At 45.2% G+C, this 288,358-nt stretch overlaps 4 protein-coding genes across 10 annotated transcripts; 3 read left to right on the top strand and 1 right to left on the bottom strand.

The window, feature by feature from the left end:
• The first annotated feature begins 37,949 nt into the window (after positions 1-37,949).
• On the top strand, positions 37,950-61,821 carry LOC134355103 (gap junction delta-2 protein-like). The gene is made up of 2 exons (XM_063064845.1): positions 37,950-38,026; positions 60,969-61,821. Exons 1-2 carry the CDS (start codon positions 37,956-37,958, stop codon positions 61,819-61,821), a joined length of 924 nt encoding a protein of 307 aa, XP_062920915.1. The 5' UTR covers positions 37,950-37,955.
• Positions 61,822-74,968: 13,147 nt separating this feature from the next.
• Positions 74,969-182,176, top strand: ccdc61 (coiled-coil domain containing 61). Of its 3 annotated transcripts, none has more exons than XM_063064842.1 (14): positions 74,969-75,032; positions 78,416-78,620; positions 85,684-85,766; positions 92,451-92,611; positions 99,399-99,551; positions 126,802-127,018; positions 134,595-134,677; positions 145,609-145,880; positions 150,738-150,816; positions 157,096-157,232; positions 167,249-167,327; positions 171,066-171,120; positions 173,686-173,755; positions 179,794-182,176. In XM_063064842.1, exons 2-14 carry the CDS (start codon positions 78,464-78,466, stop codon positions 179,886-179,888), a joined length of 1,641 nt encoding a protein of 546 aa, XP_062920912.1. In that variant the 5' UTR covers positions 74,969-75,032; positions 78,416-78,463; the 3' UTR covers positions 179,889-182,176. The 3 variants fall into 3 exon arrangements, with proteins under 3 accessions (XP_062920912.1, XP_062920913.1, XP_062920914.1); XM_063064843.1 differs by lacking the exon at positions 74,969-75,032 and adding an exon at positions 75,039-75,325; XM_063064844.1 differs by lacking the exons at positions 74,969-75,032; positions 85,684-85,766 and having other exon boundaries at positions 78,486-78,620.
• A 250-nt stretch (positions 182,177-182,426) lies between these two features.
• On the bottom strand, positions 182,427-204,609 carry opa3 (outer mitochondrial membrane lipid metabolism regulator OPA3). 2 transcript variants are annotated; one of them, XM_063063484.1, is made up of 3 exons: positions 204,478-204,609; positions 193,081-193,296; positions 182,427-187,749 (listed from the first exon to the last, which is right to left on the bottom strand). In XM_063063484.1, the coding sequence occupies exons 2-3, from the start codon at positions 193,220-193,222 to the stop codon at positions 187,421-187,423; spliced, it is 471 nt and encodes a 156-aa protein (XP_062919554.1). In that variant the 5' UTR covers positions 193,223-193,296; positions 204,478-204,609; the 3' UTR covers positions 182,427-187,420. The 2 variants fall into 2 exon arrangements, with proteins under 2 accessions (XP_062919554.1, XP_062919555.1); XM_063063485.1 differs by lacking the exon at positions 204,478-204,609 and having other exon boundaries at positions 193,081-193,298.
• A 31-nt stretch (positions 204,610-204,640) lies between these two features.
• On the top strand, positions 204,641-255,159 carry mrpl28 (mitochondrial ribosomal protein L28). 4 transcript variants are annotated; one of them, XM_063063480.1, is made up of 6 exons: positions 204,641-204,773; positions 227,324-227,623; positions 235,285-235,437; positions 238,101-238,235; positions 243,774-243,860; positions 251,610-255,159. In XM_063063480.1, the coding sequence occupies exons 2-6, from the start codon at positions 227,336-227,338 to the stop codon at positions 251,703-251,705; spliced, it is 759 nt and encodes a 252-aa protein (XP_062919550.1). In that variant the 5' UTR covers positions 204,641-204,773; positions 227,324-227,335; the 3' UTR covers positions 251,706-255,159. The 4 variants fall into 4 exon arrangements, with proteins under 4 accessions (XP_062919550.1, XP_062919553.1, XP_062919551.1 ...); XM_063063481.1 differs by lacking the exon at positions 204,641-204,773 and adding an exon at positions 224,323-224,424; XM_063063482.1 differs by lacking the exon at positions 204,641-204,773 and adding an exon at positions 224,445-224,595.
• The last annotated feature ends 33,199 nt before the right edge of the window (positions 255,160-288,358 follow it).

The raw sequence follows: 288,358 nt of genomic DNA, 5'->3' as shown, positions 1-288,358 counted from the left end.
ACACTCACCACTCTGAGTAAAAAACTTACCCCTGACATCTCCTCTGTACCTACTCCCCAGCACCTTAAACCTGTGTCCTCTTGTGGCAACCATTTCAGACCTGGGAAAAAGCCTCTGACTATCCACATGATCAATGCCTCTCATCATCTTATACACCTCTATCAGGTCACCTCTCATCCTCTGTCGCTCCAAGGAGAAAAGGCTGAGTTCACTCAACCTATTCTCATAAGGCATGCTCCCCAATCCAGGCAACATCCTTGTAAATCTCCTCTGCACCCTTTCTATGGTTTCCACATCCTTCCCGTAGTGAGGCGACCAGAACTGAGCACAGTACTCCAAGTGGGATCTGACCAGGGTCCTATATAGCTGCAACATTACCTCTCAGCTCCTAAATTCAATTCCACGACTGATGAAGGCCAATACACCGTATGCTTTTTAACCACAGAGTCAACCTGCGCAGCTGCTTTGAGTGTCCTATGGACTCGGACCCCAAGATTCCTCTGATCCTCCACACTGCCAACAGTCTCCGGAGGAGGAGAAGATGGCGGCACGACACAGCGCGCGCGGCCTCTCCGGTGATGAATATCTGTAATCTGTCAAGTAGGGTGCTGTGCACAATCCTGATTTGATGGAGACAGACGTGAAAGCATGGAGGAACATCTGGTGAAACTTCTGAAATGCCCGCTTCGCTGCCGCTGCTAATGTGTGATCCGAAATCTCTGGAGGGAAGGCCCTGAATCTTTGGCTTTGTCAGTTGATTCGTGGCCGGGGCCGGGGTCAAAGCGCTCGGCAGAGATGGTGCTCGGTGCTCGGTGTCAGAGGGCTGGTCGGAGGCTCGAAGTTTTTGGACGGACTCAGAGTCAGACTGTGGTCAGGTGCTTCCAGGATGCTGCATCGGCAAGCTTGCAGCTGGAGGTTCATGGCAGGGACAGTTTCTCCCTTCTACCATCAGCGTGAGATGTTGGGGCTATCAGGACCTTGAGACTTTTTTTTACCGTGCCCATGGTCTGCTCTTATCAAATTACGGTATTGCTTTGCACGGTTGTAACTATAGGTTATAATTATGTGGTTTTGTCAGTTTTAGTCTTGGTCTGTCTTGCGTTTCTGTGATGTCATACCGGAGGAACATTGTATCATTTTTTAATGCATGCATTTCTAAATGACAATAAACGAGGACTGAGTGTCCTCATAATCTAAATCTAATCTAAATTAATACTATATTCAGCCATCATATTTGACCTACCAAAATGAACCACCTCACACTTATCTGGGTTGAACTCCATCTACCACTTCTCAGCCCAGTTTTGCATCCTATCAATGCCCTGCTGTAACCTCTGACAGCCCTCCACACTATCCACAACACCCCCAACCTTTCTGTCATCAGCAAACTTACTAACCCATCCCTCCACTTCCTCATCCAGGTCATTTATAAAAATCACGAAGAGTAAGGGTCCCAGAACAGATCCCTGAGGCACACCACTGGTCACCGACCTCCATGCAGAATATGACCCATCTACAACTACTCTTTGCCTTCTGTGGGCAAGTCAGTTCTGGATCCACAAAGCAATGTCCCCTTGGATCCCATGCCTCCTTACTTTCTCAATAAGCCTTGCATGGGGTACCTTGTCAAATGCGTTGCTGAAATCCATATACACTACATCTGCTACTCTACCTTCATCAACGTGTTTAGTCACATCCTCAAAAAATTCAATCAGGCTCGTAAGGCACAACCTGCCTTTGACAACGCCATGCTGACTATTCCTGATCATATTATGCCTCTCCAAATGTTGATAAATCCTGCCTCTCAGGATCTTCTCCATCAACTTACCAACCATTGAGGTAAGACTCACTAGTCTATAATTTCCTGGGCTATCTCTACTCCCTTTCTTGAATAAAGGAACAACATCCGCAACCTCTCCCGTCCCCATTGATGATGCAACGATCATCACCAGAGGCTCAGCAATCTCCTCCCTCACCTCCCACAGTAGCCTGGGGTACATCCCATCCGGTCCCGGTGATTTATCCAACTTGATGCTTTCCAAAAGCTCCAGCACATCCTCTTTCTTAATGTCTATATGCTCAAGCTTTTCAGTCTGCTGCAAGTCATCACTACAATCACCAAGATCCTTTTCCATAGTGAATACTGAAGCAAAGTATTCATTAAGTACCTCCGCTATCTCCTCCGGTTCCATACACACTTTCCCACCGTCACACTTGGTAGGTTCTATTCTTTCACATCTTATCCTCTTGCTCTGTCTGTCTGTCTGTATCTTGTTTTACGGCGGTTGACATCCAGCTTAATGGTGCATTACCGCCACCCTCTGCTCCAGAATGTGCACTAGACATACATTCTAAATCCCTTCACCCAATCACACACACACACACACAAACCTACACTTCACCCTCCCATCTTTGACCATCCTAGTATCCTATTCCTGTTTATTCGTCATATTCTATAAAAAACCCCTGTACCCCTTAAAAACGCTAAAAATACCTGGACTTGTGCTCTCTCACCCATGCCCAGCAACCCTTTTAATGTGAATTCCTGCATCCCCAACTCCCTTAATTTATTTCTCATCATCTCTCTCTGTATCCCATACTTCCTGCAACTCAGAACTACATGTTCTACTGACTCCTCTTCCTGACATTCCTCACACAATCCTGTCTGGTGTTTCTCTATCATTTTCAATGTTTTGTTTAATGCACAGTGCCCCAGCCTTAACCTAGTCCACACAGTTTCCTCTCTTCTGTATCCATTACCTACCCTAGTAACTGCAACACTCTTTTGTATTTGATATAAATGCCTCCCTTTCCCCTTCCCGTCCCATCTTTCTTGCCACATTCGGTTGACTTTTTCCCAGATTACACACTTAACCTCTGCTTTACTGATACTAATGTGCATTTCCACATTTTCTTTCTTTAACGCCCTCTTTGCCAACTCATCCACCCTCTCATTCCCCTTCACCCCTACATGTGCTGGAACCCATAGAAATTTTACCTGACCTCCCTGATTTGCAATTCTTGTAACTAACTGAAGGACTTCATAAAGTACATCTTGCCGACTGTTTGTGTGAAAAGACCTTAAACTTGCTAGAACTGAGGATGAATCTGAACATATCAATGCTTTGGCTGTCTGGCTTTCTGCACCCATTGCAACGCAACCAACACCGCCAGCATCTCCACTGTAAACACCCCTAACTTATTAGATGTTCTTCTGCTGATTCCAATTTCTTTTGCTGGTATTACCACCCCAAACCCTATCACTCCTGTTTCAGGTTCCTTCGCACCATCCGTATAAATGTGAGTATAATCACTATACTTTTCCATCACATGACAGTTAAATGCATTTACCAAATCTGTTTTATATCTTTCTTTCCTTTTTACCTCTAACAAATGCCAGTCTATGTCAGGCCATACAAGCTTCCATGGAGCTACAACTGGGTAAACTACTGAAGGACTTATCCTCAGATCAAATACTCCACATTCTTTCGCAATATCATTCCCTACCAGACTAAAGGTATCCCTCTGAAACCTTCCATTTTCCCAGCACTCCTGCAACACTCCTTTAGTAGGGTGAGAATCATTGTGCCCCTGCAAGTTAACCCAGTAGTTTGCCATCAGTTGCATCCTTCTTAGTTCCAAAGGCATTATTCCCATTTCTACCTGTAGGGCTGACACTGGTGACGTTTTAAAAGCCCCACTGCACACTCTCAAGGCCTGAGCCTGAATCACATCCAGCTTCCTTATAAGAGACCTAGCTGCTGATCCATATACTATATTTCCATAATCCAATACAGATCTTACTAAAGCCACATACATTCTCTTCAAAGCTGAACAACTTGCTCCCCATTCCCTACCAGTCAAACATCTCATCACATTTATTACTTTTTTACATTTCTCCTCAACTTTCCTGATATGGTCTGCCCATGTTAATCGTGAATCTAATATAACTCCCAGAAATTTAAATGATGCAACCCTTTCTAATTCAACCCCATACATCCTTAACTTCTTCCCTACCTCAACCCTCTTCCTGGTAAAAAATACAGTTTGAGTTTTGTCTACTGAAAATCTACATCCCCAATCATAACCCCACTCCACCACTTCATCAATTGCTTCTTGTAGTTCCCTGATTATATGGTCCATGTTCCTGCCTCTTTTCCACAAGGCCCCATTATCCGCAAACAGTGACCTACCTATATCCACTGGTACCTTTGTGAAGACATCATTGATCATAATGATGAAAAGTAACAGGCTAATCACACTACCTTGAGGTGTGCCATTTTCCACTATGTACTGTTTTGATAATTCTGATCCAATCCGAACTTGAATTTTTCTACCAAACAAAAAATCTTTAATCCAATTAAAAACTCTCCCACCAACCCCCATCTTGTGCAGTTTAATTAATAATCCTTCCTTCTACATCATATCATAGGCTTTTTCAATGTCAAAGAACACTGCCACTACTGACTCTCTATTTGCCTGGGCCTTCCTTATTTCAGTCTCTAACATAATCGCTGAGTCCATGGAATTCCTTCCCTTTCTAAAACCACTCTGATAACTTGCCAGCATTCCCCTTTTCTCAAGCTCATATGATAACCTTTCTGTTATCATCCTTTCCATTATCTTACATATACTTGATGTTAATGCAATTGGTCTGTAGCTAGTGGGTTTTGACAGATCCTTGCCAGGCTTCCTTATTGGAATTACTACTGCTTCTTTCCATGCACTTGGTAATCTTCCCTCCTCCCACACTCTGTTATAAAAATGCAGCAACTTCAGGAGTGCTCCTTCTCCTAGATTTTTTAGCATCATAGAGCATATCAGATCTTTCCCTGGGGAGGTTGGTCTCGATCTCTTTATTGCTCTCACCATTTCTGCCAACGTAAATGGATCATCAATTATATCATCTGTTCCTTCCCTCCTGCTTAACACACGTGGGTGTTGGCTCATTATTCTTTCCCTTCTTCTTCTCCCTTCTTCAGACAAATTTTCTGAACTGTGTATCAGTACAAATGACTTGGCCATGACCTCAGCCTTATCCCTACTGGAGACTGCAGTTTCCTCCTCAGATATCATTACTGGATATTCCCATTCCCTTCTATCTCCTCCCATCCTCTCATCTACCTTTCCAGAAATATCAATCTCTGTCAACCCTTCTTCACTCAACTTCTGGAACTTACCCCAATCTGCTTTTCCAAACACCCACTTTGGGGTTCTGCCACCTGGTCTTACTTCAACTCTTTCACCCACTGAACACAAAACTGGGTAGTGATCACTGCCTACTGTTGAAGCAGTCCAAACTCCCCAGTTACTAATGCCAGCCAAGGTATTAGACACTAACGTAATATCTAACACTGACTCTGTTCCTGTGGTTATATCTATCCTTGTGCCGCTACCATCATTCATACACACCAAATTCCTTTCTTCCATCAAATCTTCAATTACCTTCCCATTTGGATCTGTAATCTGATCCCCCCATATTGTGCTATGAGCATTGAAATCTGCACACCACACTACTTTATGTCTGTTTTGTCCTTGTATCTTTAATAGGCTGTCCAAATCCAACCTTTTACAAGGATTGTAGTAGTTAATTATAACCACTCCCTCCCCTCTCTCCCACACTTCCACCACTATGTATTCCTGATCATCTCCTTTTTCCAGTACCCTATATGGTATACCTTGCTTGATTAACATAGCACAACCCCCTCCTCCCCCTAGATTTCTATCTTTCCTTATCATTATATACCCATATACCACAAAGTCTAAAGTTGGTTTCAACCAAGTTTCCTGAATACACACTACATCCGGTTTTACAACCATTTCTTTAATAAAGTGCTTGAATTCCTGGCTATTGGCCAGTAAGCTCCCTGCATTCCATTGTAAAAGAATCACCATAATTAGTATTAACCAACTCATGACACTTCCTGGCTTGACTGATTACTGAGGTTCTCCCTCACTTCCTCCCATGTCAGTCCTACTAACCCTAAATGGTTTACTGCTGCTTTTAACACCAGCTGAATTTTGTCACTTTTTGACTTTACCTCAGCAGTACTATTAATCACTCCTGCAATGAATGTTACTAGAGCCTTTTTGTCTACATGAATCCTGTCATTTGTTCTTTGTTGCATCTCTCGTATCCCTATTGCTCCCTGTTCATTAGGAACATTATTCTGTTCTCTTGACATTCTTACAGCTTCTGCATAAGTGATCTTTCTTTTCACTCTTATTTCTTGAATTTTAGTCTCCCGTCTCACAACCTCACACCCACTATATGCCACATTATGAGCTCCTCCACAATTGCAGCATTTTGGTTGAACTCCTGTTCCGCACTTTCCATATTCATGATCACCCCCACATCTAGCACATCTCCTCTGCCTTTTACAGTTTTTAGCCACGTGTCCAAACCTTTGACAATTATAGCACCTCAGTGGCTTTGGCACATACACCCTTACTGGGTAACTTATGAAACCCAGGAACACCTTCCTTGGCACTCTTTCTTCTTCAATTTCAATCAATACAGATTCACTTTCCTTTTTCACTCCCTCCTTTGTTGTTTTCAGTCTTTGAACATTCATTACTTTCCCTCCTTTGATATTCCTCTTTATCTCCTCCATATTTATACTCATTGGTATCCCTGTAATCACTTCTTTACAACCACTGTTTTGTGCTCCCACCCTCCCAGTGTATTCCACCTTGCATTTTCCTATCTCTTTTAGCTTGAGTGCTTTCTCAAGTTGTTCCTCATTCGCACATCTTACCAACAAGTTGCCATCATTAAGGACTTTTGCAAATACTATTTCCCCTATCTTATTTGTCAGAGTTGTTGTTAGCACAAACGGGTTAATTTTCTTCATATGTCCCTGAGCCTTCTCATTAAACCTAATTATGACAACACCTCCTCTCTGAGCTTGTTCATCTTCCTCACTTTCAGAGCTTTCTCCACTATCATTTCTTATTCTTTTATTCCCTTTGTCTTGGTTTTTATTCATCCGACCCCTCACTACCTCCTCATTCCCTTTATTTCTCCCTTCACAATAATCCACCTCTCCCCAGCTGCCTACCTCTGGTCCCAAGTCTCTATCCCTCTCCTTCTCCACTTTCTTTCCCTCAACCCCGCCTCTTATCTTGTCCGCCATTACCGGACCCACACGACCCCCTCCCAGCAATTTCCGTTCCTTCCCCACTCTCTTTCCCTCAACAGGTTCCGAACCACATTCAGGCATCAAGCAAAACACAGCCAGCTTCCAGTCAAGCCAACTCAGCCACTCCAGCCATCCTCTTGCTCTTCACATAATTGTAGAATGCCTTGGGGTTTTCCTTAATCCTGCCTGCCAAGTCCTTCCCATGGACCCTTCTGGCTCTCCTAATTTCCTTCTTGAGCTCCTTCCTGTTAGCCTTATAATCTCCTTGATCTCTAACATCACCTAGCTCTCTGAACCTTTTGTAAGCTTTTCTTTTCTTCTTGACTAGATTTATTACAGCCTTTGTACACCACGGTTCCTGTACCCTACCATAACTTCCCTGTCTCATTGGAACGTACCTATGCAGAACTCCACACAAATATCCTCTGAATATTTGCCACATTTCTTCTGTACTTTTCCCTGAGAACATCTGTTTCCAATTTAAGCCTCCAATTTCCTGCCTGATAGCCTCATAATTCCCCTTACTGCAATTAAACGCTTTTCTAACTTGTCTGTTCCTATCTCTCTCCAATGCTATCGTAAAGGAGATAGAATTGTGATCACTATCTCCAAAATGCTCTCCCACTGAGAGATCTGACACCTGACCATGTTCATTTCCCAATACCAGATCAAGCACAGCCTCTCCTCTTGTAGGCTTATCTACATATTGTGTCAGGAAACCTTCCTGAACACACCTAACAAACTCCACCCCATCCTAAAACCCTTGCTCTAGGGAGATGCCAATCCATATTTGGGAAATTAAAATCTCCCACCGCAACATCCCTGTTATTATTACTCCTTTCCAGGATCTGTTTCCCTATCTGCTCCTCGATATCCCTGTTACTATCGGGTGGTCTATAAAAAAACACCCAGTAAAGTTATTGACCCCTTCCTGTTCCTAACCTCCATCCACAGAGACTCCGTAGACAATCCCTCCATGGTGTCCACCTTTTCTGCAGCCATGACACTATCTCTGATCAACAGTGCCACACCCCCACCTCTTTTGCCTCCCTCCCTGTCCTTTCTGAAACATCTAAAACCTGGCACTTGAAGTAACCATCCCTGCCTCTGAGACATCCAAGTCTCTGTAATGGCCACCACATCATATCTCCAAATACTGATCCAAATACTAAGCTCATCCGCTTTAACATTCCTTGCGTTAAAATAGACACATCTCAAACCTTCAGTCTGAGCGCGACCCTTCTCTATCACCTGCCTATTCTCCCTCTCACACTGTCTCCAAGCTTTCTCTATTTGTGAGCCAACCGCCTCTTCCTCCGTCTCTTCAGTTCGGTTCCCACCCCCCAGCAATTCTAGTTTAAACTCTCCCCAGTAGCCTTAGCAAACCTTCCCGCCAGGATCTTGGTCTCTCTGGGATTCAAGTGCAATCCATCAAAAGAGGTCCCAATGAACCAGAAATCTGAATCCCTGCCCCCTGCTCCAATCCCTCAGCCACGCATTTATCCTCCACCTCACTCTATTCCTACTCTCACTGTCACATGGCACAGGCAGTAATCCCGAGATTACTACCCTTGTGGTTCTGGTTCTCAGCTTCTTTCCTAACTCCCTGTAGTCTGTTTTCAGGACCTCCTTCCCTTTTCCTACCTATGTCATTGGAACCAATATGTACCATTACCTCTGGCTGTTCTCCCTCCCACTGCAGGATATCTTGGACGCGATCTGAGACATTCCAGACCCTGGCACCTGGGAGGCAAACTACCATCCGAGTTTCTTTCCTGCGTCCACAGAATCGCCTGTCTGACCCCCTAACTATAGAGTCCCCTATCATTGCTGCCATCCTCTTCCTTTCCTTACCCTTCTGAGCCACAGGGCCAGACTCTGTGGCAGAGGCACGGCCACTGTTGCTTCCCCCAGGTAGGCTGTCCCCCCCCAACAGTACTCAAACAGGAGTACTTATTGTTAAGAGGGACAGCCACAGGGGTACTCTCTGGTACTTGACTCTTCCCCTTTCCCCTCCTGACTGTGACCCACTTGTCTGTGTCCCGTGACACACACAGACAGGCTGCCTCAGGGCCTCTAGCCCTTGGCCTTGGACTTTCAACCTCACAAACATCCGGTCTCCAACCTCCCATCTCTGGCCCAGACTTACAACCTCAACTTTTGGGCCTCTACCTCCAGAGCTGCAAGAAGATATGATGGAGGCAGCTCCTGCTTAAGATACCACTGAGTGGGGAGGGAGGTACTGAGCTCAGTCCACTACGATCTGCAGCTTCCTGCACATTTAGAAACATAGAAACATAGAAAATAGGTGCAGGAGTAGGCCATTCGGCCCTTCGAGCCTGCACCGCCATTTATTATGATCATGGCTGATCATCCAACTCAGAACCCAGCCTTCCCTCCATACCCCCTGACCCCTGTAGCCACAAGGGCCATATCTAACTTCCTTTTAAACATAGCTAATGAACTGGCCTCAACAGTTTGCTGTGGCAGAGAATTCCACAGATTCACCACTCTCTGTGTGAAGAAGTTTTTCCTAACCTCGGTCCTAAAAGGCTTCCCCTCTATCCTCAAACTGTGACCCCTCGTTCTAGACCTCCCCAACATCGGGAACAATCTTCCTGCATCTAGCCTGTCCAATCCCTTTAGGATCTTATACGTTTCAATCAGATCCCCCCTCAATCTTCTAAATTCCAACGAGTACAAGCCCAGTTCATCCAGTCTTTCTTCATATGAAAGTCCTGCCATCCCAGGAATCAATCTGGTGAACCTTCTTTGTACTCCCTCTATGGCAAAGATGTCTTTCCTCAGATTAGGGGACCAAAACTGCACACAATACTCCAGGTGTGGTCTCACCAAGGCCTTGTACAACTGCAGTAGTACCTCCCTGCTCCTGTACTCGAATTTGAATTGTTCAACGACTCAAAGCACATTTATTATCAAAGTATACATGCAGTATTCAACCCTGACATTCGCTTACGTTGGATGTTTCACTGGCCACCGAGCTTGACAATTAGCTTGCGGACGTTTCATCACCAGTTGAGATGATGTCCTCAGTGCACAGTTGTTGGTGTTTCTCTCTGGGAGCATTTGAGTTTATATGCCCCCTCCCTCCCACCTCCGTTCACTTGCCCCGGTCCTGATTGTTCAATCATCCAGTTAGCTCGCATTTCTTTGGGTCTCAGGGGTTCGATAATGGTGTTTATTTCAATATGTTTGTTTACAGAGTTATCAGAAGAGAACCACGCTTCTAAATATTCTGGTGTTTGCCTAGTCTGCGGTGTCCCAGTTAAAGTAGCGTCCTTCTTGGTTGTACTGTATACCAGCCTCTGAAGCAGCCAATCAATCCGCATAATTTCTGGGAGAAAGGGAATCGTTGAACCCTGTATGAGGACCTTCCTGGTAATTCCTTCCCCTACAGATGCCGTTTGACCTGCTGAGCTCCTCCAGCCAGTTATTTCTTCTTTCAGAGTCAGATTTTCCGATTCCACCATCTGAAATCACTTGTGTTTATTGTTTAAAGTGAGCTCATTGCTCCCTCTGCTGGTACAGTGTTGCAATTGCTTGTAAAAAGAGGACCTCGCCTCAGAGAGGAATAAACAGTGGACGTTACAGGCCATCAGGACTCATGACGAAGGGTCTTGGCCAGAATCGCTGACTGTTAATTTCCCACCATCGAAGTTGCCTCAGCTCTGTTTATTTTATTTAGCGATACAGTGCAGAGTCGGCCCTCTGGCACTTCAAGCCACACCACCCCAGCCATCACCAACAAACCCAGTTAAGCCTAGCCTAATCTCAGAATTATTTACAATGACCAAATTAATCTACCCAAACGTGGGAGGAAGCAGGAGCACCCGGAGAAGACACACACATTCCACAGGGAGGAGGTTCAGAATTTGAAAGGATTGATCAAAGTCTGTATGAAGGGACACGACCCTAAGCTTCATCTTCCCACAGACAGCTATGAAACACAGAAAAGCATGGCAGCCGTAAACCCCCTCCCACATACGCACGAAAAAACAAGTCGCGCAAACGGTAAAAAAAACAGTGAAAAACAGGTAACAAAACACAGAACCACAAACTCATCGAGAGAGTCCAGGCATACTAAGTTCAGCTCAGTTCAGTCCAGTCTGGTGCTGTGCCATTCGTTATCTGCAGGCTGCCCCCATTCAAAATCACACAGAATAGCAACAAAAAGAGAGTGACCACAAACCGAAAACTCATCCTAATGTGAACTACAGAATCCAGTCCACAAACTGCATCGATTAAACCAGACCCAGGGCTCCGTCCTCCGGCACCATCCTCCAAAAGCATCGGGGGCGGCGGTGGGGGGAGACAGAGAGACCATTGGAACACAAGGACTTTCCTCTGGGAACAGTGAGAGAGAGGCAGAAAGAGACCGTCACACTCAGACACTTTCATCCGGAAGCAACTGGCTCCTTACAGAACGGCACCCAGGCTGATCTCTGAATTCCGGGACACTCCGAGCTGCAACCGCGTCAGGCTAGCTGTTATGCTACCATGGTGGCACTGGCGAGACACAGGGATGCTTTACAGGCAGCAAACGAAACTCCTAGCTATTCTATTGATGACCCTTTTCCTGGACTGCAGTCACTGCAATCTGCAGCCGCTGGCTTCTCTTTGGGAGCCCGGCCTTTTTGGCGGAGTCCTGGGTGATTCGGTGGACTGGACTCTCGAAGGTGCAGGTGTGGCATGGTGCCAGTTGCTGGAGTGGAGCTGGGGCTGGATTGAACTGTAGTTCTCGAGCCCGAAGGGAAAAAAACAAACTGAAATTTGGCTGATTTAAGTACAGTAATTGAAAGTGTTGGGCATCGGGGCTGAGGGCGCAGCACAAATCAGTTTCAGCTCACTTTTCTTTGAGGTTTATTCACATCAGGACTAATCTGGTCCACCTGCAGCACCAGACTGGCTCTGCGGCTGTGGCCTGCAGCCATCGGCCTCCAGCCATCGGCCTCCAGGTCTGACCTGCAGCCAACGGCCTCCTGGTCCTCCTGCAGCCATCGGCCTCCTGGTCTGACCTGCAGCCAACGGCCTCCTGGTCCTCCTGCAGCCATCGGCCTCCTGGTCTGACCTGCAGCCATCGGCCTCCTGGTCTGACCTGCAGCCATCGGCCTCCTGGTCTGATCTGTCTCCATGGCTGTGGCCCCACTTTCAGGGACTCTGCGGTTTGTGTACTGTGTGTTACTTGTTTACTTTTCTTTATTGCTTGCATGACTTGTTTTGTTTTTGCACAATGGGTATTTGCTGGTCTTGGTGTGTGTTTTTAAAATGCGTCCTATTGTGTTTCTTTGTTCTGTGGCTGTCTGCAGGAAGACAAATCCCGAGATTGTATACTCCAATAATAAAGGTACTTTGAACTTTGAGTTCCTGCAGCATTTTGTGTGAGTGACTCTGGATTTCCAACATCTGCAGAATCTCTTGTGTTTAAAACCAGAAGAAAACAACTTGAAAATCAAATTGCCGCAGATGATTGGAATCTTAAAGAGAAGCAGGAAAATGTTGGAAACTCTCAGCAGGTCAGGCAGCACCTTAGTGAAGAGGAAAACAGTTAACACTTCAGGTCCAAGAGTTAGGGAGCAAATCTGTCAAACCAATCTGTGTACAGCAAGATCCCACAGACATTAATGGCGATTAATTAAAGAGTAATTATTATACAGGAGCAAGATAAATCAGCTGGTTGACTGCTGTTACAGCAACAACCTTGCACTCAACATCAGTAAGACCAAAGAACTGATTGTGGACTTCAGAAAGGGCAAGAATGAGCAATTTCAAGTTCCTGGGTGTGAACATCTCTGAGGATCTCACCTTGTCCCAACATATCAATGCTACTACAAAGAAGTGTCACGTACCCGGCGCCGGGAGTAAAGAACCAGCAGAAATAGAAAACACTTTGGAGTCCAGTATTGTTATTAACTAATGATATTTATTAGTAACTATGCAATACAGTAAATTAAATGTAGATAAATCAAACAGGTTAGCAATGATTATATATATAAGTAAGTAAAGCAGTAAGTGTGGAAATATATGAAAGTCAAGCTTCTTTAAGTCTAGGGGTAAAAAGATACAGTCTTACGATGATGAGTAAAGTTCAGTTCAGTTCAGTTCGTGGTATTGAGTTCAGTAGTGATGGAGCGAGAGAGAGGGAGAGATTTTAGTCTTCAGTTGAGCTGACACCATCGATCTTCTCGTTGTCCTTTGAAATCCTTTAAAAGTCACCGACTGTGACCACAACAAAAGGGACCAGTTTTCTGTGGTGGAGCTATCACCCAGGCGAGGGTGGGCACATGAACAAATCCCCACCAGTCAATCCCTTTCCTTTCCATTGCAAGAGTGACTGATCGATCCACCTGATCGATCCTCCAAAAACCCACTTTTCCTGCGGGCACAACAATACTCATTCAGTGTCCAAAATATGTGTCCGAGGTCTATATCATCTGACCTCCCATTTATCTTACCGTACTGGATACCAGCTGTCATTCAAATAACTCCTCCTTCCTCTCTCTGTGTAAGAAATGCAAGCAGGCGATGTCCTTGAGGAAAGTATAACAACCTGGGAGCAGTCTTCATTTCTCTCTCTCTCTTTTCAAAACAAGTTGTTAGTGTTAAATAACTCTCTCTCTCTCTTTTCAAAAGCACAGTGAATAGGGGTAAACGAGCACAGTTCATAGGGGTAATTCAGGACCCCGTCACAGAAGGCACAACAGTGGCTATACTTCATCAGAAGTTTGAGGAGATTTGGCACCTCACCAAAAACACTCGCAAATTTCTACAGATGTACTGTGGAGACCATTCTGACTGGCTGCATCATCATCATCATCATCATCATCTGGTCTGGAGGGGGAGTTGGGGAGTGGGGGGTGTGTACTGCACAGCATCGAAGGAAGCTGCAGAGAGTTGTAAGTTTAGTCAGCTCCATCATGGGCACTGGACTCCCCAGTATCCAGGACATCTCCAGGGTGGCATCCATCATGAACGACCCCCCCCCCCAATCACCCAGGCCAAGCCTTGTTCTCATTGTTACCATCAGGGAGGAGGTACAGGAGCCTGAAGACACACACTCAACAATGCAGGAACAGCTTCTTCCTCTGTGCCACCAAATTTCTGAATGGACATTGAACCCGTGAACACTGCCTCAGTGCTTTGTGTACTACTTATATAATTTAACTATTATATATATATATCTTACCGTAATTCACATTTTTTATTATTATGTATTGCAATGTGCTGCTGCCTGTGATATAAAACTTGATTCTGATATACAACACTGATGCAGGCCCTTCATTCCATCTCGTCCATGCCGACCTGGTCTTCTGCATCGTCCCACCTACCTCCACTCAAACCTAACCCTACAAACTGCCTCCATCACGCTCCTATCCCAAGATCCCTTGACTGTGACAAGCCCCGTTACAAGTTGCCCCCAGTGCATGAGTGAGTGGTAGAATCTGGGGCGGGGAGGTGCGGGGAGAGTCAACAGGAACTTGGGGAGAATGAAATGGGATTTGTGCGGGATGGTTGCAGACGTGGAGAGAACGTTTCCTTTCGAGGGAGAGTCTGGGACCCATAGGCGCAGCCTCACAATTAAGGGACATTCCTTTAGAGCAGAAATGAGGAGGAATTTCTTCAGTCAGAGGGGGAAAGCATTGCCATGGACAGCTGTGGGGGCCAAGTCATTGTGTGATTTAGGGCAGAGGTTGATGTTTCATGATTGGTCAGGGAGATTAAGAAATACAAGGAGAACAGGGATGAAAGGGTGACACGGTAGTGTAGTGGTCAGCACAACGCTTTACAGTACAGGAAACCTGGGTTCAATTCCTGCCACTGCCTGCAACGAGTTTGTATGTTCTCCCCGTGACAGTGTGGGTTTCCTCTGGTGCCCTGGTTTCCTCCCACAGTCCAAAGACATACCGGTTCGTGGGTTAATTGGTCACTGTAAATTGTCCTGTGATTAAATCAGGGATTGCTGGGCAGTGCAGCTCGAAGAGCCAGCAGGAGCTATTCTGCACTATATCTCAATAAATAAATAAAATAGATGTGATTGGAGCAGACTCAATGGGACAAATGGCCTGATTCTGCTCTTATATCTGATGGTATAGAACAGCGGTTCTCCACCTGGGCTCCAAGGACTGCTCAGTTAATGGGCCCATGGCATAAAAAGGTTGGGTACCCCTGGTCTAGAGTGAACTGTGGTTTATAGCAAGGACTCAGTGAGCCAAAGGGCCTGTTTACGTGCTGTATTTTTCTACAACTGATGCAGGAGAGCCCCAAGAAAGGAATGAACTACCCACCCAACTACTGGATAGTGGCTTGGTAGCACAGTGTAACGCTTTATAACACTACCTATACAGGCTCACCTCCAAGAAGAACACAACCTTGTCATAGGGTTTGGAGGCTTGCGGCCTCAATGACCAAGAGAGCTATGTTGGCAGGAGTCAGGGCTTTATGCTTTGGCTCTTGGTAGACAGGTCAAAGGATAGACGCCAGACTAAGAGTGGTCCATGAGTTAAAGGTGAAAGGTGATAGGTTTAAGGGGAACATGGGGGGAAATTTATTCACTCAAAGGGTGGTGAGAGTGTGGAACGAGTTGCCAGCACAAGTGGTGCATGTAAGTTCGATTTCAACGTTTAAGAGGAGTTTGAATAGATACATGGAAGGTTATGCGCCTGGTGCAAATCGATGGGAGTAGGCAGTTTAAATGGTTCTGCACAGACTAGATGGGCTGAAGGTCCCGTTCTGTGCTGTACTTTTCTATGACTCTCGGACTCTCAGTGAGACTACTAGACAGGTATATGGAGGAATTTAAGGTGGGGGCTTATATGGGAGGCAGGGTTTGAGAGTCGGCGCAACATTGTGGGCCGAAGGGCCTGTACTGTGTTGTACTATGCAGAAACGAGTTCGGTGGGGCAGGAGCAAGCTGAGACAATTGTTGTCGTACTCGTTTCTGCATACCTCGACACTGTTTTATCACCCCTTGTTCAATCCCTTCCGACCTATGTTCGTGACACTTCTCACGCTCTTAAACTTTTCGATGATTTTAAGTTCCCTGGCCCCCACCGCTTTATTTTCACCATGGATGTCCAGTCCTTATATACTTCCATCCCCCATCAGGAAGGTCTCAAAGCTCTACGCTTCTTTTTGGATTCCAGACCTAATCAGTTCCCCTCTACCACCACTCTGCTCCGTCTAGCAGAATTAGTCCTTACTCTTAATAATTTCTCCTTTTGCTCCTCCCATTTCCTCCAAACTAAAGGTGTAGCTATGGGCACCCGTATGGGTCCTAGCTATGCCTGCCTTTTTGTTGGGTTTGTGGAACAATCTATGTTCCGTGCCTATTCTGGTATCTGTCCCCCACTTTTCCTTCGCTACATCGACGACTGCATTGGCGCTGCTTCCTGCACGCATGCAGAACTCGTTAACTTTATTAACTTTGCCTCCAACTTTCACCCTGCCCTCAAGTTTACCTGGTCCATTTCTGACACCTCCCTCCCCTTTCTAGATCTTTCTGTCTCTGTCTCTGGAGACAGCTTATCCACTGATGTCTACTATAAGCCTACTGACTCTCACAACTATCTGGACTATTCCTCTTCTCACCCTATCTCTTGCAAAAACGCCATCCCCTTCTCGCAATTCCTCCGTCTCCGCCGCATCTGCTCTCAGGATGAGGCTTTTCATTCTAGGACGAGGGAGATGTCTTCATTTTTTAAAGAAAGGGGCTTCCCTTCCTCCACTATCAACTCTGCTCTTAAACGCATCTCCCCCATTTCACGTACATCTGCTCTCACTCCATCCTCCCACCACCCCACTAGGAATAGGATTCCCCTGGTCCTCACCTACCACCCCACCAGCCTCCGGGTCCAACATATTATTCTCCGTAACTTCCACCACCTCCAACGGGATCCCACCACTAAGCACATCTTTCCCTCCCCGCCTCTCTCTGCATTCCGCAGGGATCGCTCCCTACACAACTCCCTTGTCCATTCGTCCCCCCCATCCCTCCCCACTGATCTCCCTCCTGGCACTTATCCGTGTAAGCGGAACAAGTGCTACACATGCCCTTACACTTCCTCCCTTACCACCATTCAGGGCCCCAAACAGTCCTTCCAGGTGAGGCATCACTTCACCTGTGAGTCGACTGGGGTGATATACTGTGTCCGGTGCTCCCGATGTGGCCTTTTATATATTGGTGAGACCCGACGCAGACTGGGAGACCGCTTTGCTGAACATCTACGCTCTGTCCGCCAGAGAAAGCAGGATCTCCCAGTGGCCACACATTTTAATTCCACATCCCATTCCCATTCTGACATGTCTATCCACGGCCTCCTCTACTGTAAAGATGAAGCCACACTCAGGTTGGAGGAACAACACCTTGTATTCCGTCTGGGTAGCCTCCAACCTGATGGCATGAACACTGACTTCTCTAACTTCCGCTAGGCCCCACCTCCCCCTCGTACCCCAGCTGTTACTCTTTTTTATGCACACATTCTTTCTCTCACTCTCCTTTTTCTCCCTCTGTCCCTCTGAATATACCTCTTGCCCATCCTCTGGGTCACCCCCCCCCGTCTTTCTTCCCGGACCTCCTGTCCCATGATCCTCTCGTATCCCCTTTTGCCTATCACCTGTCCAGCTCTCGGCTCTATCCCTCCTCCTCCTGTCTTCTCCTATCATTTTGCATCTCCCCCTCCCCCTCCAACTTTCAAATCCCTTACTCACTCTTCCTTCAGTTAGTCCTGACGAAGGGTCTCGGCCTGAAACGTCGACTGCACCTCTTCCTATAGATGCTGCCTGGCCTGCTGCGTTCACCAGCAACTTTGATGTATGGAGCAATGATGCACTGACCTCGTTCAAGGGATGGAGACAATGTGTGACAGTGGCGCCACCACATGACGATAAAGAATACTGCAGTATTTGAATAACTGCTTTGAACGGGAACAGAATCAGAATCAGGTTTAATATCATCTGCATATGTTGTGAAATGTTTGAACATAGCAGCAGCAGTACAGTGCAATACATAATAATAGAAACTGTGAATTGGAGTCAGTATAAATAGAAATAAAATATATATGACTGTTAAATAAGTAGTGCAAAAATAGAAATAAAAACATAGTGAGGTGGTGTTCATGAGTTCAATATCCATTTAGAAATAGGATGGCAGAGGGTTTATCTCTGTTTGCTACTTCCATTGCAACAAGCCAAAACCTCCCACAAGGAGTCCAGATTCTCTGTAGGAAGCTGTGGGGGGAGGAGGCTCTTTAACCTTAACAGAGCAGAATCAGGTTCAGCTGTTCCTGAATTGTTGTGTGTATGTCTTCAGGCTCCTCCCTGACGGTAGCAATGAGAAGACGGCCTGTCCTGGGTGACGGGGTCCTCAATGATGGACACCACCTTTTCCAGGCATCGCTCCTTGCAGATGTCCTGGACGCTGAGGAGGCTGGTGCCCATGATGTGCAGTGCACCTCCCCGCCCCACACCGAACGGCGATGCAGCCAGTGAAAATGTTCTCCACAGTACATCCACAGAAGCTTTCGAGTGGTTTAGGTGATAAACCAAATCTCTTCAAACTGCTGATGAAATATAGCCACTGTAGTTGTCTTCTTTGTAGCTGCATCCATCAATGTGTTGGGCTCAGGAAAGCCCTTCAGAGATGTTGAAACCCAGGAACTTGAAATTGCTCAATCTCTCCACTTCTGATCCCTCTATGATGACTGGTGTGTGTTCGTTCTCGGGGTTTCTTGGCTGTAAGTGTTTCAGTTTATATTGTATGCCCTGATATGAAACGGAATATTGAGGCATCGAACACAAACAGCAGCAACAACACCAGTAAACACTCCGAATTCCCAGTCACTCACACATACCGACAGGGCAGCAGCTGATACAGATCACACATCACAGTGCACTTTAGGAATCACATATTCTTTTGGAAAAATCAGACAATACAAAACAACTATTACACGTAGAAACAGACAAAATACCAGAGGATCTCAACAGGTCAGGCAGCATCTGTGGAGGGAAAGAGACACTCGAATTCTGGCCAAGTACCATGGGAGTGGGAAATGAGCCAGCGTCTGGTCATGCAAACACGAGAAAATCTGCAGATGCTGGAAGTTTAAGCAACACACACAAAATCCTGGTAAACGCAGCAGGCCAGGCAGCGTCTGTAGGAAGAGGTACAGTCGACGTTTCGGGCCGAGACCCTTCATCAGGACTGTCCTGGCAATTTATTTGGTCATTGCTGCCTGGCCTGCTGTGTTCACCAGCATTTTATTGTGTTGCAGTGTTTGGTCATTGCTGCCTGGCCTGCTGTGTTCACCAGCATTTTATTGTGTTGCAGTGTTTGGTCATTGCTGCCTGGCCTGCTGTGTTCACCAGCATTTTATTGTGTTGCAGTGTTTGGTCATTGCTGCCTGGCCTGCTGTGTTCACCAGCATTTTACAAAGGAGAAAAGTAAAAGTGGCAGGCCGACAAATCCAGGGCAAGCATTAAAAAGGGCCACTTTTCAACATAATTCTACAAGGGCTAAAAGAGTTGTAAAAGAACGCCTGAAGGCTTTGTGTGTCAATGCAAGGAGCATTCGTAATAAGGTGGATGAATTGAAAGTGCAGCTTGTTATTAATGATTATGATATAGTTGGGATCACAGAGACATGGCTCCAGGGTGACCAGGGATGGGAGCTCAACGTTCAGGGATATTCAATATTCAGGAGGGATAGACATGAAGGAAGGGGAGGTGGGGTGGTGTTGCTGGTTAAAGAAGAGATTAACGCAATAGAAAGGAAGGACATAAGCCGGGAAGATGTGGAATCGATATGGGTAGAGCTGCGTAACACTAAGGGGCAGAAAACGCTGGTGGGAGTTCTGTACAGGCCACCTAACAGTAGTAGTGAGGTCGGAGATGGTATTAAACAGGAAATTAGAAATGTGTGCAATAAAGGAACAGCAGTTATAATGGGTGACTTCAATCTACATGTAGACTGGGTGAACCAAATTGGTAAAGGTGCTGAGGAAGAGGATTTCTTGGAATGTATGCGGGATGGTTTTTTGAACCAACAAGTCGAGGAACCGACTAGAGAGCAGGCTATTCTGGACTGGGTTTTGAGCAATGAGGAAGGGTTAATTAGCGATCTTGTCGTGAGAGGCCCCTTGGGTAAGAGTGACCATAATATGGTGGAATTCTTCATTAATATGGAGAGTGACATAGTTAATTCAGAAACAAAGGTTCTGAACTTAAAGAGGGGTAACTTTGAAGGTATGAGACGTGAATTAGCTAAGATAGACTGGCAAATGACACCTAAAGGATTGACAGTGGATATGCAATGGCAAGCATTTAAAGGTTGCATGGATGAAAAACAATTGTTCATCCCAGTTTGGCAAAAGAATAAATCAAGGAAGGTAGTGCACCCGTGGCTGACAAGAGAAATTAGGGATAGTATCAATTCCAAAGAAGAAACATACAAATTAGCCAGAGAAAGTGGCTCACCTGAGGACTGGGAGAAATTCAGAGTTCAGCAGAGGAGGACAAAGGGGTTAATTAGGAAGGGGAAAAAAGATTATGAGAGAAAACTGGCGGGGAACATAAAAACGGACTGTAAAAGCTTTTATAGATATGTAAAAAGGAAAAGACTGGTAAAGACAAATGTAGGTCCCCTGCAGACAGAAACAGGTGAATTGATTATGGGGAGCAAGGACATGGCAGACCAATTGAATAATTACTTTGGTTCTGTCTTCACTAAGGAGGACATAAATAATCTTCCAGAAATAGTACGGGACAGAGGGTCCAGTGAGATGGAGGAACTGAGTGAAATACATGTTAGTAGGGAAGTGGTGTTAGGTAAATTGAAGGGATTGAAGGCAGATAAATCCCCAGGGCCAGATGGTCTGCATCCTAGAGTGCTTAAGGAAGTAGCCCAAGAAATAGTGGATGCATTAGTGATAATTTTTCAAAACTCGTTAGATTCTGGACTAGTTCCTGAGGATTGGAGGGCGGCTAATGTAACCCCACTTTTTAAAAAAGGAGGGAGAGAGAAACCGGGGAATTATAGGCCGGTTAGCCTAACGTCGGTGGTGGGGAAACTGCTGGAGTCAGTTATCAAGGATGTGATAACAGCACATTTGGAAAGCGGTGAAATGATCGGACAAAGTCAGCATGGATTTGTGAAAGGAAAATCATGTCTGACGAATCTCATAGAATTTTTTGAGGATGTAACTAGTAGAGTGGATAGGGGAGAACCAGTGGATGTGGTATATTTGGATTTTCAAAAGGCTTTTGACAAGGTCCCACACAGGAGATTAGTGTGCAAACTTAAAGCACACAGTATTGGGGGTAAGGTATTGGTGTGGGTGGAGAATTGGTTAGCAGACAGGAAGCAAAGAGTGGGAATAAACGGGACCTTTTCAGAATGGCAGGCGGTGACTAGTGGGGTACCGCAAGGCTCAGTGCTGGGACCCCAGTTGTTTACAATATATATTAATGACTTGGATGAGGGAATTAAATGCAGCATCTCCAAGTTTGCGGATGACACGAAGCTGGGTGGCAGTGTTAGCAGTGAGGAGGATGCTAAGAGGATGCAGGGTGACTTGGATAGGTTGGGTGAGTGGGCACACTCATGGCAGATGCAATTTAATGTGGATAAATGTGAAGTTATCCACTTTGGTGGCAAAAATAGAAAAACAGATTATTATCTGAATGGTGGCCGATTAGGAAAAGGGGAGGTGCAACGAGACCTGGGTGTCATTATACACCAGTCATTGAAAGTGGGCATGCAGGTACAGCAGGCGGTGAAAAAGGCGAATGGTATGCTGGCATTTATAGCGAGAGGATTCGAGTACAGGAGCAGGGAGGTACTACTGCAGTTGTACAAGGCCTTGGTGAGACCACACCTGGAGTATTGTGTGCAGTTTTGGTCCCCTAATCTGAGGAAAGACATCCTTGCCATAGAGGGAGTACAAAGAAGGTTCACCAGATTGATTCCTGGGATGGCAGGACTTTCATATGAAGAAAGACTGGATGAACTGGGCTTGTACTCGTTGGAATTTAGAAGATTGAGGGGGGAATCTGATTGAAACGTATAAGATCCTAAAGGGATTGGACAGGCTAGATGCAGGAAGATTGTTCCCGATGTTGGGGAAGTCCAGAACGAGGGGTCACAGTTTGAGGATAGAGGGGAAGCCTTTTAGGACCGAGATTAGGAAAAACTTCTTCACACAGAGGGTGGTGAATCTGTGGAATTCTCTGCCACAGGAAACTGTTGAGGCCAGTTCATTGGCTATATTTAAGAGGGAGTTAGATATGGCCCTTGTGGCTATGGGGGTCAGGGGGTATGGAGGGAAGGCTGGGGCGGGGTTCTGAGTTGGATGATCAGCCATGATCATAATTAAATGGCGGTGCAGGCTCGAAGGGCCGAATGGCCTACTCCTGCACCTGTTTTCTATGTTTCTATGTTTCTATGTTTATTGTGTTGCAGTGTTTGGTCATTGCTGCTTTGGCCTTGGAGGCAATTTGATGTGGAACAAATGAGGTGATGCGGCGCCCAAGAGCGAGCAGAGACCTGAGGTTTCATCGACTTAAGTGCCAGGCTGAATTGGAAAAGTCAGGTACAGGCTGAATCGAGGCGGCAGGGTCCAGGCCACAGAGCATGTTGAATTGGAAAGGTTGGTAACAGGTGAATCGAGGCGGCAGGGTCCAGGCCACAGAGCATGTTGAATTGGAAAAGTCAGGTACAGGCTGAATCGAGGCAGCAGGGTCCAGGCCACAGAGCATGTTGAATTGGAAAAGTCAGGTACAGGCTGAATCGAGGCAGCAGGGTCCAGGCCACAGAGCATGTTGAATTGGAAAGGTTGGTAACAGGTGAATCGAGGCGGCAGGGTCCAGGCCACAGAGCATGTTGAATTGGAAAAGTCAGGTACAGGCTGAATCGAGGCAGCAGGGTCCAGGCCACAGAGCATGTTGAATTGGAAAAGTCAGGTACAGGCTGAATCGAGGCAGCAGGGTCCAGGCCACAGAGCATGTTGAATTGGAAAGGTTGGTAACAGGTGAATCGAGGCGGCAGGGTCCAGGCCACAGAGCATGTTGAATTGGAAAAGTCAGGTACAGGCTGAATCGAGGCAGCAGGGTCCAGGCCACAGAGCATGTTGAATTGGAAAAGTCAGGTACAGGCTGAATCGAGGCAGCAGGGTCCAGGCCACAGAGCATGTTGAATTGGAAAAGTCAGGTACAGGCTGAATCGAGGCAGCAGGGTCCAGGCCACAGAGCATGTTGAATTGGAAAGGTTGGTAACAGGTGAATCGAGGCGGCAGGGTCCAGGCCACAGAGCATGTTGAATTGGAAAAGTCAGGTACAGGCTGAATCGAGGCAGCAGGGTCCAGGCCACAGAGCATGTTGAATTGGAAAAGTCAGGTACAGGCTGAATCGAGGCGGCAGGGTCCAGGCCACAGAGCATGTTGAATTGGAAAGGTTGGGTACAGGTGAATCGAGGCGGCAGGGTCCAGGCCACAGAGCATGTTGAATTGGAAAAGTTGGTAACAGGTGAATCGAGGCGGCAGGGTCCAGGCCACAGAGCATGTTGAATTGGAAAGGTTGGGTACAGGTGAATCGAGGCGGCAGGGTCCAGGCCACAGAGCATGTTGAATTGGAAAAGTCAGGTACAGGCTGAATCGAGGCGGCAGGGTCCAGGCCACAGAGCATGTTGAATTGGAAAGGTTGGTAACAGGTGAATCGAGGCGGCAGGGTCCAGGCCACAGAGCATGTTGAATTGGAAAAGTCAGGTACAGGCTGAATCGAGGCAGCAGGGTCCAGGCCACAGAGCATGTTGAATTGGAAAGGTTGGTAACAGGTGAATCGAGGCGGCAGGGTCCAGGCCACAGAGCATGTTGAATTGGAAAAGTTGGGTACAGGTGAATCGAGGCGGCAGGGTCCAGGCCACAGAGCATGTTGAATTGGAAAAGTCAGGTACAGGCTGAATCGAGGCAGCAGGGTCCAGGCCACAGAGCATGTTGAATTGGAAAGGTTGGGTACAGGTGAATCGAGGCGGCAGGGTCCAGGCCACAGAGCATGTTGAATTGGAAAGGTTGGGTACAGGTGAATCGAGGCGGTGGGGTCCAGCCCTGAGAGCACGGAACGACCAAAGGTTTGAACGATTTAAGCACCAGGCTAGATTTAAAAGGTCAGGGTGACGGGGCCAGAGGCGAGGAATGGGCCAGTTCAGCTCACGGTACTGTGAGGTTTACTAGTCTCTGCGCTGAACTGAGGCCGTGGCCTGTAACTAACGGGCTCCAGGACAGGCTGCAGTGGTATCTAGCTTGGTAGCTGTGGCCTTACTTTTGTCAACTTCAGTTCTGAATGATACCTGGTTACTGGTATCGTTTGTACAATTATATATTTTTCTCTGTACATCGGGTGTTTGATAGTCTTATTTATTTTAATGGGTTCTATGGTGTTTCCATGTTTAGATGATGCCTGTAAGGAGCTGAACATCAAGCTTGTATACAGTGATAATAAATGCACTTCGAATATTGAAGACGTAGAGGGGAGATAGCTCATATAAGGGAGCGAAGAGAAGGAGTAGGCCAACACGTAGGAGGTGATGGGTGGATGCAGGTGAGGGCCAGTGATAGACATGGAGAAGGGAGATTGGGAATATTGACAGGGGCTGGGAGGAGATGGTGGATCATGGTGAGGAGGAGTGATAGGCAGATGGAAATGGAGAGTGGGAATAGAGATAGAGGTTGGGAGGAGATGGTGGATCATGGTGAGGAGGAGTGATACTCAGATGGAGAAGGACGACAAAGAATAGTGACAGAGGCTGGGAGGTGGTGGGATGATACAGGTGAGGAGGAGTGATAGAGACATGGAGAAGGGAGAGTGGGAATAGTGCCAGAGGCTGGAAGTTGATGGGTGGATACAGGAGAGGAGAAGTGACATACGGACGCAGAAGTGAGTGTGGGAATAGTGACAAGGGCTAAGAGGTGATGGGTGCATCCAGGAGAGTGCGATTGATTGACAGATGGGGTAGGGAGGGTGAGTCTGGGAGGTGATAGGTGGATCCAGGTTAGGAGGAGTGATAGACACGTGGAGAATGGAGAATAGGAATAGTGACAGAGGCTGAGGGGTGATGGGAGGGTCCAGGAGAGGAGGAGTGATTGAAAGAGGGAGAAAGAGTGGCAATAGTGACAATAGCTGGGGGTGATGGGTAGATCCAGGTGAGGGGGTGTGATCTGATGGAGAAGGGAGAGTGGGAATAGTTACCGATTCTGAGAGGTGATAGGTGGATGTGACGGGGGCCACAGACAGTGGAATCTGACAGGAAAGGACAGTGTAGATTGTTGGCTGGTTTGTAGGAGTGTATGAATGGGTGCAGCAGGCAGTGGAGATGGGGAAACAGTAGGTGGGCGTTGAAGGGAGTGTGAGAGTACTTCCCAAATATACAAAATGATGTAGCACTCCTAGTGGCAAATCTACAACTTGTGATCCCTTCCTTTCCAATCCTGATGGAGTGTCTTGGTCCAAAGCGTCAACTCCTTTGCATCTCCATGGATGCTGTCTTGCTTGCTGAGTTCCTCCAGCCCTTTGTTTTCCACTCTCGGCAGAATCTCTTGTGTTTGTGTAAAGGATGAAATTAGCACTGTACTGTAAAACACAGAACATAGAACACTAGGGTGCAGTACAGGCCATTCAGCCCATGATGTGGTGCTGACCTTATAACCTACACTCACATCAATCTAACCCTTCCCTCCCACAGAGCCCTTCAGATTTCTATCATCTACTTGCCTACCCAAGAGTCTCTTAAATGTCCCTAACGTATCTCCCTCTACCACCACCCTGTCAGTGTGTTCCACACACCAACCACTCTGTGTAAAAAAAACTATTTCTGACATCCCCCCCGCACTTTCCACCAATCACCTTATCATTATCACCCCTGATATTAGCTGTGAGAGATTATTTCTGTAACATTTGAGGAATTTTGTATATATATTAGTTGTCTGACCCTTCTTGTTCATCGTGGGTTATACTGTATGTATAAATACGTTAGCTGCATACATCATTATGCAACCATGTGATACGTGTGTACCTTGCTTAAAGTAAACATGAAGTTAGACTTGCATTTCATACTCCTCTGTCTTTGTTAGAATTCGTTTGATCTTTGCAAGTTACTTAACATAATATGAGCTATTGGCACCCTGGGAAAAAGTCTCTGGCTATCTGCTCGATCTATGCCTCTTATCACCTTGTACATACACCTCTGTGAAGTCACCTCTCATCTTCCTGCACTCCAAAGAAAAAAGCCCTTGCTCGATCAACCTATCCTCATATATTGAGGGGAAGCTCTGGACCCTCAGCCTGTAACTGTAACAGATAACGTGGTCAGTATCACCCTGATAATCACATTACTACATTGGAGCTCACCATCCAGCTTAAACACAGAGGTAGTGGGCACCTTGAAGAAATCCACAGTCTGTATGAAAATATTCACATCAGGACTTTGAAGATTCATGAAGTATACTGTAGAAATGAAAGATCTTTTTCTTATCGTCTCACCAGTGGCTTCAGTATCTGAGGAGGTTAAAGAGAGCTGAACTAGCACATCAATACTTACGAGTGGTGTATTGGAGGAATGGGAGGAGTTAAAGATGGCTCTAGGAGTTTTTACAGACCCAGATGACTAAATTCTTCTCTTCCTGTGTCTCTCTTTTGCTTTCGAGTGGCTGGGGTCCTGTCAGAGTCCACGATCTACAGCTGCAGCTCCAACATGGTTCTGGCTCTGGGACTCTCTGAGTGGCCTGGCGTTTCGCTCTCTCCAGGTGCAGATGGAAGACGTGCGCCTTTGGGGCGCAGCCCCGTGGATGACCCGGTTCCTTGCCAATGTAGTTGACTGAAGCATTGCGGGAAATTGAAACATTGAGATAGCAGGCAGGGTCCACAGCTCTTGGAAAGCCCCTGCACTGGAGCGATCACTCTCTCCCTCCCTCTCTCTTGATGGTGAGTGAGGGCCTGTCGGTCCTCGAGTCTGGGGACTCGGGGAAGTGGCACGGCAGATTGTAACATCGAAACAGCGAGCTGTTGCAGGAGTGATCTCTCTTTCTCCCTGCAGGAAGATGAGAGGTGACTTCACAGAGGTTAGTGAGAGAGAGAGAGCCTGTCTGTGATGTTGAAGTGTTGGATAGACAGTAGTTTTTGATGGACTCGAGATCATGGTCTCGGGGGGCTTTGCTGTTGTCGTGTGGTGGGGGGGTCTGATGCTTTTGCTGGAGCAAGAGGGGAGGAGGAGGGGGTGAGGTCAGTGCTTCTGCTACTGTTGTGCACTGGAGGAGGGAGGGGGCTTTGGGGTTCTAACATTTTCTGTCATTCATTCTCTGTTTTTTTTCTGTTTTGTGGATGTCTGTGAAGAGATGAATTTCAGGTGGCATACTGTATACAGTCTCTGATATTAAATTGTCTGTGAAGAATAAGAATTTCAGGCTGTATAATATATACAGTCTCTGATATTAAATTGTCCGTGAAGAGTAAGAATTTCAGGCTATATACTGGATACAGTCTCTGATATTAAATTGTCTGTGAGGAGTAAGAATTTCAGGCTGTATACTGGATACAGTCTCTGATATTAAATTGTCCGTGAAGAGTAAGAATTTCAGGCTGTATACTGGATACAGTCTCTGATATTAAATGGAAGCATTGAACCATTGACCTTCTACAGATGCGCAGTTGAGAGCATCCTAGCAAGCTGCATCACTGCGCGGTACGGAAGCTGCAATACTGTGAAAGGAGGGCTCTACCACAGAGAGTTAAACTGTCCAATGCATCACTGGCCCCAGCCTCCCTGTTATCAAGGACATACATTCAGAAAGGTGCCAGAAAAAAGCCAGCAATATCATGAAGGATGCCACCCATCCTGTTCAGGGACTGATTGTCCCACTCCCAACAGGGAGGAGGCTGTGTAGAATTCATGGGGCCAGACCACCAGACTCAAAAACAATGACTTTCATCAAGCAGTAAGGCTGATCAACACCTCCACCCACTAACCCACCCATCCAACCCCCAACCACCACTACTTTATCATTTCCTGTCAGTCACCTCATGTACAGACACTCCTGTGCCTAGCGTCACTTTATGGACATACCGTCAGTCTATGCTGCAAGATAATGTTACGTACTTACATTTATTGTGTTTTTTTTTTACTATTTTCTTTATCTTATTGTGTTTCTTTATGGTGTATCAGATCCGGAGTAACAATCATTTCATTCTCCATTACACTTGTCTACTGATGAATGACAATGCAGGACCATGTACCTATTTTCTGTCTGTATTGTAGTTTGTAGTGCATTTATTACGTAATCTGTCACGTGGGTTGGGGCGCGGAAGAAGCAAATGAGCACACAGCAATTATGTTTTCATACTTAGTCGGTTAGTCTAGTTGGGGGGGTGAGTCAGGGAAATGATCATTTTTTTGTTGATTGCTAATTGGGACTTCATTGGAACATTAACTAGATTGCTAGTTGGAATGCTATTAGAAGGCCTAGTTATGCTATTCAAACTAATATTAGACCATTACATCGCTAATTTAGTTTCATTGTTTTGTTATCGTTACAAGATTGTTTGTCTTTACTGCTTTTGTAATAAAGGACGAACCTTTTTCAATTTGGAAAGTTATTATTTGGAAACACATCAAAGAGAGTCGGGTCCCTTTGTCAGGGAATTTTAAAATGAAGCTCGATACCAGACTGCGAGCAGTGAATCTTTTATTTTAGCATGATATCACAGACAATCCACGAGTGTGGAACTCTGAGGTACAAGGGAAAAGCTTGTCTTTATATCTCGTAGCAACTTGTGTGTCCTTAGCAGAACAAAGGAGTTAGTTCATAAGCACACACACAATGCTGGTGGAATGCAGCAGGCCAGGCAGCGTCCATAGGAAGAGGTACAGTCGACGTTTCGGGCTGAGACCCTTCGTCAGGACTAACTGAAAGAAGAGTTACTATCTCCTCTTTCAGTTAGTCCTGACGAAGGGTCTTGGTCCGAAATGTCGACTGTACCTCTTCCTAGAGATGCTGCCTGGCCTGCTGTGTTCCACCAGCATTGTGTGTGTGCTGCTTGAGTTTCCAGCATCTGCAGATTTCCTCGTGTCTGAGTTAGTTCATAATGTCTTTTTTTTCTTGATTTGTGGCTCATCCGTCTACATTCATCGCATTTGTGCCCCTGTGTTTTCACTTTAATGAGGGATTCTGCCCAGAACTATAACTCTTAGTTATGCAGACTAGGAATTTTAATTGGAAAAACACAGGATGTTCACAAGGACACAAAGCTTTAGCAACAGACACAGTTCTTTTAAGACTCCACTCAAAATGTTCTTGTGCAGCCTCTCAGTGGTTTTTTCTGTTTTCCAGTATCCGCTACAGATGAGAAACAATCCTGAACCTTCAATGCAGCATTCTAACAGTAAATTGGACTTGCTCTTTAACACAGACTGACGTGTTTTTCTGACGTGTCAGTCTGTTGCCTCCTCTGCTGTGTGTGTTGCTCTTTAAGGAGGCTGTGTTGACCCATGGTTGTCAGAGTGATGTCTGTGCTGAGGACAAAGGACACAGTTCAACAGAATCAGATACACTGGTCTGAATCTGTATTGTCCCAGCACTCCCCCATATTACTTATTTCATTAGACACACTAAGAGTCTGCACAACGCTTTACTGTATGGATGACCGAGGTCCAATTCCTGCCACTGACTGTACGTTCTCCTCGTGACCATGTGGGTTTCCTCCGGGTTCTCTGGTTTCTTCCTGCAGTCCAAAGACGTATAGATTGGTAGATCAATTGGTCGTTATAAATTGTCCTGTGATTAGGCTGGGATTAAATTGGGGGTTGCTGGCTAGTGCGACTCGAAGGGCTGGAAAGGCCAATCTCACATCGAATCTCAATAAGTAATGTCACAAATCCCGGTTATGTGACCACGGACGCCAGACAGGCAATCCCTGAAGAGCATTGATGATGACCTCGGTCACTTGCCTTGTAAAGACACTGCCCAGAAGAATTTCTGTAGAAGAACTTTCCAAGAACAATCATGGTCATGATCGCCCATGTCATACGACACAGCACAGAATGAATGAATGAACAAGACACAGTGAGTGCTCTCTTGCCTCTGGATTGTAATTTATATCCCGCATTTCTAACACCACAGATGCTACTCTTGTTAAGCTGTGTGCTAGATTTCAATGTGAGTGTGAAGCCGCGCAGCCTCCAGCCTTAACTGTGGGCACCACCAGTCTCGGTCTGCCTGATGCACCATCTAGCTGTTACACTCTGCACTGTTGCTTCATGCCCCCGAAGACCATTGCGCTGGGTTTCCCAGCAGCAGTTTATTATATTATGTATTCATATGTTTGATTGTTCATGAGACCATAAGATATAGCAGCAGAATTTGGCCATTCAGCCCATCAAGTCTGCTCCACCATTTCACCATGATCTGATCCATCTTTCCAGAATCCTACCTCCTCCCCGTAACCCTTCACACCCTGACCAAACAGGAATCTATCAACCTCTGCCTTAAGTATACTCAATGACTTGGCCTCCATAGCCGCCAGTGGGATCAAATTCCTCAGCTTCACCACTCTCTGGCTAAAGAAATTCCTCCTCATCTCCATTCTAAATGGACGTCCCTCTATTCTGAGGCTGTCCCCTCTGGTTTTAGAATCCTCCACCATAAGAAACCTCCTCTCCACATCCACTCTATTGAGCCCACCCCCCTCATTCGTCTAAGTTCCAATGTGTACAGGCCCAGAGCCATCAAACACTCCTCATATGATAAGCCTTTCAATCCCAGAATCATTTTCGTGAACCTTCTCTGGACCCTCTCCAATGTCAGCACATCTTTTCTTTGATAAGGGGCCCAAAACTGCTCACAACACTCTAAGTGAGGCCTCATCAGTGCTTTATAAAGCCTCAACATTACTCCTTGCTTTTATATTTTAGTCCTCTCAAAATGAATGCTAACATTGCATTTGCCTTCCTCCCCAACAACTCACCCTGCAGTTTGACCTTTAGGGAATCCTGCATGAGGACACCTCATATTTTTAAATTTTATCGCCATTTAGAAAATAGTCTAGGCTTTTACTTCTTCTACGAAAATACATGGCCATACATTTCCTGCCACTGCCACCTCTTTGCCCATTCTCCTAATCTGTCTAAATCCTTCTCCACTTCCTCAGATCTACCTGCCCTTCCATCTATCTTCATATCATCTGCAAGTTTTGCCACAAAGCCATCAATTCCATCATCCTAATCATTGACATATATTGTAAAAAGAATCTGTCCCAACACAGACCCTTGTGGAATACCACTAGTTACTGGCAGCCTGCCAGAGAAAGCTCCCTTTAATCCCTCTCTTTGCCTCCTGCCAATCAGCCACTCCTTTATCCAGGCTAGAATCTTTCCTGTAATACCACAGGCTCACAGCTTGTTGGGCAGCCTCATGTGTGGCACCTTGTCAGAGGCCTTCTGAAAACCCAAGTACACAACATCCACTGATTCTCCTTTGTCTATTCTGCTTGTTACTTTTTGAAAGAATTTCCACAGATTTGTCAGGCAAGATTTCTCTTGAGGAAACCATGCTGACTACGGCCTATTTTACCATGTGTCTCCAAGTACCCTGAGAACCCATACTTAATAATATTCTCCAACATCTTCCCAACCACTGAGGTCAGACTAACTGGCCTATAATTTCCTTTCTTCTGCCTCTCTGCCTTCTTGAAGATTGGAGTGACAGTTGCAATTTTCCAGTATTCCGGAACCATTATCAATCTAGTGATTCTTGAACCATAGAACCATAGAATAGTACAGCACAGTACAGGCCCTTCAGCCCACAATGTTGTACCAACCCTTAAACCCTGCCTCCCATGTACCCCCCACCTTAAATTCCTCCATATACCTGTCTAGTAATCTCTTAAACTTCACTAGTGTATCTGCCTCCACCACTGACTCAGGCAGTGCATTCCACGCACCAACCACTCTCTGAGTAAAAAACCTTCCTCTAATATCCCCCTTGAACTTCCCACCCCTTACCTTAAAGCCATGTCCTCTTGTATTGAGCAGTGGGAAGAGGCGCTGGCTATCCACTCTATCTATTCCTCCTATTATCTTGTATACCTCTATCATGTCTCCTCTCATCCTCCTTCTCTCCAAAGAGTAAAGCCCTAGCTCCCTTAATCTCTGATCATAATGCATACTCTCTAAACCAGGCAGCATCCTGGTAAATCTCCTCTGTACCCTTTCCAATGCTTCCACATCCTTCCTACAGTGAGGCGACCAGGACTGGACACAGTACTCCAAGTGTGGCCTAACCAGTGTTTTATAGAGCTGCATCATTACATCGCGACTCTTAAACTCTATCCCTCGACTTATGAAACTAACACCCCATAAGCTTTCTTAACTACCCTATCCACCTGTGAGGCAGCTTTCAGGGATCTGTGGACATGTACCCCCAGATCCCTCTGCTCCTCCACACTACCAAGTATCCTGCCACTTACTTTGTACTCTGCCTTGGAGTTTGAAAGATCATTACTAATGCTTCCACAATCTCTTCAGCCACCTCTTTCAGATCTCTGGGATGTACATCATTTGGTCCGGGAGACTTATCTACTTCAGACCTTTCAGTTTATCAAGAACCTTTTCTCTAGTTATGAGAGTTTCACACACTTCATGAGCCCTGACACCTGGAACTTCTACCATACTGCCAGTGTCTTCTACAGTGAAGGTGGGGACAAAATGCTTATTCAGTTCACCTGCCAATTTATTGTCTTCCGTTACTACCTCTCCAGCATCATTTTCCAGCAGTCCGATATCCACTCTTGCATCTCTTTTACACTTTATGTATCTGAAGAAACTTTTGGTACCCTCCGGGGGTGGTGGGAGAGACTGATACATTAGATGGCACATGGGTGATAGAAAATGGAGGGTTGTGTGGGAGGGAAGAGTAGGGTGGAAGGTCAGCACATCATCAAGGCCTGCACTAAGTTCTGTACCCCTTGGTCATTATATTAGGTACAGTTTGTACCTGATAAATTGTCACTGAGTGTTGTTTTGTGATCTTCTGCTGCTGTAGCCCGTCCACTTCAAGGTTTGACATGTTGAGTGTTCAGAGAGGCCCCTCTTCACACCACTGTTGTAACATGTGGTTATTTGAGTTACTGTCACCTTCCTGTCACCTTGAACCAGTCTGGCCTTTCTCCTCTGACCTCTCTCATTAACAAGGCATTTTTACCCACAAAACCTTTACCACCTCCTCCTTTCTCCCTCCAGCTTCTTAGCTCATCTCCCCTCCCCACCCACCAGCTTCCCTCCTTCCTACCTTCACACCACCGCCACCTTCTTACTCCGGCTTCTGCCCCCTTCCTTTCCAGTCCTGATCAAGGGTTTCAGCCTGTTTATCCCTCTCCACAGATGCTGCCTGACCTGCTGAGTTCCTCCAGCATTTTGTGGATAGCCAGAGACTTTTTCTCAGGGTGAAGTGGCTCCAGCATCTGTAGGATCTGCTAAGTGTATCCGTGCTGAACGTGATTTGTGGGAGTGTGCTGTGTGTGAATTGTCTGCTGAGTTCCCTCTATCACTGACTGATGGGTGAAAGGTGCGATAGATTCATGCAGCTTGGAAGCAGGGCCTTCAGCCCAACTCGCCCATGCTGACCAACATTCCCGTTTGAGATATTTCCATGTCTGGCCTAAATCCTTCAGAATCAGAGGTTCCCAACCTCTTTCATGCCATGGACCCTTTTGGTAGTCTGGTGACCCCCTTCTCAGAATAATGTATTTAAATGTATCAAATAGAATACATTGGATTACAAGCAACACCAGTTATATTGAAATACAGTTACCAAAATAATAAAAAATAATTTATATGCTTCTTTATTAACACATTAAATAACAAGACTATACATTTAAAATATAGGCAGGTTAAATTTAAGCCTTTATTTTTAATGTGTGAAGAAAGTTGTTGCTTATATTGAGTAAGAACGTTAAATTGTGGGGTGGCCGTTGACAAACCAACACGCATGTCATGTTGGACATCCAGTTGCAGGGCTGCCCGATAGTTGGTCAGCTACGTCAAACATGCATCTGCAGAGCAAAGGACTGTGATCAGGTTTGATCTAGCTGTGAGAATAATAGCTACTGTAATTTCAAAGTAGTGTTGAGCTTGACATAAGTGATACGTTGATATTTTTAACAACTGTAATGTGATGTGATTTCTATTGGTGTTTTCTACAGGTACAGCCAATACTACTGTGGTTTGTTGCCTACATTCGTAATTGAAGGAAATGCTAAATTTCAGTGAAAATAAAGATGTAAGTAGTTTCTCATCTAAGTTCACAGACCCAAGGTTAGGAACCCCTGCTGTAAACCTTTCCTGTCCACGTGCCCATCTAAGTGCCTATTAAATGTTGTTACTAGGAAAGTAACTTGAAGAGGTTACTAGGAAAGTTGACGAGGGTAAAGCAGTGGATGTTGTCTATATACGCATACAAATTGACAATCAACTGGACTGGTCTGTCTGCACTGAGGCTGTCTACAAGAAGGGTCAGAGCCGTCTCTATTTCCTGAGGAGACTGAGGTCCTTTAACATTTGTCGGACGATGCTGAGGATGTTCTATGAGTCTGTGGTGGCCAGTGCTATCATGTTTGCTGTTGTGTGCTGGGGCAGCAGGCTGAGGGTAGCAGACACCAACAGAATCAACAAACTCATTCGTAAGGCCAGTGATGTTGTGGGGATGGAACTGGACTCTCTCACGGTGGTGTCTGAAAAGAGGATGCTGTCCAAGTTGCATGCCATCTTGGACAATGTCTCCCATCCACTACATAATGTACTGGGTGGGCACAGGAGTACATTCAGCCAGAGACTCATTCCACCGGGATGCAACACGAAGCGTCATAGGAAGTCATTCCTGCCTGTGGCCATCAAACTTTACAACTCCTCCTTTGGAGGGTCAGACACCCTGAGCCAATAGGCTGGTCCTGGACTTATTTCCTGGCATAATTTACATATTACTATTTAATTATTTATGGTTTTATTACTATTTAATTATTTATGGTGCAACTGTAACGAAAACCAATTTCTCCCGGGATCAATAAAGTATGACTATGACTATATGGACTTCAGTAAGGCCTTTGACAAGGTTCCACACAGAAGGTTAGTTAGGAAGGTTCAATTGTTAGGTATTAATATTGAAGTAGTAAAATGGATTCAGCAGTGGCTGGATGGGAGATGCCAGAGAGTAGTGGTGGATAACTGTTTGTCAGATTGGAGGCCGGTGACTAGTGGTGTGCCTCAGGGATCTGTACTGGGTCCAATGTTGTTTGTCATATACATTAATGATCTGGATGATGGGGTGGTAAATTGGATGAGTAAGTATGCAGATGATACTAAGATAGGTGGAGCTGTGGATAATGAAGTAGGTTTTCAAAGCTTGCAGAGAGATTTAGGCCAGTTAGAAGAGTGGGCTGAAAGATGGCAGATGGAGTTTAATGCTGATAAATGTGAGGTGCTACAATTTGGTAGGACTAATCAAAATAAGACATACATGGTAAATGGTAGGGCATTGAAGAGTGCGGTAGAACAGAGGGATCTAGGAATAATGGTGCATAGTTCCCTGAAGGTGGAATCTCATGTGGATAGGGTGGTGAAGAAAGCTTTTGGTATGCTGGCCTTTATAAATCAGAACATTGAGAACAGGAGTTGGAATGTAATGTTGAAATTGTATAAGGCATTGGTGAGGCCAAATTTGGAGTATTGTGTACAGTTTTGGTCACCGAATTAAAAGAAAGATTTCAAACAAAATAGAGAGAGTACAGAAAAGATTTACTAGAATGTTACCTGGGTTTCATCACCTAAGTTACAGAGAAGGGTTGAACAAGTTGGGTCTTTATTCTTTGGAACATAGAAGGTTGAGCGGGGACTTGATAGAGGTATTTAAAATTATGAGGGGGATAGATAGAGTTGACGTGGATAGGCTTTTTCCATTGAGATTCAAACAAGAGGACATGAGTTGAGAGTTAAAGGGCAAAAGTCTAGGGCTAACATGAGGGGGAACTTCTTTACTCAGAGAGTGGTAGCTGTGTGGAACGAGCTTCCAGCAGAAGTGGTTGAGGCAGGTTCGATGTTGTCGTTTAAAGTTAAATTGGACAGCTATATGGACAGGAAAGGAATGGAGGGTTATAGGCTGAGTGCAGGTCGGTGGGACTAAGTGAGAGTAAGAGTTCGGCACGGACTAGAAGGGCCGAGATGGCCTGTTTCCGTGCTGTAATTGTTATATGGCTATATGGTTAATGTACCTGCCTCAGCCGTTTCGTCTAAGAGCTAAAGCCATATACTTAACACCTCCTCAGGTTCTAACTAAATCTCTCCCCCTCTCACTTTAAAGACCATAGGACATAGAAATGGAATTAGGCCATTTGGACATTTGAGTCTGCTCCATCACAGCTGATTTATCATTCCTCTCAGCCCACTCTCCTGCCTGCTCCCCATAACCTTTGATGCCCCTATCAGCCTCTGCTTTAAATACACCCAATGACTTGGCCTCCACAGCCGCCTGTGGCAATGAATTCAAAATATTCACCCTCTCTGGCTAAAGAAAGTCCTCCTGTTCTAAAGGGACGTCCTGCTATTCTGAGGCTGCGCCCTCTGGTCCTAAACTACCCCACTATAGGAAACATCCTCTCCATGTCCACTCTCTCAAGGCCTTTCAATATTCAATAGGTTTCAATAAGATTTTGGAGTCTGCTCTGCCATTCCATCGTGACTGATTTATTACCCCCCTCAGTCCCATTCTCCTGGTCTTCACCCTGTAACATCTGATGCCACAACAAATCAGGAACCTATCAGGCTCCACTTTATTTATTTATTGAAATACAATGTGGAATAGGACCTTCTGGCCCTTCGAGCCATGCCAGCCCGGCAGCCCCTGATTTAACCCTAGCCTGATCACAGGACAATTTACAATCATCAATTAGCCTACCAACCGGTAGGTCTTTGGACTGTAGGAGGAAACCCACACAGTCACGGGGAGAATGTACAAATTCCTTACAGGCAGCGGTGGGAATTGAACCTGGGGCACTGTAAAGTGTTGTGCTGACCACTATGTTATCATGCTTTAAATAAACCTCCGCTCTCTGGTTCTTAATTCCTCAGCTCTGGGGAAAAGACTGTGTGCATTCACCCTACCTTTACCCCTCACAATTTTATAGACATATTGCAAATGCAAGCCCTTTAAAACAGTCATTTCAAATTGTTGGCATCTTACCCTAGGAGAGAGTCATGTGACTCCAGAATCTAAGGGAGCCATCAGTGTTAATTTAGACTAGGAAGTCAAGCCTTTGGGCTTTTTTTGGGAACAATTACTGATGGATGGAAGCCCAGCCTTTTGCACGACGTTGTTTTTATTCATTTGAGTTTGCTGGTGAGAGACTCATTTAAGAATGCACTCCACACGAGCACAGCTGAGCAGCTTTTGTGTTGGACCTGTCCTGGCTTTGGGGGAACTGAAATCCAGTTAAAGGAAGATTAAAAAAAGGCATGAAACTGAAATGCCCTCTCGTGTTGGCCTCTGAACCTGATTACTGAAGGAAACTCCAGTGATAATCTCTCAAATGTGTGGATCTCTGCAGGCGGCGCAGGGAGAGTGAGAGAATGTGAGTTAACGACAGTGGTTGTTTAAAACCAAGGAGAGATCTCCCACACCCCTTAAACTGTGCAGCAGCCTCTTGAAAAGGGATTGAGAGGGAGAGCAGGCGGCTTCATTTTTTCTCCCCTTTGATTTTGAAGCACGTTCGGACATGGGCGAGTGGACCATTCTGGAGCGGCTCCTGGAGGCAGCCGTGCAGCAGCATTCCACCATGATTGGCAGGTAAGAGGGGAGGGATGAGCGGTCAGCCTCTCAGGCAAAGCCTGTTCCCACCAAGCGGGACAGCCCTTTCTGCAAGTGCAGCCCTTGCAAATTGCACCCATGCCCTCTCATAAAATGTACAGGCACAAATTAACTTGTAGATGTTTTTGTGTTAATTCCTTTTTCTGCTAGAAAATGTGCAATTAACATTTTATGCAAGTACACTGTATATATATTTTGTGTGAGTGTGTGTTCACATACATGCTTGTGCATGAGTGTTTACCTGTCTGTGTTAGTTATTACTGCCTGTCATGACACTGCCGTTTCGGGTAGTGATGGAAGTCCTCTATCTCTGTCTGTCTGTGGCCATCTTCTCTATTATGCCCCAGGTGTGGTTCAGGGTCCTCACTTCTGCCTCTACAGTGCACCTTGGTCTTGGAGGTATTCAGGATTTCCTTCATTGTGCCAGCAGCTTCCTCTTGGTTTTCACTACTGTCAGTCATGCAGATCCTGGGCGGAGTCTCGGGAATACAGTCACACTCAGATGTAGAAGGATTCTTCATCAACCTTTCTGTAAAAATTTTGTTTGACCAGTCAGGGTTGTTAGCCCTGAGCTGAACCCCCAAACCTGGAGGACCAGTGGACCATTCGTAGTCTGGCCTCTGCCTTTTGACCTGTTTGACATGGGTGACCCTACCAAGAGCCAAAGTGTAAAGCCCTAACTCTGGCCAACATAGCTCTCCGGTTCGGGCCATGCAAGCCTCCAAGCCATACGACAAGTTTGTGGTCCCCTTGGGGGTGTCTATGCTAATATTTGTGTTTATGTTAGTGTGTGTATGCGTCTGTTGGCCTGATTGTACTTCTGGGTGTGTGTGTTTTGAGGGTGTGTTTGACTATGGTAGTGCATGTATGTGAGCTTGTGTTTGTTGGCCTGTCTGGTTGTGCTTCTGGTCTGTATGAGTGTTTGTTGCGAGGTGTGTGTCTGTATGTGCATGCATTTTTATTTTTGATGACCCAGAGCCATCTAATAAAACTACAATGTCAGCGACGAGAAACCTAGTAAATCTGCAACCAAAATTAATTCCAACCAGAATTCTACAATAGAGTCATAGAAAAGTACAGCACAGAAACAGACCTTTCAGCCCATCTAGTCCATACCAAATCATTTAAACTGCCGACTCCCATCCACCTGCACCAGGACCATAGCCCTACCATCCAAACACCTATCTAAACTTCTCTTAAACATTGAAAATAAGCTCGCAGGCACCACTTGCACTGGCAGCTTGTTCCACTCTCTCACAACCCTCTGAGCAAAAGTTTTCCCTCATGTTCCCCCTAAACTTTTCCTTTTCACCTTTCACCCTTAACCCATGACATCTAGTTGTCATCTCACCCAACCTCAGTGGAAAAAGCCTGCTTGCATTTACCCTGTCTGGAATTATCGTCAATAATAAAAAGACAGATATCATAGAAACCATAGAAACTACAGCACAGAAACAGGTCTTTAGGCCCTTCTTGGCTGTGCCGAACCATTTTCTGCCTAGTCCCACTGACCTGCACACGGACCATACCTTTGATAAGATAAAGATATATATTTCTATGGTGCTCTTGGCATCTCTTTCAGAATGTCTCTAGGTATGTTTCAGCTAATTAAGTATTTTTGTGTGGTCACTGCTGTAGTGTAGGAAATCTGGCAGGCAATTTGACTGTAGAAAGCTCTCAATAATGGCCACAGTCTGGACCACATTATCTATTACTTTCTGTGTTGTTGGGTGAAGAATTAGCCCAGGATGTTTGATCCGTGAAGTTAAGTGGCAGCACGGTGTCTAAAGAAGACAGTCAATGGTCTATGGTAAAGATAACCTTTGAACAGTGCAGGCCTCCACCCATTAGTCACCGTGGTAATTTTCACCACAGATATCTAGAAGGGAACTGGATCCATAATTCTGACTCAGCGGGAAAGAAATGTGCCCCAGTGGTAGTTTGAATAACATTATTCCTGAGAAACACGTAATCTGCTGGAAGGACTCAGCGGCCGAGGAGCATCGGTGGGAGTGCGAAATTGTTGACATTTTGGGCCAAGCCTCACTGCATCAGGCCTGAGAGTGGAGAGGTTGTGTGTGCTCCAAGATTCCAGGATCTGCAGTCTCTTATCTCCCCTGGTATTCCTGAGATTGCCACGTAGGGGTGCAATCAGAAATGGAATAGGTGCGTTACTTTGTTTTCAAGAGGGAATCAGATAGAAAATAGGTTTCTGGGCTAGGGGGAAAGAGTGAAGGAATGGAACTGATGGGATTTCTCTACTGGATAAGGTAAACTTTTGAAAGACAACTCAGGTTCTAGACCAGGGGTTCCCAACCTTTTCTATGCCATGGACCAATACCATTAATCAAGGAACCATGGACCCCAGGCTGGGAACTCCTGTTCTGGACTGACCTGTCAGCTAAAACAATCTGTCATTGGGTACATTTAAAGCAGAGGTTCATAAGTCCTTGATTAGTAAGGATGTTATAGAGTCGTAGAAAACTACAGTGCAGAAACAGACTCTTTGGCCCATCCAGTCTGTGCTGAACTATTTCAATTGTCCGGTCCCATCGACCTGCAGCAGGACCATAGCCCTCCATAGCCCTTCCATCCATGTACTTGTCCAAACCTCCCTCAAATGGTGAAATTGAAATCACATCCACCAGTTACACTGACAGCTCATCCCACACTCCCACCATCCTCCGAGTTTCCTCTCATTTTCTCCTTAATCCAGGGGTTCCCAACCCTTTTTATGCTGTGGAGCAACACCAGTAAACAAGGGGTCCGTGAACCCTAGTTTGTGAACTTCTGCAAACATTTCACCTTTCACCTTTTCAAAGCCTACAAAGAAATTTTTATGTGAATATTTTGAAGATTTCCATTATCTTAACAATGGAGTGAAATGTAAAGAACTGCAGGTTATCCTTACGGGAACACAGGCATTTCAGAGACCTGTCAAAGGTGTTTGAAGCGATCCTGATAAATGGGAAGAATTGCTCCCACTGCTAATGGAGCAGTAACAAGAAACTGAGAAAGTTCAGATTAGCATCGAAACAGAGCTAAGAGGAATTTAAAAGTGCAACCACAAGGAAATCTGCAGATGCTGGAATTTCAAGCAACACACATAAAAGTTGCTGGTGAACGCAGCAGGCCAGGCAGCATCTCTAGGAAGAGGTGCAGTCGACGTTTCAGGCCGAGACCCAGGACGAAGGGTCTCGGCCTGAAACGTCGACTGGACCTCTTCCTAGAGATGCTGCCTGGCCTGCCGCATTCACCAGCAACTTTTATGTGTGTTGCTTAAGAGGAATTTATTTTATTTATAAGGTTGCTAGGGCACCGATTATAGAAGTGTGTCAGAAATAGAATCCACTTAACTTTTAAAAATATTTGAAAAGGAAACACATAAACAGGCAAAGTCAGGGAGAGTCCATAACAACACAAGGCATGGAGCAGAATTATTCGGCTATGTGGCCCATCGAGTCTGCTCCGCCATTCCATCACGGCTGATTTATTATCTCTCTCAATCCCACTGTCCTGCCTTCTCCCTGTAAATTTCCACACCCTTATAAATCAAGAACTTATCAACCTCTGCTTTAAATATACTCAATGACTTGCTCCTCCACAGCTGAAATTCCTGCTCATCTCCTTTCTAAAGGGATGCCCTTGTATTCTGGGGCTCTGCCTCTGGTCCTGGACTCCCCCACCGTTTTGAGTCAGTTGACTGGACAATTTCGGGGATTCATCTCTGAGTCTGAGTGAATATGCCACAGTTGTCAACAACTACATCAAGACCAGTGTAGATTAGTGTGTGCCTTTGAGGATATACTGGATATACCCAAAGCAAAACCTGCGGATGAACCAGGAGATCTGTAGTCTGCTGAGGGCTAGATATGTGAAATTCCAGAGCTATACAAGACGTCCAGGTACGACCTACAGAAGGCTACTTTAAGAGAAAGAAACCATTTCCGATTGAAGCTAGAGACGCACATCAGCTCTGGCAGGATTTGCAGGCCATTACTTTCTACAAGGCAAAATCAAACATCATGAATGACAGTGTTATTTCACTCCCGGATGAGCTCAACGCCTTTCATGCACACTTTGAAAGAGAGAACGAAACTACAACTGTGTGAATCCCTGCAGCATCTGGTGATCCTGTGACCTCAGTCTCAGAGGCCGATGTCAGAACATCTTTCGTGAGAGTGAACACTCACAAGTTGTCAGGCCCTAAAGGTGTACCTGGTAAGGCTCTGAAAATCTGTGCCAACCAGCTGGTGGGAGAGTTCAAGGACATCTTCAATCTCTCACTGTTGCAATTGAAGGCTCCCACCTACTTCAGAAGGGTGACAATCATACCCGTGCCCAAGAAGAACAGGGTGAGCTGCCTCAACGACTATCGCCCAGTTGCATTCATATCTACTGTGAAGAAGTGCTTTGGGAGGTTCGTCATGGCCAGAATCAACTCCTGCCTAAGCAAGGACCTGGACCCACTGCAATTTGCCTATCACCTCAATAGGTCTACAGCAGATGCAATCTCACTAGCCTTAGATCACTGGACAATAGCAACACCCACATCAGGCTGCTGTTGATTGATTTCAACACAGTCATACTCTCAGAATGAATCAACAAGTTCCAAAACCTCTGTACCTCCCTCTGCAACTGGATCCTCGACTTCCCCATCACGTGAACCTGGAGAGCATTCTGACTGGTTGCATCACCAGCTGGTATGGAGGAGGCCACTGCACAGGATCAGAAAAAGCTGTAAACTCAGCCAGCAGCTCCATCGTGGGCACTAGCTTCCCCAGTATCACGGACGTCTTCAAAAGCTAATGTCTCAAAAAAGTGGTATCCATCACTAAGGACCCCCATCAACCAGGACATGCTGTCTTCTCATTGCTACCATCGTGGAAGATGTACAGGAGCCTGAAGGCACACACTCAATGGTTTAAGAACAGCTTCTTCCCCTCCTCCATATGAGGTCTCATCAGAACCTAGTCTTCCCACAGTTAGGTCTGCATCCCTATCATCCACTTGATAATAAACAATAAGGACTTCCAACCTGTTGTAACAAACAATCTACCAAAGAAACTCAAGCCACACACATCAAAGTTGCTGGTGAACGCAGCAGGTCAGGCAGCATCTATAGGAAGAGGTACAGTTGGCGTTTCGGACCGAGACCCTTCGTCAGGACGAGTGATCTCGGCCCGAAACGTCGACTGTACCTCTTCCTATAGATGCTGCCTGACCTGCTGCATTCACCAGCAATTTTGATGTGTGTTGCTTGGAATTCCAGCATCTGCAGATTTCCTCGTGTTTACCAAAGAAACTCAGCAGGTCCAACAGCATCAGGATCAAACGCAAAACGTTGACAATTCCTTTCCTTCCACAGATGCTGCTTGATTGATTGATTGATGCTCTAGATTCCAACAACTGCTGTCTCTTTTGTCTTGACAGTCATTGAGATCTTGACTAATCTGTGACTTAACTCCATAAATACATAATTTCAAATTTCATTCAAGCAATCCTGCTTCAAATATTTAGTCACTGTTCTCTGTTTCCAGACTCTCTAACCAATGGGAAATAGTTTCTCTCCAACCAAATTCTCCCTAATATCTTTAAACTTTTCATGAAATTACAAACACCAGAAAGTCTGCAAATGCTGGCTATCCAGGACAACACACACAACTCAGCAGGTCAAACATCTATGGAAATAAATAAACAGCTGTATTTTGGGCCAAGACCTTTCATTAGAACTAGAAAGGAAAGGGGAAGATGCCAGAATGAAAAGGTGGGGAGAGGTGAAGGAGGATAGCTGGAAGGTGATGGGTGAAGCCAGGGATGGAGACGAAGGAATCTGATAGGAGAGGAGAGTGGACCACGGGACAAAGGGAAGGAGGGGCACTGGAGGGAGGTGAGAGGCAGGTGAGAAGAGGTAGGAGGCCAGTGGGGAATAGAAGGGGAGGGGAGGGTAGTTTTTTTGAACTGGAAGGAGGAATTGATATTCATGCCATCAGGTTGGAAGCTACCTAGATGGAATATAAGGTGTTGCTCCTTCACCTTAAAGGCGGCCTCATTGTGGCACAAGAGGAGGCCATGGACTGACATTTTGGAATGGGAATGGGAATCAGGATTGAAATGTTTGGCCACTGAGAAATTTCGCTTCTGCCGTTAAATTATCACTTAAACTCTAAGGTTGCAATTTGTGCAATCACTCCTCAATTCATATCCTGGTGACAAATAATGAATGTACCATAATGTGTCAAATTACCACACTCTTACATTGCATGCTGTACGATAACAAAAATATTGTTACATTCATTCCTTGTTCTTTGAACAATTGATCAAACGTAGGTGTGATAAATATGCCTAAGTAAACAAAACCTGTCTGCGACCATTTAAAGGGGAAAACACCCTGAGTGTCAGGTACCTGCTGCAGATTCCCCAGAGGCATAGCCTCTGATTTAGTAAAGCTGATTTTATAACCTGAAAAGGCGCTAAATGAATTAATGCATTGTATAAGGTGGTGCACTGACATAGCAAGGTTCGATAAGAGAATCAGAACATCATCCGCATACAATGTAATTTTATGTGACTTTAGTCCTATGTTTGGAGCAGATATTTTGGGGTCTCACCGAATAGCCGCAGCCAATGGCCCGATCACTAGTGTGAAAAGTAGTGGTGATAAAGGGCAGCCCTGCCAGCTGCCCCTCAGAATACTAAAATTATCCGACCTAATACCATTAGTAAGAATCGCAGCCAAAGGGTCATTATGAAGAACCTTCACCCACTTAATAAAGTTATTGCCCAAACCAAATTGTTTTAAAGTGAAAAAAAGATACGGCCATTCAACACAATCAAAGGCCTTTTCTGCATCTGAGGAAACCACCAAGCCGTCCACTGCCTGTTGGTGACACGCCTGAATCACATTAAGCAATCTTCTGATATTGTTAGATGATCTATGGCCTTTTACAAAACCCGTTTGATCCTCTTTTATGATAAAAGGTAACAGTTTTAAATTCATCAGCAAGAGGTATCCACAAACAAAGGAGGCACTGTACATGTGGTAAATGTTATAAGAAATTACTTTAATAGTGTATATGATTATTCAGAATAAAATACAGAAAGAAATGGTTAATGAAGTAGTAAAAGAGACAAAATAATAATTATCATCCAATCAATGTGCCTTGCGACACAATACTGCCGGAGGGAATAGCAAGTGTCTGACAGCCTTTCTAGAGTCAGTCTCTCTCTTTCTCTCTCTCACTCTCTCTCTTCCCCTCTCTATCCCTTCCTCACACTCTCCTTTCTTCTCCCCCTCACTCTCTCTCCCTTCCTCACTCGCTCCTTCCCTCTCCCTCTTTCTCTCTTTCTCCCTCCCTCTCTCTTTCTATGCTCCTCCCTCCCTCTCCCTCCTCCTCTCTCCCCTCCCTCTCTCTCTCTTGCCTTAGAGATTCGCCTTGTACAAAGAAATTACCCCTTTTTTAATGCATGGACCCCTACCATTAAGGAAGGAGTCCATGGACCCCAGATTGGCAACCCCTTCTTTTCTCTAATACTTGCCCAGACAAACATAAGGACAATGAGACATAGGAGCAGAATCAGGCCATTCAGACCATTGGGTCTGCTCCACCATTCCATCATGACTGATCCCGGATCCCACTCAAATCCATACACCTGCCTTCTCGCCATATCCTTTCATGCCCTGACCAATCAGGAAATGATCAACTTCTGCCTTAAATATACCCACGGGCTTGGCCTCAACCGCAGTCTGTGGCAGAACATTCCACATATTCACATCTCTCTGGCTAAAAAATTCCTCCTTATCTCTGTTCATAAAGGTCGCCCCTCACTTTTGAGGCTGTGCCCTCTAGTTCTGGATACCCCTGCCATAGGAAACATCCTTTCCAAATCCACCCTGTCTAGTCCTTTCAACATTTTGTAGGTCTCAATGAGATTCCCCCCACGTTCTTCTAAATTCCAGTGAGTACAGGTCCAAAGCTGCCAAATGCTCCTCATATGTTAACCAACACACACAAAATGCTGGTGAACGCAGCAGGCCAGGCAGCATCTATAGGAAGATCCTGATGAAGGGTCTCGGCCCAAAATGTTGATTGTACTTTTTCCTATAGATGCTGCCTGGCCTGCTGCGTCCCACCAGCATTTTGCGTGTGTTGCTTGAATTTCCAGCATCTGAAGATTTCCTCGTGTTTGCGTTCTTATGTTAACCCCTTCATTCCCAGAATAATCCTCATGAACCTCCTCTGGACTCTCTCCAATGAGAACACATCCTTTCTGAGATATGGAACCCAAAACTGTTGACATACTCCAAGTGCAGCCTGACTAGCGTCTTATAAAAACTCAGCATTATCTCCTTGCTTTTATGTTCTGTTCCCCTTGAAATAAATGTCAACATTGCATTTGCCTTCTTTACCACAGACTCAACCTGTAAATTAATCTTCTGGGAGTCTTGCAATGAGGACTCCTAAGTCTTTCTGATGTTTGAACCTGCTCCCATTCAGATAATAGTGCGCACTATTGTTCCTTTTACCAAAATGCATAATCATACATTTCCCAACACCTCATTCCATATGCCACTTTTTTTGCCCATTCTTCCAATCTGTCTAAGTTCTGCTGCAACCACATTGCTTCCTCAGCGCTATAAGACCATAAGATATAGGAACCATTCAGCTCATCGAGTCTGCTCTGCCACTCAATCATGGGCTGATCCAATTCTTCCAGTCATCCCCACTCCCTTGCCTTCTCCCCATACTCTTTGATGCTAATCAAGAACCTATCTCTGCCTTAAATACACACAATGACTTGGTCTCCACAGCCACTTGTGGCAACAAATTCCACAGATTTACCACCCTCTGACTAAAGTACTTTCTCCACATCTCTGTTCTAAATGGACGTCCTTCAATCCTGAAGTTGTGCCCTCTTGTCCTAGACTTCCCTACCATGGGAGATAACTTTGCCATATCTAATCTGTTCAGGCATTTAACATTCGGAATGTCTCTATGAGATCCCCCCTCATTCTCCTGAACTCCAGGGAATACAGCCCATGAGCTGCTAGACGTTCCTCATACGGTAACCCTCTCATTCCTGGAATCATTCTTGTGAATCTTCTCTGAACCCTCCCCAATGTCAGTATATCCTTTCTAAAATAAGGAGCCCAAAACTGCACCCAATACTCCAAGTGTAGTCTCATCAGTGCCTTATAAATCTTCAACATCACATCCCTGCTCTTATATTCTATACCTCTAGAAATGAACGCCAACATTGCATGCGCCTTCTTCACCACCGACTCAACCTGGAGGTTAACCTTTAGGGTATCCTGCACAAGGACTCCCAAGTCCCTTTGCATCTCTGCATTTTGAATTCTCTCCCCATCTAAATAATAGTCTGCCCGTTTACTTCTTCCACCAAAGTGTATGACCATACACTTTCCAACATTGTATTTCATTTGCCACTTCTTTACCCATTTCCCTAAACTATCTAAGTCTCTCTGCAGGCTCTCTGTTTCCTCAACACTACTCGCTCCTCCACCTATCTTTATGTCAATGGCAAATTTAGCCAGAAATTTAGTCCAAATCATTGACATACATTGTAAAAAGCAGCGGTCCCAACACCGACCCCTGTGGAACTCCACTGGTAACTGGCAGTCAGAATAGGATCCTTTTATTCCCACTCTCTGTTTCTGCCAATAAGCCAATGCTCCACCCATGCGAGTAACTTCCCTGTAATTCCATAGGCTCTTACTTTGCACAATGTCAAAGACCTTCTGAAAATCCAAGAACACCACATCCATTGCATCTCCTTTGTAATTTCCTCAAAAAATTTCAGTAAGTTTGTCAGGCAGGATTTTCCTTTCATGAAACCATGCTGGCTTTGGCCTATCTTGAAATGTGCCTCCAGGTATTCCATAATCTCATCCCTAACAATCAATTTCCAACCACTGATGTCAGGCTAACAGGTCTATAGTTTCCTTTCTGCTGCCTCCCACCCTTCTTAAATAGTGGAGTAACATTTGCAATTTTCCAGTAATCCGGTACAATGCCAGAATCTATCGATTCTTGAAAGATCATTGTTAATGCCTCTGCAGTCTCTCCAGCTACTTTCTTCAGAACCTGAGGGTGCATTCCATCAGGTCCAGGAGATTTATCCACACTCAGACCATTAAGCTTCCTGAGCACCTTCTCAGTTGTAACTTTCACTGCACATACTTCACTTCCCTGACACTCTTGAATGTCTGGTATTCTGTGGATGTCTTCCACTGTGAAAACTGATGGAAAATATGCATTCAGTTCCCTTCAGGTAGGAATTCCCTTTATTCCATTGGGATACTGATACATCTCCCTCTCAAACTGCAGTACAAATTCAATCATATTATGATCACTGCCTCCTTAGGGTTCCTTTACATTAAGCTCCCTAATAAGATCTGGATAATTACACAACACTCAATCTAAGATAGCCTTTCCCCAAGTAGGCTCAAGCACAAGCTGCTCTAAAAACAGATTGTTACCATTACCTACTCTCAAGACTGTATTCTGGTACTCACACTAAGTTCTCAAAACATGGCTCTGGATTGGTTCCCATGCACTTTCTCAAGTATTCCCACATCCCGAACTAACACCATTTTGTCTTACAATCTTCCATTTTAGAAACATAGAAAATAGGTGCAGAAGTAGGCCAATTGGCCCTTTGAGCCTGCACCGCCATTCAGTATGATCATGGCTGATCATCCAACTCAGAACCCTGTGCCTGCCTTCCCCCCATACCCCCGATCCCTTTAGCCACAAGGGCCATATCTAACTCCCTCGTAAATATAGCCAATGAACTGGCCTCAACTGTTTCCTGTGGCAGAGAATTCCACAGATTCACCGCTCTCTGTGTGAAGAAGTTTTTCCTAATCTCGGTCCTAAAAGGCTTCCCCTTTATCGTCAAACTGTGACCCCTCGTTCTGGACTTCCCCAACATCGGGAACAACCTTCCTGCATCTAGCCTGTCTAATCCCTTTAGAATTTTATACGTATCGATAAGATCCCCCCTTCAATCTTCTAAATTCCAGACAGTATAAGCCTAGTCAATCCAGTCTTTCATCTTATGAAAATCTTGCCATCCCAGGAATCAATCTGGTGAACCTTCTTTGTACTCCCTCTATGGCAAGGATGTCTTTCCTCAGATTAGGGGACCAAAACTGCACACAATACTCCAGGTGTGATCTCACCAAGGCCTTGTACAACTGCAGTAGTACCTCCCTGCTCCTGTACTCGAATCCTCTTGCTATGAATGCCAGCATAGCATTCGCCTTTTTCACCACCTGCTGTACCTGCATGCCCACTTTCAATGACTGGTGTATAATGACACCCAGGTCTCGTTGCACCTCCCCTTTTCCTAATCGGCCACTATTCAGATAATAATGTTTTCCTGTTTTGTGTTAAACATTTTAGCATACACCAAAGAGGTGTATTTAATCCTTTCCTTATCCATACTACAGAGAGTAACTTGTATTTCTGTAGTACCTCTTGCAATAAATTCACATCAAGATGAGTTTATCATCAAGGACAGCGAGGTACAGGTCCAAGGAAATATTTGCAGCAGTATCTCAGGCATGCAGGTTGGTACATCAGAGCATCCCAAAGAGTGTTATGGCCAATGGAGTGTAGTTACAGCATGAGCAATACAGGATCCCACAAACAACAATGTATTGATAGCAAACAACAGGAATTCTGCAGATGCTGGAAATTCAAGCAACACACACCAAAGTTGCTGGTGAACGCAGCAGGCCAGGTAGCATCTCTAGGAAGAGGTACAGTCGATGTTTCGGGCCGAGACCCTTCGTCAGGACTAACTGAAGGAAGAGTGAGTAAGAGATTTGAAAGTTGGAGGGGAAGGGGGAGATCCAAAATGATAGAAGACAGGAGGGGGAGGGATGGAGCCAAGAGCTGGACAGGTGATTGGCAAAAGGGATACGAGAGGATCATGGGACAGGAGGTCCGGGAAGAAAGACAGTGGGGGGGAACCCAGAGGATGGGCAAGGGGTATATTCAGAGGGACAGAGGGAGAAAAAGGAGAGTGAGAGAAAGAATGTGTGTATAAAAATAAATAACAGATGGGGTACGAGGGGGAGGTGGGGCATTAGCAGAAGTTAGAGAAGCGCGACTTCTCCTCTTTCTCTTTATCACATGGCCCACTCTCCTCTCCTATCAGATTCCTTCTTCACTCTTCCACCAATCACCTGAGCTGCTGAGTTCCTCAGTCATGTGTTGTGAGGCTCTCTGTTGGTTGGATTCAACTATGGATGTTACATTCTATCTAGTCATAGTCATGCTTTATTAATCCAGGGGAAATTGGTTAAATGTATACTCAAGCCAGGGAGTACAATATGGAGAGCGAGTTGCTCCCATATAGCAAGATCCCCTCTCCACACATCTGAGGAATCCAAAGGAATGGGGAATGCCAGAGAATGATACTGTCTGGCACCAGCGGCATCGGAGGAGTTGCCAGTTGGTGTTGAACTCCATGTAGGATGGCCATGGGAACACCAGCCCGGGATTTTTGTTCTGGATTTACTTCCAAAGCCTTCTCCATGATTGGGTATAGCCACAAGGTAGTGCAGGTTTGAGAAAGAGCTGCCAACCACAGCTGATGAGCCTCATCTGCCTGAAGTGACTCGTTTTAAGGCACCAGTAATCTGCCTTTGCCCCTTCGCCTGTCAGTAGAAACAGTTCTGCTGGGCTAAGTAACTAAGCCAACTGTGAAGGCCAGGAGCTGGACTTGATCGTCAGCGACTATTTGGGGTGCACCACACCTTTGGGAGCATTTAATAGGTAGTGGGTGCTTATCTGTACTAACCCCCATCACCCCCCCCCGCCCCCGGCTGTGAAAATCTTGTGTATGTTAATAGGGGTGGCAGGGTGGAGATACATCTCTACCAAGGGAGGTGTAAGGTCACCCTTGGGCAAGGTGCAGCACCTGCTTAGCCAACTGCCTCGCGCCCCCACTCCCGATCAGGGTCACAGGAAGCCATGGGAGCAGGAGGTGGATGATTGTACGAGCAGCTGGTGCAAATTTCGTCCTGGTATTAATAATGGCTACAGGGGTGGGGTCACCTGCCTTGTAAACACACTGACCAGAAGAAGGCAATGTCAAACCACTTCTGTAGAAAAATTGGCCAAAAACAACTATGGTTATGATCATGATAGACGTGGTACATAACAAACAACCATATGCTAATAGTCTTTCATTTGGTGCCATTAATTGAGGAATAAACTTAGCTCAGGACATTGAGAACTCACTGCTCTAATTCTAAAAAAGGTGTCTGTTTTGAGAGCAGAGTCTTGCAAAAGCAACCTCTCTCTTCCTCGTTGTTGAGAAAGAGAGAGAGCCTGTCTGAAATACTGATGTTTTGGAATGGAACTGTAGTTTTGATGGATTCTGATCATGGTCTCTTTGGGGACTTTGCTGCAAGGGGTCAGTGCTTTTGCTGGAGCAAGTAGGGAGAGGGTTGATCGTCCTGCTGCTGCTTGTGCCCAAGAAGGGGAGAGGGGTCTTTGGGTTTCTGATATTCCTGTCATTCATTCTTTGGAGTTTTCGTCTGTTTTATGGATGGCTGTGAAGAGTAAGGATTTCAGGTTGTATACTGTATACATTCTCTGATATTGTTGAACCATTGCTATCTCATGAGAAAGCTGATGGTATCACTGGCAGTGTGGCACTCCCTCAGTATCCCACCGACGACCTTTTCAGTTTTCTCCAGTTCATGAAAATGGACAAATTCATGACGTTCTGTCAGAGGAAAGATATGCTGAGGATCATCTGGCAGCATTACAATTAACAATGATGTACAACGCAAGGCCACCTGCAGAACATGATGTGATGCAGTTACAGCATTCGACTCAAACAGTAATCGGGGTCTGTGGAGCATTGAACACATGGTGCTCATGAAACAAAGGAAATGGGCAGAGGTGAGCAGCGTGGTTCACTGATTCAAGGTCAAAACACAGAAGCTATTTTCCCGGATGAATGAATTACAAGATGTTACTTGGATATTATTCAACACTCTGTTCTAAAATTCTCATCTCTCTGTGGACTTCATTGCTGGAATTGCTCCGACATCTCTCTGTTCCTCGATCTCTGGGCCATGCACTTCCTTAATATAATTTCTCCACCATTGGCAACCATAACTTTGGATCCAAAACCCTGGAATTCATGTTCAAGAACAGCAATTACCCTTCAACCATCAGGCTCTTAAACCAAAGGGGATAACATCACTTAACTTCCCTTGCCCCATTAATGAAATGTTCCCACAACCAATGGACTCACTTTCAAGGACTCTTCATCTCATGTGATCAATAGTTATTGCTTGTTTATTTATCATTATTTTGCTTGTTTTTGTTGTTTCTTTGTATTTACTTTGATAATAAATTTACTTTGAACTTTGAAGAACCCCTTCAGCCATACTTGACAAAGTGTTATCACAGGAAAGCAGCATCCATCACTAGGGGCAGCCCATCACCCAGGCCATGCTCTCTTCTCACTGCTGCCATCAGGGAGAAGGTACAGGAGTCTCAGAACCCACACCACCAGGTTCGGGAACAGTTATTACCCCTCAACCATCAGGCTCTTGAACCAAAGAGAGTAACGTCACTTGCCCCATCTTTGAAATGTTCCCACAACCTATGGACTCATTTTCAAGGACTCTTCATCTCATGTTCTCGATATTTATTGCTTATTTATTTATTATTATTCTTTCTTTCTTTTTATATTTGTAGAGATTGTTGTCTTCTGCACTCTGATTGGGTGGTCTTTCATTGATTCTGCTATAGTTATTATTCTATAGATTTTATTGAGTATGCCCATAAGAAAATGAATTTCGGGGTTGTGTATGGTGACATATAAGTACAGTACTTTGATAATAACTTTACTTTAAACTTTGAACCTAAATCTCCCTTGTCCCTTGTTAAAGATCCTCTGTAAAATTGAGCTCCATGACAAAGCTTTTAGTATATTTCCCCTCACTTCTCTTTCACAAAGATTCTAAGTCAGAGTACATTTTTTATCAAAGTATGTAAGAAGTATGCAACCCTGAGATTCATCTTAGAAACATAGAAAAATAGGTGCAGGAGTAGGCCATTCGGCCCTTCGAGCCTGCACCGCCATTTATTATGATCATGGCTGATCATCCAACTCAGAACCCCGCCCCAGCCTTCCCTCCATACCCCCGACCCCCGTAGCCACAAGGGCCATATCTAACTCCCTCTTAAATATAGCCAATGAGCTGGCCTCAACTGTTTCCTGTGGCAGAGAATTCCACAGATTCACCACTCTCTGTGTGAAGAAGTTTTTCCTCATCTCGGTCCTAAAAGGCTTCCCCTCTATCCTCAAACTGTGGCCCCTCATTCTGGACTTCCCCAACATCGGGAACAATTTTCCTGCATCGAGCCTGTCCAATCCCTTTAGGATCTTATACGTTTCAATCAGATCCCCCCTCAATCTTCTTAATTCCAACGAGTACAAGCCCAGTTCATCCAGTCTTTCTTCATATGAAAGTCCTGCCATCCCAGAAATCAATCTGGTGAACCTCCTTTGTACTCCCTCTATGGCAAGGATGTCTTTCCTCAGATTAGGGGACCAAAACTGCACACAATACTCCAGGTGTGGTCTCACCAAGGCCTTGTACAACTGCAGTAGTACCTCCCTACTCCTGTACTCGAATCCTCTCGCTATAAATGCCAGCATACCATTCGACTTTTTCACCGCCTGCTGTACCTGCAGGAAAAGACTGGTAAAGACAAATGTAGGTCCCCTACAGACAGAAACAGGTGAATTGATTATGGGGAGCAAGGACATGGCAGACCAATTGAATAATTACTTTGGTTCTGTCTTCGCTAAGGAGGACATAAATAATCTTCCAGAAATAGTAAGGGACAGAGGGTCCAGTGAGATGGAGGAACTGAGCGAAATACATGTTAGTAGGGAAGTGGTGTTAGGTAAATTGAAGGGATTGAAGGCAGATAAATCCCCAGGGCCAGATGGTCTGCATCCTAGAGTGCTTAAGGAAGTAGCCCAAGAAATAGTGGATGCATTAGTGATAATTTTTCAAAACTCATTAGATTCTGGACTAGTTCCTGAGGATTGGAGGGTGGCTAATGTAACCCCACTTTTTAAAAAAGGAGGGAGAGAGAATCCAGGGAATTATAGACCAGTTAGCCTAACGTCGGTGGTGGGGAAACTGCTGGAGTCAGTTATCAAGGACGTGATAACAGCACATTTGGAAAGCGGTGAAATGATCGGACAAAGTCAGCATGGATTTGTGAAAGGAAAATCATGTCTGACGAATCTCATAGAATTTTTTGAGGACGTAACTAGCAGAGTAGATAGGGGAGAACCAGTGGATGTGGTATATTTGGATTTTCAAAAGGCTTTTGACAAGGTCCCACACAGGAGATTAGTGTGCAAACTTAAAGCACACGGTATTGGGGGTAAGGTATTGGTGTGGGTGGAGAATTGGTTAGCAGACAGGAAGCAAAGAGTGGGAATAAACGGGACCTTTTCAGAATGGCAGGCAGTGACTAGTGGGGTACCGCAAGGCTCAGTGCTGGGACCCCAGTTGTTTACAATATATATTAATGACTTGGATGAGGGAATTAAATGCAGCATCTCCAAGTTTGCGGATGACATGAAGCTGGGTGGCAGTGTTAGCAGTGAGGAGGATGCTAAGAGGATGCGGGGTGACTTGGATAGGTTGGGTGAGTGGGCAAATTCATGGCAGATGCAATTTAATGTGGATAAATGTGAAGTTATCCACTTTGGTGGCAAAAATAGGAAAACAGATTATTATCTGAATGGTGGCCGATTAGGAAAAGGGGAGGTGCAACGAGACCTGGGTGTCATTATACACCAGTCATTGAAAGTGGGCATGCAGGTACAGCAGGCGGTGAAAAAGGCGAATGGTATGCTGGCATTTATAGCGAGAGGATTTGAGTACAGGAGCAGGGAGGTACGACTGCAGTTGTACAAGGCCTTGGTGAGACCACACCTGGAGTATTGTGTGCAGTTTTGGTCCCCTAATCTGAGGAAAGACATCTTTGCCACAGAGGGAGTACAAAGAAGGTTCACCAGATTGATTCCTGGGATGGCAGGACTTTCATATGAAGAAAGACTGGATGAACTGGGCTTGTACTCGTTGGAATTTAGAAGATTGAGGGGGGATCTGATTGAAACGTATAAGATCCTAAAGGGATTGGACAGGCTAGATGCAGGAAGATTGTTCCCGATGTTGGAGAAGTCCAGAACGAGGGGTCACAGTTTGAGGATAGAGGGGAAGCCTTTTAGGACCGAGATGAGGAAAAACTTCTTCACACAGAGAGTGGTGAATCTGTGGAATTCACTGCCACAGGAAACTGTCGAGGCCAGTTCATTGGCTATATTTAAGAGGGAGTTAGATATGGCCCTTGTGGCTACGGGGGTCGGGGGGTATGGGGGGAAGGCTGGGGCGGGGTTCTGAGTTGGATGATCAGCCACGATCATAGTAAATGGCGGTGCAGGCTCGAAGGGCCGAATGGCCTACTCCTGCACCTATTTTCTATGTTTCTATGTTTACAGTCCCTTTTTATGTTCCCTGCCAGTTTTCTCTCATAATCTTTTTTCCCCTTCCTAATTAAGCCCTTTGTCCTCCTCTGCTGAACTCTGAATTTCTCCCAGTCCTCAGGTGAGCCACTTTCTCTGGCTAATTTGTATGCTTCTTCTTTGGAATTGATACTATCCCTAATTTCTCTTGTCAGCCACGGGTGCACTACCTTCCTTGATTTATTCTTTTGCCAAACTGGGATGAACAATTGTTGTAGTTCATCCATGCAACCTTTAAATGCCTGCCATTGCATATCCACCGTCAATCCTTTAAGTGTCATTTGCCAGTCTATCTTAGCTAATTCACGTCTCATACCTTCAAAGTTACCCCTCTTTAAGTTCAGAACCTTTGTTTCTGAATTAACTATGTCACTCTCCATCTTAATGAAGAATTCCACCATATTATGGTCACTCTTACCCAAGGGGCCTCTCACGACAAGATCGCTAATTAACCCTTCCTCATTGCTCAAAACCCAGTCCAGAATAGCCTGCTCTCTAGTTGGTTCCTCGACATGTTGGTTCAAAAAACCATCCCGCATACATTCCAAGAAATCCTCTTCCCCAGCACCTTTACCAATTTGGTTCACCCAATCTACATGAAGATTGAAGTCACCCATTATAACTGCTGTTCCTTTATTGCACACATTTCTAATTTCCTGTTTAATACCATCTCCGACCTCACTACTACTGTTAGGTGGCCTGTACACAACTCCCACCAGCGTCTTCTGTCCCTTAGTGTTACGCAGCTCTACCCATATCGATTCCACATCTTCCCGGCTTACGTCCTTCCTTTCTAATGCGTTAATCTTTTCTTTAACCAGCAACGCCACCCCACCTCCCCTTCCTTCATGTCTATCCCTCCTGAATATTGAATATCCTTGAACGTTGAGCTCCCATCCCTGGTCACCCTGGAGCCATGTCTCTGTGATCCCAACTATATCATAATCATTAATAACAATCTGCACTTTCAATTCATCCACCTTATTACGAATGCTCCTTGCATTGACACACAAAGCCTTCAGGCGCTGTTTTACAACTCTCTTAGCCCTTATACAATTATGTTGAAAAGTGGCCCTTTTTAATGCTTGCCCTGGATTTGTCGGCCTGCCACTTTTACTTTTCTCCTTTGTACTTTTTGCTTCTACCCTCACTTTACACCCCTCTGTCTCTCTGCACTGGTTCCCATCCCCCTGTTGTGAACTAACCTCCTCATGCCTAGCCTCTTTAATTTGATTCCCACCCCCCAACCATCCTTGCTGCAGAGAGCCACTAAAACCATGGAACCAGTTCAAAGAAAAACATCACCAGAGAGAAGTGATGGGCAGGTAAAGAGATAAGGTTAAAGAGGGAAACAGGAATGGGGAATGGTGAAAAAGAAGGGGGGCATCTCCAAAACCTTTGTCTTCTCTATCAGACTCGCCCTTCCCCAGCCCTTTACCTCTTTCACCAATTGACTTCCCAGCTCTTTACTTTACCCCTCCACCTCTGCCAGTTTCACCTACCACCTACCACCTTGTACTTCTCTCTCTCTTTCCCCTTTATTTCCAGTCCTGAGAAAGATCTTGGCTTGTACCTCCAGCTGTTTATTCCCCTCCATAGATGTTTTGGGTCTGACCTGCTGAGTTCCTTCAGCACTTGATACACTTGACCTCGTCGGTCAGAATAGTGAGTGCAGGAGTTGGGAGATCATGTTACAGCCGTACAAAACACTGGTAAGGCCACATTTCAAGTACTGCATGAAGTTCTGGTTGCCCTGCAGGATGAAGGATTTCATTAAACTTGAGAAGGTGCAAAAAACCCAACTTTATTTATTGGTTGAGGATGTAACTAGTAGAGTGGATAGGGGAGAACCAGTGGATGTGGTATATTTGGATTTTCAAAAGGCTTTTGACAAGGTCCCACACAGGAGATTAGTGTGCAAACTTAAAGCACACGGTATTGGGGGTAAGGTATTGGTGTGGGTGGAGAATTGGTTAGCAGACAGGAAGCAAAGAGTGGGAATAAACGGGACCTTTTCAGAATCGCAGGAGGTGACTAGTAGGGTACCGCAAGGCTCAGTGCTGGGACCCCAGTTGTTTACAATATATATTAATGACTTGGATGAGGGAATTAAATGCAGCATCTCCAAGTTTGCGGATGACACGAAGCTGGGTGGCAGTGTTAGCAGTGAGGAGGATGCTAAGAGGATGCAGGGTGACTTGGATAGGTTGGGTGAGTGGGCAAACTCATGGCAGATGCAATTTAATGTGGATAAATGTGAAGTTATCCACTTTGGTGGCAAAAATAGGAAAACAGATTATTATCTGAATGGTGGCTGATTAGGAAAAGGGGAGGTGCAACGAGACCTGGGTGTCATTATACACCAGTCATTGAAAGTGGGCATGCAGGTACAGCAGGCGGTGAAAAAGGCGAACGGTATGCTGGCATTTATAGCGAGAGGATTCGAGTACAGGAGCAGGGAGGTACTACTGCAGTTGTACAAGGCCTTGGTGAGACCACACCTGGAGTATTGTGTGCAGTTTTGGTCCCCTAATCTGAGGAAAGACATCTTTGCCATAGAGGGAGTACAAAGAAGGTTCACCAGATTGATTCCTGGGATGGCAGGTCTTTCATATGAAGAAAGACTGGATGAACTGGGCTTGTACTCGTTGGAATTTAGAAGATTGAGGGGGGATCTGATTGAAACGTATAAGATCCTAAAGGGATTGGACAGGCTAGATGCGGGAAGATTGTTCCCGATGTTGGGGAGGTCTAGAACGAGGGGTCACAGTTTGAGGATAGAGGGGAAGCCTTTTAGGACCGAGGTTAGGAAAAACTTCTTCACACAGAGAGTGGTGAATCTGTGGAATTCTCTGCCACAGCAAACTGTTGAGGCCAGTTCATTAGCTATGTTTAAAAGGAAGTTAGATATGGCCCTTGTGGCTACAGGGGTCAGGGGGTATGGAGGGAAGGCTGGGTTCTGAGTTGGATGATCAGCCATGATCATAATAAATGGCGGTGCAGGCTCGAAGGGCCGAATGGCCTACTCCTGCACCTATTTTCTATGTTTCTATGTTTCTATACAGTGAGGAGTAGGCCTTTCTGGCCCAACAAGCCACGCCGCCCAGCAACTCCTGATTTAGAAACATAGAAACATAGAAAATAGGTGCAGGAGTAGGCCATTCGGCCCTTCGAGCCTGCACCGCCATTTATTATGATCACGGCTGATCATCCAACTCAGAACCCCGCCCCAGCCTTCCCTCCAAACCCCCTGATCCCCATAGCCACAAGGGCCATATCTAACTCCCTCTTAAATATAGCCAATGAACTGGCCTCAACTGTTTCCTGTGGCAGAGAATTCCACAGATTCACCACTCTCTGTGTGAAGAAGTTTTTCCTAATCTCGGTCCTAAAAGGCTTCCCCTTTATCCTCAAACTGTGGCCCCTCGTTCTGGACTTCCCCAACATCGGGAACAATCTTCCTGCATCTAGCCTGTCCAATCCCTTTAGGATTTTATACGTTTCAATCAGATCCCCCCTCAATCTTCAATTTAATCCTAGCCTAATCACAGGACAATTCATAATGACCAATTAACCAACGAACCTGTACGTCTTTGGACTGTGGGAGCACCGGAAGAAACCCACACAGTCGTCGGGAGAATGTACAAACTCCTTATAGGCAGCGGCAGGAATTGAACGCGGGTCACTGGTACTGTAGAGCATTGTGCTAACCACTACGCTGCCATGCTGTCCTTTTGAGGATATTGCTTGGGTTATAGGGAGAGACTGGACAAGCTGGGACTTGTTTTTCCTGGAGCAAGAGGCTGAGGGGAGATATTGCAGAGGTTCATAAAACCATGAGGGGCAATAATAAGGTGAATAGCCAAAGGGTTTATCCCCGGATAGGTTAGTCCAAATTTACAGAGCAGAGTCCTACTGTGAAATCTGAAAGGAATACCTTTTCAAACAAAGGGTGGTGTATACATGCCAGCGGAGGTTGTAGAAGCAGGTACAATCACAAAATTTAAAAGGCTTTGATGATTGGTTGTTCATCATATCTGACAGGAAACTTGTGCGGGGAGTTTTTAAAGTGGAAAAGCAGTTGCACTGGGACAGTTCCACTCTCTTGGCCTCAGAGGTCCAGGTCCAGTGGTACAAACAAGCATCACCAACTGGTGTCTTTCTTGGTCGCAGAGAATGACCGTTAAGCTCTCCAAGGAGAGTTGCAGTACCACTTTGCCATGCCCTTTGTTCTCTCAGGAGTGTTGCAGTACCACCTTCCTGGCGGTTGGATCTCACTGTAGATCTCATCCGCCCAGCCCACTGGAGCTGACTTCACCGGCTACAGCAGACATATCCCTTTCTCACTGGGGTATGAGGCCTACAGGCTACCCTCGCATGGTTTAACCCGCTTGTCAAAGTGGTGTACTGATGAGGGGAGGGTGGTGTGCCTGATATGGCAAGCAAGCAGCTGCTTGGAGCCATAGGTGAGAGCTGAGTGTCCGGTGAGGACCAAGGGTGAATGAGCAGCCCAGAATGGACACGACAAGCAAAGGTACTAAATGGCATTAAAAGGATTAGAGGAATTTGGGCCAAACATGGGCTCAGGTAAGCAACTTGGATGGCGAGGACAAGTAAGTCAGTGTTTTAGAATTTGATGTCCCAAGATCTACACTTCAGAAGAATTTTGTTAGTCACAAAGTCCTATGGGCCATTTTGTCAAAGAAATCCACTCTTTTCTTTTGTAAACAAGAGAAAATCTGCAGATGCTGGAAATCCAAAGCAATGGATACAAAATGCTGGAGCAACTCAGCAGGTCAGGCAGCATCTGTGGAAAAAGAGTAAACAGTCAAGGTTTCAGGCTAAGATCTTTCATCGGGATGGGAAAGGAAGGAGTCAGAGTAAGGGGGTGGGGGTAGAGAAGGAAGAAGTACAAGGTGGCAGGTGATAGGTGAAACCAAGAGAGAGGGGAGGGGTGAAGTAAAGAGCTGGGAAGTTGATTGGTGAAAGAGGTAAAGGGCTGGAGAAGTGAAAATGTGATAGGAGAGGACAGAAGACCATGGAAGAAAAGGAGGGGGAGGAGCACTAGAGGCAGGCTATGGGCAGATGAGGCGATAAAGTAAGTGAGCTAAACAGGAATGGGGAATAGTGAAGGAGAGGAGGGGGAGGCATTACCGGAAGTTTGAGAAATCGATGTTCATGCCTCCAGGCTGGAGGCTACCCAGACAGAATATAAGGTGTTGCTCCTCCAACCTGAGTGTGGCCTCGTCCTGGCAGTAGGCAATCATCCTTTTGTATGATTGTTTTCAGGAATTTCTCATTTTATCTCCAGGATACTCCTCACTGTGGTTGTGATCTTCCGAATTCTGATTGTCGCCATTGTCGGGGAGACGGTCTACGAGGACGAGCAAACCATGTTCATGTGCAACACCCTTCAGCCAGGCTGTAACCAGGCCTGCTACGATAGGGCATTTCCCATCTCTCACATCAGGTACTGGGTCTTCCAGATCATTCTGGTGTGCACGCCGAGTCTTTGCTTCATCACCTATTCGGTCCACCAGTCATCCAAACAGAAGGACAAACACTCCACTGTGCTCTGTCCTCCTCTGGACCAGGAAGTCACCAAAACCTCCACAGACCGTAGGGAGAATAAAAAGTCAAAAAGCAGTCTCATCAATGGGATTCTGGGGCAGAATACGGAAAGATCTGGAAAGGCAGTGGAATCAGACTATTTGGAGAGTAAAAAAAATCCTAATACATCAGGATCGATCCGTAGCAAAAGCATAAAAGTTCAGCGGCAAGAGGGGATATCAAGATTCTATATTATCCAAGTGGTCTTTAGAAATGTTTTGGAGATTGGCTTCTTGGTGGGACAATATTTTCTTTATGGGTTTAATGTTCCTGCAATCTTTGAGTGCGATAGGTATCCTTGCGTCAAGGAGGTGGAGTGTTATGTGTCCAGGCCGACAGAAAAGACGGTGTTCTTGGTCTTCATGTTTGCGGTCAGTGGCATCTGTGTGGTTCTGAACCTGGCTGAGCTCAACCACCTGGGCTGGAGGAAGATCAAGGCAGCCATCAAAGGAGTGCAAGCCAAGAGAAAATCAGCAGTCGAGGTTAGGAAGAAGGACCCCCCATTTTTCAGTGGCCATGAGAGGACCCAATCCAGTGAATCTGCATATGTCTAAGCAGCATGTCCTGAGCTAAGCTCGAATACTTTACATTATGGAAAGAGATCTGTGTTCAGTCCACAACTGTGGCAAGCAGCTTTCATGACATATGCTGGTGATAATAAACCTGTTTCTAATTCTGATTCTACAAAGAACTTAATGTGTTGCTAACTGCTCCTATTAAGTCATTTTGACCTATCCTGTCACGTTTCCTTTGTTCTCCACAGCCTTCCTCCATCTTCTCTCCTTGTATCTCTTTCTCGCCCAGTTCTGACAATGAATTGTCTGTTTCTCTCCCCTCAGATGCCTCCCGACCTGCCATGTTTTTGTAGCATTTTCTATTTTTATTTCAGATTCCTAGCCTCTAAAGTTTTTTTGATTTCCCTATAGCTTAGCAAAGAGTGTCTTTCTAGTAAAATAAGAGGGCTAAACACCTACTGACTGTTACGCGACTGGCATTTAGGGCAGCAATGAGTGTCTTCCATCTCTGACGGTGTTCAGTGTCAGTAGCTCGGTTTTCACAATTGTCAGTCATATAAGTCCCGGGTATACTAAGTATACTCAGGAATACCATCGCACTCAGATGTAGAAGGATTCTTCATTGCTGTTTCCATAACAAATTTGTTTTACCAGTCAGGGTTGTTAGCCCTGAGATGAACCCTCCCCGAACCTGGAGGGCCAGTGGACCACTCATAGTCTGGCCTCTACTCTTTGACGTGTCTGGCATGGGTGAACACTCCAGCCACCAGAGTTCTCCAGGTCATTGAGGCACGCAAGCCTCCAAACCTTACGACAAGGTTGTGATCCTCTTGGGGGAGTGCCAACAGCATGAAGGGAAACTGTACCCGTCATTGCTCCTGCATGGTCTTACACTCATTTAACTAGATCTCCAACCTTGTTTACTTGACTGCATTTAGAATCAGAACTAATTAGACCCGAACAGCTCAACAAACTCAACAACCACATTTACTGCCCTTACATTTCAGTTAGGCATAAAATCACACAGAATAGATAAATGTGGACCATAAGGCATAGGAGCAGAATTAACCCACTTGGCCAATTACCATTCACCATGGCAGATTCATTTTCCCTCTCAACCCCATTATATTGCCTTCTCCACGTAATTTTTGATGCACTGAATAATCAAGAACCTATCAACTTCTGCTTAAGTAAACCCAGTGACTCAGCCTTCACAGCCACCTGTAGCAATGAATTCCACAGATTCACCACCCTCTGGCTGAAGGCATTTTTCCTCATCTCTGTTGTAAATTGGCTTCCTTCAATTCTGAGGCTGTGTCCTCTGGTGCTAGACTTCCCCACTATAGGAAGCATCCTTTCCACAATCTAGGCCCTTCAGTATTCAGTGAGATTCCCCATCATTCTTACAAACTCCATTGAGTGCAGGCCTCGAGCCATCAAACGCTCCTCATACACGAACCTTTTCATTTCTAGAATTATTCTCACAAACCTCCTCTGGACCATCTCCAATGCCAGATTATCCTTTCTTAGATACTTGTCCCAAAACTGTTCACAATGCTCCAAATGTGGTCTGACCAGTGCCTTATAAAGCCTCAACATTACATCCTTGCTTTTATATTCTAGTCTTCTGGAAATGAACGCTAACATTGGATTTGCCTTCCTTACTACTGACTCAACCTGCAAGCTAATCTTTAGGGAATCCTGCTTGAGAACTCCTAAGTCACTTTGTATGATTGATTTCAGAATTCATTCCGTTTTGACAGAAGTCTACGCCTTTATTCTACCAAAATCCATGACTTTACATATCCTGACACTATAGTCCATCTGCCACACCTTTGTCCATTCTCTTAAACTGTCCAAGTCCTCCTGAAGACTGCCGACTTCCTCAACACTACCTGTCCAAGGACCCTCTATATGTGCAAAAAACAGCGCCATCCCTGGAAACAGTGCGATTTTTTGTCTCTGCGTTACATTGAAAAATCAAGCCTCACTGATTCCCTCAAATAACTTATTAAATAAGTCTGTTTTCTAATTTGTTACTGAACTGTCCTGAACAGAAATAACTCCCCATCTATGCCAAGGTAGCCATTTCCAGCCACAGTTTACCAAGGGTATGGAGAAGGAAATCTCAGTTAAATCATGTGGACAGACTGGCTAGACCAGGTGAATAACCACGATAATGGAAGATTAAAGGACATTGTAATTAAGAGGTTTAAGATAAAAGGAGTTGGTTTACTGAACAGACGAACTGTAAGACAGTATTTATGTCAATGAAACACTTAAAGATCAAATGATCTGCAAGTTTAAATCCCACAACACCAGATAGGAAATTTTAAATTCGTTTAATTACATAACCTGTATTAAAAAGATAGAATCAGTACGGTGATGATAAAACCAGGGATTGGGGTGAAAACTGAAATGGCTCATTAATGATCACTGGACACTATATACATCACTGTATACTTGAAATGATAAGAGAGATGGAGAGATAGAGGTCAAGAGAGAGAGCAAGAAGGAGATGGGGGCGAGGAGCTGGAGGGATGGGGATAGAGGAATTAAGGAGGGGAGGGGAGATGAGGGAAAAGAGAGTTGCAGAGAGGGAGGGAAGAATTGGGGAGAGAGAAGGGTGAGAGGCAGAGAGATAGAAAGAGAGAGAGATGTACAAAAAGAGAACATTATTGGTGTGAAGTACTTTTCTCTGCAAACGTAAGAGATTTCTGATCCAGTGATCTCTTGAGTCTTTAGTAGATTAACAAGCTTTAAGATGCCTATTTGGACAGAAGCCCACGGACGGATTGTAGTCAGAGCCTGCCTGATACTAGCTTCTACTTTAATCTCATTGGTTTATTGGTGCTAGATGTGTCCTCTATCTTTGTACCAATTTTAACAGATTTAAGCACTGGGTTTTATGGAAATTATCTGAAGCCACAGTTGTACGTGTATGTTCTGTGTAAAGTGGATGAGATGCCACAAGCTATTTATTTTGTATTATGACAATTTGTGAATAATATTAAAAACTTCATGCATGTAAATTCTCTGTGTCAACATTTTCTGATGTAATGAAATATTCCATATTAATCATACATTGCTATAGCACCCTACTAACGTTGACTCCCCCTCCCCCTCCCACTTTCAAATCTCTTACTAACTCTTCCTTCAGTTAGTCCTGACGAAGGGTCTCAGCCTGAAACGTGACTGTACCTCTTCCTAGAGATGCTGCCTGGCCTGCTGCGTTCACCAGCAACTTTGATGTGTGTAACGTTGTCATGACCTGTTTTCTATATCCTAACTCCTCCACCAATGATGGAGCCTTATTCCTGCAGTACAATTATAACGGCCCTCAAGGTTAAATAGACCGTCACTGTATTGTCTAGGATATCAGTTAGCTGATTGTGTCTGTGCAAGCCCCACTGCAACAAAAGGCTGGCTACCTTTAGCCTCTTCTGCAGGATCTTAAATACTGTACAAAAAATCCAGCCTTTGACCCATCTGGCACAACTGGCAGGATTTCCACTCCTCAGTCCTAATCTGACACGCGAGTCCATGGCCTCCTCTACTGTGTAATGAGAGCACTCTTAGGTGGGGGAGTAACACCTCATATTCCACCTGGGTAGACTCCAACCTGATGGCATGAACTTCGATTTCTCTAACTCCCTCAGTGGAAAAGGCCTGCTTGTACTTACCCTCTCTATACCCTAAATAATTTTGTATACCTCTATCAAATCTCCTCTCAATCTTCTACGTTCTATGAAATAAATTCCTAACCCATTCAATCTTTCCTTAAAACTCAGGTCCTCCAGAGCGGCAACATCCTTGTAAAGTTTCTCCGTACTCTTTCAATCTTGTATCTTTCCTGTAGGTAGGTGACCAAAGGTTCACAAGAAGGATCCTGGGAATGAAAGGATTAATGTCTGAGGAGCATTTGATGGTTTTGGGCCTGTATTCTTGCTGGAGTTTCGAAGAATGTGGGGGGAACTTATTGAAACTTATCAAATATTGAGAGGCCTTGAAAGAGTGGATGTGGAGAGGATGTTTCCATTAGTGGGAGAATCAAGGATCATTGGGCACATTCTCAAAATGGAAGGATTTCCCTTTAGAACAGAGATAAGGAGGAATTTCTTCAGCCAGAGAATGGTGAATCTGTGGAATTCATTGCTACAGGCGACTGTGTAGGCCAAGTCATTGTGAGGGTTGATTGGGTATACGGTGTCAAAGGTTATGGGAAGAAGGCTGGAGAATGGGGCCGAGAGGGTTAATAAATTAGCCATGATTGAATGGTGGAGCAGACTTGATGGGTGAAATGGCCTAATTCTGCTCCTGTATCTTGTGTTCTTTTGGAAAGAGAAATGTGGTTAAAATTTCAGGTTTTCCACCTGAGAGCTTAACTCCATTTCTCTGTCTGTCAGCGCTGCCTGACCCACTGAGTGTTTCATGATTTCTGATTTTATTTCAGACTTTTAGCATCTGCAATTTGTTGATTTTCAATTACTTTTGAAATTAATTACATTGAGAAAGACATGAATGAAGAGCACTGTTTTTTCTTTACACTGATGGCCGATGAGCTTTAATCAGAGTGTTTGGATTTGTGCCCAGATGAAGAATTGCTCCGAACGAGTGAGATTGAGACAACCTCCCCACTCCCATTTCATATTGTCCTTGATTGAGGATGGTGATGTGCTTCTCTTTAATCCCATCGCTAATATCCTTAGGCACTCAGAGCTTTTAGAAACTGCCATCTGGCTGCAGAACACTTTGAAAGGGCTTCATGTGAAATACTACAGAATAATTTTCAAACTTTTGATAGAAAGGTTGTCACAGGGAGGGGACCAACTATATACAAAGCAGGGGTAAAGAAGGAAAATGCGGGAAAAGCTTAGCATGTGTTGAAAGAGAAACACTCAGTGTTTTTGGATCTGTGACTTCATCAGAAGCAACTGATGTTTCACAGACCAGATATTGCCTGACTTGCTAAGATTTTCTGAGAATTTCTTGTTTTAATTTCAGATTTTCAACATCTGATGGTTAACATCAGCCAGGCACCTTCGCTCCATCTGCCAGAAAAAAACATGATCTCCCGGTGGCCGTCCATTTCAATTCTACTTCCCATTCATATTCCAACATGTCAGTTCATTGTCTCCTCCACTAACGTGATGAGGTCACGATCAGGTTGGAGCAGCAACACCATATATTCTGTCTGGGTAGCCTCCAACCTGATGACATGAACATCTATTTCTCAAACTTCCGGTATTTGCCCCCGTTCCCCTCTTTCACCACTCCCCATTCCCATTTCCCTCTCTCACCTTATTTCCTTACCTGCCCATCACCTCTCTCTGGTGCTCCTCTCCCTTCTCTTTCTTCCATGGTTTTCTGCCCTCTTCTATCGGAATCCCCCTTCTCCAGCTCTTTATCTCTTTCACCGATCAAATTCCCAGCTCTTTACTGCATCCCTCCCCCCACCTGTTTAACCTATCACCTACCACCTTGTGCTTCTTTCTGCCCTCCCTCCATCTTCTTACCCTGACTTCTCCCCTTCTTTCCAGTCCCGAAGAAGGGTCTGGGCTCAAAATGTCGACTGTTTACTCCTTTCCATAGATGTTCCCCAACTTGCTGAGCTCTTCGACCATTTTGTATGTGTTGCTTCCACATCTGCAGTTTTTTAAATTTTTAGACAAGGCTGGAACTTCGTAACAAGACAGGAGCAGCATCAGGCCTTTAGCTTCCTGACCTAGCTCCCATGTTCCATAAGATCATAGTTAATCATCTCTCTGAATACCCTTTTCTTGCCCTATCCATATACTTCTTGATTTCCCCAAGATCTAGAAAGTCTGGCAATCCCTGTGTTGGCTATACTTGATCACTGGACCTTGACAGTTCTCCTGGGCAGAGAATTCCAGATCCTAGTGAAAACCCAAGGATTTACTAACTAGACATGAACCTTGTTGCTTCCTGCAGTTTTCTTGCATGCTATGCTGATCAAAACATGAATTAGAGAACTACACTCTGGCCACTTTATTAGATACACCTGCTTTTTAATGCACACATCTAATCAGCCAATCATGTGGCAGCAACTCAATGCATAAAAGCATGATCAAACTGTTCAGTTATTATTTAGACCAAATACTAGAATGGGGAAGAAATGTGATCTAAGTGATTTTGATGGTGGAATGATTATTGGTGCCAGACGGGGTGGTTTGAACATCTTAGAAACTGCTGACCTCCTGGGGTTTTCACGCACAACAATATCTAGAGTTTACAGAGAATGGTGCAAAAAAAAACAATGAACAGCAGTTCTGTGGGTGAAAGTGTCTTGTTAATGAGAGAGGTCAGAGGAGAATAGCCAGACTGGTTCAAGCTGACAGGAGGGTGACAGTAACTCAAATAACTACAATGGTGAGCAGAAGAACAACTTTGAACACACAGCATTTTGAACCTTGAAATGGATGGGCTACAGCAGCAGAAGACCAGAAACACACATTTGGTGGTCATTTTATTAGGTACAGGAGATATTGAATAAAGTGGCCCGAGTGTATATGGATAATTGTTTATTGCGACTTAACCCAAAGGTCTGTTTTTAAAAGAAAATTAACGTCCTAATATCGCACCTTCGACATTTAAAAGCTTCATGGTCACTTAATAATTTGTCACTTAATGTTAAGCAGATGAGTACAACTTTTCCACAAAGTTTATTCACTGAAGGGATGACTGTCACTGATTTTGCCTGCTTTCAAGAGTAGAAATTGTGAAGATATGATAAAAACATCCAAAGCTTTGACAACTTCTATAGATGTGCAATGGACAGTATATACACCGGCTGCAATACAACCTGTATAGAAACACCAGTGTCCTTGAATGCCAAATACATCAATAAGTATTGAATGTAGCCCAGTCCATCATGGGTAAAGCTCTCCCCACCAATGAGTACATCTACATGAAACACTATCGCAGAAAAGCAACATCCATCATCAGGGACCCCCAGCACATAGGACATGCTCTCCTTTTGCTGCTGCCATCAGGAAGAAGGTACAGGAGTCTCAGCACAAGCTGCTCTTAAAAGCCATCTCACAGGCATTCAACAAATTCCCTCTCTTGCAATCCGACACCAACATGATTTTCCCAATCCCCTTGCATATTGAAGTGCCCCATTACAATTGTGACATTGCACTTACTGCACTCCTTTCCAGCTGCCTTTGTAATCTCAACCCCACATCATGGCTCATTGAGATGATTGTGTCATTCATACAGATCAACATGTTGCTGATGCAGGTCAACATGTCACCCATACTGATCATCATGTTATCAATACAGATCTACGAGTCATATACACAGATCATTGTGTCATCTACACAGAAAATTGTGTTACCTTCACAGCTCATCATATCATCCAGAAAGATCAGTGTAACCCCGACAGATTATGGTGTCATCAATACAGATCATTGTGACGCCCATACAGATCAATGTGTGGCCCATATCAGATCATCTTATCACCCATACAGATCATCGAGTCACGCGTATAGATCATCGCGTCACCCGTACACACAGATGTCACCAACACAGATCACGTGCCATCCATATATATCATGTTGTATATTCAGGTCAATCTGTTGTCCGATCAGATCATTGTGAAATCCATGTAGGTCACTAAACATTCCCAAATCAAAAGTCATGGATGAACATGGAGCTACATCGTCTGCTGAAGGCTAGATCTGTGGCATTCAAGTCTGGCAACCCAGGCCTATACCAGAAAACTAGGTATGATTTGCGGAGGGCTATTTCAAGGACGAAGAGACAATTTCAAATGAGGTTGGAGGCGATATCAGATGTATGGCAACTCTGGCAGGGACTGCAAGACATTACTTCCTACAAAGCGAAACCCAATAGTGTAAATGTCAGTGATGCTTCACTACCAGATGAACTCAACGCCTTCTATGCACACTTTGTAAGGGAGGACACAACTGCAGCTGTGAAGATCCCTGCTGCACCAGATGACCGTGATCTCTGTCTCAGAGACCGCTGTTAGACTGTCTTTAAAGAGAATGAACCCTTGCAAGGTGGAAGGTCCCGATGGAGTACCTGGTAAGGCTCTGAAAACCTGTGCCAACCAACTAGTGGGAGTATTCAAGGACATTTTCAACCTCTTACTGCTACGGGTGGAAGTTCCCAGTTGCTTCAAAACGGCAACAATTGTACCAGTGCCAAAGAAGAATAATGTGGGCTGCCTCAACAACTATTGCCCAGTAGCACTCACATCGACAGTGATGGAATGCTTTGAGAAGTTGGTCATGACTAGACTGAACTCCTGCCTCAGCAAGGACCTGGACCCATTGCAATTTGCCTATCGTCACAATAGGTCAACGGCAGACGCAATCTCCATGGCTCTCCACACAGATTTAGACCACCTAGACAACAAAAACACCTGTGCCAGGATGCTGTTCATCGACTATAGCTCAGCATTTAATATCATCATTCCTACAATCCTGATTGCAAAGTTGCAGATCCTGGGCCTCTGTGCTTCCCCCTGCAATTGGATCCTCGATTTTCTAACTGGAAGACCACAGTCTGTGCGGATTGGTGATTACACATCCTCTTCGTTGACGATCAACACTGGCGCACCAGAGGGGTGTGTGCTTAGCCCACTGCTCTACTCTCCGTATACACATGACTGTGTGGCTAGGCATAGCTCAAATACCATCCACAAATTTGTTGATGATACAACCATTGTTGGTAGAATCTTAGGTGGTGACGAGAGGGCGTACAGGAGTGAGATATGCCAACTAGTGGAGTGATGCCACAGCAACAACCTGGCACTCAACGTCAGTAAGACGAAAGAGCGGATTGTGGACTTCAGGAAAGGTGAGACGAAGGAACACATACCAATCCTCATAGAGGGATCAGAAGTGGAGAGAGTGAGCAGCTTCAAGTTCTTGGGTGTCAAGGTCTCTGAGGATCTAACCAGGTCCCAACACATTGATGTAGTTATAAACAGGGCAAGACAGCGGCTATACTTTATTACGAGTTTGAAGCGATTTGGCATGTCAACGAATATACTCAAAAACTTCTATAATTGTACTGTGGAGAGCATTCTGACAGGCTGCATCACTGTCTGTTATGGAGGGGCTACTGCACAGGACCGAAAGAAGCGGCAGAAGGTTGTAAATCTAGTCAGCTCCGTCTTGGGTACTAGCCTACAAAGTACCCAGGACATCTTGAGGGAGCAGTGCCTCAGAAAGGCAGGGTCCAGCACCCAGGGCATGCCCTTTTCTCACTGTTACCATCAGGGAGGAGGTACAGAAGCCTGAAGGCACACACTCAGCGATTCAGGAACAGCTTCTTCCTCTCTGCCGTCCGATTCCTAAATGGACTTGGAAGCTTTAGACACTACCTCACTTTTTTTAATACACAGTATTTCTGTTTTTGGACATTTTTAAATAATCTATTCAATATACGGAATTGATTTACTTGTTTATTATGTTTTATTTTATTTATTATTATTATTTTTTCTCTCTCTGCTAGATTATGTACTGTATTGAACCGCTGCCGCTAAGTTGACAAATTTCATGTCACATGCCGGTGATAATAAACCTGATTCTGATGATGAATATTGTGTCACCAGTATAGATCAGTGTGACACCACAGGTCGTTGTGTCACAGTTACAGACGATTGCGTTATTGATACAAATCACTTTGTCACCCATACAGTAATCATATCATCAGTACAGATCATTGTGACACTTTTACAGATCAATGAGACATCCTTACAGATGAATGTGTTGTCCATTCAGATCACCGTGACATCGATACAGATCATCGTGATATCCATAGATCTCACAGTGTCATTCATACAGATCATCAAATCATCCACACAGATCAAGGTGAAATCAGTACCGAGCACTATGTCATTCATTTAGAGAATCATGTCACTTATACAGATCACCATGTCATCCATACTGATAACAGTGTCACCCACACAGCTCACAGTGTCACCCACACTGATCACAGTGTCAGCCACACAGCTCACAGTGTCATCAATACAAATCACTGTGTTACTCTTACAGATCATGATGTCATCCACACAGATCAACATGTTATCCAGGCACACAGATCAGGGTGGCAAACACCTCCTCCTCTGTAACCTGTACAGATTCCATGAAGTTGATGCCACTTTGCCTCTGTGTCTGTCTATTGAGTAGATAGAGATGCGAAGTACTGAAGATATCTCCTATCTGTTTCGTTTTGGCCTCATACATGGAATACCATTCTGATCTTCCACAGGACTAATTCTGTCCCTTGCAATCCTTTTACTCCTGACATATCTGTAGTATACCACAGGATTCATCTTCACCCTGTCTGCTAGAGCAACTCCACGCCTTCTTTTAGCCTTCCTGCTTCGTGAGTGTTGTCTTGCATTTCTTGTACTCTATAAGCACCTCATTTTCCAACCTCCCTGCACCTTTTTTTTCCTTTTAACTGAGACCTTAATATCTCTTGGAATGAGGGTTTCCTACACTTCTTATATTAGTGTCATAAGGTGGAGGCTGGGAACGGACCCAGGTGCAAGACACAGACACTGAAGTACTAGGGACAGGACTAGGTTACAGAGTGAGGGCAAGGACATGGACACGAAAACTGGGAACCCGGAACAGGACTGGACAAGAGAGCGAGGAGCCAGGGCTTGGACTCCAAGCCAGAGACTAGACAAGGATTCAGTACCTGGGTCTTGCCTCTGGCTCGGACCCCAGAACTAGGCAAGGACGTGACTCGGCAGGCAGGCAGGACGAGGCTCGAGACCCGAGGCTTGAGGCTTGAGGCCTTGAAGCTTGGCTTGGGGCGAGGATTGAGGCTTGGGGTCTTGAAGCTTGGCTTGGGGCGAGGCTTGAGCTCTTGAAGCTCCTCCTGGGCAGAGCGCGGTACTTCTGGGCAGGGCGCGGATCTCCACCTAACGGAGGCAAGGGACAGGAGGGACAGAACCAACTGTAGGGTAACGGCAATACGGCCTGGCTTACACGACAGAGGCAAGGAGCAGGAAGGGACAGAAACAACCGTAGGGTAATGGCAAGACGGCCTGGCTTACCCGGCGGAGGCAAGGGACAGGACTTGGAGTAATGTGGGCAGTTTTGGTCTCCTTATTTAAGAAAGGATGTGCTGACGTTGGAGAGGGTACAGAGAAGATTCACTAGAATGATTCCGGGAATGAGAGGGTTAACATATGAGGACCGTTTGTCCGCTCTTGGACTGTATTCCTTGGAGTTTAGAAGGATGAGGGGAGACCTCATAGAAACATTTCGAATGTTAAAAGGCATGGACAGAGTGGATGTGGCAAAGTTGTTTCCCATGATGGGGGAGTCTAGTATGAGGGGGCATGACTTCAGGATTGAAGGGTGCCCATTCAGAACAGAAATGCGAAGAAATTTTTTTAGTCAGAGGGTGGTGAATCTATGGAATTTGTTGCCATGGGCAGCAGTGGAGGCCAAGTCATTGGGTGTATTTAAGGCAGAGATTGATAGGTATCTGAGTAGCCAGGGCATCAAAGATTATGGTGAGAAGGCAGGGCAGTGGGACTAAATAGGATAAAATGGATCAGCTCATGATAAAATGGCGGAGCAGACTCGATGGGCCGAATGGCCTACTTCTGCTCCTTTGTCTTATGGTCTTATGGAAGGGAGCTAGGTACAGGGTGGCTCCAGGACAAGACTTCAGGCGAGACGAGAGTTAGCAGCAAGACAAGGCAGGGCTTCAGGCAACGCAAGGCGAGGCGAGAGTTACCGGCAAGACAAGGCAGGGCTTCAGGCGAGGAAACAGAAGGCAGGGGAAGGGATACACGGAGTAAGGACAAGAACAATCCAGCACCCATGCTCTGGTCTCTGCAGGTATTTAACCAGTCAGCCCCAACGAGAATCAACTGTCTCAATTAGTGCTCAACAGGAACAGAAACAGGGTAAACAGGAAAACCTGGAGTAAGGGTAAATGGACCGGACTGTGAACCAGAATGCGGACTTCACGGACCGGACCATGACAATTAGAGTTCATTGTTTAGCATATAGGGTCTGATAGTAGCAGTGCAGAAACCATCCTTGAATCTGGTGATATAAATGTTTGAATATCTTCTGCCCTGATGACGTTAGCTGCTTTCCCGAGGCATCAGGATGTGTAGACAGAAGGCGGCAGAGAATGGTCTCGGTGTTGTTTTGAGATCTTGATCTTCAAACACTTACAAAATACTGGACGACCTCAGCAGGTCAGACATCATCTGTGGAAATGACTTTTCGGGCCAAGGTCCTTCTTCAGGACCGAGAAGGAAGGGAAAAGGTACCATATTAAAAAGGTAGAGTGGACGGGGAATGAAGCTGGTGGAAGTGAGAGGTGAAGTCAGACATGTGGGAAAGGTCAAGTTCTGGAGAAAAAGGAAACAGTTGCTTAACCACAATTGCCCAATGTTGTGCTGGTGAACTGGAGGTGGAGTGGATTTTTGTTCTGGCACACAATAAACACCTTTCACTGAAAGTGCTATTGCGGCCTAACATCTGATCTCTGAAATCCACACCTTCAGAAGGGGAAACCACGCTGTGACACTGGCTGTACGTACCTAGGGGACGGTAGGTGGAATTTGCAAGCATTCTCCACATGTTTGCCAATTACAATAACTGGAAATGATGAGATGTCGTGCATGTCGGAGCCCCTTCATGTCGCCGTGAGCATTCGGACCAACTCCTTACCGTGACCCGGTCGGAGCCTCCCGTTGCCAAGAGCAACCAACCACCCCGCTGTGATTGACAGCACCTTGCCGTCGCAGAAAGTGACGACAACCAACGGCCAACTTCGGTCTACGAAATGATTGCATTCCAAAATGGGGGGGGCAATATTTTACATTAATTATTTTAGAATAGCAATAGTCGAGAACACTTAATTAAATTAATAAGCGGTTAAAATTAATCTATCGACCACTCTTTGTAATCATTTATTTTACTTGAAAGATAATAGTTGAATTATAGTTCCTTATATTATTTTCCGATCCCTCTATTTATCTTCGGGGTGGAAGGTTCCGTTGCCGTCCTCGCGTCAACCAAACGTGATTCTTGATTGGCAGGGCGACTTAGCCGGTAGAATCAAGACCTTGTGGGATTCTGGCGAATAGAGAAAGGAGAGGGGCGGGGCGTGCGTTGCTATGTTTGGTTGAGCGGGAGGAGGACGCTCGGAGCGGGGACGCGGGCCGGGAGGCGGCGGCGGCGGCAGCAGCGGCGACTGAGAGGAGCGAGGTGAGTGGCTGCGGGCCGGCGGAAAGGGAAGCTGTCCGACTGTACGAGGCTTGACCGTGGTCTGGGTACGGCCAGGCCTGAGCTGGAGGGTTGCCCAGCTAGCGCCCAGGATGATCCAGCGAAGTGCCTCATAGATCCACAGACCCCCGGCTCTGCCCTTGTGTGCGGTTTGGTGGTGTACCTGGCAGCTGTAAACTACCCTTGGTTTCGTGTGGTCGGAGGGAGCGAGGAGTAGAGCAATAAATGGACTAGTAGTGGCACCGACTGAATGGGCCGAATGGCATCCAGCATTGGTAATTAGTTTGTTATTGTCACGGGTGCTAAGATGCAGTGTAAAGCTTTGTTTGTGTGGTAGATCACTCAAGGATCAACTTTATTCGCTATATAAAGTATATGTTGCGAATTTGTTGTGTGCCTATTTATTCATTCATTCGCAAAGGTGAAACAGGCTCTTACGGACCTTAAAACCACATGGTCCAGCACCCCCTACCCGATTTAATCCTAGCCTAATCGCGGGACAATTTACAATGACCAGTTAGTTTACCAGTTGCTACGTCTTTGGACTGTGGGAGGAAACTCGAGCATCTGGAGGAAACCCACAATGTCACAGGAAGAACATACAAACTCCTTACAGCCAGCGGCAGGAATTAGAAAAAACATGGAAAACCAGCAGCACAATATAGGCCCTTCGGCCCACAATGCTGTACTGAACATGTATGTACTTTAGAAATTACCTCAGGTTACCCATGGCCCTCTATTTTTCTAAGCTCCATGTACCTACCCAAGGAGTCTCTTAAAAGACCCTATCGTATGCACCTCCACCACTATTGCCAGCAGCTCATTCTGCGTTTAAAAAAAGCACTCTGTGTTTTTAAAAAAAAAAAACTTGCTCCTGACATCTCCTCTGTACCTACTTCCAAGCACCTTAAAACTGTGCCCTCTCATGATAGCCATTTCAGCCCTGGGAAAAAGCCTCTGACTATCCACACGATCAATGCCTCTCATCATCTTATACACCTCTATCAGGTCACCTCTCACCCTCTGTCGTTCCAAGGAGATAAAGGCCAAGTTCACTCAACCTATTCTCATAAGGCATGCTCCCCAATCCAGGCAACATCCTTGTAAATCTCCTCTGCACCCTTTCTACAGTTTCCACATCCTTCCTGCAGTGAGGTGGACCAAAACTGAGCACAGTACTCCAAGTGGGGTCTGATTAGGGTCCTATATAGTTGTAACGTTACCTCTCGTCTTTTAAACTCAATCCCACGGTTGATGAAGGTGAATGCACCGTATGCCTTCTTAACCACAGAGTCAACTTGCGTAGCAACTTTGAGTGTCCTATGGACTCGGACTCCAAGATCCCTCTGATCCTCCACACTGCCAAGAGTCTTACCATTAATACTATAATACTATTACTACAGGTCACTTATAAAAATCATGAAGAGAAGGGGGTCCCAGAACAGATCCCTGAGGCACACCACAGGTCACCAACCTCCATGCAGAATATGACCCATCTACAACCACTCTTTGTCTTCTGTGGGCAAGCCAATTCTGGATCCACAAAGCAATGTGCCCTTGGATCCCATGCCTCCTTACTTTCTCAATAAGCCTTGCATGGGGTACCTTGTCAAATGCCTTGCTGAAATCCATATACACTACATCTACTGTGCTACCTTCATCAATGTGTTTAGTCACATCCTCAAAAAATTCAATCAGGCTCGTAAGGCACAATCCACCCTTGACAAAGCCATGCTGACTGCTCCTAATCATATTATACCTCTCCAAATGTTCATAAATCCTGCCTCTCAGGATCTTGTCCATCAACTTACCAACCACTGAAGTAAGACTCACAACTGAAGCAGGGTACTGTAAAGCATTGCGTTGTGCTGCCCAGTTTGGGGTGATATGTAAAGCATGGAAAAACATGTCGCTCTGGTGGTTGATGACTGGATTAATCTTCCAGCATTTTGTGTGTGTGTCTTGGATTCCCAGCATCTGCAGATTTTCTCTTGTTTGTAAAATGTTTACAGTGCAGTGAATGAGGTAATAGATAGAGGGGGTAGGGAGAATGGTTGATCAGATTAACAGCCCGAGGGAAGAAACTTTTATGAATGTGTGAAGTTTTTGTTTTAACAACCCTAAGGTGCTTCCAAATGGGAGTTTTTGGAAAAGGTGGGTTGTGTCCGTACATAAGGAATGATCTGAACACTAAGACAGAACAAGCATGAAAAAACAATGCAAAATAAAGTTCAAAGTAAATCATATTATCAAAGTACTATATGTCACCATATACAACCCTGAGATTCATTTTCTTGTGGGCATACTCAATAAAATCTATAGAATAATAACCATAACAGAATCAATGAAAAACCACCCAACTAGAGTTTTCAGCCAAAGTGCAGGTACAAAAAGAGGAAACAATAAAAATAAATAAATAAATAATATCATTAATGTTAGATAAAGAGTCCTCGAGTCCATAGGTTGTGGGAATATTTCAGTGATGGGGCTGGTGAAGTTTTTCCCTTTGGTTCAAGAGCCCGATGGTTGAGAGGTAATAACTGTTTACAGTTACAGTGAGAGTGCAAAGCACATTGACAAATAAAGTACAAAAGTCATGAGGTAGGTAGCAAGATCAATAGTTTTTATTGTATAAGAGGTCTGTTCAAGAGTTTTATATTAATGGGATTAGAGCTGTCCTTGAGACTGGGTGGTATGTCTCAGTTTTTGTAAGAAAATTATGAGATAGTTCACAGCTCTGGTTGTGGTGACCCCAGTTATATCTGTTTCTAACCATTACATCCCCAAGCATAATCTCTACACAAGTCTCAGAATTGGAGGAGTTTACTGAGACAAGATTTGAGAGTTTAAAGTTAAGATATTGCTTAAATTGGAACATCTTGAGTCAATGCAAAGGGAATGGATGATAGGGCCACAAATTGGGGTGCAGAGAGATGTTAGACGATTTATAAAAGCAGGGGTCACAATATTTAAGATCTGAAATTAGTAAACTCAGAATTGTTGGTCTTCATCCCGAAGGGCAGTGGTCAGGACTAGTTTACTCCCCTGCCAACCAGGACAGAGTAGTGGCACAGCGGGTAGTGTTGGTGCCTCATAGTTTCAAGGGCCTGGTCCCATCTTGATCTCGGAAGGAGTTGGTGTGGATTGTAAATCACCCAGAGATTGTCTGTTGATTTGAAAGTTCCTGTAAAGAAAGCGTTTCGTCCTAAAATCAATATCAGCTTGAGGTACAGTGTGGAAGAGCAGGGTTTCTATAAATAAAGGTGTTTAATTATAAATTATTTCCAGAATATTTGAATATTCACAATGTTTAACATAATTTTAATGCTGTTTCTATGCATTTTTATTGTCTTTCTTTTTCTTAGAATTGTTATCGAGGACTCACTCAATTTTGTCAACTAGTCCTACCAATAATGTCCTGCACGATGGAAGGGGGTCCTGTACAAGCAAATTATGTCTTCCGAGGGATTGAGTATATAATCACCATGATGGTGACTGGGGATGTGTTGGAGGTGCAAGTTGAGGACAGGTTGACATCTGAGCAGTGGAGAGGAGAATTCGAGGCTGTTTGTAAGTACAAGGCTGCCCTTTCTCAAATAATAGTATAATCTATCTGTCCTGTTGCTTTTTCTAACCATGTTTCGACCAGAACTGCATACAATATCCAGATTATCCTTGACACACTCCTCAATATTTATCCTTCAGACAGCTAACAACAAATTTTGCAACATATGCCAGTGATATTAAACCTGATTTGGATTCTGATTCTTTGGCCATCGACTTGCATAAAAGGGTGGGACGGTAGCTCAGTGATTAGCACAGCACTTCACAGTGAAGGCATCGCGGGTTTAATTCCCACCACTGTCTGTCTCCCCATGACCATGTGCGTTCCCTCCAGGTGATCTGGTTTCCTCCCATAGTCCAAAGGTTAGTAGGCTAATTGTTCATTGTAAATTGTCCCATGATTAGGCTAGGATTAAATCGGGATTACTGGGCACTGTGGTTCAAAGAGTCGGAAGGGCCTATACCTGCACTGTATCTCAATTTATAAATACTAATCATTAGTTTTATTTATACATTTCTAATACTGGCATTATAAATTTGTAAAGGTCAAAAACTATTTTTCTAAGCTCTCCTGATATTTCAGTGGGAAGTACTCGTTTATTGTACTGAGATCTTTGTAGAGGTAATCTCAGTCAAGATGGTCAATAGGGGACTGGTGTGTGCTTTCAGTTCCTGGTCTATCAGGAAAGTTTTTATTCACCTGCCATATTGGACTCCTTTCCCGCCCCCAAACTTCTTAATCTGGCTTCTTCCCCATTTCTTTTCAGGGTCTTGGCACGAAACATTAACCCTTTATTCCCGTCCACAGATGCTGCCTGACCTGCTGAGTTCCCCCAACATTTTGTGTGTGTTGCTCAAGATTTCTGGAAGCTCTTACATAGAAAACCTACAGCACAATACAGGCCCTTTGGCCCACAATGCTGTGCTAAACATGTACTTACTTTAGAAATTACCTAGGGTTACCTATAGCCCTCTATTTTTCTAAGCTCTATGTACCTATCCAGGAGTCTCTTAAAAGACTGTATTGTATCCGTCTCCACTTCCGTTGCCGGCAGCCCACTCCACACACTTACCACCCTCTGCGTAAAAAAAAAACTTACCCCTGACATCTCCTCTGTACCTACTTCCAAGCACCTTAAAGTTGTGCCCTCTCCTGTGTTTAAGTTTTTAGTCTTGTTGGCATTCTTCAGCTTGAGTGAATCTCCAGAAGAGTGATCACGCAACCCATCTCTGCTGGTCAAACAGGCTGCCGATGCTCACACCCTTGCATCTAAAGGACTGTTTGAACATACTGTACAAAATAAAAAGTGTAGGCCATTTAGTCTTTCAGGTCTGTTCCACCATTGAATATGATAATGACTGATTGGCCACTTTGTACCCTGTTCTTGGCTTCTCCCCATATCACTCGAAAGCTTTGGTGTTTTTAAAAATATATCTGCTTCCATCCTGGAAGTGAGGGTTGGGCTAATTCCCTGGCTCTTCCACAGTGTTCACTCCTCTCTGCGGCGCTGAGGCTGTGAGACTGCTTTGGCTGCTCTGCGCTTTGTATCTACAAGTTTTGAGGTGATTTACCCCATTATGTGATGAACTGAGACTGAGACTGTGTATTTTGAATCCTTTGAATATATTTCATAACACGGCCTCTACTTCATGCCGTTCTGGGGAATCTCACTGTTTATCATCCTCTGGTAAAGAACTTCATAAAATTTTGAACTTTGAGGATGAACTGGGGGAATCCATGAAAGTCTGGTTTATCAAATGTCAGCTGAAATACCTGACACAGTCATCAAGATTAAAGATTAGCTCACATAGATGTCAACCATACAGTGAAATACGTCGTTTTCAGTCAAAGACCAACACGGTCCGAGGATGTGCTGGGGGCAACCTGCAAGTGTCATTGTTCTTTCAGCATCAGCATAGCACAACCACAGCTTACTGACCACAGTGCGACCACAGCTTACTGACCGCAGTGCGACCAGCGCGGCCACAGCGCGACCAGCACGGCCACAGCTTACTGACCACAGTGCGACCACAGCTTACTGACCGCAGTGCGACCAGCACGACCACAGCACGACCAGCACGGCCACAGCTTACTGACCACAGCTTACTGACCGCAGTGCGACCAGCACGACCACAGCGCGACCAGCACGGCCACAGCTTACTGACCACAGCTTACTGACCGCAGTGCGACCAGCACGGCCACAGCTTACTGACCACAGCTTACTGACCGCAGTGCGACCAGCACGACCACAGCGCGACCAGCACGGCCACAGCTTACTGACCACAGCTTACTGACCGCAGTGCGACCAGCACGGCCACAGCGCACTGACCACAGCACGGCCACAGCTTACTGACCGCAGTGCGACCAGCACGACCAGCACGGCCACAGTGCGACCAGCACAACCACAGTGCGACCAGCACGACCACAGCTCACTGACCACAGTGCGACCAGCAGGGCCACAGCTTACTGACCACAGCTCACTGACCACAGCGCGACCAGCACAACCACAGCTCACTGACCGCAGTGCGACCAGCACAACCACAGCTCACTGACCACAGCTCACTGACCACAGTGCGACCACAGCTCACTGACCACAGTGCGACCACAGCTCACTGACCACAGCTCACTGACCGCAGCGCGACCAGCACAACCACAGCTCACTGACCACAGTGCGACCACAGCTCACTGACCACAGTGCGACCAGCGTGGCCACAGCTCACTGACCACAGTGCGACCAGCGTGGCCACAGCTCACTGACCACAGTGCGACCAGCGTGGCCACAGCTCACTGACCACAGTGCGACCAGCGTGGCCACAGCTCACTGACCACAGTGCGACCAGCGTGGCCACAGCTCACTGACCACAGCTCACTGACCGCAGTGCGACCAGCACGGCCACAGCTCACTGACCACAGCTCACTGACCACAGTGTGACCAGCGTGGCCACAGCTCACTGACCACAGTGCGACCAGCGTGGCCACAGCTCACTGACCACAGTGCGACCAGCGTGGCCACAGCTCACTGACCACAGCTCACTGACCGCAGCGCGACCAGCACGGCCACAGCTCACTGACCACAGCTCACTGACCGCAGTGCGACCAGCACAACCACAGCTCACTGACCGCAGTGCGACCACAGCTCACTGACCACAGCTCACTGACCGCAGTGCGACCAGCACAACCACAGCTCACTGACCACAGTGCGACCAGCACGACCACAGCTCACTGACCGCAGCGCGACCAGCACGACCACAGCTCACTGACCGCAGCGCGACCAGCACGGCCACAGCTCACTGACCGCAGCGCGACCAGCACGGCCACAGTTCACTGACCGCAGCGCGACCAGCGCGACCACAGTTCACTGACCGCAGCGCGACCAGCGCGACCACAGTTCACTGACCGCAGCGCGACCACAGCTCACTGACCGCAGCGCGACCAGCGCGGCCACAGTTCACTGACCGCAGCGCGACCAGCGCGACCACAGCTCACTGACCACAGCGCGACCAGCGCGGCCACAGCTTACTGACCACAGCGCGACCAGCACGACCACAGCGCGACCACAGCTCACTGACCGCAGCGCGACCACAGCTCACTGACCGCAGCGCGACCAGCGCGGCCACAGTTCACTGACCGCAGCGCGACCAGCGCGACCACAGCTCACTGACCACAGCGCGACCAGCGCGGCCACAGCTTACTGACCACAGCGCGACCAGCACGACCACAGCGCGACCAGCACGACCACAGCTCACTGACCACAGCGCGACCAGCGCGGCCACAGCTTACTGACCACAGCGCGACCAGCACGACCACAGCTCACTGACCACAATGCGACCAGCGTGGCCACAGCTCACTGACCACGGCTTACTGACCACAGCTCACTGACCGCAGCGCGACCAGCACGACCACAGCTCACTGACCGCAGCGCGGCCACAGCTCACTGACCGCAGCATGACCACAGCTCACTGACCACAGTGCGACCAGCGCGGCCACAGCTCACTGACCACAGTGCGACCAGCGCGGCCACAGCTCACTGACCACAGCGCGACCAGCGCGGCCACAGCTCACTGACCGCAGCGCGACCAGCACGACCACAGCTCACTGACCGCAGCGCGGCCACAGCTCACTGACCGCAGCGCGGCCACAGCTCACTGACCGCAGCACGACCACAGCTCACTGACCGCAGCACGACCACAGCTCACTGACCACAGTGCGACCAGCGCGGCCACAGCTCACTGACCACAGCGCGACCAGCGCGGCCACAGCTCACTGACCGCAGCGCGACCAGCACGACCACAGCTCACTGACCGCAGCGTGACCACAGCTCACTGACCGCAGCGCGGCCACAGCTCACTGACCGCAGCGCGACCAGCACGACCACAGCTCACTGACCGCAGCGCGGCCACAGCTCACTGACCGCAGCGTGGCCACAGCTCACTGACCGCAGCGCGGCCACAGCTCACTGACCGCAGCGCGGCCACAGCTCACTGACCGCAGCACGGCCACAGCTCACTGACCGCAGCGCGACCAGCACGGCCACAGCTCACTGACCGCAGCGCGACCAGCGCGACCAGCACGGCCACAGCTCACCGACCGCAGCGCGACCACAGCTTACTGACCGCAGCCTGACCACAGCTCACCGACCGCAGCACGACCAGCACGGCCACAGCTCACCGACCGCAGCGAGACCACAGCTTACTGACCGCAGCCTGACCACAGCTCACCGACCGCAGCACGACCAGCACGGCCACAGCTCACTGACCGCAGCGCGACCAGCACGACCACAGCTCACTGACCGCAGCGTGACCACAGCTCACTGACCGCAGCGCGGCCACAGCTCACTGACCGCAGCGCGACCAGCACGACCACAGCTCACTGACCGCAGCGCGGCCACAGCTCACTGACCGCAGCGCGACCAGCGCGGCCACAGCTCACTGACCGCAGCACGGCCACAGCTCACTGACCGCAGCGCGACCAGCACGGCCACAGCTCACTGACCGCAGCGCGACCAGCGCGACCAGCACGGCCACAGCTCACCGACCGCAGCGCGACCACAGCTTACTGACCGCAGCCTGACCACAGCTCACCGACCGCAGCACGACCAGCACGGCCACAGCTCACCGACCGCAGCGAGACCACAGCTTACTGACCGCAGCCTGACCACAGCTCACCGACCGCAGCACGACCAGCACGGCCACAGCTCACCGACCGCAGCACGACCAGCACGGCCACAGCTCACCGACCGCAGCGCGACCACAGCTCACTGACCGCAGCGCGGCCACAGCTCACTGACCCGAACCCGTCTGTCTTTGAAATGTGGGAGGGAACTGGAGCACCCGGAGGAAACCCGCACAGTCATGGGGAGAATGTTAAAAACTCCTTACAGACAGCGGCAGGAATGGAATCTTAATTCCTCGTGTTGTAAAGTATTTAGCTAACTGCTACGTCACTGTGCTGCCCATATAAAACTGTATCAATGATTCAGTGGTTCTATTTAATATTGGAGAATGTATACAATCCGAAATCCTTGCTCTTCACAAACATCCACAAAACAAAGAGAGGAAAAAAAAACAAAGTATGAGAAACAGAAAAAAATTAGAACCCAAAGTCCCTCCCCTCCCACGCACAAACAGCAGCAAAGCATCTACTCTACCCCCCTCTTGCTCCAGTAAAAGCATCAAGCCCCCCCACCACCCACCACGCAAGCAATAGCAAAGCCCCAGAGACCATGATATAGAGTCCATCAAAAACTACTGTCCATCCCAACACTTCGGCATCTCGTACAGGCCCCCGTCACTAGTGAGGGAGAAAGAGATACCTCTCCTGCCACAGTGGGCGGAGGCCAACATCTTGTTATTTCGATGTTGCAATCTGCTGCTTCACTTGTTTGATCCCCAGACCTCGATGACCAACAGACTCATGAGAGAGAGAGATAGATCGCTCCATGGCTGCAGTGCGGGGCCTTCTTTCAACAGCACCACACATCACCTGCTATCTCAATGCGTCAATCTCCCGTGACGCTTCAGTCAGCGACACCAGCGAGGAATCAGCTTGTTAATGGGGCTGCCCCCCAAAGACGCACATCTTCCCGAAACGCCAGGCCGCTTGGCGAGTCCCGAGAGTGAAAACCCACGGCCTGTGAAGAGCATAGTTTGAATGCACCTGTATTTCATGGGCTCCAACAGGACCCCAGCCACATTGAAAATGAAAAGAAAAAGATATGAGATTTAAACTGTTTCGTGCATGAACTGGAAGATGTTGCCCAGGTCCACAAAAGCCTCTGGTGCCATCTTTACATCCTCCAACTCCACTTACCACAGAATGTGGCCTCTTGACTCATTAGATCAATGCCAGCTGTTTTGACAAACAATCCAGTTTATCCAACTCAGCTGCTGACTTCCTCCTCCCCTGCAGTAGCTTCTCTGAACAGAACAGATGCCTGATGTATCTATCCTGTGGTACTTCAGCCCAAGTCCATCCTAGACCTGTACACTTCTAAATCTGAGGATGCTGTCCGTGTCACACCTGTACTTCTATTTCCTGTTCCTCTCAAATCATTGCTCTAGAGAACAGGGTAACTATTATTGGGAAAGGCTGGTGGGATGGAGATACATCTCTACCAAAAAAGGTGTAAGGCTCTCCTTCCCTATGCTGACCTTCAGGTCACCCTTGGGCAAGGTGTAATACCTGCTTAGTGCCCCCTCCCCCCCCCGATCAGGGTCACGTGAAGCCATGGGAGCAGGTGGTAGATGGTCGTATGAGCAGCTGGTGCATCTCACAAGTCCTGGTTTAGCGCCCAGTGACACCAGGCAGACAATCTCTGAAGAGTATTGATAATGGCTGGGGTTGCCTGTCTTGTAGAGATACTGTCCAGAAGAAGGCAATGGCAAACAACTTGTGTAAAAAAATTTATCAAGACCAATCATGGTCATGGAAAGACTGTGATTGACAATGTCACACGACACAGCACATAACGAACAAACCATTATTGGGAAAAGGGGGAGGAGGCTGAACCTTTTGTGGGAAAAATTTACTACTATCTAACTGAAGGTCTGTCTTATTGCTCTGTCGCAGATATTGAGGATGTCACACACAAAACCGGGAATTTCAAACAGTTCTCCATTTTCTGCAACATGTTGGAGTCAGCCATCACAAAGGTAGATAAAACATCCATTGCTTCTCTGTCTTAAACTGGTTCCTGTTTCTAGAATTTTCTGTTTTTATTTCACTTTTTTACCAGTGTTTTTGCTTTCAAATCACACAAAGATGCAATGAGCAAACCTGTACACATGAGGAAATCTGCAGATGCTAGAAATTCAAGCAACACACATTAAAGTTACTGGTGAACGCAGCAGACCAGGCAGCATCTATAGGAAGAGATACAGTCGACGTTTCGGGCCAAGCCCCTTTGTCAGGACCTCCTCCTAGAGATGCTGCCTGGCCTGCTGCGTTCTCCAGCAACTTTGATGAGCAAATCTGTACTGTTAACCTTTTTAAGGGAAAGAAATCAATAAGACATAGGAGCAGAATGAACCCATTTGGCCATTGGGTCTGCTCCACCATTCTGACGTGGCTGATTTATTATCCCTCTCATCCCCATTCTCCTGCCGTCTCCCCAAAACCTTTGATGTCCTGACTAATCAAGAACCTATCAATCTCCACTTTATAAGTATACCTAATGACTTGGACTCCACAGCCATCTGTGGTGATGAATTCCACAGATTTACCACTTCTGGCTAAAGAAATTCCTCCTCATCTCTCTTCTAAAGGGATGTCCTTCTATTCTGAGGCTGTGCCCTCTGGTCCTAGACTCTCCCCCTATAGGAAACATACTCTCCACATCCACTAGGTCTTTCAGTGTTCAGTAGGCTTTAATGAGATCTCCTCCCCCTTATTTTTCTGAATTTCAGTGAGTACAGACCCAGAGTCATTAAATGCTCTTCATATATTAACCCCTTCATTCCCATTATCATTCTGATAAACTTCCTCTCGGCCCTCTCCAATGTTAGCATATCCTTTCTTAGACATGGGGCCCAAAACTGCACCTTTCCATTCACTTTATCTTAGCCCTCCAAGATACAATACATGTTAATTAAATCTCATATCAGCTTCTTCTGCTCGAAATAGAACAACCCCACCTGGCCGGTGTTTCCACAAAACAAAATATTTTAGTCCTGCCAACATCCTTACTTATTACACAGAAAGTGATTTGAGCCACTTCGTTTATATTGGCTCCTTACAGAGCAATTTCACTAGTCCCATTCTTGCTCTGCTTTTCCTGGGCTCTACTGAGAAAGAGCCCAAAATTCCTCACAGAAGTACAGTCAACTAAAATGCACTTAAAGTCAAAGAAAGAGTGATAGAACTTCATCCAATATTTTCATTCAGCTCTGTTTCTGAAACTCTTGACAGCACGGTGTAGTGGTTAGCACAAACATAACGGGACTGATGACCAGGTTCAGTTCCTGTTGCTGCCTGTAAGGAGTTGCTACATTCTCCCTGTGATCCCGTGGGTTTCCTCCAGGTGCTCCTGTTTCCTCCCACTGTCCAAAGACGGACCGGTTTATGGGTTAATTGGGTATTGTAAATTGTCCTGCGATTAGGCTAGGATTCAAAATTGGGGGATGTGGCTTCAAAGGCCGGAAGGGCCTATTCCGCTTTGTATCTCAATAAATAACTTGTGCCCATCAACTCCCATTTGATTCCTTTTTTTGCTACTTCACTGATCACCCAAAGAATAACATGCAGGCCGGTTAACCTACCAGCAAAGCTGTGGGACATGGGAGGAAACCAGGGCAGCTGGAGGAGACTTACTCAGTCACAAGGATAATATCCACACATGTTGTTTTTGAGGCCTTAATTAAACCCATGAAGAGCAGCTCTAATAGAGACATAGAAAACCTACAGCACAATACAGGCCCTTTGGCCCACAATGCTGTGCCGAACATGTACTTAGTTTAGAAATTACCTAGGGTTACCCAAGGCCCTCTATTTTTCTAAACTCCATGTACCCATCCAGGAGCCTCTTAAAAGACCCTGTCATATCCGCCTCCACCACAGTCGCCAGCAGCCCATTCCACAGACTCACCACTCTCTACATAAAAAAAACTTACCCTTGACATCTCCTCTGTACCTACTTCCAAGCACCTTAAATCTGTGCCCTCTCGTGCTAGCCATTTCAGCCCTGGGAAAAAGCCTCTGACTATCCACACGATCAATGCCTCTCACCATCTTATACAGCTCTATCAGGTCACCTCTCATCCTCCATCACTCCAAGGAGAAAAGGCCAAGATCACTCAACCTAAGGCATGCTGCCTAATCCAGGCAACATTCTTGTAAATCTTCTCTGCACTCTTTCTATAGTTTCCACATCCCTCCTGTAGATAGGTGACCAGAACTGAGCACAGTACTCCAAGTGGGGTCTGATCAGGGTGCTATACAGCTGTAGCATTACCTCTCTGCTCTTGATCTCAGCCCCTTGGTTGATGAAAGCCAATGCACCGTACGTCTTCTTAACCACAGAGTCAACCTGCACAGCAGCTTTGAGTGTCCTATGGACTCAGATCCCAAGATCCCTCTGATCCCACTGCCAAGAGTCTTACCATTAGTACTATATTCTGCCATCATATTTGACCTACCAAAATGAACCATCTCACACTTATCTGGGATGAACTGCATCTGCCACTTCTCAGCACAGTTTTGCATCCTATCAATGTCCCGCTGTAACCTCTGCCAGCCCTCCACACTGTCCACAACACCCCCAACCTCTGTGTCATCAGCAAATTTACTAACCCATCCCTCCACTTCCTTATCCAGGTCATTTATAAAAATCACGAAGAGAAGAGGTCTCAGAACAGATCCCTGAGGCACACCACTGGTCACCAACCTTCATGCAGAATATGACCCGTCTACAACCACTCTTTGCCTTCTGTTGGCAAGCCAATTCTGGATCGATAAAGCAAGGTCCCTTTCGATCCCATGCCTCCTTACTTTCTCAATAAGCCTTGCATGGGGTACCTTGTCAAGTGCCTTGCTGAAAATCCAGATACATTACATCTACTGCTCTGCCTTCATCAATGTGTTTAGTCACGCCCTCAAAAAATTCAATCAGTCTAGTAAGGCACTACCTGCCTTTGACAAAGCCATGGAGCCTCGGGATTCGCACCACCAGGTTCAGGAACAGTGACTACCCCTCAACCATCAGGCTCTTGAATAGAAGGGATAACTGCATTTGCCCTATCGTTGAAATGTTCCCACAGCTAATTATCTCACTTTCATGTTTTTGTTATTTATTTATATCTGCATAGTTTGTGATCTTCTGCACTCTGGTTGATCTTTCATTGATCCTGTTATAGTTACTATTCTAAAGATTTGCTGAGTATGCCTGCAGGAAAATGAATCTGTGGGTTGTATATGGTGATATATATTACTTTGATAATAAAATTGACTTTGAACTCTGAACTTTATGTATGGGGAAAACCTATGACCTCGGTTTCATTTGCATTTCCTGTGCCTCTAGTTCTAGACTCCCATGTCACTGGAAAAAATTCAAAAGAATAGTTTATTCTGTAGTTTCTTCCCAAATGAATTTCACATTCTATTTCCCCTTTCCATTTGCTAACTTTTTACCCACTCATCTAACTTACCAATACAGTCTATGAACTGTATCCTTCTCACAACTTCCCATTTATTTTTGTGGTATTTGCAAACTTGGTTTCTGTACATAACCTGCTGAAACAGTTTTGGTTTTATAAGTGATTCTGTGGGCTACCCCTTGTGTGGCAACCTCGTCACAGGTTGCCAAGCTGAAAAGGGCCCCTTATCGCTGCTCACTACTCCCCACTGATAGTCAGAATGTTTTCACCAACAATTTGAGCTATTATTTCATGACTTTTTGCAGGACACTTACTGAATGCTTCCTGGAAGTTCAAATGCAATACATTTGCTGGTTTTCTTCTCTATTTTGGTCAAAACTTCTGAAAGAAAAAACTTAAAAATAAATTTGTTAGACACAAACACAAGAATGCTGATGCTGAAAATCCAAAGTGACATACACAAAATTCTGTCTGGCCTGCTGAGTTCCTCCAGCATTTATTGTGTGTTGTAGACACAATTTCCTCTTAATGAAGCTGACTGCTTTCCATTTATTTATTTGTTGAGATAGTGCAGAGTAGGCCTTTCTGGGCCACACCACCCAGCAACCCCCAATTTAACTCTAACCTAATCACGGGACAATTTACTTTGACCAATTAACCTACCAACTGGTATGTCTTTGGATTGTGGGAAGAAACCAGAGCACCCAGAGCAAACCCACTTGGTTACAGGGAGAACGTACAATCTCCTTACAGGCAGTGGCAGGAATTGAACCGGGGTCGCTGGCACTTTAAAGCGCTATGCTGCTGTGCCACGATTAATTTTTGAACAAAAGTGTTCCTGTAGTTGGGTTTCCTCAGCTCTCCACGCTCGATCCTGATACAGGGTTTCAAACCAAAACATCAACAGTTCCTTCCCCCATCCTGCACAGACGCTGCTCAACCTGCCGTGTTCTTCCAGCAGGTTGTTTGTAGCTGCTATTACTTCCTTAACAATTGGTTCCAATATTCCTCATGGCACGATAGCGAGGTGGCTAGCATAATTGCTTTACTCTGCAAGGATTTGTGCGTGCTCCCTGTGGCAGCAGGGTTTTCCCCCAGTAGCTCCGGTTTCTTCCCACAGTCCAAAGACATACAATTAAGAGTCGCAGAAAGCATGTTGGCACCGGAAGCGTGCCGACACTTGTGGGCCTGCCCCCAGCACAACCCTCAGACTGTATCAGTCGTTGACACAAAACAAGGCATTTCACTGTATGATTTGATGTACATGTGACAAATAAAGCTCATCTTTAATCGTAAGACATAGGAGCAGAATTAGGTCATTCAGCCTATCGAGTCTTTTTCACCATTTCATCATGGCTAATCCGTTTCCGCTCAACCCCATTCTTCTGCCTTCTCCCTATATCCTTTTGTGCCCTGACTAATCAAGGACCTATCAACCTCTGCCTGAAATCCACCCAAATTAACCTTTAGGGAATCCAAGACCCTTTGCACCTCTGATTTTTGAATTTTCTCCATCTGCATACTATCTGCCTTCTCTTTCCCCATTATCCTAATCTGTCTAAGTCCTTCTGTAGTCTCTCTGCTTCCTCAACACTACCTGGTCCTCCACCTATTTTTGCGTTGTTTTCAAACTTGGCCACAAAGCCAACAATTGTGTTATCTAAATCATCGACAAATAACGTAAAAAGAAGTCCCAACACAGACCCCTGTGGAACACCACTGGTCACCGGCAGTCAACCAGAAAAAGTTCCCTTTATTCCCACACTTTGCCTCCTGCCAATCAGCCAATGCCCTATCCATGTTAGAATCTTTCCTATAATACTATGGGCTGTTATCTTGTTTGTCAACCTCGTGTGTGGCACCTTGTCAAAGGCTTTCTGAAAATCCAAGTAAACAACATCCATTGACTTTTTGTCTATTCTGCTTGTTATTTCTTCAAAGAATTGCAACATTTTGTCAGGCAATTATTTCCCTTATGGAAACCATGCTGACTACAGCCTATTTTGTGATGTACTGCTGAGTTCCTTGTTATGTTTGTTCTTAATAAAGACAAACAGTGTGGTTAAAAATGCTAGCACATTTATTAGAAGTCATGGCTTTGAACATCTTTGAGCTTGGAGATTTCCCTTAAGGAAACCGTGTTATGTTTGTTCTTGATAAAAGACAAACTTAGCTTGGGTAAAGACTAACACATCTTTATTTGGGACTGTCCAGCAATGACTTCAGCTCGACCTGAGGGTGTGCAACCATTGAATTGCTGTTTGAAGCATTTCCAGTTACAGTATCAGTTAGGTTGCTGGTAAGCTGCATAGGTGCGGGAGGACTTAACTTATCCATGACCAAATTTTTCTGACTCTCAGCTGAATCTCTCTTGGTGGATTCAGTGAACAACGGCAGCTTCAGGACACAATGTGCTCTCAGGCCAGCAGCTTCTCTCCACTGGAACCTACTCTCTCTTTCTTTATTGCTCGTGGTGCATTTACTCTCTGTGTTTAGCCCTCACACTGACTTCGGATGCTTGCTTGGTGTACACAAAATTCATATATATAAGGTAGTAGCTCCTGTTGTCCATGCATACAGGAAATTGCTGTTTGGAACCTCATCCTTAATAATTGACTCTGACATCTTGGCAACTACTGAGGTCAGACTAACTGGTGGCCTATACTTTCCTTTCTTCTTTACTGAATTTAATCTTTATTTCTCCACCAATAAATGTTAGTCTAATTATCCCTTTTTGTTTGTTTCCATCCCTTTTTAAAATGGGAAACAGCACTTGTAAAAATACTGCACAGAGACCGGCCCTTTACCAACCAATGACACAGATCCTACATTAGTGCCATTCTCCTGATGTTCTGTCAGCTCCCATCGCAATCTACCACATACCCATACACTAGGAGTATGGCTGTGTGTGCTTCCTCCCACTGCCCAAAGACATGCGGGTCGATGGGTTAACGGCCTGGGGAAGTTTAAATTGGGCAGTTAACCCATCGACCCACATGTCTTTAGCTGCCCGGGGAAGTTTGAATTAGGCCGTTAACCCATCGACCCATATGTCTTTGGGCAGTGGGAGGGAACACACACAACCATATGGAGAACGTGCAAACTCCACGGAGAAAGCAGCAGAGGTCAGGATCAAACCCAGGTCTCTGGTGTTGCATCAGTGTGTAATTTGTGAAATCTGAACTCAGGTGCCTGCTGCAGGTTGGGATGGTATTCGCACTGATTTTGGGCTTTATCTTCCTTCAGAGCAGTGAATCGGTGACCCTTGATCTGCTGACTTACTCTGACCTAGAGCTGCTAAGAAACCGCAAAACAGGAGTTGGAATGAGGCAAGTGCCACCACCCAAATCGGGGACGCTCAACAGTAAACGCTACCTTATCCTCATCTACTCCGTAGAGTTTGACAGGTAGGTTGGAAGAACCTCAGCAGAATTTTTCATTCAAGTTGCATGCCGCCTTCAGCTGACTGAAACCAACTGATTAAAATGTGTTCACAGGCGATCGTTATGGGGAGACCAGTGAAAATCTCCAAAATCACGCCAGACCAACCTTCCCCCTCACCTGATCTCATGTATCACCTTCCAGCTATCCTCCTTCCCCTCCCTCACCATCTTATTCTGCTTCTTCTCCCTTTCTTTCCAGCCCTGCTAAAGGGCCTTGGCTGAAATGTTGACTGTTTATTCTCTTCTACAGATGCTGCCTGACTTGAGTTCCTGCAGCAGTTTGTGTGTTGCAGGCATATTATGTGCCTTCCTCATCACCTTTGGCCCTTGGCATTCAGTGGAGCGTAGGCCATCGATGACCTCTCGTCTCCATTGTCTTCTGAACTCGATGGTATAGTTGGAGTTGATCAATGTTTCTTTAATCCATTGTATCCACTGTACAGGGGATTGGCCTATACAGCTTCACCAGAGCCTCATGGCTGGTCTTGCCTGTTTCCACCTCTCACAATGGGGATGTAGGGTTGAACTTGAAGGCAATTATATGTGTGTACAAATTAACAGACTTGAAAAATGCAACGTGACCTAGATTTTGTATGCGTTGCGTAAGGAATAAAGATTAGCTTTATTAGTCACGTACACATCGAAACATACAGTAAAATGTGTCGTTTTGCATCAAAGGCCAGCACAGTCCGAGGACGTGCTGGGGGCAGTCTGCAGGTGTCACCGTGCTTCTGGCACCAACGTAGCATGCCCACAACTCACGATCCCTAATCCTAACAGTACAGTTTTAGAATGTGGGAGGAAACCGGAGCACCCAGAGGAAACCCATGTGGTCATGGGGAGAAAGTAGAAACTCCTTGTAGACAATGGCAACTATCGAACCCTCATCAGTAATTGCTGGCGCTAACCACTATACTGCCGTACCAATATATCCTTAATTATGTCATGCAGTTAAATTTTTTGTCAGAAGCAGTTGTAAAAGTATCTGATCCTTTATAACAGGGGTTCCCAACCATACCATTAAGCGTTGAACTGTTATTCTGCCTAGTCCCATTGACCCAGCATCCGGATCATCGCCCTCCACTCCCCTCCCATCCATATACTTATACAAACTTGTCTTGAATGTTGCAGTTGAACCCACATCCACCTCTTCTGCTGGCAGCTCGTTCCACACTCTCACCACCCTCTGTGAGTGAACATGTTCCACCCTAGATTCTCTTTAAATATTTTACCTTTCACCTTTAACTTATTCAAAGTTCAAAGTACATTCATTATCAAAGTATGTATACCATGAGATTCTTCTTCTGACCTCTAGTTCAGCAGCAGCTCTGAACTAACTTGATTAGATCCAGCACTATATTGGGAATTAGTTATCAGGATGCCAGAAAAATCTGGTAGAGCAGCCTTAGTGTCCTACAGGTCTTCTTCAAAGACTTTTTAATGTGCAGCAATCGGTTAGTAACTTATCACTGATTCAAGCCTATCTAAAGTCCCTCATTAAAGGCTTTCCCAGAAGTGTTCTCAATATTAAGAATCTTAAACTGTACAAATACAAGATTCTGCAGATGCTGGAAATCCAAAGCAACTCGCACAAAATGCTGGAGGAGCTCAGCTGGTCAGGCAACATCTACGGAAAAGAGTTAACAGTGGATGTTTCTGGCCGAGACCCTTCTTCAGGACTGGAAAGGCAGTGGGGAGTAGTCAGAGTAAGAAGGTGGGGGGAGGGGAGGAAGAAGTACAAGGTGGCAGGTGATAGGTGAAACTCAGAGAGAGGGGAAGGGGAGTGAAGTAAAGAACTGGGAAGTTGATTGGTGAAAGAGATAGAGGGCTGGAGAAGAGGGAATCTGATAGGAGAGGCCAGGAGACTGTGGAAGAAAGGGAAGGAGAGGAGCACCAGGGGGAGGTGACGGGCAAGTAAGACATGAATGGGGAATGGTGAAGGGGGAGGAATTTTTTTTTTTACCAGAAAGAGAAATCAATGTTCATGCTGTCAGGTTGGAGGCCACTCAGACAGAATATAAGGTGTTGCTCCTCCAACCTGAATGTGGCCTCATCCTGGCAGTAGAGGAGGCCGTGGATTGCTTCAACCACTCTGACCAGTCAAAGCAGGAAAATCTGTGTGGAACTAAAAAGAATAGGGTGAAGTTACGGTTATTGAGCTGACGTGACATTTATAATTTGGGTGATCATTTTGAGTGATTTCAAGTACAGGTGTGCGCAGCTTAACGTCCATTTCGACAACGTCCAATCGCATATACGTCCGTAGTCCCGATTGGAGAACGTGACGTGGCGGATGTAACCAATCTCGTGTATCGCACGTCTCTTGAGTGTAGTAGCGTTATCTCTCTGTTTAATTTTCTTCTGAAAATATTACCGTAAAGTGCATCATGGCTTCCAGACGCAGGTTATTCGACCTGAAACTGTACCAGTAGAACATTATGAGGAAGCTGAGAACAGGGACGTGGATGATCCTGATCATCTTTGATAAATTGTGTGTGATACAGCCTAAGGAAGTGTTTACATAAAAGTTTAAAAAGGAAAAAAATTAAAAAGGTTAAAATGAAATAAAAAAATTATCGTGTATGTGTGTATTATAGTGTACAGAATACAGTTTTAGAGTAAGTTCTCGGCTATTTAGTCAATACAGGTACACTACAGTACTCCAGATAGGTTTGCTAAGTATATAATATGGTGTTCGCACAACGTCCAATTCACGTAACGTCGGTTTCACAGAATGTATTGTGGACATTAAGTGACGCATACCTGTATTTACTGCCCCCTCTACTCAGTCACAGCACGGAAAATAATCTCCTTTCATTAAATTAGGAAAATGTATTAGAAACTGTAAATCACAATCACAGCAAAATGCCGATGTTGGAAATCCAGAGCAACCCACACAAAATTTTGGAGGAACTCGGTAGGTCAGGCAGAATATCTGGAAAGGAACAAACAGTCAACATTTCAGGCTGAGACCCTTCTTCAGGAGTGAGAGGGAAGGGGGAAGATGCCAAAATAAAAAGTGGGGGGAGGGCAAGTAGACTGAAGGTGATAGGTGAAGCCACGTGGGTGGGAAAGGTAATGGGCTGGAGAGGAAAGAATGATAGGAGAGGAGAGTGGACAATAGGAGGAAGAGAAGGAGGTGGGGACCCGGGGGAAGTAAAAGGCTGATGAGAAGAAGTGAAAGGTCATAGTGGGGAATAGAGGAAGAGGAGGGGAATTTGTTCATTGGAAGGAGAAATCAATATTCATGACATCAGGTTGGAGGTTACCCAGATGGAATACTTGTTGCTTCTCTGCTCAGTGAAGCAATCCCCCAATTTATGTTGGGTCTCATTGATGTAGAGGAGGCCAGGAGAAACTGTATCAATCTTGCTACTTTAATATACATCAGGGGTTCTCAATCTGGCATCCATGGATCCCTCAGTTAATGGTGGGGGTCCACGGCATTAAAAGATTGTTGGGGAAATCTTGGTCTACATAAAATTTGTGACCAGTTGAAGGCTGAGCAAAGTAATCGTTTTGTTGGGTTACATAGGTACATCTCAGAAATCTTGGCTGTCAGTTTATCTGTTGTGTAAACTTACAATTTTAGCACAATGCTCTTACAGCTCGGGGCATCCTGGAGTTCAGAGTTCAGTCATGGCACTGTCTGTAAGGAGTTTGTATGTTTTCTCCCATAACCCCTTCGTTTCCTCCTGGTGCTCTGGTTTCCTTCCACATTCCAAAGACGTAGCAGTTAGTAGGCTAATTGGTCATTGTAAATTGGGCCGGTGTTAAATAGGTGGGTTGCTGGGCAGTGTGGCTCATCGGACCGGAAGGCCCTGTTCCATGCTGTATCTCCAAATAAGTAAAAGCAATCTTGTATGATTCACAATGGGAGGCTACACCCACAAAATGCTGGAGGAACTCAGCGGGTCAGACAGCATCTGTGGAAAAGAATAAATAGCCGTCGTTTCGGGCTGAGACCCTTCTTCAGGTGTTTACTTTCCTAATGTGCTTTTAAAACATTAACCGAAAGTTCCAGAAGAAAGCCGACTATTGTCTTGTAGGTGAATCGTAGATATTTCCAAGAGGACCACAAACTTATCGACGGTTTTGGAGGCTTGCATGTCTCAATGACCTGGAGAGCTATGTTGGCTGGAGTCAGGGCTTTATGCTTTGGCTCTTGGTAAGGTCACCCATGCCAAACAGGTCAAAGGGTAGAGGCCAGACTAAGAGTAGTCCTTCAGGCTTGGAGGTTCAGCTTAGAGCTAACAACCCTGACTGGTCAGAAAAAAGTTGTTACAGAAACAACAATAAAGAATTCTTCTACATCTGAGTGTGACGGTATTCCTGAGTCTCCAGCTGGGACTTGCGTGACTGACAGTAGTGAAAAACAAGAGGAAACCTTGAACACTGCCTGAGATGAAGGACCTTCATCACTGTCCTAAATGCCAGTGGCATAATGGGCAGTAATCAGAATCAGAATCCTTTATTATCGCCAAGTATGTGGACACATACAGGGAATTTGATGCCGGTTTCCCTGAGCTCTCGCTGTACAGAATCAAAAAGCAAACAAAACAATAGTGCAAATAATTGTGAACTATATACAATGAGGTATACCTGTGTATGTACAGGTGGACTTGGTTTATAATAGACTAAAATTCAAGTGTTCATAAGACTGATGGCATACTGAAAGAAACTGTTCTTGTACCTATTTGTCCTGGCATACAGTGATCTAAAGTGCCTACCAGAAGGAAGGAGTTGGAACAGGTAATGTCCAGGGTGTGATGGGTCTACAATGATGCTGCTTGCTCGCTTCCTGACTCTAGATGCATATAAGTCCTGGATCGAGGGCAGCTTCACACCAATAATCCTTTCCGCAGCCCTGACGGTTCTTTGGAGTTTATTCTTGTCTTGTTTGGTAGCTGACCCGAACCAGACAGTGATGGACGAACAGAGAATAGACTGGATTATTCCTGAATAGAATTGAATCAGCAACTCCTGAGGCAGGTTGTACTTCCTGAGTTGACGTAGGAAATACAAGCTCTGCTGAGCCTTTTTGATAAGAGTGTCCGCGTTGGGTGTCCACTTCAGGTCCTGGGAGATTGTGACACCCAGAAACCTGAAGGTCTCCACAGCAGACACAATACTGTTGAGTGTAGTGAGTGGGGGGAGTATTGGGGTGGGGGGCTGCTCCTGAAGTCCACCGTCATCTCCACAGTCTTGAGCGTATTTAGCTCCAGATTGTTCTGACCACACCAGAGGGCCAGCCGTTCCACCACCCGTCTGTATGCAGACTCATCACCGTCTCGGATAAGGCCAATGACAGTTGTGTCGTCTGCAAACTTCAGGAGTTTAACAGGTGGATCCTGTGAGGTGCAGTCATTAGTGTAAAGGGAGAAGAGCAGTGGGGAGAGCACACATCCCTGGGGGGCACCGGTACTGATTGTCCGGGTGCTAGAAATGATGCTCCCCAGCCTCACTTGCTGCACCCTGTCAGTCAGGAAGCTTGTGATCCACTGACAGATGGCGGAGGAGACAGTGAGCTGGGTGAGTTTGGAGTGGAGGATTTCTGGGACGTTGATGTTGAACGCCGAGCTGAAGTGGGTTGTCGAGGTGTTGTAGTATGTAATGCAGTCCCATGTTGACTGCATCATCCACTGACCTATTTGCCCGATAAGCAGACTGCAGGGGGTCCAGCAGGGGGCCTGTGATGTCCTTCAAGTGAGCCAACACTAGTCTCTCAAAGGACTTCATGACAACAGATGTCAAGGCAACAGGCCTGTAGTCATTTAGTCCCTTGATAGTGGGTTTCTTAGGGACTGGAATGATAATGGAGTGCTTGAAGCAATGAGGGACTTCACACAGCTCCCGTGATCTATTGAAAATCCGTGTGTAGATGGGGGCCAGCTGATCAGCACAGGTCTTCAGGCAGGAGGGCGACACACCGTCTGGGCCTGGCACTTTCCTGGTCTTCTGCCTCCGGAACAGCTGACTCACCTTCCTCTCACAGGTCCTGAGTGCAGGTACAAGAGGGTTGAAATGAAGTGGGGTAGGGGGAGCAGTTTTTGTAATGTGGGGTGAGAAAGCGGATACTGAGATGTTGGGGTAATGGATGATGGGAGTTGCAGGTAGGTCTGTGTTTTGGCTGGGGGGAATGAAGGTGTCGAATCTACAATAAAACTTGTTCAGATTGTCAGCCAGTTGATGGTTCTCCACAGCCTGGGGGAATGGTTTCTTGTAGTTGTAATCATGTAAGAATGGTAGATAGTTAAATTGACTGGACTTGCCAGTGATGTCAAAGGGAATGAGAGCTTTATGATCTCTGAAGGACTATTCAGAACACTTCTGCAGTAGGTAGACAAGTTACATCTGTTTCATCAGAAAGCTGTCCGGTTCTTGCTTTAATGCGTTCAAGTTCAGGGCCTGGCAGGAAGTAGAGGAGTGTTATATTTTCTCACGGTAAAGTAGGAAGCTGTTACACCCTCAGAGTCTTAAGCTGGCTTTCAGAGTATTCACGTCCATCCCCATTCCCCTCCCTGTAACCATCAGAGATCATGATTGAACTTAGATCATTGGAACATGACTTGCGTGCGGTAATTTAGACATGACTATGCAACAGTCAGAATGAAAGTTCCTGAATAAGTCATCTTAACAGTATCTCAAAATATATAACTGGAACCTATTTCCATTCTCTTGGGAAAGAAATAACTACCTCAGAATTTTCTCAAAATAGAGGTTATTTGTCATTTTTTTTTAATGTCTGCAGGATACACTACCCACTGCCACTACCATATACTGGGAAGCCTGATCCAGTAGCTCTCCAGAAAGTAATCCGGGGTTTGAAGGAGGAGCTGGCCGTGATGAGATCAAAGCAGGGCGTGGATTACCGTGACTCAGAGCTCAGGCGGTTGACAGCAGAGTAAGTCTCAGCAAGTTCTACTCAAACTCCCACTCTCTTCAATGTAGACGCGAGGAATTGGACAGTTAACGCTGATGATGGTTTTGACGAGAATATCATAAGACTATTAAATATAGGTACAGAATTAGGCCATTTGAGTCTGCTCCGCCATCTCATCATGGCTGATCCATTTTCCTCTCAGCCCCATTCTTCCTCCTTCTCCCCGTATCCCTTCATGCCCTGATTAATCAAGAACCTATGAACGTCGACCTTAAATGTACGTAAAGAATTGGCCTCCACAGCCACCTGTAGCAACAAATTCCACAGATTCACCACTCTGGCTAAAGAAATTCCTTCTCATCTCTGTTCTAAATGGACATCCCTCTATTCGAAGGCTGTGCCCTCTGGTCTTAGACTCCCCCACCTTCAATCCTGGAATCATTTTTGTGAACCTCCTTTGAACCCTCTCTAAGGTCAGCACCTACTTTCTTAGATAAGGGGCCTAAAACTGCTCTTAATACTCCGTGAGGCCTCACCAGTGCTTTATAAAGCCTCAACATTACATCATTGTTTTTATATTTTAATCCTCTTGAAATGAATGCTAACATTGCATTCTAACAATAAGATTGAAAGAGTACAGAAAAAATTTACAAGGATGTTGCTTGGACTTGAAGACCTGAGTTATAGGAACAGGTTGAATAGGTTCAAAGCTTCGTTTATTATCAAAGTATGCACTCTGAAATTTTTCAGATGCCACAAAACCAAGAAAGAAAAGAATGGCAGCATGATCATCAACCCCCTAAATCCCCCCCCGCGCAAAATATGAGAAAGATCGGTTGAGAAACAGAGTACAAAAAGAAAGCCTTAAAACTGAAAAAAAAGTCTACAGTCCACATCCAGATCCAAAACACAGAAAACCTGGGCAACATTGCCCCTCTCCGTTGCAGAGTGATCTCACCATTGATAAAAAGGCAGCCTCCCCTCTCCGGCAGCAAAGCAGTCCCCAGCAATAAAAAGGCAGGCTGCAGGTGTTTAATCTCCCTCATCGCATTAATTGGTGAACAATGGAAGCTTTAATCAATGAAACGGAGTTGAACATCAGCTAGCTGTCTTCTCACTATGAGGTTCAAACGTGCTGCTTCTGCCTCCCGGAACCCCCGCAGAGACTCAGAGCGCTGAGACACCCAAATGAACTCCAAGCATGAGGTTTAGGAAGCAAAGACCAGATGGGTCTATTGAGGAATATAGGGAAGCAAGAAAGGAGCTTAAGAAGGGGCTGAGAAGAGCAAGAAGGGGGCATGAGAAGGCCTTGGCGAGTAGGGTAAAGGAAAACCCCAAGGCATTCTTCAATTATGTGAAGAAAAAAAGGATGACAGGAGTGAAGGTAGGACCAATTAGAGATAAAGGTGGAAAGATGTGCCTGCAGGCTGTGGAAGTGAGCGAGGTCCTCAATGAATACTTCTCTTTGGTATTCACCAAAGAGAGGGAACTTGATGATGGTGAGGACAATATGAGTGAGATTGATATTCTGGAGCATGTTGATATTAAGGGGGAGGAGGTGTTGGAGTTGTTAAAATACATTAGGACAGATTAGTCCCCAGGGCCTGACAGAATATTCCCCAGGCTGCTCCTCGAGGCTAGGGAAGAGATTGCTGAGCCTCTGGCTAGGATCTTTATGTCTTCATTGTCCACGGGAATGGGACTGGAGGATTGGAGGGAGGTGAATGTTGTCCCCTTGTTTAAAAAAGGTAGTAGGGATAGTCCGGGTAATTATAGACCAGTGAGCCTTACGTCTGTGGTGGGAAAGCTGTTGGAAAAGATTCTTAGAGATAGGATCTCTGGGCATTTAGAGAATCATGGTCTGATCAGGGACAGTCAGCATGGCTTTGTGAAGGGCAGATCGTGTCTAACAAGCCTGATAGAGTTCTTTGAGGAGGTGACCAGGCATATAGTTGAGGGTAGTGCAGTGGATGTGATCTATATGGATTTTAGTAAGGCATTTGACAAGGTTCCACACGGTAGGCTTATTCAGAAAGTCAGAAGGCATAGGATCCAGGGAAGTTTGGCCAGGTGGATTCAGAATTGGCTTGCCTGCAGAAGGCAGAGGGTCGTGGTGGAGAGAGTACATTCGGATTGGAGGGTTGTGACTAGTGGTGTCCCACAAGGATTTGTTCTGGGACCTCTACTTTTCGTTATTTTTATTACTGACCTGGATGTGGGGGTAGAAGGGTGGATTGGCAAGTTTGCAGATGACACAAAGGTTGGTGGTGTTGTAGGTAGTGTAGAGGATTGTCAAAGATTGCAGAGAGACATTGATAGGATGCAGAAGTGGGCTGAGAAGTGGCAGATGGAGTTCAACCCGGAAAAGTGTGAGGTGGTACCTTTGGAAGGATAAACTTCAAGGCAGAGTACAAAGTAAATGGCAGGATACTTGGTAGTGTGGAGGAGCAGAGGGACCTGGGGGTACATGTCCACAGATCCTTGAAAGTTACCTCACAGGTGGATAGGGTAGTTAAGAAAGCTTATCATAAGCTTATTATTAGCTTTCATAAGTTGAGGGATAGAGTTTAAGAGTCGTGATGTAATGATGCAGCTCTATAAAACTCTGGTTAGGCCACACTTGGAGTACTGTGTCTAGTTCTGGTCGCCTCACTATAGGAAGGATGTGGAAGCATTGGAAAGGGTACAGAAGAGATTTACCAGAATGCTGCCTGGTTTAGAGAGTATGGATTATGATCAGAGATTAAGGGAGCTAGGGCTTTACTCTTTGGAGAGAAGGAGGATGAGAAGAGACATGATAGAGGTGTACAAGATGATAAGAGGAATAGATAGAGTGGATAGCCAGCGCCTCTTCCCCAGCACACCACTGCTCAATACAAGAGGACATGGCTTTAAGGTAAGGGGTGGGAAGTTCAAGGGGGATATTAGAGGAAGGTTTTTTACTCAGAGAGTGGTTGGTGCGTGGAATGCACTGCCTGAGTCAGTGGTGGAGGCAGATACACTGGTGAAGTTTAAGAGACTACTAGACAAGTAGATGGAGGAATTTAAGGTGGGGGCTTATATGGGAGGCAGGGTTTGAGGGTCAGCACAACATTGTGGGCCGAAGGGCCTGTACTGTGCTGTACTATTCTATGTTCTATGTAAACTGCAAATCACGGGCTTCAACAGTTCCAGAATCACATTCAAAAGGAAAAACAAGTGTAAAAGACATAAAAGAAGTGAAATATATGGAATCTGTCCAGAAGGCATCGACTGAAGGAGCATTGTATGCAGGCGCTTTCTTGACCAGGTGTTCAAGAACTTTATTCTCTTGAGCTGAGGAGAATGAGTGGAGATTCGATAGAGGTTCTCAAAATTATGGGGGGCATAGACAGGGCAAATGTAATCGGACATTTTCCATTGAGTTGGTGTTCATCTTCCCCACAGCTGCTGCTTGAACTGTTGAGTTTCTCCAGCAGTTTGTTATTTGTTTGTTGAAAGACATTCTCTTTACATTGCGTTTCAAAGAAAAATAGTTTTAAAAACAAATGCAAAAGTGTAAGTGAAGCAGGATGTTGCATTTTCATTTGGCTGCTATAGAAATGACTTTTGAGTGCTGATGTTTTCTGTTGATTTAATGTTTTCTCTTCAGTAAGGATTCTAGACTGATGCCTCAGACAGTGAAACAATAGTGAGATTTACCACAGTAAAATATGCTTAGAGTCAATTGCTTCCTGCTGTGAGAAGTCTATGTGTTGAAAAATGTATTGTTAGGTTGCGGTTTTGATGTAGTCAAGACTAGGGAGGTCCACCTCTTCTGTCAAATTTTCTTGGCCGATCTCTTGAGGATGACTTGTTTCCATTACATTTCAGTGGGTTCTGTTAAAGTCAAAGTAAAATTTATTATTGAAGTACGTAGGTACAATGAAATTAATTGTAGGAGCAATGGATCTGTTTTCTATTTGCATTGTATTCATGTTATGTGTATGTTCTGTTTATTGTAGTCATGTGGTGTGGGTTTGGCAGAAGTGTTACGTTCACTTACATATTCGTGCTTTGTTCTCAGCAGTTTTAGCTTAATACTAGGCACCAATGAATGTTGAATCTTTTGTTGACTGTTTAATTTCTGCTTAACTTCGTTTAATTACATTTGAAATTGCTTAACTCTACTTAACTTTGATTAAGTGCTTCCAAGTATGCTTCATATCGCTAGTCTTAGTTTCATAAGTTTCATTGCTTCACGATTGTTTGTTTTGCTAGTTGCTAATAAAGGATCGAATATACTTCTTCAACTTTTGGAACATTATTGTTGGATTGATCGGAGGGTGCGTTATACAAGGATAACAATTGGTGAGGGTCACTGGTCTTAGAATTGGCTGTTGCATTGAGATTTATTTTGTAGCAGCATTTATAGGAAAGGAAGGAAATACAATAGAAATAATGAAAAATTATAAACAAAGACTTCCAAACTCTTAATGTGCAAAAGAAGACAAATTGTTCAAATAAATAAAAATACTGAGAACATGGGTTGTAAAGAAAGTGAGTCTGGCAGTGTGAAGGAACAGAAGGATCTTGGGGTCCAAGTCCATAGGACGCTCAAAGCTGCTATGCAGGTTGACTCCGTGGTTAAGAAGTCATACGGTGCATTGGCCTTTATCAATCGTGGAATTGAGTTTAGGAGACGAGAGTAATGTTGAGCTCCTTAGGACCCTGGTCAGACCGCACTTGGAGTAATGTGCTCAATTCTGGTCACCTCACTACAGGAAGGACGTGGAAACCATAGAAAGGGTGCAGAGGAGATTTACAAGGATGTTGCCTGGATTGGGGAGCATGCCTTATGAGAATAGGTTGAGCGAACTTGGCCTTTTCTCCTTGGAGCGACGGAGGATGAGAGGTGACCTGATAGAGGTGTACAAGACAATGAGAGGCATTGAACGTGTGGATAATCAGGGGCTGTTTCCCAGGGCTGAAATGGCTAGGTAGTTCTAAGGTAAGGATATGTTCGGCACAGCTTTGTGGGCCAAAGGGCCTGTATTGTGCTGTAGGGTTTCTATGTTTCTATGTAGTTTGTAGAATCAGAATCAGGTTTAATATTACTGGCATATGCCGTGAAATGTGTTAACTTTGCGGCAGTAATACAATGCAATACGTGATAAATATTATTTAAAAACTGAATCACTGTAATATATATGTGCGTGTATGTGTGTAAGATAAGTAGTGCTAAAACAGAAATAGAACTTTAAAAAATTGTGTGGTAGTGTTCATGGGCTCAATGTCCATTTAGAAATCAGATGTCAGAGTGGCAGGGAATCAGATCGGAATTGAAGTGAGTGAAGTCATCCACACTCGTTCAGGATCCTGACGATTGTAGCTGGTAATTGTTCCTGAACCTGGTGGTGCAGGGTGAAGCCTAACCTCGACTATTTGGAATCTTTGTTTATTTTCTGATCATTAGGGTTTTTCCTGGGAGTCAGGAATGACGAGCAGTCTTAATTCTAATAGTTTATTTTAAAGTACAGACATACAAATACTGAGCAAACTAAATGAAGAGCTGAGAAAGGAAGCTAGGAGGCGAATGAACAACGAAGAATGCAAGGATGAAAGGGAATAAAGGTGAAGACGGCACCTCTGAAAAATCCATCATTTTTTATAATGTAGATAACCGAAATTCCTTCGATAAGAATAAACTAATCAGTGGTTGCAGAATTACATCATGTGGGCTATGTGCTGATACTTAGCCAATGAAAGAGGAGGAAGGTGACAAACCATTAGTTCAGCTGCTATACCGCTTTCTGCCAGTGAGTGGGGATGAACAGCCACTTATTGTAAAAGATGTACGAGTTTGTTAGAAAGTACAAATGCTTGATCTACAACTTCAGTCTTACGTTAATTCATCTTATAAAAAAATATTTTAAAAAAACAGTGGTTTCAAACAGCTGGCTGATAGGCCCAGTGAAAGACCTGCATACGTTACTGGGCAGGGATAGAGGGTAATTGATGAATGATGAGCTTCCACTGTTTCCTTGAGGTGTACACCCAAATAAACATGGACATATAATTGTCTGTTTTAAGTGGTCGTGGGCCAAGAATTCCCACACAGATTGGTGGGTGTTGCACTTTTCTAAAGAAGCTTTGAGAACATCCTTGAACCTTTCTTATTTCTTTTCAGCTGGTAATGTCTTGCTATGATGCAGTGTTGTTTAGGAGTCTGGTGTTAGGCATATCAACAGTGTGACCTTCCCAGTAAAGGGACTGATGGCTGGGGTTGTCAGCCTGTGAGCCACTGACTTTGACTCCCTTTTTCTACCATTTTGGGGGATTTTCTACAGCACTCTGTGATCAAACTTTTAAATCATAGTGCCATACAGTATAAAAGAAGGCCCATCAATTCAACTGGTCCTTGCCGATCAAGATCCCCATCTAAGCTGGTCCCATTTGCCTGTGTTTGGCCCATATCTCTCTCACCTTTCCTATCCATGTACTCGTCCATTTCCATTTAAATGTTGATGGACAGTGCTGTGCAAAAGTCTTAGGCACATTTACATAGTTAGGGTATTTGTCAACGTGCAGCAGAGAGCAAGTTTGTAAATCTGGTGGGTGCAAAGGATGTTGTGAATGGTGAAAGTGGAATGCAGTGGGTAGGGTGTGGGGCAGGTGGCAAAGGAGTGCCAGGGCTGGGAGGTGGTGTGGGTGCAGACACACCCAGCTATGAGACACCAGGCAAGGTTAGTGATTACAAACAATTGGTTTATTGATCAGTACAGAATGTCTCTCTGGTGTTTCCCTTTCCCTTCTTCCCCAGACATAATTCCCCTCTTCCTGTCCCCTTCCCACTCTCAGTCCACAATAGAGACCCGTATCAGAATCAGGCTTATCGTCACTCACATATGTCATGATAGTTTTTGCAGAAGCAGTACAGTGCAATACATAAAATTACTACAGTACTATGCAAATGTCTGAGGTACCCCAGCTCTATATATGTGCCTAAAACTTTTGCATAGGTACACAGTACTGTACCTGCCTTAACCACTCTAGCAGCTCATCCCATATGCAGTGTCTTGGAGGCATATCTGATCACTGCTACCATGTAGTAAAATGTGGAATGTTTAAGGTCTTGATCTTCAAGCACGCTTGTCCTTAAATGGACAAAGACTGCAGGACAGGTGAACTTAAGTGAATACACACAAAATGCTAGAGCAACTCAACAGGTTGGGCGGTATCTATGGAAAGGAATAGTCTCGGCCTAAAATATTGATGCGTTATTCCTCTTTCTTCAAGACTGCGAGTGTCACTCATCACTTGCCCTCTTCTCCACGTATACTACCTGAAGGCACACACCCAGCTTCTTCCCCTCTGCCGTCAGATTTCTGAATAGACAATGAATACTACCTCACTGTTTTTTCACTTGTTTGCTCTCTTTTTACGCTACATAATTTTTAAATAAATATTTCTTATTGGAATTTATACATTTTTAAATATTATGTATTGCAAATTACTGCTGCCACAAAACAACAAATGTCACGATATTAAACCTGATTCTGGTTTCCCTTAATTGTGTCATGGCTTCTGAGATGAGGAACGACGTCCATGATCAGGCTTATTATTGCTGTCATCTATTGTGAAATTTGTTGTTTTTCGGTAGCAGCTCAGTGCAATACACAAAAAAGAATGACAGAGCAAGTTACAATAAGAACTATAATAAATAAATAGAGCAAAAAGAGAACAAAATAGTGAATTAATGTTCAAGGACCATTCAGAAATATGATGGTGAAGGGGAAGATGATGTTCCTAAAACATTAAATGTGTGTCTTCAGGCTCCTGTACGTCTTCTCTGGTAGCAATGAAAAGGGGGCACGTCCTGGGTGGTGAGTGCAATCAAAGCAAAAAGTACCAAATACTGGACCTATGGTGTTATACTTAAATGCACGCAGCATAAGGAATAAGGTGGATGATCTTGTCGTACAGCTACAGATTGGCAGGTATGATACTGTGGCCATCACTGAGATGTGGCTAAAGGATGCATGTCTCTGGGAGCTGAACGTCCAAGGATACACAGTGTATCGGAAGGATAGGAAGGTAGGCAGAGGGGGAGGCATGGCTTTATTGGTAAGAAATTATATTAAATCATTAGAAAGAGGTGATATAGGATCGGAAGGTGCAGAATCTTTATGGGTTGAGCTAAGAAATCGCAGGGGTAAAAGGACCCTGATGGCAGTTATTTATAGGCCTCCAAACAGCTGTAGGGATGTGGACTACCAATTACTACAGGAAATAGAAAAGGCTTGTCAGAAGGGCAGTGTTATGATAATTGTGGGGGATTTTAACATGCGAGTGGATTGGGAAAATCAGGTCGGCACTGGATCTCAAGAGAGAGAATTTGTAGAATGTCTGCGAGATGGCTTTTCAGAACAGGTTGTTGAGCCCACTAGGGGATCGGCTGTACTGGATTAGGTATTGTGTAATGAACCGGAGGCGACTAGAGAGATTGCGGTGAAGGAACCCTCAGGAGGCAGTGATCATAACATGACTGAGTTCACTGTGAAATTTGAAAAAGAGAAGCTGAAATCTAATGTGTCGGTATTTCAGTGGAGTAAAGGAAATTACAGTGGCATGAGAGAGGAACTGGCCAAAGTTGACTGGAAAGGGACACTAGCGGGAAGGACGGCAGAGCAGCAGTGGCTGGAGTTTATGCAAGAAGTGAGGAAGGTGCAAGACAGATATATTCCAAAAAAGAAGAAATTTTCGAATGGAAGAAGGATGCAACCGTGGCTGACAAGAGAAGTTAAAGCAAAGGAGAGGGCATACAAGGAAGCAAAAACTAGTGGGCAAACAGAGGATTGGGAAGTTCTTAAAAGCTTACAAAAGGAAACTAAGAAGGTCATTAAGAGGGAAAAGCTGAACTATGAAAGGAAGCTAGCAAATAATATCAAAGAGGATACTAAAAGCTTTTTCAAGTATATAAAGAGTAAAAGACAGGTGAGAGTAGATATAGGACCAATAGAAAATGATGCTGGAGAAATTGTAATGGGAGATAAGGGGATGGCAGAGGAACTGAACGAGTATTTTGCATCAGTCTTCACTGAGGAAGGGAGATGCAGTGGATGTTGTATATTCTGATTTTCAGAAGGCCTTTGACAAGGTGCCGCACGTGAGGCTGCTAAACAAGATAAGAGCCCATGGAATTACGGGATAGTTACATACGTGGATAGAGTGTTGGCTGATTGTCAGGAAACAGAGAGTGCGAATAAAGGGATTCCATTCTGGTTGGCTGCCGTTACCAGTGGTGTTCCACAGGGGTCTGTGTTGGGGCCGCTCCTTTTTACGTTGTACATCAACGATTTGGATTATGGAATAGATGGCTTTGTGGCTAAGTTTGCTGACGATACAAAGATAGGTGGAGGGGCCGGTAGTGCTGAGGAAACGGAGAGTCTGCAGAGAGACTTGGATAGATTGGAAGAATGGGCAAAGAAGTGGCAAATGAAATACAATGTTGGAAAGCGTATGGTTATGCACTTTGTGGAAGAAATAAACGGGCAGACTATTATTTAAATGTGGAGGGAATTCAAAGTTCTGAGATGCAACGGGACTTGGAATTCCTTGTGCAGAATACCCTTAAGGTTAACCTCCAGGTTGAGTCGGTGGTGAAGAAGGCGAATGCAATGTTGGCATTCATTTCTAGAGGAATAGAGTATAGGAGCAGGGATGTGATGTTGAGGCTCTATAAGGCACTGATGAAACCTCACTTGGAGTACTGTGTGTGCAGTTTTGGACTCCTTTTTTAAGAAAGGATGTGCTGATGTTGTAGAGGGTTCAGAGAAGATTCACTAGGATGATTCCGGGAATGAGAGGGTTAACATATGAGGAACGTTTGTCCGCTCTTGGACTGTATTCCTTGGAGTTTAGAAGAATGAGGGACGACCTCATAGAAACATTTTGAATGTTGAAAGGTATGGGTAGAGTGGATGTGGCTAAATTGTTTCTCATGGTAGGGGAGTCTAGTACGAGAAGGGATGACTTAAGAATTGAAGGGTGCCCATTCAGAACAGAAATGCGAAGAAATTTTTTTAGCCAGAGGGTGGTGAATCTATGGAATTTGTTGCCACGGGTGGCAGTGGAGGCCAAGTCATTGGGTGTATTTAAGGCAGAGATTGATAGGTATCTGAGTAGCCAGGGCATCAAAGGTTATGGTGAGAAGGCGGGGAAGTGGGACTAAATGGGAGAATGGATCAGCTCATGATAAAATGGCAGACTCAATGGGCTGAATGGCCGACTTCTGCTCCTTTGTCTTATGTCTATAATGCTATCTTAACCAGTTGTGCTACTTGTGCTGTGTGCTGTTGGTAATGTGTTTTGCACCTTGGCCCCAGAGGAACGCTGTTCTATTTGGCCATATCCACATATTCTACCAGCTGTTGCGCCACTGATAACGCTTTCCATAGATGCTGCCTCACCTGCTGAGTTCCTCAAGTGTTTTGTGTGTGTTGCAATGAAGAGAATAGATAGGGAATGGGAACCGGGGTGGAGTTACAAAATACACGTGAACTAAGATGTTAACTGTCCTGTGCTATCACCAGTGGGATCATCAGTTGATCTGCCACCTGTCTTCAGGAGTTTCGGCCCGCTTATGATCACGGCTCCCTCGAGGTGGTGGGCCAGCAGTGCTAAAGCACCACCTCCCACTGGTGAGCTTAAAAACTTGGCATCTGCCTCTATCAGAGTTGTTGATCACTTCCATCCAACAGATAGTCTGCTCTTCAGGTGTCTATGCAACTACTGAAGGATTTGCAAGATATGTATACACTGTCTGACTATCTGCCCCTCTGGACATACTTGGTCCAGACCCATGCTGATCTTTTCTCTGCTGCTTCAGTTACAGCCCTGCTGGTTGACTTGATCTCTCTTCTAGTGAAGCCAAGGTCACGCAGCCACTTCTGGAGAGTGAATGCAATAAACCCACCGCAGCCTTCTTGGAATGGATAGCATAAGACCTTCCACCCTCTGTCTCTGCACTCTGATCTTAATTCTGCATACTTGGTTAACTTGCTTCATCGATGTTGTCTTCCCAGGGGACTGAGAGTTCACCAATAACCACTTCTCTACTGGTGTCAGACCATACGATTATATCTGGACGCAATGTTGTGAAAACTATTTGCTTCAGGAAACTGCCTTTCCCGTCCAGGTCGGCCTTGACACTCCAATCATTGGCTGAAGAAAGTATGCTTGATCGTGAGCCTGCGCTGTACACCCTTGACTTGGATCCTTCTTTCACAACTGATATGCGATGTTCTGTGCAGCATGGGGCATGAGATTAGTTGTGCTGCGTACTCTCTGCTCGACTGCTTCTGTTACAACTTTGAGAACGTTGTTATGTCTCCAAGTGTACATGCCGCTGGAAAGATTGACTCTGCATGCACTCAAAATGTGTTGGAGTGTTCCCTTCTCGCCACAAGCAGCACACCTGTCTGACTTATTTTCATACCAGGTGCTGAGGTTGGCAGGTGTTGGGAGCAGATCGTACGCTGCTCTGCATAGAAAAGAAATGCGGAGCGGTTCCATCAGCCACAGAACATTCCAAGGTAGATGTCGTTGTTCAACACTTTCCCACCGGGTCCAAGCCCCTTGTTTGGCCAGGCTAACCTCTTCTCCACTTCTACCTCTCATATTTCTTGTGTTACAAGCTCAAGGCGCTCCTTACCTGTAGAAGATGACCACCACTTGTGGGTTGTCCATCCAAGTCCCTGGCGGGCTAGCTGGATAGTCCCAACTGTCTCCTTGTGCTTCAATCTAGACTCTGCCTCATCAACTGCTACACGGGCTGACCACTTCCTGCCTGATCTCACATCCTCTTGGGTGTTCTTGATGACCGGGTCTTTTGAGTCTCGAAGCATCAAGAATGATCTTACCTTGGCTACCTTGACCTCCTCAACAAAGGATTGCACTGGGATGGTAAGCTTTGTCTGGCTACTGTGGATTGCAACATTGGTGAGGCTGCTCGGTACTCCAAGCCACTTCTTCACATACTTGTTGATCTTCCATTCCATTGCCTCAACATGGGACATTGCCACTTCATAGACAGTTAGTGGCCACATTATCCGTGGCATCAGTCCGTACTGCAAGCACCACAACTTCAACTTGCCAGGCAAGCCACACTTGTCAACAGACATCAGACTTCTACTGATCTGTTCTCCTGTCTCTTGAACCCTCTTGGTGTCTCTCAGCTCCTCTGTGTACCATTGCCCGAGGCTCTTAACTGGTTGGTCCTGAATGGATGGAATCTCCTCTCCATAAAGGGTGAAATGAAAGTGAACCAGCTTTCCTCTCCTAAGAACAAGGCTCCTTGACTTCTTGGTCTTGAACTTCATTTTTCCCCAATCTATTAGCTCCTCGAGTCTAGATAGTATATTTTCCACTGCCTCCGTGCTGGGACCCAAAAGGGTAAGTTTGTCCATGAACCTTCATATTGGTGGTAACTCCCCTCCGCCATCAAGTGCAACACCTGGTCCCACTGATTCTGCAGCCCTCACAATGACCTCCATGGCTAACACAAAAAGGATGGGTGAAATTGCACATCCCATTTGGATTCCAACATCCAAGCTCTGCCACCTAGTTGTAAACTGCTGAGTGGAAAACCTCATCCGGAAATCGTTGTAGTACTGCATAACAAAGTTCCTCACCTTAGCAGGAATCCACAGGAATTCTATCCCAAACTCAATCAGGACATGGGGAACAGAACCATACGCATTTGCCAGATCAAGCCAAACTACAGCCAGATTTCTTCTCAACCTTTTAGATTCCTGGATGGTATGTCATATCATACTAGAATGTTCAAGGCATCCTGGGAAGCCTGGTATTCCTGCCTTCTGCACACATGTATTTACTAATCCATTCTCTATCACAAATGAAGATATTCTTTCTGCCAGAATGCCAAACATAATCTTCCCCTCTACATTCAGGAGGGAAATTGGTCGGAACTGATTCAATGTAGAAGAATTCTCTTCCTTCGGGATGTATACTCCTTCAGCCTCACTCCATGACAAAGGAACAACACCTTGTCTCCACACCACCTTTAACAATCTCCACAAGTATTTCCTCAGCTCTTCACACTTCTTGAACACTTTATACGGCACTCCATTAGGTCCTGGCACTGAGCCTGACCTTGCCTTTCTGATGAACCGTTCGACTTCTGCCAGTTTAGGTTCTGACAGATCAAACTTCACTCCTGGCTTGGTAGGATTCACAAGCCCTGAAATGTCAAGCAAAGGAGCCTCCCGCTGTTCGTTAGAGTAAGTGCTTGCCAGGTGATCCTCAAGTTCTTGTTGAGAGATGTTAAGCTGCCCGCTCTTACTTTGTTCAAACAGTTTCTTTGTGAACTCGTGAGGGTTCTCAAAGAACAACTTTCTTGCCTTCTCTCTTTTCTTTCTCTTTTTACGTTGTGACTCTGCACGACGGAGTGATGCTAATTTTATTCGAAAACGCTCTCGGAGATCAGCAAGCCCTGGCTTGTCACCCTCACTTGCTACCTTCCACCTCTGCCTCAATGATCTAAGTTCTCTCCTCAACCTACTAATCTCCTTCTGGCGCCTGCTTGGTTGCTGTGTAGGCCTTATTTTCTTCAACTCAACCAAACCAAACCTGTACTTTCCAACATCGTAAGTCATATCGCCCATCACTTCCAACTTTCTCTTTGATGTTCCCCTGAGCGTGTTCTCCAACATCATACTGATATCCTCATCAAATACATGCCAAGCCTTCTCATCTGCCATTGCTGGCCACTTGACCTTCCTCTTCTTCTCTACCTCCTCACCACCGCCATCATGCAAAGGATCTACCTGGGTACTGTGGTCTGAAACCTGACCTGGGTTATCTCTCGCCAGACTTGGAGTATGATGACTCCGTCCAGAACGAATCGCTGTGGCTTATGAATCAGTGGTTGAAAAGACCACATCATCTGTGCTTGGTGAAGTAATCTCATCTTCAACCACTGGGATGGAATAGCACTTCAACTTTGCTTGGTGGGCTGGTAAACCTTCAATGCTGGAAAACACTCTCCCATACCAACACACTGGACACTCAGAACCTCTTATCCTAGCTCTTGGTCGTACTCGTTCCCTGTAATTAACCATATCCTTTGGTAGATAGATCTCTACCAAAGGATGCTCACCTGTTAGCCCTCGAATAGGGTCACATGGAGCCATGGGAGCGGGTGGTGGATGGTCGTATGAATAGCAGGTGCATATCACAATTCCTGGTTATGTGACCACTGACACCAGGCGGACAATCTCTGAAGAGTATTGATAATGGCTGGGGTCACTCATCCTGTAAAGGCACAGCCCAGAAGAAGTCAATGGCAAACCAGTACTGTAGAAAAATTTGCCAAAAACAATTGTGGTATGGGAAGACTATGATTGCCCGCGCCCTATTACAGGGCACATAATGAATGAACGATAGACAGGGATTCGCATGCAGGCATTTTCCCCTCGTGTGGTGAGACTAGAACTAGAGGTTATTGGTTAAGATGAAACATGAAATATTTAGGGGAATCTGAGGGGAAACTTCTTCCCTCGGGAGGTAATGCATATGCGGTTTAAGCTGCCAGTGGAAGTGGTAGATGTGGGTTTGATTGAAGTTTGGACATGTACATGGATTAGAGGGTATGGAGGGCTATGGTCTGAGACTAGACAGGAAACCGGGCTGGCACGGACTAAATGGGCTGAAGAGTCTGTTTCTATGCTGTGGTGCTATATGACTCCATAACTGACAATAATAAACTCAGGCCTGGAGGACCAATGTTATTTGTCATATACGTTAATGATCTGGATGATGGGGTGGTAAATTGGATGAGTAAGTATGTAGATGATACTAAGCTAGGTGACGTTGTGGATAATGAAGTAGGTTTTCAAAGCTTGCAGAGAGATTTAAGCCAGTTAGAAGAGTGGGCTGAAAGATGGCAGATGGAGTTTAATGCTGATAAATGTGAGGTGCTACATTTTGGTAGGACCAATCAAAATAGGACATGCATGGTAAATGGTAGGGCATTGAAGAATGCAGTAGAACAGAGTGATCTAGGAATAATGGTGCATAGTTCCCTGGAGGTGGAATCTCATGTGGATAGGGTGGTGAAGAAAGCTTTTGGTATGCTGACCTTTATAAATCAGAACATTGAGTATAGGAGTTGGGATGTAATTTTGTGTGTGTTACTCTGACCATCGACACTGTCTGACCTGCTGAGTTCCTCCAGCATTTTGTGTGTGTTACTCTGGCCATTGACACTGTCTGACCTGCTGAGTTCCTTCAGCATTTTGTGTGTGTTACTCTGACCATCGACACTGTCTGACCTGCTGAGTTCCTTCAGCATTTTGTGTGTGTTACTCAGACCATCGACACTGTCTGACCTGCTGAGTTCCTCCAGCATTTCGTGTGTGTTACTCTGACCATCGACACTGTCTGACCTGCTGAGTTCCTCCAGCATTTTGTGTGTGTTACTCTGACCATCGACACTGTCTGACCTGCTGAGTTCCTCCAGCATTTTGTGTGTGTTACTCTGACCATCGACACTGTCTGACCTGCTGAGTTCCTTCAGCATTTTGTGTGTGTTACTCTGGTCTGAGACACTGTCTGACCTGCTGAGTTCCTCCAGCATTTTGTGTGTGTTTACCAGTTTGTGTGATCTGCCATCTATGAAGTGCTTCCAGTTGTAACATGGGAAAGGAATGTCTGTTCAGCTCACACACCATGTGCTCTTGCTAATGACCAGACATGACCACTGATTTGAGGAGTGTGAGGGGAGAATGAGGGGAGAATGAGAGCTGAGTCCCTCACAGTGGCTGGTGCTGAGGTGTCAGCCGTGCTCCGTCTAGAGGACTCCAAGATGACTCACGGCTGGGCGCTGCAGCAGCTGTGGCTGACGTCTCCACCTTCAGCCTTCTCTCCTTCCCCAGGGGAGCGTCACGCGCAGAGCATCTGACAGGTTAATGGCCAAGGGACTGAAAATACAAATATCAGCTCATCAAGCAGAAAGTTCACTTGAACTGTTGACTTTTCTGAGTGCAAGTCATGTGTTATGTCAGATATTTAATTTCACACTCATCTGGTAGACGGTACAAGAGCCTCTGTACTCACACCATCAGGTTAAAGAACAGTCACTACCTCTCAGACATCTAAATGACAATAAAAGAGGACTGCGTGTCCTCATAATCTAATCTAATCTAATCAGGCTCTTGAACAAAAGAGGACAACTACACTCACTTCTCCAACCATTGAGATGTTCCCACAACCAATGATCTCACTTTAAGGACTCTATCTCATTTTCTCGTTATTTAATGCTATTTATTTATATTTGCATTTTCACAGTTTTCTGTCTTCTGCATTCTGGTTGATCTTTCATTGATCCTGTTATAGTTACTATTCTACAGATTTGCTCAGTATGCCCACAGGAAAACGAATCTCAGGGTTGTCTGTGGTGACGGGTATGTACCCTGATAATAACATTGACCTTGAACTTTGAACAAGTACCTTCTTATTCTGGCTTCTGCCCCCTTTCTTTCCAGTCTTGAAGAAGGGTTTCAGTCTAAAATGTCAACTATTTATTCCCCTCCATGGATGCTGCCTGACCTGCTAAGCTCTTCCAGTGCTTTACCAAATATGAGACCGATTGAGGATCAAGGATCACCATCTACCGTGAATTTTACACTCTGTACTGTGCACATGTATACAGCTGGGATGCCTAAGGCTTTTCACAGTTTATGCATTGCACTGTACTGCTGCTGCAAAATAAACTAATTTTGTGGCATACATGAGTGCTGATAAACCTGATTCTGATATAAGACATAAGACTATAAGATATAGGAGTAGAAGTAGGCCATTCGGGTCATCGAGTCTGCTCTGCCATTCAATCACGGCCTGATCCAATTCTTCCAGTCATCCCCACTCCCCTGTCTTCTCCCCATACCCTTTGATGCCCTGGCTAATCAAGAATCTATCTATCTCTGCCTTAAGTACACTCAATGACTCGGCCTCCACAGCCGCTCGTGGGAACAACTTCCACAGATTTACCACCCTCTGACTAAAGTAATTTCTCTGCATCTCTGCTCTAAATGCACGTCCTTCAATCCTGAAATCGTGCCTTCTTGTCCTAGATTCCCTACCATGGGAAATAACCTTGCCATATCTAATCTGTTCAGGCCTTTTAACATTTGGAATGTTTCCTTGAGATCCCCCCCTCATTCTCCTGAACTCCAGGGAATACAGCCCAAGAACTGCCAGACGTTCCTCATACGGTAACCCTTTCATTCCTGGAATCATTCTCTGAACCCTCTCCAATGTCAGTATATCCATTCTTAAATAAGGAGCCCAGAACTGCACACAGTACTCCAAGTGTGGTCTCACGAGTGTCTTATACAGCCTCAACATCATATCCCTGCTCTTAAATTCTATACCTCAAGAAATGAATGCCAACATTCTGTAAAAGGGCTGGATGGTTTGGAGTTTGTAAAATGTGTGCAGGGTAGTTTTTTGAAGCAATACATAGAGGTACCAACTAGAGAAGGGGCAGTGTTGGATCTCTTGTCAGGGAATGAGACAGAGCAGGTGACGGAGGTATTTGTTGAGGAGCACTTCGGGTCCAGTGATCACAATACAATTAGTTTCAGAGTAATTATGGAGAAGGATAGGACTGGACCGAGGATTGAGATTTTTGATTGGAGAAAGGCTAACTTTGAGGAGATGCGAAAGCATTTAGAAGGACTGGATTGGAAAAATTTGTTTTATGGGAAGGATGTGACAGAGAAATGGAGGTCATTTAAAGGTGAAATTTTGAGGATTCAGAATCTTTATGTTCCTGTTAGGTTGAAAGGAAAGGTTAAAAGTTTGAGAGAGCCATGGTTTTCAAGAGATATTAGAAACTTGGTTCAGAAAAAGAGAGGGATCTTCAATAGGCAGCTTGGAGTTAATGAGCTACTCAAGAAATATAAAGAATGTGAAAAGAATCTTAAGTAAGAAATTAGAAAAGCTAAAAGAAGATACGAGGCTGCTTTGGCAAGTAAGGTGAAAATAAATCCAAAGGGTTTCTACAGTTATATTAATAGCAAAAGGATAGTGGGGGATAAAATTGGTCCCTTGGAGAATCAGAGTGGACGGCTATGTGCGGTGCCAAAAGAGATGGGGGAAATTTTGAACAATTTCTTTTCTTCGGTATTCACTAAGGAGAAGGATATTGAATTGTGTAAGGTAAAGGAAACAAGTGGGTAGTTATGGAAAGTATGACAATTAAAGAAGAGGAAGTACTGGCACTTTTAAGGAATATAAGAGTGGATAAGTCTCCAGGTCCGGACAAGATATTCCCTAGGACTTTGAGGGAGGTTAGTGTAGAAATAGAAGGGGCTCTGACAGAAATATTTCAAATGTCATTAGAAACGGGGATGGTGCTGGAGGATTGGTGTATTACTCATGTGGATCCGTTGTTTAAAAAGGGTTCTAAGAGTAAACCTGGCAATTATCGGCCTGTGAGTTTGACGTCAGTGGTGGGTGAATTGACAGAAAGTATTCTTGAAGATGGTATATATAAATATCTGGATAGACAGGATCTGATTAGGAACAGTCAACATGGATTTGTGCGTGGAAGGTCATGTTTGACAGACCTTATTGAATTTTTTGATGAGGTTACTAAGAAAGTTGACGAGGGTAAAACGGTGGATGTTGTCTATATGGACTTTAGTAAGGCCTTTGACAAGGTTCCACACAGAAGGTTAGTTAGGAAGGTTCAATCATTAGGCATTAATATGGAAGTAGTAAAATGGATTCAGCAGTGGCTAGATGGGAGATGCCAGAGAGTAGTGGTGGATAGCTGTGTGTCAGATTGGAGGCTGGTGACTAGTGGTGTGCCTCAGAGATCTGTACTGGGTCCAATGTTGTTTGTAATATATGTTAATATCTGGATGATGGGGTGGTGAATTGGATTAGTAAGTGTGCAGATGATACTAAGATAGGTGGAGTTGTGGATGATGAGGTAAGTTTTCAAAGCTTGCAGAGAGATTTAGGCCAGTTAGAAGAGTGGGCTGAAAGATGGCAGATGGAGTTTAATGCTGAAAAATGTGAGGTGCTACATTTTAGTAGAACTAATCAAAATAGGACATACATGGTAAATGGTAGGGCATTAAAGAATGCTTTAGAACAGAGGGATCTAGGAATAATGGTGCATAGTTCCCTGAAGATGGAATCTCATGTGGATATTGGATAGGGTGGTGAAGAAAGCTTTTGGTTTGCTGGCCTTTATTAATCAGAGCATTGAGTATAGGAGTTGGGATGTAATGTTGAATTTGTATGAGGCATTGGTGAGGCCAAATCTGGTGTATTGTGTACAGTTCTGGTCACCGAATTAGAGGAAAGATATCAATAACATTAAGAGAGTACAGAGGAGGTTTACTAAAATGTTGCCTGGGTTTCATCTCCTAAGTTACAGAGAAAGGTTGAACAAGTTAGGTCTTTATTCTTTGGAGCGTAGAAGGTTGAGGGGGTACCTGATAGAGGTGTTTAAAATTATGAGGGGGATAGATAGAGTTGACGTGGTTAGACTTTTTCCATTGAGAGTGGGGAAGATTCAAACAAGAGGACATAGGTTGAGAGTTAGAGGACAAAAGTTTAGGGGTAACATGAGGGGGAACTTCTTTACTCAGAGAGTGGTAGCTGTGTGGAACGAGCTTCCAGCAGAAATGGTTGAGGCAGGTTTGATGTTGTCGATTAAAGTTAAATTGGATAGATATAAGGACAGGAAAGGGATGCAGGGTTATGGGCTGAGTGCAGGTCGGTGGGACGAGGATAGGGTGAGAGTTCGGCACGGACTAGAAGGGCCGAGATGGCCTGTTTCTGTGCTGTAATGGTTATATGGGTAACATTGCATTCGCCTTCTTCACCACTGTCTCAACTTGGAAGTTAATCTTTAGGGTATCCTGCACAAGGACTCCCAAGTCCTTTTGCATCTCTGCATTTTGAATTCTCTCCCCATCTAAATAATAGTCTGCCCATTTATTTCTTCCATCAAAGTGCATGACCATACACTTTCCAACATTGTATTTCATTTGCCACTTCTTTACCCATTCCCCTAAACTATCTAAGTCTCTCTGCAGGCTCTCTGTTTCCTCAACACTACCCAATCTTCCATCTATCTTTGTATCATCGACAAATTTAGGCACAAATCCATTAATCCCATAGTCCAAATCATTGACATAGATTGTAAAAAGTAGTGGTTCCAACACCGACCCCTGTGGAACTCCACTGTTAACTGGCAGCCAGCCAGAATAGGATCCCTTTATTCCCACTCTCTGTTTTCTGCCGATCAACCAATGCTCCACCCATGCTAGTAACTTCCCTGTAATTCCATGGGCTCTTATCTTGCTAAGCAGTCTCATGTGTGGCACCTTGTCAAACGCCTTTTGAAAATCCAAGAACACCACATCTACTGCATCTCCTTTGTTTACCCTGCTTGTAATTTCCTCAAAAAATTGCAGTAGGTTAATCAGGCAGGATTTTCCTTTCAGGAAACCATACTGTCTTTGGCCTATCTTGTCATATGTGCCTCCAGGTACTCCGTAATCTCATCCCTAACAATCGATTCCAACAACTTCCCAACCACTGATGTCAGGCTAACAGGTCTATAGTTTCCTTTCTGCTGCCTCCCACCCTTCTTAAATAGTGGAGTAACATTTGCAATTTTCCAGTCATCCGGTACAATGCCAGAATCTGTCGATCTTGAAAGATCATTGTTAATGCCTCTGCAGTCTCTCCAGCTACTTCCTTCAGAACCTGAGGGTGCATTCCATCAGGTCCAGGAGATTTATCCACCCTCACATCATTAAGCTTCCTGAGCACCTTCTCAGTTGTAATTTTCATTGCATATACATCACTTCCGTGACACTCTTGCATGTCCAGTATACTGCAGATGTCTTCCACTGTGAAGTCTGATGCAAAATACACATTCAATTCCTCTGCCATCTCTGCATCTCTCATTACAATATCTCCAGCGTCATTTTCTATTGGTCCTACATCTATCCTCAACTCTCTTTTACCCTTTATATACTTAAAAAAGGTTTTAGTATCTTCTTTGAAGCTTCCTTTCATAATTCATCTTTTCTTTCCTAATGGACTTCTTAGTTTCCTTCTGCAAGTTTTTAAAAGCTTCCCAGTCCTCTATCTTCCCACGAGCTTTGGCTTCCTTGTATGCCCTATCTTTTGCTTTTACTTTGGCTCTGACTTCACTTGTCAGCCACTGTAGTGTCCTTCTTCCATTTGAATAAATTTGGAATATATCTGTCTTGCACTTCCCTCATTTTTCGCAGAAACGTCAGAAAACTCTGCTGTCCTTCCTGCTAGTGTCCCTTTCCAGTCAACTTTGGCCAGTTCCACTCTCATGTCATTGTAATTTCGTTTATTCCACTAAAATACTGACACATTGGAATTTAGTTTCTCCTTCTCAAATTTCAAAGTGAACTCGATCTTACTGTGATCACTGTTCCCTAAGGGATATTGCCCTTCTGACATGCCTTTTCTATCTCCTGCTGTAACCTGTAAATCATAACTCGGCTGCTGTTTGGAGGCCTGTATACAACCGCCATTAGAGTCCTTTTACCCTTGCCATTTCTCAACTCAACCCATAGAGACCCTGCGCCTTCTAATCCTATGTCATCCCTCTCTAATGATTGAGTATTATTTCTTATACACAGGGCCACACCACCCCCTCTGCCTACCAACCTATCTTTCTGATACACCGTATGTCCTTGAACACTCAACTCCCAATGGCAGCCATCCTTTAGCCAAGTTTCAGAGATGGCCACAACGTCATACTTGCCAATCTGTAACTGAATTTCAAGATCATCCATTTTATTTCTTATGTTGCGTGCATTCAAATATAACATTTTCAGTCCAGCATTTGTTTTTTTCTGTCTTAACTGCACCACGCCTCTATTGCCCTGTAAATATGGGTCTGTATTGTGAATCGAGAGTGGGAAGAGTCAGGGAAAGGGGAGGGAGCAGGAAGCACCAGAGAGACATTCTCAAATGATCAATAAACCAATTGTTTGGATTCAAATGACCCTGCCTGGTGTCTCAGGGCTGGGTGTGGCTGCACCCACGCCACCACCCCCCAACCCCTGGCATGAACAGCCTTTGCTCCCGCCAGATTTACAAACTCGCTTTCTGCTCCATGATGACAAATATAATATTGTTCAAGGGTCTTAAGACACTATATATATATATAATATATATACACACACACACACACACACACACAGAGGTGTCTAAGACTTCTGCATGGTGCTGTATATTCTGATTTTCAGAAGGCCATTGACAAGGTGCCACACATGAGGCTGCTAAACAAGATAAGAACCCATGGAATTACGGGATAGTTACATACGTGAATAGAGCGTTGGCTGATTGTCAGGAAACAGAGAGCGGGAATAAAGGGATTCCATTCTGGTTGGCTGCCGTTACCAGTGGTGTTCCACAGGGGTCTGTGTTGGGGCCGCTCCTTTTTACGTTGTACATCAACGATTTGGATTATGGAATAGATGGCTTTGTGGCTAAGTTTGCTGACGATACGAAGATAGGTGGAGGGCCCGGTAGTGCTGAGGAAACAGAGAGCCTGCAGAGAGACTTGGATAGATTGGAAGAATGGGCAAAGAAGTGGCAAATGAAATACAATGTTGGAAAGTGTATGGTTATGCACTTTGGTAGAAGAAATAAACGGGCAGACTATTATTTAAATGGGGAGAAAATTCAAAGTACTGAGATGCAACAGGACTTGGGAGTCCTCGTACAGGATACCCTTAAGGTTAACCTCCAGGTTGAGTCGGTGGTGAAGAAGGTGAATGCAATGTTGGCATTCATTTCTAGAGGAATAGAGTATAGGAGCAGGGATGTGATGTTGAGGCTCTGTAAGGCCCTGGTAAGACCACACTTGGAGTACTGAGTGCAGTTTTGGGCTCCTTATTTAAGAAAGGATGTGCTGATGTTGGAGAGGGTTCAGAGAAGATTCACTAGATTGGTTCAGGGAATGAGAGGGTTAACATAAGAGGAATGTTTGTCCGCTCTTGGACTGTACTCCTTGGAGTTTAGAAGAATGAGGGGCGACCTCATAGAAACATTTTGAATGTTGAAAGGCATGGACAGAGTGGATGTGGCAAAGTTGTTTCCCATGGTGGGGGAGTCTAGTACAAGAGGGCATGACTTAAGGATTGAAGGACGCCCATTCAGAACAGAGATGTGAAGAAATTTTTTTAGCCAGAGGGTGGTGAATCTATGGAATTTGTTGCCACGGGCGGCAGTGGAGTTCAAGTCACTGGGTGTATTTAAGGCAGAGATTGATAGGTATCTGAGTAGCTGGGGCATCTAAGGTTATGGTGAGAAGGCGGGGGAGTGGGACTAAATGGGAGAATAGATCAGCTCATGATAAAATGGCAGAGCAGACTCGATGGGCTGAATGGCCGACTTCTGCTCCTTTGTCTTATGGTCTTAATAACGGATGCTGCCTTTTTGAGGCATCACCTTTCAAAGATGTCCCATGGGGAGGCTAGTGCCCGTGGTGGAGCTATCTGAGTTTATAACCCTCTGCAACATTTTTCCTGATCCTGTCCACTAGCCCTTCCATACCAGAAGGTGATGCAACAAATCTGTGTTTCCCAGCATTTTGCCGTAGATATCTTGTCTTACTGCTTAATTTTCACCAACTATCAGTGACAAAAATCACTGCTTTTTGAACAGAAGCACACGCAACTGACGCTATTTAAAAACTGTTCATTCAAAGTACTATGTAGTGTTTAATGGCCGCAGAGTTCACACGGCTGAACTGGTTAGAAACTGTTCGTCAAGAGTCTCCTGTCCCAATTGGGTGGCAGAGTATCCCAAACAAATGAAGGGAATCGCATCTTTAGAGGGTGAGGTTGTAGGTTGTTAAAGGACCTTTGATTTCCTGCCCAATTAACTGTAGACCTCAGTGAACTTGGAGGTTGGCTAGCAAGTAAGCACATATGTAAGTGTCATCTGCAAACTGTAGCTCAGTAACTGATGTTCAGGGACCTTGGACCTAGCATGGGGTGGTGGGGGGATGGAAGGGTGACGTAGGTGGAACGGTTTCCCATTTCTCTTGTAGATCGCCACCACATCAGTGGGAAGCAGGCTGGGGGTGAGGCACTGCAGTCAGGTAGAGAAAGAATGGGAAAAATGTTAGGGCGATGATGCAACTTTGTTTGAGATTGTGGTGGAGATAAAGGCTTGATACCATTGTGGAGAAGATGGAATATGCCAATTTAAGTTGGCAGCCAAATATGACAACAATATTCCACAATCTCTCTTGGTTTCAAAAGCTATTTTGAGGTCAAAATCTGCACGTAATGGCTGATGTTCTACTTTGCACTTGGTATTGACAGCATTGTCTATTGTGCTTCCAAGTGGATGGGGTCTGCACTATAATTGAGCGAGCAGCTTTATGGGCATCTAAGGAGGACCCTGTCCATGTCTGTCCCTGTGGGATGCAATAGATTATGAAAACACGTAGTCCTCTTTTATTGTCATTTAGTAATGCATGCGTTAAGAAATGATACATTATTTCCTCCGGTGTGATATCACAAAACACAGGACAGACCAAGACTGGAAAAACTAACAAAACCACATAATTATAACATATAGTTACAACAGTGCAACAATACCATAACTTGATGAAGAAGTCCATGAGCACAGTAAAAAATTCAAAGTCTCTCAAATGTCCCACATCTCACACAGACGGAGAAAAGAAAGAAATACTCTCCCTGCCATGCCGACCACAATCCGACTCTGAGTCATCCGGAAACTTCGAGCTCTGATCAGCTGTCCGACACCGAGTACTGAGCGCCATCTCTGTCCGAACGATTTGACCTCCTTATTGGTCACCAAAAGCAGGCAAGGCCGGGGATTTTGAGGCCTACCCTCCGAAAGATTCCCGACCACACAATAACAACAGCAGCGAACGGGCGTTTCAGAAATTTCTCCAGATGTTCCTCTGTGGTTTCACGTCGATTCACCATCAAATCAGAATTGTCCACGGCCCCTATTTAACAGATACGATATCATTTTTCACCGGAGGGCTGCGCACACGCAGGTGCGCCGCCATCTTCTCCTCCCGCCTGATGGCACAACAGTCAGTTGTCACAATTGGATTTCTTCATCAACCAAGTCTCAGTTGGGATATTTCTAGTATAAGACAAACATTCTCTCTTTATTTTATGGAAGCGTAGAGCTGGAGGAATGAATGGCCTTCTATGCTGTAAAATACTACGCAGTTTCAAAAAGAACTGCCAATGGCTTTCACACTGTCCTTATTCATTCATGGACTCAGGGTCTTGGTCTAAATATTTTTTGTGACTGTATTTTACTGATGTAGTGGCGGGATGGAGATCCGTCCCTATCAAAGGGGGTGTAAGGCGCTCCTTCCCTCCGCTAGCCTGCAGTTCACCCTTGAGCAAGGTGTAGCACCTGCCTAGCCCCCTCCCCTACCCCCCCAACCCCCCCCCCCAATCAGGGTCACGTGAAGGCATGGGAGCAGGTGGTGGATGGTCGTATGAGCAGCCGGTGCAGATCACAAGTCCTTGTTATGTGACCACTGACACCGGACAGACAATCTCTGAAGAGTATTGATAAAACCCATCTTGTAAAATACTACCCAGAAGAAAAAATGGAAAACTACTTCTGCAGAAAAATTTGCCAAGAACGATCATGGTCATGGGGACCATGATTGCCCACGTCATACAACATGGCACTTAATAGAAACATAGAAAACCTACAGCACAATACAGGCCCTTGGCCCACAAAGTTGTGCCGAACATATACCTACCTTAGAAATTACTAGGCTTACCCATAGCCCTCTTTTTTTACTAAGCTCCATGTACCTATCTAAAAGTCTCTTAAAAGACCCTATCGTATCCACCTCCACCACCGTTGCCGGCAGCCCATTCCACGCACTCACCACTCTGAGTAAAAAACTTACCCCTGACATCTCCTCTGTACCTGCTCCCCAGCACCTTAAACCTGTGTCCTCTTGTGGCAACCATTTCAGACCTGGGAAAAAACCTCTGACTATCCACATGATCAGTGCCTCTCATCATCTTATACACCTCTATCAGGTCACCTCTTAACCTCTGTTGCTCCAAGGAGAAAAGGCCGAGTTCACTCAACCTATTCTCATAAGGCATGCTCCCCAATCCAGGCAACATCCTTGCAAATCTCCTCTGCACCCTTTCTATGGCTTCCACATCCTTCCTGTAGTGAGGTGACCAGAAATGAGCGCAGTATTCCAAGTGGGGTCTGACCAGGGTCCTATATAGCTGCAACATTACCTCTCGGCTCCTAAACTCAATCCCACAATTGATGAAGGCCAATACACTCTATGCCCTCTTAACTACAGAGTCAACCTGCGCAGCTGCTTTGAGCGTCCTATGGTCTCCGACCCCAAGATCACTCTGATCCTCCACACTGCATCATTCATAATGATGATGAATTTGATTTTACTGGTATCTTGTATGTGTTTTGCGCTGTGTATGTCTGTTGGTAATGTGTCTTGCACCTTGGTCCTGGAGTAATGCTGTTTCATTTGGCTGTATTCAGGGGTACGTTATACATTGAAGAGTACAGCACATGAACAAGCAATTCAGCCCACAATGTTGTGCCAAACCAGCTAAAAAGTAAATTTTAAAAAACAAATCTAATCCCTCCTACCTATACAAGGTCCATATCCCTCCACCTTCCTCATATTCATGTGCCTATCTGAACATCTCTTAAAAGCCTTTAATGTATTTGCCTCTACCACCATACCATGCAGCGCATTCCGGACATCCACCACTCTCTGAGTAAAAAACTTACCCCTCGTATCCGCCTTTGCATCTACCCCATCTGTCCTTCAATGCATGCCCTCTGGTATTAGACATTTCAACCCTGGGAAACAGATACTTTCTGTCCACTCTATCTATGCCTCTCATAATCTTATGAACCTCTATGAGATATCCCCTCAGCTCCCACCGCTCCAGAGAAAACCCAAGTTTGTCAAGGTTCTAAACAGGGCTGCATCCTGGTAAGCCTCTTCTGCACTCTCTCCGAAGCCTCAACGTCCTTCCTGTAGTGCGGTGACCAGAACTGTATAGTTGAATGACAATTAAACTTGAGCAACTAAACTAAGATCTTTAATTTAATCTTTTATTAGACTCCCACACTGTCCGTAACTGGGAAGGATCCAAGCAGGGTAGGATTAACTGTGGTTCTTTCTCTGTGTGTTCCTCAGGTTTGACAAGCTACTGCAGGAGAAGCAGGAGCTGGAGGTGATGATACTGCAGCTCCAGGAGCAGGTAAAGCTTTCGAGCACAGCCGCTGTCGCCAAGGACATTAAAATACTGAAAAAAGTCATCCAAGGCCTGGAGCAGGAGTTGATGAAGGAGCGGACAAAAAACCAGAGAGCAGCAAGCAAGAGAAACCAGGAGTACCACCAGGTCCTCGATGAGGTGAGTCACGGAATAATTGTTTATGTACTGTAAACAATCACAATTGTCTAGTCCACCTTCTACCTGTGAATTTTGTTTTCTTGAAATTAAGTATCATATACAGTGGATTCCGGTTAATTGGGACACATTGGGACCAGTACATTTTGGCCCAGCTAAACAGCTGTCTCAATTACCTGAAGTTTCATGGAAATATTTAAAGAATAAAAAAGATAAGCTACCACTTAACTGAGTAACGAATTATTTAAGTGAAATACAGAACAAATGAGAACACCAATACTACTTCTGGTTGTCCATCGTGTCCGACGATGGCAGGAAACTTGTGTGGGAGAGTTTTTGAAGTAGAAAAGCCGTTGCACTGGGGCAGTTCCACTCTTCTCCACCTCAGAAGTCCGGGTCCAGTGGTGTGAGTAACCGTCACAACAAGGTTCTTCGCTGGTTGCAGTGGATGACCTCATTATGTCCTTCACTCTCCATGTAACACTGCAGGATCACCTTCCTGGCCATTGGATCTCACCCATCCTGACGGCCAGAGCTGAGTTTGCATGCCAGGACAGGCGTGTCCCTATCCCACCGGGGTATGAAGCCTGCCAGCTACCCTCACCTGCTTTAGCTCACCTGTTGAAGCAGTGTATGGGGATGTGCCTGCTGTTGCATGCAAACAGCTCCTTGGAATCTCAGGTGAGACCTGAGTGTATACTGCCGTGTTCTTTTGAGTGTAAATGAACAGAATTGGCGCAGGCACCTAGTGTAGATAATGGACTATCAGCATACAATTTCAGTGAAGTCAGCCTCCAAATTTTCATTTACATTGTAACATTCTAGTTGTCGATATTTTAATTCTTCATAGCTTCTAACTTATTGAAGTAGTGAAGTTGTTTCATTTTCACTCAGAGCCGTTTCTGGCATCTGCAAGCCAGAATGCTTGAAACTGCTGGGAGCAAAATGGTTCTGAATTGTTTTACTGCTTATTTCTCACCAACTATCATTGACAAAAATCTCTGATTTTTAAACAAGCACACGCAACTAACACTATTTAGAAAGTGTTTGCTCTAAGCACGGTGTAGTGTCTAACTACCACAAATTTCTCTTGTCTGACGCTAGTTAGAAACAGTCTGCTGCCTCAATTAAACGGCATAATGTCCCAAATAAACAAAGGGAATCCCGGCTCTTTTCTCAGTTAGTTTTTGTTCTTTAGGAGTTGTCCCAAATAAGCAGTGGCCCCAGTTAACTGATGGCCCAGTTAACTGGAATCCACTGCACTGGAAAGGAAATGACCCTCTCTTCCCTACTCTATCCACCCTTTTTTGGCCTCTGCACTGTGTCTGATTTCGACCAAAAGACATAGAAGAAGAATTGAGTCCATTTGGCCCATTGAGTCTGCTCTGCCATTACATCATGGCTGATTTATTTTCCCTCTCAACCCCATTCTCCCGCCTTATCCCTGTAAGCTTTGACACCCTGACTAATCAAGAGTGTCTACTTTAAGTACACCCAATGATTTGGCCTCCACAGGTGTCTGTGGCAAAGAATTCCATAGATTCACCATCCCCGGCTAAAGAAATTCCTCCATCGCATTTCTAAAGGCACGTCCTTGTATTCAGAGGCTGATTCCTCTGATACTAGATTGTCCCAATATTGGAAACATCCTCAATGTCCACTTCATCATGGCCTTTCAATATTCGATAGGTTTCAATGAAATCACCTCCCCCACCGTTCTGCATTTCAGCAAGTACAAGCCCAGAGCCATTAAACACTCCTCAATTTTCCCCTTTGGTTGTTACCTGGTCAACATTGGATTTTTTCACAGTCTCACATCTTGCATGAAAGGCCATATGCCCCTGTATGAAAGTTTCTTTTAACCCTTTTCTCCCACTGTTTCAGGGATTTCCAACCTTTTTTATCCTATGGTCCAATGCCATTAAGCAAGGAGTCTGTGGACCACAGTTTGGGAACCCCTGCTCTGCTTTATCTAACCCTAAAGCTATTATGTTTGTGATGCCACTCACCATTGGTCACTGTTCTGGGAATAAAAGATAGAAGATCTATTTATAGTTTTTCCATTAAATTAATTCCCTGAGAACCTAGTTCTCAGCTCGGCACCATTTTGAACTTGCAGACTACTTCGTTATCACAAAATGCAGGAGGAACTCAGCAGGTCAGACAGTATCAATGGAAAGGAAAATACAGTCGACGTTCAGGCCGAGAACTTTCATCGGGATTGTAAAGAAGAGGGAAGAAGCCAGAATAAGAAGGTGGTGAGAGGTGGGAGAAGAGGAAAGGAAAGTACAAGTTGGCAGGTGATAGGTGAGGGGGAAGGCTGGGGGAGATGGATGAAGCTGGGAGGTGAGGTGGGAGAGGCAAAGAGCTGAACAAGAAGGAATCTGATCAGAGAAGAGAGTGAACCAATGGAGAAAGGGAAGGAGGTGGAGAATCATAAGACATAGGAGCAGAATTAGGCCATCTGGCCCATCCAGTCTTCTCCGTCATTCAATCATGGCTGATCTGTTTTTCTATCTCCTCCTCAACCCTAGTTCCCAGCTTTCTCTCTGTAACCTTTGATGCCATGTCCAGTCAAGAACCTATCAATCTGTACCTTAAATACACCCAATGACCTGGCCTCCACACTTGTATGTGGCAACAAATTCACCACCCTTTGGCAAAAGAAATTTCTCCGCATCTCTGCTTTGAAAGTGTGCCCCTCTATTCTGAGGCTGTACCCTCTTGTCCTAGACTCTCCCACCATGGGAAACATCCTTTCCACATCTACTCTGTCTAGGCCTTTCAACATTTGAAAGGTTTCAATGAGATTTCCCCCCCCCCACCCAATCCTTCTGAATTCCAGTGAGTACAGACCCAGAGCCATCAAACATTCCTCGTATGATAACCCTTTCATTCCTGGAATCCTCCTCTAGACCCTCTCCAATGCCAGCACATCTTTTCTAAGATGAGGGGCCCAAAACTGTTCACAATACTCAAGGTGAGGTCTCACCAGTGTCTTATAAAGCCTCAGCATCACCTCCTTGCTCTTATATTCTAGAGTTCTTGAAATGAATGCTAACATGGCATTTGCCTTCCTCACCACCAACTCAGCCTGCAAGTTAACCTTCAAGGTGTTCTGCACAGGGACTCCCAAGCCCCTCTGCATCTCCGATTCCTGCATTTTCTCCCCATTTAGAAAATAGTCTGCACATTTATTTCTACTACCAAAGTGCATAATCATGCATTTTCCAACCTTGTATTTCATCTACCACTTTTTTGCCCATTCTTTTAATCTGTCCAAATCCTTCTGCATCCTACCTGTTTCCTCAACACTACCTTCCCCTTCACCAATCTTTGTATCATCCGCAAACTGGGCAACAAAGCTACCTATTCCATCATCTAATTCATTTTATACAGCATAAAAAAAAACTGGTCCCAACACTAACCCCTGCGGAACACGACTAGTCACTGGCAGCCAACCACAAAAGGATCCTTTTATTCCCACTCACGGCCTCCTACCAATCAGTAATGCTCTAACCACGTTAGTAACTTTCCTGTAATACCATGGGCTCTTAACTTAGTAAGCAGCCTCATGTGTGGCACCTTGTCAAAGGCTTCTGAAAGTCCAAATATACAACATCCATTGCATCCCTTTATCTATCCTACTTGTAATCTCCTCAAAGATTTCCAATAGGTTCTTCAGGCAGGATTTTCCCTGAAGGAAACCATGCTGACTTTGCACTGTCTTGTCCTCTGTCACCAAGTACTCTATCACCTCATTAACAATTGACTGTAACATCTTCCTAACCACTGAGGTCAGGCTAATTGGTCTCTAATTTCCTTTCTGCTGCCAGAGTCCAATGAGTTTTGAAAGATCATTTCTAATGCAACCTCTTTCAGAATCCTAGGGTGCAGTTCCTCTGGTCCAGGTAAGTTATCTAACTTTAGGTCTTTCAACTTTTTGAGCACCTTCTCTTTTGTTACAGAGACTGCACCCACTTCTCTTCCTTCACACACTACAACATCAGGCATACTGTTAATGTCTTCCACAGTGAAGACTGACGCAAAATACTCATTTAATTCAGCAGCCATCTCCTTGGCCCCTGTTATTATTTCTCCTGCCTCATTTTCTAGCGGTCCTATATCCATTCGCTCTGTTTATTTTTAACATACTCGAAAAAACTTGTACTATCCACTTAAATATTATTTGCTAGCTTGCTTTCATATTTCATCTTTTCCCTTCTAATGATTTTTTTTTATTGCTCCCTGTAGGTTTTTAAAAACTTCCCAGTCTTCTGCATCAGACTTTACTTTCTCCCTATCAAATTGTGATCACTGGTTCCTAAGGGCTCTTTTACCTTAAACTCCCTAATCACTACCGGTTTATTACATAGCACGCAATCTAGTATAGCTGATCCCCTAGTATGCTCAATGACAAACTGCTCTAATCTCTTAGGCATTCAACAAACTCACTTTCTTGAGATCCATTACCAACCTGATTTTCCTAATCGACTTGCATGTTAAAATCGCCCATGACTACCATAACATTGCCCTTTTGACTCGCCTTTTCTGTTTTCTGCAGTAACCTGTGGTCCATCTCTCAGCCACTTTTGGGAGGCCTGTATATAACTGCCATCAACGTCCTTTTACCCTTGCAGTTTCTTAACTCAACCCACAAGGATTCAATATCCTGCGATCCCATGCCACATCTTTCTACTAATTTGATGCCATTCCTTACCAACAGAACCACACCACCCCCTCTGCCTACCTTCCTGTCCCTCTGATATAACGTGTAACCTTGGACATTCAGTTCCCAACTACACCCATCCTTCAGCCACGATTCAGTGATGGCCACATCATACCTGGCAATTTGTAATATTGCAACAAGATCATCCACCTTATTTCTTATACTACGCGCATTTAGATACAACACCTTGAGTACCGTATTTGCTATCCTTTCTGATTCTGCACCCCTAATGATTTGATACTCAGCCTTCTGGCTGCAACTAAGTCCTATCACCTGCCTGCCCTTCCTGATAATCTGACTGCACACTATCTTTACCTTTTTACCATCCGTCCTTTCCTGAGTCCCTTCACTCCGGTTCCCAACCTCCAAATTAGTTTAAACCCTCCCCAACAGCTCTAACAAACCTGCCCGCAACAATATTGGTTCCCCTTGGGTTCAGGTACAACCTGTCACTTTTGAACAGGTCATACCTCCCCCAGAAGAGATCCCAGTGATCCAGGAACCTGAAGCCCTGCCCCCCGCACCAACTTCTCAGACACGCAATTATTTGCCAAATCATCATGTTTCTACCCTCACTGGCGTGTGGCACGGGTAGCAATACTGAAATTACTACCTGGGAGGTCCTGCTTCTCAGCTTTCCACCGAGCTCTCTAAATTCTCTTTTCAGGACCTCTTTGCTTTTCTTTCCTATGTCATTGGTACCAATATGTACCAAGACATCTGGCTGCTCCCCCTCCCCCTCCAAAATGCTGTGGACATGATCTGAGACATCCCTGATCCTGGCACCTGGGAGGCAACATACGATCCGGGTGTCCCGTTCACATCCACAGAACCTCCTGCCTGTTCCCCTCACTATCGAGTCCCTTATCACCACCACTCCCTTCTTCTCTCTCTTTCCCTTCTGCACCGTGGTCCCGTGCTCGGTGCCTGTAACCAGGTCGCCGTGGCATTCTCTCAGGAGGTCATCCCCCACAACAGTATCCAAAGCCGTATACTTGTTTTTGAGAGGAATAGCCACATGGGTGCTCTGCTCTAACTGCCTATTTCCATTTCTCCTGATGGTCACCCAGCTACTTGCCTCCTGCAACTTCAGGGTAACTACCTCCCTGTAACTTTAACCAATTATATCCTCGCTCTCCCTTAAAGCCGCCAGTCATCCAGTTGCTGTCCAGATCCCTAACACAGTCTTCAAGGAGCTGCGGCTCGGTGCACTTCACGCAGATGTAGTTCCCCAAGAGACTCTGGGTCTCCCAGTTCTCCAACATCTGGCACGAAGAGCATACCACAGCCATTTAAGTGGAACAGTAAGAGAGGGGAAAAAAAACACAGAAAGGAAACCTTAACAGACGCTTTACACAGCTGACGCCTCTTCTGAGCTGAAGCCTGTCGCTTCTACTCTCACCACTGGCCTACTCCCATTCAATGGCCGCTCCGCTTATCCCTTCTGTACTTTTATTTAGTTCGCCGAGCTCTGTTGATGCTGCTGATGGGCCACATACAATGGACAAACGCTCTCGAAGCTCCCTTTTTAAATAACCGCTGCTGACCTGTGAGAAATCCCTGTTGGTAAAGCTCCGTTGACGTCGCTGATAAGCTACGTACAATCGGAGGAAGGTGAATGGCAGGTGGGGAGCCAGAATGGGGAGTAGGAAAAGAGAGGAAGAGGGAGGAATTACAAGAACTTAGAGAATTGATGCTCTTGCTGTCAGGATGGAGTCTACCCAGCCAGAATATGAGGTTGCCATGAATCCAGGATTCTAGCCACTGTGGTCTCGTGTCTCCTATCTTATTTATCTGATCTGTTTGATACAGTTCATTCTGGATCACAATTAGGATCATGCCAACAGAAGTATCTTGGATGCTAGAAATCTGAAGAAAATCACAACAGATTTTTAAAAATATATTGATGTAATGATGTATCCTTTTGCCCATCCTCCTAAACCCATGTTCTCTGGTCTCTATCCCTTCTGCCACTGGAAACAGTTGTCTTATTTATTCCAAACTGGCCATGATTTTGAACATTGCTATCAAATCTACTCTGCTCAAAGAGCCCAGGTTGTCAGCTCGAAATTCAATTCAATTCAAGTTTAGTTGTCATTCAACCATACATGAAAACTTCCACGAATACAGCCAAACAAGACAGTGTTATTCCAGGGTCAAGATGCAGAACATAGTACCAACAGTCACACAACACAATGCACACATAAGACAGCATGTATAAGATAGCAAGCACATGTAGGATATCAGTAAAATGCAACCACGCAAAAAAAAGTAGTCCAGACCCTGAGTCCATGAATCCAACAAAAATCTGCAATCGACCACAATACAGCTTGTCTTCTGCCGAGTGAGTACTGGGATGGGGGTGGAGGGGGCAGCACCAACTCCAGCTTGCACACCACGCCACTCTGCACCTGGTCAAGCGCACCAGCTTCAATGCCTCTCTGCTGGTGGTTGTAAACAGGAGACACCACGGCTAGAAGCGTAGTTCTTGCTATGGCCGAGGCCACGCTGCTCCCTTGCCGTCCACTCCTGCTGTTCGCCAATAAATCAGCGAATTCCACGTTAACAATGTCAAAAAGGGTCTTGCGATCACAGGAAAAACGACTAAGACAGTCACTCCTCCTCACATCTGCTTCGTATGCCAACTCGTCTCTGACACAGCACAAAGTCCAGTTCCTGCAGCTTCTCTGCCAAAGCGCAACTCGCTGATGGGGGTAGGCCTGCAGTACTTCAGGTTGTTGAGGTCTAGCAGGATCTTGCAATTATAAAAATAAATGTTTAAAAAGAACAGTAGCACCTTTGTTGACCTTGTAGAATTAATGTTCATTTTCTTTCTGATTCTGCCCTCAGCTTGAAGAGGTAAAGGCCTCAGAGCGGAAGTTGAAGCTACGAGTGAAGAACTTAACTGTTGAGCTGGGTTTATACAAGAGGGGGTGAGTTTGTGACTGGAACTGTATGAGCACCAAAGCTGTATTCACTTTACAGCGGCTGCACAATCTGTGCTGAGTGAGCTGACCTTGTCTGCATGGTTATGGTTATGGTTACCCTTTCTGCCCTTGGTCTGGGAGGATGGAACTCATCTATGACCTTGTCAAACAACAATGTATGAAGTTCAAAAACAGTGGATGCTGGAAATCTGAAATGAAAACAGAACATTCTAGAAATCCTCAGCAGGACAGTCAGAATCTGTGGAAAGTGAAATAAGAGTTGGCTTCAAGTCCAAGACTCTTTGTTGGAACTGCTTCTTTCCACTGATGTTGCTCAACAGCTGAGTTTCCAGCATCGTTCGTTCTTCATCACAGATCGACTTTATTCACCAGATACACTCAGTGGCCACTTTATTAGGTACAGGAGTGGGGCCCGGTGTGACCTTCAGCTCATCCACTTCAACATTCGATGTGTTGTATGGTCTTTTCCTTTTAAATCTTTTCATTAATTTTCAAAATTATAAACACAATAACAGTGTTGATACAAAGAGTTTGGAATAACCTTATTATTGATAAACATATACAAAAAAAATTTCAAATAGCATAGGTATAATAGACTTCCAAACTCATGATGAAATTAATCATAAAGAAGAAAAAGAAATAAAAAGAAAAAAATATATACAAAGAAACCCCCCCCCAAAAAAAGAAAAAGAAGAAATAAATACTAAACCCAAAAAAAGTAAACGGAACAAAACAGGGCTAGACCAATATCTTAAATTGAATACATTCAGTAATGTTGGCAACTCCGCTCCTCTATTCATATATTTTAAGTTAATAAAGAGGATTTCGAAAGGTCAAATTACATCATATGAAAATGTTGCATAAAAGGTTTCCAAGTTTCTTCAAATTTAACCGAAGGATCAAAAATATCACTTCTAATTTTTTCTAAATTTAAACATAATATAGTTTGGGAAAACCATTGGAATGTAGTAAGAGGATTGGTCTCCTTCCTGTTCAATAAAATGGATCTTCTGGCCATTAAAGTAACAAATGCTATCATCCGACAGGCTGAAGAAGAAAAAGATCTATGTTCTACCATTGGCAATCCAAAAATTGTCGTAATAGGATGGGGTTGTAAATCAAAACATAGAACTGTTGAGATAATATCAAAAATATCTTCCCAATATTTTTCCAAGAGAGGACAGGACCAAAATTGATTATGGGGAGCAAGGACATGGCAGACCAATTGAATAATTACTTTGGTTCTGTCTTCACTAAGGAGGACATAAATAATCTTCCAGAAATAGTAAGGGACAGAGGGTCCAGTGAGATGGAGGAACTGAGTGAAATACATGTTAGTAGGGAAGTGGTGTTAGGTAAATTGAAGGGATTGAAGGCAGATAAATCCCCAGGGCCAGATGGTCTGCATCCTAGAGTGCTTAAGGAAGTAGCCCAAGAAATAGTGGATGCATTAGTGATAATTTTTCAAAACTCGTTAGATTCTGGACTAGTTCCTGAGGATTGGAGGGTGGCTAATGTAACCCCACTTTTTAAAAAAGAAGGGAGAGAGAAACCGGGGAATTATAGACCGGTTAGCCTAACGTCGGTGGTGGGGAAACTGCTGGAGTCAATTATCAAGGATGTGATAACAGCACATTTGGAAAGCGGTGAAATGATCGGACAAAGTCAGCATGGATTTGTGAAAGGAAAATCATGTCTGACGAATCTCATAGAATTTTTTGAGGATGTAACTAGTAGAGTGGATAGGGGAGAACCAGTGGATGTGGTATATTTGGATTTTCAAAAGGCTTTTGACAAGGTCCCACACAGGAGATTAGTGTGCAAACTTAAAGCACACGGTATTGGGGGTAAGGTATTGGTGTGGGTGGAGAATTGGTTAGCAGACAGGAAGCAAAGAGTGGGAATAAACGGGACCTTTTCAGAATGGCAGGCGGTGACTAGTGGGGTACCGCAAGGCTCAGTGCTGGGACCCCAGTTGTTTACAATATATATTAATGACTTGGATGAGGGAATTAAAAGCAGCATCTCCAAGTTTGCGGATGACACGAAGCTGGGTGGCAGTGTTAGCAGTGAGGAGGATGCTAAGAGGATGCAGGGAGTCTTGGATAGGTTGGGTGAGTGGGCAAATTCATGGCAGATGCAATTTAATGTGGATAAATGTGAAGTTATCCACTTTGGTGGCAAAAATAGGAAAACAGATTATTATCTGAATGGTGGCCGATTAGGAAAAGGGGAGGTGCAACGAGACCTGGGTGTCATTATACACCAGTCATTGAAAGTGGGCATGCAGGTACAGCAGGCGGTGAAAAAGGCGAATGGTATGCTGGCATTTATAGCGAGAGGATTCGAGTACAGGAGCAGGGAGGTACTACTGCAGTTGTACAAGGCCTTGGTGAGACCACACCTGGAGTATTGTGTACAGTTTTGGTCCCCTAATCTGAGGAAAGACATCTTTGCCATAGAGGGAGTACAAAGAAGGTTCACCAGATTGATTCCTGGGATGGCAGGACTTTCATATGAAGAAAGACTGGATGAACTGGGCTTGTACTCGTTGGAATTTAGAAGATTGAGGGGGGATCTGATTGAAACGTATAAGATCCTAAAGGGATTGGACAGGCTAGATGCAGGAAGATTGTTCCCGATGTTGGGGAAGTCCAGAACGAGGGGTCACAGTTTGAGGATAGAGGGGAAGCCATTTAGGACCGAGATTAGGAAAAACTTCTTCACACAGAGAGTGGTGAATCTGTGGAATTCTCTGCCACAGGAAACTGTTGAGGCCAGTTCATTGGCTATGTTTAAGAGGGAGTTAGATATGGCCCTTGTGGCTACAGGGGTCAGGGGGTATGGAGGGAAGGCTGGGGCGGGGTTCTGAGTTGGATGATCAGCCATGATCATAATAAATGGCGGTGCAGGCTCGAAGGGCCGAATGGCCTACTCCTGCACCTATTTTCTATGTTTCTATGTTTCTATGTTAAAACATATGAGTTAAAGAAGCCATCTCAGAGTGACATCTGTCACAAATAGGGTTTATATGGGAATAAAAATGGGCTAATTTATCTTTAGACATATGGGTTGTATGCACTACTTTCAATTGTATTAATGTATGTTTAGCACATATAGAGGAAGTACCGACTATTTGAAAAATTTTATCCCATTTCTCTATAGGTAGACAAAGTTGAAGTTCCCTTTCCCATTCATTTTTAATTTTATCAGATATACCTGGCTGTAATTTCATAATTATATCATAGATAAATTCTATTAATCCCTTCTGGAGAGGATTTAAACCTAAAATTTTATCAGTGATATCAGTAGGGTATGAAGTCGGAAAGGTAGGCAACGTAGTATTAAAAAAATTTTTTATTTGTAAATGTCTTTAAAAAAAAAAATGGGATCTAGGCAAATCGAATTTCTTAGATAACTGTTCAAAAGACATGAAACAGTTATCCAGAAATAAGTCACGAAAACATTTAATACCTTTCGTTTTCCATATCAAAAAGGCTTAGTCCATAACGGAGGGTTGAAAAAAGAAATTAGATATAATAGGGCTTGATAACATAAATTTGTTCCAACCAAAAAATTTACGAAATTGAAACCATATTCACAATGTATGTTTAACTATTGGATTACCCATTTGTTTATTCAACTTAGATAGTACAAAAGGAAGTGAAGTTCCTAAAAGTGTTGTATGGTCAGAGTTGCTTTTGTGCACACCACTGTTGTAATGCCTAGTTATTTATTTATGGTGCCACAGGCAGCTGCGGAGGCCGAGTCATTGGGTATATTTAAGGCCAAAGTTGATTAGATTCTTGATCGACAGGGCCTAAAGAGATATGGGGAGAAGGCAGGAGATTGGGGCTGAAAGGGAAGTGGATCAGCCATGATGAAATGGAGGAGCAGACCTGATGAGGCAAGTGGCCTATTTCTGCTCCTGTATCTTATGGTTTTATGGTCTTATTTGAGTTACTGTCGCCTTCCTGTTAGCTTGAACCAGTCTGGCCATTCTCTGAGCTCTCTCATTAACAAAGTGTTTCTGGCACCAGTTTTTGTTGCTGGCACCATTCCCTGTAAACTCTAGGTGACTGTTCTGCATGAACATCCCAGGAGATCAGTTTCTGAGGTACTCAAACCATTCTGTCTGGCACCAACAATGTTTCCATGGTCATAGTCACTTGGATCACATTTCTTCCTCATTCTGATATTTGGCCAGGGAAACAACTGAACCTATTGACCATGTCTGCATGCTTTGAGGCATTGAATTGCTGTCCCATGATTGGCTGATTAGATAATTGCTTTAACAAGCGGGTGTACAACTGTACCTAGTAAAGTGGCCACTGAGTGTACTTTTACACGTATTAGGAATTTGCTGTGGAGTGTTGGTCAGAGCATGACGTGCAACAAAAACATCAACGTTCAACAATTAGAAAGAATAAAACATTATATAAAAGGTAAAGAATTATGTACAGGGGATTTCCAATGATTGAGCTATCATTCAATTGGGGCAGCCACTTGGGACAACTGTTAAAGAACAGAAACTATTTGAGAAAATAGCCAGTTTCTTTTGTTTATTTGGGACACTATACCTCTTAATTGGGACAGGAAACTTGCCAAACAGCTTCTAACTAGCGTCAATCACGTGCACTTTCGGGGCTGTTAGACACTACTCTGTGCTTAGAACGAACATTTTTTTTAAATAGCAATTTAAATAATAGTTTTTAAATAGTCAGTTGCATGTGTTTGTGTTCAAAAAGCAGTGATTTTTGTCACTGATAGCTGGCAAGAAATAAGCAGTAAGACAATTCAGAACTGTTTTGCTCAGTGAAGTTTCAAGCATTCATGCTTGGATATGTCAGAAATGGTAGGGGGCGAAAATAAAATGATTTCACTACTTCAAGTTAGCTATGAAGAGTTTGAAGGTATCCACAGTCATCTTGAATGTTATAAGGAAAGCGAAGATTTGGAGGATGCAATCATCGATAGCATTGTATGGAGATAGCCCATTATCTGTACCATGTGTCTGTGATTATTTTGTTCATGTACAGTCAATCAAAAGAGCATAGCAGCGTACACTGGAGTCAGCTTTAATATCACTGGCATATGCCATGAACTTTGTTATTTGGCAACAGTACATTGCAATACATAATATAGAAGAACAAAAAATAATATTAAATAAGTAAATCAATTACAGTATACGTATATTGAATAGATTAAAATTGTGCAAAAACAGAAGTAATATATATATTAAAAAAGTGAGGTAGTGTAGGAATAAAAGGGGCCTTTTCTGGTTGGCTGCTAATGATAGTGGTCAGGGGTCAGTATTGGGACCGCTACTTTTCACATTCTTTGTCAATGATTTGCATCATGGAAATGATGGCTTTGTGGCAAAGTTTGTAGATGATGTGAAGATAGGTAGAGGGGTAGGTAGTGCTGAGGAAGCAATGCGATTGCAGCAGGACCTAGACAAATTGGAAGAATGGGGAAAAAGTGGCAGATGGAATACAGTGTTGGGAAATGTACGGAATGCATTTTGGTAAAAAGGAACAATAGTGTGGACTACTGTCAAAATGGGGAAAACATTCAAACATCAGAGGTGCAGAGGGACTTAGGAGTCCTCGCAAGACTCCCAGAAGGTTAATTTACAGATTGAGTCTGTGGTAAAGAAGATAAATGCAATGTTGGCATGTATTTCAGAACCAGAAGCAGGTTTGTTATCACTGGCATGTTTCGTGAAATTTGTTAGCTTAGCAGCAGCAGTTGAATGCAATACATAATACAGAAGAAAGAGAAGAAAAACATAAAATAATGATGATAAATAAATAAATTAATTAATCAATTACAGTATACATATTTTGAATAGATTAAAAACCATGCAAAAAAAGAAATAATTTATATTAAAAAAGTGAGGTAGTGTCCAGGGGTTCAATGTCCATTTAGAAATTGGATGGCAGAGGGGAAGAAACTGTTCCTAAATCGCTGAGTGTTTGCCTTTAGGCTTCTGTACCTCCTACCTGATGGTAACAGTGAGAAAAGGGCATGCCCTGGGTGCTAGAGGTCCTTAATAATGGACACTGCCTTTCTGAGACACCGCTCCTTGAAGATGTCCTGGGTACTTTGTAGGCTAGTGCCCAAGATGGAGCTGACTAAATTTACAACTCTCTGCAGCTTCTTCCGGTCCTGTGCAGTAGCTCCCCCCACCCCCACATACTGGACAGTGATGCAGCCTGTCAGAATGCTCTCCACGGTACATCTATAGAAGTTTTTGAGTGTATTTGTTGACATACCAAATGTCTTCAAACCCCTAATGAAGTATAGCCACTGTCTTGCCTTCTTTATGACTACGTCGATATGTTGGGACCAGTTTAGATCCTCAAAGATGTTGACACCCAGGAACTTGAAACTGCTCACTCTCTCCACTTCTGATCCCTCTATGAGGATTGGTGTGTTTTCCTTCGTCTTACCCTTCCTGAAGCTCTTTCGTCTTACTGATGTTGAGTGCCAGGTTGTCACTGCAACACCACTCCACTAGTTGGCATATCTCACTCCTGTACACCCTCTCGTCACCATCTGAGATTCTACCAACAATAGTTGTATCATCAGCAAGTTTATAGATGGTATTTGAACTAAGCCTAGCCATGCAGTGATGGGTATAGAGAGAGTAGAGCAGTGGGCTAAGCACAGACCCCTGAGGTACGCCAGTGTTGATCATCAGCGAGGGGAAGATGTTATCACCAATCCACACAAATTGTGGTCTCCTGGTTAGGAAGCTGAGGATCCAATTGCAGAGGGAGGTACAGAGGCCCAGGTCTGTAACTTCTCAATCAGGATTGTGGGAATGATGGTATTAAATGCTGAGCTATAGTCCATGAACAGCATCCTGACGTAGGTGTTTGTGTTGTCCAGGTGGTCTAAAGCCCTGTGAAGAGCCTTTGAAATTGTATCTGCCATTGACCTATTGTGGCGATAGGCAAATTGTTGAGGCAGGAGTTCAGTCTAGTGATGACCAACCTCTGAAAGCATTTCATCACTGTAGATGTGAGGGCTACCGGGCGATAGTGACTAAGGGAGTTTACATTATTCTTCTTAGGCACTGGTATAATTGTTGCCTTTTTGAAGCAAGTTGTCTCTCTCTCTGTGTCTCTCTTTTTCTTTTTCTCTCTCTCTCTTTTTCTCTCTCTCTTTCTCTCTTTCTCTCTCTCTCTCTCTTTCTCTCTCTTTCTCTCTCTTTCTCTCTCTTTCTCTCTCTTTCTCTCTCTTTCTCTCTCTTTCTCTCTCTTTCTCTCTCTTTCTCTCTCTTTCTCTCTCTTTCTCTCTCTTTCTCTCTCTTTCTCTCTCTTTCTCTCTCTTTCTCTCTCTTTCTCTCTCTTTCTCTCTCTTTCTTTCTCTCTCTCTCTCTCTTTCTCTCTCTTTCTCTCTCTCTCTCTCTCTCTCTCTCTCTCTCTCTTTCTCTCTCTCTCTCTTTCTCTTTTTTTCTCTCTCTCTCTTTTTCTCTCTCTTTCTCTCCCTCTCCCTTTCTCCCTCTCCCTTTCTCCCTCTCTCTCTCCCTCTGGTGTGGTGGAAGATTTGGGCAGCTTTGCTGCCTCAGGGCCTGGCCAGCTTCTAATAGGTGAAGAAAGAATGAATTCAAAATTTTATCAAGACATTTTACAGGAGAACATCAGGGTCGCGGTCTGTCACCTGAAGCTTAATAGAAGTTGGATGATGCAACAAGACAATGATCTGAAACACAAGTAAATCAACAACAGAATTATTTTAAAAAAGAAAAAAATTAGTGTTTTGGAATGGTTTAGTCAGAGTGCAGACCTTAACCCAATTGAGATGCTGTGGCATGACCAGAAGAGGGCTGTTCATGCAAGGTATCCTAAAAATATTGATGAACTGAAACAGTTTTATATGGAGGAATGGTCTAAAATTCTTCCTCGCCATTGTGCAAGTCTGATCAGCAGCTACAGGAAACATTTGGTGGAGGTTATTGCTGCTAAAGGAGGTTCTACCAGTTATTAAGTACAAGAATTCACGTACTTTTTCCAGCCTGGACTGTGAATGGTTAAACAATGTGTTCAATAAAGACATGAAAAGTACAATTGTTTATGTGTTGTTAGATTATGCAGATTGTGTTTGTCTATTATTGTGATTTAGATGAAGATCAGACCACATTTTTTGAGTAATTAATGCAGAAAAGTAGGTAATTACAAAGGGTTCACAAACTTTTTCTTGCAACTGTATCTATGTCTATGTCTCAATCTATGTCATCAGGTCGTGTTCATGGGTTCAGAAATCCACTCAGAAATCTGATGGCAGGGAAGATGATGTTTCAAAATCATTGAGTGGGTACCTTCAGGCTCCTGTACCTCCTCCCTAATGGCAGCAACGAGGAGGGCATGATCTTGGTGTTGGGGTCCTTAATGATGGATGCCACCTTTTTGAGGCATCGCTCCTTGAGGATGCTGGGGAGGCTGGTACCCATGGTGCTGACTGAGTTTATAACTCGGTCAGCTCACAATTCCTCTGTTGATAACTGTTAGGATCGAATACAGTTTTATAGTATTGCAGTAGTGTTGATAGTGTTGTAATTTGTTTTGTATTTCATTTGAATACATAATTCATTAAAAGTTCATTTAAATACATAATTTGTTTAATTTTAGCTAAAAGTTTAATACTCATTTTTTATGCTATACTTTTTAACTGTTTCCATGAAACTTTGGCTAATTAGGGCAGCTGTTAAATTGGGCCAAAATGTACTGTTCCTGGTGTGTCCCACTTAACTGAAATCCACTGTATATTAAAAAAGATTCTTGCAATTATATAGCTCCTTTAGGGTAGTATAACCTCCAGCTACACAGAGGGCTTATCAGACAAAAGTTCACCAAACCACACAATGGAAATGGAAATTGAGTGAGCGGCTGATGCTTGCACATGGGCACCCTGTGCCTGAGCCTAGTCCTATATGAGGAGTGGTCACTTGGATTACATGCACAGATGAGTCAAACATTCATGAGAGTTTTCCCCGCCAGGAATACTAGAAACAGAAATGGCCATTTAGCCTAAATAGTCCTCTCGGCAATTTTATATCACACGAATCTCTTTTTGTTCACCTCTCTACTTCCATTCCTGTTCTTGTTTGCTTTCCCTTTGAAAGTATGTCAGTCACCTGCGTCAACTTCTTGCCATAGCATCTTCCACATTCTAATAAAGTTTCCTATTGTTTTATAAGGATGACTTGTATATCTTAGTCCCTAGTTTTTGATTCTCTGACAAAAGAAATGCTTGTTAATTGATTTATTAAAGTTCAAAGTAAATTTTATTGCCAAAGTACATACAGTATATGTCACCATGTACGTACAACCCTGAGATTCATTCTTCTGTTGGCATACTCAGCAAATCTATAGAATAGTAGCTATAACAGGATCAATGAACGATCAACCAGAGTGCAGAAGACAACAAACTGTATAAATGCGATGATAAATAAATAGCAATAAATTATGAGAATATGAGATAATGAAATAAAGAGTCCTGAAAGTGAGATTATAGATTGCAGGAACATTTCAATGATGGAGCAAGTGAGTGCAGCTATCCCCTTTTAATCAAGTGCTTGATGGTTGAGCGGGTACTAACTGTTCTTGAACCTGGTGGTGCGAGTCCTGAGGCTCTTCCTGATGGCAGCAGCGATGGCCTGGGCGGTGGGGCTCTCTGCTGATGGCAACACATAGAAAACACTGGAGAGACTCAGCAGGCCAGGCAGCATCTATGGAAAAGAGTAAACAGTGAATGTTTCAAGCTGAGACCTTTCTTCAGGACTGAGAAGGGGGGAGGGGGGAATAAAAAGGTGGGGAGAGGGGAAAGAAGCTAGCTGGAAGGTGATAGTGGGTGGAAAAAGCTGAAAGCTGGAGAGTGAGCAATCTGATAGGAGAAGAGAGTGGACCATAGGTGAAAGAGAAGGAGGAGGGGACCCAGCTAGATGAGAAGAAGTAAAAGATCAAGAGTGAGAAATGGGGGAAGGGGGGAATTTGTTCACCAGAAAGAGGAACCAGTATTCAAGCTATCAGGTTGAAGGGTACCCACACTGAATATAAGGTGTTGCTTCTCCACCCTGAGGGTGGCTTCATCTTGGCATGAAGGAGGTCATGGATTGACATGTCAGAACAGGAATGGGAATTGGAATTAAAATGTTTGTACACAGTACACAGCTTATCGGAGAATGATCTCAGGTTTAGCAGATCAATAGCAGAAACTCCTTGTGTCTGTGTTCAATTGCTCTAATTAGATTATCCCAGGGCATGAATCAGTTCAGAGTTCACAAGGAGCTGCAAGGACAGTTTTAAACAGCTCACAAAATGGCAACCTCCATTCCTTTGCCTTCATGGCAAGAACAAAAACAATTTGGTCTGTCTACTTCCACTGTCCTTGATCCATTTGAGTTCAATGTTTTCTTCTATATTGATTCCTTCATGGCTAACGATCCAGATCGATTGTTCCATACGTCAAAGTAGTATAAAAAGAAAAAAGTGAATGCAGTATATAATGTAACCGTTACAGAGAAAGTGCATAGCAGGTAGACAATCACTTTTATTGTTTACTCTACACCGTTCATTCATAATTTAAAACACCTCCAGTATCTCTGTATCTCTCTCTCTCAATCCTTTCTGTGCTCCTCTACCCCCACAACTAGCTTATAGGATTTCCTGCCGGTGACCCTTCCTGTTGATAGCCACTGAAGTCTTAGGACCACAGGACTCAAAAGAGCCATTCCTCTGGACCTAATGGGGTTGAGCCGTTCCTGACTCGTTCGGCCATCTTCTATATTAGACTAAGAAACTCAGTCCACTGAGTCCCACTAATATTTGCATGCAGATTTTGAATCTTTTTTTCATCCTTTTCCTCCTCCACCCCTTCCGTTCATCATGCTCTGCTCTTCCTTCCAGTCGACTCACTCCAGCAGGACCCTCTCCCCAGAGCCGGTCGAATTTTAGTCCAAGTTCTGAACGGCACTCTCAGAACAGGACGAGCTCAGCCCACAGGCTTCAAGAGGGCAGCCGTTCTGCCTTGAGGGACCGGAGCAGGCAGTGGTCGGGATCCACATCCAGAGAGAGGAGCGGCGGGCAGACATCCTTTCGTGGTAGGGAACGGTCATCTTCTCGGGAGAGTCAGAGAGGAAATCGATGCCACGTGCACAAGCTGACTCCCTCTCCAACAGGTACAGGATGTCTCAAAGCATCACCTACACACGGCAAATCTATAAAGCTAGTTTAAAATCTGGACCAGCTGGAAAAATGGGTTGAAAAACGGCAGGTGGAACTTAATGCAGACTAATGCAGGGTGTTGCACTTCGGCAGGACCAACCAGGATAGGTATTACACAGTGAACTGTAAGGCACCGAGGAGCGCAGTAGAACAAACAGATCTGGGATACGGGTCCATAAATCATTGAAAGTGGCATAGGATGTAAAAAAGACTTTTGGCACATAGACCTTCATAAATCAAAGTATTGAGTACAGGAGATGGGATGTTATGTTGAAGTTGTATAAGATGTTGGTGAGGCCTCATTTGGAGTATTGTCTTCGGTTTTGGTCACCTATCTACAAGAAAGATGTAAGTAAGGTGGAAAGAAGACAGAAATTATACAGGGATGTTGCTGGGTCTGGAGGACCTGAGTTATAAGGAAAGATTGAATAGGTTAGGACTTTACTCCTTGGAACATAGAAGATTGAGAGGAGATTTGATAGAGAAATACAAAATTATGAGGGGTAAATTATAGGGTAAATGCAAGCAAGCTTTTTCCACTGAGGTTGGGTGGGAGTACAATCAGAGGTCATGGGTTAAGGGTGAAAGGTGAGAAGTTCAAGGGGAACCTGAGGGGGAACTTCTTCACTCAGAGGTTGGTGAGAGTGGAATGAGCTGCCAGCAAAAGTGGTGCATGCAAACTCGATTTCAATGTTGAAGAGAACTTTTAAATTGGTTAACACTTCATCGTTATATGCTCACCACTCTTCCTACAATTTAAAGTGGTCCATAGGTCCCACATGACCAAGGATAAGTTGTCTCGCTTTTATTTGGGTATATCTCCTTATTGTGATAAATGTAATATTGGAGAAGCTTCACTCATTCATATGTTTTGGACATGCCCGAGTCTTGAAAAATATTGGAAAGAAGTATTTCAAATATTCTCCGTACTTTTTAAAGTAAATTTTAAGCCTAATCCTTTGACCGCTTTATTTGGTAATGTTGGAGGAAAGGATATTATTTTGGAGAAATCTGATTTGCACATTTTGGCTTTTATTTCTCTTATGGCTAGGAGGGCGCTCTTGCTTAAATGGAAAGATGCGGTCCTGCCCACTCATGTTCAATGGCTGCGTGATGTGATGTCATGTTTAAACTTAGAGAAGATTCGGTGTTCAATTTCTGAAACTAATCAAGACTTTCAAACATTGTGGGGACCTTTTCTGAACTATTTTCAAATCCTTTGATTTGCCGTTAAAGCACAGATGGTGGCTAATAATATACTTTTTTTTCTTTTTTCTTCTTTACTAATCAGCTTCGGTCTTGGTAGTGGGTTAGATTTTTTTTCCATATAATAAATTTACTATATTTCACTATTATGAATTAATCAATTTGTATGAATATAGGGTAAGGAGTTTGTGTGTGTGATTCAGTATAATGTATTTGATATATTTTTTTCTTGAACTCTCTATTCTCCTATGTAGAAAATTAATCAAAAAAAAATTGGGAAAAAAAAAGAGAAGTCTGGATAGATGCATGGGTGGTAGGGGTATGGAGGGCTATGGTCCCAGTGTAGGTCAATGGGAAAAGGCAGTTTAAATGGTTTGGTATGTACTAGATGGGCTGAAGGGCCTTTTTCTGTAGCTGTAGTTTTCCATGACTCTAACAGTATAGCAGTAAATGGGAGTATTCTTCACACTTATCTATGAGTTCTGTCTGTTTTGCCAATTTAATTAAATCCTCGCAGATTACTGGGCCCTGTGGTTATTGGAAATGGTTTCTCTTCACTTCAGAGAAGTCCTTCATGAATGTGAATATGACATTTGTAAGACGGTAAGACAGAGGAGCAGAATTAGGCCATTCAGTTCATCGAGTCTGCTCTACCATTCCATTATGGCTGATTTTTTACGCCACTCAACCCCATTCTCCTGCCTTTGTCCTGTTACCTTTGACGTCCTCACTATTGAATAACCTATCAACCTCCACTTTAAATACACCCAATGACTTGGCCTTCACAGCCTTCTGTGGCAATGAATGCAACAGATTAACCACCTTCTAGCGAAAGAAATTCTTCCTTATCACATTCTAAAGGGATGTCCTTGTATTCTGAGGCTGTGGTCCTAGACTCCCTCACTGTAGGAAACACTCCACTCTATCTAGGCCTTTCAATATTTGATAGGTTTCAATAAGATTTCCTCTACTCCCTTCCTCCAATTCTTCTAATCTCAAGTCTCTTCGTCTTCTCAATGTAAGAAGAATGCCAGATTTCACAGTCTAGCTACATTACTCATTTCTTTTGTTCCTGGAACCATTGTGTTAAATGGTTTTTTAACAACACTATCTTCTTGTTCCTGGGTGAATTTTGAAGGACTGTCGAAGGGTTTCGGATTGAAACATTGACTGTACTTTTTTCCATAGATACTGCCTAGCCTGCTAAATTCCTCCAGCATTTTGTGTGCATTAATACTAAGTCTAGACTTTTTCCTCCAACTTCCAGATTATCAATCTAAATTTAATTTCCACTGCTACAGGAGTGGGATTTGAACTCTGGCCCCTAGTCTAGTAATTCAACCTGCACCATCCCATGCTGACATTTTTGTAATTTGAGCTTGCACCCAGGACCGAATTGTGTACCAGCTCCATCTGGTCTATTGTCTACTTTCCTCTCCTATCAGATTCTTTCTTCTCCAGCCTATGACCTTTCTTACCCTCCTGGCTTCACCTATCACCTTCCAGCTAGCCTCCTTTCTCTCCCCAACCTTATAATTTAGGCGTCTTCCCCCTTCCTTCTCAGTCCTGAAGAAGAGTCTCATCCTGAAATGTCGACTGTTTATTCTTTTCCATAGCAGGCCTGGCCTGCTGAGTTCTTCCAGCATTTTGTGGGAGTTGCTTGGATTTCTAGCATCTGCAGATTTTCTTGTGTTTGTGCTCTAAACCCCTAACTCTTGTTTCACAGTTCAAGATTGTTCTCATTTTTCAGTACACAAGTGTAAAGGAGGGTGAAATGATTGTTACTCCGGATCCGGTGCAGTATAAGGAACACGAGAGGTCTCCATTGGTCAGGGTCGACCATGGACGTTGCGTCCCAGCTGTCCAGATACACAAGTCAGGGCACTAGAACATGGAGAGCAAGCTGTTGCCCATGTAGCAAGCTCACCCTCTCCACACATCTGATGAACCCAACAGCAAAGACCGATGCAGTTTGGCACCCGGAGCTGCCAGTCAGCATTGAACTCAATGTAGGACTGCCTTAGGGACACCAGCTCTGGATTTTTCCCTCGGGGTTTACTCCTGTAGCTTCTTCCATGAGTGGGTATAGCCGCAAGGCAGCAGAGGTTTGAGATCAGTTTTCCTTCTCTTTGGTGAGCTGCAAACCACAGCTGATAAGCCCCACCTGCTCGAAGAAACTGGTTTTTAAGGCACCAATAACCTGCCTTTGTCCCTTCTCCTATCAGTAGAAATGGTTCCGATGGGCCTAGTAGATAAGTGATACGTGAAGGTCAGGAGCTAGAATTGATTGACAGAGGCTATTTGAGTCGCAGGCCACTGGAAGAATTTAATAGATAGTGGGAACTTATCCCCAGTACTACCCCCGGCTATGACAACCTTAAGGAACCAAAAAAAACCCCACAAAGTTAAAATAAATATAAAGATTAGCTTATATACTTTACATAGACAAAAACAGTTTTTCAAGGAAGTTACCAGGAAACTAGATGAAAGCAAGGAATGGATGTTGTCTACATGGATTTTAGTAAGGCATTTGACAAGGTTGCACACGGGAGGCTGGTCAAGAATGTTCAGTTGCTCAGCATTCAGGATGAGGTAAATTGGATTAGACATTGGCTTTGTGGGAGAAGCCAGAAAGTGGTCGAAAGTAGTGTTGATGGGTTGAATGTTCATTCAGAAATCGGATGGCAGAGGGGAAGTAACTGTTCCTGAATCGTTGAGTGTGTGCCTTTAGACTTGTGTAGCTCCTTCCTGATGGTAGCAATGAGAACAAGGCATGACCTGGGTGATGGGAGTCCTTAATAATGGACACCATCTTTTTGAGGCATCGTTTCTTGAAGATATCCTGGATACTTTGGAGGCTGGTGCCCATGATGGAGATGACTAATTTTACAGCTCTCTGCAGTTTACTTCGATCCTGTGCAGTGACCTTGTCCCCATACCAGACGGTGATGCAGCTAGCTAGAATTATCTCCATGGAACATCTGTGGAAATTTTCAAGTGTTTTTGATGAGATGCCAAATCTTCTCAAACTCCAAATGAAATATAGCCCCTGTTGTGCCTGCTTTGTAGCTGCATCAATATGTTGGATTCAGGTTAGATCCTCAGAGATCTTGACACCCAGGAACTTAAAATTGCTCACTTTCCACCTCCGATCCCTCAATGAGGACTGGTGTGTGTTCCCTTGTCTTACCCTATCTGAAGTCCACAATCAGTTCTTTGGTCTTGCTGACGTTGAGTGCAAGATTGTTGCTGTAACACCACTCGACTAGCTGATCTATCTTGCTCCTGTATGCCTCTCGTCACCACCTGAAATTCTGCCAACAATGGTTGTATCATCAGCAAATTTAACTGTTCCCCCAATTGTGATGTACGTTTGACAGCTAGCAGACTTTGCAATAGTTCATGTTTTCAGCAACTCTGAGAGAAGACAGTATAGTAATGCTGAGTGTTCTCTTAAAGGGTGTCCCATTGGACCCCTAGCCAATAGGAATCTGGTGGAACTCCTCACTAGGTGTTGATGTATGTTAGGGTGCTCAATATTTGTGTGCAACAGGGCATCAAATGCAACTTGTGGTCAAAGCTCTCACTCCTTTTTATTTCCTCAGGGAGCCGACAGCCACGCTTCGACCCCACGGCGTACGTGCACAACAAGGAACGCAAACGCAAGGAGGCAGACCAGAGGAAGTAAGTTGTACCAAGTGGTGGGGGGAGGGTGGGGAGGCAGGGAACCAGGCCTTTGCCTAATAACAATAATTAATCATTAGAACAACTAATGATTAAATGCAGACCCTTCTACTTGCCTCGGGGGTTCTGACCCGTGATCGTAACCGCAGTATACGTACCACTAGCGGCTGACTATAAGCAAGCACTCGCGAAACTGCACGATGCTGTCTGTAAACAAGAAACAGCCCATCCTGACGCATTTCAAATTATAGTTGGCAACTTTAACCAGGCCTGTTTGAAGAAAACCCTGCCCAATTATCAACAGCATGTAACCTGTTGCACCAGAGATCACACTAGGCCACTGCCACACTACAATAGGGAATACCTGCTGTTCCTTCCCGAAACCGTATTTTGGCAAGTCGCATCATTTGTCTGTACTCCTGCTACCTGTATACAGACAGAGCCTAAAGAGCAAGGCCCCAGAGATCAGAACAACCAAGAGGTGGTCGCAGGAGGCTGAGGATCGGTTACAGGATTGCCTTGAGTCAGTGGATTGGGCTGTATTCAAGAATTCGTCTGAGGATCTGAATGACTACACCAGGGTAGTAACAGACTTCATTAAAACAGCTGTGGATGAGTCTGTTCCCACAAAATCGTTCATGGTTTTCCCCAGTCAGAAGCCCTGGATGAATAATGAAATCCAGAATCTGCTGAGAACCAGATCAGAGGCATTCAAGTCTAGAGATGAAGAATGCTACAAGAGGTGCAGGTATGATCTCCATGAAGCCATCTCTCAGACAAAGTGGAGATTCTGGACTAGAATGGAATCAACAAGGGATGCTCGACAGCTGTGGCAGGGTTTGAATGCCAAAACTTCGTACTAAACTAAATCTTGCGATATAGGGGATGGCAGAGCTTCGCTTCCAGATGAGCTCAATGCCTTCTATGCTCGCTTTGAACACGAGAACAGAGATGAACCATCACGCACCCCCATGTCTCCTGATGATCCTTTGGTCTCGGTATCTGAAGATGACATGTGGGCTGCCTTCAAGAGAGTGAATCCAAGGAAAGCATCTGATCCGGGTGGAGTAGCTAGCCGAGTACTGGAGCCCTGTGCCGATCAGCTGGCTGGTGTATTCACAGATGTCTTCAACCTCTTGCTCTGGCAGTGTATGGTACCCTGTCTAAATGACTGTTGCACAGTGGCACTTACATCCACAGTGATGAAGTGTTTTGAGAGGCTGGTGTTGACGCATATCCACTCCTGTCTGGTGACCTGCATCCGCTTCAATTTGACTACTGAAATAGCAGGCCTATAGCAGATGCTATCTTGTTGGCTCTTCACACAACCCTGGAACATCCAGACAGCAGATGCATACATCAGGATGCTCTTTATTGAAAATAGCTCAGAATTTAACATCATCATTCCTTCAAAACTAATCAGTAAACTCCAAGACCTGGGCCTCAATACCCTCTGTGTAATTGGATCCTGGATTTCCTCACTGGTTGACTCCAGTCAGTTCAGATTGGCAAAAACATCTCCACAATCTCCATTAGCACAGGAGCACCACAGGGATGTGTACTTAGCCCCCTGCTCTATTCACTTTACACCTGGCTGTGTGGCTAAGTACAGCTCCAACACCACTTACTAATGACACTACTGTTGTGGGCTGTATCAAAGCGGGTGATGAATCAGCATACAGAAGGAAGATTGAAAATTTGGCAGAGTGGTGTAATAACAACAACCTCTCACTCAATGTCATTGAGACCAAGGAATTGATCGTAGACTGCAGGAGAGGGAAACAAGAGGTCTGTGAGCCAGTAATCATCAGAGGGTCAGTAACTTTAAATTCCTTGGTGTCACTATCTCAGAGGACCTGTCCTGGACTCATTATATAAATATATTTGCAAAGAAAGCACATCACTTCTTTCTTAGGAGTCTGCGGAGATGCAGCACGTCATCAAAAACCTTGGCGAATTTCTATTGATGTGTGACGGAAAGTGTGCTGACTGGCTGCATTAGACCTGGTATGGGAACAGCAAAGCCTTTCAGCAGAAAATCCTACAAAAGGTAGTTGATTTGGGCCCAATACATCACGGATAAAACCCTCCTGACCATTCAGCACGTCTACATGAAATGTTGCTGTAGAAAATCAGCATCCATCATCGAAGATCCTCACCACCCCAGGCCATGGTCTTTTCTCTCTGCTGCCATCAGGTAAAAGGCACAAGATAGATAGATAGATATACTTTATTGATCCCGAGGGAAATTGGGTTTTGTTACAGCCGCACCAACCAAGAATTGAGCGTAAATATAGCAATACAAAAACCACAAACAATCAAACAACAAAATGCAAGCTATGCCAGATGGAAAATAAGTCCAGGACCAGTCTATTAGCTCAGGGTGTCTGACCCTCCACGGGAGGAGCTGCACGTTTGATGGCCACAGGCAGGAACGACTTCCCGTGCCGCCCAGTGTTGGATCTCGGTGGAATGTGGCCGAAGTCCAACAGCAAAAAGTTCAATATTCGGTCTACAAACACATTCCTCGATCGTAATATGACCCGGATTGCACCATCTGTTGTTAACCAGAACAGTAAGCACCCAACTCCTTTACGCTTACCGCTCTCAGTGCACTTCCAGTCAGTCGGAATGGTCTGGATGCCATCCATGGAGAAGTTTTGATCGGGTATGTCCTTGTGCAGCCCCGTTCCTGTGAAACACATAACACTGCACTCCCGTAATGTTCTCTGACGCCTGGCTGGCGCCGTGAACTCATCCTCAGACTTGTACAAGAGCCTCAGACTCGCTCCACCAGGTTCAAGAACAGCCACACTCATTTCAGAACACTGTTATTTTATGCTCAGTATTTATTTATATCCCCATTTGCACAGTTTGTTTAGTTTACAATTCCTGATGTTTAGTTTAGAGTTACTGTTCTATGGATTTGCTAAGTATGCCTGCAGAAGAAGAATCTGAAGGTTGTATGTGATGACATGCATGTACTCTGATAATAAATTTTACTTTGAACTTTGAAGAGAGAGAGGCAGAAAAAGGGAACTCTAGGCCAGTTAGTCTGCGCTCAGTGGTTGGGAAGGTGTTGGAGTCGATTGTTAAGGATGAGGCCTCAGGGTACTTGGTATTTTAATAGGCCGTAGTCAGCATGGTTTCCTCAAGGGAAAATCTTGACTGATAAATCTGTTGGAATTCTTTGAAGAAATAACAAGCAAGCTAGACAAAGGAGAATTGAATGATGTTGTGTACTTGGATTTTCAGAAGGCCTTTGACAAGATGCCACACGAGGCTACTGAACAAGCTATGAGCCCGTGGTATTACAGGAAAGATTCTAGTATGGATAAAGCAGAGGCTGATTGGCAGAAGGCAAAGAGGGAGCCTTTTCTGGGTGGCTGTCGGTGACTAGTGGTGTTCCACAGGGGTCTGTCGGGACCAATCCTTTTTATGTTATACAGTGGCATGCAAAAGTTTGGGCATCCCGGTCAAAATTTCTGTTACTGTGAATAGCTAAGCGAATAAAGGATGAACTGATTTCCAAAAGGCATAAAGTTAAAGATGACACATTCCTTTAATATTTTAAGCAAGAAAACATTTTATTTCCATCTTTTACAGTTTCAAATTAACAAAAAAGGAAAAGGGCCTGAAGCAAAAGTTTGGGCACCCTGCATGGCAGTACTTAGTAACACTCCCTTTGGCAAGTATCACAGCTTGAAAACATTTTTTGTAGCCAGCTAAGAGTTTTTCAATTCTTGTTTGGGGGATTTTTGCCCATTCTTCCTTGCAAAAGGCTTCTAGTTCTGTGAGATTCTTGGGCCGTCTTGCATGCACTGCTCTTTTGAAGTCTATCCACAGATTCTCGATGATGTTTAGGTCGGGGGACTGTGAGGGCCATGACAAAACCTTCAGCTTGCACCTCTTGAGGTAGTCCATTGTGGATTTTGAGGTGTGTTTAGGATCATTATCCTGTTGTAGAAGCCATCCTCTTTTCATCTTTGGCTTTTTTTTACAGACGGTGTGATGTTTGCTTCCAGAATTTGCTGGTATTCAATTGACTTTATTCTTCCCTCTACCAGTAAATGTTCCCCGTGTCACTGGCTGCAACACGAGCCCAAAGCATGATCGATCCACCCCCATGCTTAACGGTTGGAGAGGTGTTCTTTTCATGAAATTCTGCACCCTTTTTTCTCCAATCATACCTTTGCTCATTGCGGCCAAAAAGTTCTATTCAGAAGGTTCAAAGGAACACCTAAACAAGCCTGATGCATTTTGGAAACAAGTCCTGTGGACTGATGAAGTCAAAATAGAATTTTTTGGCCGCAATGAGCAAAGGGTATGTTTGAAGGAAAAAGGGTGGAGAGTTTCATGAAAAGAACACCTCTCCAACTGTTAAGCACGGGGGTGGATCGATCATGCTTTGGGCTTGTGTTGCAGCCAGTGGCACAGGGAGCATTTACTGGTCGAGGGAAGAATGAATTCAATTAAATACCAGCAAATTCTGGAAGCAAACATCACACCATCTGTAAAAGAGCTGAAGATGAAAAGAGGATGGCTTCTACAACAGGATAATGAACCTAAACACACCTCAAAATCCACAATGGACTACCTCAAGAGGCACAAGCTGAAGGTTTTGCCATGCCCCTCACAGTCCCCTGACCTAAATATCATCGAAAACCTGTGGATAGACCTCAAAAGAGCAGTGCATGCAAGACGGCCCAAGAATCTCTCAGAACTAGAAGCCTTTTGCAAGGAAGAATGGGCAAAAATCCCCCAAACAAGAATTGAAAGACTCTTAGCTGGCTACAGAAAGCGTTTACAAGCTGTGATACTTGCCAAAGTGGGTGTTACTAAGTACTGCCGTGCAGGGTGCCCAAACTTTTGCTTTGGGCCTTTTTCCTTTTTTGTTATTTTGAAACTGTAAAAGATGGAAATAAAAAAGTTTTCTTGCTTAAAATATTAAAGAAATGTGTCATCTTTAACTGTATGCCTTTTGGAAATCAGGTCATCTTTTACTCGCTTAGCTATTCACAGTAACAGAAATTTTGACCAGGGGTGCCCAAACTTCTGCATACCACTGTATGTTAATGATTTGGATGATGGAACGGATGGCTTGTTGCAAAGTTTGCAGATGATATGAAGATGGGTGGAAGGGCAGGTGGTTTTGATGAAGCAGAGGAGCTACAGAAGGACTTAGACAGATTAGGAGAATGGGCAAAGAAATGACAGATGGAATACAATGTCGGGAAGTGTATGGTCATGCACTTTGGCAGAAGAAATGAAAGGGTTAACTATTTATGAAATGGAGAGAAAATACAAAAATCTGAGGTGCAAAGGGACTTGGGAGTCCTTATGCAGAATTCTGCAAAGGTTAGTTTGTAGGTTGAGTCTGTGGTGAGGAAGGCAAATTTATTTAGAGAGGACTAGTGTATAAAAGCAAGGATGTAATGTTGAGACTTATTGTGGGCAGTTTTGGGCCCCTTATCTTAGAAAGAATCTGCTGAAACTGGAGAGGGATAAAGGAGGTTCACAAAAATGATTCCAGACCTGAGCAGTCTCTCATATGAAGAGCGTTTGATGGCTCTGGGCCTGTATTCACTAGAGTTCTGAAGAATGTTGAGTGACCTCATTGAAACCTACTGAATGGTAAAAGGCCTTCGTAGAATGGATGCGGAGAGGATGGTTCCTATGGTGGGAATGTCTAAGACCAGAGGACACAGCCTCAGGATATAGGGGTGCCCTGTTAGAACAGAGATAAGGAGGTATTTCTTTAGCCAGAGGATGGTGAATCTGTGGAATTCTTTGCCACAGGCAGCGTGGGGACCAAGCTGTTATATTTAAGACAGAGATTGATAGATTCTTGATTGGTCAGGGCATAAAGGGATACAAGGAGAAGGCGGGAGATTGAGGCTGAGAGGAAAATTGAATCAGCCATGATGAAATGGCAGGTCTGACTTGATGGGCCAAATGGCCTAATTCTGTACTTATGGTCTTATTGCCCATTCTTCTGGAGGTAGACAGATTTTTGAAAGATCAGGGTTTAAGGGATCAATAGGGATCTGACACTGAGGAGAAGTTGCCTGAGGCAGATCAGCCATGATGATAATAGAGAAGCAGGCTTGACTGGCCTCCTCCAGACCCTATTTTCTTGTATTCCTTGCATGCGTTGTGAACGTGAGCATGGATATTTTACGGTTGAGTCTCAGGAGAGGGATCTAGCCCACCTGAGTGCTCCTAGCACCCTGCGGTCCATTTCTGCATTGACTCCTGCCACCACAATTTCTTGTGCAGCTTGAGGAAAATCCACAGGAACATGAACGGCCTGGCCAGCAATGAGCGAGGACGCCCCAAGTCCCGGAACTGCTCGCGGGATGGCAGCACCAGCAGGATGCACGCTGGTAGTCGAGTCCGCACTCGTAGCTCCTCAGGTATGGAAGACCCTATGAAGTGCGTGGTTGGGGGAGTAGGGGTGGGGAAGCAGAGGTCTGAATTGCACTGGGAAGAACATCTGGATAGTTGCGCTGTGCCACCTGGGGAAAACTTATCACAGCTTCGTGGAGCAATTAGAGATTGGCTGGTATGACATTGTGGCCATCGCTGAGTCGTGGCTGAAAGAAGGCCATAGTTGGGAGCTTAACATCGAAGGATATACTTTGTATCGAAAGGACAGGAAGGAAGGCATAGGCAATGGTGTGGCTCTGTTGGTAAGAGATGGAATTACATCTTTAGGAAGAGATGACAGGGTCAGAGAATGTTGAATCTTTGTGGGCGGAGTTAAGAAACTGCAAGGGTAAAAAAACCATTATGGGAATCATATATAGGCCTCCAAATAGTAGCCAAGATGTGGGGTTGAGATTGCAAAGGAAGCTGGAAAAGTACAAAGGAAGTTCAGGACTGCATAAAAGCCAAGGAAAGGGCATATAAAATCGCAAAAGTGAGTGGGTAGTTGGATGATTGGGAAGCTTTTAAAATTCAACAAAAGGCTATAAGAAGGGAGAAGATAAAATATGAGGGCAGACTAGTTAATAATATAAAGCAGGATTTCAAAAGTTTTTTTCAGTTACATAAAGAGTAAAAGGGAGGTGAGTGTTGATATTGGACCACTGGAAAATGATGCTGTTGATAGTTTCCTAATAGGCCAGGGCATCAAAGGATATGGCGAGAAGGCAGGTGTATGGGGTTGAGTGGGATCCGGGATCAGCCATGATGGAATGACATTGCAGATTCGATGAGCTGAATGGTCTCATTCTGCTCCTATGTCTTATGGTCTCATGGTCTTCAAGTGCAGTGGGGGGGGTGGGAGGAGTCTTTTTTGCCCAACTCCCCTCTGATGCAATCCTTGGGTATTAATTTTAATACGTGAACAGATGGCCTCAAATTAATCAAGAAGACAATGAGAATAAAATGTTAAACACCTTATGCAAGGGCAAGAAGATACATTTGGGGTACAGGAATTTACGACTGCAGATTTAAGGTGCAAACAGATGTTAAACACATCTCTCCTGAGAAACCTTAGACTCATAGAAAAGTACGGCACAGAAGCAGCCTATTTAGTCGATGCTGAAACCATTTAAACTCCCTGCTCCCATTAATCTGCACTGGGAACAAAGTCCTCCATATCCCTACTATCCATACTTGTCTTAAACGTTGAAATTGAGCTCACATGCACCATTTGTGCTGGTAGTTCGGTCCACATACTCACCACCCTCTGAGTGGAAAAGTTTCCCCTCATGTTCCCCTTAAACTTTTCACCTTTCATGTTTAACCCATGACCACTGTTGATCAGAGATAGTGTCTCGGCTGCAGAAAAGGAGAAAGTCATGGAGGGGTTGTCTACGGAGTCTCTGTGGGGAAGTTAGGAATAGGAAGGGGTTAATAACTCTACTGGGTGTTTTTATAGACCACTGCATAGTAACAGGGACATCGAGGAGCAGATAGGGAGACAGATTCTGGAAAGGAGTAATAATAACAGGGTTGTTGTGGTGGCAGATTTTAATTTCCCAAATATTGATTGGCATCTCCCTAGAGTGAGGGGTTTAGATGGGCTGGAGTTTGTTAGATGTGTTCAGGAAAGTTTCTTGACACAATATGTAGATAAGTCTACAAGAGGAGAGGCTGTACTTGATCTGATATTGGAAAAACATGGTCAGGTGTCAGGTTTCTCAGTTGGAGAGCATTTTGGAGATAGTGATCACAATTCCATCTCCATTACCACAGCATTGGAGAGGGATAGGAACAGACAAGTTAGGGAAACGTTTAATTGGAGTAAGGGGAAATATGAGGCTATCAGGCAGGAACTTGGAAGCATAAATTGGAAACAGATGTTCTCAGGGAAACTTACGGAAGAAATGTGGCAAATGTTCAGGGGATATTTACGTGGGGTTCTGCATAGGTACGTTCCAATGAGACATAGAAAGGTTGGTAGGGTACAAGATCGGTGTGTACAAAGGCTGTTGTAAATCTAGTCAAGAAGAAAAGAAGAGTTTACGAAAGGTTCAAAAATCTAGGTAGTGATAGGAACCTAGAAGATTATAAGGCTAGCAGGAAAGAGCTTAAGAATGAAATAAGGAGAGCCAGAAGGGGTCATGAGAAGGCCTTGACGGACAGGATTAAGGAAAACCCCAAGGCATTCTACAAGTATGTTAAGAGCAAGAGGATAAGACGTGAGAGAATAGGACCAATCAAGTGTGACAGTGGAAATGTGTGTATGGAACCGGAGGAGATAGCGGAAGTACTTAATGAATACTTTGCTTCAGTATTCACTACGGAGGAGAATCTTGGCGATTGTAGGGATGACTTATAGAGGGCTGAAAAGCTTGAGCATGTAGATATTAAGGAAAAGGATGTGCTGGAGCTTTTGGAAAACATCATGTTGGATAAATCACCGGGACCAGACGGGATGTACCCCAGGCTACTGTGGGAAGCGAGGGAGGAGATTGCTGAGCCTCTGGCGATGATCTTTGCATCATCAATGAGGATGGGATAGGTTCCGGAGGATTGGAGGGTTGCGGATGTTGTTCCCTTATTCAAGAAAGGGAGTAAGGATAGCCCAGGAAATTATAACCAGTGAGTCTTACTTCAGTGGTTGGTAAGTTAATGGAGAAAATCCTGAGAGGCAGGATTTATGAACATTTGGAGAGGCATAATATGATTAGGAATAGTCAGCATAGCTTTGTCAAAGGCAGATTGAATTTTTTGAGGATGTGACTAACCACATTGATGAAGGTATAGCCGTAGATGTAGTGTATATGGATTTTAGCAAGGCATTTGATAAGGTACCCCATACAAGGCTTATTGAGAAAGTAAGGACACATGGGATCCTAGGGCAGTGGTCCCAAACCACCGGGCCGCAGAGCATGCGCTACTGGGCCGTGAGGAAGCGATATGATTTGGTCAGCTGCACCTTTCCTCATTCCCTGTCACAGCCACTGATCAGCCATTACGCATGCGAGGTCATGACTGTGCGTCATCCGAGTCAGGGCGGGAAGGCCATCAACTCCTCGAGCTTGCAAATGACGACGGGCTGAAAAGTATGTTTGACATAACATCTCTGTCAGCATTTTGGATCAAAGTCAAGGCTAAATATCCTGAGAAAGCCACGAAAGCAGTGAAAACGTTGCTTTCATTTCCAACATTTTTCTGTGAAGCGGAGTTTTCTGCAATGAATGCAACGAAAACTAAATTGCGGAATAGACTGGACATCAGGAACCCCCTTCGAGTATCGATGTCTCCCATCACCCCTCGATAGGACCGTGTTGTTGCAGGGAAACAAGCCCAGGGCTCCCACTGATTCAGCGATATTGGTGTGTTGCAATGATTTTATATATTCATATGGGGAAAATATGTGCTGTGCGTTTAATATCCAAATATTACTTAAAATGTTATGATGCTATTGACTTATAAGTGACCTATATAACCATATAACAATTACAGCACAGAAAGAGGCCATCTCTCCCCTTCTAGTCCGTGCCGAACGCTACTCTCACCTAGTCCCACCGACTTGCACTCAACCCATAACCTTCCATTCCTTTCCTGTCTATATACCTATCCAATTTTTCTTTAAATGATCATATCGAACCTGCTTCTGCCACTTCTACTGGAAGTTCGTTCAACACTTCAAGCTCCCCTGATAATTGACTTATCATTATATCCATGCGAGGAAAATATGCGCTGTGTGTTTAATATTAAATTCGTTAGATAAACCCTTTTAGAAACAAAATTGAGTGTGTTACCCACTTATCACCTATATTCGGGTAGTGATTAACACCCACCCCCACGAACAGAATCGCCAAAAAGGATTTGCTTGGGGGGGGGGCGGGGGAGGAATCGGCAGGTCACGACGCGCATGCACATTGGTGCCCGCGCAAGGCTTCATGGTCGTTGTAGTCTTTTGGGTAAACAACGCATTTGACTGCTACTCTTGTTCGTTGGCAACCCTACCCCCCCGGTCGGCCGGTCAGCAAGAATATTGTCAATATTAAACCGGTCCGCAGTGCAAAAAAGGTTGGGGACCCCTGTCCTAGGAGACATTGCTTTGTGGATCCGGAACTGGCTTGCCTACAGAAGGCAAAGAGTGGTTGTAGACAGGTCATATTCTGCATGAAGGTCGGTGACCAGAGGTGTGTCTCAGGGATCTGTTCTGGGACCCGTACTCTTTGTGATTTTTTAAATGACCTGGATGAGGAAGTGGAGGGATGAGTTAATAAATTTGCTGATGTCACAGAGATTGGGTGTGTTGTGGATAGTGTGGAGTGCTGTCAGAGGTTACTGCGTTACATTGATAGGATGCAAAACTGGGTTGAGAAGTGGCAGGTGGAGTTCAACCCAGATAGGTGTGAGGTAGTTCATTTTGGAAGATCAAATATGATAGCAGAATATAGCATTAATGGTAAGACTCTTGGCAGTGTGGAGGATCAGAGGGATCTTAGGGTCCGAGTCCATAGGACACTCAAAGCTGCTGTGCAGGTTGACTCTGTGGTTAAGAAGGCATATGGAGCATTGGCTTTCATCAATGGTGGGATTGAGTTTTAAGAGCCGAGAGTAATGTTGCAGCTATAGAGGACCCTGGTCAGACCCCACTTGGAGTACTGTGCTTAGTTCTGGTCGCCTCACTACAGGAAGGTTGTGGAAACCATAGAAAGGGTGCAGAGGAGATTTACAAGGATGTTGCCTGGATTGAGGAGCATGCCTTATGAGAATAGATTGAGTGAACGCGGCCTTTTCTTGGAGCGCTGGAGGATGAGAGGTGACCTGATAGAGGTGTATAAGATGATGAGAGGCATTGATCGTGTGGATGGTCAGAGGCTTTTCCCCAGGGCTGAAATGGCTAGCATAAGAGGGCATAGTTTTAAGGTGCTTGGAAGTAGGTACAGAGGAGATGTCAGGGGTAAGTTTATTATACAGAGAGTGGTGAGTGCGTGGAATGGGCTGGCGGTGGTGGGGGTGGAAACGATAGGGTCTTTTAAGAGACTCCAGGATGGCTACATCGAGCTTAGAAGAATAGAGGGCTATGGGTAAAGCCTAGGTCGTTCTAAGGTAGGGACATGTTCGGCACAGCTTTGTGGGCCGAAGGGCCTGTATTGTGCTGTAGATTTTCTATTTTTCTACCTCCAGTTGTAGTCACACCCAACCACAGTGGAAAAAGTCTGCTTGCATTTACCCTATCCATACCCCTCATTATTTTGTATACCTCTAGCAAATCTCTTAATCTTCTGCATTCCAAGTCCTAACCGTTTCAATCTTTCCTTTTCACTCAGGTCCTCCAGACTTTGCAACATCCTTGTACATTTTCTCTGTAGTCTTTTTTTCTTTTTCAATCTTCTTATTAAGTTTCAAAATTGATAAACATAACGATAATAGTAATGATACAAAGAGATCAGGATTATATTAATAACGGTTAACATGTACAAGCACAAATTCCAAGTGACAAATATCGTTTAGCCTCCCAATCTCATAGCAACCAACAGTGAAAATGATATTTTATAAAGAGGAAAAAAAACCCTAAACTAAAGAAAACTAAACTAAAAAACAACAAACGAAGAATGGGCTGTCATATTACAACGGCTGAAATTATTATTTGTCGTTAACTCTGCTACTCTATACATTAACAAACAATTATTACAAAAGATTCGGAAAGGGTCAACTTACATAATATGAAAATATTGAATAAATGGCCTCCAAGTCTCTTCAAATTTAACCAAAGGATCCATAGTACCGCTCCTAATTTTTTCCTAGTTTAGGCATGCTATCGTTTGGGAAAACCATTGAAATGTAGTAGGGGGATTGGAATCTTTCCATTTAAGTAAAATAGATCTTCTGGCTATTAATGTAACAAATGCAATTAGACGACAAGCTGACGAGGATAAATGACTAGAGTCTATCACTGGTAGTCTAAAATTGCAGTAATAGGATGTGGTTGTAAATCAATACGCAGAACTACTGAGATAATATCAAAAATATCTTTCCAGTATTGTTTTAGAAGAGGACAAGACCAAAACATAAGTTTCAAGAAAGCTACCTTGGATTTACATCTATCACAAAGAGGATTTATATGGGAGTGAAAACGAGCTAACTTATCCTTGGACATATGAGCCCTATCAATCACCTTAAACTGTATTAAAGCATGTCTGGCACACACTGAAGAGGTATTAGTTAGCTGAAGAATTTTCTCCCATTTCTTTGGATAAAGGTATCTGAAGTTCCCTTTTCCACTGCTTCTTAATTTTATCGGAGGTACCTGAGTGTATTTTCATAATTAAATCATAAATAAAAGATATTAAACTCTTCTGATAGGGATTTAAACTTAAGATTTTTTCTGTAACTTCAATTTGATGTGATATCGGAAAGGTAGGTAAAATAACATTCAGGAAGTTTCTAATCTGTAAATATCTGAAAAAGTGTGACCTAGGCAAGTTATACTTATTAGACAACTGTTCAAAAGGCATAAAACAATCATCCATTAATAAATCAGGAAAACATGCTATCCCCTTTGTTTTCCATAAACGAAAAGCTTGATCAATCCTAGATGGTTGAAAGAAAAAATTAGATATAATAGAGCTTGATAGGATAAATTTATTCAGTCCAAAAAATTTACGAAATTGAAACCATATTCGTATTGTATGTTTAATGATTGGATTTATCATTTATTTATTCAATTTAGTAAGTGCAAAGGGAAGCACAGCCTCTAAAATAGAAGCCAATGAAAATCCCTGTACGGACTCGCGCTCAAGGTTCATCCATCGTGGACATTGAGTTTCATCCAACTCTTGTGTCCAAAACATTAAATATCGAATATTAATTGCCCAATAATAAAATCTAAGATTCGACAAAGCCAAGCCGCCTTCCTTTTTTGATTTCTGTAAATATATTTTACTTAACCTAGGATTTCTATTCTGCCATATATATGAAGAAATTTTAGGATCAATAATTTCAAAAAAACATTTAGGGATAAAAATTGATACCGCCTGAAATAGATACATAAATTTAGGTAAAATTATTATCTTAATAGCATTAATTCGACCAATCAAGGATAAGGATAGTGGGGACCATTTAGTAAACAATTGTTTAACATGATCCATTAAGGGTAAAAAATTAACTTTGAATAAATCCTTGTGCTTCTTAGTAATTTTAACACCCAAATAAAAAAAATAATCAGTAACCAATCTAAATGGTGACTGTCTATAAATTGAGAGTTGTACTCCTTCAACCTTATTTACAGCTTTCCTGTAGGTAGGTGACCAAAACTGCACACAGTACTCCAAATTAGGCCTCACCAATGTCTTATACAACTTCAACATAACATCCCATCTCCTGTACTCTATACTTTGACTTATGAAGGCCAAAAGCTTTCATTACAATCCTATCTACCTGTGACACCAACTTAAATGAATTATGGGCCTGTAATCCCAGATCCCTTTGTTCTACCACACTCCTCAGTGTCCTACCGTTCACTGTGTAAAATCTACCATGGCTGGTCCTACCTAAGTGCAAAACCTTGCACTTGTCTGCATTAAATTCCATCTGCCATTTTTTAGCCCATTCTTCTAGCCGGTCTAGATCCCACTGCAAGCCATGATAACCTTCCTCGCTGTCCACTGCTCCCCTGATCATGTTGTCATCTGCAAATTATTTAAAACACTCCACTAGCCGCCTTCTCAATTAGAGTTTGCTCCATGCTGGAACTTCATACTTGGAAACACACAATTTCTGAATGAAATTCTGGGAATGAAAGGGTTAATGTACGAGAGTGTTTGATGGCTTTGGGCCATCCTTCACTCCCTGTATACTGTCACGTGCCCCGTGACGGGTTAAAGATCCAGCAGAAATGGAAAACACTTTGGAGTCCAGTATTGCTATTAATTAATGGTATTTATTAGTAACTACACAATACAGTAATATAAATGCAGATATATCAAACAGGTTAGCAATGATTATATATAAGTAAGTGTGGAAATATATGAAAACCAAGCTTCTTCAAGTCTAGAGGTAAGTAGGTAGTCTTACAATGATGAGTAAAGTTCAATTCATGGTACTTAATTGAGTAGTGATGGAGAGAGAGAGAGGGAGAGATTTTAGTCTTCAGGTGAGCTGACACCGTCGATCTCCCTGTTGTCCTCTGAAATCCTTTAGAAGTCACCGACTGTGACCACAACAAAGGGGACTGTTCTTCTGTGGTGGAATTATCAACCCAGGCGAGGGTCAGACACACAAATAACTCCCCACCAGTCAAACCCGTTTCACACTGCGAGAGCCACTGATCGATCCTCCAAAACCCACCTTTTCTGTGGGGCACAACAAAGCTCATTCAGTGTCCAAAGCCATGTGTCTGTAGGTCTAACAGCTGACCTTCTATTTATCTCACCGTGCTGAACACCAGCTGTCCATCAAGTAGCTCCTCCCTTCTCTCTCTGTAAGAACTTGGAAGCTGCCAGTGTCCTTGCAGAAGTGTAAACATGCTGCAGAGAAACCATAACACCATCTCCAAGCAGTCTTCACCTCTCTCTCTTAATAACAAAGTGTCTAGTGTTGAACAACTCTCTCTCTTTTCAAACGCACAGTTCGTAGGGGTAATTCAGGACCCTGTCATAATACCCATGACTGTATCGCCACTCACTCAGCTCTAATCTGCTAATTAAATTTACCGACGACAGTACATTGATTGGCCTAATCTCAAACAATAACGAGGTGGCCTACAGGGAAGAAGTCATCTCCCTGACACAGTGGTGTCAAGAAAACAACCTCTCCCTCAATGTCACAAAAACAAAGGAGCTGGTTGTGGATTACAGGAGCTATGGAGACGGGCTAACCCCTATTGACATAAATGAATCTGGGGTTGAGAGGGTAAACAGCTTTAAGCTCCTCAGCATCCACATCACCGAGGATCTCATGTGGTCTGTACATACCAGCTGTGTGGTGAAAAAGGCACAACAATGACTATTTCATCTCAGACAGTGAAGGCATTTGGTATGGGCCCTCAAATCCTAAGAACTTTCTACAGCGGCACAATTGAGAGCGTCCTAACTGGCTGCATCACTGCCTGGTATGGGAACTGTACCTCCCTTAATCACAGGATTCTGTAGAGGGTGGCGCGGACAGCCCAGTGCATCTGTAGTTGTGAACTTCCCATGATTCAGGACGTTTACAAAGACAGGTGTGTAAAAAGGGCCCGAAGGATCATTGGGGACCTGAGTCACCCCAACCATGCATTAGTTCCAGCTACTACCAACCAGGAAACGGTACCGCAGCATAAAAGCCAGGACCAGCAAGCTCCGGGACAGCTTCTTCCACCAGGCCATCAGACAGAATAACTCACGCTGATTTGAGTGTATTTCTATGTTACATTGACTTGTTATAAATTATTATGAATTACTATGAATGCACATTGCACATTTAGACAGAGACTTAACAAAGATTTTTATTCCTCATGTATGTGAAGGATGTAAGAAATAAAGTCAATTCAGTTCCATTCAGAGGTTGGTAGGTTCTTAATTAGTAAGGGCATCAAAGTTTGTGGGAAGACAAATAAATGGGGTTGAATCATAAATCAGCTACGATTGAATGGCAGAACGGAATTGATAGGCCAAAATGGGCTAATTCTGCTCCTTTGTCTTATTGCCTTAAACCAATTCAACCTGTCAAAATTTCCGATATACCCCACAAAGTAGAGTGGCAGAGCTAGGGAAGTTCGGTGTTAACACTTGTGAGAGAAGGGAATCGAAGGGAATTGATTGAGGCTGAGAAAATATTTAATGAGTCTGGAATGCAACATAGAGCTGCAAAGAGCCATCAGCAATCTGACAGTTGTAGCAATGGGTGTTTATCTAATCTGTGGAGAATGGTGTCACGGACCCTGTGCAACACACACTTGATCATAGTGCATTCAGGGTCGGTACAATGGAAATTATCCTTCAGTGGGATCTTGCTCACATTGTTGTATCTCTTGCAGCAGAAAATGTTCGAAGCAGATTCTCCTCGGCGAGCTCAGTCAGTGACTTCGAGGACAATGGGGCAGCAGGCAACTCCAGGTATGTTGGTGATTGAGGTGGGCAGAGCTCCCACGAATTGTGACTCCAGTGTTGTGAATGGAGCCAGAATAGGATAGGAAAAGCCTCTGTGCCTTAAAGTTCTCATATGTGATATTCCCTTATTCATCTGAAATTGTGCTCGGTGGTAAAAACTGGCTTTCAAGCAATCCCTTGGTCTATTGAAATTCAGTGTTAGGAGGACTTACAGTGGTGCTCAGAGGTTTGTGAACCCTGTGGAATTTTCTCTATTTCTGCATAAATATGGCCTAAAATATGATCAGCTCTTCACGTAGGTCTTAAAACTAGATAAAGACAACCCAATTAAATAAATAACACAAAAACATTATACTTGTTCATTTATTTATTGAGAAAAATTATCCAATATTACATTACTTGTTGGAAATAATGAGTGAACCTTTGCTTTCAGTAACTGGTGTGACCCCATTATACAGCAATAACTTCAACCAAACATTACCAGTCAGGAGAGTAGCAACGGTACTGAGTTTCCTCCATTTGTAGACAATTTCTCTCCCTGTGGACTGATCAACACTCAGGTCTTTAGAAATACTTTAGTAGCCTTTTCCAGCTTCGTGCATCTCTACAATTCTTCTTCTAAGGTCCTCTGAAAATTGTTTTGATTAAGGCATGGTGCACATATACAGTTCTTTCTTGAGAAGAGCAGGCTCTCTCAGTAACCCGACTGTGTCTTGTTATAGGGCAGGGCACCTGAACACCCACACCTCCAATCTCATCTCATTGAATGCAACACCTGACTCCAAATAGCTTTTGTAGAAGGCATTGTTACTGGATAATTTTCCTCAATAAATAAATTAACTAGTATAATGTTTTTTGTGTTATTTCCTTGAGTTCTCTTTATCTAGTTTTAGGACCTGAAAAGATCTTATCACATTTTAGTCATATTTATGCAGAAATAGAGAAAATTCTACGGTTCACAAACTTTCTAGCACTACTGTATTTGCTTACTGTCCGTTACACCGCTGGTGCTTGGGACAGCAATGAAGACCCTCCATCTTTGTCCTTAGCCATCTTTTCTCTCGTGTCCAAGCTGAGTTTCAGGGTCTTCATTTCTGTATGGTGCCAAGTTGTCTGCTGTCACTAGTTTCCTCCACCCTTCAGGGGTCTTGATGATGGAGCTGGCCTCTCTTCTCATCATGTGTCCAATCCATCTCCAACGTTTCTTCATGATGATTGTCCTCTTGGTGACACTGAAGGAGTAGGGCATAGTTGGAGATCTTTCTTGGCCAGAAAATATGGAGGATCTTCTGAGAGATCATGGTGAGGAATGAAGACAACTTGGCAAAGTCGCTCTCTGTCATGAGCCACCATTCTGACCCATACAAGAGTGTGGACAGAACACAGCTCTGATATGGCTTCACCTTTGTGTGGATGCTATTTAGTCAATCCCCATATGCTGCTCGTTGATCTGAAGATGTTTCTAGCTTTTGAGTCTGCACTGGATGTCGTCGTTAGTCCCACCTTCCTGCTGAATGATGCTGCCCAGGTAGGTGAATCTGCCGGTGCTGGGTAAGACAACGCCATGTGCCTTGACAGGAGGAGGAGACTCTACACTGAGGGTCAAGGTCTCAGACATTCTCCAGCTGAGTCCAAGCTGTCCTGCAGAGGTACACATGTGCTGAGTTTTCTCTTCCAGGTGCTGCGTGTATGTCATAGTAATGCCAGGTCATCCGCAAAGTCAAAATTCACCTAATGCCTCTCTGCTTGTCTTTCGTTGTTTGCCTAACCCAGTCCATCACCAGGTTAAACAATACCACTGACATCACACAGCCTTGCCTGACTCCTGTTTAGACTTCAAAGCTCAAATTGCAGTTCCTAACTGTACAGGTGAAATTAGTTGAGAGGACATTCAGCCCCTTTAGTGTGTTCTATCACTCAAGTGAGATCCTGATTGATCTGTGCCTCCAGATATCCACCTCGGCTATCACACAATATCTGCATTTCCTATCCTCTTCCACAACGCCACAAACTGTTATGCCGCCATGAAAGTCTTTTTGAGTATAGTTGCTGTTGTTATGTAAGAAACATGACAACTATAGCAGGTTTCAGTGAGAAACTATGTGACCACATCAGTTATTGAAAATAAAAAAACTGCTAATGTTAAATATTTGAGATAAAAAAAAAACAAAGAGTGCTGGAAACACTCAGCAGGTCTGTCAGCATCTGTGGGAAGGGAAACAAAGTTAACATTTCAGTTTGCAAAGACGAGGAATTCTGTAGATGCTGGAAATCCAAGCAACACACATCAAAGTTGCTGGTGAACGCAGCAGGCCAGGCAGCATCTCTAGGAAGAGGTACAGTCGACGTTTCAGGCCGAGACCCTTCGTCAGGACTAACTGAAGGAAGAGTTAGTAAGAGATTTGAAAGTTGGAGGGGGAGGGGGAGATCCAGAATGATAGGAGAAGACAGGAGGGGGAGGGATGGAGCCAAGAGCTGGACAGGTGATTGGCAAAAAGGATACGAGAGGATCATGGGACAGGAGGCCCAGGGAGAAACCTGGTGGCATGACACCTTATATTCCGTCTGGGTAGCCTCCAACCTGATGGCATGAACATTGACTTCTCTAACTTCTGCTAATGCCCCACCTCCCCCTCGTACCCAATCCGTTATTTATTTATTTATCTATTTATTTATTTATTTATTTATTTATTTATTTATTTATTTATTTGCACACATCTTTTTCTCTCTCTCCTTTTTCTCCCTCTGTCCCTCTGACTATACCCCTTGCCCATCCTCTGGGCTCCCCCCCCCCCACTTTTCTTTCTCCTTGGGCCTCCTGTCCCATGATCCTCTCATATCCTCTTTGCCAATCACCTGTCCAGCTCTTGGTTCCACCCCTCCCCCTGCCGTCTTCTCCTATCATTTTGGATCTCCCCCTCCCCCTCCAACTTTCAAATCTCTTACTAGCTCTTCCTGCAGTTAGTCCTGACGAAGGGTCTCGGCCTGAAACGTCGACTGTACCTCTTCCTAGAGATGCTGCCTGGCCTGCTGCGTTCACCAGCAACTTTGATGTGTGTTGCTTAACACTTCAATTCAAAGTTTTAGCATCAGAATTGAAAAAACGAGGGCTGAAATTAGTTTCAAACTGAAAAGATAGTGGTAGATATTTTACAGAGTGTGGTGTTTGAGAGACTCATAGATAGGCACAAGGATGAAAGAAAGAATGGAGGGCTATGAGGGAGGGAATCTGGATTCCTAACCTGGGGTCCATGGATCCCTTGCTTAATGGTATTGGTCCATGGCATGATAAAGGTTGGGAACCCGTGGACTGATCTTGGAGTGGGTTTTAAAGGTTGGCATAACATTATGGACCAAGAGGCCTGTACTGTTCTCTGTTTTAGTTTATAGTTCGTTTTTTAAAGAGTTTGATGGGCCAAGTAACCTGCTCAGCTGTAGGGGCCTCATATTAAGCTTTGTCCGATTCACATGGTGGCTTAGGCCCAAGGTGCCTGCTGTGTCACTTCCTTACTGATTCAGAAACTTGCTTAGAAATGACGATGAAGGGTCTCGGCCCAAAACATCGACTCTTTATTCCGCGCCATAGATGCTGCCTGACCTGCTGAGTTCCTCTAGCATGTTTGTGTGTTACTGTGGATTTCCAGCATCTGCAGAATCTCCTTAGTTTCTGAGTAATGATGCTGACTGCGGGTAATTCTGATGTAGCCTGTATTACAGCTTCTTCCTTTCCCTCTCTTCCAACAGATTGCAAAGAGTCAGAAAACCACTGGCATCAGCTTCCTGGACCAGTCCCAACTTGGTAAGTCCCCGGAAAACATAAGCCTCACCACTAATGTTCTTTGTGCCGAGTTCTACTGTACTCATATCAGTGATGCCTGCATCCCGTAAATATTACAAGCTCCTAATTGTCTCTGTGACAGTGGTAGTGATGGTAAGTTGCTTCTCTTAACTGCTGATGCCTTTGTAAAGATGCTCCCACATTGTTGGGATGAAGAGTTCTGGGAATGGGACCCTGCAATGATGCGGGAATGGCAACACATTTCCAAGCCAAGCTGGTTTGTGGAATACGAGGGAAACCTGTAAATATTCGGAAGTCCTTCCTCAGAGGCTGTGAGCTTGGGAAGGGTTATTGGCTGGTCTGCTGTAGGGTACTTGAATTTGAAGACACAGCGGCCTAGGCAGAATGAGAGTGGAAGGAGTCAGTGTTCAGACACTTCAAATAGGCAGTTACCATTTGCCACCAAGCAGGACTTCCTGGTGCTCAAACATTACAATTCCAATTCCCATTCCTGTTGTTCCGACACGTTGGTCCACGACCTCCTCTTGTGCCAAGATGAAGCCACCCTCGGGGTGGAGGAGCAACACCTTAATTTCCTCTGGGTCTCCTCCATAAATATTAATTTCTCCTTCCGGTAAACTAATTCCCACCCTACCCCCCCCCCCCCCGCCGCCGTTCCTCTATTCCCCACTTAGACCTTTTACATCTTCTCAACTGCCTATCATTTCCCCTGGATCCTGTCCTCCTGCTATTGTCCACTCTGTTCTCCATCTTCTCCAGCCTTTGACCTTTCCTACCCAACTGGCTGCACTTATCACCTTCTAGCCAGCCTCCTTCCCCTCCCCCAACTTCTTATTCTGATGTCTTCCCCCTTCCTTTCCAGTCCTGAAGAAGGGTCTCAGCCTTCCATAGATGATGCCTGACCTGCTGAGTACCTCCAGCATTTTGTGTGTGTTGTTTTAGACAAGCCAAATGATTTGTCCTGGATGGTGCTGAGCAGCTAGAGTGCTTCCAGAGCCTCCGTCTGTGCAATACACGGGAATTCCCTCACACTGCTGACCTCGATTGGTTTAAGGCTTGTCCTCTGATTACAGTGTTGATCATTCTCTCTATATTCCTTCTCAAAATGGGATTAGTTTGGGTTGGCTTTGTGGTCAGTGCAAATATGGTTGGGCAGGCCGAAAGGTCTGTCGTCTATTGCTCTATGTAGTGTGAGCATTGAGGAATTTCTGTGTGATGGAAAGCTCCTCCAAACAATGCTTAATAAGTATTTTAAGTTTTTACGGCTGTTTAAAGTAAATTTATTATCAAAGTACATATGTGTCACCATATCCAACCATGAGATTAATTTTCTTGCAGGCCACTCAATAAGTCCTTAGTAGAATAATAACCATACTAGAATCAATGAAAGACCATATCAACTTGGGAGATCAACCGGTGTGCAAAAGAAAATGAACTGTGCAAATACAGAATGAGAGAAATAATAGTAAATAAATAGCAATAAATATTAAGAACACGAAATGAAGAGACCTTGAAAGTGAGTTCATGGGTTGTGGGAACATTTCAACGATGGGGCAAGTGAAATGGAGTTAAGTCCCCTCTGGTTCGAGAGCTTGATGGTTCAGGGGTGATCACTGTTCCTGAGCCTGTTGCTGTGAGTACTGCGCTCCTATACCTTCTTCCCAATGGCAGCAGTGAGAAGAGAGCATGCCCTGGGTAGTGGGGGTTCCTTATGATGCATGTTGCTGTGTGCGGCTGCATTTCATGTAGATGTGTTCGGTGGTAGGGAGGGCTTTACCCGTGATGGATACAACAACTTTTCCCTCAGGCCCTCAGTTTTGTTCTCCATCGACTGCACATTTGCTGACAAAATGCTGGGTAGAGGCAGCCTCATTCCTACCCCTCTGCCTTGCTTCCGGCCACGGCGATTAATCTTCAGCCACTTCAAGGTACCTGCTTGCTTGAAAGTTAAGGCTGCTGAGTCCTCAGAAATCTGAGGGACATTTAAAAGTACATTGCTTAAATTACATGCTGCAGATTGCAGTTAGAGTAATTCAAAAGTAGTATACTTAAAAGTATTGTATGTAGCCTGCAGAACGTTGCCATGGTTCACCAGCGCCATTTAACCATCATTTTGTGCATTTAAAAAACAGAAGAGAGACTTGCACTTTTTTAAGACCTTTCATGACATCCTGATTTCCCAAAATGACTGATGCTTGTATGACATGTGACAACCCATTTATGCTTCCAGCAGCAGCAGTGTGATGATTTGTTTTGTGATGTTGATCGAGGCTTAGTCTTGGTGTTGGTTTATGGGGAGCATGATTACTAGTTTCATCTTTTCTTAAACTACAAGTTAGAAGGTGCTTGGCAATGTATGGTACAGCGGATTTGACTGCAGCGTTTCATAGGTGATTTGGACAGTTTTATAAAAGGAGACATTTGTCATACTCTTGAGGAAAGGGTAGGATATGGAATTAGCTGAAGAGCTTGACTAAAGAGCTAGCAAAGGTAGGACGGGCTGAATGGATTCATTTGCTGCAGCTTTCCAAGAAATAAGAACAGCTTTATATTCTGTTTCTTCAGCCTCGGAGGAAGCCCAAGCAGAAGCGTTTGGCCAGCACCCCCACAAAATCAAACAAGATGTCTGACAAAGGTAAGAACATGGTACAAACTGGAGACCACTCACACCTCACACACCCTCAGAATATCGGTCTGCCGGGTAGTGCAGGTACGTAGCTTGTTCCCGCTCAATTTATTTGAGAGGTGCCAGCTTTGGTTTGTGTCCCATTCCTAGACGAAGGGTAACTTATAAAGAAGTTGCTATTAACTACTGTATAATCAGCAATCCAGCTGAAGAGGCTCAGCACAAAATGTTGGCTGTTTATTCCCCTCCATAGATGTTGAGTTTCTTCAGCAATATTCCCTGTCCGCTGTGTCCTATGGGTTATTCCAATAGGAATTGTTGGAATACAGACCATACAAGATTTTCAGAAATGCTCAGATATTGCTGGGGAAGATTATTCCTGATGGGTGGAAAGTAGTTCAGGCAATGGTACAATGGGGTCTGGGATTGGAAGATGATGACAAAGGAAAGTTTTCAGAGTCAGGTTTATTTTCACTGGTATGTGATGAAATTTGTTTTGAGTCAGCAACATACATAATATATACCATAAATTACAATAAGATACATATTATATATAGAGTGCCTATAAGTAGTATTCACCCCCTCCCCCGGAAGTTTTCATATTTTATTGTTTTACCACATTGAATCACAGTGGATTTAATTTGGCTTTTTTGAAACTAATCAACAGAAAAAGACACTTGTGTTAAAGTAAAAACAGATCTCTACGAAGGGATCTAAATTAATTACAAATATAAAACACAAAAAATTGATTGCATAAATATTCACCTCCCTTTAATATGACACTGGTGCAGCCAATTCATTTTAGAAGTCATATAATTAGTTAAATGGAGATCTGTTTTTGGAGACCTGTGTGCAGTCAAGGTATTTCAATTGATTACAGTAAAACTACACCTGTATCTGGTGAGTCAATATCCTGTCAAAAATTATACCATCAAGACAAAAGAACACACCAAGTAACTTCGCCAAAAGGTTATTGAAAAGCATAAGTCGGGAAGGACATGGATACAAGAAAATTTCCAAGTCACTGAATATCCCTTGGAGTATATTTGAGTCAGTCATCAAGCAATGTAAAGAACTTGGCTCAGCTGTAAATCTGCTAAGAGTAGCCATCCACAAAAATTGAGTGACTGTCCAAGAAGGGGACTAGTGAGGGAGGCCACCAAGAGACCTATGACAACTCTGGGGGAGTTACAAGCTTCAGGGCTGAGACGAGAGAGACTCCGCATACAACTGTTGTCCGGGTTCTTCACCAGTCTCAGCTTTATGGGAGAGTGGCAATGAGAAAGCCACTTTTGAAAAAACTCCTCATATGAAGTCTTGGCTAGAGTTTGCCAGAAGGCCTATGGGAGACTCTGAAGTCAGCTGGAAGAAGGTTCTAAAGTCTGATGAAACTAAAAGTGAGCTTTTTGGCCATCAGACTAAACGGTAACGTCGCACATCATCAAAAACACACCATCCCTACCGTGAAGCATGGTGGTGCTGCAGCAGGACTTGGAAAGCTTGGGAAGGTAGAGGGCGAAATAAATGCAGCGAAATACTGGGAAATCCTGGAGGAAAATGTGATGCAGTCTGCAAGAGAACTGCGACTTGTTTTCCGGCAGGAGAATGACCCCAAGAATAAAGCCAAAGCTTCACAGGAATGGCTTAAAAACAACAGAGTTAATGCCCTGGAGTGGCAAAGTCCAGACCTCATTTCAATTGAGAATATGTGGCTGGACTTGGAAAAAGGCTGTTCACTCATGATCCCATGTAATCTGACAGAGCTTCAGCAGTTTTCTAAAGAAGGGGAAAAACTGTAATGTCCAGATGTGTAAAGCTGATAGAGACCTTTCCACACAGACTCAAGGCTGTAATTGCTGCCAAGGGTGCATCTACTAAATATTGACTTGAAGGGGGTGAGTACTTATGCAGTCAATCATTTTGTGTTTTATATTTGTAATTAATTTAGATCACTTTGTACAGATCTGTTTTCATTTTGACATGAATGAGTCTTTTTCTGTTGATCAGTGTCAAAATAAAACAAATTAAATCCACTGTGATTTTATGTTGTAAAACAATAAAACATGAAAACTTCCATGGAGGGGTGAATACTTTTTATAGGCACTGTACTTTATATACTGTGTGTGTGTGTACTTTATTATAGACTGTATGTGTGTGTATGTGTGTACTTTATTATAGACAGTATGTGTGTGTACTTTTTTCCTTTTTGCACTCCTTATTTAACTTTATTTTATTTTAGAAATAAAAAAGTAGTGAGGTCGTGTCATTGGGTTCATTGTCCATTTAGAAATCTGAAGAAGCTGTTCCTCAAAACGTGAGTGTGGATCTTCAGGCTCCTCACCTCCTTCCTGACGGTAGTGCTGAGAGGTAATCTGAAACTGCTGCCCAAGGTAGTGGAAGCAGATTCAATGGTAATTATAGAGAGAAGAGTCCTGTAAGCAAAAACAAGAGTGAGACTAATTGGGTTTACTTATCATGTGAGTTATCATAACCATGATAAATATATCCAATTCGGAACAAGTGAGTATCTGTAACACGAAACAGTGCACTCAGATGCCTTCCCTATCATTGTGGAGGGCTTCAACCCGGCTAGCGTGAATTCTGAACAACCACTACCAACAAATCATTTGTGGAACCAGAGGAGCCAACACACTCAACGACTGTAATACCACCATCAAGAATGCTTACTGTGCCATCCTACGCCCACACTTGAAAAGTCTGATCACCTGCCTGTACTTGTACTCCTGGCGTACAGGCAGAGACCAAAGGCTGCAGTACCAGTGGTGAAGACCAAGAAAATACAGTCAAGGGAGGCAGAGGAGCGCTTACAGCACTGCTTTGAGTCGGTGAACTGGACAATATTCGTGGACTCATCCTTGAATCTGAATCAATACGCCACAGTTGTCAGTGACTACATTAACACCTGTGTGGGTAACTGTGTGCCTTCGAGAGCATACTGGACATACCCAAACCAAAAGCCATGGATGAACCAGGAGATTCATATAGTCTACTGAGGGAAAATAAAACTACACCTGTGTGAATGCCTGCAGCATCTGGTGACCCTGTGATCTCTGCCTCAGAGGTCGACGTCAAAACATCAAGGTGTCAGGCCCTGATGGGCGGGGCACTGAAAACCTCTGCCAACCAGCTGGCCAGAGAGCTGAAGGACCTGACTGCTGCAGGGCACTGAAAACCTGTGCCAACCAGCTGGCGGGAGAGTTCAGGGACCTGACTGCTGCAGGGCACTGAAAACCTGTGCCAACCAGCTGGCGGGAGAGTTCAGGGACCTGACTGCTGCAGGGCACTGAAAACCTGTGCCAACCAGCTGGCGGGAGAGTTCAGGGACCTGACTGCTGCAGGGCACTGAAAACCTGTGCCAACCAGCTGGCCGGAGAGTTCAGGGACCTGACTGCTGCAGGGCACTGAAAACCCGTGCCAACCAGCTGGCCGGAGAGTTCAGGGACCTGACTGCTGCAGGGCACTGAAAACCCGTGCCAACCAGCTGGCCGGAGAGTTCAGGGACCTGACTGCTGCAGGGCACTGAAAACCCGTGCCAACCAGCTGGCCGGAGAGTTCAGGGACCTGACTGCTGCAGGGCACTGAAAACCCGTGCCAACCAGCTGGCCGGAGAGTTCAGGGACCTGACTGCTGCAGGGCACTGAAAACCCGTGCCAACCAGCTGGCCGGAGAGTTCAGGGACCTGACTGCTGCAGGGCACTGAAAACCCGTGCCAACCAGCTGGCCGGAGAGTTCAGGGACCTGACTGCTGCAGGGCACTGAAAACCCGTGCCAACCAGCTGGCCGGAGAGTTCAGGGACCTGACTGCTGCAGGGCACTGAAAACCCGTGCCAACCAGCTGGCCGGAGAGTTCAGGGACCTGACTGCTGCAGGGCACTGAAAACCCGTGCCAACCAGCTGGCCGGAGAGTTCAGGGACCTGACTGCTGCAGGGCACTGAAAACCCGTGCCAACCAGCTGGCCGGAGAGTTCAGGGACCTGACTGCTGCAGGGCACTGAAAACCCGTGCCAACCAGCTGGCCGGAGAGTTCAGGGACCTGACTGCTGCAGGGCACTGAAAACCCGTGCCAACCAGCTGGCCGGAGAGTTCAGGGACCTGACTGCTGCAGGGCACTGAAAACCCGTGCCAACCAGCTGGCCGGAGAGTTCAGGGACCTGACTGCTGCAGGGCACTGAAAACCCGTGCCAACCAGCTGGCAGGAGAGTTCAGGGACCTGACTGCTACAGTCAGAGGTTCACACCTGCTTCAAAAAGGCGACAATCATCAGTGCCCAAAGAGAGCAGGGGAAGCTGCCTGAATGACTATTGCCCAGTTGCACTCACATCTACTGTGATGAACTGAGAGAGGTTGGTCATGGCCAGAATCAACTCCTGGCAAAGCAAGGACCTGGACTCACTGCAATTTCAAAGGTTTTAAAGGTACATTTAATGTCAGAAAAATGTATACAATATACATCCTAAATTCTTTTTCTTTGCAACCATCCACAAAAACAGGAGTGCATGAAGAATGAATGACAGTTAAATGTTAGAACCCCAAAGCCCCCCCAGCTCCTCCCTCCCAAGCATAAGCAGCAGCAAAGTAACGATGCCCCCCCCCCCCAGCACCGGCAGAAAAAGCAATGGCACCCGCCCCCAACGAGCACCTAAGTGTGCAGCAAGCATCAATAAAGACACAGACTCCCCGAAGACTACTCATTCACCTGGTAATTTGACATAGCACAAGCGTGCTCTCTCCCTTATAAGGGAAAAAGGAGATGAGAGGGGAGACATAACAAACAACTCGCTGATATACAATGTTATTGCCAGAGCAGATGCAATCAATCTCCCTGACTCCAGTCAGCCTTGGGTCGTCTGGACAACTGCAAAACCTACATCAAGCTGTTGTTTATTGATTACAGCTTGGTGTTCAACACAATCATACCTTCAGTTCTAACCAACAAGCTCCAAAACCTGGGCCTCTGTACCTCCCTGTGCAACTATGTACTTGACTTCCTCACTACGAGACCACAGTGTAGATTGGAAATACCATCTCCTCACTGACAATCACATCGGCGCACCTCAGGTATACATGCTTAGTCCACTGGTCTGCTCTCTCAACGCCCACATGTGGCTAGGCACAGCTCAAAACACCATCTACAAATTTGCTGATGACAACTATTGCTGGCAGAATTTCAGATGGTGATGAGGTGCTGTACAGGAGCGAGATAGATCAGCTGGTTGAGTGGTGTTGCAACAATGTCAGTAAGACCAAGGAATTAATCGTGGACTTTTGGTAGGGGAAGTAGAGGGAACACATACCAGAGGGATCAGCAGTGGAAAGGGCGAGCAGTTTCAACGCCCTGTAGACCTATCCTGGGTCAAACATAATCGATGCAATTACAAAGAAGGCACTGCAGCAGCTATATTTCATCAGGAGTATGACGGGACTTGGTATGTCACCAAAGACTTGCAAACTTCTACACGTGTATCGTGGAGAGCGTTCAAACTGGTTCCATCACCGTCTGGTATGGACGAGCCAGTGCACAGGATCAGAAAGTTACAAACTCAGTCAGCTTCATCATGGACACTAGACTCCTCAGCATCGAGGACATCTTCTAAAGGTGGTATCCCCCATTAAGGACGCCCATCAGCCAGGGCATGCCCTCTTCTCATTGCTACCATCGAGGAGGAGGTACAGGAGCCTGAAGACACACACTCAACGATTCAGGAACAGCTTCTTCCCCTCTGCCATCAGATTTCTGAGTGGACAATAAAACCAGGGACACTACTTCACTTTTTTCAGCCTTAGTTTTGCTATACACACACACATTTTTAAAAAATATTCTGTATTGCAATGTACTGCTGCTGCAAAGCAACAAATTTCACAACATATGCCAGTGATTTAAACCTGATACTGAGTTTTGGTTCTAATCATCTAAATCAGGGTTCCCAACCTGGAGTTTACAGACCCCTCAGTTAACAGTAGGGGTCCCTGGTATAAAAAAGGTTAGGGGGAAAAAAGTCCCGGTTCTCACAGACATTTCTTCACAGAAAACTACCTGGACTCCTGCGACCTTTCCGAAATCGATGCCAGGCTGAACGCTTTGCAGGAGTACATGAAGAAACTGGGAGCACGGACTGAGTGAGGTGGGTCCCGGACCCTTTGGACAGATCCTGTATGAGAAATGCACCAAGGGCAGGGGTACTGCGTGAGACTGGGGGTGGGAAATGGGACAACGACCTTCACACAGCAGCTGCCTGATCCAGGACATATTGTGAAGCGACAAGAACTTCATTTTCCAGAACTGTATATCTGTTGGTTTATTGTAAATAGAATTGTATAAAAATGGGGAAAAGAGTACACATTGGAAATCATTTGAGTGCTGTGTGTTGCCGCTGAGTATTTTTATTTCTCTATTGAACAAATTATTACCCAACAATTATTGGCTACAATTCCACCTGGATAGCACAGTCACTAACTAGAGTAAGAATAAATAGTGTCAAACACCTTAATGACTCGTAGCTTGGGAAGTTGAATCCACAGGGCGATTGTGTTTGTTTCAAACTTATCTAGTGTTTCCCCAGATTTGCATCATGAGTGCTCATTCCCTTTCTGCTGTGTCTACGTGTTATTCCAATAGGAATTGTCGGAATACAGACCATATTAAATAAGCAAAGATGTTTGAACGTTACTGGGAAGAAGGCAGTACTCCTGATGGGGGAAGAGTGAACCCCAAGGTAGATGTACAGTCTCCACTCAATGTTTCTGATTAAAGTACCAGTATCTACCATTCCATACTAGTCCAGCTAAGTTTGCTCCTGATTAACTCCAAGAACCTTTTGACAAACTTAGATTTAAGAAGACTTTCAAGCTTGTGTGGTGTCCAGCTTGATTTCAAATGAGCTCAGTTGGCTTTAACAGGTCTATTTTGAGGTAATATTACTCTTGTCTAGATTGGTGAGCATGTAATATTGTAAAATACTTGGGATACCTACATTGGAACACAGTACACAGGGCAAAGAATAAATAATTCTAATGTGCCTTTCAGGGTTTCCTAACCTTTTTATGCCATGGACCAATACCATTAAACATGAACCCCAAGTTGGGAATCCGTTTACATCATCTACCTGTTCCCATGCAATCTATCAGGAAGTTCAATTCATCATTCTCCCATTCTGAAGATCCCCTCATTCTCCAAGATGAAATCTGCACTCATTCCACCCTGTTTTCCCACTCCAGCAACTTTGGCTTACTTATTACCCATTCCATTTTAACTTTCCTGTCGTCAACTGCAACCTTGTTTTACTGGTCAGGAACACATCTCCTGATGCTGGCTTCAAATCTGGATGAATTATGCCAAAGGCATAATTTCACTCTCTGGTTTAAATATTCCTTTAATGAATTTTGTGATGAACGCGATGATGGCTGATCAGTGCCAACTCATGGGATGATCTGTAAAGTTTAATTTTGGCCTGCCTGAGTTTAACCTAAGGTGGCCAGGCCAGATGTGAGTGAACCCCAGGCGTCCCGTAAAGTCGTAAGGTGTAAGATTTCCACTCAACGTTTCTGGTGAATGTACCAGTATCTAACATTCCACACAAGCCTAGCTTTTTGCTCCTGATTAACTCAAAGAACCTTTTGCCAAACTTAGATCTTAAGAAACCATCCAAGCTTGTGTGGTGTCCAGCTTCAAATAAGTTCATCTTGCACAAACTGGTTGGTCTTGAGCTAATGTCCAGATTGGTGAACATCTAATGCTGTAAACTACTTGTGGTTCTCCTGTCTGTATAGTACCACATAGTATTTCAGAAGAGTTGATCACCAAAAACTCCTATTTTGGAAAGGGTACATCTATCTCATTGGATTTGTGGACCCAGTAATCTGAATCTTGAGGCTCTCCAACCTTCATGTTGTGACTCTCAACACTCAGAATTAATAGCATCAATTTTTCTGATGTCTCAGAGAGCAAGATTGTTGTGACTAGCCACTTAAAGCAGAGTTAATTGTTTGCAGTTAGACTTGCCTACTGAATATTTATATCAGTAGTATTCATTTTCCTTGTCAAACTCTTTATTGCACCTTTAAGCAGAACAAGACGACCATGAGTGGAGTGAGTCTACTACAGAGATATGTGAAGTATATGCAGTGTGATACAATTGTGCAGTCTACCTGAGGTAGGAGTTCTTCCAGTATTGGACTCAGCCCAGTGTTCAAGGGAGTATTCTTATATCTATATTGATTCCACCATCGGGAGTGCATGTGGACGATTAAGAAATATCAATCTGCCCCTACTACTGGGGTTTATGCTGTGGACCCCTACCATTAACCAAGGGATCTGTGGGGGCCCCAGGTAGGGAACACCTGCCCTGCTATAATAGCCCAGACTATTGTATGTTGTATTTAGGTGGGGAAGGGAGAATGTACACATCCATACTCAATGGAATTTATTTGTACTGATTTTTCTACAATTTTTGTAAATAAATCTTTTATTCTAATGAAATATGTGTTGGTCATTTGGCAAAAACCACATCCCAGATACAACAAGTCTATCTCTACGCTCACATCTCCCACTGCCTTGTGTCACCCCACAGGGGTGTGAACAGAGTATATATGGGATAGATGGACCAAGTTAATCACTTCAGTTCAAGTTTAATTGTCATTCAGCCATACATGAATACAGCCAAACTCAACAGCATTACTCCAGGGCGAAGGTAGAAGCCTTGTGACTGAACACGCCACCATCTTACCAGAAAGCAAACTTCACTGCATGCAGAAGAGGTTTTCTTTTAATCAGAACAGACACAACAACTCCATGACACATCTGATCTACAGGGTTTTTGTTTTTGTTGGGAAATCTTTGCAGCAATATTTTTACCTTGCATATATTCTACATCTGCAAAGCTTGACTCTCTATATTATGGTTCATGATCATTTAAGAAGAGCTATAAGATTAACCTGAGGAATCAATTCACAAGCAAATAAAATAGTAACAGAAACTTAGTAAGGAATTCTGAAAATTATATTGCAGTCACACTACAAAGTTGAAATCAGTGTCACAGACACAGAAGCAAGATGGATAAAAATACTGAGTGGTTACTTTTTTGGTATACCTGCTTGTTGATGCAAATATCTAATCAGCCAATCATGTAGTAGCAACTGAACACATAAAAGCATGCAGACATAGATGAGAGGTTCAGTTTATATTCAGACAAAACATCAGAATGGAGAAGAAATGACTTTGACCATGGAATGATTTTTGGTGCCAGATGGGGTGGTTTGAGTATTTCAGAATCTGCTGATCTCCTGGGATTTCCATGCACAACAGTCTCTGGAGCAGGGGTTCCCAAACTTTTCATTAATGCCGTGGACCCTGGTTTGAGAATCCCCTGCTCCAGAGTTTACAGAGAATGGTGCAAGAAACAAATAAAACAGTGAGCAGCAGTTATGGTAATGAAAGAGAGAAAAGGAGAACAGCCAGACTGTTTTCAAGCTGACAGGACAGTGACAAACCACACGTTACAACAGTGGCATGCAGAAGAACACCCTAGAAGCATAGCCTAGTGGTTAGCACAATGCTTTACAGTACCAGTGACCCAGGTTCAATTCCTGGGGGTTAACCTCACGATAGACTGGCATCCTATCTGGGGGGGGGGGGGGGAGTCTCGTACTCTCAGTTGCTTCACGCCACAGAAACGGGCATAAGCACCGGCCTGATGAGCCTTGTGACAGACTTTAACTGTTTTAACCAGTGACAGAGTACACTTACCCTGAGTGCTCAGTCGGTAGGTTAATTGGTCATTGTAACTTATCCCAGAATTAGGCTAGGATAAAATCAGCCTGAAGGGCCCAAGGGTCTACCCCGCACTGCATTATATATTTTATTATTATTATAGGCATCTGTTAGTCTCATGAGACCATGGATTTGCACCTTGGAAGGTTTCCAGGGCGCAGGCCTGGGCAAGGTTGTATGGAAGACCAGCAGTTGCCCATGCTGCAAGTCTCCCCTCTCCACGACACCGATGTTGTCCAAGGGAAGGGCATTGGGACCCATACAGCCTGGCATGGGTGTCATCAGAGAGCAATGTGTGGTTAAGTGCCTTGCTCAAGGACACAAACACTGCCTCAGCCAAGGCTCGAACTAGCGACCTTCAGATCACTAGAGGAAGGCCTTAACCACTTGGCCACGCGCCAACACAGCACACATACATAAATAAATAAAAACAAGCAAACAATGAAGTTGCTGCAGCAGACCACGCCAGGTTCCAGTCCTGTACCTAATAAAGTAGCCACTGAGTGTAGAAGGTTAAGCTTGCAAGAGCGAAAGAGAAGAGTTTTCCCCTGACAAACAAGAAAAAATCTGCAGGTGCTCGAAATCTGAGCAACACACACAAAATGCTGGAGGAACTCAGCATGCCAGGCATCATCTCGGGAAAAGAGTACAGTCGATGGTTCGGGCCAAAACTCTTCAGCAGGACTAGAGAAAATAAAGTGAGGAGTTTGTGGGGAGAGGGGAAGAGAGAAACACCAGATGATCGGTGAAACAGGAGGAGGAGGGATGAAATAAAGAGCTGGGAAGTTGATTGTTGAAAGACAGAAGGCCGTGGAAGAAAGAAAAAGGGGGGGATAAGCACCAGAGGGAGGTGATGGGCAGGCAAGATATGTGTGAGAGAGGGAAATAGTGAAGGGGGGGCATTACCGGAAGTGTTTATGCCATCAGGTCGGAGTCTACCCAAACGGAATACAAGGTGTTTTTCTCCAACCTCATCACACGCAAACAGAATATCAGGGAGTATGCAGTTTAAATGGGCTGAAGAGCCTGTTTGTGTTGTACTTCTCTATGACTATATAAATATAAAATCATTTCAGATCCAAGTTCAAATTCCTTATCTTCTTATTTGAAGTTTATGAATGCAAAACTCCACCTGCTTCAGTTTAGAACAGGAGTTCCCAAAGTTTTTATTCCATGGACCCCTATCATTAACTGACCCCAGGTCAGGAACCCTGTTTTAGAAGGTTATTAACTCAGGTTCTTATCCTTAGATTTTTTTTTTGGTCATTTAATTGGAGACAAAGTCATTAGGGGTGTGTTTATTTGTACTTGCCAAGCATAAAACACAAATTAAATTAGCATCTTGGCATATTCTTTGAATTGCTTATGAGAGTTTAACTGATCTTTCCCAGGTGTAGAGCTGAGTAGATATTAGTGCTTCGGACCTCTTGCCAAGCAGTTTTCAAACATTATCTGATGAAGGGTCTTGACCGAAACATCAACTTGTCGTTCCTTTCCATGAACGCTGCCTGACCTACTGAGTTATCCCAGCATTTTGTTCGTGTTACGCTGGATTTCCAGAATCTTGTGTTCACTCCTTCACAGTTATACAAGTATGTACTTAATTGCAAACAACAGACTTGCATCAAGTCAGCCTGCAGAATCCTATGCTGGTATGCTTCATTGAATGACTCCATTGAAGGCTTTCCATCCCATTTGCTTCCCTTGCCAACATGAAACGGTATCAAGGCCAACAAGCAATTTACTGAATTTCAGTCAAAAGCAAATAGGAAACTTGCAAATGTCTCCAGAAACACCCGCTATGACTGGATGTTGCGAGAATCAACACCTGAAAATTACCCTTCCCGTTTATCCCCCTTCCCTTCAGATTACAAACACGAGAAATTCTGCAGATGCTGGAAATCCAGAGTAACACAACCAAAATGCTGGAGGAACTCAGCAGGTCAGGCAGCATCTATGGAGAGGAATACGCTTTTTAAGTTTATGTATAAATGCTGTTGTAGGAAAGCAGCATCCATTATCAGAGATCCCCACCACCCAAGTCATGCTCTCTACTTAATGTGGAAACTTTTAGAGAGGGAGCAGAGAATTACCAGGACGCTGCCTGGATTGGAGAGCACGTCTTATGAGGATAGGTTGATTGAGCTAGGGGGTTTCCTCTTTGAAGCAAAGGAAGATGAAGCGACTGATAGTGGTATACAAGAGTCATAGATAGAGCAGACAACCAAGGCAGGGAAATAGCTAATGAGGGCACATACTTTTAAGGTTGTTGGAGGAAATTATAAAGGCATATCAGAGATTATTTTATTTTACTGAGCTACAGCACAGAATAGGTTCTTCTGGCCCTTCGAGCCACTGTCCAGCAATCCCCCAATTTAATCCTAAATTAATCACAGGACAATTTACACACAGAGTAGTGGGTGGGTGGTTCGTGCTGCCAGTATTGTGGTAGAGGCAGATACATTAGGGACATTTAAGAGTCTCTTACATCAGCAGAGCCTCCAAAAGGACCAGAACCTTGTGATGGTTTGAGCCTTAATAAATCGGAGAGCTGTGCTGCTGGAGTCAGGGCTTTATGCTTTGGCTGTCAGTAGGGTCACCCATGCCAGACAGGTCAGGGATAGAAGCCAGACTGAGGGGTCCACTGGCCCTCCAGGTTTGGGGGTTCAGCTCAGGGCTAACAACCCTGACTGGTCAAACAAAACTGTTACAGAAACAGCAATGAAGAATCCTTCTACATCTGAGTGTGACGGTATACTTGAGGGCTTGCATGGCTGACAGTGGTAAAAACTGGGAGGAATCTACTGGCATGTTGAAGGAAGCACTGTGGCCAAGGACAGACAGAGATGGATGACCTTCATTGCTGCCCTAGACACCAGCGGCGTAACGGGCAGCGAGTAGATAGCCACATGAATGATAGAAAGGTGGAGCGTTCTGTGGGTTAGATTGATTTTAGAGTAGGTTAAAAGTCTGACTAACACCATGGACTGAAGGGCTGGTACTGTACTTTATTCCATGTTCCTGTAATTGAGGACAGGTATAAACCTCGACCTCAGCGGTAATAACAGATCCTGGAAAAAAACAATAAATAAAAATACAGCCAACGGAAAGAGGGTAGTGTCCAAAAGGTTTAATTCTGGTGTTTATGATGCCAGCATTTATTGTATATTAATTGTGATTTCCCTCGAGAAAGAGGGGCATTGCTCAGTCGCCTTGATCAACCACAACGGTTCCTTCCTGCGGAGATGTTTTGCAGTGCAAAGAGATCAGAGGCCATGGAAACAGCAGACTGTCGCAAACGTTCTAGTCTGATGTTGGCACCAGAGATGTCCATTAGCACCAAAAAAACCAAGAAAATCCCATTCAAGAGAATGTTGAGTTTTTCTTTTGTGCCTGAGGGCTGGAGGAGGGGAAGAGACGAGCAGTGTGGCAGCATCCTCTGATGTTGGACAAAGATTCCCAAAGGCACGTGGTTCTCTCAGTGGCGAAACGAGTTCTGCTTATCCGGGTTCAGTGGAACACCAGCAGCTGGAGCAGCGTGGTGCCTCCGACATCTTAACAGTGGCTCAGCTGAGAAAAGTTTTAAAACAAGCGCAACAATTAGACTCCACATGATCGGCAAAATGTTACGGGACGCCAAAGCACATGTCAAGACATACTACTCTCCCCACCTGCGACCGCAGAGGCAAGATATGTTCAGGTACAGGGCGCAAGCACACATGTTCAAGCGGGACTTTGTCAAGGTGTGACCACGCATTTATAAGGCAAATCACACCTTTGGGGCAGCAATCCTTCACCCTAACTTACACGTGTCACTTGGCTTTGTAACCCATGAGGCAGTCCGCCTCTGGGCCCTTCAATGGGTTTTTTCCCCTCGGGTCCAAAGATCACTTTGTGGGGTTGGCAGGAAGTGACAAAACAAGTCGATTGTTTTCGCGAATGCGCGCATCCAGTTCCTCGACTGTCAATGCGAGGTGTGCCACCTGCTGCTCCAAGCCCCTCAGTGTGCATTGTAGCTCCTCCTCCTTCTTGGCGCTGTTCGACGACTGCCTCATGTACTCAGCCAAGATGCAGGCACCACCGATTAGAAAGACGATGGCCTCTCCCAGCAGCTCGGAACCCAGCTCTGCCGCTGTGTCCTCGTTCAAGCGCTGCACTTGGGCACCTTTAAACCCCATCATCCTCATCTTCATCTTCATCTCGAACCAGTGATAGGCTGAAATAGAACAACCAATGGGTGAGGCCACAGGCTGACATGGAAATCATCAGGCACAGCACTGGAGGCTATTTGGCCCACCATGGCTGTGCACGTTCTTCACAACTCATTGAAACTATCTAAGTATATGAGGGTCCAGAGGTTCAGAAGAATGATACTGGCAATGAAGGGGTTAACCTATGAGGAGCATTTGATAGCTCTGAGCCTGTACTCACTGGAGTTTAGGATGGTGGGGGGAGAGAGAGAAGAGAAGAGATCTCATTAAAACCTATCAAATATAAAAGGCCCAGATAGAGTGGACTGGAGAGGATGTTCAATATAGTGGGAGAGTCAGGGTTTGATCAGGGACCTCAAGGCAAAGGAGCCATTAGGAGGTAGTGACCATAATATGATAAGTTTTAATCTACAATTTGAGAGGGAGAAGGGAAACTCGGAAGTGTCAGTATTACAGTTGAACAAAGGGAACTATGGTGCTATGAGGGAGGAGCTGGCCAAAGTTCAATGGAACAATACCCTGGCAGGGATGACAGTGGAACAGCAATGGCAAGTGTTTCTGGGAATAATGCGGAAGGTGCAGGATCAGTTCATTCCAAACAGGAAGAAAGATGCTAAGGGGAGTAAGGGGAGGCCGTGGCTGACAAGGGAAGTAATGGACAGTATAAAAATAAAAGAGAAGTATAACATAGCAAAGACGAGTGGGAAGCCGGAGGATTGGGGAACTTTTAAAGAGCAACAGAAGGTAACTAAAAAGGCAATACGCGGAGAAAAAAATCAGGTACGAAGGTAAACTAGCCAAGAATATAAAGGAGGATAGTAAAAGCTTCTTTAGGTATGTGAAAAAGGAAAAAAAATAGTTAAAGACCAAAATTGGGCCCTTGAAGACAGAAGCGAGTGAATTTATTATGGGGAACAAGGAAATGGCAGACGAGTTGAACAGGTACTTTGGATCGGTCTTCACTAGGGAAGATACAAACAATCTCCCAGATGTAATAGTGGCCAAAGGACCTAGGGTAATGGATGAATTAAAGGAAATTTATATTAGGCAGGAAATGGTGTTGGATAGGCTGTTGGGTCTGAAGGCTGATAAGTCCCCGGGACCTGATGGTCTGCATCCCAGGGTACTTAAGGAGGCGGCTCTAGAAATCGTGGACGTATTGGTAATCATTTTCCAATGTTCTATAGATTCAGGATCAGTTCCTGTGGATTGGAAGGTGGCTAATGTTGTCCCTCTCTTCAAGGGAGGAAGAGAGAAAACAGGGAATTATAGACTGGTTAGCATGACGTCGGTGGCAGGAAAGATGCTGGAATCAATTATAAAAGATCAAATTACGACACATCTGGATAGCAGTAACAGGATTGGTCCGAGTCAGCATGGATTCATGAAGAGGAAATCGTGCTTGACTAATCTTCTAGAATTTTTTGAGGATATAACTATGAAAATGGACAAGGGAGAGCCAGTGAATGTAGTGTACCTGGACTTTCAGAAAGCCTTTGATAAAGTCCCACATAGGAGATTAGTGGGCAAAATTAGGGCACATGGTATTGGGGGCAGAATACTGACATGGATTGAAAATTGGAAGGCAGACAGGAAACAAAGAGTAGCGATTAACGGGTCCCTTTCGGAATGGCAGGCAGTGACCAGTGGGGTACCGCAGGGTTCAGTGCTGGGACCACAGCTGTTTACAATATACATTAATGACTTAGATGAGGAAATTAAAAGTAACATTAGCAAATTTGCCAATGACACAAAGGTGGGTGGCAGTGTGAAATGTGAGGAGGATGTTGAGATAATGCAGGGTGACTTGGACAGGCTGAGTGAGTGGGCAGATGCAGTTTAATGTGGATAAATGTGAGGTTATCCACTTTGGTGGTAAGAACGGGAAGGCAGATTATTATCAAAATGGAGTCAAGTTAGGAAAAGGGGAAGCACAACGAGATCCAGGTGTTCTTGTACATCAGTCACTGAAAGCAAGCATGCAAGTACAGCAGGCAGTGAAGAAAGCTAATGGCATGCTGGCCTTCATATCAAGGGGAGTGGAGTATAAGAGCAAAGAGGTCCTTCTGCAGCTGTACAGGGCCCTGGTGAGACCACACCTGGAGTACTGTGTGCAGTTTTGGTCTCCAAATTTGAGGGAGTGCAGCGTAGGTTCACAAGGTTAATTCCCGGGATGGTGGGACTGTCATATGTCGAAAGATTGGAGCGACTGGGCTTGTATACTCTGGAATTTAGAAGGCTGAGAGGGGATCTTATTGAAACATATAAGATTATTAAGGGATTGGACACGCTGGAGGCAGGAAGCATGCTCCCGCTGATGGGTGAGTGCAGAACCAGAGGCCACAGTTTAAGGATAAGGGGTAGGCCATTTAGAACTGAGTTGAGGAGAAACTTTTTCACCCAGAGTGGTGGATATATGGAATGCTCTGCCCCAGAAGGCTATGGAGGCTAAGTCTCTGGATGCTTTCAAGGAAGAGATGGATAGAGCTCTTAAAGATAGCGGAATCAACGGTTATGGGGATAAGGCAGGAACTGGATACTGATAGTGGATGATCAGCCATGATCACAGTGAATGGTGGTACTGGCTTGAAGGGCCGAATGGCGTACTCCTGCACCTATTGTCTATTGAGTCTGGGACCAGAGGGCACAGCCTCGGAATAAAGGGACGTCCATTTAGAACAGCGGTGAAGAGGAATTTCTTTAGTCAGAGAGTGGTGGACTGAAGCTGTGGTCTACAACTAGTGGAGTTCTAGGTCAGCTGCAGTGATGCCTGGCACTGTGAACTTCAGTTCTGAATGCTGTTTGCTTGCTTCGTTGTTTGCACGCTTTGTCTTTTTTCCTCACTCTGCACAATGGGTGTTTGACGGTCTGTTCTTAACAGGTTCTATTGGGTTCCTTTGTTTTGCGGCTGTAAGGAAATGAATCCCAAGGTTGTATAAAGTATATGTACGTTGAACTGTGGTGAATCTGTGGAATTTATTGCTGCAGAGAGCTGTGGAGGTCAAGTCATTGGTCTATTTAAAGAGAAGGTTGATAGGTTCCTGATTAGTTAGGGCGTCGATAGCATATACACATGCTGTCCTCCAGAATTCAAAGAGATTGAAGGATAAGGCAGCAGGGTGACAATGACAGGAGCACTTGGAACTAAAATCTAATCCCTACCGGGAGAAAACAGCACCTGTTCTCTCCGCACTGTTCTCCAGCAGTTTAAGGACTAAGTCCAGCCGGAACATAACTCACAAGTGCTCTTGAAAGTCAGGTATTAACCCTACCTACCAACAACCAAGCATTGCCATCCTGGTCCCCTTCATGAGAGCTTATGAAGAAGCATGTGACTTCCCTCCCAGAGATGATAGGTGTTTGTGCACTCGACTCTTGAAGGCTTGGACCCCATCGTCGCAGATGTCTCCAACCACAGCATCTGGAAGGCTGTTCCAAATTCTGACAGCACAGTGAAGGAAGCTTCTATCCAGTGTGTAGGATCTCGCATCAGGCATAGAAACAGCATGAGCAGGCGTAGATAAACTTGATCGTGTGGTGCGCCGTCTCTCATTAGATGAAGGCAGCATGGTGCGAAGGTCTGCAGGGCTGTGGCTGGTGTGCATTTTCTATAGCACAGTAGCTGCACATTTGCAGTTCAACCATACAAAGCTTTACTGACTTCTCATTTTTAATTCAGCCTACATGAGCATTATATTTGCCTGTATATTTCTTCTACCTTTCCCTTTTCACAGAGGAAAACAGAGGGCTATGGGTGAAGCCTAGGTAGTTGTAAGGTAGGGACATGTTCGGCACAGCTTTGTGGGCCAAAGGGCCTGTATTGTGCTGTAGGTTTTTGTTTCTATGACCCATCGAGTCTGCTCCCCCATTTCATCATGGCTGAGCCATTTGCCCTCTCAGACCCAATCTCCTGCCTTCTCCCTGTAATCCCTTCATATCCTGACTAATCAGGAATCTACCAACTTCTGCCATTAAATACACTCAATGACTTGGCCTTCTCAGCCCCTCTGGCAACGAATTCCACAGATTCAGCACTCTCCGACTAAAGAAATTCCTCCCCATCTCAGTTCTAAATGAATATGCCTCTATTCTGAGGCTGTGTTCTCTGGTCTTAAGACTCCCCAGCCAGAGGAATTATCCTTTCCACATCCCCTCTTTCGAGGCCTTTCAATATTCAATAGGGCTTTTCCACAGGGGGTAAAGTGAGACTGGAATTAGAGGTTACGGGCAAAAGGTGAAATGTTTAAGGGAAAGATGGGGCGGGGGAGAAGAACTTCTTCACTCAGAGGGTGGAGAGAGGGCGCACTGAGCTGCCAGTAGAAGTCGTGAACGTGGGTTCAATTTCAACATTTAACAGAAATTTGGATAGGTACATGGATGGGAGGGGTATGGTCAGGGAACAGGTTGATGGAACTGGGCAGAATAATAGATTAGCATGGACTAGCTGAGCCAAAAGGCTTATTTCTTGCAGGACTGTTCTGTGACTGCCCAAATTGGTGAAGGTAGCAGAGAGTTTCAGAACATTTAAATATCTACACGCATTTCAACCACCAAGCTAAACAAGTTTGAGTGTAGGAAATGGGAAAAGAAGGTTGGTGTGATTCTAATGTTAATTTGGGCTGTTGTTTTTCCAGTGCAAACCAGTTGGAACAGAATCTGAGTGACCAACACTCCCTGAAAACACTCAACATTGGGATTTGAGTCAGAACAGAAAGTAGGATTTTATGTCCGTTATTCACCAACCCCTCATTCATGTGACCCACCAGCAATTATGGTGCAGAGCACAGTTCAAATATCTACCGACGTCCGATCCCTTCTCCAACCTCCCTACACACCCTCACCCCATCCCTCCTCCTCCTCCCGACCGGACCCTGCCCCTCCTCACTACCCCGCCTCCTCCCTCCGTCCCTTCCCACTACGCTCCCCCTCCTCTCTCCATCCCCTCCCACTCCTCCCTCCATCACCCTCCCACTACACTCCTCCTCCTCACTATCCCGCCTCCTCCCTCTGTCCTCCCACTACACTCCCGCTCCTCACTACTCCACCTCCTCCCTCCCACTACACTCCCCCATCACCCTCACCCTCCGCCGCCTCCCCTCACAACGCCCCAGTCAGCACTTCCTCCCAACATCTCTCAATGTGACTTTCTGCCTCTCAAACAAACTCTACCGACTCCCGCCCCCTTACCACTGCCGTCTCCTCATTGGACATTAATTCTCCGCCCTTCCCCTCCCATTGCTTAAGATGTCCGTCAATCAACGCCAGCGCAGCGGGTTAGGTTGCGACTGCTTGCCGCCGCCGAACTGGAACAAGGAGCCCGGACCTCGCATACTCACCCTGTGCCGGCGGCTGGCAGATGTAAGTCTTGAAGAACTGGCTCCGGCGGGCGTTGGCCTTGATGCTGTTGGCCAGCGGCCGGCTAATCTGCCGCACCCCCAGCATCGCCAACTTCGCAATGGGAAAGGCGCCGACCACCATTCTGCCGACCTGACGTCACTTCCCCTACCGAGGCCCTGCCCACCCAGTGACGTCACCGGGGATGATTTGAGCTCCTGGATTTAAAGGCAAAGACCAGTTTGTTGTCAATGAATAAGTCATAGTTATACTTTATTGATCCCGGGGGAAATTGGTTTTTGTTACAGTTGCACCATAAATAATAAATAGTAATAAAACCATAAATAGTTAAATAGTAATATGTAAATTATGCCAGGAAATTATGAAGTAAGTCCAGGACCAGCCTATTGGCTCAGGGTGTCTGACCCTCCAAGGGAGGAGTTGTAAAGTTTGATGGCCACAGGCAGGAATGACTTCCTATGACGCTCAGTGTTGCATCTCGGTGGAATGAGTCTCTGGCTGAATGTACTCCTGTGCCCACCCAGTACATTATGTAGTGGATGGGAGACATTGTCCAAGATGGCATGCAACTTAGACAGCATCCTCTTTGCAGACACCACCGTCAGAGAGTCCAGTTCCATCCCCACAACATCACTGGCCTTACGAATGAGTTTGTTGATTCTGTTGGTGTCTGCTACCCTCAGCCTGCTGCCCCAGCACACAACAGCAAACATGATCGCACTGGCCACCACAGACTCGTAGAACATCCTCAGCATCGTCCGACAAATGTTAAAGGACCTCAGTCTCCTCAGGAAATAGAGATGGCTCTGACCCTTCGTGTAGATAGCCTCAGTGTTCTTTGACCAGTCCAGTTTATTGTCGATTCGTATCCACAGGTATTTGTAATCCTCCACCATGTCCACACTGACCCCCTGGATGGAAACAGGGGTCACCGGTACCTTAGCTCTCCTCAGGTCTACCACCAGCTCCTTAGTCTGTGTAGGTACTTAAAGCAGCATCACCAGCACATAGCAGAACAAAAGAGCTGGCCATTGGCTTCAGGGATGGATGTGGTGCACATATTTCTGTTGATGTCAATGGTGCTAAGGGTTTAACAGCACCATCATATGTCGTGAAATTTGTTAACTTTGCAGTAAGTATAAATATATATTAGTTAATTAAACAGTGCAAAGATAGAAATAACAGAAAAGTAATGAGCTAGTGTTCATGGGTTAAGTGTCCATTCAGTACTCGGATGGCCAAGGAAAGAAGCTGTTCCTGGATCGTTGAGTGGGTGCCTTCAATTTTCTGTACCTGCTTCCTGATGGTAACAGTGAGCAGAGGGCATGTCCTGGCTGATGGGGGTCCTTAGTGATAGACGCTGCATGTTTGATGTCCTGGTTACTACGGAGGCTGGTGCCCGTGATAGAGCTGCAGAGTTTTCAACTCTCTGCAGCTTATTTCGATCCTGTGCAGTAGCCATCACCCCCCAACGCCCACATCCTACCATACCTGGCAGTGATGTAGCCAGTTAGAATGCTGTCCATGGTACCACTGTAGAAATTTGCGAGTGTGTTGGGTGACATACCAATTCTCCTCAAACTCCAAATAAAATATAGCCACTGTTGTGCCTTCTTTCGAGTTCGACGGGGGCGGTGGCGGGCGGTGCCAAGGCGGCCAGCGAGAACAAACTGGAGGAGAGGCTGTACTCAGTGCCGTCGCAAGATCGAAGAAGATGGAGGTGCATAGTCGCCAAACCCGGATTCAGGACGGCCCCCACTGACTGACTGACTGACTGTGCCTTCTTTGTAGCTAAATCAATATGTTGGGCTCAGGATTGATTCTCAGAGATGTTGGCACTCAGGAACATGAAATTGCTCACTCTATCAACTTCGCATCTTGCAGCGAGGACCAGTGTCTGTTTCCTCATCTTGCCTGTCCTGAAGTCCACCATTAGTTCTTTGGTCTCACGTTGACCGCAAGGTTGTTGCAGTGTCACTGCAGATATATCTGGGTCCTGCACGCCTTCTCATCAACAAGAGTGTTGAGAGTTTCTGATCCTAAGTGTGAACATCACCAATGGTCTGTCCTACTCCAACCACGTAGATGCCCTGGCCAAGAAAACTCACCAGCCCCTTGACTTCCTCAGGACGCTGAAGAAATTTGACAAATCCCCCTGGATTCTCAACAAATTTTATAGATGTGCCATAAAAAGCATCTTATTCAGATGCATCATGGATTGATATGGCAAATTCTCTGCCCAATACCAGAAGCAATGGCAGAGAGTCATGGACACCATTCATTGCATGATGGATAAGAGCCGAACCCCCCCCCCCCACAAACATGATGGATAAGAACCAAACCCCCCCACAAACATGATGGGTAAGAGCCAAACCCCCCCCCCCAAAAACATGATGGATAAGAACCAAACCCCCCCACAAACATGATGGGTAAGAACCAAACCCCCCCCCACAAACATGATGGGTAAGAGCCGAACCCCCCCCCAAACATGATGGATAAGAACCAAACCCCCCCACAAACATGATGGGTAAGAACCAAACCCCCCCACAAACATGATGGATAAGAACCAAACCCCCCCACAAACATGATGGGTAAGAGCCAACCCCCCCCCACAAACATGATGGATAAGAGCCGAACGCCCCCCCCACAAACATGATGGATAAGAACCAAACCCCCCCACAAACATGATGGGTAAGAACCGAACCCCCCCCAAACATGATGGGTAAGAGCCGAACCCCCTCCCAAACATGATGGGTAAGAGCCGAACCCCCCCCCCCACAAACATGATGGATAAGAACCAACCCCCCCCCACAAACATGATGGGTAAGAGCCAAACCCCCCCCCCCACAAACATGATGGATAAGAACCAAACCCCCCCACAAACATGATGGGTAAGAGCCAAACCCCCTCCCCACAAACATGATGGATAAGAACCAAACCCCCCCACAAACATGATGGGTAAGAGCCGAACCCCCCCCAAACATGATGGGTAAGAGCCGAATCCCCCCCCCCAAACATGATGGATAAGAACCAAACCCCCCCCACAAACATGATGGATAAGAACCAAACCCCCCCACAAACATGATGGGTAAGAGCCGAACCCCCCCCCCACAAACATGATGGATAAGAACCAAACCCCCCCCAAACATGATGGATAAGAACCAAACCCCCCCACAAACATGATGGGTAAGAGCCAAACCCCCCCCCCACAAACATGATGGATAAGAGCCAAACCCCCCCCAAACATGATGGATAACAGCCGAACCCCCAAACATGATGGATAAGAGCTGAACCCCCCCAAACATGATGGATAAGAGTTGAACCCCCCCCCAAACATGATGGATAAGAGCTGAACCCCCCCAAACATGATGGATAAGAGCCAACCCCCCCAAACATGATGGATAACAGCCGAACCCCCAAACATGATGGATAAGAGCTGAACCCCCCCAAACATGATGGATAAGAGCCAACCCCCCTCCCCCAAACATGATGGATAACAGCCGAACCCCCAAACATGATGGATAAGAGCTGAACCCCCCCAGACATGATGGATAAGAGCTGAACCCTCCCCAAATATGTTGGATAAGAGCTGAACCCCCCCAAACATGATGGATAAGAGCCGAACCCCCCCCCCAAACTACAGAGTGTCGTGGGAGCTGAATTCTGAAGGAAGGCAGTTTTTTAAAAAACTTCTTCGAGTGCAAGGAGGACGAGACTGCGCAGGCGCGTGACATCAACAGGACCGCGTGGAGAGTTTAAAAAGGAGACCACCTTATACAGCGGGTAGCGAAGTGAGTGGGAGCAGAGTGTAGGGCTTTGGCTTCAACAGGCTTCGGCGGTAAACGGGAAGAGGCGAGAGCGAAGCACCAACTCTTTTTTTTCTCCCCCCCCCCACCCCTTTCGCGAATCGGCCTGGACAGACAGGAGAGCAGGGCTCTCACAGCTAACGGTATGAGCTAACGGTTTAAAAAGTTCGTCTGTTTAGTGAGGTAAGTCGGTGAGTAGACTTATTTTTCCTGTTTCATTCCTGTAGAATTAGATAGCATGCCTGCAGGGTTAGTGCTTTGTTCAGGGTGTCAGATGTGGGAATCCTGGGAGACTTCCAGCCTCCCTGATGGCCACATCTGCGCCAGGTGCACCGAGATGCAGCGACTCAGAGACCGTGTTAGGGATCTGGAGCTGCAGCTTGATGACCTACTGCTTATCAGGGAAAGTGAAGAGGTGATAGACAGAAGCTACAGGGAGGTAGTCATCCCTAGGCTACAGGGGTCAGAAAACTGGGTGACTGTCAGGAGGGGGAAGGGAAATGCCCGGATAGTGCAGAGCACCCCTGTGGCTGTCCCCCTCAGCAACAAATATCTTGTTCTGGATGCTGTTGAGGGGGATGACCTGACAGGGGACGCCCACGGTGACCGGGTCTCTGGCACTGAGCCTGGCGCTGTTGTGCAGGAGGGAAGGAAGGAGAAGAGGAATGCGGAGGTCATAGGGGATTCCATAGTCAGGGGAATGGACAGGAGATTCTGTGAGTCTGATAGAGATACCCGCATGGTGTGTTGCCTCCCAGGTGCCAGGGTACGGGATGTCTCAGATCGGGACCTGAATATTCTGAAGGGGGAGGGTGAGCAGCCAATTGTCTAGGTACATGTTGGTATCAATGACATAGATAGGAGAAGGGAGGAGGTCCTGAAGAGAGATTTCTGGGAGTTAGGAAGGAAGCTGAGAAGCAGGACCTCCAGGGTAGTAATCTCGGGATTGCTACCTGTGCCACGTGCTAGCAAGGGCAAGAGTAGTCGGATCAGGCAGATGAATGCGTGGCTGAGAGACTGGTGTAGGGGGCAGGGCTTCAGATTCTTAGATAATTGGGATCTCTTCTGGGGGAAGTATGACCTGTTCAAAATGGACAGGTTACACCTGAATCCGAAGGGGACCAATATCCTGGCGGGAAAGTTTAATAGAGCTGTTAGGGAGGGTTTAAACTAATTTGGCAGGGGGATGGGAACCGGAATGATAGAGCGGAGGAAGGGGAAAACAGAAATAAATCTAAGATAGTGAGCAGTAAAGATGTCAGGAAAGACAGGTAGGTGATGGGGCAAATTTGTAGCCATTGGGATGAGTTGCAGTGCAATAAAGTTGCAGTGAAATCAAAGCGAAAAGTACCAAATACTGGTCTTAAGGTGTTGTACTTAAATGCACGCAGCATAAGGAATAAGGTGGATGATCTTGTCGTACAGCTACAGATTGGCAGGTATGATACTGTGGCCATCACTGAGACGTGGCTAAAGGATGCATGTCTCTGGGAGCTGAACATCCAAGGATACACGGTGTATCGGAAGGATAGGAAGGTAGGCAGAGGGGGAGGCATGGCTTTATTGGTAAGAAATGATATTAAATCATTAGAAAGAGGTGATATAGGATCGGAAGGTGCAGAATCTTTATGGGTTGAACTACGAAATCGCAGGGGTAAAAGGACCCTGATGGCAGTTATTTATAGGCCTCCAAACAGCTGCAGGGATGTGGACTACAAATTACAACAGGAAATAGAAAAGGCTTGTCAGAAGAGCAGTGTTATGATAATTGTGGGGGATTTTAACATGCGAGTAGATTGGAAAAATCAGGTCGGCACTGGAACTCAAGAGAGAGAATTTGTAGAATGTCTGCGAGATGGCTTTTTAGAACAGCTTGTTGTTGAGCCCACTAGGGGATCGGCTGTACTGGATTGGGTATTGTGTAATGAACCGGAGGTGATTAGAGAGATTGAGGTGAAGGAACCCTTAGAAGGCAGTGATCATAACATGATTGAGTTCACTGTGAAATTTGAAAAAGAGAAGCCGAAATCTGATGTGTCGGTATTTCAGTGGAGTAAAGGAAATTACAGTGGCATGAGAGAGGAACTGGCCAAAGTTGACTGGAAAGGGACACTGGCGGGAAAGACAGCAGAGCAGCAGTGGCTGGAGTTTATGCGAGAAGTGAGGAAGGTGCAAGACAGGTATATTCCAAAAAAGAAGAAATTTTCGAATGGGAAAAGGATGCAACCATGGTTGACAAGAGAAGTCAAACCCAAAGTTAAAGCAAAGGAGAGGGCATACAAGGAAGCAAAAATTAGTGAGAAGACAGAGGATTGGGAAGTTTTTAAAACCTTACAAAAGGAAACCAAGAAGGTCATTAAGAAGGAAAAGATGAACTATGAAAGGAAGCTAGCAAATAATATCAAAGAGGATACTAAAAGCTTTTTCAAGTATATAAAGAGTAAAAGACAGGTGAGAGTAGATATAGGACCGATAGAAAATGATGCTGGAGAAATTGTAATGGGAGATAAGGAGATGGGGAGGAACTGAATGAGTATTTTGCATCAGTCTTCACTGAGGAAGACATCAGCAGTATAACGGACACTCGAGTGGCAGGGAAGAGAAGTGTGCGCAGTCACAATTACGACACAGAAAGTACTCAGGAAGCTGAATAGTCTAAAGGTAGATAAATCTCCCGGACCAGATGGAATACACCCGCGTGTTCTGAAGGAAGTAGCTATGGAGATTGCGGAGGCATTAGCGATGATCTTTCAAAAGTCGATAGATTCTGGCATGGTTCCAGAGGACTGGAAGATTGCAAATGTCACTCCACTATTTAAGAAGGGGGTAAGGAAGCAAAAAAGAAATTATAGACCTGTTAGCTTGACATTGGTGGTTGGGAAGTTGTTGGAGTCGATTGTCAAGGATGAGGTTACAGAGTACCTAGAGGCATATGACAAGATCGACAGAACTCAGCATGGATTCCTTAAAGGAAAATCCTGCCTGACGAAACTATTACAATTTTTTGAGGAAATTACCAGTAGGCTAGACAAGGGAGATGCAGTGGATGTTGTATATTTGGATTTTCAGAAGGCCTTTGACAAGTTGCCACACATTAGACTACTTAACAAGATAAGAGCCCATGGAATTACGGGAAAGTTACATACGTGGATAGAGCGTTGGCTGATTGGCAGGAAACAGAGAGTGGGAATAAAGGGATCCTATTCTGGTTGGCTGCCGGTTACCAGTGGTGTTCTGCAGGGGTCCGTGTTGGGGCCGATTCTTTTTACATTGTACATTAACGATTTGGATTATGGAATAGATGGCTTTGTGGCTAAGTTTGCTGACGATACGAAGATAGGTGGAGGGGCCGGTAGTGCTGAGGAAACGGAGAGTCTACAGAGAGACTTGGATAGATTGGAAGAATGGGCAAAGAAGTGGCAAATGAAATACAATGTTGGAAAGTGTATGGTTATGCACTTTGGCAGAAGAAATAAACGGGCAGACTATTATTTAAATGGGGAAAGAATTCAAAGTTCTGAGATGCAACGGGACTTGGGAGTCCTCGTACAGGATACCCTTAAAGTTAACCTCCAGGTTGAGTCGGTAGTGAAGAAGGCGAATGCAATGCTGGCATTCATTTCTAAGGAATAGAGTATAGGAGCAGGGATGTGATGTTGAGGCTCTATAAGGTGCTGGTGAGACCTCACTTGGAGTACTGTGGGCAGTTTTGGTCTCCTTATTTAAGAAAGGATGTGCTGACGTTGGAGAGGGTACAGAGAAAATTCACTAGAATGATTCTGGGAACGAGAGGATTAACATATGAGGAACGTTTGTCCGCTCTTGGACTGTATTCCTTGGAGTTTAGAAGAATGAGGGGCGACCTCATAGAAACATTTTGAATGTTGAAAGGCATGGACAGAGTGGATGTGGCTAAATTGTTTCCCATGATGGGGGAGTCTAGTACGAGAGGGCATGACTTAAGGATTGAAGGGCGCACATTCAGAACAGAGATGCAAAGAAATTTTTTTAGTTAGAGGGTGGTGAATCTATGGAATTTGTTGCCACGGGCGGCAGTGGAGGCCAAGTCATTGGGTGTATTTAAGGCAGAGATTGATAGGTATCTGAGTAGCCAGGGCATCAAAAGTTATGGTGAGAAGGCGGGGGAGTGGGACTAAATAGGATAAAATGGATCAGCTCATAATAAAATGGCGGAGCAGACTCGATGGGCCGAATGGCCGATTTCTGCTCCTTTGTCTTATGGTCTATGGTCTTAAACACGATGGATAAGAGCTGAACCCCCCCTCCCCAGACATGATAGATAAGAGCTGAACTCCCCCCCCAAACATGATGGATAAGAGCTGAACTCCCCCCCCAAACATGTTGGATAAGAGCTGAACCCCCCTCCAAACATGATGGATAAGAGCTGTACCCCCCCAAACATGATGGATAAGAGCTGTACCCCCCCAAACATGATGGATAAGAGCTGTACCCCCCAAACATGATGGATAAGAGCCAAACCTCCCCCAAACATGATGGATAAGAGCCGAACCCCCCCAGACATGATGGATAAGAGCCAACCCCCCCCCAAACATGATGGATAAGAGCCGAACCCCCCCCAAACATGATGGATAAGAACCAAACCCCCCCCAAACATGATGGATAAGAGCTGTACCCCCCCCCAAACATGATGGATAAGAGCCGAACCCCCCCCCCCAAACATGATGGATAAGAGCCAAACCCCCCGCAAACATAGAAACATAGAAAATAGGTGCAGGAGTAGGCCATTCGGCCCTTCGAGCCTGCACCGCCATTTATTATGATCATGGCTGATCATCCAACTCAGAACCCTGCACCAGCCTTCCCTCCATACCCCCTGATCCCCGTAACCACAAGGGCCATATCTAACTCCCTCTTAAATATAGCCAATGAACCAGCCTCAACTGTTTCCTGTGGCAGAGAATTCCACAGATTCACCACTCTCTGTGTGAAGAAGTTTTTCCTAATCTCAGTCCTAAAAGGCTTCCCCTTTATCCTCAAACTGTGACCCCTCGTTCTGGACTTCCCCAACATCGGGAACAATCTTCCTGCATCTAGCCTGTCCAATCCCTTTAGGATTTTATACGTTTCAATCAGATCCCCCCTCAATCTTCTAAATTCCAACGAGTACAAGCCTAGTTCATCCAGTCTTTCTTCATATTTTTGCCACCAAAGTGGATAACTTCACATTTATCCACATTAAATTGCATCTGCCATGAGTTTGCCCACTCACCCAACCTATCCAAGTCACCCTGCATCCTCTTAGCATCCTCCTCACTGCTAACACTGCCACCCAGCTTCGTGTCATCCGCAAACTTGGAGATGCTGCATTTAATTCCCTCATCCAAGTCATTGATATATATTGTAAACAACTGGGGTCCCAGCACTGAGCCTTGCGGTACCCCACTAGTCACCGCCTGCCATTCTGAAAAGGTCCCGTTTATTCCCACTCTTTGCTTCCTGTCTGCTAACCAATTCTCTATCCACATCAATACCTTACCCCCAATACCATGTGCTTTAAGTTTGCACACTAATCTCCTGGTGGCAAAAATAGGAAAACAGATTATTATCTGAATGGTGGCCGATTAGGAAAAGGGGAGGTGCAACGAGACCTGGGTGTCATTATACACCAGTCATTGAAAGTGGGCATGCAGGTACAGCAGGCGGTGAAAAAGGCGAATGGTATGCTGGCATTTATAGCGAGAGGATTCGAGTACAGGAGCAGGGAGGTACTACTGCAGTTGTACAAGGCCTTGGTGAGACCACACCTGGAGTATTGTGTGCAGTTTTGGTCCCCTAATCTGAGGAAAGACATCTTTGCCATGGAGGGAGTACAAAGAAGGTTCACCAGATTGATTCCTGGGATGGCAGGACTTTCATATGAAGAAAGACTGGATGAACTGGGCTTGTACTCATTGGAATTTAGAAGATTGAGGGGGGATCTGATTGAAACGTATAAAATCCTAAAGGGATTGGACAGGCTAGATGCAGGAAGATTGTTCCTGATGTTGGGGAAGTCCAGAACGAGGGGTCACAGTTTGAGGATAAAAGGGAAGCCTTTTAGGACCAAGATGAGGAAAAACTTCTTCACACAGAGAGTGGTGAATCTGTGGAATTCTCTGCCACAGGAAACAGTTGAGGCCGGTTCATTGGCTATATTTAAGAGGGAGTTAGATATGGCCCTTGTGGCTACAGGGATCAGGGGGTATGGAGGGAAGGCTGGTGCAGGGTTCTGAGTTGGATGATCAGCCATGATCATAATAAATGGCGGTGCAGGCTCGAAGGGCCGAATGGCCTACTCCTGCACCTATTTTCTATGTTTCTATGTTTCTATAATAAATAAAGTATGAACTTTTGAAATCATACACAATTTTACAAGAAAGAATGCAATTTGAATGAAAGACTGTAGTGGAAAGTGATCATAGTGTTTGTAACACCCTGGGAAAGGTTGCACTGCTAATGTAATGATTTCTCTGTAGCAGCAGTGTTTGGGTTATGCCTAGAGAGAATGGGGGCTTCGGAATGTGCGCTGTCCAATAGGGAAATGTTTTTCTTTCTTGTGTGTCTGAGAGAAGAATTTTTCGCAGGCTTTCGTTCAGCAGAAGATGGAGAGAGAAGATGTCGGAACAGAGATGTTGTAGACTGCAGGACTGAGCGAACGTGGAATGGGGCCGGGAGTCGATGATGCCCGGGGAAAAGTGATAGAGAACGAACTGACGGGAAAACCATGAGCTCCAACGTGCGTGTTAGACTGTTTCATTAAAATGGGCCTTTTTCTTTTTGTTTTCTTTACTAAACCTCTAGTCAACTTAAGAATTATAAAGCTCAATCGTTTAATTGCATACGGTGTACTGTTTGTTGTTTCTTGGTACTGATTTGTAATGGAAAAACATCACGCAGCATCCACCCAAATGAGGTTTCACCGGTTTGGCGGGGGTGGCAACTTCCCCTGGACTTACGCAGCCCGCCAACCCTTGGGCGGGGAGGGGGTGGTTACAGTTGTGGGGGTATCACTCTGGGATGGATTTCGTTGGATGCTGTGTGATTGCCCTGAGCACTGAACCAGAGGGTTGTGTGTTTAGGTCTGTGCTGGTATGGATGCTGTCGGGGTGGAGTGGTGGTGTTCATCCACGGGGGTTACCAGTAACTAACGAATGCGTGTTGAGTGGGGTAGACGTTCCTACTCTGGATCGAATGTTCATTCGCCTGTTACGTACTGTTAAAATTGCGGGGCGGAGGTTTGATAACGTGGCGGGCACAGGCCTCATTTTACTGCAGACTTGCACTGACGTAACGGCAGTGGAGCTGCCCGGTACTATCGGTGCCCCAGGTGGCGGGGGGGGCCGTGAGCTCTCCATACTCTCAGGGAGGAGGAGACTGCAGCGGAGTGGGCCAAATCACCAGTCGAGTTTTCAGTAGCTGGGGGCAGAGACTTCAAAGACGGGGTTGAATCATTTCTGAGGAGTGAGGGGAAGGAGTGGTCGGAGTCGGAAACCCTAATTAGTCCCCGTCCTCGGTGAAGAGTGAGAATTCTGAGTTAGTATCCATCCTTACCTCTCTGGTGAATAAATGAAAAAATGCCCAGGTTGAAAGTCCCAGCCATGGTGGGCTCCGCCTGTTCTCGGAAACAAAGCCCACCCCTAAAGGGGAGGAGGAGTATGTGGATTGTGTGGAGCAGACCTCTCAGTTGTTAGATGAGCAGCAGTCACCTGAAACGGCAGAGATTGGTGAGAGTTTGAGGGGGCGGGCTGCTGACGTGGTGAGAGCCGTGAAGTCCCGGTAAGCCCTCGCCAAGGCTGCCGATTACGTGGGAGCACTGGGAAACGACAGGAAGCTCAATGGAGCTCATGGTGGGTTTCAGAACATGTGTCAGGCGAAGGGGGAGAAGTTTTCTGCCTACATTTTTCAGCTGAAGGGGCAGCTAAATTGGTTGTGGCACAGAGTGGCCATTCAGACGGCTGAGGTGGATCAATCAAGAATGGACCGGATAGACAGTGGTGCCCAGTCCCGGAACCTGATCGCTTGGGGTCTCCGACAGTCTCGTAAGATGTACCCCCACCCCTGTTTGTTGAGCTGATCAGAGAAGTACGAGAGGAGGAGAATGTGTTGGAGGCGAGGGAGGCCTCCGTCAGCAGGGTTCAGTCCTTAGTGGTGGTCCCCTGTGGTGAAGTGACCGTGGATAGGCTGCCCCAGGGGGTGTGAAGTGACTGTGGATAGACTGCCCCAGGGGGTGTGAAGTGACTGTGGATAGACTGCCCCGGGAGGGGCGGTGTGAAGTGACCGTGGATAGACTGCCCCAGGGGGTGTGAAGTGACCGTGGATAGATTGCCCCGGGGGGTGTGAAGTGACTGTGGACAGGCTGCCCTGTGGGTGTGAAGTGACTATGGATAGGCTGCCCCCAGGTCATGTGAAGGTGGATATGCTGCCCCGGGGGGGGGGGTGAAGTGACCGTGGATAGACGGACCCGGGGGGTGTGAAGTGACCATAGATAGGCTGCCCCGGGGGGCGGGGGGTGTGAAGTGACCGTGGATAGACGGACCCAGGGTGTGTGAAGTGACCATGGATAGGCTGCCCCGGGGGATGTGAAGTGACTGTGGATAGCCTGCCCCAGGGGGTGTGAAGTGACCATGGTCAGGCTGCCCTGTGGGTGTGAAGTGACCGTGGATAGGCTGCCCCCAGGTCGTGTGAAGTGACTGTGGATATGCTGCCCCGGGGGGTGTGAAATGACTGTGGATAGACTGACCCGGGGGCGGGGGGTGTGAAGTGACTGTGGATAGACTGACCCGGGGGGGGGGGTGGTGTGAAGTGACCGTGGATAGACTGCCCCAGGGGGTGTGAAGTGACCGTGGATAGACTGCCCCAGGGGGTGTGAAGTGACTGTGGACAGGCTGCCCTGTGGGTGTGAAGTGACCGTGGATAGGCTGCCCCCAGGTCGTGTGAAGTGACTGTGGATATGCTGCCCCGGGGGGTGTGAAATGACTGTGGATAGACTGACCCGGGGGCGGGGGGTGTGAAGTGACTGTGGATAGACTGACCCGGGGGGTGTGAAGTGACTGTGGACAGGCTGCCCTGTGGGTGTGAAGTGACCGTGGATAGGCTGCCCCCAGGTCGTGTGAAGTGACTGTGGATATGCTGCCCCGGGGGGTGTGAAATGACTGTGGATATGCTGCCCCGGGGGGTGTGAAGTGACTGTGGATAGACTGACCCGGGGGCGGGGGGTGTGAAGTGACTGTGGATAGACTGCCCTGGGGGCGGGGGGGGGGGGTGAAGTGACCATGGATAGGCTGCCCCCAGGTCATGTGAAGTGACCATGGACAGGCTGCCCTGTGGGTGTGAAGTGACCGTGGATAGGCTACCCCCAGGTCGTGTGAAGTGACCGTGGATATGCTGCCCCGGGGGGTGTGAAATGACTGTGGATAGACTGCCCCGGGGGGGGGGGGCTGTGAAGTGACCGTGGATAGGCTGCCCCGGGGGGTGTGAAGTGACTGTGGATAGACTGCCCCGGGAGGGGGAGTGTGAAGTGACTATGCATAGACTGCCCCGGGGGGGGGTGTGAAGTGACTGTGGATAGGCTGCCCTTGGGGGGGGCTGTGAAGTGACCGTGGATAGGCTGCCGCCAGATCGTGTGAAGTGACCGTGGATATGCTGCCCCGGGGAGTGTGAAGTGTGACTGTGGATAGCCTGCCCCGGTTGTGGGGGGGGGGGGGGGCGGGTGGTGAAGTGGCCATGTCGAAGCAAGCAGCTGATATAGAAGTGTGTGAGAAATCGGGTAGAAAAAGTCTTTTTTTTAAACACTGCTCGGGGAGAAGGGTCTGCACTGCGCAGGCGCGTGACGTAGCGCGCCAAGGTTTAAAAAGCAGACCATCATATACAGTGGCCGTCGTTGTAGTGGCCATGATCGGAGTGGACTGAGTCAGAGTGGGATGGCTTTGGCTCAACAGGCTTCGGTGAGAACAGGCAGAGGCCAGGGTAGGTTCCGGTAAGTTTTTTGTTCAGATTGTCTAGCGTAAAGAGAATGCCAGGCAGGATGTTGGAATGCTCCTCTTGCAGGATGTGGGAAGTCAGGGAGCTCTCCGGTGTCCCTGATAACGACACCTGCAAGAAGTGCATCCAGCTGCAGCTCCTGACAAACCGCGTTAGGGAACTGGAGCAGGAGCTGGATGACCTGCGGATCATTCGGGAGAATAAGGAGATTATAGATAGTAGCTACAGGGAGGTAGTTACACCAAAGGAGCAGAGGACGGGAAATTGGGTCACTGTCAGGCGAGGGAAGAGGAAAGGGCAGACAGAGCAGGGTTCCCCTGTGGCCATTCCCCTCAACAACAAGTATACCGCATTGGATACTGTTGGGGGGGATGACTTACCTGGGACTAGCTGCAGTAGCCAGATCTCTGGCACCGAGTCTGGCTCTGCAGTGCAGAAGGGAGGTGGGAGGGAAAAGAGGACAGCGGTAGTGATAGGGGACTCGATAGTTAGAGGTACAGATAGGAGGTTCTGTGGTCATGACAGAGAATTCAGGATGGTTTGTTGCCTCCCGGGTGCCAGGGTCAAGAATGTCTCTGATCGATTGCATGACCGATTGGGAGGGTGATCAGCCAGATGTCGTGGTGCACATCGGTACCAATGACATAGCAAGGAAAAGTGAGGAGGTCCTGGAGAGTGAGGATAGAGAGCTTGGTAGGAAGTTGAAAAGCAGGACCTCAAGGGTGGTAATCTCAGGATTGCTACCTGTGCTAGGTGCCAGTGAGGGTAGGAATAGGATGCTCTGGAGGAGGAACAAGTGGCTGAGGAACTGGTGTAGGGGGCAGGGTTTCAGATTTCAGGATCATTGAGACCTCTTCTGGGGCAGGTGGGACCTGTACAAGAGAGACGGGTTACACTTGAACTACAGGGGGACCGATATCCTTTCAGGGAGGTTTGTTAGTGCTATTGGGGAGGCTTTAAACTGGATTTGCAGGGGGATGGGAACCAGAATGCCAGAGCTGACAGTGTGGCTGGGGTGAAAATAAGTGATGTTAAAAGTTCAAGCAAATCCGCTGATAGAAAGGTTGTGAGTGGTGGTAAAAATCTTCTGAGGTGTATATATTTCAATGCTAGGAGTATTGCGGGGAAGACGGATGAGTTGAGGGCGTGGATTGACACGTGGAATTATGATGTAGCAATTAGTGAAACTTGGCTACAGGAGGGGCAGGACTGGCAGCTTAATATTCCAGGGTTCCGATGTTTCAGATGTGATGGAGGCAGAGGAATGAAAGGTGGGGGAGTAGCATTGCTTGTTAGGGAAAATATTACAGCAGTGCTCAGGCAGGACAGATTAGAGGGCTTGTCTACTGAGTCCTTGTGGGTGGAGCTGAGAAACAGGAAAGGTATGGCCACATTAGTGGGATTGTATTATAGATCACCCAATAGTCAGCGAGAACTGGAGGAGCAAATCTGCAGAGAGATAGCAGGCAACTGCAGGAAACATAAAGTTGTGGTGGTAGGGGATTTTAATTTTCCATATATAGATTGGGACTCCCATACTGTTAGGGGTCTATAGAACATAGAATAGTACAGCACAGTACAGGCCCTTTGGCCCGCAATGTTGTGCTGACCCTCAGACCCTGCCTCCCATATAACCCCCTACCTTAAATTCCTCCATATACCTGTCTAGTAGTCTCTTAAACTTCACTAGTGTATCTGCCTCCACCACTGACTTCAGGCAGTGCATTCCACGCACCAACCACTCTCTGAGTAAAAAACCTTCCTCTAATATCCCCCTTGAACTTCCCACCCCTTACCTTAAAGCCATGTCCTCTTGTATTGAGCAGTGGTGCCCTGGGGAACAGGCGCTGGCTATCCACTTTATCTATTCCTCTTATTATCTTGTACACCTCTATCATGTCTCCTCTCATCCTCCTTCTCTCCAAAGAGCAAAGCCCTAGCTCCCTTAATCTCTGATCATAATGCATACTCTCTAAACCAGGCAGCATCCTGGTAAATCTCCTCTGTACCCTTTCCAATGCTTCCATATCCTTCCCATAGTGAGGTGACCAGAACTGGACACAGTACTCCAAGTGTGGCCTAACCAGAGTTTTATAGAGCTACATCTTTACATCGCGACTCTTAAACTCTATCCCTCGACTTATGAATGCTAACACCCCGTAAGCTTTCTTAACTACCCTATCCACCTGTGAGGCAACTTTCAGGGATCTGTGGACATGTACCCCGAGATCCCTCTGCTCCTCCACACTACCAAGTATCCTGCCATTTACTTTGTACTCTGCCTTGGAGTTTGTCCTTCCAAAGTGTACCACCTCACACTTCTCTGGGTTGAATTCCATCTGCCACTTCTCAGCCCACTTCTGCATCCTATCAATGTCTCTCTGCAATCTTCAACAATCCTCTACACTATCTACAACACCACCAACCTTTGTGTCATCTGCAAACTTGCCAACCCACCCTTCTACCCCCACATCCAGGTCGTTAATAAAAATCACGAAAAGTAGAGGTCCCAGAACAGATCCTTGTGGGACACCACTAGTCACAATCCTCCAATCTGAATGTACTCCCTCCACCACCACCCTCTGCCTTCTGCAGGCAAGCCAGTTCTGAATCCACCTGGCCAAACTTCCCTGGATCTCATGCCTTCTGACTTTCTGAATAAGCCTACCGTGTGGAAACTTGTCAAATGCCTTACTAAAATCCATATAGATCACATCCACTGCACTACCCTCATCTATATGCCTGGGCACCTCCTCAAAGAACTATCAGGCTTATTAGACACGATCTGCCCTTCACAAAGCCATGCTGACTGTCCCTGATCAGACCATGATTCTCTAAATGCCCATGGATCCTATCTCTAAGAATCTCTTCCAACAGCTTTCCCACCACAGACGTAAGGCTCACTGGTCTATAATTACCCGGACTATCCCTACTGCCTTTTCTGAACAAGGGGACAACATTCGCCTCCCTCCAATCCTCCGGTACCATTCCCGTGGACAACGAGGACATAAAGATCCTAGCCAGAGGCTCAGCAATCTCTTCTCTCGCCTCGTGGGGCAGCCTGGAGAATATTCCGTCAGGCCCCAGGGTCTTATCCATCCTAATGTATTTTAACAACTCCAACACCTCCTCTCCCTTAATATCAACATGCTCCAGAACATCAACCTCACTCATATTGTCCTCACCTTCATCAGGTTCCCTCTCATTGGTGAATACTGAAGAGAAGTATTCATTGAGGACCTCGCTCACTTCCACAGCCTCCAGGCACATCTTCCCACCTTTATCTCTAATCGGTCCTACCTTCACTCCTGTCATCCTTTTTTTCTTCACATAATTGAAGAATGCCTTGGGGTTTTCCTTTATCCTACTCACCAAGGCCTTCTCATGCCCCCTTCTTGCTCTTCTCAGCCTCTTCTTAAGCTCCTTTCTTGCTTCCCTATATTCCTCAATAGACCCATCTGATCCTTGCTTCCTAAACCTCATGTATGCTGCTTTCTTCCACCTGACTAGATTTTCCACCTCACTTGTCACCCATGGTTCCTTCACCCTACCGTTCTTTATCTTCCTCACCAGGACAAATTTATCCCTAACATCCTGCAAGAGATCCCTGAATATTGACCACATGTCCGTAGTACATTTCCCTGCAAAAACATCATCCCAATTCACACCCGTAAGTTCTAGCCTTATAGCCTCATAATTTTCCCTTCCCCAATTAAAAATTTTCCTGTCCTCTCTGATTCTATCCTTTTCCATGATAACACTAAAGGCCAGGGAGCGGTGGTCACTGTCCCCCAGATGCTCACCCACTGAGAGATCTGTGACCTGACCCGGTTCATTACCTAGTACTAGATGTAGTATGGCATTCCCCCTGGTTGGCCTGTCAACGTACTGTGACAGGAATCCATCCTGGACACACTTAACAAACTCTGCCCCATCCAAACCCTTGGAACTAATCAGGTGCCAATCAATATTAGGGAAGTTAAAGTCACCCATGATAACAACCCTGTTATGTTTGCACCTTTCCAAAATCTGCCTCCCAATCTGCTCCTCTGTATCTCTGCTGCTACCAGGGGGCCTATAGAATACCCCAATAGAGTAGCTGCTCCCTTCCTGTGCCTGACTTCCACCCATACTGACTGAAAAGTCTAGATGGTTTAAAGTTTGTAAAATGTGGTCAGGAAAGTTTTCTAAATCAATATATAGAGGTACCAACTAGAGGGGAAGCAATATTGGATCTCCTGTTAGGAAACGGGTTAGGACAAGTGACGGAAGTGTGTGTAGGGGAGCACCTTGGTTCCAGTGATCATAACACCATTAGTTTCAACTTGATCATGGACAAGGATAGATCTGGTCCTAGGGTTGAGATTCTGAACTGGAAGAAGGCCAAATTTGAAGAAATGAGAAAGGATCTAAAAAGCATGGATTGGGACAGGTTGTTCTCTGGCAAAGATGTGATCGGTAAGTGGGAAGCCTTCAAAGGAGAAATTTTGAGAGTGCGGAACTTGTATGTTCCTGTCAGGATTAAAGGCAAAGTGAATAGGAATAAGGAACCTTGGTTCTCAAGGGATATTGCAACTCTGATAAAGAAGAAGAGAGAGTTGTATGACATGTATAGGAAACAGGGAGTAAATAAGGTGCTTGAGGAGTATAAAAAGTGCAAGAAAATACTTAAGAAAGTAATCAGGAGGGCTAAAAGAAAACATGAGGTTGCCCTGGCAGTCAAAGTGAAGGATAATCCAAAGAGCTTTTACAGGTATATTAAGAGTAAAAGAATTGTAAGGGATAAAATTGGTCCTCTTGAAGATCAGAGTGATCGGCTATGTGCGGAACCAAAAGAAATAGGGGAGATCTTAAATGGGTTTTTTGCGTCTGTATTTACTGAGGAAACTGGCATGAAGTCTATGGAATTAAGGGAAACAAGTAGTGAGATCATGGAAACTGTACAGATTGAAAAGGAGGAGGTGCTTGCTATCTTGAGGAAAATTAAAGTGGATAAATCCCCAGGACCTGACAGGGTATTCCCTCGGACCTTGAAGGAGACTAGTGTTGAAATTGCAGGGGCCCTGGCAGATATATTTAAAATATCGGTGTCCACGGGTGAGGTGCTGGAGGATTGGAGAGTAGCTCATGTTGTTCCATTGTTTAAAAAAGGATCAAAAAGTAATCCTGGAAATTATTGGCCAGTAAGTTTGACGTCGGTAGTGGATAAGTTATTGGAGGGAGTACTAAGAGACAGAATCTACAAGCATTTGGATAGACAGGGACTTATTAGGGAGAGTCAACATGGCTTTGTGCGTGGTAGGTCATGTTTGACCAATCTATTGGAGTTTTTCGAGGAGGTTACCAGGAAAGTGGATGAAGGGAAGGCAGTGGATGTTGTCAACATGGACTTCAGTAAGGCCTTTGACAAGGTCCCACATGGGAGGTTAGTTAGGAAAATTCAGTCGCTAGGTATACATGGAGAGGTGGTAAATTGGATTAGACATTGGCTCAATGGAAGAAGCCAGAGAGTGGTAGTAGAGAATTGCTTCTCCGAGTGGAGGCCTGTGACTAGTGGTGTGCCACAGGGATCAGTGCTGGGTCCATCTATATCAATGATCTGGATGATAATGTGGTAAATTGGATCAGCAAATTTGCTGATGATACAAAGATTGGAGGTGTAGTGGACGGTGAGGAAAGTTTTCAGAGCCTGCAGAGGGACTTGGACCAGCTGGAAAAATGGGCTGAAAAATGGCAGATGGAGTTTAATACAAACAAGTGTGAGGTATTGCACGTTGGAAGGACAAACCAAGGTAGAACATAAAGGGTTAATGGTAAGGCACTGAGGAGTGCAGTGGAACAGAGGGATCTGGGAATACAGATACAAAATTCCCTAAAAGTGGCATCACAGGTAGATAGGGTCGTAAAGAGAGCTTTTGGTACATTGGCCTTTATTAATCAAAATACTGAGTATAAGAGCTGGAATGTTATGATGAGGTTGTATAAGGCATTGGTGAGGCCGAATCTGGAGTATTGTGTTCAGTTTTAGAAACATAGAAAACATAGAAAATAGGTGCAGGAGTAGGCCATTCGGCCCTTCGAGCCTGCACCGCCATTTATTATGATCATGGCTAATCATCCAACTCAGAACCCCGCCCCAGCCTTCCCTCCATACCCCCTGACCCCTGTAGCCACAAGGGCCATATCTAACTCCCTCTTAAACATAGCCAATGAACTGGCCTCAACTGTTTCCTGTGGCAGAGAATTCCACAGATTCACCACTCTCTGTGTGAAGAAGTTTTTCCTAATCTCGGTCCTAAAAGGCTTCCCCTCTATCCTCAAACTGTGACCCCTCGTTCTGGACTTCCCCAACATCGGGAACAATCTTCCTGCATCTAGCCTGTCCAATCCCTTTAGGATCTTATACGTTTCAATCAGATCCCCCCTCAATCTTCTAAATTCCAACGAGTACAAGCCCAGTTCATCCAGTCTTTCTTCATATGAAAGTCCTGCCATCCCAGGAATCAATCTGGTGAACCTTCTTTGTACTCCCTCTATGGCAAAGATGTCTTTCCTCAGATTAGGGGACCAAAACTGCACACAATACTCCAGGTGTGGTCTCACCAAGGCCTTGTACAACTGCAGTAGTACCTCCCTGCTCCTGTACTCGAATCCTCTTGCTATAAATGCCAGCATACCATTCGCCTTTTTCACCGCCTGCTGTACCTGCATGCCCACTTTCAATGACTGGTGTATAATGACACCCAGGTCTCGTTGCACCTCCCCTTTTCCTAATCGGCCACCATTCAGATAATAATCTGTTTTCCTATTTTTGCCACCAAAGTGAATAACTTCACATTTATCCACATTAAATTGCATCTGCCATGAGTTTGCCCACTCACCCAACCTATCCAAGTCACCCTGCATCCTCTTAGCATCCTCCTCACTGCTAACACTGCCACCCAGCTTCGTGTCATCCGCAAACTTGGAGATGCTGCATTTAATTCCCTCATCCAAGTCATTAATATATATTGTAAACAACTGGGGTCCCAGCACTGAGCCTTGCGGTACCCCACTAGTCACCGCCTGCCATTCTGAAAAGGTCCCGTTTATTCCCACTCTTTGCTTCCTGTCTGCTAACCAATTCTCCACCCACACCAATACCTTACCCCCAATACCGTGTGCTTTAAGTTTGCACACTAATCTCCTGTGTGGGACCTTGTCAAAAGCCTTTTGAAAATCCAAATATACCACATCCACTGGTTCTCCCCTATCCACTCTACTAGTTACATCCTCAAAAAATTCTATGAGATTCGTCAGACATGATTTTCCTTTCACAAATTCATGCTGACTTTATCCGATCATTTCACTGCTTTCCAAATGTGCTGTTATCACATCCTTGATAACTGACTCCAGCAGTTTCCCCACCACCGACGTTAGGCTAACCGGTCTATAATTCCCCGGTTTCTCTCTCCTTCCTCTTTTAAACAGTGGGGTTACATTAGCCACCCTCCAATCCTCAGGAACTAGTCCAGAATCTAACGAGTTTTGAAAAATTATCACTAATGCATCCACTATTTCTTGGGCTACTTCCTTAAGCACTCTGGGATGCAGACCATCTGGCCCTGGGGATTTATCTGCCTTCAATCCCTTCAATTTACCTAACACCACTTCCCTACTAACATGTATTTCACTCAGTTCCTCCATCTCACTGGACCCTCTGTCCCCTACTATTTCTGGAAGATTATTTATGTCCTCCTTAGTGAAGACAGAACCAAAGTAATTATTCAATTGGTCTGCCATGTCCTTGCTCCCCGTAATCAATTCACCTGTTTCTGTCTGCAGGGGACCTACATTTGTCTTTACCAGTCTTTTCCTTTTTACATATCTATAAAAGCTTTTACAGTCCGTTTTTATGTTCCCCGCCAGTTTTCTCTCATAATCTTTTTTCCCCTTCCTAATTAAGCCCTTTGTCCTCCTCTGCTGAACTCTGAATTTCTCCCAGTCCTCAGGTGAGCCACTTTCTCTGGCTAATTTGTATGCTTCTTCTTTGGAATTGATACTATCCCTAATTTCTCTTGTCAGCCACGGGTGCACTACCTTCCTTGATTTATTCTTTTGCCAAACTGGGATGAACAATTGTTGTAGTTCATCCATGCAACCTTTAAATGCTTGCCATTGCATATCCACCGTCAATCCTTTAAGTGTCATTTGCCAGTCTATCTTAGCTAATTCACATCTCATACCTTCAAAGTTACCCCTCTTTAAGTTCAGAACCTTTGTTTCTGAATTAACTATGTCACTCTCCATATTAATGAAGAATTCCACCATATTATGGTCACTCTTACCCAAGGGGCCTCTCACGACAAGATCGCTAACTAACCCTTCCTCATTGCTCAAAACCCAGTCCAGAATAGCCTGCTCTCTAGTTGGTTCCCCGACATGTTGGTTCAAAAAACCATCCCGCATACATTCCAAGAAATCCTCTTCCTCAGCACCTTTACCAATTTGGTTCACCCAGTCTACATGTAGATTGAAGTCACCCATTATAACTGCTGTTTCTTTATTGCACACATTTCTAATTTCCTGTTTAATACCATCTCCGACCTCACTACTACTGTTAGGTGGCCTGTACACAACTCCCACCAGCATCTTCTGCCCCTTAGTGTTACGCAGCTCTACCCATATCGACTCCACATCTTCCCGGCTTATGTCCTTCCTTTCTATTGCGTTAATCTCTTCTTTAACCAGCAACGCCACCCCACCTCCCCTTCCTTCATGTCTATCCCTCCTGAATATTGAATATCCCTGAACGTTGAGCTCCCATCCCTGGTCACCCTGGAGCCATGTCTCTGTGATCCCAACTATATCATAATCATTAATAACAAGCTGCACTTTCAATTCATCCACCTTATTACGAATGCTCCTTGCATTGACACACAAAGCCTTCAGGCGCTCTTTTACAACTCTCTTAGCCCTTATACAATTATGTTGAAAAGTGGCCCTTTTTAATGCTTGCCCTGGATTTGTCGGCCTGCCACTTTTACTTTTCTCCTTTGTACTTTTTGCTTCTACCCTCACTTTACACCCCTCTGTCTCTCTGCACTGGTTCCCTTCCCTCTGTTGTGAACTAACCTCCTCACGCCTAGCCTCTTTAATTTCATTCCCACCCCCCAACCATTCTAGTTTAAAGTCACCTCAGTAGCCCCCAAATTACAGGAAGGATATAAATAAGGTTGAAAGAGTGCAGAGAAGGTTTACAAGGATGTTGCCGGGACTTGAGAAACTCAGTTACAGAGAAAGGTTGAATAGGTTAGGACTTTATTCCCTGGAGCGTAGAAGAATGAGGGGAGATTTGATAGAGGTATATAAAATTATGATGGGTATAGATAGAGTGAATGCAAGCAGGCTTTTTCCACTGAGGCAAGGGGAGAAAAAAAACCAGAGGACATGGGTTAAGGGTGAGGGGGGAAAAGTTTAAAGGGAACATTAGCGGGGGCTTCTTCACACAGAGGGTGGTGGGAGTATGGAATGAGCTGCCAGACGAGATGGTAAATGCGGGTTCTTTTTTAACATTTAAGAATAAATTGGACAGATACATGGATGGGAGGTGTATGGAGGGATATGGTCCGTGTGCAGGTCAGTGGGACTAGGCAGAAAATGGTTCGGCACAGCCAAGAAGGGCCAAAAGGCCTGTTTCTGTGCTGTAGTTTTTCTATGGTTTCTATGGTTTCTTTCTATAGGCTGCCCCGGGTGGGTGTGAAGTGACTGTGGATAGGCTACCCTGGAGGGTGGGGGGGGGGTGGTAGAAGAAATTGTAGAAGAGTTGAGAACTGTTGTGTGACCCCCCCCCCGCGCCGAAGGGAGACAAATCCTCTGAGGAGATGGACTATGTGGAGGGCTGCTTAAAGCTGGTGTCACGCGGGAAGGGAAATGGCTGGTATTGTCTGTTATAACTGTGCTGAAGAGGGACACTTAAGGCGGGAGTGTGAAAGATGACAAACCCCTTGGAGAGTGACCCCTGGGTACCTAAGCAGAGAGAATCGTTGGGAAAATTTAAAAGAGACCCAGTGAGGGCATGGCCTGGCCTATCCGGGGGGACACATTCGCAGCAATATATCGAGGAACACCCTAAAGCAAAAAACCTTATTCCTGAAGGCTTCGTGGGGCCAAGCTCCAGTGTATCGTTACAGATAGAGGGTATTTATGCTAGAGCCATACTCGACACAGGGTCACGGGTCACGTCGCTGTACCGTTGATTTTACAACCAGTATTTGACGCATTTACCACCGACGCCACTCAGTGCACGAGAGATCTGGGGTGATAATCCGTATGATGGTTATTTGTCAGTGAAGCTGGAGTTTGCGGAGGCCGATGTGGGGGTGGCCATGATACATTAGTGCTGGTTTGTCCGGACCCCGTTGAGAAAGGCAGCGTTTCAATTCTTGTGGGAACCAACACTCCTGTTGTGAGGAGGCTGATGGGGTCCTGCAAGGGGAAAGCTGGAGAGAGATTTCTGAGGACATTGTCTGTTCACCCGGTGTTTTGAGCTGCTTTTGAGGAAGTCAGTGGCTGCATTGGGCCGGATAACGAGTTTGGACGAGGGACTGTGTGGTTCACCCAGTCCAAGTTAATCGTGTTACAGCCCAGGGAAGTCGCGAGAGTGATGGGAAACCCCAAGTTTCCCTGAATGCCCTAGGGTGAGCACTCTTGGTGGATGGTCTGGTAGACCAGGATAATGAATCGGGTGTGCCTGCTGGGGTACTGGCGAGACCTGAACTCCTCAGCTGTACAGGCGAGCAGGGTGGCAGTGATCGTCAGGAACACTGCGAAAAGCAGGGGATGCCCCTGGTGCATCTTTTCCCGGTGACGGTAATGTCCAGTGTCCCTGTGAGATAAGACGGGGAGAAACGATTGGAAAAAGGGGGAAAGTTGACGGCTGAGTCATTCAACACCCAGGATTTGCCCTCTTCTCATTGCTACCCTGAAGGAGGGAGCCTGAAGACACGTACTTCTCCAGCAGAACCACTAGGCAGAATCCTAGTGCATGGAGGATTGTGTTGAAGTCACTTCATGATGATTCTGGACATTTGGGAGTTGAAAAGACCTATGGATTGCTCAGAGATTGGTTTTACTGGCCCTGAATAAAGCCAGCGGTCTCAGAGTAGTGCAAGTCGTGCATTTGATGCATACGGAGGAAGACGCTGCCTATGTGGGCAGCTCCCTTGTTTCACCTGCAGAGTGCGAGTCCTGGTGGGTATGGATTTCCTGTCAATAGAGCCAGATGCCAGCAACATGGTGAATGTCTTGGTCATCACGGATCACTACACCAGATATGCGCAAGCTTTCCCTGCCAAGGACCAGAGGGCGTCCACGGTGGCCAAAGTGTTACGGGAGAAGTATTTCATTTATTATGGCCCCTACAGGGGGGTACATAGTGATCAGGGGCAGGATTTCGAGAGCAGGCTCATCCATGAGTACTGAGCAAGCTTAGAGTCGAGAAGTCGAGGACTACTCCCTATCATCCACAGGGTGATCCCCAGCCCAAGAGGTATAATCGGACCTTGCTAGATATGCTCGGAGCCTTGAAGATCAGCAAGAAGAGCAGGTGGAGTCAACATATTGGACAGCTGGTCCACTGTTACAATGGGACCCGAAATGAAGCTACCGGGTACCCACCATATTATCTGATGTTTGGGTGTGAGGAGAGGTTGCCCATCGACCTTTGCTTTGGGACTGATGAGCACGACCTGCCACTGAAGACCCATCTGCAGTATGTGTCTGATATGGGAAGGGAGCTGAGAAGGGCTTATGAATTAGCCGGGGTCGCGGCTGCCAAGCAGAATCGAGGAAATAAGAGGAGGTATGATCGAAATGCCGGGGGACCGAGTCCAAACTGAGTTGACCTCATCATGGCAGTAGAGAAGGCACACTGAAAAGGCAATGCCTCAGAAAGCCAGCACCCATCACTGAGGACTCCCATCACCCAGGACCCAGGACCTACCCTCTTCTCATTGTTACCATAGAGGAGGAGGTACAGGAGTCTGAAGACACACACTCAAAGATTCAGGAACAGCTTCTTCCCCTCTGCCATCAGATTTCCAAATCCATGAACACTACCTCACTACTTTCCCCTCTGTTTTTGCACTACTTTAGTAGATACTTTTTGTAATATATAGTTTCTATTTTTATGTATTGCATTGTACTGCTGCCCCAAAACAACAAATTTTACGTCATATACCAGTGATATTAAACCCGTTTTCTTTCCCTCCACATCAGATTTTTGAACAGACTATGAACCCATGAATACTTACTGGTAATCTTTGTGGTGCTGTTTATTTATTTTGAAATTTAGTATAATTTTAATCCATCACACTGCTGCAAAGCAACCAAGGTCAGATTGTACACCTCAACGGTAATGAACTTGATTCCGATTCTGATATCGGTTGCAGTACCACGTGCAAACACCGGGTGGCGCATCAATTCCACTTTCAACCAGCTGGGTCCACAATCAGAATCACGTTTAATGTCACCGGCACATGTCGTGAAATTTGTTGTCTTTGTGGCAGCAGTACAATGAAATACACAATAATAAAAACTATGAATTACAGTAAGAAGGATAAAAAAAGGTTAAATTATAATGAGTAGTGCAAAAACGTGGTGAGCTAGTGTTCATGGGTTCAATGCCCATTCGAAAATCGGATGGCAGAGGGGAAGAAGCTGTTCTTGAATCTCTGAGTGTGTGTCTTCAAGCTCCTGCACCTCCCTGATGGTAGCAATGAGAAGAGGGCAAATCCTGGGTGTTGGGGGTCCTTAATGATGGATCCTTTTTGAGGTACCGCTTTTTGAAGGTGTCAGGATGCTGGGGAATGAGAGGGACAGGAACAGACAAAGTTAGGAAAATGTTTAATTGGAGTAAGTGGAAATATGAAGTTGTCAGGCAGGAACTTGGAAGCATAAATTGGGAGTAGATGTTCTCAGGGAAATGTAGGGCACGAATGTGGCAAATGTTCAGAGAATATTTGCGTGGTGTTCTGTATAGGTACATTCCAATGAGACCTGGAAAGGATGATAGGTTACAGGAACCGTGGTGTTCAAAGGCTGTTGTAAATCTTGTCAAGAAGAAAAGAAGAGCTTACGAAAGGTTCAAAAAACTATTTTTATGATAGAGATGTCATGTAGAAGATTATAAGGCTAACAGGAAGGAGCTTAAGAATGAAATCAGGAGAGCCAGAAGGAGCCATGAGAAGGCCTTGGTGGACAGGATTAAGGAAAACCCCAAGGCATTCTACAAGTATGTGAGGGGAAAGAGGGTAAAACGTGAGAGAATAGGATCTATCAAATGTGACAGTAGAAAAGTATGTATGGAACTGGAGGAGATAGCAGAGATACTTAATAAATACTTTGCTTCAGTATTCACTACGGAAAAGGATCTTGGTAATTTTTAGGGATGACTTGCAGTGGATCGAAAAGCTTGAGCATACAGACATTAAGAAAGAGGTTGTGCTGGAGCTTTTGGAAAGCATCAGGTTGGATAAGTCACTGGGACTGGATGAGATGTACCCCAGGATACCATGGGAGGTGAGGGAGGAGATTGCTGAGCCTCTGGCGATGATCTTTGCATCATCAATGGGGACAGGAGAGGTTCCAGAGGATTGGAGGGTTGCAGATGTTGTTCCCTTATTCAAGAAAGGGAGTAGAGATAGCCCAGGAAATTATAGACCAGTGAGACTTACTTCAGTGGTTGGTAAGTTGATGGAGAAGATCATAAGAAGCAGGATTTATGAGCATTTGGAGAGGTATAATATGATTAGGAATAGTCAGCATGGCTTTGTCAAAGGCAGGTCGTGCCTTATGAGCCTGACTGAATTTTTTGAGGATGTGACTAAACACGTTGATGAAGGTAGAGCAGTAGATGTAGTGTATATGGATTTCAGCAAGGCATTTGATAAGGTACCCCATGCAAGACTTATTGACCTTAAGGGGACCTTGCTTTGTGGATCCAGAACTGGCTTGCCCACAGAAGGCAAAAAGTGGTTGTAGACGGGTCATATTCTGCATGGAGGTCGGTGACCAGTGGTGTGCCTCAGGGATCTGTTCTGGGACCCCTACTCTTCGTGATTTTTATAAATGATCTGGATGAAGAAGTGGAGGGATGGGTTAGTAAGTTTGCTGATGACACAAAGGTTGGGGGTGTTGTGGATAGTGTGGAGGGCTGTCAGAGGTTACAGCGGGACATTGATAGGATGCAAAACTGGGTTGAGAAGTGGCAGATAGTGTGCAACCCAGATAAATGTGAGGTGGTTCATTTTGGAGAAGGAGGGGGAGCAGCTGGATGTCTTGGTACATATCGGTACCAATGACACAGGAAGGAAAAGCAAAGAGGTCCTGAAGAGAGAATTTAGAGAGCTAGGTAGAAAGCTGAGAAGCAGGCCCTCCTTGGTAGTAATTTCTAGATTGCTGCCTATGTCACTTGCCAGTGAGGGTAGAAACGGAGATGATTTGGTAGATTGATACGTGGCTGAGTAACTGGAGCAGGGAGCAGGGCTTCAGGTTCTTGGATCATTGGGATCTCTTCAGGGGGAGGTATGACCTGTACAAAAGTGACAGGTTGCACCTGAACCCGAGGGGGACCAAGATTCTCGCGGGCAGATTTGTTGGGGAGGGTTTAAACTAATTTGGCGGAGGGGGGTGGGAACCGGAGTAAAGGGACTCAGGATAGGACGGATGATTAAAAAAGCAAAGATAGTGTGCAGCCAGGCTGTCAGGAAGGGCAGGCAGATAATAGGACACAGTTGTCGCCAGCAGGGTGAGTATCAGTGCATTAGGGATGCAGAATCAAAAAGGATTGCAAATACAGTACTCAAAGTGTTATATCTCAATACACGGAGTATAAGACATAAGGTGAATGATCTTCTTGCACTATTACAGATTGTCAGGTATGATGATGTGACCATCACTGAATCATGGCTGAAGGATGGTTGTAGTTGGGAGCTGAATGTCCAAGGTTACATGTTGTATCAGAGGGACAGGAAGGTAGGCAGAGGGGGTTGTGGCTCTGCTGGTGAAGAATGGCATCAAATCAGTAGAAAGATGTGACAGAGGATCGGAAGATGTTGGATCCTTGTGGGTTGAGTTAAGCAACTGCAAGGGTAAAAGGACCCTGATGGCAGTTATATACAGGCCTCCCAACAGCAGCTGGGATATGGATCACAGATTACAACGGGAAATAGAAAAGGCGTGTCAACAGGGCAATGTTATGATTGTCACTGGAGATTTTAACATGCAGGTCGATTGGGAAAATCAGGTTGGTAATGGATCTCAAGAGAGTGAGTTTGTTGAATGCCTACAAGTTTGCTTTTTAGAGCAGTTTGTCTTTGAACCTACGAGGGGATCAGCTATACTGGATTGGGTGTTATGTAATAAACCGGAGGTGATTGGGGAGCTTAAGGTAAAGGAACCCTTAGGAGACAGTGATCACAATATGATTGAGTTCAACTTGAAATTTGATAGGGGAAAAGTAAAGTCTGATGTAGCAGTGTTTCTGTGGAGTAAGGGAAATTACAGTGGTATGAGAGAGGAGTTGGCCAGAGTAAATTTGGAAGGAGATGCTGGCAGGAATGCAGAAAGCAGGCTGAGTTTCTAGGAAAAATGAGGAAGGTGCAAGATTGATGTATTCCAAAGCAAAGAAATATTTAAATGGCAAAATGCAATAGTACAACTGTGGCTGACAATGGAAGTCAAAGTTAATGTAAAAACAAGAGAGGGCATACAACAAAGCAAAAATTAGTGAGAAGTTAGAGGATTGGGAAATTTTCAAAAACCTACAAAGAGCAACTAAAAGAATCATTAGGAGGGAAAAGATGAAATATGAAAGCAAGCTAGCAAACAATGTCAAGGTGGATAGTAAAAGCTTTTTCAAGTATGTAAAAAATAAAAGAGAGATGAGAGTGGATATTGGACCGCTAGAAAATGAGGCAGGAGAAATAATAATGGGGGACAAGGAGATGGCAGATGAACTAAATGAGTATTTTGCATGAGACTTCATTGTGGAAGACACTAGCAGTGTGTCAGATGTTGAAGGGTGTGAGGGAAGAGAAGTGAGTGCAGTTTACTATTACAAGGGAGAAGGTTCTCAAAAAGCTGAAAGACCTAAAGGTGCATGAATCACCCGGACCAGATGAACTGCACCCTTTGATTCTGAAAAAGGGAGCGTTAGTGATTGTGGTGGCATTAGAAATGATCTTTTAAAAATCATTGGACACTGGCATGGTGCCAGAGGACTGGAAAATTGAAAATGTCACTCCACTCTTTAAGAAAGGAGGGAGGCAGCAAAAAGGAAATTATAGACCAGTTAGCCCGACCTCAGTGGTTGGGAAGATGTTGGAGTCAATTATTAAGATTGAGGTTCTGGAGTACTTGGTTATGGAGGACCAGATAGGACAAAATCAGCATGGTGTCCTTAAGGGAATTCTTTGAGGAGATTACAAGTAGGATAGATAAAGGGGATGCAGCGGATGTTGTATATTTGGATTTTCAAAAGGCCTTTGACAAGGTGCCACACATGAGGCTGCTTACCAAGTTAAGAGCCCATGGTATTACAGGAAAGTTACTGACATGGTTAGAGCATTGGCTGATTGGTAGGAGGCAGCGAGTGGGAATAAAAGGATCCTTTCTTGGTTGGCTGCCAGTGACTAGTGGTGTTCCGCAGGGGCTGGTGTTGGAACTGCTTTTTTTTAATGCTGTATATCAGGGATTTAGATGATGGAATAGATGGCCTTGTTGCCAAGTTTGCAGATGATACGAAGATTGGTGGAGGGGCAGGTAGTGTTGAGGAAATAGGTAAGCCACAGAAGGACTTAGACAGATTAGGGGAATGAGCTAGACAGTGGAAAATGTTGGAAAATGCATGGTCAAGCACTTTGGTAGTGGAAATAAATGTGCAGATTATTTTCTGAACGGGGAGAAAATCCAAATATCTGAGATGCAAAGGGACTCACCACTTCACTAGTTTTCTTATTTCTATTTTTGTGCTACTTATTTTACTTAAACTTTTGATATATATGCTTACTCTAATTAACACTTTCTATTATTATATACTGTAATGTACTGCTGACGCAAAGACAATAAATTTCACAGCATATGTAGGTGATATTAAACCTGATTCTGAACAGTAGGGATAAGAATATGCTTTAATGTTCCATGCAGAAAACACAAGCATTCCACCACTCTCTGTATCTCTCCAGATAAAATTAGTTCTAAATAATAATTCACGCAATTATAATTTGAGCAAAATATGTTGCCCATTACAGTAATTGGTTAGATGTTTTTGTGCTATTTGCCACTGGTGATTTAGCGACTTTCCCTTGAGACGCGGCTGGTGGGTAATTATGAGACAGTCTCTAAATGGAGGGCGGGGCTGAATGATAGGCTGGAAAGCTGCCCAATCAGATGGCAGAAGCCTGATGTTGTCGGCTGCGGTGATTGGCCCATCAGAAGCCGGAGGCCTTGTGGACGAGGTGAAGCCTGGGGTTCGGCGTAAGTGTTGATCCGTGAGGGAATGAAAGGGTTGCAGGGGGAGGGAAAGAGCAAAGAGCCTCCGGTAGTCTCCATACTTCCCTCTCCCTAATTTTGTTTATTATTGTCACACGTATAGTGAAAAACCGGTAACTTGATACAGATCGGATTATTATACTGTGCATTGAGGTGGTGAGTATTAGTGTTGGAAAGGGCTGCCAGCACATGGGGTGGATGCGAGCTCCATTTCCATGTTCAAGAGAAGCTTGGAGAGGGAAACGGATGGAGGGTTACGGAGGGCTGTGGTCCCGCTGCAGGTTGATGGGACTAGGCAGTTTAAATGGTTCAGCACGGACTAGGTGGGCCGAACAGCCTGTTTCTGTGCTCTGCTTCTACGAGTCTATGTCGAAGACTGAGATGACAGCGGGGTAGAAGCTGCCCTTGAGCCGGGTGGGATATGCATTGTAACCGACTAGGGGGTGGGGGTGAGGAATGTGGTGCGACCACACCTGGAGTATTGCGTGCAGTTTTGGTCCCCTAATCTGAGGAAAGACATCCTTGCCATAGAGGGAGTACAAAGAAGGTTCACTAGATTGATTCCTGGGATGGCAGGTCTTTCATATGAAGAAAGACTGGATGAACTGGGCTTGTACTTGTTGGAATTTAGAAGATTGAGGGGGGATCTGATTGAAACGTATAAGATCCTAAAGGGATTGGACAGGCTAGATGCAGGAAGATTGTTCCCGATGTTGGGGAAGTCCAGAACGAGGGGTCACAGTTTGAGGATAAAGGGGAAGCCTTTTAGGACCAAGATTAGGAAAAACTTCTTCACACAGAGACTATCTATTGGAAGAGTTTCAGTCGATGTTTCCGGCTGAGACCCTTCGTCAGGACTAACTGAAGGAAGAGCTAGTAAGAGATTTGAAAGTGGGAGGGGGAGGGGGAGATCCAAAATGATAGGAGAAGACAGGAGGGGGAGGGATGGAGCCAAGAGCTGGACAGGTGATAGGCAAAAGGGATACGAGAGGATCATGGGACAGGAGGTCTGGGAAGAAAGATGGGGCGGGGGGAGGGGACCCAGAGGAAGATATAGTGAGAGGGACAGAGGGAGAAAAAAGAGAGAGAAAGAAAGGGGAATAAATAAATAAATAAGGAAGGGGGTAAGATGGGGAGGAGGGGCATTAATGGAACTTAGAGAAGTCAATGTTCATGCCATTAGGTTGGAGGCTACCCAGATGGAATACGAGGTGTTGTTCCTCCAACCTGAGTGTGGCTTCATCTTTACAGTAACTGCAAAATATCAGACAGTACACCATATGCAATTAAACGAATGAACTTTATAAATCTTAAAACTGGCTATAGGGTCAGTAAAGAAAATAAAAAGAAAAGGGGCCCATTTGATGAAACAGTCTAAGGTGCACATTGGAGCTCACAATTTCGTCCAATCGTTTCCTATTGACCTCCGAGTGTCGCCAACCTTCAGACCCTCCCTCCGGTGGTCTACCAACTCTCTTCACTCGTGTCTTCTCTCTTCGACAAAAGACCGCACAATCCCTGCTCCCAGACCAGGAGGAAGAACAGCATGCCTCTCGTTGGCTAATGTACATTCCAAAGGCCCCGTTATCTCTAGTCATAACCCAAACATTACTACTACAGAGAAACCATTACATTCGCAGTGAAACCTTACGGAACGTTACGGATGCAGTCACATATAAGGCATAACAATGCCTCTACTTTCTTAGGAGTTTGCACAGATTTGACATGTCATCTAAAAGGTATAGATGCAGAGTGGAGAGTATGGAGACTGGTTGTATCACGGCCTGGTGCAGAAACACCAGTGGCCAGGAATGGAGAAGTCTACGGAAGGTGGTGGATACAGCTCAGTCCAACACAGGAAAAGCCCTCCCCACCATTGAGCACATTTACAAAGAGCGCTGCCAAAAGAAAGCAGTATCTGTCATCAAGGATCCTCGCCATCCAGGCCATGGTCTCTTCTCACTGTCAGCATCAGGCAGGAGCTACGGGAAGCTGAGCTCCATATTACCGGGTTTAGGAATAATTATTTCCCTGCAATATCAGGCCAGCATTCAAAACTTCGCTTACCTCGACTCTGAACTGACTCCATAACCTACAGACTCACTTTAAGGTCTCGACAATTCATTCGCAGCATTACTTATTTTTTTATTTGTCATCTTTTTCACATTAGTGGTTTGTTAATCTTTGTAAATGTGTAGTTTTTGATAAATTCTATTGTCTGAGGCCTCCGTTGGTTAAGGTTGAGCGTGGAAGTCATGCCCTAGTTCTCTAGATATGCAAGAGCTAATTGTTGCCCATGTAGCAAGCTCCCCCTCTCCATGCATCTGATGAACCCAAAGGTACGGCAGAGGCTGGTATATTTGGGCACCAGCATCGCAGGAGTTACCAATCAGCATTGAACTCAACGTAGGGCTGCTTTAGGAACTCCAGCTCCAGACTTTTTCCATCGGGGTTTATTCCAGAAGCCTTCCCCCGTGAGTGAGTGTAGCCGCAAGGTTGCAGATGTTGGAGATCAGAGCTTTCCTTCTCCGAGATGAACTGCCAACGCGGCCGATGAGCCCCACCAGCCTGATGACTGGCTTTAAGGTACCAGTAACCCTCCTTTGCCCCTTCTCCTGTCAGTAGAAACTGCTCTGCCAGGATTAGCAGCTAAGCCACACGTGAAGGCCAGGAGCTGGACTTGGTTGTCAGAGGCTGTTTGGGAGGAGTGGGAGCTTGTCTCCGTTACCGCCCCTGGTTGTAACAACCTTAAGGAACCAAGTTTGTGTTTCTTTATGTTCCTGTAAATGCCCGCAAGAAAATGAATCTCTGGATAGTATGTGGTGACATATATGTACTTCAATAATAACACTTTAACTCTGACTGCTTTCTGCTTCCACCGTAGGAATGCTGAGAGATGCCGCTGCACAAGTACCCGCCCAAGATCTGGGCTGCGCTGCGTCTTAAGCAGGGAATCCAGTCACGGCTGCCTGCTCACTATCTCCGCTCCCTCACCGAGAAACAGGAACCCACACCCGTTCACTTTAAGCCCCATGGGGTGAAATCCAAGCGTGACCCACGCACTGGGAAAGAAGAGCGAGTACAAGATGTCCCAATTCCCATCTACTTCCCCCTAGAGTCACAGCGTGGATTGTGGGGAGGAGAGGGCTACATACAAGGGTTCAGATATGCCAACAACGACAAGGTATGGGCACCAAAATCTTAAATGTTTATTTTATTTTTTGCTTACTGACTCAAAAATGTTCTCTAATTTGGACCTAAAGCAAATGTAACCCTCTCGCTGTAGACTCATAATGAGTTAGCTGTTACTGTGAATCCAGACCAACAGCAACATAACTGCAAAACACACACACAAAATGCTGGAGGCATCCAGCAGGCCAGCCAGCACCTTAAGTCACCTGGACAACACAAACACCGATGTCAGGATGCTATTAGTGTACTCCAGCTTGGCAGTTAACACCACAATTCCCACAGTCCTGATCGATAAGCTGCAGAACCTGGGCCTCTGACCCTCCCTCTGCAATTAGAGATAACTGGATATGGACATAACTGGAAGACCACAATCCCTGCAGCTTGGTGATATTATCTCCTCCTCGCTGATGATCAACACTGGTGCGCCTCAGTGCTTATCCCACTGATCTACTCCCTCTATACCCATGACTGTGTGACTAGGTATAGCTCAGATGCTATCTATAAACTTGTTGATGATACAACCAATGTTGGTAGAATCTCAGAAGGAGACGAGAGGGTGTACAGGAGTGAGATTTGCCAACTAGTGGAGTGGTGTCACAGCAACAACCTGGCACTCAATGGCAGTAAGACTGAAGAGCTGACTGTGGACTTCAAGAAGAGTAAGATGAGGGAACACAAACCAATCCTCATAGAGGGATCAGAAGTGGAGAGAGTGAGCAATTTCATAATTAATGGAAAGTTGACATCAAAATAAAAAGGTATGACACTAGAACAAGCCCATCGGCCCACAATGTTCTACCAAACCAATTAAATTAGTCATCAAATAGCCAACTAAATTAATCCCTTCTGCCTACACAATGTCCATATCCCTTCATTTCCTTTACATTGATGTGCCGATCTAAACGTCTCTTAAAATTCCCTAATGTATCTGCTGGGTGGCAGGGTGGAGATGTGTCTCTACCAAAGGAGGTGTAAGGCACTCCTTCCCTCCGCTAGTCTGCAGGTCACATTCAGGCAAGGTGTAGCACTTGCTTAGACACCCCTCCCATCGGATCAGGGTGACATGAAGCCATGGGAGCAGGTGATAGATGGTGGTATGAGCACACACAGCACAAGTCCTGGTTATGCGACCACTGACTCCAGGGGGACAGTCCCTGAAGAGTGCTGATAATAGCTGGGGTCGCCCATCTTGGAAAGAGACTGCCCAGCAGGTGGTTGTGGCAAACCACTTCTGCAGAAAAAGCTGCTAAGAACGATCATGGTCAAGACCATGATTGCCCATGTCACACGACAGGGCACATAAAGATGATGATGATGAATGTATCTGCCTCCTCCACCACTCTCAATGCGTAAGCAAAAAAGGAACTCGAGACACTCAGCAGGCCAGGCAGCACCTCCAGGGAGATTTGTCACAGGTGCCTCGAAACATACAGTGAATCGCATCATTTGCGTCAACAACCACCATAGCCCAAGGATGTGTTAGGGGCAGTCCACAAGTGTCGCCATGCTTCCTGCGCCAACATAGCATGCCCTCATTAAGTGGAATGTGTGTGGGAGGAAACGCACACGATCACAGGGAGAATGTATAAACTGCTTACAAACATGGGCGGGAAATGAACCCCTGGGAAGTGATCTCTGGCACTGTAAAGCGTTACACTAACTGCTGCCCTACTATGCCACCCCAGTTAACATAACCACAGTTAATATTTTGGCCCTCTGCTCAGATGAAAGGTCACTGACCTACAGTGGTATGCAAAAGTTTGGGCACCCCTGGTCAAAATTTCTGTTACTGTGAATAGCTAAGTGAGTAAAAGATGACCTGATTTCCAAAAGGCATGAAGTTAAAGATGACACATTTCTTTAATATTTTAAGGAAGATTACTTTTTTATTGCCATCTTTTACAGTTTCAAAATAACAAAAAAGGAAAAGGGCCCAAAGCAAAATTTTGGGCGCCCTGCATGGTCAGTACTTAGTAACACCCCCTTTGGCGAGTATCACAGTCTGTAAATGCTTCCTGTAGCCAGCTAAGAGTCTTTCAATTCTTGTTTGGGGGATTTTCGCCCATTCTTCCTTGCAAAAGGCTTCTAGTTCTGTGAGATTCTTGGGCTATCTTGCATGCAAGAACGATGAGTCAGCATACAGAGAGGCAGTACAGCTGTTAGCGGACCAGTGCAGAGCCAACAACCTGTCTCTGAATGTGAACAAAATGAAAGAGATGGTTGTTGACTTCAGGAGGACACGGATCGACCACTCTCCGCTGAACATCGACAACTCCTCTGTAGAGATCATTAAGAACACCAAATTTTTTGGTGTTCACCTGGCGGAGAATCTCACCCGGTCCCTCATCACCTGCTCCATAGCAAAGAAAGCGCAGCAGCGTCTCTACTTTCTGCGAAGGCTGAGAAAAGTCCATCTCCCACCCCCCATCCTCACCACATTCTACAGAGGTTGTACTGAGAGCATCCTGAGCAGCTGCATCACTGCCTGGTTCGGAAATTGTACCATCTTGGATCGCAAGACCCTGCAGCGGATAGTGAGGTCAGCTGAGAAGATTATTGGGGTCTCTCTTCCCGCCATTACAGACATTTACACCACAGGCTGCATCTGTAAAGCAAACAGCATTATGAAGGACCCCACACACCCCTCATACAAACTCTTCTCCCTCCTGCCATCTGGCAGAAAACATCAAAGCATTCTGGCTGTCACGACCAGACTACGTAACAGTTTCTTCCCCCAAGCCATCAGACTCCTCAATACCCAGAGCCTGGACTGACACCAACCTACTGCCCTCCACTGTGCCTGTTGTCTTGTTTATTATCTATTGTAATGCATGCACTGTTTTGTGCACTTTATGCAGTCCTGGGTATGTCTGTAGTCTAGTGTAGTTTTTGTGTTGTTTTACGTAGTTCAGTGTAGTTTTTGTATTATTTCATGTAGCACCATGGTCCTGAAAAAGTCTCGTTTTTACTGTGTACCAGCAGTTATGGTCGAAGTGACAGTAAAAAGTGACTTGACTTGACTTTACTTTAATGCACTGCTCTTTTGAGGTCTATCCACAGGTTTTCGATGATATTTAGGTCAGGGGACTGTGAGGGCCACAGCAAAACCTTCAGCTTGCGCCTCTTGAGGTAGTCTATTGTGGATTTTGAGGTGTGTTTAGGATCATTATCCTGTTGTAGAAACCATCCTCTTTTCATCTTCAGCTTTTTTACAGACAGTGTGAAGTTTGCTTCCAGAATTTGCTGGTATTTAATTGAATTAATTCTTCCCTCTACCAGCTGAATGTTCCCCGTGCCACTGGCTGCAACACAAGCCCAAAGCATGATCGATCCACTCCCACGCTTAACGGTTGGAGAGGTGTTCTTTTCATGAAATTCTGCACCTTTTTCTCTCCAAACATACCTTTGCTCATTGCAGCCAAAAAGTTCTATTTTAACTTCATCAGTCTACAGGACGTGCTTCCAAAATGCATCAGGCTTGTTTAGACATTCCTTTGCAAATTTCTGATGCTGAATTTTGTGGTGAGGACGCAGGAAAGGTTTTCTTCTGATGACTCTTCCATGAAGGTCATATTTGTGCAGGTAGAACAGTGCACCACCACTCCAAAGTCTGTTAAATCTTCCTGAAGGTCTTTTGCAGTCAAATGGGGGTTTTGATTTGCCTTTCTGGCAATCCTACGAGCAGTTCTCTTGGAAAGTTTTCTTGGTCTTCCAGACCTCAGCTTGACCTCCACTGTTCCTGTTAACTGCCATTTCTTAATTACATTACAAACTGAAGAAACGGCTACCTGAAAACACTTTGCTATCTTCTTATTGCCTTCTCCTGCTTTGTGGGCATCATTTATTTTAATTTTCAGAGTGCTAGGCAGCTGCTTAGAGGAGCCCATGGCTGCTGATTGTTAGGACAAGGTTTGAGGAGTCAGGGTACTTATAAAGTTTTGAAATTTGCATCACCTGGCCTTTCCTAACAATGACTATGAACAAGCCATAGCCCTAACAAGCTAATTTAGGTCTGAGACCTTGGTAAAAGTTATCTGAGAGCTCAAATCTCTTGGGATGCCCAAACTTTTGCACGGTGCTCCTTTCCTTTTTTTCACTTGTACAAAACAAAAATAATACACTAATCTTGCTTAAAATGTGGAAAAGAATGTTTCATCTTTAACTTTATGACTTTTGGAGATCAGTTCCTTTTCTACTCACTTAACTATTCACAGTAACAGAAATTTTGACCAGGAGTGCCCAAACTTCTGCATGCCACTGTAGAGCAGTTATCTCTTCCTGCAGATGCCGCTGGATCTACTGATTATTGCCAAGATTTTCTGTTTGTATTTATCATCTTTATCCTTGTGTTCAAACTGCTGTGTGGCTTTGTTCCTTTCTTTACATCTGTAATGTTACCTCACTGTTACCACGGAGATCACTGTTCCTCTTCAGTTTTAGTCATGTGTAGTGCTCCACTTTTAGCATCGGGGCAGTGGCCAGTCCCAAGCATGTCCTCCTCTCTTTCCCCCCATTATGAAGCTCTTTGCTCAGCCAAATTGAATATCTATCCGTCTAACCACCCCTCCCTTTCTTCCTTCCTTTCCTTTCCTTTCCCACCACCTAGCAATCCCAGATTTAACTCTAGCCTAACCACGGGACAAATTACAATGACCGATTAACTAGCCAACCAGTATGTCTTTGGACTGTGGGAGGAAACCCACATGGCCTGGGAGAACATACAAACTCCTTACAGGCACATTGGGAATTGAACCCAGATCGCTGGTACTGTAAAGTGTTGTGTTAACTGATATGCTATTGTGCTGCCCACCCCCCCCACCCCATCTCAAAATTTTGTCCAGTGACTTGAGTATTGGGTTGAGTTTTGATCACTCTGCTATAGGAAAACCACCAATAAGCTGAAAAAAGCAGAGAAAATATTTAAAATTAGCTTAATTTGTTACACGTACAACAAAGCATACAGTGAAATGTGTCGTTTTTCATCAAAATCGAATCAGCGAGGATTTTGCTGGCAGCTTCCAAGTGTCACCATGCTTCCAGCGCCAAGTTTGCATTCTCCCAACTCACAGCCCTAACATCTTTGGAACATGGGAGGAAAACAGAGGGAGATATAAACTCGTTACAGACAGCGGCAGGAATTGAGCCCTTTATCTTACAGATGGCTACATTGTGCTAACCAGTACAACACACACAAAACGCTGGAGGAACTCAGCAGGCCAGGCAGCATCTATGGGAAAAAGTACAGTCGACGCTTCAGGCCAAAGCCCATCGACAAGACTTCGACTAACCAGTACGCTGCCTGCCACCATGAAGAGGGTGTTCCTGGAGTGAAGGGACAAGGTTATTGGGAGAGGTTGAGCAAGCAACAAATTTATTCCTTGTAGCATAGGAATTGATCTGGGAGTCTGGGGCTAAGGGACAAAGATTCAAAATCCATTTGTCATCACAGTATGAATAGAGAATATAACTCTGAGATTTGTCCTCCCGCAGGCAGCCACAGAGCACAGGAACACCATGGAACCCGTTCAGGAAAATATCAAACACCCAATGCGTGAAAAAGAACAAATTTCACAATTGGTGAAAAGCAAGTGAACAACACAGAGAATATTGAGCATCAAATCAGAGTCCGGTGGTGTTCATTTTTGCTCGGTTCAGCGCCGCTTGCTAATGCAGGCCGCAGAGCTATTCTTCACCGAAGCGCCCCAGCCCACCGCAGGGCTATTCTTTGCTGAAGCGCCCCAGTCCGCCGCGGGGCTATTCTTCATGGAAGCGCCCCAGTTGGCCGCGAGGCTATTCTTCACCGAAGCGTCCCAGTCCGCCGCGGGGCTATTCTTCACCGAAGTGTCCCAGTCCGCCGCGGGGCTATTCTTCACCGAAACATCCCAGTCTGCCGCGGGGCTATCCTTCACCGAAGCGTCCCAGTTGGCCGCGGGGCTATTCTTCACCAAAGCGTCCCAGTCCACCGCAGGGCTATTCTTCACCAAAGCGCCCCAGTCCGCCGCAGGGCTATTCTTCGCCGAAGCGCCCCAGTCCGCATTGATCGCTCCGATCAAACCAGTCAAAAACAGCAAAAAAAATCGTAACCAGAATCCAGACATGTGCAACATGAACCTCAAAGTCTGGCAAAATGAGTCCACAGCTCCACTGATCAATCCTGGCAACGTGAATCCCAAGATTGCTGCACTTACCTCCGACTGCAGCTAGCAAGAGGGAGAGGAAGACAGGTCAAACACAGGCAGGCACCCGCCTGTCCTCTGCTCTCGTCCTCGTCAAATGCATGTTTCACGCCTCAAAAATTAAGTGGGAGGGTGAGCAGCCAGACATCGTGCTACACCTCGACTGGTTAGATATGTATAAGATAAGAGACATAGATCAAATGTTTTTCTCCCCAGGGTGGAAGTGGCGAGTACGAGAGGGCATCATTTTAAGGTGTTTGGAGGAAGGTATTGGGGGGGCGGGATGTCAGGTGTTTTACACAAGAGTAGTAGGTGTCTGGAACATGCTGCCAGGGATGTTGGTGCAGGCAGATTTAAGAGGCTCTTTGATAGGCACATGGATGAACGAAAGTGGAGAGCTCTGCGGGAGGGAAGGGTTAGATTGATCTTGGAGTAAGGTAAAAAGTCAGCACATCGTGGGCTGAAGGGCCTGTACTATTCTGTGTTCACGAGGGGCATAGTGAATGCGAATGTGGACAGTTTTTTACCCAAGGTTGCAGAATCAAGAACTAGAGGGCATAGGTTTAAGGTGAGAAGAGAGAGTTATGGTAGGAACCTGAGGGGCAGCCTTTTTCACATAGAGGGTGGTCCATGTATTGAATGAGCTGCTAGAGGGAGGGGTTAAGGCAGGTCTTATAACAACGTCCTTCCTATAATGAGGTGACCATAACTGAACACAATTCTCCAAGTGTGGTATCATCATCACCATTATGTGTCATATCGGATGACGTTGACCATGATTGTTCTTGGCAAATTTTTCTACAGAAGTGGTTTGCCATTGCCTGCTGGGGCAGTGTCTTTACAAAACAGGTGACCCTCAGCCATGATCAATACTCCTCAGAGATTGTCTGCCTGGCTTCTGTGGTCACATAACCAGGACCAGCTGCTCATAGGACCATCCATTACCTGCTCCCATGGTTTCACGTGACCCCGATCGTGGGTGGGGGTGGAGGGTGGAGGATGGCTAAGCAAGTGCTAAACCTTGCTTAAGGGTGACCTGCAGGCTAGTGGATGGAAGGAGTGCCTTACACCTCCTTTGGTAGAATCTTATCTCCAACCGCCACCCAGAAGTGTAGTATAACCAGTGTTTTATAGAGCTGCAGCATTACCTCACGGCTCTTGAACTCAGTCTCCTGACTAATTAAGACCAACACAAGAGACACCTTCTTAACCACCCTGTTAGTTTGTGTGGCAACTTTGAGGGGTCTATAGAAGACCTATCTGTTTGGCCACATTGTTAAGAATCATCCTGTTAACTAGCTGGGCATATCCCCGCTCTCTGCATTTAAACTCTAGCTAGAGACTGGAAGTAGAGGAGGTTGAGAGGAAGAGTTGGGTGGGTGGGTAGTTGAGAGATGACAAGTGCAACCCCAGTCTCTGATTGACACCAGCTCTTGTGCACTTTTGCTCTACCTCAGTCTGCTTGCCTCCTCTGCAGCTCTCCACTCGGCTCAGAAAAACGTGGAAGCCACAGATCTTTGTGCGGAAGCTTTACAGTGAAATCCTGGACAAGACCTTTGACATCCCAGTGACGATGCGAACAATGGATCTGGTGGATGCTTGCTATGGCTTCGATTTCTACATTCTGAAGGTCAGGTCATTTGGCCTTGAGTTGAATCCTGTGTATATTTGCTTAGTAGTAGGTGGGTACCTTCGTTTAGACCAGAGGTTCCCAACAAGTCAAGACAAGTTGTCATTTAACTATATACATGTATGCTGTCAAACGAGACAGTGTTTCTTCAAACCAGGGTGTAAAACATAGTAGTACACATAACACATAATTCTGCTGATGAATTATGCATAAATAACCAAAGTAAGGTGCATAAATTAAATATTGTAAGGTACAGTACAAATCTTGCAGTGACACTTCGAATTCGATGCATCAAGGAGTTCAGAAGCCTAATGGCCTGAGGGAAGAAACTGTTTCCCATCCTGCCCATTCTTGTCTCCTCCCTGATGGTAGAAAGTCAAAGAGGATGCTGGACGGATGGGTAGGATAGGGACACAGAAAACCTACAGCACAAAGCTGTGCTGAACATGTCCTTACCGTAGAACTACCTAAGCTTACCCATAGCCCTCTATTTCTCTAAGCTTCATGTATCCATCCAGGAGTCTCTTAAAAGACCCCTATCATTTCCACCTCCAACACCACTGCCGGCAGCCCATTCCACGCACTCACCACTCTGCGTAAAAAAACTTACCCCTGACATCTCCTCTGTACCTACTTCCAAGCACCTTAAAACTGTACCTTCCCATTTCAGCCCTGGGAAAAAGCCTCTGACTATCCACACTATCAATGCCTCTCATTATCAGGTCACCTCTCATCCTCCGTCGCTCCAAGGAGAAAAGGCCAAGTTCACTCAACCTATTCTCATAAGGCATGCTCCCCAATCCAGGCAACATCCTTATAAATCTCCTCTGCACCCTTTCTATGGTTTCCACTTCCTTCCTGTAGTGAGATGACCAGAATTGAGCACAATACTCCAAGTGGGGTCTGACCAGGGTCCTGTATAGCTGCAACATTACCTCTCGGCTCTTAAACTCAATCCCACGATTGATGAAAGCCAATGCTCTGTATGCCTTCTTAACCACAGAGTCAACCTGCGCAGCTGCTTTAAGCGTCCTATGGACTCAGACCCCAAAATCCCTCTGTTCCTTCACACTGACAAGAGGCTTGCCATTAATGCTATATTCTGTCATCATATTTAACCTACCAAAATGAACCACCTCACACTTATCTGGGTTGAACTCCATTTGCCACTTCTCAGCCCAGTTTTGCATCCTATCAATGTCCCGCTGTAACCTCTGACAACCCTCCACGCTGTCCACAACACCCCGAACCTTTGTGTCATCAGCAGATCTACTAACCTATCTCTCCACTTCCTCATCTGGATCATTTATAAAAATGAAGAGTAGGGATCCCAGAACAGATTCCTGAGGCACACCACTGGTCACTGGCCTCCATGCAGAATATGACCCGTCTACAACTACTCTTTGCCTTCTGTGGGCAAGCCAGTTCTGGATCCACAAAGCAATGTCCCCTTGGATCCCATGCCTCCTTACTTTCTCAATAAGCCTTGCATGGGATAACTTATCAAATGCCTTGCTGAAATCCATATACACTGCATCTACTGCTCTTCCTTCATCAATGTGTTTAGTTACATCCTCAAAAAATTCAATCAGGCTCGTAGGGCACGACCTGCCTTTGACAAAGCCATGTTGACTATTCCTAATCATATTATGCCTCTCCAAATGTTCATAAATCCTGCTTCTCAGAATCTCCTCCATCAACTTACCAACCACTGAAGTAAGACTCACTGGTTATAATTTCCTGGGCTATCCCTACTCCCTTTCTTGAATAAGGGAACAACATCCGCAACCCTCCAATCCTCTGGAACCTCTCCCATCCTTATTGATGATGCAAAGATCATCGCCAGAGGCTCAGCAATCTCCTCCCTCGCTTCCCAAAGTAGCCTGGGGTACATCATGTCCAGTCCCGGTGACTTATCCAACTTGATGCTTTCCAAAAGCTCCAGCACATCCTCTTCCTTAATATCTACATGCTCAAGCTTTTCAGTCCACTGCAAGTCATCCCTACAATCGCCAAGATCCTTTTCCCTAGTGAATACTGAAGCAATCCTTAATAATACCAAGGTCCCTGTGTATGCAGTTGCTCCTAATAAATGTCCCTAATGGAAACCCTTATGATCCTCTCGCTTAATGGTACTGGTCCATGGCATAAAAAAGGTTGGGAACCCTTGGTTTAGACTATAAGACATGGGAGCAGAATTATGGCATTCAGCCCATTGATTTGTCATCCGTCTTAACCCTGTTCTTTTCCCTCCCCCCACCCCATAACGTTTTACACCTAGACTAATCAAGAACCTATCAATCTCCGCTTTAAATACACCCAAAGACTTGGCCTCCACAGCTATCTGGGGCAATGAATTCCATAGATTCACCACACTCTAGCTAAAGAAATCCCTCCTTATCTCTGTTCTAGAGGGACATCCTTCTATTCTGAGGCTGTGTGCTCTGGTCCTAGACTCCCCCACTATAGGAAACATCCTCTCCATGTCCACTCTATCCAGACCTTTCAATATTCGATAGGTTTCAACGAGAACTCTGTTTATTCTCCTGAACTCCTTTGAGTGTAGGCCCAGAGCCAGTGCTGGCTGTGCAGGGTCGGTCCTGGAGTATTTTCTACATTTCACAACAAAGCTGCCATTTATTTCCTTGCAAATTGTTCTTTAGACGCCAAAAGTCGACTTGAATTCCAAGCTGGGGATGGATCTGAAGCGTGCGATGCTGCTGAGACTTGCTCGCAAAGACACGGAGCTGTACCCTGATGACCCAGAGAAGCGAGAGCGCATCTACAATAAGTACAAGGTACTGTGTGAAGCCAGGGATTACCAAGTCACAAGTTATAAGTGTGCTGAGGTACACATACAGTGAAAAACTTGCTTTCAACAGCATCACAGGCACAAAGGTACAGACATTACATAGAATTTAAATTGCACATAAATTATGTACGACAGTGAAGAGGGGGACGGCGCTGAAGAAGGAAAAGAATGATAAAGAGGAGAAAGGGCCGGCGAAGAGGGGAAGGGATAGGGAAGAGGAGAAAGGATGGTGAAGTGGGAAGGGTGGACAAAGAGGGGAAAGGACGGTGGCAGGGGAAAGGATGACAAAAAGGAAAGAATAGGAAAGAGGGGAAGGGTTGGTGAAGAGGAGAAAGGACAGTGAAGAGGGGAAAGATGACATGAGTGCAAAACAAAACATAAAGAAGTCCGATAGTCATTCACAAGCTGGTCAGTAATATTCCATTGCTGAGCTAAGGTTAGGGTTGTGCTGGTCGGTTCAAGAACCTGATAGTTGAAGAAAATGAGGTGTTCCTGAACTTGGTGGAATTTAAGTCTTCTGTATCTCCTGTGTGATGGTAGTGGCATGAAGAGTCCATGACCCAGATGATGGATATCCTCAATGACAGATGCTGCCTTTTTACTACCCGTCAACCATCAGGCTCTTGAACCAACTTCAATCACCCCATCTTCACAACCTATGGACTCACTTTCAAGGACTCTTCATCTCACATTCTGGTTATTTATTGCTTATTTATTATTATTATTTTTTTCTTTTTTGTATTTGCACAGTTTTTTGTCTTTTACCCTCTGGTTGAACAGCCAAGTTGATTCTGTTATGGGTATTATTCTATGGGTTTATTCAGTATGCTCGCAAGAAAATGAATCTCGGATGTATATGGTGATGTTTATGTACTTTAATACATTTACTGTGAACTGTTTTCCTGTGGTGCACTCTACTACGTGCATTTCGAATTATGTTATTCATTTATTTATAGTGTAATATTTTGGGTTGTATGTTGATTATGATATATGTTGTGTGGGTGCACCGTGGTCCAAAAGAACATTGTCTGGTTTGGTTGTATATATGTACAGTCAGATGACAATAAACTTGATCTTCAACTCCAGAGCTCATCAGGTCCAAAGTGGACAAATCTGGAGACAGAGGCCCAAAGGTCGAGTCTGCAAGTCTGAGCCGTATCAGAATCAGGTTTAATAGGTTAGGTTAAGTGAGGGTTATAGATAGGTTAAGTGAATGAGCCAAGGTCTGGCAGAAGGAATACAACGTTGGTAAATGCGAGATCATTCACTTTGGAAGGAGTAATAGAAGAGCAGAGTATTACTTAAATGGTAAACAATTGCAGCATGCTGTTGGGCAGAGGGACTTGGGAGTGCTTGTTCATGAATCGCAAAAAGTTGGCTTGCAGGTACAACAGGTTATTAAGAAGGCAAATGGAATGTTGGCCTTCATTGCTAGAGGGATTGAATTCAAGAGCAGGGAGGTCATGCTGCAACTATACAGGGTACTGGTGAGGCCGCACCTGGAGTACTGTGTGCAGTTCTGGTCTCCATACTTGAGGAAGGATATACTGGCTTTGGAGGCAGTGCAGGGGAGGTTCACCAGGTTAATTCCAGGGATGAAGGGGTTAACTTATGAGGAGCGATTGAGTCGCCTGGGACTATACTCTCTGGAGTTCAGATGAATGAGAGGGGAACTTGCAGAAATATACAAAACTTTGAAAGGGATAGGTAAGATAGAAGTAGGAAAGTTGCTTCCATTGGTAGGTGAGACTAGAACTAGGGAACAGTGCCTCGAGATTCAGGGGAGAAGATTTAGGATGGAGGTGAGGAAGAACTGTTTTTCCCGGAGAGTGGTGAATCTGTGGAATTCTCTGCCCAGAGAGGCAGTTGAGGCTTCCTCACTAAATATTTAAGAAACAGTTAGATAGGTTTTTACATAGTAAGGGAATTAGGGGTTATGGGAAAAAGGCAGGAGATGGAGCTGAGTTTACGGACAGATCAGCCATGATCTTATTGAATGGTGGAGCAGGCTCGATGGGCCGGATGGCCGACTCCTGCTCCTATTTCTTATGTTCTTATGGTTAATATCACCGGCATATGTCGTGAAATTTGTTGTTACGCAGCAGCAGTACAACGCAATACAGGGAGTAGAGGGAGAGAGGGGAAATGTTACTGTGACACACAGCTCCAGAGATCCAATGACTCTGGTGTTGTGTGTGGAACTTGCAGCCTCAACTTTTCTGGTTTTCTCCCATGTCTCAAAGCTACGCAGGATGGTACGTTAACTGGCCAACATAAATTGCCCATGATGTGCAGATGAATAAGAGAGTCTGTAGTGGGTGGATGGGAACCTAGGGAGAATAAAATGGATTAGTGTAGAAAGCCGATTCAAATCAAGGTGATGGAACTCTGCCATGGGCAGTCCCTGGCTCGGCTGTAAAAGGAGGAGGGTTAGACAAGAGAATCAATGAAAAACTACACACTACACACAGACAAGAGACTGGAAAACAACTAATGTGTAAAAGAAGGCAAAATGGGCAAATGTCAAAAATAAATAAATAATACTGAGCATGAGGAAATCTGCAGATGCTGGAAATTCAAGCAACACACATAAAGAATGCTGGTGAACGCAGCAGGCCAGGCAGCATCTCTAGGAAGAGGTACAGTCGACGTTTCGGGCCAAGACCCTTCAAGGACAAGTTGTAGGGTCTATGAAAGTGAGTCCATAAGTTGTGGAATCAGTTCAGCGTGTAGGTGAGTGAAGTTATTCACATTGGTTCAGGAGCCTGATGGTTGTGGGGTAATAACTGTTCCTGAACCTGGTGGTGTGGGACCAGAGGCTCATTGTGGTGAGTGAAGTTATCCACACTGGTTCAGGAGCCTGATGGTTGTGGGGTAATAACTGTTCCTGAACCTGGTGGTGTGGGACCTGAGGCTCATTGTGGTGGGTGAAGTTATCCACACTGGTTCAGGAGCCTGATGGTTGTGGGGTAATAACTGTTCCTGAACCTGGTGGTGTGGGACCTGAGGCTCATTGTGGTGAGTGAAGTTATCCACACTGGTTCGGGAGCCTGATGGTTGTGGGGTAATAACTGTTCCTGAACCTGGTGGTGTGGGACCTGAGGCTCATTGTGGTGAGTGAAGTTATCCACACTGGTTCAGGAGTCTGATGGTTGAAGGGTAATAACTGTTCCTGAACCTGGTGGTGTGGGACCTGAGGCTCATTGTGGTGGGTGAAGTTATCCACACTGGTTCAGGAGCCTGATGGTTGTGGGGTAATAACTGTTCCTGAACCTGGTGGTGTGGAACCTAAGGCTACTCTACCTTCTTCCTGATAGTAGAAGTGAGAAGAGATCATGGCTTGGATGGATGGTGGGGGTTCTTGATGATGGATGCTGCTTTCTTGTTGCAGTGCTCGTAGATGTGCTCATTGGTAGGGAGGGCTTTACTTTCGAGGGGCTTGCCAGTGTCCACCACCTCAGATGGACAGGTCCCTGTGTGAGGAGACACTGGAGCACCCTGAAGCTCATGGTCATAGGGAAAGCATACAAACTCCTTACAGACAGTGGCAGGAATTGATCCGGGCCATTGGCTAGGCTACTGTGCTGTCCTTAAAGTTACACTCACACCAATTATTCCATAGTAGCAGGATTCGATCCTGCATGGGGAAGGGGAAGCCCCAGTATGTTTCTACTCCATCGCCTTAACCACACCCCCCACTCCTGACTCCCGTGCTTCATGACAACCGTGCTATCACTCAGTTCAAGGTTGTATAATGTATACATTTATTATCAAAAAATGTATACATTATACAATCTTCAGATTCGTCTCTTCACAGGCAGCCACAAAAGAAAGGAACCCAAAAGAACCCATAAAAAAGACTGACAAACACCCCAATGTGCAGAGAGAAAAAGAAACAAATCATGCAAACAATAAAAGTAAGCAAATAGTATTTAGAATGAAAGTGAGTCCTCAGACAGGAAACCTGGAACAGCCAGAGCAGGCCCACATCCTCGGCCTCAGCGCAGTAAAGAGTGACATAAACATTACGGAGCAGCGAGCAGAACTGACCTGACCCACGCCTCTTGTCTGACACCCCTGCCTTTTCAATCCATCTGGCCCGCCGTTAATGCTACAGAATACCTGATTATTACCATATTGTTATTTCTGGGAGCCTGCTGCCCAACACTGCTGAAACTCCAACATCAGTTCGACAGAGTTTTGGCACATCTTATGAGGATACGTTGAGCGAGTTAGGGCTTTTCTCCTTGGAGCGAAGGAGGATGTGAGGGGACATGGAGAGTTGTCGGAGTTTAGCTTTTTACAGAGAGAGTAGTGAGTGCATGGAACAGACTGCTAGGGGTGGACACATTAGGGACATTTAAGAAACTCAGATAGGCCACATGGGTGAAACAAGAACGGAGGCCTATGTAGGAAGGGTGAATAGGTTCAAAGGTCGGGCCGATAGGCTTGAACTGTGCTGTACTATTCTACGTTCTGTGTCCTGCAAAAGGACAGAAAGATTCTTGTATTTTTATACTATTGTAATGCTCAGCTACATTGGCTCGTATATATCTAGGGGAAATCCCGTCCGGCGCCCGCCTGGACGCCACCAGCTGGGTGGGTTGCTGTACCTCTGCCACCGAAATCAGTCCGAAACGTCAATCATCAGCCAGCACACACAGTACGTTTTACCAAGTACACTTTATAGATATCACTAAGTCTATAAAAAAGGAATGGAAAAAGGCGCCAGACTTATCAAAGTTCAAGTTCTTTGTGCACACGTTGGAGCTCAGAAAGTTCCTCGAGACCACCCGGACCCCGTCGACTTGCGGCTTGGAACCATCCAGAGTGATTGACCGGAGCCTTCCCCACATCTGCTGTCCTCTCCGTCTCTCCTCCGACTGCCCGCCAAAATCCCCGTTCCCGGTCATATCAGACAGCATTATCACATAACATGAACACCCATTGACTAATAGCACCCTGCTGTCTGTACTAACCCAAGCAAATTTCTAGCTACAGACTTCCTCAGCATTTAACATAACATAGAAGCCATTTTAATCCACATATGCAGCAGTTTAGAAGATTAACATAACAAAGAAGCCATTTTAAGTTTAATTTAACGAAGAAGAAACCGGTACACTATTATATCAAGGTCCTCAAAGGAAATTGCACAGACACTATGGGTTGAGTGACCTCCCCCCACCTTTCCTCCTTACCCCGTACTCACCACTCGCATGCTGCATGTGGCATTATAAAACTAACGTAAGTCCCCACTGAGGGGAGGCATGGCTGTGTTGTGGTTAGCACAGTGCTTTCCAGCACCCAGCTATCAGGAGTCAATTCTGCTGCATTCCCCCCGTGATGTGTGGGAGGAAACCCACATTGCAAGAATGTACGAATCAGGGTTACTAATTCTCTTTTGATAGAAGGATGGCAACCGTCAGCACATCCTTGGACTGTGTTGGTTGTTGACACAGATGGCGTGTTTCTCAGCATGTTTACATGTGACAAATAAAACTAATCTCTATCGTTCATGCTGCAGGAATTTGTGATTCCTGAAGAGGAGGCAGAGTGGGTTGGTCTAAGCCTGGAAGAAGCTGTGGAGAAACAGAGGTTATTAGAGAAAAAGGTAACACGGATCCGAATTAAATTATTCTTTACCTGTCTTGACCAAAATAAAGATGGTGTGTTGCATTAAAGATTAGCTTTAGTTGTCGGGTGTACATGGAAACATACAGTGACTGTGTCATTTGCATCAAATCAAATCAGCGAGGATTGTGCTGGGAGCCGTGCTTCCGGTGCCTACATGGCATGGCCACAGCTCACTAACCCTAACCCTAACCCATATGCATTTGGGCTGTGAGAGGAAACCAGAGTCACAGGACGTGCAAACTCCTTACAGACAGCGGCTGGAGTGAGCCCAGTGCTGTAAACTGCTACACCAACTGCTATGCTGTACGGCTGCAGAGTGAAGCAGGGATGTGATTCTGTCTTTGGGAGAGTCAGCACAGACAGCATCGGACCGAGTAGACTCCATATCAGGGGTTCCCAGCCCGGGGTTTCGTGGACCCTTTGTTAATGGTAGGGGCTCATGGCATAAAAAAGGTTGGAAACACCTGCTCTATACTGTCTTATGTGAAAAATTCCAATCCCTTTATAAATAATTTCAAATCATGATACCCTTGCAAATTCCTTCAATGAAGTTCAGTCCATTCGTATCTATACAGGACATCATCATCGTCATTTCACCCTTAACCCATGGCCTCTTCTAGTCCCACCCAACCTCAGTGGAAAAAAACCTGCTTGCATTTACCCTATGTATACTTCTCATAATTTTGTATACCTCTATTAAATGTCCCAGATTCTTCCAAGTGTCTTAAATTGAGAGATTCTTCAGACCAAAAATCATCATTAGAACCATTTTTAATTTATAAAAAAGAACAAATATACCTTACACTTAATAGAGAATAATGCATTATTGTTGCTTGAGTCAGTGTTGTGACTTTCTAATATAGAATGCAGTCTACAGTTCAGCTACGGGTGCAAGAAAAATTTTGTGAACCCTTTGCAGTTACCTGGTTTTCTGCATTAATTACTCATAAAATGTGGTCTGATGTTCATCTGAGTTAGAATAATATACAAAAACAACCTGCTTAGACTAATAACACACCAACAGTTATCCTTCTTCTCGGCATACTGAGTACACCATTCAAACAATCATATTCTAGGTTCAAAAAAGTATGGGAACCTCTGGGGTAGTTCCTTCTACAAAGCTATTTGGAGTCAGATGTTCCAGTCAGTGAGATGAGATTGGAGATGTGGGTTGAACAGGTGCCCTGACCTGTAAAAAAAAAGACAATCAGGTTACTGGCAAAACCTGATTTTCTCAAGAAAGATCTGTTTATGTGTACCATGCCTCAATGAAAACAACCATCAGAGCATCTTAGAAGAAGAATTGTAGAGAAGCATGAAGCCCGAAAAGGCTACAAAAGTATTTCTAAAGACCTGAGTGTTCATCAGTCCACAGTAAGAGAAATTGCCTACAAATGGAGGAAACTCAGTACCGTTGCTATTTTTCTTGGGATGAGCATCCTGCAAAGATCACACCAAGAGCACAACATGCAATGCTGAGGGAGGTGAAAAAGAACCCAAGGGTAACAGCAAAAGACCTGCAGAAACCTCTAGAACTTGCTAAAGTCTCTGTTCATGTGTCCACTATAAGAAAAACACTGAACAAGAATGGTGTTCGTGGAAGGACACCACGGAGGAAACCTCTGCTCTCTATTAAAAACATTGCTGCATGTCTCAAGTTTGCAAGAGACCACCTGGATGTTCCACAATGCTTCAGGGACAGTGTCCCAAGGACGGATAAGACAGAAGTTGAACTGTGCCGCATGGTGGAAGGAGTATCATGGTTTGGGTCTGCTTTGCTGCCTCAGGGCTTGGACAGCTTGCAGTCACTGAGAGAACAATGAATTCAAAATTATATCAAGATATTTTACAGGAGAATGTCAGGGTAGCAGTCCGTCACCTGAAGTTTAATAGAAGTTGGATGATACAACAAGACAATGATCCGAAACACAAAAGAGTATATCAACAACAGAATGGTTTAAAAAGAAGAAAATTTGTGTTTTGGAATGGCCACGTCAGAATCCAGACCCCAACCCAATTGAGATGCTGTGGCATGACCTGCAGAGGGCTGTTCATGCAAGGTATCCCAAAAATATTGATGAGCTGAAACAGTTTTATATGGAGGAATGGTCTAAAATTCCTCCAAACCATTGTGCAAGTCTGATGGCAGCTACAGGAAACATTTGGTGGAGGTTATTGCTGTTAAAGGAGATTCTACCAGTTAAGGTTTCCATGCTTTTTTCCAGCCTGGATTGTGAATGATTAAACAATGTGTTCAATAAAGACATGAACACATGTCTGTACCTCCCTTCGCAATTGGATCATTGACTTCCTAACCAGAAGACCACAATCTGTGTGGATTGGTGATAACATATCCTCCTCGCTGACGATCGCCCACTGGCACACCGCAGGGGTGTGTGCTTAGCCCACTGCTCTACTCTCCGTATACACATGACTGTGTGGCTATGCATAGCTCAAATACCATCTACAAATTTGTTGATGATACAACCATTGTTGGTAGAATCTCAGGTGGTGACGAGAGGGTGTACGAGAGTGAGATATGCCAACTAGTGGAGTGGTGCCACAGCAACAACCTGGCACTCAACGTCAGTAAGACGAAAGAGCTGATTGTGGACTTCAGGAAGGGTAAGATGAAGGAACACATACCAATGCTCATAGAGGGATCAGAAGTGGAGAGAGTGAGCAGTTTCAAGTTCCTGGGTGTCAAGATCTCTGAGGATCTAACCTGGTCCCAACATATCGATGTAGTCATAAAGAAGGCAAGACAGTGGCTATACTTCATTAGGAGTTTGAAGAGATTTGGCATGTCAACAAATACACTCAAAAACTTCTACAGTTGTACCATGGAGAGCATTCTGACAGGCTGCATCACTGTCTGGTATGGAGGGGCTACTGCACAGGACAGAAAGAAGCTGCAGAAGGTTGTAAATCTAGTCAGCTCCATCTTGGGTACTGGCCTACAAATTACCCAGGACATCTTCAAGGAGCGGTGTCTCAGAAAGACAGCGTCCATTATTAAGGACCTCCAACACCCAGGACATGCCCTTTTTTCACTGTTACCATCAGGTAGGAGGTACAGGAGCCTGAAGACACACACTCAGCGATTCAGGAACAGCTTCTTCCCCTCTGCCATTGAATTCCTAAATGGACATCAAATCTTTGGACACTACTTCATTTTTTTTTAAACATACAGTATCTCTATTCAATATATGTATACTGCAATTGATTTACTTATTTATTAATTTATTTATTATTATTTTCTCTGCTAGATTATGTATTGCATTGAACTGCTGCTGCTAACTTAACAAATTTCATGTCACATGCCATTGATAATAAACCTGATTCTGATTCTGGAAAGTACAATTGTCTTTGTGTTATTAGATTAGGCAGATTATGTTTGTCTATTATTGAGACTTAGATGAAGATCAGGCCATGTTTTATGAGTAATTATTGCAGAAAACAGGTAATTGCAAAAGGTTCACAAACTTTTTGTGCAACTTTAGGTCTTATAAATATATAGTAACAGACTACAACAAACTCAGAGTCGATCAAATTATAAGTACGTTTATTACTTGCAAGGGAAGTCTTATCTCCGTACGTTAAGTCGTTCGTAGATAACTTCAGTCTTACAGCTCTAAACAGATAATTTTTATATACTTATAGAGTCCTGTAATTTATCAACTTCATGCATTTGAAGTCGTTGCATCCTTTAACTGCATTCCTGCTTTATCTCTCATCCATCTTGAATGAGCCCGTTTGTCTTTGAGGCTTCTGTCCCCAACAGTTGTGTCCCATTCTTTTTCTGCTTTCTATTGTGCAATGTTAAAACACTCCCAGCTATATAAATCATACCCTTGCAAGCTTTCAATTCAAACACTTCAACAAATCAGCAAAGCACTCTAGAATCACACAGGATCTGTTTTGTCAAATTACATTTTACAAGTTATAAATTCATAAAATTCATCAGGGTTACAGATGTATTTCCCCAGGTGTCTCCAACTTAAAATGTTTGCTTTTTCTATAGATACTGCCTGACCTGTAGAATATTTCCAACCTTTTCTGTTATTTAATTTAATTTAGAGATACAGTGCAAACAGGCCCTTCCAGCCCAATGAATCGCACATCAGATTTCCAGCACTTACAGTTTTGTTTTTGAGTTTCAAATATATTATTAGGGTCTACACTCAGCAGCCACTTTATTATTTATACCTGTACACCTGCTCATTAATGCAAATAATCTAATCAGCCAATCATGTGGCAGCAACTCAATGCATAAAAGCATGCAGACATGGTCAAGAGGTTCAGTTGTTGTTCAGACAAACATCAGAATGGGGGAAGAAATGTGATCTCAGTGACTTTGACCGTGAAATGATTGTTGGTGTCAGTCAGGGTGGTTTGTCTCAGAAACCACTGATGTGGAGTTTTCACACACAACAATCTCTGGACTTACAGAGAATGGTGTGAAAAGACAAAACAAGAACATTCAGTGAGCAGCAGTTCTGTGGGCAAAAATGCCTTGTTAGTGAGAGAGGTCAGAGGAGATTGGCCAGGCTGGTTCGAGGTGACAGGAAGGCGACAGTAACTCCAATACTCACAGATTTCAACAGTGATGTGCAGAAGAGCATCTCTGAATGCACAAAATGTCAAACCTTGAAGTGGATGGGCTACAGCAGCAGAAGACCATGAACATACACTCAGTGGCCACTTTAGTAGGTACAGGAGATACCTATTAAAGTGGCCACTGTGTGTATGTGTGTGTGTGTGAGAGATAGAGAGAGAGAGGACTAGTTGTGATGCTTGGGATGCTGAATGGCCTCCTGTATGGAATTCATGCTCTGTTTGAAGCTACGTATGGTAAGTTGGTTGTAATTCCAAAGACTGAACTCAAGAATGTTTTGTAAGCTGTGAGGCATCAGCACTGAATTTCATTACAGTCATGCAGCTGTTATTTTTGGTTATTTGCCCACGGAGCCAGGGAGGGATGTCTAGAACGTTCATTACTTGAAAGCGGATGTAGCTTGGACAAAGGCCATGTGCGACACATCGCAGTGGCTAAGTGGGTCAGGCAGCTTTTCCATGTGGCCTCTGTACGATATGCTTGGATCCATCAGACTGTCTCCTGTGTCACACTCAGGAAGTGAAGCATGATAGTGCCAGAACGTTTTCTATTTTAAAATCCTTAATCCTTCAAACTCACTTAAGCAGGGCCTGGCAGTTTCTCTGCGGTACAGTGAGAGAGGTGAAGAAAGAAGTGAAGAGAAAGGGGGGGAAGACTGGAAGAGAAGAGTGAGGGGGGAGGGAGAGAAAGATAAAGGCACTATTTGTGGGCAAGAACACTGTTTACAATAATTTTCATTCTGTTATGGACTTTGAAATCATTGAAATCATAAATCAGTTTATTGTCATATGGTCAAAGAAAGAGCGAGGTGGGATAGGAGTGAGGGGGAAGAGAGAGGGAAGAGAGAGAGGGGAGAGAGTAAGTAGACAAAGGGAGGAAGAGAGAGGGAGAAGAGAAAGGGGGAAGGAGAGAGAAGGGAAGTGAGAGGAGGAGAAGGGGAAGGGATAGGGAAGGAGGGGGAGGAAGAATTGATTGAGGCACTAATTGTGAGAGAGGACAATGTTTACTGTAGATTCCATTCTAAGTATGGATTTAAAATGTTCTGATGCCTATGTTTTAAATCCTTAATAATGTTTTGGTCCAGAGACAAAATCTATGCTACATCAGGACTGAGAGTGGAGATGGTTAGTATAAAGGGGGGGGGGGTGATAAGACGGGGGTCCGGAGTGACTAAAGAGGGGTAAGAAATGACTGGTGCCAGTTTGGGCAGGCGAGAGCGGGGGATGTGGAGGACACAGCGGGGGAGCACAGGACTGCTGGAAGTATCATCTTTTGGCTGAAACATTGCACTGAGTTCCTGTCAACTTCATTCCTTGGAGAAAAGAAAGTTCTAGACATCTCTTCAGCCCATCGTATCTATGCCGACCGTCAAGTATCTATCTGCCCTAATTCCATTCACCAGAATCCAGTGCATAGCCTTCTGAGAGTCAAATCAGTGTCAATGTCATATGCTGTGGAATTTGTTTTGTAGCAGCAGCACAGTGCAATACGTAAAAAATCTGCTATAATTTACAATAAAAAATATATACAAAATAAGTAAGTAGTGCAAAAATAGTGAGGTAGTATTCAGGAGATCACGGACCATTCAGAAATTTGGGGCAGCTTGGTAGAGTAGTGGTCAGCACAACACTTTACAACGTAAAAACCCCGGTTCAGTTCCGGCTGATACCTGTAAGGAGTTTGTATGTTCTCACCGTGACCTCATGGGTTTCCTCCCACAGTCCAAAGTCAGATTAATTGATCATTGTAAATTGTCCCGTGACTAGATGAGGATTAAATCTGGGGATTGCTGGGCGGTGTGGCTCGAAGGGCTGGAAAGGCCTATTCCATGCTGTATCTCAATAATTTAAAAAAAATCGGATGGAGGAGGGGAAAGAGCTGTTCCGAAAATCTTGAGTGTTTGTCTTCAGGCTCCTGTACCACCTCCATGATGGTAGCAATGAGAGGAGGGCACGTCCTGGGTGATGGGGGTTGTTCATGATGGATGCTGCCTTTTTGAGGCATCGTCTTGTGAAAAGTTCCTAAATTTTGTGAGAGTACCTGTCTCCACCCACCCCTCAGGCAGTAGTTTCCAGATTCCAATCATTCTGTGGGTTATTATCTGTGGTTGCATTGCTGTTTGTGTGACTTCATGTTTAACTACACCGCTAACTTGTCGAATCATTGTGCTTTGGTTATAGAAGGCATATTTTCTCTCCTAGACTAAAAGAGAATCCGCTGTCCTAAATAAATGTTGCGATTTGAAAACAGCTGGATCTGCCTCAGCATATTATTCTCTGTCATGTCCACCATCCACAGCAGGATCCTACCACTAAGTGCACTTTCCCTCCACTCTCCACTGTTTGAAGGGATCGCTCTCTATGTCACTCCCTATTTGTTCTACTCTGAATGTCTGCAAGAAAATGAATCTCAGGGTAGTATATGGTGACATACAGTCTTCTTCAGCTAGTTCCATTCCCTTGCATTTGATCCATAGCCTTTAAACCTCTCCTATCCCTGTGCCTGCTTTCTGCAGGGATCGCTCTGATTCTACTTGATTCCCTTGCCCGCTCATCTCTCCCACAGCTTTCCCTCCTGGCACTTACCTCTGCAAGTGCTACACCTGCAGCTACACCTCCTCCCTCATCACAACCAAAGCCCGAAACAGTCCTTAAACTGAGGTGGCCTGAGTCTGTTTGGATTGCCTACAGTATCTGCTGCAGCCTCCTCTGCATCGGAAAGACCGCTATAGCACATCCACTCTATCTAGGCCTTCCAATATTTGATAGATTTCAATGGGATACCCCTCATTCTCCTAGCGACTATAGAACATCACACATGATTCATTTTTTAACCCTTTCATTCCCAGGATAATTTTCATGAACAACCTCTGGACCCTCTCCAATGCCAGCACATCCTTTCTTGGATAAGGGGCCCAAAACTGCCCACAATACTCCAAACGTGGGCTGACCAGTGCCTCAGTATTACAGCGATGATTTGTTTAGATGTTGCCTGACCTACTGAGTTCCTTCAGCATTGTGTGTGTGTGTGTTGCTCAAGTTTTCCAGCTTCTGCAGAATTTCTAGTGTTTATGGATCTTCAACTTACTTTTGATATTTTTCTTCTTAGGACGCAGTGCCGCTGTTCAAAGTGTATGCTGAGGAGTTTGTCCAGCAACTACACATGCAGCAATTGACAGAACCTGTGGTTGTAGAAAAGGTGTGATAACTCAGCATGGGACGTATCATCTACAGAGCCGTGGGTTTCGTGGCCAGTGGAACACTCTCTTTGGCAGAACTTTCTTCCTGACTGTGACTTTGAGTACAGATGAACCTGCCTCAGTGGGCAGTGTTTAAATTGACTTTATGAACTCTTTATCAGAACCAACGACCAGAGCTGAACATCAGTTTCTGTATCATGTGGAAGATGGACTGTGCAGAATCAGATTTGGGTTTAATATCAGTGACATATGTTGTGAAATTTGTTGTTTTGCCTACAATGCAATACATTAAAATACTATAAATTACAATAAGAAATTTCTAAATGGAGAGAAAATTCAAAAATCTGAGGTGCAAAGGGACATGGAGGTCTTCATACAGGATTCCTTAAAGGTTAACTTGCTGGTTGAGTCGGTGGTAAGGAAGGCAAATGCTGAGAGGACAAGAATTTAAAAGCAAATATGTAATGTTGAGGCTTTATAAGGCACTGGTGAGGCCTCACTTGGAATATTGTGAGCAGTTTTGGGCCCCTTATCTAAGAAAGTATATGCTGACATTGAAGAGGGTTCAAAGGAGGTTCAAGAAACTGATTCCAGGATTGAATGGCTTGTCATATGAGGAGCATTCCACGGTTCTGGGTCTATACCACTGGACTTTGGAAGAATGAGGTGGGTGGGAATCTCATTGAAACCTATTGAACGTTGGAAGGCCTCAATAGCGTGTATGTAGAAAGGATGTTTCTTATGGTGGGGGAGCCTAAGACCAGAGGACACAGCCTCAGAATAGAGGGACATCCTTTTAGAACAGAGATGAGGAGGAATTTCTTTAATCAGAGAGTGGCGAATGTGTGGAATTTATTGCCACAGGCAGGTGTGGAGGCCGAGTCACTGGGTATATTTAAGGGAGAGATGAATAGATTCTTGATCAGTCAGGGTATGAAGGGATTAGGAAAGAGGAGTTAGAATGCACGGTAATTATGGGAAAGATTGAAGGGATCTTTCAAGCCCTTCAATGAATTGATCCACTTGACCTGAAACAGGAGTGTGTGGGCCATGGCAGTCAATGCTGAAACTGGGCACGGCACCTGATGATGATGATGATGATGAAGGGATATGGAGAGAAGGCAGGAGATTGGGGCTGAGAGGAAAATGGATCAGCTGTGATAAATGGCGGAGAAGACTCGATGGGCCAAATGGCCTAATTCTGCTCCTATATCTTATGGTCTTAAAAATACATATAAAAATTGAACTAAGTAAGTAGTGCAGAAAGAGAGGAAGAATACTGAGGTAGAATTCATTGTCTTTTGAGAAATCTGATGGCAGAGGGGAAGGAGCTGTTCCTAAAACGTTGAGTAGGTGTCTTCTGGTTCCTGTAACTCTACCATGATGGTAGTAATAAGATGAGAGCATGTGCTGGGTGATGTGGGACATATCTATCCTGTGACTTGTAAACTATTCCCAGAAACTTCAGCCACCTTTGCCCTGCCGTCATCCCCCCAGTATCCCCCTCCAATCCACCTGGGCAAGCTCCTCTCTCGTGCCTCTGTAATCCCCTTTACTCTATTGCAGTACTGATACATCTTACTTGTGCTTCTCCCTCTCAAATTACAGTATGAATTCAATCATATTATAATCACTGTCTCCTAAGGGTTCCTTTACCTTAAGTTCCCTAGTAAAATCTGTATTATTACACAACAGCCAATCTAAGATAGCCTTTCCCCGAGTAGGCTCAAGCACAAGTTGCTCTATAAAGTCATCTCGTAAGCTTTCAACAAATTCCCCCTCTTGCGATCCAACACCAATCTTGATTTCCCAATCCCCTTACACATTGAGGCCCCCCATTACAATTGTGACATTACACTTATTACAGCTCCCTTTGTAATCTGAACCCTACGTCTTGGCTACTATTTGGAGGCCTGTATATAATTCGCATAATAGTTTTTTTTACCCTTGCAGTTTCTTAACTTCATCTACAAGGATTTGACATTCTCCTTACCCTATGTCACCTCTTTCTAAAGACACAATTCCATTTCTTACCAACGGAGCCACATCACCTGCTTTCCTGCCTGTCCTTTCAATACGAAGTATATCCTTTGATATTAAACTTCCAACTACGATCGTCTTTCAGCTACAACTCAGTGACGCTCACAACATCATACCAACCAATCTCTAACTGCGCCAGGAGTTCATCCACCTTATTCCGAATACTATATGCATTTAAATACAGTACCTTCAGATCTGTATTCTAAACCCTTTTAAATTTTGCCTCTGTGGTACAATTTAACTCTTTGCCCTGTCTGCATTTGAACCCAATCATTGGCTTTTTCTTCCTTACATTCATGTTACACCCATCATCTACTTGTAAACCTGCTGGCTCATCCTCAGCTCTATCCCCCTGCCATATTAGTTTAAACCACTCCCAATAGCTCTAGAAAACCTGCTTGCAAGGATATTGGTCCCCTCAGAATCCCTGCCCCCTGCTCCAATTCTTCAGTCACACATTTATCTGCCACCTCATTCTATTCCTATCCTCACTGTCGCATGGTACAGGCAGTAATTCTGAGATTACTACCCTGGAGGTCCTGCTTTTCAACTTCCTTCCCACCTCCCTGTATTCTGTTTTCAGGACTTCCTCCGTTTTTCTACCTGTGTCGTTGGTACCAATATATACCATGATTTCTGGCTGCTCACCCTCCCTTTGCAGGGTATTGCAGAAGTGTGCAGAAACATTGCGGACCCTGGCACCTGGGAGGCAAAGTACCATCTGTGTGTGCTTTTCGCATCCACAGACTCACCCATCTGTGCCCTGACTATAGAATCCCCTATCACTGCTGCCATCCTCTTCGGTTCTCTACCCTTCTGAGCCACAGGGCCAGACTCAGTGTATCCAGAGAGCTGTGCCTGTCCCGGCTCAGCACTGCCCCCTACCTGCTCGGAAGGCACACCACATGCCAGCCAACATTCCACCCCTCCCAACTAATCAATGCACACTCAACCATTGGCCACCTTAATTAGATTAACCCGTCTGGCACCAAGCTGTTGCCCCCCCCCCCGCCCTGGTGAATCACCTGGGCTGGACCCTCTGGCCCCCTGACCTATAAAGGTTGCTACATGTGCTGGCTCGCGCTCTTTTTTGCCATCCTTGAGGGACCACCCTGCCTCATTCTAGGCTGAAGACTGCTGAGCAGCACTGGAGACACGTGGTGAGCTGTGCATTGAATAGGGTTTTGGGAGCGTTTATTGTTGTCCCTGTAGCAGAGAGCAGTGCCTGCCCATAGTCAAGGGAGGCAGGAATCGTAGTTACTTTTCCCTTGCTTATATATGTACCTGTACTCTGTCCCCACACCGTTTTCCCGTGTATTGTACCGCCGACCCGACTTTTCCCACGCTCGTCTATTCTAAACACGTTTGTGCGAATATTGTAGCCGCTTGTGTTGTCCCCAAGCTCTTCTCCCCTTGTAAATAAACTCCTTATTGTTAAAACTATGTGTCCAGAATCCTTGCCTTGAGACCCAAAGAATCTGTCTCATTTCCATCACAGCACACGGCTACTGTTGCTTCCCCACAACAGTACTCAAAATGGAGTACTTATTGTTGAGGGGGACAGCCACGGGGGTGTGCTCCACTATCTGACATTTTCCCTTCCCTCTCTTGACAGTCACCCATTTATCTGTCTCCTGCAGTCTTGGAGTGGTTATCTCCCTGTAGCTCCTGTCTATCACCTCCTCACTTTCCCTAACAAACCAAAGGTCATTGAGCTGTAGTTCCCTAACAGGGTCTCTAAGGAGCTGCACCTCGATGCACCTGGTGCAGATGTGGCAATCGAGGAAGCTGGGAGTCTCCTGGAAATCCCACATCTGACACCCAGAACAGAACACTGGCTCTGCAGACATACCTTCTATTCTTTCAAGAGTTAAATGAGAAATAAACTTCCCTACTTACCTCGCCTCTGCCTGTTGAGACAAAACCTTACCATTCTGACTCAGGCCACTCTGACGATGACCGCTCCACTAGATGGTATCCCTTTGAAATGGAGACTGGATTTTACAAGCTCTGCTCTGGAACTTCGCGGGAACACGTCTACAGTGGCTACACCGCTATCCAGTCAAAGATTCCCACTAAAAACTGGCTGCTTTTTCAAACTCCACTCCAGACCTGTATGGGAAAGCTCCCACTGCGTCCGTGCCGCTGTCCAATCAAACACAATTAGCACACAAAAACCCAAAAGTCCATATTAGCACAATGGTCATGGTGTTGCTAAATTCCAGTGATTAGGGTTGTGTAGGTCTGTTCAATAACTTGGTTGAGGGGAAGTAGCTGTTTTTGAACCTGGTGGAGTGGGGCTTCAGGCTTCTGTACCTCATGCCTGATGGTAGCTTTGAGAAGACGGCATGGCTTGATTGACCAGAAGATCTAGGAACAGAATTAGGCCTTTTGACCCATTGAGTCTGCTCTGCCATTTCATAATGACTGATTTATTAACCCTCTCAACCCCATTCTCCTGCTTTTTTCCCATTAACCTTTGACATTATGATTAATCAAGAACCCGTCAACCTCTATCTTAAATATACCCAATGACTTGCCCTCAACAGCTGTCTGTGGCAATGGATTCCACGCATTTGCCACTCACTGGCTAAAGAATTTTTCTTCTTATCTCTGTTCTAAATGGACAGTTGTGAGGATGTGTCTTCTGGTCCCAAACCTCCCCACTATAGGGAACATTCTCTTTACATCCACTCTATCTAGACCTTTCAATATTCAATAGGTTTCAATAAGATACCTACCCCTCATTCTTTCAGTGAGTACAAGCCCAAAGCCGTCAAACATTCCTTGTATGTTAATCCTTTCATTCCTGGGATGGTTCTTCCGAATAGCCTTTCTCCTAGTGAGCTCAACCACAAGCTGCTCTAAAAAGCCATCTTGTAGGCATTTTACAAATTCCCTCTCTTGGGATCCAGCACCAACCTGATTTTCCCCAATCTACCTGCATATTGAAATCCACCATGACAATTGTTACATTACCCTTTTGGCGAGCCTTTTCTAACTCCCATTGTAACTGGTTTGCACATCTTTGCTGCTGTTTGGAGGTCTGTATATAACTCCCATCAGGGTCTTTTTACCCTTGCAATTTTTTATAGTACCTACATCCTGTGTCACCTCTTTCTAAGGATTTGATTTCATTTTTTCCCAATAAAGCTACCCTAATCCCTCTGTCTATCTGTCTGTCCTTTCAATACAATGTGTATCCTTGGATGTTAAGCTCCCAACTATGATCTTCTTCCAGCTATGACTCAGAGATGCCCACAACGTCGTACCTGCCAATCAAACTGCACTACAACCTTATCTACCTTATTCAGTATACAGCGTACATTCAAATGTAACACCTTTAGTCCTCTATTCATTCCCACTGACTGCAATTTTGCCCTGTCATCTGCCTATCCTTCCTCACAGTCTCAATGTACACTGCATTGACTTGAATACTTACTGCCCCATCCTCAACCCTATCATTTTGGTTCCCTTGCCCCTGCAAAGTTAAACCCTCCCCAACAGCACTAGCAAACTTGCGTAAAAGGAAATCGATCGCCTTTGGGTTCAGGTGTAACCCGTCCCTTTGTAGAGGTTGTATCTTCCCCAGAAGAGATCCCAATGATCCAGAAATCTAAAACCCTGCCCCTTGCACCAATTCTTCAGCCACACATTCATCTGTCAAAATTATCCTATCCTTGCCCTCAGTGGCACGTGGCACAGGCAGCAATCTAGAGATTACTACCCTGGAGGTCCTGCTTTTCATTTTTCTGCCTAACTCCCTATATTCTCTCTTCAGGACCTCTTCCCTTTTCCTACCAATGTCACTGGTGTCAGTATATACCACGACTTCCAGCTGTCCATCCCCCTTCAGAGTGCCGAGGACCCGATCTGTGACATCCCTGACCTTGGCACCTGGAAGGCAACATACTATCTGGGTGTCTCTTTCATGTCCATGGTATCTGCTATCTGCTCCTCTAACTGTGGAATCCCTATAGCAGTCCTCTTTCCCATCGCCCTCCCCCCCCCCCGCCCCCGTCTTTCTGAGCCACAGAGCCAGATTCAGTGCAGAGACCTGTTCACTGCCAATTCTCCCCGGTAGGCCTTCCCCCACCAATATTATTGAGAAGAGCGACCACAGGAGTACTCTGCACTAGCTGCCTATATCCTCTCCCTCGCCTGACAGTCATCCAGCTTCCTGCCCCCTGCAGCTTAGGGGTGACTACCTCCCTGTAGCTCCTGTCTATCACCTCCTTATTCTTACTATGGATAACTATAGACAGAGTGCAGAGGAGATGGGATATTATAGAGAGAGCGCAGAGGAAATTTACAAGGATGTTGCCGGGATTGGAGAGCATGCATTATGAGAATAGGCTGAGCAAACCTTGGCCTTTTCTTCTTGGAGCGACAGAGGATGAAAGGTGACCTGATAGAGGTGCATAAGATGACGAGAGGCTTTGATCATGTGGATAGTCAGAGGTTTTTTCCCAGGGCTGAACTGGCTAACATGAGGGGGCATAGTTATAAGGTGCTTGGAAGTAGGTACAGAAGGGATGTCAGGGCTAGGTTTTTCACACACACCTTGGTGGGTGCATGGAATATGTTGCTGGCGACAGGGGTGGAGGCAGATACAATGGGGTCTTTTAAGAGACTCGTCACCTATCAGGTTCCTTCTTCAGCCCTTTACCTCTTTCACATATCACCTCCCAGTTTTTCACTGCATCTCTCCTCCCCAGCCATCTACCTTCCCTCTCACCTGGCTTCACCTATCTATCACCTTCTGGCTTGTACTCCTTCCCCTTCCTCCCACCTTCTTACTCTAACTTCATCCCCCCTCTCTTCCAGACTTGATGAAGTCTCGGCCTGAAGTGTCAAACCTTTGGCCTCCCTCTTCAGTGTTCCCACCCTAGGGTCCACAGGGTCCTCAGTTATTGTTAGGGGTCCATGGCATAAAAAAGGTTGGGAGCCCCTGCTGAATTCCTCCAACATTTTGTGTGCGCCACAAAGGATTGAATGGTCTCCTTTTGAAATATCCAGCAGGTACAAATTGCTTCATTCAATTACGTTTATAAAATGGATCTATCAGTCAAAATACTCCATGCCAGAGTTTACTGTTGACATTAACACCCTGGTTTTATCACAAATGTTTTGGTCACGTTATTTTATAAAGTTTCCATTATGGCTGTGTTTCAGAAGGTGGCGGGCTTGTGACACTAAAACCAAAGTCAGACTGACATCTCATCCACCGAGGGAGATCTTCACAGTCCCAAGTGTTAATTTACGTTTAAATGTTATAAAGACCTGGACAGTGGACTTCCGGAAATTCAGCAATTTCCCCTGGGAGACCTCCATAAAAAGATTTAAAGTTTAGCTTTATGTATATCTATGCACACAGTGCTGTGTGTCATTTGCGTCAATGATCAGCGCAGTCTGAGGATGTGCGGGGGGCAGTCTGCACCGTGTTCCTGGTGCCCGTACAGCACGTCCACAACCTCCTAACCCCTACCCGGTACATTCTCTGGAATGAGGGAGGAAATCGGAGCTCCCAGACGACACCGACGCAGTCGCCGGCAGAACATACAGGCACCTTACAAACAAAGGCAGAATTTCAACCCTGATCTTATACCTGGCACTGTTAAGCGTTACGCTGACTGCTACGCTACCGTGGCACCTCCTAGCGTTCCAGCTAATAATTATCCCTCAGCCAAGGGTCTTGGCCTGAAACATAGAAACATAGAAAATAGGTGCAGTAGGCCATTCGGCCCTTCGAGCCTGCACCGCCATTTATTATGATCATGGCTGATCATCCAACTCAGAACCCTGCACCAGCCTTCCCTCCATACCCCCTGATCCCTTTAGCCACAAGGGCCATATCTAACTCCCTCTTAACATAGCCAATGAACTGGCCTCAACTGTTTCCTGCGGCAGAGAATTCCACAGATTCACCACTCACTGTGTGAAGAAGTTTTTCTTCATCTCGGTCCTAAAAGGCTTCCCCTTTATCCTTAAACTGTGACCCCTCATTCTGGACTTCCCCAACATCGAGAACAATCTTCCTGCATCTAGCCTGTCCAATCCCTTTAGAATTTTATACGTTTCAATCAGATCCCCCCTCAATCTTCTAAATTCCAGCGAGTATAAGCCTAGTTGATCCAGTCTTTCATCATATGAAAGTCCTGCCATCCCAGGAATCAATCTGGTGAACCTTCTTTGTACTCTCTCTATGGCAAGAATGTCTTTCCTCAGATTAGGGGACCAAAACTGCGCACAATACTCCAGGTGTGGTCTCACCAAGGCCTTGTACAACTGCAGTAGTACCTCCCTGCTCCTGTACTCGAATCCTCTTGCTATGAATGCCAGCATACCATTCGCCTTTTTCACCGCCTGCTGTACCTGCATGCCCACTTTCAATGACTGGTGTATAATGACACCCAGGTCTCGTTGCACCTCCCCTTTTCCTAATCGGCCACCATTCAGATAATAATCTGTTTCCCTGTTCTTGCCACCAAAGTGGATAACCTCACATTTATCCACATTAAATTGCATCTGCCATGAATTTGCCCACTCACCTAACCTATCCAAGTCACCCTGCATCCTCTTAGCATCCTCCTCACAGCTAACATGTCGGCTGTTTATTCCCATTCCGATATGTCAGTCTGTGACCTCTTCACGGTGGCCATGGTGAGGCCATGCTTAGACTGGAGGAGCAACACCTCATATTCTGTATGAGTAGCCTCCAACCTGATGGCATGAACACTGATTTCTCCAACATCCAGTACTTTTTCCCTTCTCCTTCCATCTCTCTTTTTCCATTCCCCTTTCTGGTTACCCTCTCACCCCTTCTCGTTATCTCCCTCTGGTGCCCCTCCTCTGTTCCTTTTTCCCATGGTCCTCTCTCCTGTCAGATTCTTTTTTCGGTCCTTTATATCTTCCACCTATCACCTCCCAGCTTCTTACTTCATCCACCCACTTTCTCCCTCACGGGGTCTCACTTATCATCTGCCAGCTTGTACTCCACTTCTTCTCTCTGCTTATTCTGGTTTCATTCAGTCTTAATGAAGAGTCTTGGCCCGAAATGTCATTTGATTGATCCTGTCTGACCTTCAGCATTTTGTGTGTGTTGGCTCAAGATTTCCAGCATCTGTAGAATCTCTTGTGTTTCTGACTAAAGTACAGTATTGTTTATTGGACATGTTCTACAGATTTACTGTTAAGCAACTTAACTAGAGTTTGGACTAACTTGTGTTGCTTTCTCTGGAACAATTGAGACTGATAGAAGTTTAAAAGATTATAAGACTTTAAGAAATAGGAGCAACATTAGGCCATTTAACCCATCGAGTCTGTCCACCATCATGGCTGAACCAATTTCCTTTCCTGACTTCTCCCCATATCCCTTCAAGCTCTGACTAGTCAAGAATCTGTCGACCTCTGCCTTGAATATACCCAGTGACTTGGCATCTACAACGGCCTTTGGAATTAAATTCTACAAATTCACCACTCTCCTCAGCTCTAAAAGGATACCCCTCTATTCTGAGGCTGTGTCCTCTGGTCATAGACTCTCTCATCATAGGAAACAACCTCTCCACATCCACTCCATCAAGACCTTTCACCATTCGATAGGTTTCAATGAGGTCACTCCCATTCTTCTGAATTCCAGTGAGTAGAGGCCCAGAGCCATCAAACCCTCCTCATATGATAAGCCTTTCAATCCCAGAATCGTTTTCACGTATCTCCTTGAACCCTTGCCAGTATCAGCACATCCTTCCTTAGGTTATGTGAGGTACAAATAAAGTGGACAGCTGGTATCTTTTGCCCAGGATTGAAGTGTCTAATACTAGAGGGTATACATTTAGGGTGACAGGGGGCTAAGTTGAAAGAACACAAGAGATTCTGCAGATGCTGGAAATCCAGAGAAATGCACACAAAATGCCGGAGGAGCTCAGCAGGTCGGGCTACATCTATGGAAGGGGATTAAACTGTGAAGCCTGGGGCCAAGGCCCTTCATTAGGACTGGAAAGGAAGAGTACAGAAGCCAGGGTGAAGGCGAGGAGTACAAACTGTGAGAACACAGTTAAAGGAAAATGCATGGGCCAAGTTTATTTTCACACACTAAGTGATGTATGAAATGTATAGGAAACAGGGATAAATAAGGTGCTTGAGGAGTATAAGAAGTGCAAGAAAATACTTAAGAAAGAAATCAGGAGGGCTAAAAGAAGACATGAGGTTGCCTTGGCAGTCAAAGTGAAGGATAATCCAAAGATCTTTTACAAGTATATTAAGAGCAAAAGAATTGTAAGGGATAAAATTGGTCCTCTTGAAGATCAGAGTGGTCGGCTTTGTGCGGAACCAAAGGAAATGGGGGAGATCTTAAATGGGTTTTCTGCGTCTGTATTTACTAAGGAAACTGGCATGAAATCTATGGAATTGAGGGAATCAAGTAGTGAGATCATGGAAACTGTACAGATCGAAAAGGAGGAGGTGCTTGCTGTCTTGAGGAAAATTGAAGTGGATAAATCCCCGGGACCTGACAGAGTGTTCCCTCGGACCTGGAAGGAGACTAGTGTTGAAATTGCGGGGGCCCTGGCAGAAATATTTAAAATGTTGCTGTCTATGGGTGAAGTGCCGGAGGATTGGAGAGTGGCTCATGTTGTTCCGTTGTTTAAAAAAGGATCGAAAAGTAATCCGGGAAATTATAGGCCGGCGAGTTTAACGTCAGTAGTAGGTAAGTTATTGGAGGGAGTGCTAAGAGACAGAATCTACAAGCATTTGGATAGACAGGGGCTTATTAAGGAGAGTCAACATGGCTTTGTGCGTGGTAGGTCATGTTTGACCAATCTGTTGGAGTTTTTTGAGGAGGTTACCAGGAAAGTAGATGAAGGGAAGGCAGTGGATATTGTCTACATGGACTTCAGTAAGGCCTTTGACAAGGTCCCGCATGGGAGGTTAGTTAGGAAAATTCAGTCGCTAGGTATACATGGAGAGGTGGTAAATTGGATTAGACATTGGCTCGATGGAAGAAGCCAGAGAGTGGTGGTAGAGAATTGCTTCTCTGAGTGGAGGCCTGTGACTAGTGGTGTGCCACAGGGATCAGTGCTGGGTCCATTGTTATTTGTCATCTATATCAATGATCTGGATGATAATGTGGTAAATTGGATCAGCAAGTTTGCTGATGATACAAAGATTGGAGGTGTAGTAGACAGTGAGGAAGGTTTTCAGAGCCTGCAGAGGGACTTGGACCAGCTGGAAAAATGGGCTGAAAAATGGCAGATGGAGTTTAATACTGACAAGTGGGAGGTATTGCACGTTGGAAGGACAAACCAAGGTAGAACATACAGGGTTGATGGTAAGGCACTGAGGAGTGCAGTGGAACAGAGGGATCTGGGAATACAGATACAAAATTCCCTAAAAGTGTCGTTACAGGTAGATAGGGTCGTAAAGAGAGCTTTTGGTACATTGGCCTTTATTAATCAAAGTATTGAGAATAAGAGCTGGAATGTTATGATGAGGTTGTATAAGGCATTGGTGAGGCTGAATCTGGAGTATTGTGTTCAGTTTTGGTCACCAAATTACAGGAAGGATATAAATAAGGTTGAAAGAGTGCAGAGAAGGTTTACAAGGATGTTGCCGGGACTTGAGAAACTCAGTTACAGAGAAAGGTTGAATAGGTTAGGACTTTATTCCCTGGAGCGTAGAAGAATGAGGGGAGATTTGATAGAGGTATATAAAATTATGATGGGTATAGATAGAGTGAATGCAAGCAGGCTTTTTCCACTGAGGCAAGGGGAGAAAAAAACCAGAGGACATGGGTTAAGGGTGAGGGGGGAAAAGTTTAAAGGGAACATTAGTGGGGGCTTCTTCACACAGAGAGTGGTGGGAGTATGGAATGAGCTGCCAGACGAGGTGGTAAATGTGGGTTCTTTTGTAACATTTAAGAATAAGTTGGACAGATACATGGATGGGAGGTGTATGGAGGGATATGGTCCGTGTGCAGGTCAGTGGGACTAGGCAGAAAATGGTTCGGCACAGTCAAGAAGGGCCAAAAGGCCTGTTTCTGTGCTGTAGTTTCTATGGTTTCTATGGTTGCCTGGAAAGGGTTGCCAGGTTGATGGTGAAGGCATGTAGATGGAATATTATAGCACAGGACTGGCCCTTTGGCCCATGACATTTTGTCAGACAACCTACTCGAAAATCAATCTATCCCTTCCCTTCTACATGGTGCTGATTTTTCTTTCATCCACGTCCTTATCTAAGTGTTTCCAAAAAACAGAGCATACAAGGGCGCTATTGAAAAGGATCTTGGGAAGGCACAAAGGTACAGCAAGTGGATGGATATGCACATTGTGTAGGCAAGAGATTAGGTCACTTGTTTAATTAGCTTGCCACAACACTGTGGTTTTAAAGGGTCTTGACCCGAAATGTCGACTGTTTATTCTTTTCCATAGATGCTGCCAGGCCCGCTGAGTTTCTCCAGTATATTGTGTGTTTTGCTTTGGATTTCCAGCATCTGCAGATTTTCTCTTGGCCATGGTCTAAAAGAGCAGATCCTGTGGTATATTGTTCTATGCCTGACACATTACATAGTCAAAGAATAATAATGTAACAACCTGTTAGAATCACCCAGGGGAGGAGTCACTGGAGATTCCATGAGGGACAACAGAGAAGTGACAGGTGCACTAAAATCTGAGACAGTCAGTGCTGCTCTCCAGTGTTTGCTCCCTGGAAGACAAGCCTATTTGCCTTCACCTGTGGCTGACCCAGAGTGAAATGAACAACTGCTCTGTGCTTGTCCTTCCAGAATCGTGGCTCCAGCACACCATCCCATACACCATCAATCTCCAAGCTACACCACCCAGGGGCTTGTGCTAATATTATCCTGTGACTGTATGTACTATCATTATGGGGTGTGACTGTATGTACTATCGTTACGGTGTGTGACTGTATGTGCTATCGTTATGGTATGTGTTGTGTGTGTTAACATGTACTATCGTTACAGTATGTGCTGTCTGTGACTGTATGTACTATCGATACGGTATGTGACTATGTGCTATTGTTATGATACGTGCTGTGTGTGACTGAATGTGCTATCATTACGGTATGTGTCGTGTGTGTTAACATGTACTATTGTTACAGTATGTACTGTCTGTGACTATGTACTATCGATACAGTACATGCTGTATATGACTGTATGTGCTGTGTGTGACTGTGCTATCATTACGGTACATACTGTGTGTGATGGTATGTGCTATGTGTGACTGTATTTGCTATCATTATGGTACATGCTGTGTGCGACTGTATGTGCTATCATTACAGCACGTGTGTGACTTATGTACTATTGTTACTGAACATGCTGTGTGCGACTGTATGTGCTATCCTTATGGTATGCACTGTGTGTGACTGTATGAGCTATCGTATGTGCTGTGTGTAACTTTGCTATCATTATGATACGTGTTGTGTGTGACTGAATGTGCTATCATTACGGTACGTGCTGTATGTACAGTGTTTTAGACCTTGAATCTGCAGGAACGATGTTTCATTTAGCTGTACACACGTGTATGGTTGAATGTCAATTAAACTCGAACTCTTATCTTTAGTCAGAAGGGTGGTGAATCTGTGGAATTCGATCAAGAGGACCACAGCCTTGTCGTAGGCTTTGGAAGCTTGTGTGTCTCAATGACCCGGAGAGCTGTGATGGCTGCAGCCAGGGTTTATGCTTTAGCTCTTGGTAGGGTCAGCTATGCTAAAGAGATCAATGTGTAGAGGCCAGACTAAGAGTGGTCCACCAGTCCTCAGGTTCGAGAGTTCCGCTCGGGGCTAACGACCCTGACTGGCAGAGCAAAACTGTTATGGAAACACCAGTGAAGAATCCTTCTACATCGGAGTGTGACGGTATTCCTGCGTCTCCACACGGGACTTGTGTGACTGACAGTGACAAAAACTGAGAGGAAGCTACAGACGTGATGAAGGAAGCCCTGAACACCGCCAGAGAGAAAGGACCTTCATCGCTGCCCTGAACACCAGCGGCGTAACCAGCAGTAGGAAGACTGTAGATGCCAAGTCATTGGGCATATTTAAAGCAGAGGTTGATAGGTTCTTCATTAGTCAGGGTGTTGAAGGTTACAGGGAGAGAGGGGAAATAAATCATGCATGATAGAATGGTGCCACAGATTTAATGGCTGAATGGCTTAATTCTTCATCTGTATGTTTTACGGTCTTATAATCAGCTAATTAATAATTCTTCCAATTTCACTCTACTCTGCCACTGAAAGATGACTTCTTTTCTCTTTCCCTTTTCTTCTGGGAGTCACCAGAGCTGAAATGTTAACTGTTCCCCTTTCTGAATATCTGGTCTGACCTGTTGAGAGTTATGATTAATGTTGACATTTATCTCTCAAACATTAGGATCATGTGGTTAAGGGTAAAAAGACTAGTGGGGTGATGGTGTGTGATGATTCACAGGTGAAACTGACCTTTAGGCATGTGATACACTTGGAAGGGACGCGAGTTGTATCTGTTGTGCACTGACGCACTCTTTGACAGCGAAAGAGGAAGTTTCGGGTTGTGAGCAGGTACAGTGGGAAGCCCACAGGCCAAGATAATTCAGAGAACTTGCCACTTGGTTTCTGGAGGAAGTAAACACAACCAGCAAGAATTGTTGAAGTTGACTTCTAGTCAGTATCAGTGATTTCGGCCTCGGCTAAAGATTCAAATTTATTTCTCACGTGTACATCGAAACACAGACAGAGGAATGTGGTGGTTGTGTCACCAACCAACACAGCCAAGAATGTGCTGGGAGACATCCACAAGTGTCACCACACATTCCAGCACCAACACAGCGTGCCCACAATGCTCGGCAGAACAGTCAGCAAACAACAACAGTATAATCAAACACAAGGGATTCTGCAGATGCTGGAAATCCAGAGCAACACGCACAAAATGTTGGAGGAACTCAGCAGGTCAGGCAACATTCGTGGAGAGGTACAACCAGTTGACGTTTCAGGCCACGACCCTTCAGCCAGCATTTTGTTTGTGATGCCGGGCAAAATCAAGCCCTGTTCCTCCCTCCCACCCACACACAAACACAGTGATTTAATCCCCCGGACAAGCCCCCAGCAGTCATGCGCTCATTGACTGCAGACGCTGGGCTGCAGCCTCCCCAGTAGAGTCACAGATCTGCAGACTCTGCTCTGGCCAGGGAGTCTTGGCCTTGGATTTGTCAGCAGGCCTCAACCCTTGGCAACAATCTCAGGACACACTGACCACCAAACATCAGGCCTCAAAATTCAGAATCTCAGATGGTTATTCCTATTAACTTGCACTGTAACTGACTTCTGTTGGTATGATATTGGCAACATCCCGAACGTCCCAGGAGTGATACTGTACATAATGTGATCTGAGGCAATACTGGGATGGGTAACCATGGTGAAAGAGGTGTCTCAGAATCACTGACATACAGAACATAGAACAGTACAGGCCTGTTCGTCCATGATGTGGTGCTGACTTTTTGACCTGCTCCAAGATTAATCTAGTCCTTCCCTCCATTTTTCTTTCATCCGTTTGCCTATCTAAGAATCTCTTAAATCTCCCTATTGTATCTGCCTCTACCATTACCCCTGGCAGTGCATTCCACCCCCCCTCCACCACCCCCCCCGGCAAGTGGTGTGAAAAAAAATTATCCTTGACATCCCACCTGATACTTTCCTCCAATCACCTTAAAATAATAACCCCTCATATTAGCCCTATCCACCCTGGGAAAAGGCACTCAGTGCCTTTTATTATCTCAGACACCTCTATTGTTGCCTCATTTGCTCCAAAGAAAAAAGCCCTATGTCATGAAATTTGTTTTGTAACAGTGAAAAAGTGCAAAAAGAGGACTATGAGTTATGATTTCCAGTGTGGAGATACTACCAGAGGAGGTGTAAGGAGCTTCTTCCCTCCACTAGTCTGCAGGTCACCCTTGGGCAAGGTGTAGCACCTCTCTCTCCATCCCAGGTCACAGTCATGTGAGGCATGGGGGTGGTGGATGGTTGTATGAGCACTTGGTGCATATCGCAAGTCCTGGTTATGTGACCACTGACGCCAGGTAGACAATCTCTGAAGAGTATTGATAATGGCTGGGGATCACCCATCTTGTAAAGACACCGCCCAGAAGAAGACAATGGAAAACCACTTCTGTAGAAAAATTTGCCAAGAACAAAGACCCTGATCACCCATATCATATGACATGATGCATGATGATGATGATGATAATCATGATGATGATTATGATGATGATGATGATGATGATGATGATGTTCATGATGAAGTTACAAAAACATAAATAACTAAGTGGTAGTGACTTAGATGACATGAAATTTTCCCACAGTGGTATAGTGCAAAGACAAGGTGGATTCTGCCAGAACTTGAGGGATTGGGTTACAGGGAGATGTTAGACAGGCTAAGACATTATTCCTTAGAGTGTAGAAGACCAAAATCATGAGCGGGCATAGATAGCGTGAACGCACTTTTTTTTCTCCAAGGGTGGGGAACTCAGAACTTTAAGGTGAAGAGAAAGATCTAAGAGGAACTTGGGGAGGGAGGAAACTTCTTTAGACAAAGGGTGGTGCCTATGTGAAATCATCTGCCTGAGGAAGTGGTTGAGGCAGGTAAAAGATATATGGACAGGTATATGGATTGGAAAGGTTTAAAAGGGATTGGGCCAAGCACTAGACTAGCATCTTGGTCTGCATTAACCAGTTGGGCCAAAGGGCCTGTTTTCAATGTCTATAACTCTATGGTTTTGGTTGGCATCCGTCTGTCTTGAAGGACAATGGCTGATGATCATCATCATCACTAAGCTGGGCAGAAGGTCTGGAGATCCTGAGATGCCCAGTCATCAAGCTCCACCTCTCAGCCTCACAAGTGTAGTCCAAAGGAAAGCTTATGAAGCAATATGTTTGACTACAGGAGCTGCTGGAAGGATGTTCAATGATGTCCAGCCACTTTAAGGGCTCCTCTCTGGATTTCCTGTCTGGGTTTACTCCCGTAGCCTTCGTTTCTCCCGAGGCCACCCACAAGACAGTGAGGTTATTTACCGATAGCTGGCGACCTGGTTCACAAGCACCAGGGTGAGTCCACACGCTGGTGGGCCTGTGTGCTACGCGTACTGGGGGCAGACCTCTTCCCCATCCTCATGGTTCGGCCTGAATCCAAAAGGAATTCAGTTTCCGTGCGTCACCAGCGAGAGGGCAGGACATGAGGTTGGCTGTTGGAGAGGCTGTGTACTGGCAGGGAGAGACTTACACATATAGTTCTCCTTTCGTGAGGCTGTTAACCAACAGTGGAAGCTGAAAGTGAGAGTGTCAAGCACTACCACACTGGATGCATCACAACAACCATCTTGACATCTCTGACTCCAGCATAAATTACAAGTAAATAAGTTGTTCAAAAAAGGATTAACGGGATCGTGGGCTGTTCAGATATCTGGTGGTAGAGGAGAAGAAGCTGTTGCGGAATTGTTGAGTGTGGGAAATAATAAAAATAAATAAATAAGCAATAAAAATCGAGTTTGTGGATGAAGGGTCGTTTGAAAGTGAGTCCACAGATCATGGGAACATTTCAGTGATGGGGGCAAGTGAAGTTGAGTGTCGTTATCCCCTCTTGTTCAGGAGCCTGATGGCTAAGGGGTAATAACTGTTCCTGAACCTGGTGATATGAGTCCTGAGACTCCTGTCCCTTCTTCCTGATGACAGCAGCAAGAATTCAACGTGTCCCAAGTATGAGGGTCCCTGATGATGGATGCTGCTTTCCTGTGACAGCAAATTGTGTAGATGTGCTCAATGGTTGGGAGAATTTTACCCATGATGGATTGGGCCGTATCACCTTAAAGGTACATGTGACAAATAAAGCTAATCTTTAACCTTTAGCTTTTGAAGCAAAACACAGGTAACTGGTGCAGGTGAGCACACTGCAAGTTGCCTGTTCCCTGGTACTGTACATTTCTTGTTCTAGGTACGTAAAATGAGCTACAGTACAGCGTTTGAAATGTGCTGAACAGAGGTCTCTGGAGATTGAATAACAAGCAGTACAAGTTTCATATCCCTGCAAGACAAGTGTATCTACAATCCCCTTCTTCTTTGCCTATCATAGGCTGGGGCACCCCATAATCCTCTCTCTGGGGCCAGCCTTTCAAATTAAATCCATCAGGTTAGGAGCAGAAATAGGCTACTTGGCCCTTCAAGTCTGCTCTGCTATTTCATCATGGCTAATCCATTCTCCCTCTCAGCCCCAATCACTAGCCTTCTCCCCATATCCCTTCATGTCTTGACTAATCAAGACTCTATCAACCTCTGCCTTAAACAGACCCAATGACTCAGCCTCCATACCTCCTTTTGACAACGAGTTCCACAGATTCACCACCCTCTGGCTAAAAAAATTCCTCCTGATCTCTGTTCTAAAAGGACACCCTTCTATTCTGAGGCTGTGTCCTCGTAGTGGCTGGTGGTGAATGACAAGGTCCCACACAGGAGATTAGTGTGCAAACTTAAAGCACACGGTATTGGGGGTAAGGTATTGGTGTGGGTGGAGAATTGGTTAGCAGACAGGAAGCAAAGAGTGGGAATAAACGGGACCTTTTCAGAATGGCAGGCAGTGACTAGTGGGGTACCGCAAGGCTCAGTGCTGGGACCCCAGTTGTTTACAATATATATTAATGACTTGGATGAGGGAATTAAATGCAGCATCTCCAAGTTTGCGGATGACACGAAGCTGGGCGGCAGTGTTAGCAGTGAGGAGGATGCTAAGAGGATGCAGGGAGTCTTGGATAGGTTGGGTGAGTGGGCAAATTCATGGCAGATGCAATTTAATGTGGATAAATGTGAAGTTATCCATTTTGGTGGCAAAAATAGGAAAACAGATTATTATCTGAATGGTGGCCGATTAGGAAAAGGGGAGGTGCAACGAGACCTGGGTGTCATTATACACCAGTCATTGAAAGTGGGCATGCAGGTACAGCAGGCGGTGAGAAAGGCGAATGGTATGCTGGCATTTATAGCGAGAGGATTCGAGTACAGGAGCAGGGAGGTACTACTGCAGTTGTACAAGGCCTTGGTGAGACCACACCTGGAGTATTGTGTGCAGTTTTGGTCCCCTAATCTGAGGAAAGACATCTTTACCATAGAGGGAGTACAAAGAAGATTCACCAGATTGATTCCTGGGATGGCAGGACTTTCATATGAAGAAAGACTGGATGAACTGGGCTTGTACTCGTTGGAATTTAGAAGATTGAGAGGGGATCTGATTGAAACGTATAAGATCCTAAAGGGATTGGACAGGCTAGATGCAGGAAGATTGTTCCCGATGTTGGGGAAGTCCAGAACGAGGGGCCACAGTTTGAGGATAGAGAGGAAGCCTTTTAGGACCGAGATTAGGAAAAACTTCTTCACACAGAGAGTGATGAATCTGTGGAATTCTCTGCCACAGGAAACTGTTGAGGCCAGTTCATTGGCTATATTTAAGAGGGAGTTAGATATGGCCCTTGTGGCTATGGGGGTCAGGGGGTATGGAGGGAAGGCTGGGGCGGGGTTCTGAGTTGGATGATCAGCCATGATCGTAATAAATGGCGGTGCAGGCTCGAAGGGCCGAATGGCCTACTCCTGCACCTATTTTCTATGTTTCTATGTTTCTATGATATGCTGAGGTAGATTCAGCTGTTTTCAAATTGCAACACTTATTTAGGACAGTGGATTCTCATTTAGTCTAGGAGAGAGAAAATGCCTTCCACAACCAAAGCACAATGATTCGACAAGTTGGCATTGCAGATGTTATAACCAGAATCAGGTTTAATATCACCGACACATGTTGTGAAATTCATTAACTTTGCAGCAGCAGTACAATGGAATACATGAAATAAATAGAGAAACAATCTGAGTTACAGTAAGTGTACATACTGTACATGTCTATTAAATAGTTGAGTTAAAGTAAATAGTGCAATGCAAAAATAAAAAAAAGTAGTGAGGTAGTGTCCATTCAGAAATTGGATGGCAGAGGGGAAGAAGCTGTTCCTGAATCACTGAGTGTGTGCCTTCAGGCTTCTGTACCTCCTTCCCGATGGTAACCGTATGAAGAAGGCATGTCCTGGGTGGTGGGGATCCTTAACGATGGATGTCACCTTCCCAAGGCAGACTACGGAGGCTGGTACCCATGATGGAGCTGAATAATCTGACAGGTTTCTGCAGCCTATTTTGATCTTGTGCAGTAGTGCCCCCCACCCCCCCATACCAGACGGTGATGCAGCCGGGCAGAGTGCTCTCCATGGTACATTGGTAGAAATTTTCAAGTGTTTTAGTTGACAATCCAAATCTCCTCAAATTCCAAATGAAATATAGGTGTTGTCTTGTCTTCTTTATAGCTGCATCAACATGTTCATTCCAGGTTGTCCTCGGAGATCTTGACATCCAAGAACTTGAAATTACTCACTCTCTCCACTTCTGATCCCTCAGTGAGGACTGTTGGTGTTCCCTAGTCTTACCCTTGCTGAAGTCCACAATCAGTTCTTTGGTCTTGCTGATGTTGAGGTCATTGCTGTGACACCACTCAACTAGCTGATCTACCTTGCTCCTGCATGCCCTTTTGTCACCACCTGAAATTCTGCCAACAATGGTGGTATTGCCAGCAAATTTACAGGTGGCATCTGAGCTGTGTCTAGCCACACACTCATGGGTGTAGAGAGAGTAGAGCAGGTAGCGTAAGGTGTTAAACACAAAGTCACAAAAACTGTTGCAAACAGCAGTGCAACCACAAGCAGATGCCAACCCTCAGGGTGGCAGGAGTACAAGCTGGCACTATGGAAAAGGATCTTGGCGATTGTAGGGATGACTTACAGTGGACTGGAAAGCTTGAGCATGTAGATATTAAGAAAGAGGATGTGCTGGAGCTTTTGGAAAGCATCAAGTTGGATAAGTTACCGGGACCAGACGAGATATACCCCAGGCTACTGTGGGAGGTGAGGGAGGAGATTTGTGAGCCTCTGGCAATTATCTTTGCATCATCAATGGGGACGGGAGAGGTTCTGGAGGATTGGAAGCTTGCGGATGTTGTTCCCTTATTCAAGAAAGGGAGTAGAGATAGCCCAGGAAATTATAGACCAGTGAGTCTTACCTCAGTGGTTGGTAAGTTGATGGAGAAGATCCTGAGAGGCAGGATTTATGAACATTTGGAGAGGCATAATATGATTAGGAATAGTCAGCATGGCTTTGTCAAAGGCAGGACGTGCCCTATGGGCCTGATTGAATTTTTTGAGGTTGTGGCTAAAAGTAAGGAGGCATGGGATCCAAGGGGACATTGCTTTGTGGATCCAGAACTGGCTTGCCCACAGAAGGCAAAGAGTGGTTGTAGATGGGTAATATTCTGCATGGAGGCCAGTGAGCAGTGGTGTGCCTCAGGGATCTGTTCTGGGACCCTTACTCTTCGTGATTTTTATAAATGACCTGGATGAGGAAATGGAGGGTTGGGTTAGTAAATTTGCTGATGACACAAAGGTTGGACGTGTTGTGGATAGTGTGGAGGGCTGTCAGAGGTTACAGAGGGACATTGATGGGATGCAAAACTGGGTTGAGAAGTGGCAGATGGAGTTCAACCCAGATAAGTGTGAGGTGGTTCATTTTGGTAGGTCAAATATGATTGCAAAGTATAGTATTAATGGTAAGACTCTTGGCAGTGTGGAGGATCAGAGGGATCTCAGGGTCCAAGTCCATAGGACACTCAAAGCTGCTGCACAGGTTAACTCTGTGGTTAAGAAGGCATACGGTGCATTGGCCTTCATCAATCATGGGACTGAGTTTAGGAGCCGAGGGGTAATGTTGCAGCTATATAGGACCCTGGTCAGACCCCACTTGGAGTACTGTGCTCAGTTCTGGTCATCCCACTACAGGAAGGATGTGGAAACCATAGAAAAAGTGCAGAGGAGAATTACATGGATGTTGCCTGTATTGGGGAGCATGCCTTATGAGAATAGGTTGAGTGAACTTGACCTTTTCTCCTTGAAATGACGGAGGATGAGAGGTGACCTGACAGAGATGTATAAGATGATGAGAGGCATTGATCGTGTGGATAGTCAGAGGCTTCTTTCCAGGGCTGAAATGTCTAGCATGAGAGGGCACAGTTTTAAGGTGCTTGGAAGTAGGTACAGAGGAGGTGTCAGGGGTAAGTTTTTAACACAGAGAATGGTGAGTGCGTGGAATGGGCTGCCGGTGACAGTGGTGGCGGTGGATACGATAGGGTCTTTTAAGAGATTCCTGCATAGATACATGGAGCTTAGAAAAGTAGAGGGCTATGGGTAAGCCTAGGTAATTTCTATGGTAAGGACATGTTCGGCACAGCTTTGTGGGCCAAAAGGCCTGTATTGTGCTGTAGGTTTTCTGTGTTTCTATGTGATAGGTGAAAGCAGGTAAGGGAGAAGGTGGGTGTGGGAGGTGGAATGAAGTAAGAAGCTGGGCGGTAACAGGTGGAAGAGACAAAGGGCTAGAGAAAGAGAAGGAGGAGAGGAACCAGAGGAGGTATTGGTCAAGTGAGAGAGGAACCAGAACTGGAAATGGAAAAAGAGAAGAGGGGGAAGAGCAGGAGAATTTACCAGAAGTTAGAGAAATCAATATTCATGCTATCAGGTTGGTGGTCAGATGGAATGAGGTGTTGTTCCTCCAACCTGAGAGTGGCCTCATCAAGACCCTAGTGGCCATGGGCGGACACGTTGGAATGGAAATGGGTGGCCACTGCAAGAACTGTTCTGGCCTTTGGTTGTGCTGAGGGAGTAGGTGTAGATGCAGTTGTGGCACTTGTCCCGATGGCTGGGATAAGTGCCAGGAGGGAGATGGTGAGGAGGAATGAGTGAGCAAGGGAGTCACATAGAGAGTAAACTTTGAAAAGAAGTCTGCAGATGCTGGAAGTCCAAAGCAGCACACACAGAATGATGGAGGTACTCAGCAGGTCAGGCAGCGCCCATGGAAAAGAGTAAACACATTGAATTTTCAGGCCAAGATCTCCACAGGAGGTGGAGAGTGGAGGGGAAAATGTGCCTTTGTGCTAGGATGCCATTGAGGATGGTGGAAGTTGTGGAGACTCATGTTTCCAGCATCTGCAGATTTTCTGGTGTTTCTATCAGATTACCTTTTGAATTTGTTTAGGATGATGGGTTTGTTCTCGGGGGGGGGATGTCAGAGGTAAGTTGAACATGGTGGGTGTGTGGAATGCCCTGCTTGGGATGGTGGTGGAGGCAGATACACTGGGGACATTTAAGTTAGGCACATGGATGATACAAAAAAATAGAGGATTATGTAGGAGTAACATACATCAAAGTTGCTGGTGAACACAGCAGGCCAAGCAGCATCTACAGGAAGAGGCGCAGTCGACGTTTCAGGCCGAGACCCTTCGTCAGGACTAACTGAAGGAAGAGTGAGTAAGGGATTTGAAAGCTGGAGGGGGAGGGGGAGATGCAAAATGATAGGAGAAGACAGGAGGGGGAGGGATAGAGCCGAGAGCTGGACAGGTGATAGGCAAAAGGGGATACGAGAGGATAATGGGACAGGAGGTCCGGGAAGAAAGACAAGGAGGGGGGGGTGACCCAGAGGATGGGCAAGAGGTATATTCAGAGGGACAGAGGGAGAAAAAGGAGAGTGAGAGAAAGAATGTGTGCATAAAAATGAGTAACAGATGGGGTACGAGGGGGAGGTGGGGCCTTAGCGGAAGTTAGAGAAGTCGATGTTCATGCCATCAGGTTGGAGGCTACCCAGACGGAATATGAGGTGTTGTTCCTCCAACCTGAGTGTGGCTTCATCTTTACAGTAGAGGAGGCCGTGGATAGACATGTCAGAATGGGAATGGGATGTGGAATTAAAATGTGTGGCCACTGGGAGATCCTGCTTTCTCTGGCGGACAGAGCGTAGGTGTCCCAGTCTGCATCGGGTCTCGCCAATATATAGAAGGCCACATCGGGAGCACCGGATGCAGTATATCACAATACTCCAAATTTGGCCTCTCCAATGCCTTGTACAATTTCAACATTACATCCCAACTCCTATACTCAATGCTCTGATTTATAAAGGCCAGCATACAAAAAGCTTTCTTCACCACCCTATCCACATGAGATTCCATCTTCAGGGAACTATGCACCATTATTCCTAGATCCCTCTGTTCTACTGCATTCTTCAATGCCCTACCATTTACCATGCATGTCCTATTTTGATTAGTCCTACCAAATGTAGCACCTCACATTTATCAGCATTAAACTCCATCTGCCATCTTTCAGCCCACTCTTCTAACTGGCCTAAATCTCTCTGCAAGCTTTGAAAACCTACTTCATTATCCACAACTCCACCTATCTTAGTATCATCTGCATACTTACTAATCCAATTTACCACCCCATCATCCAGATCATTAACGTATATGACAAACAACATTGGTCCTCCAGGCCTGAGTTTATTATTGTCAGTTATAGAGTCATATAGCACCACAGCATAGAAACAGACTCTTCAGCCCATTTAGTCCGTGCCAGCCCGGTTTCCTGTCTAGTCTCAGACCATAGCCCTCCATACCCTCTAATCCATGTACATGTCCAAACTTCAATCGAACCCACATCTACCACTTCCACTGGCAGCTTAAACCGCATATGCATCATCCCCCAAGGGAAGAAGTTTCCCCTCAGATTCCCCTAAATATTTCATGTTTCACCCTTAACCAATAACCTCTAGTTCTAGTCTCACCACACATGAGGGGAAAATGCCTGCATGCGAATCCCTGTCTATCGTTCATTCATTATGTGCCTTGTAATAGGGCGTAGGCAATCATAGTCTTCCCATACCACAACTGTTCTTGGCAAATTTTTCTGCAGTACTGGTTTGCCATTGACTTCTTCTGGGCTGTGCCTTTACAGGATGAGTGTTCCCAGCCATTATCAATACTCTTCAGAGATTGTCCTTCTGGGTTCAGTGGTCGTATAACCAGGAATTGTGATATGCACCTGCTGTTCATACGACCATCCACCACCCGCTCCCATGGCTCCATGTGATCTTATTCGAGAGCTAACAGGTGAGCATCCTTTGGTAGAGATCTATCTCCACCCCGGTTCCCATTTCCTATCTATTCTCTTCATTGCAACACACACAAAACACTTGAGGAACTCAGCAGGTGAGGCAGCATCTATGGAAAGCGTTATCAGTGGCGCAACAGCTGGTAGGATATGTGGATATGGCCAAATAGAACAGCGTTCCTCTGGGGCCAAGGTGCAAAACACATTACCAACAGCACACAGCGCACTGCACACAGCACAAGTAGCACATCTGGTTAAGATAGCATTATAGACATAAGACAAAGGAGCAGAAGTCGGCCATTCAGCCCATTGAGTCTGCTCCGCCATTTTATCATGAGCTGATCCATTCTCCCATTTAGTCCCACATCCCCGCCTTCTCACCATAACCTTTGATGCCCTGGCTACTCAGATACCTATCAATCTCTGCCTTAAATACACCCAATGACTTGGCCTCCACTGCCGCCTGTGGCAACAAATTCCATAGATTCACCACCCTCTGGCTGTAAAATTTCTTTGCATCTCTGTTCTGAATGGGCACCCTTCAATTCTTAAGTCATGCCTTCTCGTACTAGACTCCCCCATCATGGGAAACAACTTTGCCACATCCACTCTGTCCATGCCTTTCAACATTCAAAATGTTTCTATGAGGTCGCCCCTCATTCTTCTAAACTCCAAGGAATACAGTCCAAGAGCGGACAAACGTTCCTCATATGTTAACCCTCTCATTCCCGAAATCATTCTAGTGAATCTTCTCTGTACCCTCTCCAATGTCAGCACATCCTTTCTTAAATAAGGAGACCAAAACTGCACACACAGTACTCCAAGTGAGGTCTCACCAGCGCCTTATAGAGCCTCAACATCACATACCTGCTCCTATACTCTATTCCTCTAGAAATGAATGCCAACATTGCATTCGCCTTCTTCACTACCGACTCAACCTGGAGGTTAACCTTAAGGGTATCCTGTATGAGGACTCCCAAGTCCCATTGCATCTCAGAACTTTGAATTTAGATAATAGTCTGGCCATCTATTTCTTCTGCCAAAGTGCATAACCATACACTTTCCAACATTGTATTTCATTTGTCACTTCTTTGCCCATTCTTCCAATCTATCCAAGTCTCTCTGCAGACTCTCTGTTTCCTCAGCACTACTGGCCCCTCCACCTATCTTTGTATCATCAGCAAACTTAGCCACAAAGCCATCTATTCCATAATCCAAATCGTTGATGTACAACGTAAACAGGAGCGGCCCCAACACGGACCCCTGTGGAACACCACTGGTAACGGCAGCCAACCAGAATGGAATCCCTTTATTCCCGCTCTCTGTTTCCTGACAATCAGCCAACGCTCTATCCACGTATGTAACTATCCCGTAATTCCATGGGCTCTTATCTTGTTTAGCAGCCTCACGTGCGGCACCTTGTCAAAGGCCTTCTGAAAATCAGAATATACAACATCCACTGCATCTCCCTTCCTCAGTGAAGACTGATGCAAAATACTCGTTCAGTTCCTCCGCCATCCCCTTATCTCCCATTACAATTTCTCCAGCATCATTTTCTATCCGTCCTATCCCTATTCTCACATGTCTTTTACTCTTTATATACTTGAAAAAGCTTTTAGTATCCTGTTTGATATTATTTGCTAGCTTCCTTTCATAGTTCATCTTTTCCCTCTTAATGACCTTCTTAGTTTCCTTTTGTAAGGTTTTAAAAACTTCCCAATCCTCTGTCTTCTCACTAATTTTTGCTTCCTTGTATGCCCTCTCCTTTGCTCTAACTTTGGCTTTGACTTCTCTTGTCAGCCACGGTTGCATCCTTTTCCATTCAAAAATTTCTTCTTTTTTAGAATATATCTGTCTTGCACCTTCCTCACTTCTTGCATAAACTCCAGCCACTGCTGCTCTGCTGTCCTTCCCACTAGTGTCCCTTTCCAGTCAACTTTGGCCAGTTCCTCTCTCATGCCACTGTAATTTCCTTTACTCCACTGATATACCGACACATAGGATTTTGGCTTCTCTTTCTCAAGTTTCACGGTGAACTTTGAGCTGGACTGGGCTGCGTTCACAACTCTTGGGTCTGTGACATCTCCGGATATTTCCCTGGTACATTTGGAATATTGGAAAAGGTTGGCAGGGAGGAGTCGAATTTCATCGTTCTTTTGCAATGTTATTGAATTCATCTTCCTCATCCCCTGAACCAAGACAGGCAGTCTGCAATGTTGAGGCTCTCCTTGTACAATGGGTTACCCCCTCCCCCTGTACCTAATATAGTGGCCGCTGAGTGTACGTTCATGGTTTCCTGCTGCTGCAGTCCATCTACTTTAAGGTTCCAAGTGTTGTGTGTTCAGGGATAGTCTTCTGCAAACCATAGTAATGTGTGGTTACTTGAGTTACTGTCACCTTCCTGTCAGCTCGAACCAGACTGACTGTCGTCCTCTGACTTCTCTCATTAACAAGGCGTTTTCACCTCTGCCACTCACTGGATGTTTGCTTTTGGTTTTTGCACCATTCTCTGTAAACTCTAGAGACTGTTGTGTGTGAACATGCCGGAGATTAGCAAACCACCCCATCTGGCACCAACAATCATTCCACGGTCAAAGTCACTTAGATCACATTTCTTCCCCGTTCTGAACAATAACTGAACCTCTTGACCATGTCTGCATGCTTTTATGCATTGATAAAAGCATAAACCATGATTAGATATTTGCATTAATGAATAGGTGTGCAGGTGTACCTAATAAAGAGGCCACTTGATTGTATTCGGCCAATGCAGCCACTGGTTAGTGTATAGGCAGGACAGACATGTAAATCGCCCACCACCTACTTATTATGATGATTATTATTAAGAGCATCGTTATTTCACAGGACCTCATATGGGAGAACCTATCTCCTTCACTAACAAGAAGGCTTGGCAGAGAAAATACTTCTTGTGGCAGTCGGTAAAATTCCATCTTCCCCACAACATACTGATGTGTTTCTACACTGTCTTCATAGAGAACATCCTCACATCAGACATTACTGTCTGGTTTGGTACAGCATCCTCTCTCATGATATACGAAAGCTACAGCAAACTGTCAGGTCAGCAAAAAAAGGTCATTGGCTGCAGTCGACCATCATTGCAGAACTTGTTTGTGTCCAGCAGGAAAATCTTTGCTGACACGACCCACCCTGCAAACTACCTACTCTGAATGCTCCCTTCTGGAAAGTGCTATAGAGCTATTTAAAAAAAAACTTCTCACCATCTTAAAACTTTCTTCCCCACGCTCGCAACAGTTAACCTGATCCAGTTACATTCCACCCCCCTCTATTACCCCATCACCTCAGTGTAAACACTTTAAACCACTGTTTATAATGCAGTTTACATTGTAGGTTCATGCTAGTATTTATATATTTAAGCACATTTTATTCTGTACCGTAGCCTCTAACTTTACTTGTAAGTAATTCTTTATTTTTCAATAATTGTTGAATGTTGGTTTTTGTAGAGGATGTCTAAGACCCTTGCACAATATTATATTTGTCAGCATGGAGCAGAAAGCGAGTTTGTAAATCCGGCGGGAGCAAAGGCTGTTGGGAATAATGAGGGTGGAGCACCGCAGGAGGGGAGTGGGACAGGTGGCAGAGAGAGCCAGGGGTTGGGGGGTGGTGGCGTGGGTGCAGCCACACCCAGCCCTGAGACACCAGGCAGGGTCATTTGAATCCAAACAATTGGTTTATTGATCATTTGAGAATGTCTCTCTGGTGCTTCCTGCTCCCTCCCCTTTCCCTGACTCTTCCCACTCTCGATTCACAATACAGACCCATATTTACAGGGCAATAGAGGCGTGGTGCAGTTAAGACAGAAAAAAACAAATGCTGGACTGAAAATGTTATATTTGAATGCACGCAACATAAGAAATAAAATGGATGATCTTGAAATTCAGTTACAGATTGGCAAGTATGACGTTGTGGCCATCTCTGAAACTTGGTTAAAGGATGGCTGCCATTGGGAGTTGAGTGTTCAAGGACATACGGTGTATCAGAAAGATAGGTTGGTAGGCAGAGGGGGTGGTGTGGCCCTGTGTATAAGAAATAATACTCAATCATTAGAGAGGGATGACATAGGATTAGAAGGCGCAGGGTCTCTATGGGTTGAGTTGAGAAATGGCAAGGGTAAAAGGACTCTAATGGCGGTTGTATACAGGCCTCCAAACAGCAGCCGAGTTATGATTTACAGGTTACAGCAGGAGATAGAAAAGGCATGTCAGAAGGGCAATATCCCTTAGGGAACAGTGATCACAGTAAGATCGAGTTCACTTTGAAATTTGAGAAGGAGAAACTAAATTCCAATGTGTCAGTATTTTAGTGGAATAAACGAAATTACAATGACATGAGAGTGGAACTGGCCAAAGTTGACTGGAAAGGGACACTAGCAGGAAGGACAGCAGAGTTTTCTGATGTTTCTGCGAAAAATGAGGGAAGTGCAAGACAGATATATTCCAAATTTATTCAAATGGAAGAAGGACACTACAGTGGCTGACAAGTGAAGTCAGAGCCAAAGTAAAAGCAAAAGATAGGGCATACAAGGAAGCCAAAGCTCGTGGGAAGATAGAGGACTGGGAAGCTTTTAAAAACTTGCAGAAGGAAACTAAAAAGTCCATTAGGAAAGAAAAGATGAATTATGAAAGGAAGCTTCAAAGAAGATACTAAAACCTTTTTTAAGTATATAAAGGGTAAAAGAGAGTTGAGGATAGATGTAGGACCAATAGAAAATGACGCTGGAGATATTGTAATGAGAGATGCAGAGATGGCAGAGGAATTGAATGTGTATTTTGCATCAGACTTCACAGTGGAAGACATCTGCAGTATACTGGACATGCAAGAGTGTCACGGAAGTGATGTATATGCAATGAAAATTACAACTGAGAAGGTGCTCAGGAAGCTTAATGATGTGAGGGTGGATAAATCTCCTGGACCTGATGGAATGCACCCTCAGGTTCTGAAGGAAGTAGCTGGAGAGACTGCAGAGGCATTAACAATGATCTTTCAAGATCGACAGATTCTGGCATTGTACCGGATGACTGGAAAATTGCAAATGTTACTCCACTATTTAAGAAGGGTGGGAGGCAGCAGAAAGGAAACTATAGACCTGTTAGCCTGACATCAGTGGTTGGGAAGTTGTTGGAATTAATTGTTAGGGATGAGATTACGGAGTACCTGGAGACACATGACAAGATAGGCCAAAGCCAGCATGGTTTCCTGAAAGGAAAATCCTGCCTGATTAACCTACTGCAATTTTTTGAGTAAATTACAAGCAGGGTAGACAAAGGAGATCCAGTAGATGTGGTGTACTTGGATTTTCAAAAGGCCTTTGACAAGGTGCCATACATGAGGCTGCTTAGCAAGATAAGAGCCCATGGAATTACAGGGAAGTTACTAGCATGGGTGGAGCATTGGCTGATCAGCAGAAAACAGAGACTGGGAATAAAGGGATCCTATTCTGGCTGGCTGCCGGTTACCAGTGGAGTTCTACAGGAGTCGGTGTTGGGACTGCTGCTTTTTACGATGTAGGTCAATGATTTGGACTTCGGGATTAATGGATTTGTGGCTAAATTTGCCGATGATACAAAGATAGGTGGAGGAGCGGGTAGTGTTGAGGAAACAGAGAGCCTGCAGAGAGACTTAGATAGTTTAGTGGAATAGGCAAAGAAGTGGCAAATGAAATACAATGTTGGAAAGTGTATGGTCATGCACTTTGGTGGAAGAAATAAACGGGCAGACTATTATTTAGATGGGGAGAGAATTCAAAATACAGAGATGCAAAGGAACTTGGGAGTTCCTGTGCAGGATACCCTAAAGGTTAACCTCCAGGATGAGTCGGTGGTGAAGAAGGCGAATGCAATGTTGGCATTCATTTCTAGAGGTATAGAATATAAGATCAGGTATGTGACGTTGAAGTTCTATAAGACAGTCGTGAGACCACATTGGAGTATTGTGTGCAGTTTTGGGCTCCTTATTTTAGAAAGGATATACTGACATTGGAGATGGTTCAGAGAAGATTCACAAGAATGATTCCAGGAATGAGAGGGTTACCGTATGAGGAACGTCTGGCAGTTCTTGGGCTGTATTCCCTGGAGTTCAGGAGAATGAGGGGGGATCTCATCGAAACAGACCGAATGTTAAAAGGCTGAACAGATTAGTTATTTCCCATGGTAGGGAAGTCTAGGACAAGAAGGCACGATTTCAGGATTGAAGGACGTCCATTTAGAGCAGAGATGCAGAGAAATTACTTTAGTCAGAGGGTGGTAAATCTGTGGAAGTTGTTCCCACGAGCGGCTGTGGAGGCCGAGTCATTGAGTGTACTTAAGGCAGAGATAGATAGATTCTTGATTAGCCAGGGCATCAAAGGGTATGGGGAGAAGACAGGGGAGTGGGGATGACTGGAAGAATTGGATCAGGCCGTGATTGAATGGCAGAGCAGACTCGATGACCCGAATGGCCTACTTCTACTCCTATATCTTATAGTCTTATGTCTTATATCAGAATCAGGTTTATCAGCACTCATGTATGCCACAAAATTAGTTTATTTTGCAGCAGCAGTACAGTGCAATGCATAAACTGTGAAAAGCCTTAGGCATCCCAGCTGTATACATGTGCACAGTACAGAGTGTAAAATTCACGGTAGATGGTGATCCTTGATCCTCAATCGGTCTCATATTTGGTAAAGCACTGGAAGAGCTTAGCAGGTCAGGCAGCATCCATGGAGGGGAATAAATAGTTGACATTTTAGACTGAAACCCTTCTTCAAGACTGGAAAGAAAGGGGGCAGAAGCCAGAATAAGAAGGTACTTGTTCAAAGTTCAAGGTCAATGTTATTATCAGGGTACATACCCGTCACCACAGACAACCCTGAGATTCGTTTTCCTGTGGGCATACTGAGCAAATCTGTAGAATAGTAACTATAACAGGATCAATGAAAGATCAACCAGAATGCAGAAGACAGAAAACTGTGAAAATGCAAATATAAATAAATAGCATTAAATAACGAGAAAATGAGATAGAGTCCTTAAAGTGAGATCATTGGTTGTGGGAACATCTCAATGGTTGGAGAAGTGAGTGTAGTTGTCCTCTTTTGTTCAAGAGCCTGATTAGATTAGATTAGATTATGAGGACATGCAGTCCTCTTTTATTGTCATTTAGATGTCTGAGAGGTAGTGACTGTTCTTTAACCTGATGGTGTGAGTACAGAGGCTCTTGTACCGTCTACCAGATGAGTGTGAAATTAAATATCTGACATAACACATGACTTGCACTCAGAAAAGTCAACAGTTCAAGTGAACTTTCTGCTTGATGAGCTGATATTTGTATTTTCAGTCCCTTGGCCATTAACCTGTCAGATGCTCTGCGCGTGACGCTCCCCTGGGGAAGAAGAGAAGGCTGACGAGGCTGACGGTGGAGACGTCAGCCACAGCTGCTGCAGCGCCCAGCCGTGAGTCATCTTGGAGTCCTCTAGACGGAGCACGGCTGACACCTCAGCACCAGCCACTGTGAGGGACTCAGCTCTCATTCTCCCCTCATTCTCCCCTCACACTCCTCAAATCAGTGGTCATGTCTGGTCATTAGCAAGAGCACATGGTGTGTGAGCTGAACAGACATTCCTTTCCCATGTTACAACTGGAAGCACTTCATAGATGGCAGATCACACAAACTGGTAAACACACACAAAATGCTGGAGGAACTCAGCAGGTCAGACAGATCGATGGTCAGAGTAACACACACAAAATGCTGGAGGAACTCAGCAGGTCAGACAGTGTCGATGGTCAGAGTAACACACACAAAATGCTGAAGGAACTCAGCAGGTCAGACAGTGTCGATGGTCAGAGTAACACACACAAAATGCTGGAGGAACTCAGCAGGTCAGACAGTGTCGATGGTCAGAGTAACACACACGAAATGCTGGAGGAACTCAGCAGGTCAGACAGTGTCGATGGTCAGAGTAACACACACAAAATGCTGGAGGAACTCAGCAGGTCAGACAGTGTCGATGGTCAGAGTAACACACACAAAATGCTGGAGGAACTCAGCAGGTCAGACAGTGTCGATGGTCAGAGTAACACACACAAAACGCTGGAGAAACTCAGCACGACAGACAGTGTCGATGGTCAGAGTAACACACACAAAATGCTGGAGGAACTCAGCAGGTCAGACAGTGTCGATGGTCAGAGTAACACACACAAAATACTGGAGGAACTCAGCAGGTCAGACAGTGTCGATGGTCAGAGTAATACACACAGAATGCTGGAGGAACACAGCAGGTCAGACAATGTCGATGGTCAGAGTAACAAACACAAAATGCTGGAGGAACTCAGCAGGTCAGATAGTGTCGATGGTCAGAGTAACACACACAAAATGCTGGAGGAACTCAGCAGGTCAGACAGTGTCGATGGACAGAGTAACACACACAAAATGCTGGAGGAACTCAGCGGGTCAGACAGTGCCCATGGTCAGAGTAACACACACAGAATGCTGGAGGAACACAGCAGGTCAGACAATGTCGATGGTCAGAGTAACAAACACAAAATGCTGGAGGAACTCAGCAGGTCAGACAGTGTCGATGGTCAGAGTAACACACACAAAATGCTGGAGGAACTCAGCAGGTCAGATAGTGTCGATGGTCAGAGTAACACACACAAAATGCTGGAGGAACTCAGCCGGTCAGACAGTGTCGATGGCCAGAGTAACACACGCAAAGTGCTGGAGGAACTCAGCAGGTCAGACAGTGTCGATGGTCAGAGTAACACACACAAAATGCTGGAGGAACTCAGCAGGTCGGACAGTGACTATGGTCAGAGTAACACATACAAAATGCTGGAGGAACTCAGCAGGTCAGACAGGGTCTATGGTCAGAGTAACACACACAAAATGCTGGAGGAACTCAGCAGGTCAGACAGTGTCGATGGTCAGAGTAACACACACAAAATGCTGGAGGAACTCAGCAGGTCAGACAGTGTCTATGGTCAGAGTAAAACACACAAAATGCTGGAGGAACTCAGCAGGTCAGACAGTGTCGATGGTCAGAGTAACACACACAGAATGCTGGAGGAACTCAGCGGGTCAGACAATGTCGATGGTCAGAGTAACACACACAAAATGCTGGAGAAACTCAACGGGTCAGACAGTGTCGATGGTCAGAGTAACACACACAAAATGCTGGAGGAACTCAGCCGGTCAGACAGTGTCGATGGTCAGATTAACACACACAAAATGCTGGAGGAACTCAGCAGGTCAGATAGTGTCGATGGTCAGAGTAACACACACAAAATGCTGGAGGAACTCAGCAGGTCAGACAGTGTCGATGGTCAGAGTAACACACACAAAATGCTGGAGGAACTCAGCAGGTCAGACAGTGTCGATGGTCAGAGTAACACACACAAAATGCTGGAGGAACTCAGCAGGTCAGACAGTGTCAATGGTCAGAGTAACACACACAAAATGCTGGAGGAACTCAGCAGGTCAGACAGTGTCGATGGTCAGAGTAACACACACAAAATGCTGGAGGAACTCAGCAGGTCAGACAGTGTCAATGGTCAGAGTAACACACACAAAATGCTGGAGGAACTCAGCAGGTCAGACAGTGTCGATGGTCAGAGTAACACACACAAAATGCTGGAGGAACTCAGCAGGTCAGACAGTGTCGATGGTCAGAGTAACACACACAAAATGCTGGAGGAACTCAGCAGGTCAGACAGTGTCGATGGTCAGAGTAATACACACAAAATGCTGGAGGAACTCAGCAGGTCAGATAGTGTCGATGGTCAGAGTAACACACACAAAATGCTGGAGGAACTCAGCAGGTCAGACAGTGTCGATGGCCAGAGTAACACACACAAAATGCTGGAGGAACTCAGCAGGTCAGACAGTGTCTATGGTCAGAGTAACACACACAAAATGCTGGAGGAACTCAGCAGGTCAGATAGTGTCGATGGACAGAGTAACACACACAAAATGCTGGAGGAACTCAGCCGGTCTGACAGTGTCGATGGTCAGAGAAATACACACAAAATGCTGGAGGAACTCGGCAGATCAGACAGTGTCGATGGTCAGAGTAACACACACAAAATGCTGGAGGAACTCGGCGGGTCAGACAGTGTCGATGGTCAGAGTAACACACACAAAATGCTGGAGGAACTCAGCGGGTCAGACAGTGTCGATGGTCAGAGTAACACACACAAAATGCTGGAGGAACTTGGCAGGTCAGACAGTGTCGATGGTCAGAGTAACACACACAAAATGCTGGAGGAACTCGGCAGGTCAGACAGTGTCGATGGTCAGAGTAACACACAAAGAATGCTGCAGGAACTCAGCAGGTCTGAGAGTGTCGATGGTCAGAGTAACACACAAAATGCTGGAGGAACTCGGCAGATCAAACAGTGTCGATGGTCAGAGTAACACACAAAATGCTGGAGGAACTCGGCGGATCAGACAGTGTCGATGTGCAGAGTAACACACACAAAATGCTGGAGGAACTCAGCGGGTCAGACCGTGTCGATGGTCAGAGTAACACACACAAAATGCTGGAGGAACTTAGCGGGTCAGACAATGTCGATGGTCAGAGTAACACACACAAAATGCTGGAGGAACTCAGCAGGTCAGACAGTGTCGATGGTCAGAGTAACACACACAAAATGCTGGAGGAACTCAGCAGGTCAGACAGTGTCGATGGTCAGAGTAACACACACAAAATGCTGGAGGAACTCAGCAGGTCAGACAGTGTCGATGGTCAGAGTAACACACACAAAATGCTGGAGGAACTCAGCAGGTCAGACAGTGTCGATGGTCAGATTAACACACGCAAAATGCTGGAGGAACTCAGCAGGTCAGATATTGTCGATGGTCAGAGTAACACACGCAAAATGCTGGAGGAACTCAGCAGGTCGGACAGTGTCGATGACCAGAGTAACACACACAAAATGCTGGAGGAACTCAGCAGGTCGGACAGTGTCTATGGTCAGAGTAACACACACAAAATGCTGGAGGAACTCAGCAGGTCAGACAGTGTCGATGGTCAGAGTAACACACACAAAATGCTGGAGGAACTCAGCAGGTCAGACAGAGTCTATGGACAGAGTAACACACACAAAATGCTGGAGGAACTCAGCAGGTCAGACAGTGTCTATGGACAGAGTAACACACACAAAATGCTGGAGGAACTCAGTGGGTCAGACAGTGTCTATGGTCAGAGTAACACACACAAAATGCTGGAGGAACTCAGCAGGTCAGACAGTGTCGATGGCCAGAGTAACACACACAGAATGCTGGAGGAACTCAGCGGGTCAGACAGTGTCGATGGTCAGAGTAACACACACAAAATGCGGGAGGAACTCAGCGGGTCAGACAATGTCGATGGACACAGTAACACACACAAAATGCTGGAGGAACTCAGCCGGTCAGACAGTGTCGATGGTCAGAGAAACAAACACAAAATGCTGGACGAACTCGGCAGATCAGACAGTGTCGATGGTCAGAGTAACACACACAAAATGCTGGAGGAACTCGGCGGGTCAGACAGTGTCGATGGTCAGAGTAACACACACAAAATGCTGGAGG

The sequence above is a fragment of the Mobula hypostoma genome, chromosome 12, assembly GCF_963921235.1.
Source record: "Mobula hypostoma chromosome 12, sMobHyp1.1, whole genome shotgun sequence".
Taxonomy (NCBI): Eukaryota; Metazoa; Chordata; class Chondrichthyes; order Myliobatiformes; family Myliobatidae; genus Mobula; species Mobula hypostoma.
Note: the sequence above shows the minus strand (reverse complement) of the source record. Positions and strands in the feature narration are given on the sequence as shown.

Excerpts from the sequence above, each read along its gene's own strand:
- LOC134355103 (XM_063064845.1), top strand. The coding sequence starts at position 37,956 with ATGGGCGAGTGGACCATTCTGGAGCGGCTCCTGGAGGCAGCCGTGCAG. Across the intron at positions 38,027-60,968 it reads CATTCCACCATGATTGGCAG|GATACTCCTCACTGTGGTTG; the intron begins GTAAGAGGGGAG and ends TTTTATCTCCAG.
- ccdc61 (XM_063064842.1), top strand. The coding sequence starts at position 78,464 with ATGTCCTGCACGATGGAAGGGGGTCCTGTACAAGCAAATTATGTCTTC. Across the intron at positions 145,881-150,737 it reads GCTGACTCCCTCTCCAACAG|GGAGCCGACAGCCACGCTTC; the intron begins GTACAGGATGTC and ends TTATTTCCTCAG. Across the intron at positions 171,121-173,685 it reads CCTGGACCAGTCCCAACTTG|CCTCGGAGGAAGCCCAAGCA; the intron begins GTAAGTCCCCGG and ends CTGTTTCTTCAG.
- opa3 (XM_063063484.1), bottom strand. The coding sequence starts at position 193,222 with ATGGTGGTCGGCGCCTTTCCCATTGCGAAGTTGGCGATGCTGGGGGTG. Across the intron at positions 187,750-193,080 it reads CTGCCAGCCGCCGGCACAGG|CCTATCACTGGTTCGAGATG; the intron begins GTGAGTATGCGA and ends GTTCTATTTCAG.
- mrpl28 (XM_063063480.1), top strand. The coding sequence starts at position 227,336 with ATGCCGCTGCACAAGTACCCGCCCAAGATCTGGGCTGCGCTGCGTCTT. Across the intron at positions 235,438-238,100 it reads TCGATTTCTACATTCTGAAG|ACGCCAAAAGTCGACTTGAA; the intron begins GTCAGGTCATTT and ends ATTGTTCTTTAG. Across the intron at positions 238,236-243,773 it reads GCATCTACAATAAGTACAAG|GAATTTGTGATTCCTGAAGA; the intron begins GTACTGTGTGAA and ends TTCATGCTGCAG.